At 43.4% G+C, this 286,826-nt stretch overlaps 7 protein-coding genes, 1 long non-coding RNA gene, 11 other non-coding genes and 4 pseudogenes across 59 annotated transcripts; 12 read left to right on the top strand and 11 right to left on the bottom strand.

Moving 5' to 3' along the window:
• The first annotated feature begins 20,743 nt into the window (after window positions 1-20,743).
• LOC128565181 (sorting nexin-5-like) lies at window positions 20,744-21,926 on the top strand (annotated as a pseudogene).
• Window positions 21,927-28,499: 6,573 nt separating this feature from the next.
• Window positions 28,500-38,871, bottom strand: LOC128565973 (uncharacterized). The gene is made up of 3 exons (XR_008374362.1): window positions 38,221-38,871; window positions 30,038-30,074; window positions 28,500-29,255 (listed from the first exon to the last, which is right to left on the bottom strand). It is a non-coding gene; the product is annotated as an uncharacterized LOC128565973 (long non-coding RNA).
• A 1,194-nt stretch (window positions 38,872-40,065) lies between these two features.
• VSTM5 (V-set and transmembrane domain containing 5) lies at window positions 40,066-73,321 on the top strand. Its single transcript, XM_053562842.1, has 4 exons — window positions 40,066-40,362; window positions 71,747-72,073; window positions 72,180-72,320; window positions 72,449-73,321. Exons 1-4 carry the CDS (start codon window positions 40,272-40,274, stop codon window positions 72,490-72,492), a joined length of 603 nt encoding a protein of 200 aa, XP_053418817.1. The 5' UTR covers window positions 40,066-40,271; the 3' UTR covers window positions 72,493-73,321.
• An 8,059-nt stretch (window positions 73,322-81,380) lies between these two features.
• Window positions 81,381-106,714, bottom strand: MED17 (mediator complex subunit 17). The gene is made up of 12 exons (XM_053561420.1): window positions 106,250-106,714; window positions 104,007-104,173; window positions 100,903-101,122; window positions 99,255-99,391; window positions 99,078-99,162; window positions 97,691-97,843; window positions 96,138-96,268; window positions 95,162-95,346; window positions 90,753-90,890; window positions 86,660-86,777; window positions 83,499-83,658; window positions 81,381-81,935 (listed from the first exon to the last, which is right to left on the bottom strand). The coding sequence occupies exons 1-12, from the start codon at window positions 106,497-106,499 to the stop codon at window positions 81,724-81,726; spliced, it is 1,956 nt and encodes a 651-aa protein (XP_053417395.1). The 5' UTR covers window positions 106,500-106,714; the 3' UTR covers window positions 81,381-81,723.
• A 2,524-nt stretch (window positions 106,715-109,238) lies between these two features.
• Window positions 109,239-147,478, bottom strand: C14H11orf54 (chromosome 14 C11orf54 homolog). Of its 6 annotated transcripts, XM_053560001.1 has the most exons (10): window positions 146,208-146,688; window positions 139,216-139,382; window positions 137,575-137,625; window positions 134,948-135,046; window positions 121,847-121,920; window positions 121,593-121,694; window positions 120,357-120,533; window positions 118,803-118,952; window positions 113,922-114,038; window positions 109,239-111,558 (listed from the first exon to the last, which is right to left on the bottom strand). In XM_053560001.1, exons 3-10 carry the CDS (start codon window positions 137,606-137,608, stop codon window positions 111,385-111,387), a joined length of 927 nt encoding a protein of 308 aa, XP_053415976.1. In that variant the 5' UTR covers window positions 137,609-137,625; window positions 139,216-139,382; window positions 146,208-146,688; the 3' UTR covers window positions 109,239-111,384. The 6 variants fall into 6 exon arrangements, with proteins under 6 accessions (XP_053415976.1, XP_053415973.1, XP_053415975.1 ...); XM_053559998.1 differs by lacking the exons at window positions 137,575-137,625; window positions 146,208-146,688 and adding an exon at window positions 147,401-147,478; XM_053560000.1 differs by lacking the exons at window positions 137,575-137,625; window positions 146,208-146,688 and adding an exon at window positions 147,334-147,403.
• Window positions 123,997-125,321, bottom strand: LOC128564562 (proline-rich nuclear receptor coactivator 1-like; annotated as a pseudogene). The gene has a single exon (XR_008374102.1). The product of XR_008374102.1 is annotated as a proline-rich nuclear receptor coactivator 1-like (transcript).
• Window positions 128,461-129,842, bottom strand: LOC128564569 (trafficking protein particle complex subunit 2-like). Its single transcript, XM_053560007.1, has one exon. The coding sequence runs from the start codon at window positions 129,834-129,836 to the stop codon at window positions 129,429-129,431; it is 408 nt and encodes a 135-aa protein (XP_053415982.1). The 5' UTR covers window positions 129,837-129,842; the 3' UTR covers window positions 128,461-129,428.
• LOC128564568 (pleckstrin homology domain-containing family B member 2-like) lies at window positions 144,471-146,081 on the bottom strand (annotated as a pseudogene).
• On the top strand, window positions 145,862-145,968 carry LOC128566088 (U6 spliceosomal RNA). The gene has a single exon (XR_008374384.1). It is a non-coding gene; the product is annotated as a U6 spliceosomal RNA (small nuclear RNA).
• A 78-nt stretch (window positions 147,479-147,556) lies between the features above and the next one.
• On the top strand, window positions 147,557-160,540 carry TAF1D (TATA-box binding protein associated factor, RNA polymerase I subunit D). Of its 27 annotated transcripts, none has more exons than XR_008374126.1 (11): window positions 147,557-147,659; window positions 150,624-150,719; window positions 151,824-152,196; window positions 153,030-153,205; window positions 153,725-153,782; window positions 154,140-154,316; window positions 155,332-155,365; window positions 157,334-158,413; window positions 159,682-159,746; window positions 160,120-160,163; window positions 160,392-160,540. XR_008374126.1 is itself a non-coding variant. In XM_053560003.1 (8 exons), the coding sequence occupies exons 2-6, from the start codon at window positions 150,649-150,651 to the stop codon at window positions 154,302-154,304; spliced, it is 843 nt and encodes a 280-aa protein (XP_053415978.1). In that variant the 5' UTR covers window positions 147,557-147,659; window positions 150,624-150,648; the 3' UTR covers window positions 154,305-154,316; window positions 155,332-155,365; window positions 157,334-160,540. The 27 variants fall into 27 exon arrangements, 3 of the variants coding, with proteins under 3 accessions (XP_053415978.1, XP_053415979.1, XP_053415980.1); XR_008374125.1 differs by having other exon boundaries at window positions 160,404-160,540; XR_008374121.1 differs by having other exon boundaries at window positions 157,334-157,659; window positions 158,371-158,413; window positions 160,120-160,540.
• LOC128564570 (NADH dehydrogenase [ubiquinone] 1 alpha subcomplex subunit 3-like) lies at window positions 147,669-150,617 on the bottom strand. Its single transcript, XM_053560008.1, has one exon. It carries the CDS (start codon window positions 150,050-150,052, stop codon window positions 149,672-149,674), a length of 381 nt encoding a protein of 126 aa, XP_053415983.1. The 5' UTR covers window positions 150,053-150,617; the 3' UTR covers window positions 147,669-149,671.
• LOC128566239 (small nucleolar RNA SNORA40) lies at window positions 154,824-154,950 on the top strand. Its single transcript, XR_008374523.1, has one exon. It is a non-coding gene; the product is annotated as a small nucleolar RNA SNORA40 (small nucleolar RNA).
• On the top strand, window positions 157,162-157,292 carry LOC128566228 (small nucleolar RNA SNORA18). Its single transcript, XR_008374513.1, has one exon. It is a non-coding gene; the product is annotated as a small nucleolar RNA SNORA18 (small nucleolar RNA).
• On the top strand, window positions 157,434-157,505 carry LOC128566252 (small nucleolar RNA SNORD5). Its single transcript, XR_008374532.1, has one exon. It is a non-coding gene; the product is annotated as a small nucleolar RNA SNORD5 (small nucleolar RNA).
• On the bottom strand, window positions 157,921-228,946 carry CEP295 (centrosomal protein 295). 9 transcript variants are annotated; one of them, XM_053559992.1, is made up of 30 exons: window positions 228,845-228,946; window positions 224,104-224,237; window positions 222,213-222,413; window positions 220,553-220,677; window positions 219,197-219,290; window positions 210,647-210,745; window positions 204,117-204,257; window positions 201,644-201,827; window positions 201,277-201,438; window positions 197,316-197,534; window positions 193,734-193,826; window positions 193,478-193,581; window positions 190,919-191,056; window positions 189,950-190,047; window positions 182,201-185,669; window positions 180,696-180,879; window positions 180,416-180,559; window positions 174,652-174,804; window positions 170,580-170,680; window positions 169,954-170,056; window positions 169,281-169,529; window positions 167,578-167,717; window positions 166,112-166,289; window positions 164,024-164,643; window positions 163,060-163,197; window positions 161,381-161,474; window positions 161,096-161,254; window positions 160,855-160,945; window positions 160,677-160,776; window positions 157,921-160,590 (listed from the first exon to the last, which is right to left on the bottom strand). In XM_053559992.1, the coding sequence occupies exons 1-30, from the start codon at window positions 228,903-228,905 to the stop codon at window positions 160,552-160,554; spliced, it is 7,815 nt and encodes a 2,604-aa protein (XP_053415967.1). In that variant the 5' UTR covers window positions 228,906-228,946; the 3' UTR covers window positions 157,921-160,551. The 9 variants fall into 9 exon arrangements, with proteins under 9 accessions (XP_053415967.1, XP_053415966.1, XP_053415965.1 ...); XM_053559991.1 differs by having other exon boundaries at window positions 166,112-166,313; XM_053559990.1 differs by having other exon boundaries at window positions 157,921-160,776; window positions 166,112-166,313; window positions 222,213-222,380.
• Window positions 158,162-158,300, top strand: LOC128566206 (small nucleolar RNA SNORA8). The gene has a single exon (XR_008374495.1). It is a non-coding gene; the product is annotated as a small nucleolar RNA SNORA8 (small nucleolar RNA).
• On the top strand, window positions 158,794-158,928 carry LOC128566215 (small nucleolar RNA SNORA1). The gene has a single exon (XR_008374502.1). It is a non-coding gene; the product is annotated as a small nucleolar RNA SNORA1 (small nucleolar RNA).
• LOC128566205 (small nucleolar RNA Z40) lies at window positions 159,398-159,471 on the top strand. The gene has a single exon (XR_008374493.1). It is a non-coding gene; the product is annotated as a small nucleolar RNA Z40 (small nucleolar RNA).
• LOC128566226 (small nucleolar RNA SNORA32) lies at window positions 159,779-159,898 on the top strand. Its single transcript, XR_008374511.1, has one exon. It is a non-coding gene; the product is annotated as a small nucleolar RNA SNORA32 (small nucleolar RNA).
• On the top strand, window positions 160,188-160,315 carry LOC128566211 (small nucleolar RNA SNORA25). Its single transcript, XR_008374499.1, has one exon. It is a non-coding gene; the product is annotated as a small nucleolar RNA SNORA25 (small nucleolar RNA).
• Window positions 170,144-170,214, bottom strand: LOC128566232 (small nucleolar RNA U2-30). The gene has a single exon (XR_008374517.1). It is a non-coding gene; the product is annotated as a small nucleolar RNA U2-30 (small nucleolar RNA).
• Window positions 170,388-170,467, bottom strand: LOC128566233 (small nucleolar RNA U2-19). Its single transcript, XR_008374518.1, has one exon. It is a non-coding gene; the product is annotated as a small nucleolar RNA U2-19 (small nucleolar RNA).
• A 41,193-nt stretch (window positions 228,947-270,139) lies between the features above and the next one.
• On the bottom strand, window positions 270,140-270,970 carry LOC128564567 (60S ribosomal protein L6-like; annotated as a pseudogene).
• Between the last annotated feature and the right edge of the window lie 15,856 nt (window positions 270,971-286,826).

The following is a 286,826-nucleotide window of genomic DNA, read 5'->3' on the forward strand; positions in this document are numbered from 1 at the left end:
CTCTGTCTCAAAAAAAAAAAAAAAAAAAAAAACCAGTATGGATTGGTTGCATATTATCAACAAATGGACCACTACTATAGAGTCCAGAAAGAGAACTTTGCATTTTTGTCAATACTTGATACAAGGGTGGCGCCTGTGGCTCAAGGAGTTGGGCGCCAGCCCCATATACCAGGAGTGGTGAGTTCAAGCCCGACCCCAGCCAAAACTGCAAATAAATAAATAAAAATTAAAAAAAAAATACTTGATACAATACAGACAGCACCGCAGGGCGATGGGGAATTTTGTTTTTGTTTTTGTTTTTTTTGCAGTTTTTGGCCAGGACTGGGTTTGAACCCGCCACCTCCGGCATATGGGGCCAGTGCCCTACTCCTTTGAGCCACAGGCGCCAACCGGAAAGAACAGTTTTTTAATAAATGCTAGTAGGACAATTAGCTATCTGTGTAGATTAAATAGAAATCAATTACAATTATATTCAAGTCTTTGATGAAAAAGGCAAAACTGAAAAGTTTTCAGAAGATAAAACATGAGAGTATCTCCATAAGCTTATAGTAGAAAAGATTCTTTTTTTTTTTAATTTTTTTTTTTTTAATTTCAGTGTGCTTGTTCATGTTTGTTTGAAGTACTCCTTTCTTGTTGATTTTCTTCTTCCTCCTGCGGTGCTGGCTGTTTTTGATGTCGTTGGTAGAGACGGGGTCTTACTCTGGCTCACTGCTGCTCATATGGGTCTTGAACCTCTGAGCTCAGGCAATCCACCCGCCTCGGCCTCCCACAGCGCTGGGACTACAGGCGTGAGCCACCACGCCCGGCCAGTAGAAAAGATTCTTAAACAGTTATAAAATGAACTGTATGAGAAAACATTGATAAATTAAGAAATTATATTCATCAGGGGCGGCACCTGTGGCTCAGTGGGTAGGGTGCTGGCCCCATACACCAAAGGTGCCAGGTTCAATCCCAGCCCCGGCCAAACTGCAACCAAAAAATAGCCGGGCGTTGTGGCGGGCGCCTGTAGTCGGGAGGCTGAGGCAAGAGAATCTCCTAAGCCCAGGAGTTGGAGGTTGCTGTGAGCTGTGTGAGGCCATGGCACTCTACAGAGGGCCATAAAGTGAGACTCTGTCTCTACAAAAAAAAAAAACTTATATTCATCAAAAAATACTATTGAAAGAGAGAAGGCCAGGCACAGTGGCACATACCTGTAGCCCCCGCAACTCAGGCTGAGGTGAGAGAATCGCTTGAGCCAGGAGTTTGAGGTGGCAGTGAGCTAAAATCACACCACTGCACTCCAGCCTGGTCCTGTCTCTACAACAGGATAACTATTAGAATTAAGCCAGCATTTTACAATTTAAAAAAGAAGGAACTATAAATGCCCAATAAACTTTATTATTTATAGGAAAATACTAAATTAGAACCATAATAATATAACAGTATATAATAAGCAAACTTTTTTTTTGAGACAGAGTCTCTCTATGTTGCCCTCGGTAGAGCACCATAGCGTCACAGCTCACAGCAACCTCCAATTCTTGGGCTTAAGCGATTCTCTTGCCTCAGCCTCCCAAGTAGCTGGGACTACAGGCACCTGCCACAACACTTAGCTATTTTTTGGTTGTAGTTGTCACTGTTGTTTAGCAGGCCCAGGCCAGGCTCGAACTTGCCAGCTCTGGTGTATGTGGCCCATGCCCTACTCACAGAGCTATGGGTGCTGAGCCAATAAGCAAATATTTTTAAAACTGGTATTATTAAGTGTCCGTGGGGATGTAGAGGAACTGAACTCTTCTACACTGCTATTGGGAGTAAGACTGGTACGATCACTTTGGAAAACTGAGCTTATCGACTAAATTTGAATATACATATATACCAAGTGATCTAGAATTTTCATTCCCAGGTACATACACTAGAGAAATACAGACGGATATGTAGCAGAAAACATATACAAGAACGTTCATAGCAATATTTCTCAGTAGCAAAAAAACCCAAAGACTACTCAAATGCCCATCATGAACATAATGGATAGTAAATCACGAGCTAGGGCTGGCAAACTTTTCCCTGTAAATGACTAGTTGTTAAATATTACAGGTTTTCAGGTCATGTGTCGTCTCTAATATCCTTGGGAGTTTTGTTTTGTTTTCACAACTTCATAAATGTAAAGTTCATGCTTCATTCACAGTCAGTACAAAAGCAGACCATTGATTGGATTCAGTCCACAGGCCATCGTTCACCAACCCTTGAAAAGACTATCTATACTGTGTTGAAAATGAGTGAAATATAGCTACTTAAAACCTGTGGAAGAGTTGGGTGTGGTGCCTCACACCTGTAATCCTAGCACTCTGGGAGGCTGAGGTGGTAGGTTGCCTGAGTGCACGGATTCAAGACCTGCCTGAGCAAAAGCCAGACCCGCTCTCTAAAAATAGCTGTGTGTTGTGGCAGGCGCCTGTAGTCCCAGCTACTCGGGAAGCTGAGGCAAGGGGATCACTTGAGCCCAAGAGTTTGAGGTTGCTGCAAGCTCTGACGCCAGGGCACTCTACTGAGGGCAACAAAGTGAGACTCTGTCTAAAATTTAAAAAACCTATGGAAGAATCAGACAAATATATTTTGCTAAAGAAGCAAGATACAAATATATCCAAAGAAATCATACACAAAATCACAAAAATATGATTTCATTGATATAAAACAGGCACAGTGAAACTATAGGGCTTGGAAATGCATGCATAGCACACCTGAATCCTAGCACTCTGGGAGGCTGAGGCAGGAGGATCCTTGAACTCGGGCGTTTGACACTAGCCTGAACAAGAACAAGACCCTATCTCTATTAAAAATAGAAACAAAAATAGCCAGGCGTTGTACAGGGCAGCTGTAGTCCCAGCTACACAGGAGGCTGAGGTAGGAGGATCACCTGAACCCAGGAGTTTGAGGTTGCTGGTGAGGTTGGCTGACGCCAGGGCACGCCAGCCTAGGCAACAAAGTGAGACTCTGTCTCACAAAAAAAGAAAGAAAAAGAAAAAAAAGGAAGGGAGGGAGGGAGGAAAGAGAGAGGGGGACAGAAAGAAAAGCAAGAAGATCATTACCACACAAGTCATCGTCATGAATACTCGTGGGTGGGGAGGTGAGCTGTGATCTGGAGAAGACCTCGAGGGCGCTGGCCATGTTCTATTTTTCTTTTTTTTTGGTTTTTGGCCGGGGCTAGGCTTGCACCCGCCACCTCCGGCATATGGGACCGGCGCCCTACTCCTTGAGCCACAGGCACCGCCCCATGTTCTATTTTTTTATTTGGACAGCGGTAATGTAGGTGTTTGCTTTATAATTATTAAATCTGCACCTTTGTGTTTATTATTTCTTAAATTTTATGTTTCTATTTCATGCATCCTATGGGTATTTTGTTTGGATGGGCCATCCCCTGAAGCTTACAAAGACATGGGACAGGAGTGAGTCAGAAAGAAAACTGGAGGCCTGAGACATAAGGCACCAACAGCATGGGAGAGGGCCTGACAACAAAGGATGATCCCCTAAGAATGGTGGGAGGCTGGTCATGTCCAAACGTGTGGACTTCAAAGGCAAAGGGGCTGATGACATTAGAATAGGAAGCCTGGTGGGCAGTGGCGAGGAGGTCGCCTGATTCTTCTGGTCCCAGAGCTGCTGCCACAGTTTCTATCAGGCACAGGCTCGGAAGTAGCTGGAAGGGCCATTGGCAGAGGACGGACAGGGCAGGACAGGCAGCAGCAATGCGGTGTGACAATCCGTCTGTACCCTCTCGAAGGCTCACCCCTCAGATGCTCCCTCACAGGCACAGGGAAGCAGGCTGGGGTGCTGTGTTCAACAACAAGAGATTTTTAAAAATCCTTCATTTTAAAATCCCAGCACCAGAGATGTTGGCATGGATGTGGAGATTCTACACTGCTGGTGGGAATGCAAACTAATATGTTCCTTTTGGAAAGATGTTTGGAGAACACTTAGGGATCTAAAAATAGACCTGCCATTCAATCCTACAATTCCTCTACTAGGTATATATCCAGAAGACCAAAAATCACATTATAACAAAGATATTTGTACCAGAATGTTTATTGCAGCCCTATTCATAATTGCTAAGACATGGAAGAAGCCCAAGTGCCCATCGATCCACAAATGGATTAATAAATTGTGGTATATGTACACCATGGAATATTATGCAGCCTTAAAGAAAGATGGAGACTTTACCTCTTTCTTGTTTACACGGATGGAGCTGGAACATATTCTTCTTAGTAAACTATCTCAAGAATGGAAGAAAAAGTATCCAATGTACTCAGCCCTACTATGAAACCAATTTATGGCTTTCATATGAAAGCTATAACCCAGTTATAATCTAAGAACATGGGAAGAGGGGAGGGTGGAGGGTGGGCGGAGGGAGGGTGATTGGTGGGATTACACCTACAGTGCATCTTACAAGGGTACATGTGAAATTTACTAAATGTAGAATATGAATGTCTTAACACAATAACTAAGAAAATGTTAACCAGTGTGATGAAAATATTTCAAATTGTATATAAAACCAGCACATTGTACCCCATTACTATACACAGCTATGATTTAATTAAAAAAATTTTTCATTTCACAGATCAAGAAATTAAGAATCCTGGAGGTTAAGAGACGTGTTCAAGTTCACAGACGAGTAACTCGTGAAGATGGATCAGACCTAGGCTGGTCAGTGTTCTCCAGAGAAACAGAACCAACAAAATATGCATGTATAGTATATATTTGTAGAGAGAGATTTTAAGGAATTAGCTCACATCACCATGGGGACTGGCAAGTCCGAAATCTGTAGGGCAGGCTGGCCTGCTGGACACCAGGTAAGAGTGGACGCCGCAGTCTTGAGTCTGATACCTGCAGGCAGCCAGCATGCTGGAAATTCAGAAAAGGCTTCTGTGTTGCAGTCTTAAGGCAGAACTGCTGCTTGGAGTGATTGGATGAGATTATCCACATTGTGGAGGATATTTGTTAATCACATCCACAAATACCTTCATAGCAACATGTAGACTAGAGTTTGACCAAACAACTGGGCGCTGTAGCCAAGTTGCCACGTGAAATTCACCATCCTGTGGGACATGAGCTCCCAGCATCCACTGAGTTGTTCTGGCCTGATACGCAGGGAGTAAGTCAGCTTGGGTAAGTGGCTTAGGTGGGAAGCAGGTATCAGTGCTCTCACGGTAGAATGAGGAATCTGACACAGGCTCCGTTTATATGACCCAAGTAGGCTCGGCACCCGGAGCACAGTGGTTACGGCGCCAGCCACACGCACCAAGGCTGGCGGGTTCAAACCCAGCCCAGGTCAGCTGAACAATGACAACTGTAACAACAACAACAACAAACAGCTGGGTGTAGTGGCAGGTGCCTATAGTCCCAGCTACTCAGGAGGCTGAGGCAAGAGAATTGCTTAAGCCTGCGTTTGAGGTTGCTGTGAGCTGTGACGCCACAGCACTCTACCAAGGGCAACAAAGTGAGACTCTGTCTCAAATAAATAAATACCCTGAGTAATCAGTGTCCAGGCTGAGTCTGGATGCCTTGACTCCTGACTCCAGACACCTAACGTTCTACTCGCCACTCTGCTCCCCCAACACCACACTCTGTGGCTGCCCCCGTCGTCTCTCCCTGGGGCACCCCAGAGTTAAAGCCAAGCCATAGAGTGCTGCCCTGTTTCATCCTCCTGATGAAAGCTTTGAACTATTCTTGGAAATTCATTTCTTCTTCTCTGAACGTTTTTCTAAAGCTATATCAAGGACATGTGATTCTAAATAATGCAAACTCTTGTGTGAGTAATGGCCTCCTTTCTGTCTGAGCACAGAAACCACCAACCGTCTGCAGCCTGAAGTTCTACAGAGGGTAACATTCTTTGTCACTGTCTTCTCTCACACCCCGTGGCCCAGGCCTCCTCTCAGAATATTCCATCAGGTCAGAACCGTCCTGGGACAGCCAACAAAGAACCCCCCAACAATATAGGCCTCCTCGGCATTTCAAAAATGAAATTTCAAATTCCTTGATGAGAAAAGCAAGCACAGCCCCTGAGGGTGGAGACATAGCAAAACACATGGGAACACCTTTAACCAGGGGTCAGTGTTACATCAGGAACCCAGTAGCATCTTCGGGAATCATTCATCCTAATAGAAAAATCCCTCAAATGCTTGGGAGTGGGGGACGGTCAATGGCCGTGAAGAGGAGGCAGAATCTGAATGCAAGGAGGTGTCTGCTCCTCAGATTGTACCCTGGGAGCTGTGAAGAAGAGGATGAGCCTAGAAGTCAGGGACCGGCTCACCCAATACCTCTGCAGGACATCTGTTCTGCAGCTCACGCCATAGCACAGTGGTGCAGCACCAGGCGGCTGAAATGTGCTTTGCTTTCTTGGAGCAAGGGCTGCAACTCTTAGGGACATGAAAGAGAAAGAGCAGGGAATTGTCTCTTCCCGAGAGAAGTGGTCAGGAAAGGTAGACCACGTAGGTCAGTTCAGATCAGTCCAATCCCCTTCCACATGCCAGGCCCAGAGATACCCAGAGGGCAGGACACAGATCTTGCCTTCTCCAAATGGATAGACTGGCGAGGGAAATAAGACGACACGGATACAGTGGGTGCCACAACAGAGGGCATCGTGCAAAGAAGCCAGGTACCTGAACGAAGTGCCGCTGGAGCTGAGTCTTTAACAAGGAGCAAGAATGTACTAGTTAAAGAAAATGAGACAGCGTGCAGGCGGGGAAAACGTGTAAGCAAAGGCTGAGAAGCATGGACAGCATGTGGGGGGAGGTGGAGAAACTAACCGAGAATTCAAGGATTAGAAAGGAGGTAGAGGGCAGCGGCGCCTGTGGCTCAAAGGGGTAGGGCGCTGGCCCCATATGCTGAAGGTGGTGGGTTCTAACCCAGCCCCAGCCAAAACCTGAAAAAAAAAAAAAAAAAAAAAGTAGGAAGATAGGACAGGCAGGGAGCTAAGGCCAGAAGTGAGGAAGGGGCCAGACTCAGTCTTCCAAACTAATATACCAGTTCGATTTTATACTACAGTACTACAGACTACAAAAAGCCCAGAAAGGCTTTCTTTCTTTTTTTTCTTTTTTGTTTGTAGAGACAGAGTCTCCCTTTGTCACCCTTGGTAGAGTGCTGTGCCATCACAGCTCACAGCAATCTCCAACTCCTGAGTTTGGAGATTCTCTTGCCTCAGCCTCCCAAGTAGCTGGGACTACAGGTGCCTGCCACAATGCCCGGCTATTTTTTTTTGTTGCAGTTTGGCTGGGGCCGGGTTTGAACCCATCACCCTCGGCATATGGGGCCAGCGCCCTACTCACTGAGCCACAGGCACCGCCCCAGAAAGGCTTTCAATGGCATTGTGATTCATTTATATTATTCCAAATCAGAGTAGGCATCACCGACTTCTGTCTGCCTACCTCCAAACTACCCGGTTCCAGAGTGATCTTGTAAATGTGCAAATCCATTGCTGTTGCATGAATGAATAAACAATCAGATAAAGAGTTATTCAGGGACAAGCAGAAACATTATCTGACTGCATTGAGAATCCAGTTGAGATAGCCGTGAATTTGCAGGGACACTAACCCGCACTGTTGGGCATTTTCTCTAATAATAGACCCGGTAGAGGAGCAAAAAAGATGCATCTGTGAGATGGATACAGAGTGGAATTTGCCATGTCAGACCTGAGAGTAAAAGGTGTCGTCCAAAGAATAGTCGTGATGATGCACCCCAGGGTAATGTTGGGCAGCAAGAGTTCAGAGCCCATACGGGTGCTCGGGGAGTGTTTGTGAAATGATGAGAAGGGAGAGGAATAGGCAGTTACTGACTTTTACTCTCCAACACATTTTCCCTTCTTCTTCTTTTTTTTTTTTTTTAAATGTTGTTGCAGTTTTGGCCGAGGCCGGGTTTGAACTCGCCACCCTTGGTATATGGGGCTGGCGCCCTACCCAACATTTTCCCCTTCTTTTGGTAAGACACTCCCACTCTCCTGGCCAAAGAGTAATCATGTGACCCTGGCCTGGCCAATCAGGGTACCCATCCCTTATCAAAATGATACGCCTAAAAGTGGCCATGTGTGGCCAAATCACCATTCTTCCTATAACGGCTCCTGGAATCCTGCCCTTTGCCTATGGAGTCCCAGACACTAGAAGGATGAAAGTACGGGGATCACCCCAATCATCTTCCCTATCACACAAAGGAGCGGCTCTGCAATAATGGAAACTGACATAAGCAGAGCTAAGAGATGATGGGCCATCCAGCCCATATAGATCTTTTGTGAATTAGGATAAGGCACTTGGTAAAGCTGGTAAAGTTAAAAAGAAAAAAAAATATATATATATATATATATGTCAATACATATATTGGTAAAGTTAAACTTGGTAAAGTTAAAAATATATATATATGTTTGTCAATAATCAATATATATATTGCTATCCTTGGAAGCAGGAACAGAGGGGGCCGTGTCCTTCCCCAAGGTAGGTGAGCTGGGCATGGCTACCCTAACCTCTTGGGAATGCAGGGGTGAGGGCAGGGGGCCTGGCATCGTGCCTCTGAGTGCTGTAGATGAGAGAAGCAGTCTCAGGGGCAGTCTAGGGAGTGATCAAGACAGAGCATGTGTACAAGGATGTGTGTGTGATCATATTCTCCTGAGCATGCCTGGGGCCTCCTGTGCCAGTGTGGGTTTATGGAAGAGGGATCCTCCATCACTGCTCCAGGACTCTGGCAGACATCTTCATCTGCCCACACTGTAGGTGGGTACGTGAATATATTTCACACACGATACCGTGGAAAGAGCCCTTCCTAGATGTGGTGCTCTTGTGCATCGCACAATTTGAATAATTGTTCCCCAGCACACGCTCCAACCCTGGATCCTGTACCCCTAATCTTCCCAGTTTTTAAAAACGTGACAAATTTTTTTCTTTAAGCAAGTTTAAAATGGGTTCCTATCAGTTGCCATTGGAAAAACATTTATCAATAATACAAACGGACAAACAGGATGAAGTACAAAGCTCTGGAGGCTTCCTTGAGTATTAAAATACCATGGAACACTATTCAGTTATTAAAAAAGGTAGAGACTTTCCATCTTTTGTATTAACCTGGATGGAGGTGGAACACATTCTTCTTAGTAAAGAATCACAAGAATGGAGAAGCAGAATCCGGTGTACTCAATTCTAATACAAATGCAGTAGATGAGCTAATACAAAGGGGTTAGGTGGGGGAATACGGGATGGGGAGAGGGGAGGAGGGGGGGTGTCAACTGTTTTGGCACACCTCTTGGGGGCAGGACACAATTATACGAGACACTTTAACCAATGCAATCAGTGTAAACTAACTCTTCGTACCCTCGATGAATCCCAAACAATAAAAAAAAATATGGCAGTGGGAAGGATACTATAAGAAAGCCATTGAAAACCTCAGGTGTCAAATTGGTCCTGATAACAGCAAGATCCCATGGCGTGACCCAAAGATGGAGTGAAGGGGAGAAGGTTGAGCTGAGTCCGGGCAGTCCCAGTGAGATCACACGGGGTGGGCCACAGATGGGGTGAAGGGGAGAAGGTTGAGCTGAGTCTGGGCTGTCCCAGTGAGATCACACGGGGTGGGCCACAGACGGGGTGAAGGGGAGAAGGTTGAGCTGAGTCTGGGCTGTCCCAGTGAGATCACACAGGGTGGGCCAATGACAGGGTGAAGGGGAGAAGGTTGAGCTGAGTCTGGGCAGTCCCAGTGAGATCACACGGGGTGGGCCACAGACGGGGTGAAGGGGAGAAGGTTGAGCTGAGTCCGGGCAGTCCCAGTGAGCTCACAAGGGGTGGGCCACAGACGGGGTGAAGGGGAGAAGGTTGAGCTGAGTCTGGGCTGTCCCAGTGAGATCACACGGGGTGGGCCACAGACGGGGTGAAGGGGAGAAGGTTGAGCTGAGTCTGGGCTGTCCCAGTGAGATCACACAGGGTGGGCCAATGACAGGGTGAAGGGGAGAAGGTTGAGCTGAGTCTGGGCTGTCCCAGTGAGCTCACACGGGGTGGGCCACAGATGGGGTGAAGGGGAGAAGGTTGAGCTGAGTCTGGGCAGTCCCAGTGAGATCACACGGGGTGGGCCAAAGACGGGGTGAAGGGGAGAAAGTTGAGCTGAGTCTGGGCTGTCCCAGTGAGATCACACAGGGTGGGCCAATGACAGGGTGAAGGGGAGAAGGTTGAGCTGAATGTGGGCTGTCCCAGTGAGCTCACACGGGGTGGGCCACAGACGGGGTGAAGGGGAGAAGGTTCAGCTGAGTCTGGGCTGTCCCAGTGAGATCACACAGGGTGGGCCAATGACAGGGTGAAGGGGAGAAGGTTGAGCTGAGTCTGGGCAGTCCCAGTGAGCTCACACGGGGTGGGCCACAGATGGGGTGAAGGGGAGAAGGTTGAGCTGAGTCTGGGCAGTCCCAGTGAGATCACACGGGGTGGGCCAAAGACGGGGTGAAGGGGAGAAAGTTGAGCTGAGTCTGGGCTGTCCCAGTGAGATCACACAGGGTGGGCCAATGACAGGGTGAAGGGGAGAAGGTTGAGCTGAATGTGGGCTGTCCCAGTGAGCTCACACGGGGTGGGCCACAGACGGGGTGAAGGGGAGAAGGTTCAGCTGAGTCTGGGCTGTCCCAGTGAGATCACACAGGGTGGGCCAATGACAGGGTGAAGGGGAGAAGGTTGAGCTGAGTCTGGGCTGTCCCAGTGAGATCACACAGGGTGGGCCACAGACGGGGTGATGGGGAGAAGGTTGAGCTGAGTCTGGGCAGTCCCAGTGAGCTCACACGGGGTGGGCCACAGACGGGGTGAAGGGGAGAAGGTTGAGCTGAGTCTGGGCAGTCCCAGTGAGATCACACGGGGTGGGCCAATGACAGGGTGAAGGGGAGAAGGTTGAGCTGAGTCTGGGCAGTCCCAGTGAGATCACACGGGGTGGGCCACAGACGGGGTGAAGGGGAGAAGGTTGAGCTGAGTCTGGGAAGTCCCAGTGAGCTCACACGGGGTGGGCCACAGATGGGGTGAAGGGGAGAAGGTTGAGCTGAGTCTGGGCAGTCCCAGTGAGATCACACGGGGTGGGCCAAAGATGGGGTGAAGGGGAGAAAGTTGAGCTGAGTCTGGGCTGTCCTAGTGAGATCACACAGGGTGGGCCAATGACAGGGTGAAGGGGAGAAGGTTGAGCTGAATGTGGGCTGTCCCAGTGAGCTCACACGGGGTGGGCCACAGACGGGGTGAAGGGGAGAAGGTTCAGCTGAGTCTGGGCTGTCCCAGTGAGATCACACGGGGTGGGCCAATGACAGGGTGAAGGGGAGAAGGTTGAGCTGAGTCTGGGCAGTCCCTGTGAGATCACACGGGGTGGGCCACAGATGGGGTGAAGGGGAGAAGGTTGAGCTGAGTCTGGGCAGTCCCAGTGAGCTCACACGGGGTGGGCCACAGACGGGGTGAAGGGGAGAAGGTTGAGCTGAGTCTGGGCAGTCCCAGTGAGCTCACACGGGGTGGGCCACAGACGGGGTGAAGGGGAGAAGGTTGAGCTGAGTCTGGGCAGTCCCAGTGAGATCACACGGGGTGGGCCAAAGATGGGGTGAAGGGGAGAAAGTTGAGCTGAGTCTGGGCTGTCCCAGTGAGATCACACAGGGTGGGCCAATGACAGGGTGAAGGGGAGAAGGTTGAGCTGAATGTGGGCTGTCCCAGTGAGCTCACACGGGGTGGGCCACAGACGGGGTGAAGGGGAGAAAGTTGAGCTGAGTCTGGGCTGTCCCAGTGAGATCACACGGGGTGGGCCAATGACAGGGTGAAGGGGAGAAGGTTGACCTGAGTCTGGGCTGTCCCAGTGAGATCACATGGGGTGGGCCACAGACGGGGTAAAGGGGAGAAGGTTCAGCTGAGTCTGGGCTGTCCCAGTGAGATCACATGGGGTGGGCCACAGACGGGGTAAAGGGGAGAAGGTTCAGCTGAGTCTGGGCTGTCCCAGTGAGATCACACGGGGTGGGCCACAGACGGGGTGAAGGGGAGAAGGTTCAGCTGAGTCTGGGCAGTCCCAGTGAGCTCACACGGGGTGGGCCACAGACGGGGTGAAGGGGAGAAGGTTCAGCTGAGTCTGGGCTGTCCCAGTGAGATCACGGGGGTGGGCCACAGACGGGGTAAAGGGGAGAAGGTTCAGCTGAGTCTGGGCTGTCCCAGTGAGATCACATGGGGTGGGCCACAGACCGGCTGAAGGAGAGAAGGTTGAGCTGAGTCTGGGCTGTCCCCAGTAGACAATGAGATCACACAAGCCAGCTGCAGCTAGAGGTAGAAACCCACCTCAGCGAATTATGAGCAAAGTTCTTTCTTTCCCCTCGGAAGCTCTCCCCTTCCTGCTCCACTTAAATTTGATTAGTTGGTTTGTGAATTTCCCTAGAAGCCCAGCTCATCTAATGAGGACATTTCACATCTCCTATCTCTGGGTAAAAGCCAGATAAAATCCAGTGTGTTCACCCCACAGAGGAGAAATGCCACAATGACCCCAAGGCTTGAAGATGGATCATCTCCACCCTTCCATGCCCATTCCACTCTACACAACCCAAGGAATAGCCCCAGAGCAGTTGTGACTTGCTGGCAGAGTCTCAGAAACTTTGATGCTATCACTTTGTTCTCTCTTCAAAGTTACCTCAAAGAACCATGCTGCAATGGAAGGAGTGTGAGCTGTGAGGTGTTAACACATCTAATTTGAATCCTAGCCCTAATCTTAGGCAAGCTGATACCAGAATTTCACTCTTCAGTAGGTTCTTGGTCTCAATGATTCGAAGAATGAATCCATGGACCACAGATCAGTGGTAAGACAGGATTTATTTACAGAAAAGAGTACAGAAGCACCAGAGCTCCTGGCAGAGAGAGAAAACCCAAGAAAATCTCTCTATCTGTCCGTCTCTCTGTCTGTAGACTCTTTGTCTAGGGGTGTATATAGTTGCATGGTGCCCTCGGTAGTTACATTTAGCGTGTCTGGGACATGTCTGGGTCATGTCTGGAACCACGTGTCTGGGTCACAAATGAATGGCTATAATCCCTTTCATTCCCAGGCCTAGGAAACTTGCATGAAATTGACCAGGCCTAGAAAACGGGGGTTCCCTGTTCAGCCTAAGGTGCTGGGATCTCCCAGAGGTCTGGCCCCTCTGGCTACTAGAGCCTTCTGCAGGGCCTCCTGCCTACCCTCCAGCCTGCTGGTTCCTCTGCTCCCAGCCACCACATCAGCACCGCCAAGGAGTAGGCAGCTAGTCCGCTCCCCCAGCTCCACAAGCTGGCTGGGACACCACTTGTCCTATATCAAAGCTACTCGATTTTTCTCAGCTAATATTTCCTTGACTCTAACAGGTGGACCAGGGGCACAGCCGGGCAGCTCCTGCCCGAGTCCCACATAGTTCTGGTCGTGGTTCTCAAGTTGCTGCAGCAGCAGGAGGATCACAACGTCCCCTAGGTGCCCTTTGCCATCTGTGAGCCTTTCAACCTTGTGGAGAGGGCATTAAGTATAAAGTGAGTCCTGAGTGAGATCTGCACAACAGTAAGGATGAGGAGATGGTCGTCTGCAACTCAAAGCTCTACAGGCTTGGCCTGCCACCGTGCCTGCGGTGCCCCGGTGGGAAGCTGATGGGCAGCTGAGATCTGTATCTGTGGACACGAACGTTGATCCCTCACTCCAGATTGCCGTACCTGATGCACTCAGTGAGAGAGATAAGGTCAAGTTTACAGTGCACACTGATAGGATCAGGTGGAGCCGCCCAAATAGACCTTCCCTGCCCAGGTGGGACTGACCCGCCCAGGCAGGGTCAGGTTCATGATCGGCTCAGGAAGGGTCAGACTCATGTCCCTCCCAGGAAATAGGAATGCTCCCCAACCCTTTAAACCCCCATCCTCCATAACCTACGAGTAGATTCCTTTCCTGATTTCACTCCACCAGTATCCAGATGGAAATAAAGACCGCAGTACTCCTACAGAACAGGGATTGCATTTTTCTTTCATTTTGTGCCATGGAATAATCTTTCATCCTTGGGTCCAGAACCTTTCGCACCCCAAGACCACACGACCCACATTTCAGAGGCCAGAGTTTTCTGTTACAAGGCAACATGAAGACTTTGTGTAGCTCCGTGACACTTCAATTGAAACAACACACTATGCTGGGCTTACTATTCCACCTGCTCCTACAAAGCCAGACTTGGATGGTCCTCAAGAGAAGACGCAGAAGCTGGGAGAAGGTGAAGGATCTGTGACCAAAGAAGAATTTGTCAAGATGAAACAAGAACTGAAAGACTTGGGGCAGAACCCCCCACTCTGCCCGGAGCTCTGACCACCCCCCAATCAACCGCAAGAGACGTCGCTTGATGCAAAAACGCAAGAGGATTTTTATTCCAGCATGCTGGGACTTGACCCACAACTCTTTTAGAAGCTGAGGAGTCAAGCCCCGCACAGCAGTTTTTTACAAGCTTATAAAGGCAAAAACTACAAAGTAGGCGGGAATAGCAGACATGCCGGGGACTCTAACAATAAAGTAAGAGGGTATAGACACAGCTGGGGCTGTAACTAGATAAGAAGAACTCTAGTTTATTATTCAACTGTCTTAAGACAAGACTAACAGTCAAATATTTGCTTAATAGTAAACATTTGCTGCAGCTCCTGGGGCTATCTCCTGGAACAGTTACAAAAGGTCACATTCCTATGGTAGGGAGCGAGAAGTGGTCACATTCCTATGGCAGGGAGTGAGAGGTGGTCACATTCCTATGGTAGGGAGCGAGAAGTGGTCACATTCTCATGGTAATATTTTCTTTCATTCCCCCATTTGTTTTTTTGGGAAGTTCTAATCATGGAACTTCTGGCTCTATGTATTCATTTTCATGGCTATCGTCCCGGCGGAGAGACTGGTAATGCTGTCTGAGCATTAATACTTGTACAGCACTCACTCGCTCCCGGACGAAGGTGACTATACGGTTGAAAATGTAGGGCCCAAAGGTAAGAATTAGAAGCAGTATAATAAGAGGGCCTATTAAACTGGAAACGAGAGTGGTGAACCAAGGTGATCGGCTGTACCAACTTTCAAACCATCCTTGATGGGCCTCCCGATCTCGTTGTCTTTTTTCTAGTCTCTCCCTGAGTTTAGACATGGAGTCTTTTACCATACCAGAGTGATCTACATAGAAACAGCATTCTTCTCTTAGTGCAGCGCATAACCCTCTATCTTTTAGGAACAGGAGATCAAGTCCCCGTCTATTCTGCAATACCACTTCTGATAAGGATGTTAGTGACTCTTCTAATTTTGTGATCGATTGTTCTATGGCTTTTAGGTCCTCATCTACAGCTGCTCTCAGTTCTTCGAGATACTGTGGGGTCTGGACAAGCGCAGCCGTTCCTGTTCCTACTCCGGCTGCCACCCCTATACCCATCAGGACAGCTAGAGTAATAGAGACTGGTTCCCTCTTCTGTTACGGGGTCTGAGATAGAATTCTGCCTCGAAGGAACTCGCCTCAAGATAGATAACTCTAGGTATTAATTGTACGAGGATACAGTAGTCTGCAGTGGAGTTGAACACTGATGAGGAAATGCACGGGGTTAGCTCTGTGCTGCAAGCCCACCATCCTCCTTTAGGGGGCACTAGATAATAATTGATAGTGGTTGATGGGCTTTTAATGGTCTGATTACACAGATGCTGGCGATTTTCGGGGATCGTGCCTAGGCAAATGCCTCGTCCAGAGACTGCTGTAAGGGTGATCTTGGATCCCCAGTCACAGGAATTATGGGAGGTGGTATTTTGGAAGATACCTGAGAAGGCGATCCCTTCATAATAGGGCGGGCCTGAGGCTAGACACAACCAGCAAGATTCGGTAAGATTAGGGTTGGAAGTATTGAGGACATTGAAAGCCCCCTGTATTAAGTTAAGAAGTCTCTGCCCGGTGCTTGGAGTCTCCGGGGATGTTACCTGGGGAGACAGTTTCGCAGGCGATGGGGCTGTGCTGGCCTCAGTAAATTGGGTGCTCCCTGGAGTCTGGGGCATACGGGGAGAAATAGGCGGCCTAGCTGGCGGCTGCTGTCCTGAGAGTACGATGTTGGGTCCTATCTGGACAGCGACAGGGGTCTCTATTTTTAATTTGATGAAGAAGGTAAATCCTTTATCCCACCCTGACATATAGAAACGGAATCCCCATGTTCTTCCTTTTATCCAATTTCGGGCTTGTTTCCCCCTCTCCGTGAAGGAAATATTTAGGGGGTTTGACCCTGCTCCGGTACTGCTCCTCTTTACGGTTATTAAGTCCCAAGAGGAGAAGGGGTGCCAGAAGGCCTGCCCAGTCGTCTCACATCCCCATCGTTTACAATAGAAATTTTCTACCCCCCCACATCTGTTGGCTTGGCTTCTCGGTCTCCAGTCCCGGGGACAGATATAGAACTCCGTTTGTCGCATCCGGCACTGGGCGGGCAAGTTGCCACAGCCAGGGGCGTCTGCAATGTACTGGCCTTGGGATGTGGAGCCTTGGGTAAGTGAGCGCTTTGTTAAATGGTGATCAAGGCTTGATGGAACCTCTTTAAAGGTCTCATCGGAGATATCCCAATTATCTAGCCCTGCTATTAAGGCGCAAATATCTGGGGTGAAGGACGGCCACCAGGTCCAAGGAGGGTCTTCTTTTGTAGTACTCCATACTACATCACCAGTCTGAGAGAGAACCTGCCAGGTTAACCTCTGGGGGGCATGGGGGTTGGGACTGGAGCTACTTATCACCGGGAGTTGTATCAGCAGGAGCAGGGCTACTGCGGCGAATGCGGAGCTTGAGGGGGTTGTCTGTCTTTTCCACTTTCCACCCGGAGTCTGGCGGCGGTGCTGGTTTGACATGAGATGCGTGGATCCAGGCTGCGATGCCATCGACTTTTATTGCCGTCGGGGTTGTGAGCAGCACTAGGTATGGTCCTTTCCACCGTGGTTCAAGGTTGGCTGTCCGGTGGCGCCGGATGTACACCGAATCTCCAACCTGGAACTGGTGAGGTATTTGCAGATCCCCGGGCTTGTAGGCCTCGATCAGGCAGCTCCACACCTCCTTTTGCACAGTTTCAAGGGCTTTTAATCTTCTATTATGGAGCTGCTCCCATCAGTGAACCAGGTCAGCTGGGCGTCCGGCAGGGGCTGATCACAGAGGTCCTTCCGAGTTCCAGTTTCCTCAGCCAGTACTTCTTGGCATGTGTGTAATACATCTGAGGGTGGCTGGCGCGAAAGTGAGCTAGGTCTTGGTGGAGGGCTTCATCAAAGATGGTTGGGGAGTTCTTAAACCCCTGTGGAAGTCGGGTCCATGTCAATTGCCCCGTTGTTCCAGAGTCCGGGTCTCTCCATTCAAATGCGAAGATGTTCTGGCTAGGGGAGTGTAGTCGGAGGCAGAAGAAGGCATCCTTTAAATCCAGGACAGTGTACCAGATATGGTTTGGAGGGAGAGAGCTCAACAGATTATAAGGGTTAGGCACGGTGGGGTGGATGTCTTGCGCCCGCTTGTTTACTTCTCTTAAGTCCTGCACAGGGCGATAGTCTCCTGTGCCGGGTTTCTTGACGGGTAATAAGGGCGTGTTCCATGGTGACTGGCATTTTACTAGTATGCCCAGCTGTAGGAGACGCTGAATGTGAGGCTTAATTCCTTCCCGAGCTTCCTTAGTCATAGGATATTGGCGCACTGCCACAGGAGTGGAAGTAGCTTTGAGTTCTATGACTATAGGCGGCCTTTCTGCGGCCAGTCCCATTCCAGCAGTTTCGGCCCATGCCCCGGGATATTTTTCTAGCCAGTCATTTACGAGACTAGTCCCTTTCTCCCGCTGCTTTTCAAAGAGTCTATGTTCATCCTCTAAACGCATGGTCAGGGCTGTTACCCTCTTATTTTGGGTTACCTCTGGGCCATCAGGAGTAAAAGTGATTTGGGCTTCCATTTTGGTGAGTAAATCTCTCCTGAGGAGGGGCGCAGGGCACTCAGGGATAATTAAAAACGAGTGGGTTACCCGTCCCACTCCCAGATCTACTGATCTTCGGGTAGTCCATGAGTACTGCTGATGCCCTGTGGCCCCTACAACCCAGAATTTTTTCTTGGAGACGGGTCCTGATGGTTCTAGTAGGACTGAGTGTTGAGCTCCGGTGTCTACAAGGAACTCAACTGGCTTCCCCTCCACCTTAAGTATTACCCTAGGCTCGGGGAGGGGTTCCGAGCCCCGTCCCCGCTAATCTTCTTCTTCCTCTAAGGCCAGTACTTTCTTGGAGAGTTCTTTCTTTTTTTTTTTAGGACATTCCCTGGCCCAGTGCCCCTTTTCCTTACAGTAGGCACATTGATCCTTATCTAACGGGATGCGGTTGTTCAGGCTACCTGACTTCTTAGTTCTACCTTGGGTCTGTTCCTGGCTCTTCTCCCCTACTACTGCGGCCAAAATCCGTGTTAAGTTTTTCTCCTGTCTTCGGTCTCTCTTATTTTCCCTTTCTTCTCTCTCTTTCTCCTTTCTCTGCTCTTTTTCTTCCTCAGTTTCTCTTTTATGGTATACTTTCTCAGCTTCCTTAACTAAATCCTGCAAGGTATAGTCCTGCAATCCTTCAATTCTCTGCAGCTTTCTTTTAATGTCTACAGCTGACTGCCCTATGAAAGTCATAGCCACGGAAGCCCTCTGTCCTTCAGAGGCAGGGTCAAATGGGGTGTAGCGCCTAAAAGCTTCCATTAGACGCTCAAGAAACATGGAGGGGGGTTCCGTGGCCCCCTGTATTACTTCTCTTACCTTAGCCAAATTAGTGGGGTGTCTTGCCGCCCCACGGAGGCCGGCCACTAGAGCCTGGCGATAGACTGACAGTCGCTCCCTACCTTCTGCCATGTTGAAATCCCAGTCTGGTCTGGAGAGGGGAAAGGCAGCCTCGATGATGTTGGAGAGCTGGGTAAGACGCCTGTCCGCCTCGAGTACATTCTTCCTAGCTTCTAATAAAATCCTCTCCCTCTCTTCAGTAGTGAAGAGAGTCTGTATGAGCTGCTGGCAGTCATCCCATGTGGGCTGATGAGAGAACATCAGGGACTCTACCAGCCCAGTCAGGCGTTGGGGGTCTTCTGAAAAAGGGGGGTGATTAGTTTTCCAGTTATACAGGTCTGCGGAAGAAAATGGCCAGTACTGGAGGGGCTGGAGAGGTGGTCCCTCATCTGTTGCCACCGGCGGGGGGCCGTATGCCCTCAGGGGTAGGGCAACAGTAGTATCGGGAGACACTCCTCCCCGGCGGTGACTCCTGGTACCTTGTGCGGGCCCCAGTGAAGGTTCCCCCGGGGGTGCAGAGGGGGCAATCGCCAGATCCGGCGATGCTGGTCCTCCCTGCCCCCTGACAGGAGCCAAGGTGGGAGGGTATGGGGGAGGAGGGGGTGGAGGGTCGAGGAGAAGATGATCAGTCTGGATTTCCAGGTAGATCTTCTTAGGGGGGTCCGAACTGTCGCCCCCTTTTCTGGGACCGGAAGATTGGACAGCGAGCACCTGAGGATTAGACGGGGGCCTGGATGTGGCAGTCGATGGCCGAACCCAGTGGGGCGGATTCTGCACCAGGTCCTGCCAAACTATGATGTAAGGTTGTTGATCCGGATGGGCTCCCGGTCCTCTCTGAAAAACAATCTCTTTAATAGCAAAAATAAGAGATAAGTCAAAGGTTCCTCCTGAGGGCCAGCCGACGTTAAAAGTAGGCCACTCCGAGGAGCAGAAAGTCTGCCATGGGCCTTTTTTAACCTCTACTGACAGATCACGACCTCTTCTCTTCACTTCAGTCCAATGATCTAGAGTTAAACTCAGAGGGGTTGTCACAGTCTGTCCCATCGTCAGTGGATATGTCAGAAACACAAATAACAGAAATAACAGAAATATTACAGGTACAAGGACCCACCTACCACACTTGGTCCTTCACAAGCCTATAACAGAATCAGACGGGCGCGTTTCCCGTAATTTTTTATCGAACAACCAGACTCGACCAGCGCCCTTACAGCAGGAGACAACCAGGCGTCCCTGGTTCTCCTCAGTTCCTGGGGCGTCCCCCAGGGTTTCAGCCTGTGGTCCTCCGGGCACGTCTACCGACCACTGTCCGGCCACTCTCACGAGGTGCCGAACGGCTGCAAAATCGAAAGCGCGCACACAAAGTCAAAGAAAAGGACTGAAGACACAGACTAGACAGTTTTCGGGGTACCCCTTTCTTACCTCCAAGGTCGACTCTGCAGGTGACGGGTGGTCGTTATCTCCCGGACGAGCCCCCAAATGAAAGACTTGGGGCAGAACCCCCCACTCTGCCCGGAGCTCTGACCACCCCCAATCAACCGCAAGAGACGTCGCTTGATGCAAAAACGCAAGAGGATTTTTATTCCAGCATGCTGGGACTTGACTCACAACTCTTTTAGAAGCCAAGGAGTCAAGCCCCGCACAGCAGTTTTTTACAAGCTTATAAAGGCAAAAACTACAAAGTAGGCGAGAATAGCAGACATGCCGGGGACTCTAACAATAAAGTAAGAGGGTATAGACACAGCTGGGGCTGTAACTAGATAAGAAGAACTCTAGTTTATTATTCAACTGTCTTAAGACAAGACTAACAGTCAAATATTTGCTTAATAGTAAACATTTGCTGCAGCTCCTGGGGCTATCTCCTGGAACAGTTACAAAAGGTCACATTCCTATGGTAGGGAGCGAGAAGTGGTCACATTCTCATGGTAATATTTTCTTTCAGAACCAGAAGCTGAGTATCTTGCTGTCTTTAAGAAGACTGTACCTTCCCATGAAGTCTTTCTTCCCTGTTCTCAGTAAAGACCACAACTTTCACGTTTTCCTAGAATATGATCAGGATCTAAGTGTTAGATGGGAAAGTACCAAGGAGATGTTTGGTGGCTTTTCAAAAGTGGGGTGAAAAGTGCTGATGAAGTCCTTTTTTCTGGCATTAAGGACTTCTTTGACCAAGAGAACTTTCTTATTAATTATTACAATGGGATTAAGGATTCCTGTGTGAAAGCTGACAAAATGACCAGCTCTCATCAAAATGTGCTGATGACTAGATCCACTCTGCAGCCTGCTTGCCTAGCCTGGCTTTATAAGAACCCACGGTCATCACATGGTGCCTATTGAAGGTTGCTGAGCTACCTAAAAAACTTAGGGAAGTAGAGGGTCGAGTCTCATCAGATGAAGATTTAAAGCTGACAGAGTTTCTCTGATACTACATGCTCAACAGAGGGGCTGCTAGGGAGCTCTTACATAGATGTACCAAAGCCCTCACTGACTATCACAACTCAAAACTCTGGATAAGGCATGGTTAAAAAGGTTAAAAAGCATAGCCGGGTGTTGTGGCAGGCGCCTGTAGTCCCAGCTACTCGGGAGGCTGAGGCAAGAGAATCGCTTAAGCCCAGGAGTTGGAGGTTGCTGTGAGCTGTGTGAGGCCACGGCACTCTACTGAGGGCCATAAAGTGAGACTCTGTCTCTACAAAAAAAAAAAAAAAAAGGTTAAAAAGCAGAGATGTCAAGGTAGTTGAGGCACAACAGCAAGAACACTACCAGAAATGTGAACAGCTTTCTGCATATGCAAAAGAAGAACTGATGAATTTCAAATGGAAGAGAGTGGCAGCATTTAGAAAGAACCTAATGGAAACATCTGAACTAGAAATAAAGCATGCCAGGAACAACGTCTCCCTCCTGCATGGACTTGTTCAAGAACAGATCTGCCTTTACTCTGAGGAAGAAAATGAATGTGAATGAAAAGCCACGCACCACTTGCACATAAATCATTAGACTTCATAGTTTTGACTTTAGTTTAAAATTATGTGAATAAATATTTTGATTTCTAAAAATCTTTTAAAAATAATAATAAACTAAAATGTGGATAATAATTCCCATCTGGCCAGGCACGCTGGCTCACACCTGTAATCTCAGCACTTGGGAGGCCGAGGCAGGTGGATTGCCCGAGCTTATAGGTTCAAGAGCAGCTGGAGCCAGAGCAAGAATTTGTCTCTAAAAATAGCCGGACGTTGTGGCAGGTGCTGTACTCCCAGCTACTTGGGAGGCAGAGACAAGAGAATCGCTTAAATGCGGGAATTTGAGGTTGCTGTGAGCTATGGCGCTACAGCATTCTACCAAGGTGACAAGTGAGACTCTGTCTCAAAAAATTATTATTCCCATCTGATGAGGTGGTTGTGCTAATTAGATCAGAACATAGCACAGATCATGAACAGACATAATTTACATAGCGCTGCTGCATTACTGCTGGTACAGTTCCCACCTCCACCCCATCAGTCCCTCCCCACAAGACCTTCACCGGCCTCAGAGCCCCTCCAATGGCCCTTACTGAGCTTGGGTGTGGCCACATGGCACAGGGGCTGGACTATCAGGAGCCCTGAATGGCTTTGGAATTTCCACTGGGTACAGCACCCAGCCTATCTGGCCTTGAAGTTCTTCATCCCTAATGTCTATTCCAACCCTCCCCACTTTGCAGAAGGAATAGAGGTTGAAGTGCATTTGTGTAATTTATAAATATCGGCAAACATGAACAACATGACTAAGTTCATGCTAGAGTACATGGCAGCAGTCTGAAGTGCTACTTCCCTGGGGAGTTCTTGCATTTTTCTCTGCAGTGAAATGTAAGCAACTATTTACTTACTAAAGCTGTTTTGGGCTTTTACCATGAGATCAAGTCTGTGCAAAGAATTCAGTTCATAAATAACCTGCCTTTCTCTGTGCTATTTTTAGATATATGAGTTGAACATTTATCATTCATCCATTCATTTATTCAATAAATCTTTAAGGAATCCCTGAAAAAAGCTACAGTCTCTATCTCTTTAAGAATATATTTTAATCTTATTAGTAATTATTTGACTGTCACCTCCCACTGACTAGATTGTGAGCTTTTTGAGGACAAGTGAGCCCTGTTACCAACTGAATGAACATAAAGGACTGACCACACTTTAAAAACAGAGATGCCATAAGCCACTTCTCTCTGACCATTAAGGATACCCACAGGGGCTGCTGGTCACCTGGGTCAGGCCAGGGAGGGGGAACTGGACTGATCATGTTTGAATCACCAAAGTACTCCATGCCCTCCAGGTCACTCAGCAGCCTCAGGCTCCCGGGCATCAGACCCCAGGAGGGCCTGGGAGGCGCCTTCTCTGTGAGCACAGCTTGGTGCCTGCCCCACCCACGTGCTAGCTCTCCAGCTCCTTTGCAGCCTACAAGGCTTGGGGGGCCATTAGCCCTGCCTGGAGCCTCTGATATTAAGGAGGGAGTCTTTCAGCACAACTTGGCTCTGTTTCCTGGCGGGGAGCTTAGACAGATCCTGCTGACAGGGGCTTTTGTCTCTGGTCCTGGGCCCTGCCCAGGCTGCCTAATGAATGGACGGCCTGGGGAGGATTTGGCTTCTCCTCTCTCTTTTGTCTCCTTTCTTTCTTCCTGTCCCAGCTCCAACCTCCTCCCCTCCCTGCCATCTTTTTTGTGTCCCCCACCTCCCACCCTGCCCCTCTCCTCCTTCCTCCTTCTCTCACCTCCCCACAATGTCTCGCTTTCCATTTCTCTCATCTTTGCTGAAATCCACCTGTTTCTCTTAACACCTTTTTGTGCATTTCTCATCTTTAAAATCCTTTGAAAAACATCCCTTTCAGGGCGGTGCCTATGGCTCAGTTGGTAAGGCACCGGCCCCATAGACCGAGGGTGGCGGGTTCAAACCCAGCCCCGGCTGAACTGCAACCAAAAAATAGCCGGGCGTTGTGGCGGGCGCCTGTAGTCCCAGCTGCTCGGGAGGCTGAGGCAAGAGAATCGCTTAAGCCCAGGAGTTGGAGGTTGCTGTGAGCTGTGTGAGGCCACGGCACTCTACCGAGGGCCATAAAGTGAGACTCTGTCTCTACAAAAAAAAAATAAAAATAAAAACATCCCTTTCAGTGAGTGTTACAGGCCATCAAAAAGCTGTGTCATAATTTACCTGACCATTTCCCTATGGTTAGACTCTTCTAATTTTTCACTATTGTAAATGGTACTGTCATAACAAACGTAAATGGAAATGTGTAGAAATTGAAGATTTTTTTCTTTTTTTTTTGCATTTTTTTTGGCTGGGGCTGGGTTTGAACCTGCCGCCTCTGGCATATGGGGCCAGCACCCTACTCCTCTGAGCCCCAGGCGCCGCCCTAAAGATTTTTTTTTTTTTTTTCTCATTAAGGTAGTGATTTAAGAGCTCGGGCTCTGGAGCCAGACCAGCTGAGTGTGAATCTCAGTTCTACCATTTACAAGTTGTGTGATCCAGAGAAGTTATGTAACTCATTAAGTGCTATGTAAGTTGTATCTAACGCATGCTAGTTTTAAGCCCCAGGGGCTTTGTGAAGCATCTGTAACTCACACATCTCTACCCTGGGAGCTGTGTAATAAAACACCGTGGCCCCAAGTAAAAAAATTATTTTTTCTAGTGTGGCAGTCAATGCGTTAACCTTTAAGGGCTTTGATTTCCTCACTGGAAATGGAGATATTTTTTGTTTTTATTATTATTTATAATTGTCACATAAGACTTATACATATTGATGAGATACGGTGTGATATTATGATACATGTATACAACACGCAATGATCAAACCAGTAATTGGCATAGCCATCACTTCAAACATTCATCATTTCTTTCTCGTGGGAATATTCAAAATCAACTCTTCTAGCTATTTGAAAAGATAAATGTGGTTGACCCTAGTCTCCTTCAATGCTGTAAAACACTAGAAGGTCTCCTTCTCTCCAGCCGTCCTTTTCTATCCATTAACCGACCTTGGGCTGCCTCTCCCCTGCCCAGCCTTCCCCACCTCACCACTATTTGACTCTCTGCCTCAATGAGATCAACTTTTCAGCATCCTCACAGGAGTGAGAACATGCAGTGTTTATCTTTCTGTGTCTGGTTTACGGTGAGTATTCGCTATTATTTGTAGTATTATTTAAAGGAGGACATAAAACTGGGCTTAGAACAACTGACGTTGCAAAGAAGTTAGAAAAAATTATTATTACTGGACGACAGAGGGAGATGGGAGAATGTAATTAGACGGCTCCAAAAGTCTATATTTGGGTTGGCAGAGTCCAGACACGGGATAGGGATAGCACAGTGCACTTTTGCTGCATCACTTGACCTTGGTAGAAGTAACTATTCAATCATCACCTGGTTCCCATGATGCTCAGATATGGCCTCACCATCCCATTCGTCTCTTCACAGAGCAAAGAACTGAAGGTGGTCTCTCATTACCGTCTAACCTGAGCTAAGGTAAGGAACGGGCTTCCTTACATCCTGCTCTGGAGCAATGGTTCTCAGCTCTGGTACACATTAGAATCACCCGGGTGGAGGGGGCAGCAGACCTCCAAGATGGCCCACGAGGAGGAATACCTGCCTCCTGGCAGTCAAGCCCTTGTTTAAGCACCTCCATTCACATGCGGGCTGGGCCTAGTGCTTGCTTCTAATGAATAGAATACGGCAAAAGTAATGATTATCATTTCCATGAGTAGGTTATAACAGATTGTGATGTCCATCCCTCTAGCAGACTCTTTGTGCTGACTTTGATAAGGCAAGTTTTTAGGTTAAAGAGGCTTATAGGACAAAAAGCTGAAGATGGCCTCTCAGCTAACAGCCACCTAGGAACAGAGGCCTCAGTCCAACAGCCTATGAGGACCTGCGTCCTGCCAACAACCACGGGGTGAGCTTGGAAGCAGAGCAGGCTCTGGTCCAACCTTGACTGCAGACCCTAAGCCAACACATTGATTCCAACTTCGAGAGAAATCCTGAGGCAAGGGACCTGCTACGCTGTGTCTGGTTCCTGAGCCACAGCAACTGTGAGATGATAAACATGTGTTAGTTTATAATACTGAGCATGGGGGTAACTTGTGACACAGCAATAGATAACTAAAACAAATGAAAAGGAGGGAGGTAAAAAGAACCGCTGACATTGGGTGGTGCCTGTGGCTCAAGGAGTAGGGCGCCGGTCCCATATGCTGGAGGTGGTGGGTTCAAACCCAGCCCCGGCCAAAAACCACAAAAAAAAAAAGAACCGCTGACACTAATTAAATCAGAATGTCTAAGGAGGGATCCCAAGCATTGGTGTTGTTTAAATCTCCCCTGGTGATTCTAACAAATCTGCCCAAGTCCAGAGCCACTAACTGCACTTAACTTTAAGTGAACAGGAATCACCTACGAATTTTGTCAAAATGCAGATGAGGGCTCAGCACCTGTGGCTCATGTAGCTAAGGTGCCAGCCACATACACCTGAGCTGGTGGGTTCTCATCCAGCCCGGGCCCGCCAAACAACAATGACGGCTGCAACCAAAAAATGGCCGGGCGTTGTGGCAGGTGCCTGTAGTTCCAGCTACTTGGGAGGTGGAGGCATGAGAATCACTTGAGTCCAAGAGTTGGAGGTTGCTGTGAGCTGTGATGCCACAGCACACGACCAAGGGTGACAGCTTGAGGCTCTGTCTCGAAAAAAAAAAAAAAATGCAGATGAGGACAGGGAGGGGGGGCGAAGGGTGTTTCCTCCGACAAGCTCCCAGGATGGGCAGATGCTGTTGTGCCCACAGCACGCTGAGGACCAAGGGTCTGTGGACAGACAAGAGATAAGGGGGTCCTGAAGGAGGTGTGTGGCCCTGGAAATGGGGAGAGGCAGGAGGAGGCAAGGAATTTAATAAGCCTCTTCTTCACTCAGTTAGGTGTGGAGGGCCAGGGTGAGGCATGAGGGACGGCTAGTGTAAGGCTTTAAGTCCGCAGAATGGGGAGAAGTCCACATTTTTAGCTGAGATGAAGAATAAAAGAGGACAAGCTTGTTTGGGAAGAAAAATAATAAATGCTGAGAGGAAAATAACAAATGCTGGAAGGAACCTGTTTGAGAGGTCAGGACATAAAGCCCAGTACCACATGAAAATGAGGGGCCCCTTGCTCAAAAATTAGTGAGATGGTCAAGATGGGACAGCATTCATATAAGCGTATGGGCCAGTCGCACAGCCATATAGCCTGTACCCAGGCTTGGGACAGATTGGTCAAAATCGAGACATACCTACCCCAAGAAAATGTCTTTGGTGCCCTTGCTGCAGAATGTCCCCTCCCTCTGCCTGGGACTCCCTCAACCAGGCTCCTTAAGCACTGTGCCTCCCCAGAGAGAATGGAAACGGCTGGACGGCCAAAGGAGTGACCCCTTTGTTATTTCCCCCACAATCTCAAGAAGACTGGATGTGGCTTACGTAAGTTCCCCCAAGATGAGGAGCCGGGTCTGCATCAGTCATCTGTCCTGCACCTGCTTCCATCACGCCAGTCCCCACTGAGAAAGAGCCATCGTCCTGGGAGCAAAGCCGGCCTGTCTCTCCCTCATTCCAGCCCCTCCCTGGATCTGAGGTCTTCTTCCCAACTGGCCTCCAGATAACAGGCTATAAAACAGAGTGCACAGCCTGTAGCTCTGAGAATATTCTTCAACAGTGATTTTTTTTTTTTTTTTTGCAGAGTGTTTTTGGTTCAAGTCAGAAAATAGCTGACCCATCTCTGGGCACGGGCACCTGCCACACACCTGTGCATTTGACATGTGTTGGTCCCTGTGGTTGTTTGTTAGTTGCTTACAATGTTAACTTACACACTCTCAGGCCAGAACCAAGAATGCCTATTAAAAGGCTCAGAGTCTCAGCTGGGCGCAGTAGCGCACGCCTATAATTCTAACACTCTGGAAGGCCGAGGCGGGAGGATCTCTTGAGCTCAGGAGTTTGCAATCAGTCTGAATAAGAGCAAAACTCTCCTCTCTACTAAAAACAGAAAAATTAGCCCGGGGCTGTAATGGGCGCCTGTAGTCCCAGCTTCTTGGGAGGCAGGAGGATCACTCAAACCCAAGAAGGAGTGTGAGGTTGCTGTGAGTTATGACACCACAGCACTCCAGCCTGGGGCAACAGAGTGAGACCCTATCTCAAAAAAACAACTTACTGAAAAAATACATAGTTATGTAGTTCACCCTTGCTCTAGCTCTCCCAGCCCTTCTAATAGTTTCATGAGTATAAAGTTCTCTCTGTTAAATCCTTTCCAGCTAAAAAACTGACAATGGTTTCTGTTTTCCTGATTAAACCCTTCAAAGCAGAATAATCAACTCTCTTGACTACTGTTACTAAGTCAGTAGATGAAGACCGGGGATATACTATCAAACTTAATAATCGTGATGCTGGGGTGGCACCTGTGGCTCAGTGGGTAGGGCGCCAGACCCATACACCCAGGGTGGTGGGTTCGAACCAAACCCTGGCCAGCTAAAACAGCAGCGGCAACTGCAACAAAAAATAGCCAGGCATTGTGGCGGGCACCTGTAGTCCCAGCTACTTGGGAGACTGAGGCAAGAGAATCGCTTAAGCCCAAGAGTTGGAGGTTGCTGTGAGCTGTGACATCACAGTACTCTACTGAGGGTGACACAGTGAGACTGTCTCAAAAAAAAAAAAAATCATGATGCCATTCATTATCTTGTTGTGACCATTTTCACTGTAGTAGTGTGGGAGAAAATATCCTTGGAAAGAATTCAAGAGAAACAAGAGAAATAAACCTATTTTGATGAACTTTGTTGTAAAAGGAAAAATATAATTGGTAATTAGAAGATAATGCAGAGTTAAGAGAGCAAAAAAAAGAAAGTAAAAAATACATAGACTGATTTATCTGACATACACTTCCCAGTACTTATAATCACGTCTCAAACCCAAGAAACTGAAATGTCCAGATGACAGAAAGAATACAGTAAATCACAGTCTACAAAATTCCATTGAGTTCTATCTACCAGCTGCCCCTTTGCACATAAGGTCCTAAAATTGTAGGTGAATGAGGGACGTGAGTCATCTTGCTCTGGGACTTTGTATCTAAGAAAGAAGGGAACTGGTATTTATTGTGAAGCTTGTATGTGTTGGATATTTGCTAGGTACTTCATATACCATCTCATTTAATAGCATAGAGAAGAAGAAATACAGCCTGCTGAAAAGAACTTTTTTATAAGCCAAACAGCCTGGGTTTAAGCAAAGCTCTACCGCTTACTAACCCAGTGTCTCAGTTTTCTAATCTGTAAAAAGGATAGAATGAAAATAATAGAACTTCCTTTATGGAGTTGATTGATTGATAAGGACTAAATGAGTTATTACAGGTAAGGCACTTAGGACGGCCCTGGCTTTCCAGTGTCTAGAACCCACATTCGCCTTCACAACAACCTTGGGAGACTGTAAAGAAAAAGCTGCTAGGCATGGTCTTATAGTCCAGGCTTCTGAGGAGGCTGAGGCAGGAGGATCAATCACCTGAGGCCAGGAGCTGGAGGCTGCAGGGAGCTGTGATTGTGCCTGGAAAAGAAAGGAAAAGGAAAAAGCAAACTTGATACACAGAACCAGGGGTCTTCAAACTTTTTACACAGGGGCCAGTTCACTGTCCCTCAGACCATTGGAGGGCCGGACTATAGTTTAAACAAAAAACTATGAACAAATTCCTATTCACACTGCACATATCTTATTTTGAAGTAAAAAAACAAAATGGGAACAAATACAGTCACACTGCCTCATGTGGCCCACAGGCCGCAGTTTGAGGACCCCTGCATGTGAATGAATCTCAAAATCATACTAGGAAAAGAAAATCAAACACAATATACTACATGGTGTTACAGGGTGTATGATACTATGCATATTAACATTATAGATATGCAAATGAATCATATTGACATGAAACAGTTCAGTGTCTGCCTAGGGCTGAGGACAGAGGAAAGGATGGCCTGCCCAGAGAAGACATTTTGGGGTGATGGAAATGTCTATGTCTTACTATTGGGGATATTGGTTTCGTGGGTGTATGTTGTGACAATAAGTAATTCAAAATCTAAGCGGTTGGAGCCCTACATTATTTTGAGCCTTAAAGGAATGTGAATCCCTGGGCCTGTGTCACATGGCAGGCAGCTGGAACCTAGGGAGCAGGGACCTTTTGTCTCTCTGATTACAGATTAAGCCTTTTCTCTGACCTGCATTGTTGTTCTGCAGTATTTTTGTTTTCAAAAAATGTTGTAAGTGGCGAAGGGCTCCAGGGAAGCCCCTTTCCCTCTCCACTGTTGATTTTCATTAAAGATTAATCTCCCTCTTACCTTTCTCACACGAAAACTTCATGGCTATCACGTTACCCTAAAGTGGAATGTTACATTGAAAAGAAAATGAAAATCAGCTATAAAGAAAATAATTAACTTGTAAATCAGCCTTACATAGAAAATATGGCAAACTTGTTAAATCTCTTTTGTTTTCTGCCTGTGCTAATAAAAATTTAACTAGATCACTAACCCCATTTCTTTGGAGCTTTTCACTTGAATAAACTCTTTTTTCTTTTTATTTGAAAAATAAAAATAATATTATTCACTCTTCTCTATGCTATTAAAGGAGATTGTAGATGACGTACCTAGCAAATATCCAACACATACTAGCTTCACAATAAATACCAGTTCCCTTCTATTATTCACTCATTTATAAATAAATATATGTAAAAAAATATATATATATATTTCACTCTGTCACCCTGGGTAGAGTGCCATGGCCTCATAGCTCACAGTAACCTCAAATGCCTGGGTTCAAATGATCCTCTTGCCTCAGCCTCCCAAGTAGCTGTGACTATAGGCGCCTGCCACAACACTGGCTAGTTTTTTACTTTTAGTAGACACGAGGTCTCCTGATCTCAAGCAATTCAGCTGCCTCAGCCTCCCAGTGTGCTAGGATTACAAACGTGAGCTACTATACCCAACCCTGAATAAACTCTGTAAAACCAGATCTGCACTGTGGCTCATGCCTGTTATCCTAGCACGCTGGAAGGCCAAGGCGGGTGGGTTGCCTGAGCTCGCAGGTTTGAGACCAGCCTAAGCAAGAGCAAGACCCCCCCCATCTCTAAAAATAGCCAGGCATTGGGGGTCAGCACTTTTAGTCCCAGCTACCCCAGAGGCTGAGATAAGAGAATTGCTTGAGCCCAAGTTTTTGAGGTTGCTGTGAGTTATGATGCCATAGCACTCTACCGAGGGTGACAAAATAAGATTGTCTCAAAAAATAAATAAATAGATCCTGATTCTTTTGATTATTTCAGTTTGACGATGTAAATACTAAAACTCATCAAATTGTACACTTTAAATGGGTGCAGTCCACTGCTCGTAAGTGAAATGTTGGTCAAGTTGATTTTAAAACATGGGGGGAAGTGGCTGTGAAGGTGGGTGGAAAAGGGCTGCTTTGTGCCAAGAACTAAATGAGGAGAAGGATGTTCAAGGTATAAGAAACAAAAAACAATCTAGCCCAAAGATAACCAAATATTTTTCATCCATGGAGAACCAAGGGCAGAGAGCATCTGGCCCCTGATGCAGGCAATGAAGAGGTACAATAATATCTAAGGAGGATTTAAAATCAAGAATAGACCCACCTAAAAGTTGTTATTTTCACCATGTTCTGGCAATTGCAGACAATGTTAAAATACTCCCTGCTGGAGCGGACTGCTCCTCCACTCATGTCTTCAGCTGTGGGCTACAGGATCAGAAATTTCTAAATGGTGGGCAGTGCCTGTGGCTCAGTGAGTAGGGCGCCGGCCCCATATGCCGAGGGTGGCGGGTTCAAACCCAGCCCCGGCCAAACTGCAACAAAAAAAAAAAAAAGAAATTTCTAAATGGCATACAGGCCATGTTAATTTTTATTGAATACAATAGAGAATTGTGAATTTTGAACACACTCATAAGCTTTCATCATCATCCCGTTTTTCTTGGGCAGTATTTCTTCATAACTTTTTTGTTGACTTTTTTGAAATTAGACTTTTTTTTTTTTGAGACAAGAGTCTTGTGCTGTTGCCCCAGCCAGAGTGCAGTGGTGTCATCATAGCTCACTGCGACCTCAAACACCTGGGGCTCAAGTGATCCTCTTGCTTCAGGCTCCTGAGTAGCTGGGACTATAGGCCTGTGTTACTATGCCCAGCCTTGAAATTAAACTCAAATAACTCAATTCCTATCTTATACTTGGGATTCCCCGCCCACACATGTTACCTTAATGGTAACACTAGGTCCTATTATCCAACTAGCTCACGGTACCAGCTAATTTAGAGAAACTGTTTGTGTTTCTAATTTTTTTTTTTTTTTTTGAGACAGAGTCTCACTATGTCACCCTCGGTAGAGTGCCGTGGCATCACAGCTCACAGCAACCTCAAATTCTTGGGCTTAAGCGATTCTCTTGCCTCAGCCTCCCAAGTAGCTGGGACTATAGGCACCCGCCACAACCCTGGCTATTTTTTGTTGTAGTTGTCATTGTTGTTTAGCAGGCCTGGGGCTGGTTTCGAACCCACCAACTTCGGTGTATATGGCTGGCACCATAACCACTGTGCTAGGGGCGCTGTGTTTCTAATTTTTAATGTTTCTTCTCAGGTCAAGTATCTTGGCTCCAGACTGTGTATCTAACTTCTTTTTTTGCAGTTTTTGGCCGGGGCTGGGCCTCAACCCGCCACCTCCAGCATATGGGGCTGGCACCCCATGCCTTTGAGTCACAGGTGCTGCCCTTTAACTCCTCATTTTTACCAAAGAAAAAACTAAGACCCAGAGACAGTAAATCATTTCCATAATGGAATAACCAGAATTCAGATTAGACTTTACCTTCATCATACCGCCCCCACTGAGTGTATGTACTGAGTCCCTTCCACATAACCAGCAGGAAGAGACAGCCCATAAAAGATTTGGAAGAAATCATCTCGGCCTTCAGCAATATGTAGTCTTTGAGACTTAGACTAAAAAGCATGAATAACTCTAGAGGAACTTGTCCAACAGTGCCTGACATGGGTCGGGGTTTACCAGGTATGTCTTATCCAACCCTCACAGCAGTCCTAGTCAGTGGTAATATCATAATCACACTTTAGATTTAAGGAATAGCTGCTCAAGAAATTGATTCTTATTTTTTTTAAAGTCACTTGTAAGTTTTTTTATTAACACCTGTGAATCTAATGTGTCTTTTCTCCCTAGCCTCTTTGAATTTTTCTTTTTGTTTTTTGTTTTTGTTTTTGTTTATTTTTTGTAGAGACTCTACCAGACCCTCGGTAGAGTGCCGTGGCCTCACACAGCTCACAGCAACCTCCAACTCCTGGGCTTAAACGATTCTCTTGCCTCAGCCTCCCGAGTAGCTGGGACTACAGGCGCCCGCCACAACACCCGGCTATTTTTGGTTGCAGTTTGGCCGGGGCCGGGTTTGAACCCGCCACCCTTGGTATATGGGGCCAGCGCCCCACGGACTGAGCCACAGGCGCCGCCCGAATTTTTCTTTTTTTTGAGACAGAGTCTCAAGCTGTCGCCTTGGGTAGAGTGCCATGGCATCATAGCTCAAAGCAACCTCCAACTCCCAGGCCTAAGCGATTCTCTTGCCTCAGCCTCCCAAGCAGCTGGGACTACAGGCGCCTGCCACAATGCCCGGCTATTTTTTGGTGGTAGTTGTCATTGTTGTTTGGCAGGCCTGAGCTGCATTCAAACCCGCCAGCTCTGGTGTATGTGGCTGGCACTTTAACCACTTGAGCTACCGGCGCCGAGTCCCTGCTAAAGAAATATTACCAGCTTGCCCACGGCCACACAGCTAGCAAGTAGAAGAGCTGGGTTTTCCCTGGGTCTAACTCCAAAGCCAGAATTCTTTATATATTTTTTTCAAAAAGCTACAGTTCTATCTCTATATATTAGAGAAATGCAAATCAAAACAACCCTGAGATATCATCTAACCCCAATGAGAATGGCCCACATCACACAATCTCAAAACTGCAGATGCTGGCGTGGATGTGGAGAGAAGGGAACACTTTCACACTGCTGGTGGGACTGCAAACTAGTACAACCTTTCTGGAAGGAAGTATGGAGAAACCTCAAAGCACTCAAGCTAGACCTCCCATTTGATCCTGCAATCCCATTACTGGGCATCTACCCAGAAGGAAAGAAATCCTTTTATCATAAGGACACTTGTACTAGACTGTTTATTGCAGCTCAATTTACAATCGCCAAAATGTGGAAACAGCCTAAATGCCCACCAACCCAGGAATGGATTAACAAGCTGTGGTATATGTATACCATGGAATACTATTCAGCTACTAAAAAAAATGGAGACTTTACATCCTTCGTATTAACCTGGATGGACGTGGAAGACATTATTCTTAGTAAAGCATCACAAGAATGGAGAAGCATGAATCCTATGTACTCAATTTTGATATGAGGACAATTAATGACAATTATGGTTATGGGGGGGAAGGAGGGAGGTGGGTGGGGCCTTGGTGTGTGTCACACTTTATGGGGGCAAGACATGATTGCAAGAGGGACTTTACCTAACAATTGCAATCAGTGTAACCTGGCTTATTGTACCCTCAATGAATCCCCAACAATAAAAAAATAATAATAATAAAAAAAAAAAGCTACAGTTCTGCTTGTAATCCTAGCACTCTGGGAGGCAGAGGCGGGTGGACTGCTTGAGCTCACAAGTTTGAGACCAGCCTGAGCAAAAGCGAGACCCCATCTCCAAAAGCTGGGTATTGTGGCAGCCTCCTATAGTCCCAGCCGCTGGGGAGGCTGAGGCAAGAGCATCACTTGAACCCAAGAGTTGGAGGTTGCTGGGAGCTACACCACCACAGCATTCTACCAAGGGTGACAAAGTGAGACTCTGTCTCAAAAAAAATAAATAAATAAAATAAAGCCAGATGTGCAACCTCTTCATCGCGTGGACAGGATACAAAGAGAATATGCCTAATAGGGGGACTGAGGCTCATGCTGATTACAGACGCTAAGCACAGGCTGCGTGGTGTGGGTAGTTTGGGCCATCAGAGTTCAAGAAAAGAAGAGACTCCCCGTAACAGTTCCCTGTAGTAAGGTTGGCCTCCGTGTGGTCCCAGGGTGACACGTGGAATGCAAACCACCCAGACAGGGCAGTATATGGCACCATAAAAGCCCCGCTCCAAGAAGCCACCTTTAACAAAGGCTCGATAAACTTCCATCTTTATGTCCATATGTAACGTTCAACACAGTCCCCTCCCAGTTCAGTCACCTGCCTGTCACCCTAATACTCACATGGGATAAGTAACAAGAAGTATATTTTCAAGGCAGACCAAAGAAGTAAGTACTTACAGGCTCTCTGAATGTGATAATCGATTTTGCAGAATGCCAGGATATATATGCTCATAAATTCAAATGTGCTTATAAGAACAGAACAACAGGGCGGCGCCTGTGGCTCAAAGGAGTAGGACACCGGCCCCAATGCCAGAGGTGGCGGGTTCAAACCCAGCCCCGGCCAAAAACTGCAAAAAAAAAAAAAAAAAAAAAAAAAGAACAGAACAGCATATTTCAAATCCGGAATATGTTTGAGACTAATAAATGCACAGGGATGTGTTGCTGTCATAAAGCCAGGTCACTACAAACACACACCATTTACTTTTCTTGGAAGGGAAGAACGGCTCCTAAGGTGTTGAGAAAATAAACATTGGTGTGTATTGTTTTTTCAAGAGCAGTTGACTGGTGAGGAGAGTTACCAAATACTGAGGGCTATCGTGTATGCCAAAGATTGCAAAGAAGGAGCCAACATTTCAGACTAAGTATGAATCTTGAGTTACATTCTTTTAGCAAAACAAGCATCCCCAGGAGTCAGCAGGAAGACCCCTCAAAACTTAGTCCCTTTTCTAGCTTCTCCTCCCCATCCTTCCCCCTCTGTCTCCACTAATGCCATGCCTGAGATTTTGCAAGCACTTAAATACTATTTGTTGACTGAGGGCCGAGCACAGTGGCTTAATCCTGTAAGGAGGCTCAGGTGGAAGGATCGCTTGAAGACAGGAGTTCGAGGCCATCATGGGCATCATAGTGAGACTCCTGTCTCTTAAAAAAAGTGAAAAAATTAGCCGAAAAAAATTAGCCAGGTGTTGTAGCAGATGCCTGGTAGTCCTAGCTATTCAGGAGCCTGAGGCAAGAGAATTGCTTGAGCCTGGGAGTTCAAGGTTATCGTGAGCTATAATAACATGACTATACTTTAGCCTGGGTGACAGAGTAAGACCCTATCTCTAAAGAAATAAAAACTTAAAAACACATTTGTTGAATAAATAAATGAATTAATGAAATGGTAAATACAATCATGTCTTAAATGGACTCATGCTGTGTCCCTCCTCTCCTATATGAAATCCTATACTATGTTGGGCATGGTGACTCACACTTGTAATCCTAACACTCTGGGAGGTCGGTTGCTTGAGCTCAGGAGTTCAAGATCAGCCTGAGTAAGAACGAGACCCTATCTCCACTAAAAATAGAAAAACTAGCCAGGGCATTGTGGTGAATATCTGTAGTTCCAGCTACTTGGGAGGCTGAGGCAAGAGGGTCACTTGAGCCCAAGAGTTTGAGGTTGCTGTGAGCTATGATGCCATGGACCCTATGAAGGGCAACAGAGTAAGACTCTGTCTCAAAAAAAAAAAAAAAGATCCTACACTAAAGAAAAGATCTGATCAGACCTAAAAGCTATCACATGTGAGCTCGAGCAGCCTCCAATCTAGAGCAATGGTTTCCACTCTGCCTGGTACATTAGAACCACTCCGGGAGCTTTCTAAAAACACTGATGCCTCAGCTCCACTCCCAGAAAATTTGATTCACTTGAATTGGAGTGGGGCCCAGGCCGTTTGTTTTTTTCCTAATGTGCAGCCCAGGCTGACAATTTCTGGTTTAATCTAACTCTCTCAAAGGTCCAGAGAGTTAATGTCACTTCTCTGATGCACTCCCAGCATCACGGAGTCACTCCAACCCTTACAGGCTCTATTTCATGAGATTCTTTCTTCTAACTTCTTTATCTTTATTTTTTTCTTTCTTTTTTTTTTTTTTTTTACAGAGTCTCACTGTACCGCCCGAGGGTAGAGTGCCGTGGCGTCACACGGCTCACAGCAACCTCTAACTCTTGGGCTTACGCGATTCTCTCGCCTCAGCCTCCCGAGCAGCTGGGACTACAGGCGCCCGCCACAACGCCCGGCTATTTTTTTGTTGCAGTTTGGCCGGGGCTGGGCTTGAACCCATCACCCTCGGTATATGGGGCCGGCACCCTACTCACTGAGCCACAGGTGCCACCCTATTTTTTTCTTTTTTAAAAAATTTTTTTTTCGGGCGGCGCCTGTGGCTCAGTTGGTAGGGCGCCGGCCCCATATACCGAGGGTGGCGGGTTCAAACCCGGCCCCGGCCAAACTGCAACCAAAAAATACCCGGGCGTTGTGGTGGGCGCCTGTGGTCCCAGCTACTCGGGAGGCTGAGGCAAGAGAATCGCTTAAGCCCAGGAGCTGGAGGTTGCTGTGAGCTGTGTGAGGCCACGGCACTCTACCCAGGGCCATAAAGTGAGACTGTCTCTACAAAAAAAAAAAAAAAAAAGAATTTTTTTTTTCATTTTTTTTTTTAATTTCAGTTTGCTTGTTCATTGTTCGTTTGACGTACTCCTTTTTTGTTCATTTTCTTCTTCCTCCGGCGGTGCTGGCTGTTTTTGATGTTAGTAGAGACGGGGTCTTACTCTGGCTCACTGCTGCTCATACTGGTCTCGAACCTCTGAGCTCAGACAATCCACTCGCCTCGGCCTCCCACAGCTCTGGGACTACAGGTGTGAGCCACCATGCCCGGCCTATTTTTTTTTTTCTTTAGTTTTTTTATCTTTATGCCTGGTCTGTGAGGAGCTGATAAAGGGAAACTGGGGACCTCATACTCCCGTGTCCCTGCAGGCCCACTGCCTACCCTGTGTTAGCTTCTAACCTTCTGTACTCTGATACTTTGACATCTGCGGCCTTGCAGACACTGGAGGGCCTGTCTCCTCAGGTTTAGCCAACTCCTAGAGCTAGTAGAGGACCGGCCCGGGGGCCACCTTTCATATGCAAACCCACCCACCCAGCACCTCCTCTAGCAGGAGTCGTACCCCAGGGCCACAGTCACCAGCCCTGATCACCCCAGGGCCAAGTACCAGACATCCAGGGACGCCCTCTCTACCTGGAGCCCATAGGAATTTCTCCTAACACCCACCCTGAGCCTCTCCAGCCTGCCTTCCCATCCTTTCCTGCAGGAAACATAATTAAGATGGTTTTGCCCTACCCTGTCCCACCTCCCCCACCTTTGCCCACCTCCCTCCTCACCTCCCCCACCTCCGCCCCACTTGCCTTCTGACCCACCTCAGTGCCCCCTGCAGGACCCCGCCTGGTGCCAGTGAGTCCAGAGTGGAGGGAAAGATGAGTGTGACCACGGGTCTTCCTGGGTCTAGGTGCCCTGCCCCACCTACCCTCACCCCAGGCCTGCCCTGACGTCCTCACCACCAGGTGCAGACACCTTGAGGGAGCGTCTGGGTGGTCCTCTTCTTTCTAACTTCTACTTTTCAGACGTCAGTTTTTAACACTGATATATCCACTTGAAGAGTTATTAGGCACCTACGACGTGCCAGAGGCCGGGTGCCAGGTATACAGCAGTGAGCAAACAGCCAGTCTCCTCTCCCCTTGGCCACAGCAGGAAGAGCCTGTGTCTGAAGGCCTTTCTCAATCTGGATCATGCTGTTTCCACTACCTGGTGAGCTTCTTGGAACTAGAGGTCATGAGTTATTCATCTTTGGAACTGTGCCTAGCACATTGCCTAGTATAGAGACAGATTTAGTAAATGTTTGGTGAATAAACAAATGAATGCAAATGATTCCTAAAGCCTTTAACATGGAATAAAGAAAACAGAAAAAAACATCAAGAACACCACTTGTTGTAGTTAGGACACTCTGGATTTTACATCAGAAATCCAGCTTAAATTTGCAGAGGCAAAAGAGGGTATTTATTGGCTGATAACCTGCAAACCCGAGGGCTGCAAAATTCCAGAGTGCAAATGTTATTACTAGGCCTCTATCTCTTTGCTCAGTTCCCAGCTCAGGTGTCTCCTGGCTTCACTCTTAATCCAGGGCCTGCCCCACCTGACAGGCGAAACGGCCAACCAGCACCAGGTTCATATCCCTTGTTTTTAGTAATCCCAGCAGTGGTCACTCATCATTTCCAGGTAAGACTCTGATGGCCCTGACGGCCCATCCTGCAACACCTCGGCTGGCCAGCCTGGGTGACAAGCCCGCTCTGGAGCAGTCAGCAGGACTGTTGTCACCAAGAACACATGAATTGGCAAGAGCCACTGTTAGGAACCAGAAGAAGACAGAAACGCGGGCTGGACTGCCCTGGTGTTCTAAGGCTTTCTGTCTTTCTGCTCTCCCATCCTGACTGGGCATGAGGGCTTTTGTCCTCAGCCACATAACTTCATGGATGTGAGCTAAGCACCACAGATCTAAACAGAATGAACGCTTTCAAGGCAGGAAAAAATGGCGGGGGAGAGAGGACGGTATCCCAGCCTTATCTGTCCCTTTTGTCACAAAAGCACAAACTTGTCTAGAAAATACCCCCAAGAAAACGTCCCCTTAAATATCACTGGCTCGCACCAGATCACTGTTACCCACTGGCCCCAAGGGAGGTCAGAAAATTGAGGTGGTTTTAACAGAGCGGAATAGAATTTCACAACTATCTTACACAAACCTGACCTCCCCCACCCTCACCCCTCCTGGGCTCAGTTAACCCTCGTCTGAGTCCCCTAGCACCTTGAGCCTCCCTCATCAGCAACATATGCCCTGAACAGCAGCTGCTCAGTTTTTGTTGTTGTCATCGTTTTCTTTTTTCCAGCCCCGCCTCTTGCTAGGATTTCTAGAGAGGCGCCTGTGTCTGGGTGGCATCCCCAGCTCTCAGCACCGAGGCCAGCTTCGTTCCACCCTCACGGATGCTCCCTGAGTGACCGCTATGTGCCGGGGCCTGGCAAGTAAGCAGGCAGGGGGAACCTTTCCTGGACGACGGATGGCGGTGGACAGCAGCCCCGTCCCCTCCTCCTCCCTCACGCCCAGGTGTCATTTCACTTTCCTAAAAGCCTTTCCTTTGCTTCTGAGGCCATTAGATGGTGGAATTCGGTCCCCAGGCCACAGGTCGTACTCGCCCTCCTCCCCGCCACCCAGCGTCCAGCTGAATCTTGAATCAACACCGGTCCGCTGGGTGTGAACGGAAGGAGACGCTCGCTCTGTGCCCTTATTTACCTCCGAGCGCGCGCCCTGCCTTCCTGCCCGTATTCAGCTCTCGCTGGCTCGCTGGCTCGCTGGCTCGCTCGCTCTCCGCTTCACTCCTCCGTCTCTCTCTCCTTAGGGGCTGGTTTCACCAGACCGCGACCAGCTCATCCGCATCAGCCCTAGAGAACCCGCAGGAGCCGGAGCAGGAGGCGAGAGCGGCGCGGTGCGGGGCGCACAGCCCGGCCCGCCGCGCCCCGGGGCAGCCCATGTCCAGCCCGGGCCGCCCGGGGCCCGCTCATGAGGCCTCCGCCGAGCCGGAGCAGGAGGACCCGCGGCGTGTCCCTGGGGCTGCTCGCCCTCTGCGTGGCCGCAGCCCGCTGTCTGCAGAGTAAGCTCGGGGCGCGGGGCGGGGGCGCGGGCGGAGGGCGCGGGGACCGGGCTGGCGCCGCCCGGGGCCCGGGGCGCAGCGGGGGCTCCCCCGGCCCAGCGCCCCGGGCCACCTCGGGGCTCCTGCCCCACCCGGCGAACACGGCAGGCAGTTATCGGAGCCGGAAGCCGTCTCGGAGATAACCGGCTCCCGGCCCCGTGGCCGCCTCCTCTGCAACATAATTTCTTTTTCCTGAAATAACCAGACCGCAACCGCCAAGGCGCACTGAGTCCGCCCCTTCTGTGGGCGCCCCTCCACCCTCGGGGATTCCCGGGTCATCCGTGCATTCTGCACGCCTCCCCGCGGTTCAGACAGGCAGCCAGCTCCCGAGGGAAGAGGGTTCTGGGGATGGGGGTTGGGTGTTGGGACCCGAATTCCTCAAGACGATGTGCCCCTTAGCAGATGGCTTTGGGTGGCCGTGTGAGTCTGAATATAAAGGCACAGTCCCACAGACTCCCATGCCACCAGCAGCAGGTCATAATACAGTTCTACTCTCCTTTAATCACGCCCATCATCGTTCCCATCTTACAGATCAGCCAAGTGAGGTTTAGAGAGTGAGCCGAGCAGGGCCACTGGAGGGACATCAAAGCCAGCACTCACTGAGCACTTACCTGTTCACCAGCCCGCAGACTTCACCAGACTTTCACCATTTCATCCTCAGGGCAACCTATGAAATAAGCGTCACTCTTAATTTCTCACTATTCCACTGTGAGAAAAATGGAGACACCAAAAAGTTATGTTCCTTGTATAGGGTGCCCAGCAACTCAATGGTGAAGCCAGGACTCAAACCAAAACATCTAACACTCAACCTTTACCCCTGTCTGCCTAGAACCTGGCATTGCAGGTTGCAAACTTTGGAAACCCAGTAAGACTAGGGCATGTCCTTCTGGCAGTTATAGATCAAGAAATAGCTGGGTGTTCGTCCCTGCAGGTGCGTGGGTGTGTTTGTCATTGCAGTGGCCCTTTCTATTATTTTTCAACCCCCTAGCACAAGGCTTCCAGTCACCATTCTTAGCCTGCATCTGCATGTGCCAGCTGTTTGCCACAGCCTATGATGCCATCATGTCCACCCATTGACTGGACCCTCTCCCTGCAGGAAGCAGGCCACAGTGCTTACTGGGTATACACTGGTTCACAGTTTTGTCCTCAGGAAGCTTAGGGTCTCACGGGAAGAGAGACAAGCAAACAAGATTGCCAGCATTGGAGTGGCTAACGTTAAGAGGCAAGAGGTGCCCCATTCTGAGAGCCCTGGAGGCTTAAAACCCCGACTTGGGAAACCACAGCAAACCTCCCTTAGGAGCCTCACCTACTCAGACCTAACACATGGATAGGAGCAGCCAGGAGAACAGGACAGAGGGAAGGAGGGCGTCCCAGACCGACCACAACATGTGCAAATCCTGGGACAGGTGAGAGTTTGCTGCTATCTGTAGACCGTATCTGTCTCCTGCACAGTTGCACACACTCATTTCAGCTCTGCATCCCTAGCCCTTGTCCAGCGCTAGCCAGGATCTGCACAGTAGAAGGTGTTGAGTGAACGGGTGCCTGCCCACATGAGGCCAGCCCTAATGATGTAGGGTGGGCCTCCTTCCTCTGACCAGCTCCCTCCATTCTCAGACTCTCCAGCCTCTGTCAAAAGTTTCTGTCTGGCCAGGTGTGGTGGCTCATTCCTATAATCCTAGCACTCAGTGAGGCTGAGGCAGGAGGATTGCTTGAGCTCAAGAATGCAAGACCATGGGCGGCGCCTGTGGCTCAGTCGGTAAGGCGCCGGCCCCATATACCAAGGGTGGCGGGTTCAAACCGGCCCTGGCCAAAATGCAAAACAACCAGAAAATAGCCGGGCGTTGTGGCGGGCGCCTGTAGTCCCAGCTACTTGGGAGGCTGAGGCAAGAGAATCGCTTAAGCCCAGGAGTTGGAGGTTACTGTGAGCTGTGTGAGGCCACGGCACTCTACCGAGGGCCATAAAGTGAAACTCTGTCTCTACAAAAAAAAAAAAAAAAAAAAAAAGAATGCAAGACCAGCCTGAGCAAGAGACTTCATCTCTACTAAAAATAGAAAAAAATTAGTCAGGTGGCATGCGCCTATAGTTCCTTGTTGCTTAGAAAGCTGAGGCAAGAAGATTGCTTAAGCCCGGGAGTCTGAGGTTGCTGTGAGCTAAGCTAAGGCCATGGCACTCTAGCCTGGGCAACAGAGCAAGGCTCTGTCTCCAATAAAAAGAAAGAAAGAAGAAGAAGAAGGCTCTGTGCAGACAGGGAGGTCTGTGTTAAAGCGTGCACACAAACACAGACATCCTGTGCTTGAAGTCTTTCCTCTATAAGTGGCACTGTTACAGGCTAAATGTTTGTGTCCCCCCAGGATTTATATATTGAATCTCTAACATCCAGTGTGATAATATTTGGAGGTGAGATCTTTGAGAAGTAATTTAGATGAAGTCATGAAGGTGAGGTCCCTATGATGAGATTAGTCTCCTTATAAGAAGAGAGAGAACAAAGCTCTCACGCCTTCTCTCTTCCTCTGCCATGGGAGGACAGAGCAAGAAAGGAGCTGTTAGCAAGCCAGGATGAGGACCCTCTCCCCAAACTGAATCTGCTGGCACCTTGATCTTGGACTTCCCAGCCTGTCTGTGGTTAAAGCCACACTGCCAAGTACATAGCAATCTACTATAGCGACCTGAGCTGACTAGGGCAAGAACTTACAGGCTTGTCACCTCAGACAGCTGGCAGCCCTCCCCAGCAGGCCAGGATGCAGCACCCTTCTAGAGTCATTATTGCCTTTCCCATTAAATTAGCTCTCCCTACACGTGCCTAGCGCTCTCCCCCTTATTTGGAAGCAGATGATTCAAGGCTATAGTGGTAGGACTGTTTAGTTAAGGGCCTGGGCCCCAGGCAGCTGGCCCCCCTTGTTCCCCTGTCTCTAAGCAACAGCCAGCTCCCCCAAAACACACTTGTGTCTGTGCATCCTTTAGCAGGGTGGGGCCAGGACCTGAGGAACTGGCCCCAATGAGTCACTCATGGCCCGGTCCCCAGGAAAATAGAGGAACAGGGTTGGGACTGAGTCTGAGTCTGAGGAGGGAGTAGACAGACCCGGAGCAGCCACACTCAGAAATGGAGTGTGGGTTCCAGGCTTAGCTGAGGGTGCGGTGCAGGACAAGGGGAAGGAGCCAGCGTAGGAGGAATCCCTTTGAGGCCCCTGGGGAAACTTCTGAATCTTTCACCCCAGATGCGGCCTCTGTGTTTATGGAGCGCCTCCTGTGCTCCCCAGGGCTCTGGGTGCTGGTGCTGGCCCCTGACAAACAGAGACAGACCAGGTGTGATCCCATTCTGCACCGGCCTTTCAGATTTATAGAGAATAGTTTTACATATACACAAATGTGTGCACTGGCAAAAAGTGGGTTTTCAGTGTAGTTTTTTAAAATGTGATCAAGAGCCTGGGCCAGCTAAGCAACAATGACAACTGCAACAGAAAACTAGCTGAGCATTGCGGCAGGCACCTGTAGTCCCAGCTTCTTGGGAGGCTGAGGCAAGAGAATGGCTTAAGCCCAAGAGTTTGAGATTGCTGTGAGCTGCGATGCCACGGCACTCTGCCCAGGGCAACATAGTGAGACTCTGTCTCAAAAAAAAAAAAAGGCTCAGCGCCTGTGGCTCAAGCGGCTAAGGCACCAGTCACATACACCTGAGCTGGCGGGTTCGAATCCAGCTTGGGCCTGCCAAACAACAATTACAGCTGCAACCAAAAAATAGCCAGGCATTGTGGTGGGTGCCTGGAATCCCAGCTGCTTGAGAGGCAGAGGCAGGAGAATCGCCTGAGCCCAGGAGTTGGAGGTTGCTGTGAGCTGTGATGCCACAGCACTCTACCCAGGGTGACAGCTTGAGGCTCCATCTCAAAAAATAAAAATAAAAATGCCATCATGCTGTACTTGATATTCAGCAACTTAGTTTGTACACCACGTTTCAAGCTCTATTCATCTGGATACGGCAGTGCATTCTTTTAGGCTGCTCTACGTATGTCATCATGTAAATATGCGACTTTTTACTTAGCCACACCCACTGATGGGCATTTACGCTTTCAACAGTCCTCTAACACAGGGTGATTTGTGGAGTGCTAGTGACAGACACTGCCTGCACAAGCAGGCTAGTACTCAGAAAATACCTGGAGAACTAAGTTGAAGCAGTGGAGGGTGGGGGGTAGTCAACCAGAAATTTCCTATTCCTGATGTCTGAGGCCTTCCTGAGTAGACATCCTGCTGATGGGGGAGGGGCAGGGGACCCACTTTTCTCCATCATCCTCAGATCCTAAGGACAGCTATATTCTTCATCTGCTGTAAGACTCCCTTTTTTTTTTTTAATTTTCCTTTTAAAACATTTTAATATATCTAAGGTCAGGATGCACGTTAGAAATCAGTGGCTTTGGCTCCACACCTGGTGCACAGTGGTACAGTGCCAGCCACATACACTGAAGTTGGCAGGTTTGAACCCAGCCTGGGCCAGCTAAAACAACAATGACAACTACAACAAAAAACAGCCGGGCATTGTGGCGGGTGCCTGTAGTCCCAGCTACTTGGGAGGCTGAGGCAAGAGAATCACTTAAAGCCCAAGAGTTGGAGGGTGCTGTGATGCTATAGTACTGTACCGAGGGCGACATAGTGATACTCGGAGGGAGGGAGGGAGGAAGGAAGGAAGGGGGAAAGAAAGAAAAGAGAGAGAGAGAGAAAGGAAGGAAGGAATGGGAGGAAAGAGAAAGAAAGAAAGAAAAGAAAAGAAAAGAAAGATGGGTGGCGCCTGTGGCTCAGTGAGTAGGGCGCAGGCCCCATATACCGAGGGTGGCGGGTTGAAACCCAGCCCTGGCTGAACTGCAACCAAAAAATAGCTGGGCGTTGTGGTGGGCGCCTGTAGTCCCAGCTGCTCGGGAGGCTGAGGCAGGAAAATCACGAAAGCCCAAGAGCTGGAGTCCTGTGATATTATGGCACTCTACCAAGGGTGGTAAAGTGAGACTCTGTCTCTACAAAAAAAAAAAAAAGGAAAGAAAAGAAAGAAAGAGAGAGAGAGAGAGAGAGAGAGAGAGAGAGAGAGAGAAGAAAGAAAGAAAGAAAGAAAGAAAGAAAGAAAGAAAGAAAGAAAGAAAGAAAGAAAGAAAGAAAGAAAGAAAGAAAGAAAAGAAAAGAAATCAGTGGCTTAGCTACACTCTCTGTTGGCTGGACTGAAATCGAGTCCTTCCAGAGAGGACGTGTGTTGCTTCTTCTAGTCCCTGGTGGCATCCTACATGGGGAAACAGAAGAAGTGCCCTAGAGAAGGTGAGGTTGAGTCCTGAAAGATGGGGGAAGTGTATACAGCAGGACAGGCCCGAGAAGAGAACTATAGGCACACAGCCGGTGCTCACAAAATAGTGGCACTATTCCTCCAGGAGCCTGACAACGGAAGAGGGAGTGGGTGTTGCCCTAGCATGCACCTGCTGGGACTTAGCCCCTGCTGCCCTCAGAGGCCCCTCTGAGCCTGGAGCCCACAGCCTGTGCACTCAGCATGCTGCTCTCCCTGCACCTGTGTTTCCCTGGGACACAGGCTTGGAGTAAGAAGGTCCTTACTACCCAGCAGGAATGGGAGTGGGGAGGTGGGTTGCCCAGTTTGAAAGCAGAAACTGACTCTTTCCTACGGCCGATTTGCTGGGCTGGGAAAGCACCACTCAGCTCTGTGGACAGAAAGGAAATGCCACACTGGGCAGTGAAGGGAGCACAGGACATTCCTTGTCTGCATGTCCAGCCGGTCAGGGAAGCACGCTGGCCTTTCCCCTCACTGAGATTCACCCTGGGGAGCAGTACGGCCTGTGCCAGGCTGGCCCCAGAGAGGAGCCCTGTGCAGAGAATCCCCAGCTGGCAGCTGGGAAGCCCCTGAGGCACCAGCCATGGTCCCATCCCTGCATGTGAGATCACCCTTCTGAGTGCCCGGGGCAGAGAGTGGATGAGCTTAGTGGCCCTCAACCAAGGCTGCACATTAGAAACAACTGGGAAGCTTGTAAGAATGACAGAGGCCCAAACCGCTTGAATCAGTATCTTTGAGGGCAGGACCCTGGCACTGTCTGTTTTGCTTTTAAGCTCCTCAGGGATTCCAGTGTGTGGTACAGCAGAAAGCTACTGGCCTAGACCGTTTCCAGGTCCTTGCCATTGGTTTGGTCCTGTGGAAACAGCTTCTTGGGTGTATCTCTGAGCTCCCATTCTCAGAGCACCCACAATTGTGTTGTAAAGTCTCACCTATGTTTTATTTGTGGATTTATTTATTTTTTTTAATTTTTATTTCAGATTGATATGAGGGTACAGATGTTTAGGCTACATTGCTTTTAATTCCAAGGTAAAGTTCACGTTGCCATTGAAACCCTCACCCGGGGTGTGCGCTGTACCCCAACATTGTGCACATTAGATGAGAACTTACCCATCACCCTCCCTTCCTGCCTATATACTTGTGTTTTTCCTTCCGTGTGGGCTTTTAGTTGTCTGTGTATTGGTTTCCTATTAGTATTGAGTACATTAGATACTTGTTTCCCATTCTTGTGATTTCTAAGAAGTCTTAGAAATTTACACTATCCAGGTAAATACAAAAGATGTAAAGTCTGCACCTTTTATTGTAGCTGAATAATATTCCATGGTATGCATATACCACAGTTGATCAATCCATTCATGAGTTGATAGGCACTTGGCTTGCTTCCATGTCTGGTGATTGTGAATTGAGCTGCAATAAACATTGTCTCAACAAACCTAAAAGTACTTTTTCCACCATGCTTAGGGTGGGAGAAAAGGCTGTCTTGCTATGAAGTTTGGTTCGGCTCAAGAAGCAGTTCCTGAACACCTATGGTGCTGGGGAGAGGATGCCAGGGTCTGGGATAGGCAGCAGGTCCTGGCATTAGGAGATGGAATAGTTGAGAGGCGAAGTCTGACCCTAAGCAGATTGGATGTCAGATGCCGTGCGGACAAACAGAAAGGCTGTTAGCTGGTTTGGAGTGGGGAGGAGTTAAAGAGGAAGCTCTTGACGGCCAAGTAGGAGGTGATCAGGTGAGCAGGGAGAGAGAAAGTTCTTTGCAGCAGGGCATGTGAGCACTAGCCCCTTTTCTTGTCATGGGCCATAGAAGAGATTTAACCAAAGAATGATTTTGTTTTTCATCTCCCATCAGTTTCCTTGTATTCAGTCTAATGAGTTGTCTGGCAGTTAAGGGAATGGACCTAAGGAAGGTCTTGGGGCAGGTGCTGGAATAATTCCTCCAATAGAACCTTCTAGTACCAGGGGAGGGACACATGGGTCCCTCAGCACCAGGCACTGGCAGAGGAACCTAATGTGAAGCTCCTCTGACTGTCCTTCTGTACTAATGTAAGATCCCTGCCCCAGGTTGTGGGGCCAGATCACATTCCTTTTGGAAGTCAATGCCTAGAAACGGAATACCAGGCCTCCTCTTTCCTCTTCTCATTAACAGGCCTCTTCTCATCAACAGGCCTTTAACTTAGGATGTCAGGGATGGTTGCACCAAAGTTTGCTCCTTTATGTCAGGTAGATGGTCAGCCCCTGCTTGAAAGAGTCATCCCTAATGTCACATACTGCTGTGTACCGGTGATTCAGGCCTAAGCATGCGAGGTGCCAACTGCCCCTTCTAACAGGGAAGATGGCAGTGACTCCTCTAACTCAAGTGCAAGGCAGGCTGGGAGCTGTACTGTGGGAGCCTGGTGGGACCTGGCAGAGGACACCCAAAGAGTAAGCAGAGAGTCGGGAGGAGTGATCTGAGCTGAGACTGAGTAGCTAGAAGCCCAGTGGGAAGGGGCCCCGAGTTTGATCTATCAGGAATTGGCAGTGGGGAGGAGTCCTGGGAGACGGGGATGGGAAAGAAAACTGAGATCAGATTATTGAGATCTCTCAGAGTCAGGGAAGACACAGCCACAAGTGTGGTTCCAGTCAAAGGAAGGAAAGAAAAGGTAGTATTTTCTGACTTTTTTCTAACTGTTCATAACAATTACAAGATAATAATAACTGTGACTGTTTGTTAAGCCCTTACTTCATGCCAGGTGTAATAACAGCTGCTTTCTTTCTTTTTTCTTTTTTCATGGAACTGTAGCAAACGTTTATTATCTTTTTACCAAATTTAAATAATAAACAGGTGCTTTTGATTCATCTTCACAGTAATCCTGCTAAGTCTTCATTTTACAGGTGACAGCTCAGGAAGGCTGAGGGGTTTGCCTATAGACATTCATTCATCAGCATGTGTTTAGGGAAGCCCACAGGGCCAGGCATGTGCTAGGCCCTGGGAGTTCAGTGGAGAACAAGCTCCTGTGTAAACATAGCTGTCAGTTGAGGTAGGAGGGCAAACCATTAATCAAGAGGAATTACAACAGAGATGAATAAATGTATTGCTAGAGAATAACAGGAAATAATGGGAACCCAGAACCAGGGCCCTTAACTTGGTCCTGATGGGCTGGGGAAGGCTTCTTGGAAGAAGTGATTTTTAAACAAAAACCTCAAGGATGGAGAGGAATTGGCCCATTAATTTTTGGTGGGGAATATTTACTCTAACCTGTGGGACTCTAACCCATATTTGTACCTGAATTACCTTTTGATTACTCTATAACCCCCTCCCAGGTGCTTTCAGGAATCCCGTAAAGTCCCCACAAAAGAATTGTTGGGCAGTCACACCACCTCACTTCTTCCTTTGTCTTCCTGTCCAACCACATTTACTGACCCCACCTTTCAATCCTCCAGGCTGGCCACTGGCCCAGGCCTGGCCCTAAGTCATGCATCTCAGCTTTGCAGAGGGCAAACCCCACCAGTTTCCTAACCCCCCGATGTTGTACTGAGGGAAAGCAGTTGACACCGTCATGCTTGGCTGCCTTGGCATCTGATTAGAATCACAGCAGAGACTTTTGCATAGCCCATGGCCTTGGAAAAAGGCCAGCTTTCCAGCAAGGGTGGCTCTTCTTCGTGCCTAGAAAAGGTGTAGGAGAAAGATTCTGGAAGGAATTCCACAGAGAGGAATGTCAGGTTACCCAGTCTGTCGCCACACTTCCACAAAAGACATCACGGGTTTACAAACGCTCATCCCACCAGTTCTCTGCCTGCCAGAGATCCGCATGGAAGAACCAGACTTCTCTACCTAACACTGCAGCTCCCAGTCTCAGATCTACCGCTTCAACCCCTGGTACAACTCCAGCTTCTGCTTGCACACTCCTGGGGATATGGAGCTCACCACCTCAGTAAGAAGCTCTGTACATCTTCAAAGAATTCTCATTATTTATAGCTAATACGTATTGAGCAATCACCAAGTGTTAGAAACTATGATAAGCTCTTTATGTGTAGTGTCTCATTTAAACTTTGTTGCGGGGGGTGGGCACAGCACTATGATACTGTCTTTATTTCAAGGGTAATGCAATAGAGGCTGAAAAAAATTAAGTGATTTACCCCAGGTCAGTCAGTTGTTTCTAGCAGAGCTAAATTTTGAACACAAGTCAGTCTGACTCTAGAGTTCATGAATGCGTCCATTCTGCAAACACTGCCTCAATTCTGTCCTCCAGAACCTGTTGTCTTTCGATCTTTACCCACTGGCCCTTGTTCTGGCTTATTGAGGGTCCAAAGATTTCCTTTCTCCAAGATAAGAAGTCCTGCACCACGGACTGGTCCCCTGCCTGACAGAAGTGGTGGTAGCAGTCTTGTGAAGGAGAGGAAGGGCCTGGCCTACGGGGATCCCGAGAGCAGCCTCAGTGCCTCCTTTGCCCTAAGATCTTACAGAAATATTTCTGCCAGAGTTCTAAGATTAGAATCCCGGGACCACCAACAGCTCACATAGGAACTTGTTAGAAATGCAAACTCTTGAGGCTGACCTTAAACCTACTGAATGAGAACTGGGGATGAGGCCAACAATCTGTATTTTAACAGTCACCCCCAGGTGCTTCTGATGCCACTAAATTCTGATTCTGAGAACCATCAAGTTATAGTATTAGAGAGGGTGGAGGCAGCAAATGGAATAACTCAGCCTGCCTGTTCCTCCTAAGCCCCCAAAGCATCACTAAAAATTAGGACCATCCAGATACAATAAAATTTGAGAGACACCAGAAATAGCCCATTTCTCCCAAATGTCTCCCTGAAAGGGCTGTCACTGGTGTCTCAACCATCCCTCTTTCATACATTCCTTTGGCGTTAGGCCTCACTCCCTGTGACAGTTATAATAAATGGCCTTCAGCGCTGATGACTTAGTGTGGACACATGGGCATCACATGGGAAGTTTTAAACATCGCAGGCCTTGGTCCCCCCCACCCCCTGCCAAATCAGAGATGCTGAATTCATTAGTCCAGGGTGGTGTTTTCGAAAGCTTCTCCAGTCGGTCAATGTTTAATTAAGGTCTGAAAACAACTGGATAGCTGATTCAGTGCTTTGCAATCGGAATACTAGATACTGGAGGGCTGGAGACAGGGGCCGCAGAGGGCAATGCATTTGTTTACTAGTGCTGCCTTGACAAAGTACGACCACTGCGTAGCCTCAGGAATGTATGGTGTCACACTTCGGAAGACCAGAAGGCTGAGATCAAGGTGTGTCAGCAGGGCTGATCCTTCCGAGGACTGAGAGAGACTATTCTAGACTGCGCCCCTGGCTTCGGGTGCTTTCCCGGCAGTCTTTGGCATTCCTTGGCTTACAGACTCATGCCCTGATCTCCCTGCCTTCATCTTCACATGGCATTCTGTGTGCCTGTCTGTCTCTGTGTCCAAATCTCTCCTCTTAGAAGGACACCAGTGCTATCGGATGAGGGCTCACCCCAATGACCTCATTTTAACTTACTATCTTTGTAGTGACCCTATCTCCCAAATAAGGTCGCATTCCAAGTACTAGTTAGTATGCCAACCTATCTTTTGGGGGAGATGCAATTCAAACCATAACAGGTAGGCAAAAAGGGGAAAGGGCAGGCCTCAGAGCGCTGCCTAAACTCCCTCCTCACCTGCACCTGCAGCCCGCACCTGCCTCCAGACATGCCCAGGTGCCTCATCACTCCGTTGCACCACACCCCCAAGCTAGCACAGGTGGACTATGATTTTTTGGGGGGGGGAGGTCCACCTGAAAGAATGCTTATTGTGCGTTACACAGTAAGTCTTCACAACCATGCAAAATAGGCATTGGTATTCTCACTTGACGGATGAAAACACCCACGCAGAGAGGCTGAGTAACGTGTAAGGAACAGGAGACGCCCAAGGGGATTTGTGTTTAGTGGGAAGCAGAGGTATCTGTCGAGGACACAGGAGCTGGGTTCTCCTCCAGGCCTGGAACCAGGATCCCTGCAGTCCGGGGCCCACGTGAGTCCTTCCTCTCCCACCGCCTCCCAGCCTCACCCCCACCCACTCTCTCCGCCACACTGGGTGCCAATCCGGCTCCACCGCTCTCTCAGGACTGGGACCAGGAGCACGCCTGGGCCAATCACAAGCCTGATCCTCTGGAGAGCTAATCTGATTGGCCCAGGTCAGATCAGGTGGTCATACCTGGGCCAATCGCCTGAAGTGGAGAGGTCGAACCCTCCCGGCAGGGCCTCCAATGGGCTGCCACGCACGCTGCTCCCCATGCGCCCTTCCCACAAAACTTGTTGACTGGATGGAGATTGAGTTGACTTCTCAAGGCCTGGAAGCAGGGATTCCTCTGGGTAAGGAATTGGAGGAGGAAGCCGTGCGCCCCCTGATTAGTTCCTGGCTGTCAAGCTTTCTTACCCGTATGGTTTCGCTTGTCTTGGTTTTTAAGAATTGAATCACTGACAGCCAAGCAGCCTAATGACAGATGAGGAGTCTTTGGGCTGCACACCTGCGCTCCCCAGGCAGGGAGGGGAGGGCTCCCCAGCAGGCGTCCTGTCCCCCTCTGTCCTCTGCTCTGGCCGGTGGCCCTGACTCAGTTGCCCTTCGTATGCTCAGTCTGCTGAGTTTCCACTTAGGGGTCAGAGAAGCAGTTTGCCCGTTTGTTTTAGAAATTATATTTTTCATGGGTGTGTTTGCAGCAGCCTGAGGCATACCATAAATTGTCTTCTGATTAATCCCGTGATTTGTCTAGGAGTGGCTGTTGTAGAGCCCCGCTGTGCTAGGTGTCAGGCACACAGCATTCACTATTACTGGTAACACATCCAGTCTGTGAGGGTTCTTGCAGCACACCCAGGCACTCCTCATAATGTCTGTGAGGTGGGTTAGTCATCCTTGTTTCACAGATGAGGAATAGAGGCTCGCTAACTTTGAGCTAACTTGGCCAAAGTCGTGATATTAACAAGGGCAGGTGAGTATTTGAACCCTGTCTCATCTCCTCTGAAGCCCGAGCTTCCCTGGTACAATTCCTTGGGAATCTTTCCACATATGGCCCCCATCTGCCAGAAGTTCCGAAACTGGGCTCTGTGTGCACACAGATGGCTGTGTATGATGCTGGGCAGTTCAGATGGGAGAATCATATATTTCGAATAGGGAAATGGAGGCACACAAGGATCCCAAGGATCACACAAGAGCTGGCTGTAGGGTCCTAATCCCTGATGCTGTGCTCAGCATGGCATAGCCCCAGGTTCTGCACCCCAATCCCCCAGATCCGATGTATTACTATAACCCTATAAAGGGAACTGGCTGCTCAGGAATTCCCATCCATGCTCCAGGCACTCTTCAGGGTTCTGGGATTGCGAGAGAGAATCAAATTGTCAGCTCCTGCCCTCATGGAAGTCACAGTCTAAGGGAGAACTGGTGTTAAATATTCACACAAATATACACTGACAAACTGTGATAGTTACTATAATGGAGAGGTGCTATGAAAACATAAGGGGAGACCTGACCTAGTCTAGGTTGGGATAGGCTTCCCAGAAGAGGTGATGGTTGTGATCTGAAGAATGAATAAAGTTTAATGGGCAAATAAAGGCAGAGGTAGCAGCATGTGTAAAGTCCCTGTGGAAGGGGAGAACATGATGAATCCAAGAGGCTGGAGAAAGGGCAGTGTACTGAGGGCACCAAGGCCTGAGTGCTAGGCAGGGCCAGATCAAACTCTTGGGTTCAAGCAATCCCCTTGCCTCAGCCTCCCAAGTAGCTGGGACTACAGGTGAGCAACCCCATGACCAGCTGTTTTTTTTCTATTTTTAGTAGAGCTGGAGTCTTGCTCTTGCTCAGTCTGTTGTTGAACTCCTGAGCTCAAGGGATCCACTTGCCTTGGCCTCCCAGCATGCTAGGATTACAGGTGTGATAGTTTCTTTCTTTTTTATTTATTTATTCATTTATTTTTTCTTTTTTTAGGTTGTAAGTGGAGGTGACAGTTTCAACACTTAATTGTATCTTGTCACCCTACTGCTTAAAACTCTTGTTTAGCTCCCTATTTTTCTAGAAATAAAGTCAAAACTCTTTCAGTTTACTATACCCTGGTAACAGAGTGAGACTTGAGTCTCAACAACAAAGAATGAAGAAGAAAGATGGGGGCAGAGAGCTCACGTTGAGATGGGGAGAGAATGGGACCTCAAGGGAACAAGATTTTTTTTTTCTTTTTCTTTTTCCTTTTTTTTGGCAAGAGTTTGGAAAAGTGATAGTTTAAATTTCCTACCATCCCCAACCCCAGGTAGACCAGTACTGGTCTGTGGCCTGGTAGGAACCGAGCCACAACATCACTGCCTGAGCTCTACCTCCTGTTCCCCCAACCTCCATTCACAGAAAAATTGTCATCTGTGTAATTGGTCCCTGGTGCCAAAAAATTGTGGACTGCTGGTCTAAACCAACATTATTCAATAGAAATACAATGCAATGCACACATGTGATCCACATATGTATGCTTAAATGTTCTAGTGGTCACATTAAAAATGTAAAAAGAAGCGGGTCGTACATAAGTTGGATGTTTGTAACTCAGGGACTGCCTATGGAATGAAATTTCTAGCTTCCTTCCACTCCAAATAATCTCCTCCCCAAAGACAACCGTAGCTCCTGGTTTTTAGGGTAACCTTCCAGAGATGTTCGATGCATTTATACAGAGAATTGTGTGTCCATCTGTGTATATGTGAATGTGTGTATACACATAGAACTACTTTATTCAAATGGAAGCATTCTCTGCACACTGTTCTTTCTGCATTGTGCTTTTTTCATTATTTTTGAGATCATCTAATATCAACGCATATAGAGCTACCTCATTCTTTTGAATGTTTTTGTAGTATTCCAAAGTATGAATATTGACTGCAAATTTATTTAGCCTGTCCCCTGCCAGTGAACGTGTATATCTCCAATCTTTTGCTGTTATGATTGATTCTAGTACGCTTCATGACAACTCTGATATTATATCTTTGTATCGATGTGGCCCCCTATTACCTGTAGGATAAATTCTTTAAAGTGGAATTTCTGGGTCTAAAGGTATATGCTATTTCAATATTTTTATGTATTTAGTCATATTGCCCTCTAAGCAGGTTACACCCATTTACAATCACACTGTTTTGTGTCAACTTCCACTTACTCCTCATAATGTTATCAAACTTCATCTTTGCCAGTCTGATAATGGCTAAATCATTGAGCTTTCCCAGCCTTGGTTTCTCTGAGCTGTGATAGTCATGTATAACATCTTGTACCTAACAGATGTTACTAATAGAAATGGTGACTATTGCTATTTCGGAGTGATTTTTCTGATTTGGGTACAAATTCTGAAACCTGAGGAAGAGGACCAGCCTGGCAGTCTCCACCTAAACACACATGTACCCCTGTCATTTAGATTTGGCTGACTTCCCAAGGCCAGTAAACAGCAAGTTCAAAGGGGAGCCTCCTCCAGGATGGGGTGAGTTGGTCAGGAGCTGAGAGGAAACTGCCACCTGAGCTAGCAAGAGAGCTAGGTGCCCTGTAAATGGGGCATGTTGTCAACCGTACTGATGTCAGCCATCAGCACCATTCTTCCCAACTAGGCAGGAAAGTTAGTTGGGGCTGCTGTGCTGTCCTGAATACAGCTGTGCTCTCCAGATTCCTGGCTGGCACAGGTTGGGCAAGAACATAGCTATTTTAGTCATGGCTTAAAACTGTGCCATTTCGTCTCCTAGTTGTTCACTCTCAGTACACTTTGGGCTGAGAAAGAAGTCCTGCCCGCACCTCCCACAGCCAGGGTCAGTGTCCCTCAGCTCAGTAGCCTTCCTGATCCCTCCAGTTGGCAACAGTTAGGCGAGCCGTGCGGGTCGTCATTCATTCATTCACACCAGGATATTTTGAGCACGTACAGAGTGGTAGGCCTGGTGCTGAGCCCTGGGGATTTGGAGGTGAACAGGATGGAACTCAGGGCGAAGAGCGCCGTCTAGGGAAGACCTACTGCCCACGCGCACTTCCTGCGGCTTCACTGTCAGGGCGGCCGCCCAGGCGCTCAGTCCTCAGCAGTTTGGCTCTAGTTTGGGGTGGGCCTGGGGCAGGCACGTGATGTGTGTAAATGGTAAGATCGTGAATTCAGCCTGACCCTCCTCAAAGCCCAGTTGGGATCACGTCTGGGCTCTATTTGAACACCTCCTGGGTCCTCACTGACTGATTCCTTGTACCACAGCCACCCTTCCCATCTTACAACCAGGTCCCAAACATGAGGATCCGGCAGATCCCTCCAGGCTCCCTGCGGCCTCCTGGCTCTCTCGGCTGGGGCTGGGCTTCCTTTCCCAGGCTTTTAAAATCTTGTTTTTTATGCCCAGTCTAAATGAGCGTCTTCTCTCATCCCCAACTCCTGCACACTTCCTGGCTTACTATTAGAACAATGAAAAGTACCCAGGAGTTGAATCTCTGCTCAGTCACCTATCGTGACAATGGGCAAATTATATAACCGCAGTGAACCTCTATTCATTCCTACGTAAAATGGAGATAATATCTTCACCAGGCCAGGACCCAGTGAGCTAGCGCCAGGATTGAGGAAGCTGTTGGAAGTGAGGTGCTGGGTGCTGGGTTCAGGGGGTAACGAGAGGTCCCAGCTAAAATGGGGTACATGGGATGCCAAACCCCGGGGATGTATTAGGAGCCAGGGGACTAAGGAAAGCAGGGCTTTGCTTTTGCCTCAGCTTACTGGAAGCTGACTGCCTCTGCACCTGCCCTACTGAGCCCCTTGGGGGCCTCAGAAATAAGCAATCATTTATCTTGGAGCTTTCACTCTGCCCTTCCACATTTCTTTGTTAAGTCTCAGGGTGACGACCCTGGTTTGTTTTCAGCACTGAAGTTCCTGCATCCTGGGAAATCCCTCAGTCTTGGGCAAAGTGGGAGAGATGGTCAGTCGCCGGGAAGCCAGTGACAGACCTGATCAGAAAGGAGAGAGTGGTGGGGCCTGCAGCTCCTGGACAAGCACCTAGTGCTGTGTCCTTTCTCAGTGCCTGGCCTGTGGCTGGGACTTAAATGTGTCATCTCTTCTCGTTCCTGGGAGAGCTCAGGCTCCCCTAAGTTGAGGACTTTCTCCAGTTCTCCCAGCAAGCAGGTCTCACACCATGCGTCTCTGCTACACTTCACTACATCATGAAATAATTTGTTTGTAATGCAGTTCATCACTCCATCAGCCCACTCCAATAGTTTCCTGAACTGAACTCCTGAACCTGGCTAGTTGTGGTGTCTCACCCTATAATTTCAGCACTTTGGGGAGTTGAGAGGGGAGGATTGCTTGAGGCCCGGAGTGCAAGGCTGCAGATCAAGTAAGCTATGATGGTGCATTCCAGCCTGGGCCAGAAAAATGAAACCGTGTCTCAAAACAAAAACAAAAACCCAAACTCCTAAATGCTGGGCTTTATGACTTATATGTAGCTGCTTAAAGGCTTGATAAGGATGACAATGACAGTTTATTTTCTAGCTCTCAGCTGCATCTGATGATTGTTTTTGCTAGATTAGTGGTTTTCTAGTTAAATTAGGTGAAAATGAGTTATCCTGATTATGGTGTAACTCTATGACTCCCTAAACTCAGAGACCATGTTGGTGATATATCTGTTTCATCATTAGTTGTTATTCTTATCCACTCTAACTGTTGTCTGAACAGTATTGATCTTTGTTGTGATTTCAGGAAATATATCCCTCCCTCTTTTTTTTTTTTTTTTTGAGACAGAGCCTCAAGCTGTCACCCTGGGTACAGTGCCGTGGCATCACAGCTCACAGCAACCTCCAACTCCTGGGCTTAAGCGATTCTCTTGCCTCAGCCTCCCAAGTAGCTGGGACTACAGGCACCTGCCACAGTGCCTGGCTATTTTTTGGTTGCAGCCAACATTTGTTTGGCAGGCCCAGGCTGGATTTGAACCTGCCAGCTCAGGTATATGTGGCTGGCACCTTAGCTGCTTGAGCTACAGGCACCACCTCCCCCATCCCCCGTATTTCTTTTTTTTGAGACGTCTCACTTTTTCACCCTGGGTAGAGTGCCATGGTATCATAGCTCACAGCAACCTCAACCCTTGAGCTCAAGAGCTCCTCTTTGAAAGGTTCTGGACCCAAGGATAAAATCATTCCAAAACTTGAGACGAAAGGAAAACGGAGATCCAATTCATGCGATTGAAGTGGCCTTTATTCCACCTGGAGTGCAGGTGGGGTGAGATTCCTGACCAGGGAGCAATCCACACGTGGGCGATGGTGGACAGGGATTTAAAGAGTTAGGGCCGCCAGGATTGGTGGCATTCCTATTTCCTGAGAGGGACATGCGTGTGACCCTGCCTGGGCAGGGCAAGTTTATCTGGGCAGGTACCTTGATTCCATCACTCTTGCCTCAGCCTCCCGAATACCTGAGAGTACAGGCATCACAGGTATCACAATGCCTGGATAGTTTTTCTATTTTTAGTAGAGATCTGGGTCTCACGCTTACTCAGGCTGGTTTCAAATACTTGAGCTCAAGCAATCCTCCTGCCTTGGCCTCCCAGAGTGCTAGGATTACAGGCATGAGCCACTGCACCTAGCCCCCTTTCTTAAATAATCAATTTTTTGAAAACTAAAAAGCACAATTTATGTGATTTATTTGTAAGAATAGGGATAGGTAACCATTCTGATTATTTTTTCCAGCCCATTGCTCAGGAATCAGCTTTACCTGCTAGTACTTTGAGGGTTTCTCTCAGTAGCCTTCCTATTAGCTCCTAGAGGGTCTTACCAGCTCCAAGAAATTACATTTCCAAGAAGCTCTTTGGTTCAGGTTCCAGTGACTTCTGTCCTGCTAAAATCTTCAGTTCTGTGACTTGTTCTATAAGGGAAGATCGCTTTATCTATCCCTATCTATCTGAGAGATGGTTAGAAATTTAGTTCCTCTTTGTTTTCACATAGAATTCAAATGAAGATGCAAAAGTAAACTTTAAACTTTGCTTTAAATTTTGCTGGCCAGATTGCTGGTTAGATCAGGAGTGTTTAAAAATATTTTTTAAATACATTTTTTATTATCTATTCAATAAATCACTGAAAAATTCAAAATTATATAAATGTATAACTTGGAAAATAACATTTTCTTGCCATCCAATCTCTGAGGGGTAATGCCTGCTAACATTTTGCCATATATAACATGTACATACCAGCACTTGGTTACACAAATATAAATGAGATCATATTATGCTGTTTTATAAACTCTATTTTTTTTTTTTTTTTTTAGAGACAGAATCTCACTTTGTCGCCCTTGGTAGAGTACCGTGGAGTCACAGCTCACAGCAACCTCCAGCTCTTGGGCTTAGGTGATTCTCTTGCCTCAGCCTCCTGAGTAGCTGGGACCACAGGTGCCCGCTACAATGCCCAGCTACTTTTTGTTGCTGTTTGGCCAGGACTGGGCTTGAACCCACCACCCTTGGTATGTGGGGCCAGTGCCCTATCCACAGGTGCTGCCTATAAACTTAATTTTTTTTGGCAGTTTTTGGCCGGGACTGGGTTTGAACCCACCACCTCCGGCATATATGGCCAGTGCCCTACTCCTTTGAGCCACAGGCGCCGCCCTAAACTTAATTTTTAACTGAGTAGCATCATAGACTTCTTTTCTTGCCCCTACAAAACTCATGCTTGCTAATGGCTTCCTGGTGTGTATTTTATAATTGAAATCTGATATACTGAGCCAACCTCCTTGAGTAGAACATTTGAACCAGTTTTGAATATTGTCCGAGCCACTAAGTTCTGGAATCATTTTAGTGTAAGGTACAGTGCTGGTTACTCATTCTTTCAACTTTTTAAACAGTTCTCAAGAAGTTTGCCTTAAACCCCCCTGAAACTGTTAATTATCCATTTTTACTATAAAACATTTATTTCTAATTACGTGTTGTAGATTAACAGGAAGAGAAACCTTTGTTCCTAAAACCTAGTTAAATGCTTGGTTAATCTGATTAAGAGGAGGTTTTTCTCAAGTCTTAACAAATTCAAGATGTAAAACAGGTGTGGTGGCTCAGACGTGTAATCCATGTAATCCTAGCACTCTGGGAGGCCAGCGTAGGTGAATTGCCTGAGCTCAGGAGTTGGAGACTGGCCTGAGCAAGAATGAGACCCCATCTCTACTAAAAATAGAAAAATTAGCCAGGCGTGGTGGAGGGCACCTATAGTCCCAGCTACTAAGGAAGCTGAGGCAAGAGAATCTCTTAAGCCCAAGAGTTTGAGGTTGCTGTGAGCTGTGACGCCACGGCACTCTATCTAGAGCAATAGAGTGAGACTTTGTCTTCCCCCCAAAATGTTTAAATCATATCAAGTATCTTTTCTGACCACAATGATATGAAACTAGAAGTCAGTAACAGAAGGAAAATGGGAAAATTCTCAAATATGTGGAAACTAACATACTCCCGAATAACTAATGGGACAAAGAAGCAATGAAAAGGAAAATTTTAAAAAATCTTGAACAAAAATGGAAACACAACATACCAAAATTTATGGGATTCAGGAAAAGCAGTTCTAAGAAGAAGGTCTATATGCCTACATAAGGAAAAGATGTCAAAGAAGCAACCTAAGTTTACTCTTCAGGGAACTAGAAAAAGAAGAACAAACTAAGCCCAAAGTTAGCAGAAGAAAGGAAATCATAAAGATTGCATCAGAAATAAATGAAATAGAGGCTACAAAAGGAATAGAAAAAGTCAGTGAAACTGAGTTGGCTTTTTGATTTTTTTTTTTTTTTTTGTAGAGACAGAGTCTCACTTTATGGCCCTTGGTAGAGTACCGTGGCCTCACACAGCTCACAGCAACCTCCACCACCCGGAGGTTGGTTCTCATCTGGCTTTGACATCAGGGTAATGCTGGTCTGGCACCACCTTAAGAGGTTCTCTTGCTTCAGCCTCCCAACCAGCTGGGACTACAGGCGCCCACCACAACGCCAGCCTATTTTTTGTTGGCCGGGGCTGGGTTTGAACCCACCACCCTTGGTATATGGGGCCGGCGCCCTACTCACTGAGCCACAGGCGCCGCCCATAGGCAAACTTTTAGTAGACTAAAAAAAGAGAGAAAAGATTCAAAATTAGAAATGATAGAGGAGATGACATTACAGTGGGTACGAAAGAATACAAAGAAGTATAATGAGCTGCTTGTGTTAGTCCATTTTGCATTGCTGTAAAGGAAATACCTGATGCTAGCTAATTTATAAAGAAAAGTGGTCTATTTGCCTCATAGTTCTGCAGACCATACAAGAAGCACGGTGCCAGCAGCTGCTTTTAGTAAGGGCTTGAGGGAGCTTTTAATCAAAGCATAAGGGGAAGGGGAAACAGGTGTGTCATATGAAGAGAGGAGCTGGTGTCAGGCTTCTTTAAACAACCAGCTCTCATGTAAACTAATACAGTGAGAACTCACTCATCATTGTGGAGAGGGCAGCCAGCCATTCATGAGGCCTCTGCCCTCATGACCCAAACACCTCCCACTCACCCCACCTCCTACACTGAAGACAGAATTTCAACATGGCTTGACGCTCGCAGCACAGTAGTTATGGTGCCAATCACATGCACCGAGGCTGGTGGGTTCAAGCCCAGCCCTGGCCAGCTAAACAATGACAACTGCAGCAAAAAAAAAAAAAAAAAAAAAATAGCCAGGCGTTGTGGTGGGCGCCTGTAGCCCCAGCTACTTGGGAGGCTGAGGCAAGAGAATCGCTTAAGCCCAAGACCTTGAGGTTGCTGTGAGCTGTGACGCCATGGCACTCTACCAAGGGTGACAGTGAATCTCTGTCTCAAAAAAAAAAAAAAAAGAATTTCAACATGAGATTTAGAGGGGCCAAACATCCAAATTACATCACTACTGTGAACAATTATATGCCAACAAGTTGGATAACATAGGAGAAATAGATTAATTCCTAGAATCATAACTGCCTGCCATGACTGAATCATGAAGAAATAGAAAACATAACAGACCAATAATGAGAAAGATTTAATCAGTATCAAAAACCTTACAAAAAAAAAAAGCCCATGACCAAATGACTTAACTAGTGAATTCCACCAAACATTTAAAGAATTAATGCCAATCCTACTCAAACTCTTCCAGGAAATCAAAGAGTTGGGAACACTTCCAAACACATTGTGCCAGACCAGCATTACCCTGATGTCAAAGCCAGATGAGAACACTACAAAAAAAGAACATTACAGGCCAATAGTCCTGATGAACACAGATGCAAAAATCCTCACCAAAATACTAGGCAATTGAATTCATCAGCTCATTAAAAGGATCATATGCCATAATCAAGTGGGATTTATCCCTAGGATGCAACAATAGTTCAACATATACAAATTAATAAGCATGGTACACCATATTAACAGAATGAGGAAAAACATGAAGTAATCATATTAACAGATGCAGAAAAAGCATTTGAGAAATTCAACGTCCTTTTGTGATAAACAATTAACAAATTAGGTATAGAAGCGATGCATTGAAACAAAGCCTATGTATGAAAAACCCACACTAATGTCATTAAACTCAATGGTGAAAACTTGAAAGCTTTTCCTCTACAAGAGGGACAAGAGAAGGGTGCCCGCTCTACCATGGTACTGGAAGTTTTACAGTAATTAGGCAAGAAAGGGAAATAAGAGACATCCAAATCAGAAAGGAAGAAGAACAAATTATCTCTATTTACAGATAACAGGATCTTATATATAGAAAACCTTAACAATTCTACTAAAAATTGTTAGAATTAATAAATCCAGTAAAGTTACAGGGCACAAAATGAACACACACCTTACCATTTGATCTAGCAATCCCAATACTGGGTATCTACTCAAAGGAAAAGAAACCATTATATCAAAAAGACACCAGCTCTCTGGGGCGGCGCCTGTGGCTCAGCGGGTAGGGCGCCAGTCCCATATGCCGGAGGTGGCGGGTTCAAACCCAGCCCCGGCCAAATTAAAAAAAAAAAAAAAAAAAAAAAAAGAAGAAAAAAAAGACACCAGCTCTCATATGTTTATCCCAGCACAATTCACAGTTGCAAAGATAGGAAATCAACTTAAGTGTCTACTTAAGCCCATGAGTAGATAAAATGTGGTCTATATGCATATATATACATACCATGTAATACTGAACTGTAAAAAAGAATGAAATAATGTCTTTCACAGCAAATTGGATGGAACCGGAGGTCATTATCCAAAGTGAAGTATCTCAGGAATGGAAAAACAAATACTGTGTGTATTCACTTCAAAGTTGGAGCTAAGCCATGGGTATACATGTTCATACCATACCTATGTTCCCAAGCCCTAGTTAAACCTACGTATAATGGATTTTGGTAATTCAAAAGGGGAGAGAATAAGCAGGGGGTGGGGGCATCAAAAATTACCAGTTGAGTACAACATATATTATTTGGGTGATAGGTACACTAAAAGCTCTAACTTCACTGCTATGTAATTCATCCATGCTTAAAAAAATGTTTGTATACCTAAAATTTATTGAAATTTTTAAAAGTTAAAAAAAGCAGTTATGTTTTGATATGTTAACAATGAAAAATCTGAAAAATAAATTAAGAAAACAATTCCATTTATAAAGTATCAAAAAAGTTGCATAACGGGTGGCATCTGTGGCTCAGTAGGTAGGGCACTGGCCCCATATACCGAGGGTGCCGGGTTCAAACCCGGCCCCAGCCAGCTAAAACAGCAGTGGTAACTGCAACAAAAAATAGATGGGCATTGTGGTGGGCACCTGTAGTCACAGCTTCTCAGGAGGCTGAGGCAAGAGAATTGCTTAAGCCCAAGAGTTGGAGGTTGCTGTGAGCTGTGATGCGCGGCACTCTACCGAGGATGACATTATGAGACTCTGTCCCCCCCCCCAAAAAAAGTTGCATTTCTTTTATGGCTGAATAATATTCCATGGTATACACATATACAACCCATTCCTGGGTTGAAGGACATTTAGGAGAAATGGAGATTTTGCAGCATCTGTACTAACCTGGATGGAGGTGGAGCACATTATTCTTTTTTTTTTTTTTTTTTGTAGAGACAGAGTCTCACTTTATGGCCCTCGGTAGAGTGCCGTGGCCTCACACAGCTCACAGCAACCTCCAACTCCTGGGCTTAAGCGATTCTCTTGCCTCAGCCTCCCGAGTAGCTGGGACTACAGGCGCCCGCCACAACGCCCGGCTATTTTTTGATTGCAGTTTGGCCAGGGCTGGGCCACCCTTGGCATACGGGGCCGGCGCCCTACCGACTGAGCCACAGGCGCCGCCGGAGCACATTATTCTTAGGGAAGCATCACAGGAATGGAGAAGTATGAATCCCATGTACTCAATTTTGATATGAGGACAATTAATGACAATTAATGACACGGTGGGGCACGGGGGAAGGGAAGACCAGACAGAGAAGGAGGGAGTGAGGAAGGGAAAGGAAAAGAAGAAAAAAAAAAAAACAAGAAAAGAAAATAGTGACTAGTTCTTACATAAATTGGATTTAATTTTGACCAAAGTGCATTACTTAAACATTAATTTCTAATTCAGCTTGTTAATATGTTGTTTAGGATATTGCATCCTCATTTATAAATGAAATATGTTTGTAATTTCCCCTTTATAATATATTTTCTCCAATTTTAATATCACGTGTACCCAGATCAAGTAGAATGATTTTGAAGTATTTCTTCTTTTTCTATTGTCCATAAGATTTGGCATGATCTGTTTTTTGAAATTATCTTTTCTTTTATTTATAAATATCAGTTGTCTATTTTTTTGAGACTTAAAAAAATAATAATAAGTTAACTGATGACTCCATACTGAATCTCAGAGTCAAAGCATTCTATAATAGATATACTCTTATTTGACAATGTGAATGTTACTTTCTTTGCATTATTATTATTATTGCTTAATATTTCAATGCAGCAATCGTCTGATTTCTTTTCTGAATGTATTTATGTTCGTTTGTTCTTTACGAGGTTTTTGTTTCTAGTCCTTATCTTAAACATTGTTATTGTTATTAAATTTTAAGCCTTTTTAATTTTGTGAAGGCAAAAAATAGAAAAAAAAAAAGTTGCATAATTAGGAATAAATTTAACCAGGGAGGTGAGAGATCTATACCCTGAAAACTGTAAGACATTGACAAAAGAAATTGAAGAAGGGGGCGGCACCTGTGGCTCAAGGAGTAGGGCGCCGGTCCCATATGCCAGAGGTGGAAACCCAGCTCCGGCCAAAAAAAAAGAAATTGAAGAAGATGCAAATGAGTGGAAAGTTATCTCATGTTCATGGATGGGAAGAATTCATATTGTTAAAATAGTCCTGTTATCCAAAGTAATCTATAAATTCAGTGCAATCACTATCAAAATTTCAATGGTGATAGAGCTAGAAACTGGCTGACTGGTGGTTTTATCACCTTTGTTTTCAATGGTGTCCTTCACAGAAATTGAAAAAACAATTCCAGGGTAGCTTATACCTGTAATCCTAGCATTCTTGGGAGGCCAAGGCAGGAGGATTGCTTGTGCTCAGGGGTTCAAGACCAGCTTGAGCAAAAGGAAGACCCCATCTCTACTAAAAATAGAAAAAAACTAGCCAGGCATTGTGGTGTGCACCTGCAGTGCCAGCTGCGTGGGAAGCTGAAGTAGGATTGCTTCAGCCCAAAAGTTCGAAGTTGCTGTGAGGTAGGCTGACACCATGGCACTCTAACCTGGGGCAACAGAGTGAGACTCTGTATAAGCTGAAGAGAAGAGAAGTGAAGACAGGGGAGGGGAACAAATCCAAAAAAAAAGGAAAAGAAAAGAAAACAATTCTAAAATTTGCTAGACCCACAAAAGACCTTGAATAGCCAGAGTAATCTTGTTTTTTTATTTTTAGAGACAGTCTTACTTTGTTGCCCTAGGTAGAGTGATATGACGTCACAGCTCACAGCAACCTCCAGCCCTTGGGCTTAGGTGATTCTCTTGCCTCAGCCTACCTAGTAGCTGGGACTACAGGCACCCACCACAACACTCAGCTATTTTTTGTTGCAGTTTGGCCAGGGCTGGGTTCGCACTCGCCACCCTCGGTCTATGGGGCCGGCGCCCTACTCACTGAGCCACAGGCGCCACCCTTGTTTTTCATTTTTGCTGTTTCTTGGGCCAAAGTAACTAAAAGGCTCAAAATGAAGCTCCCTAAGGCTATGAAAAGGGCTCATAGTCTCCAGGAGACTAATCTTGTCAGTAAGACCTTGACCAACACAGTTAACAAAATGTACTTGAGGGGCGGTGCCTGTGGCTCAGTGGGTAGGGCGCTGGCCCAAAATACTGAGGGTGGCAGGTTCGAACCCGGCCCCAGTCAGACTGCAAGAAAAACATAGCCGGACATTGTGGCGGCGCCTGTAGTCCCAGCTACTCCGGAGGCTGAGGCAAGAGAATCGCTTAAGCCCAGGAGTTGGAGGTTGCTGTGAGCTATATGACGCTACAGCACTCTACTAAGGGTGATAAAGTAAGACTCTGTCTCTAAAAAAAAAAAAAAAAAAAGTACTTGACATGCCCAGAGGCCATGATACAGATTTGTCACTAATTCTAAATGTAGTTCTCCAAATTTTACAGTAATTGCTATTCCAACCGTTCATACTTCAGGTCAGACAAATCGGGAAACACAGAAAGAGGATGGATAGATAGGTAGATAGTCACGAAGTAGGGCTACAGGGTTTGGAATCAGAGCTGCATTGAAACCCTACCTTTATTTACTAGCTGTGTGGGCATGTGACTGACTTTCATGTAAAAAGTAAGAGAGAGAGAACGCCTGTGAAGTGCATCGGACTGGCACATCAGCGTTAACTAACTATAGTTCTCTTCCCTATGTCGGCTTTTGGATGTACTTAATTTTTCAAGCCACTGAAGCAGCAACCCTCCTAGTATGAAATAAACCATGCTTCCTGTTGCTATAAATATTTGGTTATTTACTCAACAAACATTTATTGACCAACCACCATGTGCCAGACATTGTGCTGGGTTCAGGGGACATGTGATTTCTACCCTCCAAGGGCCGACCTAGAATTAGACCTTGGCTTTCTTTACTCCTGTAAACTTAAACTCTGTATTTTTTGTTCTATGTTGAAGGATAACTGTGTCACACATTGAGGGCTTGAATGAGAAGGAGGGATCCAGGGAGTCATGAGAATAGTCCTTGGGTGTCTGAAGGGCTCCCCATGCTGGGAGGGAACTTCTATAGTTCATATTGTTGGAATAGAAGGGAGCTTTCTAAACAGAACTCCTCCAAATGGGAAATGAGTGCCCTGTGAGTAGAGAGCCCTCTATCCCTGTCAGGAAGAGGCCAAGCAGAGCTGAATGGAGAACTCTCTGAATTCCCACACTGGGCGGAAAGTTGGCCAGGTAAGTGCTTTCCACCTTGGACAGAATGTGATTTTTGAAATGAAGCTCCCATGTGTGGATAATACGATACCAAGACTGTTTGTCTCGGGCTTCTATCCCCAAAGGTGGCCCATGAGCAGGACTAGTGGCCAGCCCATATAATGTGAACATGGAATGCGAAAAGACCACCTGTTCAGAATGGTCTCACCCATCTCCCCCAACTCCAAATTTCCCAATCTTTGGCTCTAAAACACGAGGGCCCTCGTTAAAATGCAGTCAATTCAAGGGAAGGCTCAAAAACAGCGAAGACCATTCAAAGAACTCATAAATGGCCCGACCAGGCTCCCACTGGCCAAATATGGATGACTCGGCAGCAAAAATCATGATGATTATAATGAGGCTTGACATCTTAAAAAAAGAATCCATGAGTCTATAGACACATTGGGAAGAAAAGAGTGGGAGGGGCACAGAGAAAGAGTTCTTCTTTACAGAAGAAGGCCAGCCCACAAATCTAGGAGGAATGATCAGATTGAAAAACTGTTATTCTCAATTTAGTGTAGGCGAGGCTCATCAGTGGGTGGGAAGGTCTGTGTGTGCACAGTTGCTGGGTGACAAGGTGGTCACATGGTCTCTAAGTGTCATCTCACAGATGAGTTACCACTGACATGGGAAAAGGTATTATTCCTAAAAAGAGCCTTGTCAGATATGTGTATTAATATCACCCAAGTGATTAAACTTAGCTTTCCCAACAATGGGACAAACCCACGTTATTTGCCTCCTAGGGTGATGCAACAAGAAAATGTTGGGCGGCACCTGTGGCTCAAGGAGTAGGGTGCCGGTCCCATATGCCGGAGGTGGCTGGGTTCAAACCCAGCCCCGGCCAAAAATCACAAAAAAAAAAAAAAAAAAAAAAAAAAAAGAAAATGTTAGCTCTGCAGTATTTGTATTTATTGTTTATTATTTAGTATTTATTATTGTTTATTCTAAACAATTCAGACTGGGGCATGCTGTAAGACGACAGACCAGGACTCCATAAAATGTTAATGTTCTCAAAGCCACACACACAAAAAAAGGTTGGAAAATGTTACCAAATTGAAGGAGGTGGCCAGGCACAGTGGCTCCTAGCTTTTTGGGAGGCAGGGGTGGGAGCATCTCTTGAGCTCAGGCGTTCATAGACCAGCCTGAGCAAGAATGAGACACCACCTCTACCAAAAAATAGAAAAGATTAGCCAGGTGTTGTGGCAGGCACCTGTAGTCCTGGCTACTCAGGAGCTGAGGCACGAGGATTGCTTGAACACAGGAGTTTGAGGTTGCTGTGTGCTATGACACCATGGTACTTTAGCCTGGGACAGCAGAGTGTGACTCTCCAAAAAAAATTGAAAGACGATAACCAAATTCAGTGAGCAATCCTTGATCGGATTCTGCATTAAAACAGAAAAGCAGTCAGAAAAGTCATTTTTGTGGACAATTAGGGGAATTTGAATATACTATATATCGGAACTATTATAACAATGTTCACTTTCTTGGGTATATTGTGGTCATGTACGAGAATGGCTTGTTCTTAGGTGAAGTGTCAAGATGTCTACAACTTAAGTTCAAACGGTTCAGCAAAATTTCTAAAAAATTTGTAGTTAAAAAAATATATATAGAGAAAGCAAATGTGGTAAAATGTTAACAACTGGTGAATCTGGGAGAGGTTATATAGATGTTAATCATACATGACTTTCAACTTTTCACTTTTTTTTTTTTTTGCAGTTTTTGGCCGGGGCTGGGTTTGAACTCACCACCTTTGGCATTGGGGCTGGCAGTGCCCTACTCCTTTGAGCCACAGGCGCCACCCAACTTTTCACATTTTTATTTATTTTTTTGTGCGTAAGACAGAGTCTCACTCTGTTGCCCTGGGTTGAGTGCCATGGCATCATCAAAGCTAACAGCAACCTCGATCTCTTGAGCCCAGATGCTCCTCTTCCCTCAGCCTCTCCAGTAGCTGGAACTGTAGGTTCCCACCACAACATCTGACTAGTTTTTCTATTTTTAGTAGACACAGAGTCTTGCTCTTGCTCAGGCTGGTCTTGAACTCCCTGAGCTCAAGCAACCCACCTGCCTCAGCTTCCCAGAGTGCTAGGATCACAGGCATGACCACCATGCCCAGCCCAACTTATAACATTTTAAAAAATACAGTTTTCCTTCTGGTGATCAGGACTAATTATGCCAAAAAGAAAAAAATAATAATTAAAAATACAAAGTTTGGACGGAAAAAAAGCATTTATTACTTTGCTATAACTCTTTTTATTTTTTAGAGACAGAGTCTCATTTTATCGCCCTTGTTAGAGTGCGGTGGCATCACAGCTCACAGCAACTTCCAACTCCTGGGCCTAGGAGATTCTCTTGCCTCAGCCTCCCAAGTAGCTGGGACTACAGTCGCCCACCACAGTGCTGGCTATTTTTTTTTACTGTGGTTGTCATTGTTGTTTAGCAATCCTAGGCTGGGTTCGAACCTGCCAGCCTCAGTGCATGTGGCTGGTGCCATAAGCACTGTGCTACAAGGCGCTGAGCCAGCAGCTATAACTCTTAAAAACTATTAATTCCCAATTTTTTTCAGTATGAAATTTACTGAATTATTTCCAGTCACCTTAGGAGAGAGAAATATGGGATGAGAGAGGACAGTGAGAAAGTCCTGAAAAAGTGACAGGTGTGGCTACCGAGAGCCCCCAGCAGGGGCTGGTGGAGAACTGGACAGCCAAAGAGTGAAGGGGCTAGACAGAGAATGGAGGTAGAAACCAAGGGACGGGCTCCAAGCTCAACCCCTGCCCTAGTCCATCTCCAGCCTCCAGCCAGCCCTGGCCACTTCACTCCATGTGGGAGGTATCTGTCTCATCTTGGGTCCTCCATTGCCCACCACCAACTTTGAGTACAGAGGTTAAATGTGTGAGTGTTAGAGTCAGCAGGCCTTGTAGGAGTCTTAGCCCTGCAGAATGAACTTGGACAAGCTATTTAGCCTTAAGGAGTCTGAGGCTTTCCTGAAATGACGAATGTAGAGCAGGTAGCACAGGGGTCACACGTGGGACCCACTCAGTACATGTGTGACAACCTATGTAAACAGTCTCAGCCAAGGGCACCACTATTCACCTGCTCAAACACATGCGCCTCAGAAATCCCTGGTACGCCTTTGCCTCACTTGCCCTGTCCAATTGATCAGCTTTTTCTGTCCTCCCTGCTTCCGAATGCATATCCCACATCAGACAGCTTTTCGCTGATCTCCAAGGTGGTCTCTTGTCTACCTCCTGCACTGACTTTTTTTTTTAATTTTGATACAGAGTCTTACTCTGTTGCCCCAGGCTAGAGTGCTCTGGTTCACAGCAACCTCAAACTCCTGGGCTCAAGTAACCTCCTTGGCTCCTTAGGGTTAGGGTTAGGGTTTAGAGTTAGGGTTAGGGATTACAGGTGCCCACCACAACACCCAGCTAATTTTTTCTATTTTTAGTAGAAATGGGGTCTCACTCTTAGATCAGGAGCTGATCTCAAACTCCTGAGCATAGGCAGTCCACCCACCTTGGCCTCCCATTGTTTTAGGGTTATAGGTGTGAGCCACCGTACCTGGCCATTTTTTTTTTTTTTTGAGACAGGGTCTTGCTCTGTTGCCTGAGAGCTTGAGAGCTAGAGAGTAGAGTGCAGTGATGTTGCAGCTCACAGCAACCTCAAACTCCTGAGCTCAAGCAGTCCTCTTGCCTCAGCCTTCCTGTAGCTGGGATTACAGGTGCACGTCATTCCTGCCTGGCTAATTTTTTTTTTTGTGGTGGAGAGGTTCTGGAGGCTGAGAAGTCCAAGCTGGAGGAGACTTATCTGGGGAGGTCCTTCTTGCTGCCTCCTGCATGAGCTCAGGAGAGGGAAGGGGCTGAACTCATCCTTTTACAAGAACCCACTCCTGTGACGATGGCATTATGCTAATCACCTCATAAAGGTGATTGTTGCATTGGGGATTAAGTTTCCACCACAAGAACTTCGGGTGACACATTCAAACCATGGCACCCCCCTGGCCCCCAGCATACTCCCCACAGCCGATGTTCTCAGCTTAATGGGGAATACCACGCTCTCGCCTGAGACCTCCCATGGCTTCCCATCCCTGGGACTACCTGACATCTTGACTTGGCTTCCAGGCAGCTCTCCAGCTTCCTCCGTTCACCCTCCGCGTGGCTCACTGCGTTCTAGCGCACTGGCTGCCTTCACACCTTTCCGTCCCTCTCCTCATTCCTACCAAATGGGTTTTGCATTTACTGTTCCCAGAACCTGAAATGCTGTGAGGTGCCTCCTCCTCCTCGCATTCCTTCCTGTCTCTTTCTTCCCTCCCCTCCTCCTCCTTGAGCTCCGGGTTTCATCTCAAACGTCCTTCCCTCTGTGAGGTCTCCCCTAGCCTTCTGATCTGATGTGATGTGCACCTCCACCCTAACCCCCAGCCACTATTATCCTGTTCTATTATCTTTTAAGCATTTTTCATTATCTAAACTTAGCTTGTTTGCTTAATTATCCTCTGTATGCCTCCTTTATAGAACATAAGCTCAAGGACCCCTGTTTCTTGTTCACTACTACGGCTTTGGCACTGGAACCTAGAACAGTGCCTGGCATATGTAATAGGCACTCAATAAACATTTGTGAAACATTCATAAATTGTTCCCATAAGTTCACTTCAATATAAATTCATGTGCGTGTGCCCACATTATCTAACACCTAACGTGCTATCTCATCCTGCAGGTCAGGGAGTGTCCCTGTACATTCCCCAGTCCACCATCAACGCCACTGTGGAACAAGACATCTTGCTTTCGGTTGAATATTCCTGTCATGGAGTGCCCACCATTGAATGGACTTATACGTCCAACTGGGATGCACAGAAGATCGTGGTGTGGCAGCCAGGGACTCAGGCCAACATCTCTCAAAGCCACAAGGGCAGAGTCTGCACCTTCGACAATGGCTCCCTCCAGCTCTTCAGCGTGGGCGTGAGGGATTCTGGGTACTACATCGTCACTGTGACTGAGCGCCTGGGGGGCAGCCAGTTTGGCACCATTGTGCTGCACGTCTCTGGTAAGACAGCCCTAGGCTGGACACCTCTCTGACCTTGGAGTGTGTAGGAGGCCAACTGCGCAATATTATAAGAGATGTTTTCTCATCTTCCCTCCCCCACCCACAGAGATCCTCTATGAAGACCTGCACTTCGTAGCTGTCTTCCTTGCTTTCCTCGCTGCTGTGGCCGCGGTATTAATCAGCCTCATGTGGATTTGTAATAAGTGTGCGTATAAATTCCAGAGGAAGAGAAGACACAAACTCAAAGGTAGCTCCCCAGGCCCTGGGATAATCCAGGCATGGTTTTGAGGCTGGGGTGGCATGAGTTACCTTGTTCTCATAAAGAAGCACCATGCGGCTGGTTCGCCACTCACTGACTTGTCCTTTGCTTTGCAGAAAGCACAACTGAGGAGATTGAACTGCAAGATGTTGAGTGTTAGCCAAGGCTGGGCCTAACTGCACCCTCACCTCCAGAGGAAACCATTCTCCAGTGGTCTGGCCGGGAGAGCCATGGCCTCCCAGGGTCTTGCCGCAGCTGCTGATGGGACAGCCGACCGCATGGAGTTGAAGACTGTGGATGGGACAGTCATTTCTAGAACACACACTAAGCGCAAGGAGAAGAGAGACTGAAGCTTTAAACAGGAGCTTTGCCCAGCTGCAGCTTCAGGGCTGTGCTGACCCATAGGCAGTGCACAGTGTAGGTGCTGGCTGCCTGCTCGTGACACTTGCTCTGGCTGGGGGATGGCCTGTGGGAGAAGTCCCCACATCAGAGACCAGGGCATCTCCAGCACTGGAACATGGTCTCCCTGCCTCTGCCCATCTGCTCTGCAAACTGCTGCGCCTGTCAACCCCTTCTCCTAGTCACCTACACTGCTGCAGAACCTATTGCTGGGGAACCAGAGGCTTTTAGACAATCTCCTGCCTTAGGAGAGGCAGAAGGAGACTCAGGGGTGGGGGGTGCCGCTCTGTGCTGTAGTGAGTTGCTCAGGCGTGAGGCCCCATGGCTTGGAGCTTTAGGGAAAGGGGCTCAATATACTCCCAAGGGAACAGCTTTGGCTACAAGGAATATCCAATATCAGTTGGAATTTCCTTCCCATGGCCCAAACTGAGGCCAGTGTGAGGAAAACAGCAGCTCATCTCTGCAGTCCCTAGCCTGACAAGCTGGAAAATCAGTGATCTTGAGCCTCAGATGTGCCCCTCTCAGTCAGCAATGCTTCATGTCCCAAGTCGGGTCTTTGCTGCCTCCCGCCTGGGCTGAGGACACTTGCAGTGTCAGTCAAGGGACCAAGACGGGCCCACGGTATGCATGGAGCTCTCTGAGCCACGTAAGCATCCTGAAGAGTTCTTCAAGGATCTGGAAAGCTGTACTGGAACGTACTAAAAATTAGAAATTGGGGCTCCAAGCTGTGCTTGGCCCTTAGTCTCCCAGGTTGTTGGTCACTATGTTCACCTGAACGTTTGTCCTTCACAGCTGCTATTTGGCAAGCTCTTCACACGGGCATGAGTTCATTTCCCGTTCTCTTCTCTCACTTCAGTAATCACTTCACTTACAGACCCAAGGTACCGTCCCCACTGTGATGTGCTCCCAGTCCTCAGCGGCAGATTCACCCAGACAAAGGTGAAAACGGTTAGAACATTCCTTTCTCTTCTCCCTCCTGTGCGGTCCCAACATTCATGTCCTTTCTATTCCCCATGTGACAGGGAAAGGAGTTGCTTGGAGAAGTTGGAGGCCTCTCCCTAACCAGTGAACCCAAAGTTACAGGAAGGGATCTTGTGAATATTTAGGCAGAAACTATCAGTGATCCAGAGAATAGCTCCGAAGGCAACACTTGATTTGGAGGCAAGAGAGACAGTGGGCTACATAACCGATGTGTCTTACAGAAGCCACTCACCGGCAGGCTACCTCCTGGACACACCTGTAAACACACACTCTATCCGTAGGCAGCAGTCAGAGGAGCTGGGCCCCTGCCAGGACAGTTTCCAGTGCCATGAAGAAACAGCGTGAGGAACTCCTGAGAAACAAAGGGAGTCAAGGATTATCTAATTAGTTTTTTCTCCCGTTTCACGCAGAAAACCCACAAGTCCGTCCTCTTTCACACTACCTGCTTTTTAGAACTCTGCTCTTCAGCTTGTCAGAAGTCAGGGCTGGTGATCTTCTTCTTTATTTTTTTTTTTGTAGAGACAGAGTCTCACTTTATGGCCCTCGGTAGAGTGCCGTGGCCTCACACAGCTCACAGCAACCTCCAACTCCTGGGCTGAAGCAATTCTCCTGCCTCAGCCTCCCGAGTAGCTGGGACTACAGGCGCCCACCACAGCGCCCGGCTATTTTTTTGTTGCAGTTCAGCCGGGGCCAGGTTTGAACCCACCACCCTCGGTATATGGGGCCAGCGCCTTACCAACTGAGCCACAGGTGCTGCCCAGCGCTGGTGATCTTCATAACAAAAGGAGATGGAAGAGAAAACTTAGTGAGCAGCCTCCAGAGCAAACTCAGATGTAAATTAAATTGCTCCTTCCAAGATCACAGGAAAGGTTATTCCCTCAGCTTTCCATTTCTTTGAAAAAAGGGTTCACTTTGCACTTTTAAACACCATCCCCCATCATCAACATTCCTATGGAAAGTTTTTGACACCACAGCCTAAGGTTTTTCGTCTATTTTTCAAAAAGAGAAAATAAATCATAGATTGGGCAGTATAAACGTTAAGCTGTTACATTTCCAACTGTGGAGGAAAAATGTTTTAAAGAATGAATGAAATAAAACCTGAAAAAAAGCCCTGGTCCTTTGTGTGTAAGCCCACTCCTGCCAAGAGCTGAGAGGCTCTAGATGTCTGTAGTCAGGGCCCAGCACAACATCCTCCACACTCTCCAACCTCGACCACAACCTTTGGGACAACCTTGGGCACGTGTTTCAAATGACAATGCAACTGACCACATGGGTTCTAACAGTAAACGTTCTTTAGCAACAGAAAGCCATCACCTCATTAGCACCATCTGTCCCTCCCTATTGTTGCTAAATGACTAACTTGAAATTTGTGCTTCCAGAATATTAATTGTAATGTAGTAATCCTTTCTGTTTCTAGGAAGGGCTGAAACAAGGTGTTAATTTTTAAAAGCCACAAGGTTTATACATTTTTTTTTTTTAAAAGGAGAGCTTATTTCTGGGACACGGGCCTCAACTTGCAGTGGCTATTCTGACAAGGTGGGAAACACTACTCTGGCCATAAGTCAGGAACACGTTTCAAGAGAGGGACAAAAGGAAACAGGATTTTATACTGAATAGGGAGGCTAAATATACTTATTTAACAAGGTATAGGAGTCATGAGGAGAAAATGCACCGGTGTAATAGTGCTTTACAGCTCCCATCCAGGCATGGCTGGCAACTCAGTTTTTAAGGCTTTTTTTCCGGGGGTTCCTTGGCCAAGAAGGGTCTAGGTTAGCAAGAGGCTTAGGATTTTTAGTTCACAGATGTGACACTTGTGCCACCTGGCTCAGCAGTGCATTAAGATGCCATAGTGAACACATATGCTTTGTCAACAGAATGTCCTTTCAGAGATTATGATCTAAGAACCCAAAAAGGTACATATTGTACGTTCTGCGCGCTGGAATCCACCCATTCTAGCTAGCAGCTTTCTCAATCCTGGAGAGGAATACAGATGCTGAGCACACTGCTTCCACTGTTTTTTAAAAATTAAGTGGTTGTTTGGGGTTTGGTTTAATTACAAAGGTGATAAATCCTTTAAAATTCATGTTACTGAAGTCTATACATAAAAGAAAGTTCTCTCCTTCCACTCTACTTTCCAGAGGGACTTATAGTTAAATTGGTGTGAATGCTTCCAGACTTGCTTATGCATATATGAACACAACCGTCACTACACACGCCATAATACACACATTTTATTTTCTTTTTAGTCAAATGGGATCAATTATACATTTTACCTGTTTTTTTTGCCTGTTTTTCCTTAATGTTTCTTAGGCATAATTTCCCAAACTTCATTGTCCTTCTCCGCACAAGCAGTCCATAGCATGGATAGTTTGTTCACCAAAAAAAAAAACAAAACCCAACACTACCTTTGTTTCAAATGTTTGTTTGCTTGGGCAAACTTTCTAGTACATCAGACCAGTCCTTCAACCGAGATGACCTCCTCTTGTTAACTAATACATTCAACTCTATCTGCATCTCTAACTCTTTCAGGGGACTCAGAGTCAATGTTTTATAATATTGGAGGACTTCGTGTAAAGCTTATTGAAGATTTAGTATTGAAGGTGGGAAAGAGGATACTGCCAATGTAAAATAAATCTAAAATGTTGGCTTTAGATTTGGTCGTATGCAATGCAAGTAGCTAAATTCCTTTGATGTAACAAACCAGTGATTGTTGAGGCAGTTATGTCCCTAAAAATAGTTTTTCCTTGAGAACCTCATATTTTGAAAGGATTTTTTCCTACCAACTGAAGTGTTTTTATTCGTGAACGGTCCATCAGTACCAATTAGAATTCCTGATCAACATGAGACAACCGGAGATATCTTTCACCACATAGTATTCTGGCAAGGAAACACGATGACGTGTCAGAGGGTAAACGTGGGACTCCTGGTAGGCATCTTCCAACACTGAACACAGATCAGAGACCTCTGTTTACTGTCTTTGGGTACCAGGGGCTCAGCACTTGTAAAGAAAGGTAAAAGAGAAGCCATGAATAGAGTCGGGGGAGAGTCATTCTGCCACTGGCTTCTCCACGGCCTACTCGCTAAATCATCAGCAAGCTTTTCATATTGTATTTACCTTTGTATCTCAAATTTCTGCCTCATCTGTCAAGTTTTCAAGTCAAATATAGTCTGTTCTATGACAACCGTGTTTCTATATAGCCACAAACTCATTTATGTTCAGTAAGTAGGAAAATGAAGACAGGGTAACAGGCAAGTTTTTCTGGTACCTAAGCGGGAGCAACCAGACAATCAGGTCCCCTGAGCTCTGCTTTCAGAGACGTGAACACCAGCGCCTGCCCCCAGGGCTCCTCTTGTACTGTAGCCTCTGTTTCGACATCATCTTTCAGAAAGACATGGAGATTGGTCTCAATTTTTTGCTTTTATAGACCTCCTCGATAATCCTGACCCCATGATCTTTTGTTAACCTGTGCTCTGTGAAGGATTTCTACAGGATAAATTTCTAGAGGTGAACTTGCAATTATGAAACAGTAAACTTTAAAGGAAAGTCAAAGTTATGGTGACCAAGTTCGGAGCAGTACTTGTACTGTGGTGCTGTGTCAGTGAGATAGGGCTTCCCAGCTGTGAGCTGCCTTTACATCATTAAGCTTTAGGAAACAGTTACCATCCTGAAGTGAGATCCCAGGACAGCTATTTTAACTCCAAGTCCTTAAGCCTTCACCAAAAACAGAAGAGGGAAGTGAAACCGAACAGATTAAAGGCAGAGGCAGGGAGCACACTCGCAAAAAACCAAAACCTTCATACCCACAAAAGCAGTCGTTGTCTTCACTATATACAAAATATCTGTAAATATGGATTTGATGTTCTGCAATGCTTTCTCCTAATGACAAAGAAAGCTGGTGCTGACCATTTTTTTTTTTTTTTTTTTTTTTGTAGAGATAGTCTCACTTTATCACCCTCAGTAGAGTGCCGTGGCATCACACAGCTCACAGCAACCTCCAAGTCCTGGGCTTAGGTGATTCTCTTGCATCAGCCTCCCGAGTAGCTGGGACTACAGGTGCCCACCACAACACCTGGCTATTGTTTTCTTGCAGTTTGGCCGGGGCCAGGTTTGAATCCTCCACCCTCGGTATATGGGGCCGGCCCCTTCCCCACTGAGCCACAGATGCCACCTGAGTGCTAACCATTTTTAACATGGCTGGTTAACCATTTTCTCAACTTCTAATCGGCTTGATTCAGAATCGTACTTGCTATATGATTTATGTTCGCACACAGAGCACTTCAGAATTTAACATCCATTACAAACGTTATTGAATCTTTGAACCACCTTGAGGTTAGCAGAGGCGGCACTCTGACCCTCACTTAAGTATAAGGCAGGGTTCTCAACCTGTGGGTTTTAACCCCTTTTTAACAACGAAAACACACTGCGCATTAGAAAGGTTGAGAACCACTGGTATAAGGCAACAGGTTCATACAGCAAGCTCATAGAGTCAACATTCAAACAGAGCTCTTTTGCCAACTTTTTTTTGAGACAATCTCAATCTGTTGCTCTGGGTTGAGTGCCATAGCTCACAGCAACCTCAAACTCTTGGGCTCAAGCGATCCTCTCACCTCAGCCTCCTGAGTACCTGGGACTAAAGGCATCTACAATTCCCAGTTAATTTTTCTATTTTTAGTAGAGACAAGGACTCGCTTTTGCTCAAGGTTGGTCTAGAACCCCTAAGCTCAAGCAATCCACCCACCTCAGCCTCCCAGAGTGAGGGTCACAGGCAGGAGCCACTGCAACCGGCCCCAACTTCTTAAAACTTGTTGAGGGACTACTTGGGTTTCAGGGACTTGCCGCCCAGGTTCCATAGCACATCCTTCCAACTCCAGGTAATTTAGATTGAAACATTAAACTGAAAAATGTACATAAACAGACCCAGGAGTTGCTGAAACAGCAACAAACCCTAGGTTTGTTTTAGCTCTACTGTTCTTTAAGTGGGCAAAGTCTATTCATGGAACAGTGACTTAACTGAATGGGGAAAAGAAGACCTACGAACCTCGTGAGTCTTCAGTTATTCCACTCAGATGGGGTTCAAAAGAATAGGTGGTAGTTTCCATGCCTGTATGCTCATCCATTCTACTCAAAGTGTGGTCTTTGCCCATAAACTGTTACTGGTTCATGACAAGATAAGTATGGAAACATGGCTTGGTGCCCATAGCTCACTGGTTAGGGCACTGGACACATACACCAAACCCAGCCTGGGCCTGCCAAACAACGATGACAACTGCAACCAAAAAACAGCCAGGCATGGTGGGTGCCAGTAGTCCCGGCTACTTGGGAGGCTGAGGCAAGAGAATTGCTTAAGCCCAAGAGTTGGAGATTGCTGTGAGCTGTGACGTCTCGGCATTCTACCGAGGGCAACATAGTGAGACTGTGTCTCAAAAAAAAAAAAAAAGATAAGCATGGAAACAGAAAATAAAACATTTAGAAATCTTTGACAGCAATTTTATGTCTATTATAATCAAATAAAAAGAAGTTATCTTGTCAAATCTCATTTTTCTAGGAGTATGTTTTCATCAGTTTACCGAAGTACAATTTACAATGGACAGAAATTTAAAAAAACAAAACCTATCACCGAGTGAAAGCTTGAGATTCACTCTACTAGTCTGAGCTTTCAAAACAGCATACGAGATCTCTCATGTGACGATAACTGTACAGATTAGCCTATTAGCCAAAGCGAATTTTGTGGGTGACCATAATTTTTGAAGCACTAAAAGCTTTTAAATTAACTGCAGGTTCATACCAATTCTTTCCATTTTCATAGATAGAAAGATGCAGTATCTTGATCAGAAGGGGGTAAAAGGCTCAGTGACCCTAGCTCAGTGGTTAGGGTACCAGCCACATACACGGGGGCTGGCAGGTTCAAACCTGGCCTGGGACTGCTAAACACTGACAACTACAACAAAAATATAGCCGGGCGTTGCGGCGGGCACCTGTAGTCCCAGCTACTTGGGAGGTTGAGGCAAGAGAATTGCTTAAGCCCAAGAATTTGAGGCTGCTGTGAGCTGTGATGCCACTGCACTCTACTGAGGGTGAAAAAGGGAGACTCTGTCTCAAAAAAAAAGGGGGGGGTAAAAGCTAATACATGGCACACAGTCATCTTGTAAGTTATTTAATGCAGAATATCTGTTTTAAACATTTAAAGGTTTACTAATAAGGAGATCTACCTATATATTATTTTCTGTGGTAATAAAAGGCTCATAATCTGGGCGGCGCCTGTGGCTCAGTCGGTAGGGCGCCGGCCCCATATAGAGGGTGACGGGTTCAAACCCGGCCCCGGCCAAACTGCAACCAAAAAATAGCCAGGCGTTGTGGCGGGCGCCTGTAGTCCCACCTACTCGGGAGGCTGAGGCAGGAGAATCGCTTGGGCCCAGGAGTTGGAGGTTGCTGTGAGCTGTGTGAGGTCACGGCACTCTACCGAGGGCCATAAAGTGAGACTCTGTCTCTACAAAAAAATAAATAAATAAATAAAAGGCTCATAATCCTAAATCTATCTCTTACTTATGGAAATTCTTCAGGCACACTTTAGGACTGGGGTGTTATTTCCAACAAAAGAAACACGTCCCTTGGCAAAGGTAATCCATTAAGCCATTAGTTTTTTTTCTCTTTGAAAATTCAGATAGCTGGGCGGCGCCTGTGGCTCAAGGAGTAGGGCGCCGGTCCCATATGCCGGAGGTGGCAGGTTCATACCCAGCCCCAGCCAAAAAAAAAAAGAAAAGAAAATAAAAAAAAAAAAAAAGAAAAGAAAATTCAGATAGCTAATGGAAAAGACTTTAGTTGGAGACAGCAAACCAGGGTCACTGGATGGAGGATGGAGAACCTCAGGAAAAGGCCAGGGGTCTCAAGTGAAGCAAGGAGCTCAAGTAGGAGAACAGACAAAAACACTGGAGGAAGCCCTAAAGATACCATCTGTCTTTTTTTTTTTGAGACAGTTTCTCTCTGTCGTCCTGAGTAGAATGCCATGGTCATCATTAGCTTACAACAACCTCAAACTCTTGGGTACAAGTGATTCTCTTGTCTCAGCCTCCCAAGTAGCTGGGACTACAGACACCTGCCACAACACCCGGCTATTTTTAGAGACGGGGTTTTCACTCTTGCTCAGGCTGGTCTGGAACTCTGGAGCTCAAGAAATCCACCTGTCTCGGCCTCCCAGAGAGCTAGGATTACAGGCAGGAGCCACCATCACGTCCACAATCTGCCTTCTTTCATGCCTCCAGCTGTCCTTTGGGGAAGTTCTTAAATTATCTATTTAGGTTAGATCGAAGTTCAAAGAGAGTAACTGCAGAAATACTTCACTTGGAGTGGTGCCTGTGGCTCAAGGAGTAGGGCGCCGGTCCCATGTGCCGGAGGTGGTGGGTTCAAACCCAGCCCTGGCCAAAACCACAAAAAATAAATAAATAAATAAATAAATAAATAAATAAAAGAAAGGACATGTTTAAAAAAAAAAAAAAAAAAAAAAATTGGGAGGCTGAGGCAAGAGAATCGCTTAAGCCCAGGAGTTGGAGGTTGCTGTGAGCTGTGTGAGGCCACGGCACTCTACCGAGGGCCATAAAGTGAGACCCTGTCTCTACAAAAAAAAAAAAAAAAAAAAAAAAGAAATACTTCACTTGCTAACACAGGACGACACCTTATGTGAAGTCAACAGCAAAGAAAGAATATTTTAAAAAGCAAATTCAAACCCTTAAATTAGTAACATTTATTCAACCAAATAAAAAATGTATTATTTTACATCTCCCCATACTGTGTATCCTAAAACTGTACATACTTCTGCATTTCAAAGCACTTGTCACTTACAAAGTGAAAGGTTTCAAAATGCTGAGTAAACATTTGCCAATTATTATTTTTTAAAAACAATACACCTTTGGAGGTTATTGCTTCCTTGTGCTTGTAGTTGATCAGCATACATTTCAAGTCCAAGTTTCTGCAAACTTCTCTAGAAAAAAATGTGGAAACTGTTCTGGAAAAAAATCATAGCAGACAAGGGCTAAGTGCAGACATAAGCAGCTCCATTTTATAAACAAAGTTTCGACCTTCCATTTTATTCCACTGAACTTCTTTGAATGGTCCACGAAGATGACTCCATTTACTATCTTGTAAAACATCACTTTTTGGAAGGTCTTTACACTGGTTACGGGGAAACTGAACCATAACCTTGCTGCCACTTTCAGGTCCATTACGAACTGTGGAGAAAACAGCAATACACTCATTTTCCAAAGTAGAAAATAACAAGGATAAATCCTACAACACTGAAATAGCCCAAAGCCACATTTCTCAGGGTAACCCCGTCCTTAAATGACTCATACTGTATTTTTAAAAAGTATTTAGAGCAGACAGTAGAAAAGAATTCTGTAAACATTCCAAATGTAAGTTTAAGCTAGATAATGTATGTGCCAGTACCTGTTAAAGTGCCCACTTATAGTAGGTGCTTAATAAAACATCACTCTCTCCTCTCTGTTCTATCCTTTTACTACTTGAACCGGACCTTATTCTTTCCATATTTGTAGCAGTACATTTAAAATTAAAGGTTTGGAATGGTAGGAATAACAATCCTGATGACACTTTTTCAGACTATCTCCTGGGAAAGCAGGCTATCAAGCTAAACATTTTTTATAACTACTGGGAAAAGAAGTAATAATCTGTTGCTCTGATTAATGGTGATGATTAGATAAATGCTCGGTATAAAAACATCAGGCTGGTGCAGTGGCTCACGCCTGTACTCCTAACACTCTGGGAGTCTGAGGTGGTGGAACTCCTACCTGAGCTCAGGAATTCAGGAGTTCAAGAGCAGCTTGAGCAAAATGAGGCTGTCTCTACAAATAGAAAACCTAGCCAGGTGTGTGGGCACCTGCAGTCCCAGCTATCTGGGACTACCTGGGAATACTTGGGACTACGTGAGGCAAGAAGAGAACCATCTGAGCCTAAGAGTTCAAAGTTGCTTTGAGTTATGAGGACACCACAGCACTCAATCCCAGGGCAACTGACTGAGACTGTCTCAAAAAAAATTAAATAGGTCGGGCACAGTGACTCACGCCTGTAATCCTAGCACTCTGGCAGGCTGAGGTGGGTGGAAAGCTTGAGCTCACTAGTTTGAGACCAGCCTAAGCAAAAAGCAAGACCCTGTCTCTAGTAAAAACAGAAAAACCAAGGTAAGAGGATTGCTTGAGCCGAAGAGTTAGGGGTTGTTGTGAGCTATGATGCCATGGCACCCACACCTTGTCAAGGGCAACAGCTTAAGACTTTGTCTCAAAAAAAAAACAAAAAAACAAAAAAAGGTCCAAAACAAGAACAGTAAAATAAAAACATTAACTCACTTATTGCACAGATAAATTCTTCTTATCTATATTTATTTATTTATTTTGGAGATAGAGTCTCACTTTGTCACCCTCAGTAAAGTGCTGTGATGTCATAGCTCACCACAACCTCCAACTCTTGGGCTCAAGTGATTCTCTTGCCTCAGCCTCCCAAGTAGCTACAGTACCCACCACAAGTAGCTATAGGTAGCTACTCCAAGTAGCTACAGGTGCCCACCACAACGCCCAGCTATTTTTAGAGATGGGGGTCTCGCTCTGGCTCAGGCTGGTCTGAAACTCCTGAGCTCAGGTGATCTGCCCACCTCAGCCTCCCAGAGTGATGGGATTACAGGTGTGAGCCACTGCGCCAAGCCATCTATATTTATTTATTAAAGCTAAATGTTAAAGGCAAAGTCCCAAAGTTCCCTCCCCACTGAAAGCAGCAGAAAGTACCTGAAATAGCATAGTCACCACTCGGGGAGGCCACAGTGATGGCGGAAGCATTGCCAATGCTCTCTATGGGTCCAAGTCCCATGTGATTGCTGAAGCTCAGCACCTGCCAGCCCATGACCTTGGCTAACTGCTGGACTGCATGTACCTGATGCTGTGACATCTGTGAATGAAAAGGGAAATTTCACTGACAAGCAGCATATATCTGCAGTGACTTGACATCATGATCACCAAGTCAGGATTTTCACTGACTAACACAGCAGCCCTACCTCACATCTGAGAAATCCCCCTGTGTGTGACTACTCGGGGGCAGGGCTCCATCTCCCACTGCAGAAACTTAATTGCCTGACCCTGGTTCCTCTGCCTACTGGCAACTTGAGCACTGGCACACTAACTAACCTTGGGTCAGCTGGAGACTCCTGCCCGGATCACTGAATGTGAGCAATGCTAACAGTGGCAAACGTGCTGCTGTCTTTCATTTGCCTCTGCAAGTCCACTCTCTACCCTGCTCGCTGCTCTGGGATGCTGAACCCTATGGTCTCATTAACGTCCTCTGTATCCTTTGGCTTTAGGCTGGGTTCAGGCAGAAGGAGGTGTCCACTAGGACAGCCAGAGGGAAGGCAAGAGAGTGAGGTCAGGCATTCGTTCTCCTGGCACCCTCCCTGTGAGGTTGCCTATGCTGATAAAAGGCTGCTGTCTTCTCAAGGTGGCCAGTTCCACATTACTTTCCCCTTTAGGGTTCCTATAACCTGTCCCTCCCCTGAACCTTGGCTAAGGACTGGTGGCTACTAAGCAAGCCCCTGTGGCCTGGTTAGCTGGCCACTAGTAGCGGTGGGTCACCATACTCCCCCTGGTGGCTGTCCTCTACTCTTAAACTTAGGTAAACAGATCTTTAATGTTTATTAAACAGGCTCTCTTGCAATTATCCTTCTGAGTGTGCCACCTGCTGCTTGTTAAGACCCTGACTGATCCACAGGGACATCAGAATGCATTCTGCCACCAGTGGTGAAGGCACGGTGCCAGGATAACAAGAGTGCCGTTCCCCTGGCTGAGGTTCTCATCGTTGAGCTTCCTTTGAAGATCCCTACTCGCGTGCAAACCTTGTTCTCTAGACTTCCCATTGATTCTGGAGCTAACCAATAGAGTTCTAATGTATTTTTGTGTGGTGCTTAAGGTGACAAAAACCATTTTGGATATAATCAGCCAAGAGCTGCTGTACCTTACAAATACATTTTATTTACTTGACACCAAAGGATCAGATTAATATATTTAATTATTTCTTCTGGGATGGAGAGTGTTAGTATTTTTTTAATTTTATGTGAAAAATATCTCACATTATTTTTTTAAAAAGTATCTTACATTAGCATTTTATAGCAATGACTGCATAATTTAGTATTTTAGTGCATCATTACGATTCAATGAAGATGGTAGAAAAAATACTGTTAGATAAGAAAGGTCTAGAAATTTGGTATCACAAGGCAAATCTGCAGAAGAGCCCATTACTTTCTATCTGGCCCTTAATATTTTATTTTAATCTGACAGCTTAAGATTAAAATATTCTACTTGTTTCGGATAATGTTCATTATAGTTTTAGATCTGAGCACTCTTTCTCTAGTTTTCTTTTTCTGAGACAGTCTCACTATGTCACGCTTGGTAGAGTGCCATAGCGTCACAGCTCACAGAAACCTCAAACTCTTGGGCTTAAGCCATTCTCTTGCCTCAGCCTCCCAAGCAGCTGGGACTATAGGTGCCTGCCATAACGCCCGGCTGTTTCTGTTGTTGTTGTTGTTTGTCGTTGTTTTAGCTGGCCCAGGCCGGGTTCAAACCCACCAGCCTTGGTGTATGTGGCAGCGCTCCACCCACTGGGCACCACTGCTCTGGTTTCCTGAGTGAATACAATTCCACTCTCTGGCCAGTGCAACAGCTCACGCCTATAATCCCAGCACTCTGGGAGGCTAAGGAGGGGGCACTGCTTGAGCTCAGGAGTTCAAGACCAGCCTGAGAAAAAGTAAGACCCCATCTCTACTAAAAATACAAAAATCAGCCAGGTATTGGGTGGCGCCTGTGGCTCAAAGGAGTAGAGCACCGGCCCCATATACCAGAGGTGGCGAGTTCAAACCCGGCCCCGGCCAAAAACTGGAAAAAAAATAAAGAAATAAAAATCAGCCAGGTATTATGGCAGCCACCCGTAGTCCCAGCTGCTTGGGAGACTGAGACAAGAGGATCACTTGAACCCAAGAGTTTCACCACAGCACTGTAGCTTGGGCAACAGAGTGAGACTCTGTCTCAAAACAAAACAAACAAACAAACAAACAAAAAAACACAACAGAAAAACCTCTTCCATCCTCCTGTGGTCCTAGAGATGTTGTAAACCTTGGCAAATATAAACAAACAAAAAACTTGGTAGGGTCAGTATTGGTCTTTATTCTCAAACACAAACTAAGTGAAAACAAATCTAAGATCTCTTATCTACATTTTCAATTAACTAAGTGGTTGCAAAATGGGCATTAGAAACTAAATAAGATGGCAGAAAAACATGGTTTTCCTCTTATATAATTTACTGCATTTTAACTACTTTGTAAGAATTTGGTTTGTTTGTTTTTGAGATAGTCTCACTTTGCTGTCCTTGATAGAATGCTGCGGCGTCATAGCTCACAGCAACCTCAAACTCCTGGGCTCAAGTGATCCTCTTTCCTCAGTTTTTCCATTTTTAGAGATGAAGTCTCACCTTGTTCAGGCTGGTCTTGAACTCCTGAGTTCAGCCAATCTGCCTTCCAGAGTGCTAGGATTACAGGCATGAGCCACCATGCCCAGCAACAAATTTTTTTTTTTTGAGACAAAGTCTCACTTTGTCATCCTCAGTAGAGTGCCGTGGCGTCCTAGTTCACAGCAATCTCAAACTCTTGGGCTTAACGCGATTCTCTTGCCTCAGCCTCCCTGGTAGCTGGGACTACAGGTGCCTGCCACAATGCCCTGCTATTTTTTAGAACAGGATCTCACTCTAGCTCAAGGCTGGTCTCAAACTCCTGAGATCAGGCAATCCGCCTGCCTCGGCCTCCCAGAGTGCTAGGATTACAGGCCATGAGCTACCACTCCCAGCCAACCAATTTGTTTTTTAAGCAGATAGAGAACGGGGCTTTAGATTTACAGCCCAGAACTATTACCTGAGACAGAAGAAAATCCTGCAGCTCCTGTTCCTGATGAGAGAGTGTAATTACTCTTCCATCTCTGTGTACAACCCGGATCTGCTCGACTCCAATGTTCAATTGCAGCTGAATGGACCTTTATAGACACATAGACGAAAAATTAGAAATGCTCAAAATTATCTTATACAATGCCACAAACATTCAACCTTAACATCAAAGAAAAAGAAAACAACACTTAAATATCTATGTGGAAGAAAAGGGGTCTTCTAGGTCCAACTGCATAATCAAACTCACCGCACAGTAGCACAGAGACCCAGATGGACCACAGCCTGCCGGGAGGGCCAGCAGCAAGATGAGGTCTCTGCTTGGCATGTGTGGGACCTGCTCTCACTCAGCAGAGAAACCTCCTTCCCCATAGGAGCCATAGCTCTTCTAGCAACCCCAAAGACATGGTTTCCAGGGTATCCACAAGATATGCCCAGTTTTAAAAGTTGCTCCATCCAGGGAAGTTCAAAGGCATCCCCACCAATTACTTAAAATTGCTCCCAGTCCAGATGCAATTTGCCAATCAGAGATAAGCAATGCTGCTTAGTAATGTACATAACATCTTTCCTTATCAGGTTTCCAAGGGATAGAGCCAGAGTTAATCAAAGGTCAAATTCTCATACAGAAAAGGAAAACCTTTTGTTAACGTTTTACCTTCTCTTCATAATGCACGCTCTATTAATACACAATATAGAATATGTACACTCTTGGCTTAGGTCAAATACAGAAACTCATAAAATAGCCAATAAATAACACACATATCACTGCACCCTTCCAAGACAACTTGTAAAATTTTAGTGTATGTGTTTAAGAAACTCAAAATTCTCCCAAGTCAAATAATCTGCATAAACAAATGCAGAAAAAAATAGCATTTTATCTTTCCTCTTTCCACATTTGATATTTCTTATAACTTTGTTTTATAGTAAATATCTGGAACTAAGTTGTTTTGCTAATTGTCTATTATAAAATTATAATTATTTTAAAAAATATAGAGAGAATCTCGCTATCTTGCTCAGGCTGGACTACAGGAGCTACGAGATTGTAACTCACAGCAGCCTCAAGCTCCTGGGCACAAGCAATCCTCAGCCTCCTGAGCAGCTGTGCACCACTGTGCCCAACTAAAATTATAATTTTGATGAATTAAAGTTTGTTATTTTTTCAAAAAACCCCATAAAAACTCAGAAGGTTTGAAGCAAAAGACACAGAACTGCTGAAAATTTTTAAATCTTTTTTTAAAAAATGAAGTTTGAAGGAAGAGGAATTCTTTTTTTTTTTATATATATATATATATTTTTTTTTGGCCAGGGCTGGGTTTGAACCTGCCACCTCCGGCATATGGGACCGGTGCCCTACTCCTTGAGCCACAGGTGCCGCCCAGGAAGAGGAATTCTTATCATTCACTACTGGTGGAAACAGCTGTGGCAACCACTTTGAAGAAAAATTTAGTAGTATTTAAAATTTTAAATGTCCTTATTTTTTGACCCAGCAATTACACTTATAGTACTTTATCCTATAAATAGAAATACTTGCACATGGACAAATTATTTTGCTGACACCCAACAAAAATGCTAGTTTTTGTAGATTAAGATTGATTAAAACTCCTGGTACATAAAATGGAACACGATACAGCTGTAAAAAAGAATGAGGTAGATCTGTGTCTGTGTCAACAAGAAACAATCACCACAGATGGCCATCGAGCAATGACTTATTTACACGTCATGTGTCTGGATTTCTGGACCTATCACCACAGGAATAATTTTAACTTGGAAGACTGCAGAATAATCACATATTATTTTAAGCCCTGTTAAAACGGCTGACACAAGAAGGACCTACTCTGTAAAGCATTTCCTGCATACAGTTTTTCCTGACTGATCCATTTTGTTCTGATCATGAAACCTGTTGAGCTACTAAGAAAAATATTGAGGGGAAAAAAACCACAGAAATTACATCTGACTAATAATACGTAGTGAGTTTCTTTTTGAGATAAAAAAATGTTCTGGAATTAGGTAGTGAAGATGGGAATACACTAAAAACCAATTAATCTGGTACACTTTAAAATGATGAATTTGGTTTTTGTTTTGAGTCTCACACTTTGTCACCCCAGACAGAGTGCCAACAAAAATGATCGGTTGGGTACCAGCCTCAAACTCTTGGGCTCAAAGCGATTCTTTTGCCTCAGTCTCCCTGGTACCTGGAACTACAGGCGCCTGAGATGATGCCTGGCTATCTTTTAGACACAGGGTCTTGCTCTTCTCAGGCTGGTCTTGAATTACTGAGCTCAGACAATCCACCTGCCTCGGCCTCACAGAGTGCTAGGATTATAGGCGTGAGCCACTGCGCCTGGCCCCAAAATGATGAATTCTATTATGTGAGTTATATGTCAGTGTTTCAGAACAGCACACAAAGCTGTGCACAAGAATTAGAGTTCGGGTATGACACACATGCTGCAAACACTTTCCTAGAAAGTTGTGCAAGAATCTGAACTGATTTAAGCGACTTCTCTTATGGACTTCTATCTTCCTCCCTTTCTGATTCTGTCAAGGTTACATCATCACTAACCTTTAACCATAATCCCACTTGTTTTGGTCTTAGTTCTATATATAAATAATTCAGTGTTGATAAGTTTTTCTTTCTTTCCATTGTACTCTCTTTTTGTTATGTAAAATTATAAACACAAACAGAAGCAGACCACAGTATAATGAAAGCCTAAAATCCCATCACTCAGACTTAACATTAAAAACTCATGCCAATGACCTCATCTCTATTCAACACCTACTTCCCTCCCAATCACCCAAATTATTTTCTTTAGGTATAGGGGAAGAAAACTCTCTAATTCAGCTTCATTCCATCATCATTCCCTGGAAGTTTTAAGATAGATTTCCCGCCCATAATGTACTCTTTTATATTTAATTGCATACTTATCTACTATTTTTCATTTAAAAAAAGGAATTAAAACACCCACATTGAAAAAACAGCATTATAAATGTATTTTCTGCCCCTGCTCCTAAGCATGGTGATTTTGTGTTTCACAGTCTGTTTTGCTTATTGTGGCTAATTAGGTCTGTTTGAAATAAAGCAATACTTTTTTTTTCTTTGAGACAGAGTCTCACTTTGTCACCCTCAGCAGAGTGCTGTCACATCACAGCTCACAACAACCTCAAACTCTTGGGCTCAAGTGATTCTCTTGCCTCAGTCTCCCCAATAGCTAGGACTACAGGCGCTGCCACAATGCCCGGCTAGTTTTAGAGGTGGGGTCTCGCTGTTGCCTAGGCTGGTCTTGAACTCGAGCTCAGGCAATCCACCTGCCTTGGTCTCTCAAGAGTGCTAAGATTACAGGCATGAGCACGGTGCCTGGCCTTGAAATAAAGCAATACTTACAAAATAAAAAGTACTCCCAGACCCTGACAAATGTTTACTAGCAGCACTCTCAGACTGAGGAAGGGTCCTTAGCTGTATGCCATCAGGTGGTAAATGTGAAAGGGGCTCAAACAGTGGCCCCAAACACCCTAATGGCTACCAGCCAATTTGCAAATCAAATAGGCTGCATCTCTATAAATGCTGGGGACAAAAATAACCTAGCATCCGTCACAGAACACAGCCATAACTCGGTTGTAAGGGCATAAATATGAACTGAGTTAGACCCAGGATCAATACTAGGTGAGAGGAGAGCTAAAACGCAGCTGTTTTAGGCACGACACAGACAGTATAGACAGGCCCTCATATAAATAGCCCTTCTTATTTCAAGCACACTAAACTTGCCATGGCTACTAGGTCAGAAATGAAGTGGACCTGGACACTGAGGTGAGGTAGCTTTCTGCTCGTTGCTGGGGTTCATTTATTTTTTAACGTTTTTTTTGCTGGGGTTCATTTTTCACCATAGCTCAAATAAACATTTACCTACTAGAGACTATTTTAGACATTCTTACAAACACTCTACAGTTGATATAATTTACAGGAATGTAATGCCATCCTATCAAATAAAAACCAAAAGCTTAATATAACTTAGCAAACAGCAATACATAATAAGCAACATATTAAGTGTATAACTTTTATTTCTGACACTTACTTGCATATCTGTTCATAGCCTTGTGATGTGATTAAAACTTTCACACTAGATTCGTAAACATCATTGATATTGGACCAATGAGCCTGTATCTGAGGGTCCTCAATTCGACTTGCTAAGCTGTCAATGGTCGCAGCAGTTCTTTTAAAGAAAAGAAGTTAAACTTTTAAAAAACTCATCATATAAAATCATAGGATTATAAAATTACTCATCAACTTCATGAAAATTGGATAACTTTTTAAAAATACCACTCTCTCTCTCTATATATATATTTTTTGAGATAATCTCGTGTTTTCCCCCTCAATAGAGCACCATAGTGTCACAGCTCACAGCAAACTCAAATTCTTGGGCTTAAATGATTCTCTTGCCTCAGCCTCCCAAGTGGCTGGGATTATAGTCACCCGCCACAATGCCCGGCTATTCTTAGAAATGAGGTCTCACTCTGGCTCAGGCTGATCTTGAACTTGTTAGCTCACGCAATCCACCCACCTCGGCCTCCCAAGTGCTGGGGACTATAGGCATGAGCCACCGTGTCCGGCAAAAAAATGTATTTTAGAAAAAAGGAAGAGGTGCTTCTGAGAACCTCTTTCCCACTGTGCTGCTGTGGTTCTCAGCCTCACATTCCAACATACTCTCATCACACTCCCCTGGCTCATCTCAACTCATGGTGGGCTTATCCTCCTTTAAGGGTGCCGGCCTTCTTCCACCTCAGGAAAGCTGGTCAGGACACAAGTGAGAAGGACATTTCTAGGGTACTAACTGATATAAGTCAATCATAAGTGTCAACATCTCTTGTAACAAATCCCTTGTAATGAAAAATCTTGGGACATATCCACACCTAGACCCATTACCATAATGGAATTACAATCATATTCAAGAGAAGCTAGAGGCTTTTGGCAATAATCAAAACCTTATACTTCAAGAAAGAAAAATATGATAAATACAAATGAGAAATAAGAATCACTTAGTGTTTATTACGTTCATTAGGTACCAAGTACTGTAATAAATGCTTTCCTGAACTATTTAATCTTACTAACAACCTTCAGCATTAGGTAGGCACTACTGTTATCTCTACTTTTAGAAGAGGAAAATGAAGCTTAATAGTGTTAAATAACTTACGCAAGATCACATATCTGTAAGCTGGGGTATAAGACCTGGCAGTTTAACTCCAGAACCAAAACCCTGGGAATTTAATTCCAAAGCCAGTAATCTATCCTTTATATGTTACATACACTAGTCAACAGCCACTGCTTAGAACCAAAGCATGAATCATGTCAATTAGCCATATCATCATAGGCCCTCACGTTCTAATTAAGTGATTCTAGCACCTTACCCAAAAAGAAAAGAAAAGTTTGGAGAAAATGGGAAACAATGAGAATAGCCAATAGGGACAAGGAACTTTGACATGAACAGACTTGGGAATTGCTCTTTCATGCTTCTCCTCCAGTACTGGTTTCTTACAATCCATTCTTAACTTCTCTTTTTTTTTTTTTTTAAATTTTTATTTTTAAGAGATAGGGTCTCACTCTGTCACCCAGGCTCGAGTGCAGAGGTGAGATCATAGCTCGCTGCAGCCTTCAACTCAAGTGATCCTCAGGTAAAGCTCAAGTGATCTTCCTGCCTCAGCCTCCTGAGTAGTAAGGACTACAGGCTACTGTGACTAGCTAATTTGCTTTTTGTAGAGGCTGGAGTCTTCTTATTCATCAATTCTTCAATTGCCTAGGCTAGTCTTGAATTCCTAGACTCAAGTGACCCCCTATGCCTCAGACTCCCAAAGTATTGGGATTATAGGCACAATCCATCGTGCCCAGCAAGTTTCTCTTCTTTTTCCATGACTTGTTTCCCTGACAGTGCTTCCTAATTCCCACAACAAATAGATTTGTGAGTGACTATGTTCTGCTCAGCATTACATGTATCAACAAATTAGAAATAAAAATATCTAAAAAGAAAAAAATCTAGCAACAGAGCACTGAGAAATAATTCATTAAATATTTATGTAATAAAATATTACACAGCTATTTAATTTCTTTGAATAGCACTTAATGAAAGATTAAAATACAATATAATACAAAGTGAAAACAGGATATAAAATTTTGTTTCATTTTCATTTTTTTGTGGTGTCCTCCTGAGTGAGGTACAAACTCAGGAGGACATAATTTGTTAAAAAAAAAAAAAAACCCACTCCACCCCACATATACAGAAAAATGTTAGCTCCTTTTTTTTTTTTTTTGAAGACAGAGTCTCAAGCTGTTGCCCGGGGGTAGAGTGCTGTCGCATCATAGCTCACAGCAACCTCCAAGTCTTGGACTCAAGCCATCCTCTTGTCTCAATTTTTCCATTTTTTAGAAGAGATGGAGTCTTGCTTTTTGCTTGCGCTGGTCTTGAACTGAACAATATAAGACCTCAAACTATCCACCTGCCTCGGCCTCCCACAGTGTTAGGGTTACAGGCGTGGCCACCACGCCCGGTCTAGCATTTTTTGTTTAATTGAGACAGAGTCTCAATCTGTTGCCCAGGCTAGAGTGCTATGGTGTCAACCTAGCTCATAGTAACTTCAAACACCTGGGCTCAAGTGATCCTCCCACCCCCTAAATATGGGACTAATAGGTGCAAGCTACCACGCCTGGCTAATTTTTCTGTTCATTAGCATGTTAATAGTTGATTTCACTGCGTATGGTACTATACAGATGGGTCTTTTTTTTTTTTAAATTAAACTTCTTGTATATTGGAACATTATTTCAATAACCAGGGGGTAAAGTAACATTTTTTAAAGCTTTGCTGCTTCCAAGGCTATACTTACTACTCTGAAATTTATAATGGTTCTAAAGATAGCTATTTCTATAACCCTCATTATTTCAGGGACTATTTACTATGGTCAATCAGAAATTTCCAAGATAAGCAATACACTCAAATGTACACATAGAAAAAATGTACACACAGAAAGTAGTAACCCACCATATTAATATACTTTATTATTTGTAAAAAACTTCTGCATACATTTTTTTTTTTTTTATTGTTGGGGATTCATTGCATACATTGTTTAATAAGATCCTAGGACCAGACTCCTATACCCACAACTGATGGATAACTAAACGGAGGCCACAGACACTAAGTGCCTTGTCCAGAGTTACTAGCAAGTGATGTGGCAGGTTACACACATCCTTCATCCTAAGTTCCCTGCCCTTTCACTGTACCATCCTGTCTTCTCTGTCTTCTCAATTCCTTTTACTAAAAATTGAAGGATCTAAATTTCCCTTCTAAAATAATAAAGTAACATGCTAATAAAACCATGACTATATTAACAAGAGAAAATTGAAAATTTATTTTTTTTTTTTTTGGCCAGGGCTGGGTTTGAACCCGCCACCTCCGGCATATGGGGCCGGTGCCCTACCCCTTTGAGCCACAGGCGCCACCGAAAATTTAAAACAAAATATCATTTATTGAATGACAACATTGAAATTCTGATGTACTATCAAGGTACAATTACGAATGAAGTAAAAATAGACCTTTTCATCAAACTCCAATAATAAACACAACACCCTTTAGCACTGAAAAAGATATATTTTTGCCCAATCACGCCAAGCTCTTTTGTAAACAATATAAAAGAAAGAAAATAAGCGCTGTAGTTATACAGACCTGGAAGTAAATCCTGGTTTTACTACTTTTTTTAGCTAGGTAACTTTGAGCAAGTTGTATAATATAAACTTCTCTAAACCTCAATCTTCTCATCAGTAAAAATTCGGTTAATAAAGGCCAGGCGCGGTACCTCACACCTATAATCCTAGCATTCTCGGAGGCTGAGGCAGGTGGATTACTTGAACTCAGGAGTTCAAGACCAGCCTGAGCAAGAGTGAGACCTCATCTCTAAAAATACCCTGGCATTGTGGTGGGTGCCTGTAGTTCCAGTTACTCAGGAGGATAAGGCAAGAGAATCACTTGAGCTCAAGAGTTTGACGCTTCTGTGAGCTATGACCCCACGGTACTCTACTTCGGGTGACAAAGTGAGACCCTGTCTCAAAAAAAAAAAAAAAGAAGTTAATATTACCTACTCCAAAGAACAAGGATTAAATAAGTTAACATATGGGAGAGTGCCTTCCAAACCCTAAGGTGTACAAAAACAAAAAATATAGAAAGCTTCAAAAGAAACGTAAATCAATTCAGAAATAAGTATCTCAGGGCTGGGTTTCTTCACATGAAGAATTTAGTGCCAACGTTAGAAATCCATGGTTAGATCAGCATCAGAGCTAAGACTTCCCCGTACTTGCCAGGACCCAATCTACGACTATAAACTCCTACACTGTGGCCACCTTCCTCTCCCTGGAGAAAAAAGTTAATCAATAGAAATACATGGAATAATAAAGGAAAATTAATTGCAATCTCAAAGTAAAAACAGTAACTTTGTTCATCCTTACCTACTTCTCAGAAAAATATGCTTTGCTTGTTTAATTATTTTTTCCAGAAGTCCTTCACTGGACTGTAATGAATTGATTTCATTTTTATCAAAGGCTTGAGGACCTGAAAGTCTCATTCTCTTGTGGCCAAAAGGTGCACTTGCTGGATGAGGCATCATGACAGAACTCAAGGTCTGTTTATGAAACTAACAAAAACAGCCATTTAAATAACCAATACCCACACAATAAACACTACACAATATTTATTCCAAACACAGCTCACGTCTTGGAAACACTGAAGGCAACAGATTTTAAAGATCTTGGCAGAGATGAATGCTAACATTTACTAGGTCACGCATAACAGGTCTGTAAAGAAAAGGGTTCTCTTTATTAGCTGTGATGTGTTCTTTTTTCACATCAGATGAGTAATGTGCACAAGTAACAAGGTTCTTGTTCGAGGGAGGCTTGAGTATAAAAACCCCCAATCGTTCGGCTTTTGAACCACAAGGATCTCAAGCTATAATTGTTATTTTTTAAAGTTTTAAAATATAAATAACATTCTTCATTGAATCTCATCAACAGAACACATGCAATCAGTAAATAGTCATTCTATTATACCCTGGATTACAGGTTCCTGAACTTGGCGGCCTATCAATTCGCCCTCAGGAGCTTTTTAAAAACACTGACTCTAGCACCATCACAACTGAACCAGATTTTGGAGTGTGTGGGAAGCTGTAACATGTACCTATTAAGTTTCTCAGGAGATTCTTTTGAAATTAGCCTAAACGGTGAAGAAGCAATGTGGAAACACATTTGTAAATAACCTATTATGTAAGTAGAGTAGGTAACTATTCAGTTCACAGACTGTGGCAAGACATTTTCACATTTTTCCTTATACACTCCCTCATCCCCAAGGATTACCAGGGGGGTAAGTTTGTGTATATCCATTGCCCTGAATATGCTCACAACAATACAAAGAAAACACTTATTCCATTACCTCCCTAATCAGTAGATGCAAATTATGCTCGAGGACATAAAGGTGGTCTTCAGGACTTTGCTTCTCAGTAGCAGATTTTTGTGATTTCTTATCATTTGAAGAATGGCACAAAGAAATAGATAACTGCAAACCTATTTATAAAAAGAGGAGAAACCTATTTATAAAAAGAGGACAGATGCAAATAACCTAAAACATGGAAAGGTTACAAACTGTCTTCATAAAGCACAATCATAGTCCATTCTCAAAAGATACTTCTGAACATGAATATCAGACCTCATGATTAATATTTTATACCAAAATGACTCTATTCATGAATATAATAAACTACCATGTATTTTAACTATTCAAATTCTGCTGACCTATAATAATGGCTGTTGACCTTGAGCTATGGCTAAAAACAGGTGGACAAAATCTATATATTGTTTCTGCCTGGCTTTAAAATAACAGAGTTGGTATCTGGTCTTACAGAGCAAAAGACACACACTCTTCCATGCTCCCAGGTGAACCAGGATAGAATCTTGCCCTACTGAAGCCTGTTTCTGGGCAGCGCCTGTGGCTCAGTGGTTAGGGCACCGGCCCCATATACCGAGGGTGGCAGGTTCAAACACCGCCCCGGCTGAATTGCAACAAAAAAATAGCCAGGCGTTGTGGTGGGCGCCTGTAGTCCCAGCTGCTCGGGAGGCTGAGGTGAGAGAATTGCCTAAGCCCAGGAGTTTGAGGTTGCTGTGATCTGTGACACCATGGCACTCTACCCAGGGCGATAGAGTAAGACTCTGTCTCAAAAAAATAAACAAATAAAATAAAGCCTGTTTCCTTGGTAAGATCTCAGAAGATCTAGGGCAAGATTCTATCCTGGTTCACATGGGAGCATGGAAGAGTGTGTGTCTTTTGCTCTGTAAGACCAGATACCAAACAAGTGTACAACTAACTATAGCTGTACAAACAAGTATACAGCTAACTATAAACTGACCTTCAGGAGAGTAACTCTTCTGAATAATGATTAAAATCCATTTCTACAAATTTAGAAATGTTTTGAGTAAACATTTTTAAACTCATTTAAATAAGGCAGAGAATCCCTGAAAGATCTCACCTCACTTCAAAGCAACTATTGCTAAATAGCCACAGTAGTGCAAATTTTTAATAAACAGTAGAATCTCCATCAGTTGACCACTCTGGGGACTGTAACAAACTGGTCAATACATGGAAGTGGTTAACAGAGGAACGAGGCCTACTGTACTGATACGTACATATGGTATATGCCTGGTCTATGCAAATTAGGACAACTTAAGGAGGTGGTCAATGTAGGAAAGTGGTTAACTACGGAAGTTCTACTGTATACTGTTTTAAAAATCTAGGAATCACGCTAATTAGAACACAGAATAGAATCAATAGGGTAGGCTGCATTACACGCTTTCCTGGCTGCCATTATGGATAGCACATTACCTCTTTGCTCTTAGCATTCTTTCAACACACCCAAATAATGACCCTCTTTCTTCTGTTCCCCAAACTACACAGTCCTGTTGATAAGTCTCAAAAGGGCTAGCTGCTCTTACTTGGAAAGGGCTGAGAGATAATCTGGTTTTTCACCACAATGTGAGGGATCTGTGATTTAATTTGAACGGCTTCCCGAGAAAGCTGTGCAAAAATTTCTTTACACAAGAGAACATTCTGTGCTGCTTCTAATTTTGTCTGCCAATGTGGGGAACCTGAAAGACAAGGGATATATGTATTAATTATCTAATATATTACACATTAACTAGCTCAAACAGTGATTTGGATACATTCAACAAAAGTTCTGACCATATTCTTTAAAAAAATATATAAATCACATTTCTTTTATACATAGAAAAGTAGTAAATAAGTTCAATCTTAAAAAAAAAAAGAAAAATTGGGCTCAGCGCCTGCAGCTCAGTGGCTAGGGCCCCAGCCATATACACCAGGGCTGGTGGGTTTGAGCCTGGCCCAGGCCTGCCAAACAACAATGACAACTACAACAACAACAACAACAAAAAATAGCCAGGCGCTGTGGCAGGTGCCTGTAGTCCCAGCTACTTGGGAGGCTGAGGCAAGAGAATCACTTAAGGCCAAGAGTTTGAGGTTGCTGTGAGCTGTGACACCAGGGCACTCTACCAAGGGCGACATAGTGACACTCTATCTCAAAAAAAAAAAATTGGGCCAAGCAAGTTATTATCTCAAATCTGTAATCCCAGCACTTTGGAAGACCAAACTGGAGCCAGAAATTCAAGATCAGCTGGGGCAATATATAGGAAGACCTTATCTCTACAAAAATACAGCATAATCAGCCAGGTGTGGTGATACACGCCTGTAGTCCTACCTACTTAGGAAGCTGAGGCAGGATTGCCCGAGCCCAGGGTTTGCGGTTAAAGTGAGCTATGATAACACCATTGCACCCTACTCCTGGAGAGAGCAAGACTTTGTCTTGAAAAAAATAAATAAATAAATAAAAAATAAAAAGCACAGCTATTTACTAATCCTTTATTAACAAATTTTAGCAGTATATTTCTAATGGTTCTTACTCCAAAATACCTATTTTTCCCTGGATGAAGCTGGAACATATTCTTCTCAGTAAAGTATCTTAAGAATGGGAAAAAAAGTATCCAATGTACTCAATACTACTATCAAATCAATATATAATCACCTACATACTCATACGAATGGCAAAACATAACTATAGTCCAGAAAGTAGAAGAGAAGAGACGAGGGAGGAGGGGGGGCATCTGGGGGACCTCACCTAACGTACATGATGCAATGGTACATTTCAAAACTATTAAGAAATGAGTATACTTGCGAAGAAAAAACCAAAAAAAAAACAAAATACCTCTTTTTCTGTTTTTTTTCCCTACCTATATTTATCTTCATTTATTTATAAATGTTAAGCTTGGAAAAGACCAGAAGTTAGAGGATGCAACATAACTACACCTGGTTTAGTTTTGGGCAAAGGTCGTTTGAAGAGGTTAACTGTACCAAGATCACCTATGTCTGGAGCCTGTTTTTGAATTGAAACCTATATGAAAATAAAAACATTAAAAAAATAGTTAGCAAATTAGCTTCAGGGCTTGTAATAAGAAATAACTGGAAAAACACTTCAACTAATACCTTAATATATGCAGACCCCTCCAAATCACTAGGAATTTGGACGTCAAGGGGACAGTAATCTTCAGGTATCTTTTTATCCAGATCAATATCTGTATTCTTTATTACTTCAAATGTACCATGATGGAGAAAGAGAGATCCTAATGGATTATTAAAAACAGGAAAGTAAGAAACAGTTAACACGTTAATTTAACATGTATTATTATGTACATAATAATTCACATCCACGTTCCTACTAAAAACATATGTGTTTAGGGAGAAACAGTGAGAAATGGTGAGCAAAGAAAGGAAAGAAAGTAAAAAAAGAAGTTATTTATAATCCCTTAAAAAATGTCTTTAGTCTACTGATACAAAATGAACTCCACAGGCCATCCAAATTGTTTTATTCGAATGGAGTTTTAATATAAATGAGTATACATTTAGAAAAAAATTCCTCAGATTTAAACCTTAGGGATAAAATACCTCTGGAGTTCAGTCTCTGTAATGGGTTGCAAGTGAAGTGTTCTGAATCCAGCAATAAAAGACAAAAGAAAAATAGTGCACATGACACCCTTTCCTCAATCAGTTCCTAAATTTTTATACAGTCCAAAGTTTGTGTAAGTGGCTTTGGCCTATTGAATTATCTGAGAGGTAATTAAACGAAACTGTTGCATTATAAAGGAAGATATTCAAGATCCTCTTGCAATTAAAAACAGTGAGTACGGCGCCGGCCCCATATGCCGAGGGTGGCGGGTTCGGACCCAGCCCCAGCCAAACTGCAACAGAAAAATAGCCGGGCGTTGTGGCGCGCGCCTGTAGTCTCAGCTGCTCGGGAGGCTGAGGCAAGAGAATCGCGTAAGCCCAAGAGTTAGAGGTTGCTGTGAGCCGTGTGACGCCACGGCACTCTACCCGAGGGCCATACAGTGAGACTCTGTCTCTACAAAAAAAAAAAAAAAAAAAACAATGTAACTGACTGGACATAGTAGCTCATGCCTGTAATTCTAGCACTGAGGGAGGCTGAGATGGGAGGATCTCATGAGCTCAGGGGTTTGAGACCAGCCTGAGCAAGAGCAAGACCCTGTCTCTATTAAAAACAGAAAAAATCAGCTTGGTGTGGTGGCATATGCCTGACACACCTGTGTCCCAACTACTCAGGAGGCTGAGGCAGGAGGTTTGCTTGAACCGAGGAGTTTGAGGTTTCTATGAGTTGGGCTGACACCATAGCATTCTAGCCGGGGCAACAGTTTGAGGTTGCTAAGAGCTAGGCTGACACCATGGCACTCTAGACTGGGCAAAAAAAAAACCAAAACAATAAGAATAGAAATCCTTCTTGTCTCCTTTCACGCCCCCTTTTTAAGGGTTACACGTAGGGCTTTGATTGAAGAGTCCAGTCCTGTCTAATTTTTAACTAAAATGCCAATTATCATGCAGGATGTTAGCACAAAAACCCCATCTTTGAACTTTTTATTAAATGTACCTAAAAAGTTCTGAAATTGAAACTAGGCCGTTTATTAAAAGGCTATGATAAGAGTGGTCTGTCTTATTTGTACAGAAAATTATAATTTCAAGATGTGACAGTTAAGAAATAATGTATTATAGAAGGCTGTGTTACATCGCAATCAACCCTACATACTTAAACACAAAAACCATTGTTTTTAACAATTATCTTTACCTGCACTCCTGTAGCTCAGATCTCCAAGAATTTTATCTCCAACTTTTCTAAGTTTCCAGTGTTGCCTTAATCGCAAAAGCTCAGAATTGAAGTCTCTTTGTAGCTTGTTTTCTTGGTTTTCAGTAACTGATTTAGTCAGTCTTTCCGCCCCCTTCAATAGGATCTGTGCTGCTCCAGCAAGTGACTTCTTTTTAGATATCAACTGCAACGTCTGAGGATTCTATCCAAAATAATCCAAACTGCAGTTCTGTATTATTTTTAAGTGACGTTAAATTACATATTTTTTATGTCTATTTAAGAGAATACTACATACATAGAAATTGAAAAAAAAAAAACAAAAAGGAGGGAAAGTACACAGATTAATGCTTTTTTAAAAATAATAACCTTAACCTCTTTCTTTGGTCAACTCACATAAAGACTCACATTAAACTAGAAACAGCACCACGGGCTCTAGTCACTATTACTCATCACTGCATCAACTTTCCCCAGCGTAGGAAGGGGTCCCTTACGCACTGCCAGTTCTCTCCTGATGTATTCCTGCCCCCACCCACATATACAGATACCCCCCCTTTGTTTTAGACAGAGTCTCACTATATTGCCCTCGGAAGAGTGCCATGGCGTCACAGCTCACAGCAACCTCCAACTCTTGGGCTTAAGAGATTCTCTTACCTTAGCCTCCCAGTAGCTGGGACTACAGGTGCCCGCCACAACACCTGGCTGTTTTTGTTGTTGTTGCAGTTGTCATTGCTGTTTAGCAGCCCCTGGCCGGGTTCCTACCTGCCTGCCTTGGGGTATGTGACCGGCACCCTACTCACTGAGCTACAAACGCCGCCCTTTGGTAGCCTTTGCTATACTTATCTTAAAGTCTGTAATCCCTGCTTGAATATAACCTATGTGACAACAGAAACCACTCTATCAAAAGACCCAGGAACAATGCCTGACACATAATATTTGACTTGATTAATAAATTACACTCCAATGAGTGTAACTGTAAAATCACCTTGTATTACCACCATGAGCTATTAAAGTGCTTTTGGAATTAAGATTGAAATCATGCATTAGTATTAAATGTGTTTCACATGATCATTTTTTGAAACCTGACCAGAAATCAAAATCTATGTGTCATATATTCATATAAATATCCAGTCGCCACCAATTTATGTATGAATTTCTTAAGCAGATACACTTCCAGAAAGCCAAGTTTAATAAAAGAAAGTTTTCTGGCAATACGAGAGTCAAAAATCACATAAGAAGTTTCATAAAAACATCACAATAATCTTTTGATCATATTAGGGAACCTAATTCAAAGAAGTTCCTGAAGATATTAACAAAATTCCTGGAGGCTCGGCACCCATTGCTCAGTGGTTAGGGTGACAGCCATATAACACCAGTACTGGTGGGTTTGAACCGGCCAGGCCTGCTAAACAGTGACAACAACCGCAACAAAAAAATAGCTGGGCATTGTGGTGGGCGCCTGTAGTCCTGGCTACTTGGGAGGCTGAGGCAAAAGAATTGCTAAGCCTAAGAGTTTGAGGTTGCTGTGAGCTGTGACACCATAGCACTCTACTATGTGCTAGGGTGATATAGAGAGACCCTGTCTTAAAAAAAGGAAAAGAAAATTCCTGGAGACTCTTTTGTGGGAAAAGCACAGAATAAGGGGAAAGGCAGTGGGGCTAGAGTAAGGTGCTGGTGTTCTAGTCTTGGCTCTCTAACTCTGTCTTGACTGCACTCTAACATACTAAGACCCAAATCTCTCTGGGTCTTAGTTTTCTCTTTGTTAAAGGAAGGAAACAGATTTAATAAACTCTATTAAGTCTTCTAGCACAATGTTTCTAGATTTTAAAACTATTACTATGTAATTCTATTTTATTTACAAATGGGTTCTAACAATAGAGACTTCTTCTCCATAACTAACTCGGTGCTGGTTCTCCTTAAAAACCTCTTAAGAATGGCTCGGTGCCTGTAGCTTAGTGGCTAGAGCACCAGCCACATATATTGGAGCTGGACCTGGTGGGTTCAAACCCAGCCTGGGCCTGCCAAACAACAATGACAACTACAACCAAAAAAGAGTTGGGCATTGTGGTGGGCTCCTGTGGTCCCAACTACTTGGGAGGCTGAGGCAAAAGAATTGCTTAAGCCCAAGAGTTGGAGGTTGCTGTGAGCTGTGACGCCACAGCACTCTACCCAGGGTGACATAATTAGACTCTGTCTCAAAAAAAAAAATCTCTTAAGCAGCCACCAATTTATCTTCTGCTGCCTTTCAATCACCTTCAAATGTTCAAACTTTGAATATATTCTTTATCAAATAGCAACAATTCTGCCCAGCTTTCAATATCCTCCATAATTTGGCCTAATTTTTCCAACCAGTCCCTAAAAAAAAGAAGGGGGGATTAGAGGAGGAAACTGAGACTTATGAGAAAATAACTGGGCTCGGTGCCTATAGCTCAGTGGTTAGGGTGCCGGCCACAAACACCAGGGCTGGCGGGTTCGAACCTGTCCCATGGCCTGACAACCAATAAAGACAGCTACAATAACAACAACAAAAAAACAGCCAGGTGTTGTGGTGGATGTCTATAGTCCCAGCTACTTGGGAGGCTGAGGCAAGAGAATTGCTTCAGCCAAAGAGTTTGAGGTTGCTGTGAGCTGTGATGCCACAGTACTCTATGGAGGGCGACAGTGAGACTCTGTCTCAAAAAAAAAAAAAAAAAAAAAAGAGAGAGAGAGAGAAAATAACTAGCTTAAGGTCACATGGCTAGTGAGGGCAGAGGCAGGATTTGAATCCAGGTCTACCTAACTCCTAAGCCATTTTATCGCTACATTTTTGTGTAGAATATTATAGATTAGGAATCTGGGCTATGAGAATTTAAGATCTAGTAACCTTTAAAATACTACATTATTAATGAAACTTAACTCTTCCAAGGGTCACAGGCAGATAATAAACTAATGAAGGAGATGCAGTTTTATGGCTTTGTTTTAGACCAGTTAGTCTTGAAATCTTCATCTAGATTTAATTTTTCAAGAAAGAAAAAGAGAATACCCACATAGCCAAAAAATGGTCCTGAGACTAAATGAAACAGTCCTATTCAGTTAAAGCTCACACATACCTGTTTTGGAGGAAGTGCATCCTGAGAGACGGGATCAAGAGTCATAAATTTTTTATCCCTAACAATACTAAGCACATCGTAGAGAACACACATCTCTGTCAGGGCACTTCTCAAATTGTTCCTCACTGAGTCCCAAGGCCAAAGGGAAGGCTGAAATTTTACCAGCCCTAAAAAGATAAATAAAGAAATACAGAGTAAGTATAAGTTACATTGGCTAGATGACAGAAAGTTCATTTAGAGGTTTAACAATACTAAAAGGAGAAATAATAGATTTTACTTCAACTTGCTACCTTTTAGCCCATTCCCTCCACCCCTTCTTCAATCTCTAATATTAAATTGGCATTTCTACATTTGCAAAACAAATATGACATACAAGATACATAATTCCCACAGGTTAAATCATTACGACATTATAGACAGGTCCTCATAGATCTTTTAAAATTTATGCTAACTTTATTTTTTTTTTTTGAGACAGAGTCTCACTATGTCACCCTCAGTAGAGTGCGGTGGCGTCATAGCTCACAGCAACCTCAAACTCTTGGGCTTAAGCGATTCTCTTGCCTCAGCCTCCCAAGTGGCTGGGACTACAGGTGCCCGCCACAACATCCGGCTATTTTCTTGCTGTAGTTGTCATTGTTGTTTGGCAGGCCCAGGCTGGGTTTGAACCTGCCAGTCCCGGTGTATGTGGCTGGCGCCCTAGCTGCTGAGGTACAGGCACTGAGCCAAGTCTTTAATAACACCTGCATTTACTATCTTAGGAAAGTCTCTCCTACTCCTGCAGTTATGCAATTTTTTTTTTTAGAAAATAAAAGTATAAGTTTATTTTATTTAGAGATAGGGAAGGGGGGGCGGAGCGGAGAAAGAGAAAAGATAGCAGAGAGCAGGGAGTGAGAGAAGGGAAGATGGAATGGGAAGAAAAGCAGGGAGAGAATGGTGCTGAAGTTATACAATTATTCTTTATTTCTTCCAACATTTTGTTTTATTTTCTTCCCTTGGTAATTTGATCCTCATGGAAATAATTTTTTGTGAGGTTTGAAGTACTATTTACCATCCAGCCCTGGCATGGGCTCCTAATTGTCCTAACACCATTGGCTTGAAATGACATCCTTACCTTCCCGTTTAGAATGGGTCTGTTGCATAACTAAATCAAGAATTGTAACTTTTTCCCCTCTTAAATCGCTGACAATAATGAAAATCCAAAACCCACTGGTATTGTTTCTTTAACTATCTCCTAATTAGCCTCCTCCCTCGCAGTTTTGCTTCCCCTAGAAATCATTTACTACATGGCATACAGAGTAACCTTTAGCAGGGTCACCTGTCTCTATCCACCCTCCAAAAGCTTTCGGCTGTCTTCATAAAAGCCAAATGCTTCTCCCCTAGCCAACCAGGCTCGGCATGACCTGGCCTCTGCCTATCTGTTAGACTTCACCTCGTACTCCAGTCAACACAGACCTCCATTTCCCGTAGTGCTGCTGTCATCGTCCACACTGCCCAAGGAAGCAAAGTAACTCTCCCAAAGTCTCTCTGCTAGTAAGATGGCAGAGCCCCAATACAGGGCTCTTTACTACTGAGTGGACTACAGTCAATACACTTTATTAAAAACGCGTGTATTTGGCCGGGCGCGATGGCTCATGCCTTAATCCTAGTACTGTGGGAGGCCAAGACAGGTGAGCTCAGGAGTTTGAGACCAACCTGAACAACAGGGAGACCCATCTCTATTAAAAACAGAAAAAATTAAAAATAAATAAAAACTAAATTAAAAAAATAGAAAAAATTAGACCGGAGTTGTGGCGGGCGCCTGTAGCCCCAGCTACTGGGAAGGCTGAGGCAGGAGGATCACTGGAACTCAGGAGTTTGAGGTTGCTGTGAGTTGGGCTGATGCCATGGCACTCTAGCCGTGGGACTGTCTTAAAAAAAAAAAAAGAAGAGGCATTTATTTAAAGACTTCAGTCTCAAATGCTCGAGAAGACCCACGGAAGGATAAGGAGTAATAGGAGTTATACCCTAACCTGCTCGGATGTAATAAACGGACGACGCTGGGCATAATACACCTGCTCGGATGTAATAAACGGACGACGCTGGGCATAATACACATGCTCGGATGTAATACACAGACGACGCTGGGCATACTACTATTCCGCGAAGCTGACATTTTCAAAGGGCTCCCAGCACTGTGTCCACCCAGCGCGGGAGAGACACAGGGACACGACTCGGCGGACTCGGGGAGCAGACGCCGGCCTCACCTTCCTCGTCGTCCTGGTCCGCGCTGGACCCAGCGCCCGCCCAGTCCTGCGAGTCGCCCTCGGGCCCGGACGCCTCCTCCTCCTCGGAGCCGGAACCCTGGCTGAAGTCGATCCGCTGCGCCAGACGCGCCAAGTTCTGGGACATGGACAGCGGCTGCAGGTAGGTCTCGGTGCCGTCCAGGCCCACCTCCTGGACCTGCTTCTCGCAGGCCGATTCGATGCTGATGCGCACGGCGCGCACCCCGGACATGCTGGCGGCGTGGACGGGCCGCTGGAGGATCCCCGTCGGCAGCCGGGACCCAGAACCCCGGAACCGTGACGCCCCTCAAGACCGTCGGTAAATCTCACGCAACGCCACAGCGGGAAACAAAGCCCGCGGCCCAGCCGCCCTCCCAGGATGCACTGCAGGGCACACACCCCCGCCCCTCCCCCAAGTCGCGTGGGTCAAAACTGCGCAGGCGCGGAGTCCCGGGTTTCAGAGAGCACTTCCGGTAAAGCTGGGCGGTCCGGTTGGGAAGTACTTCCGGGCCTCTAGGAGGCGTGGCCGGCGGCTGCGGGGAATCCGTGACCTTGGGGGGGGTCTGTTCTCTGTATTTCAAACATTTACTGGGTTAAACCGGCGCGGTGGTTACGCCTGAAACAGCAGCACTTGGGAGCCGAGGCGGGAGGATCGCTGGAGGTCAGGAGTTCCAGAGGGGAAAACAGGGAGAGGAGGAGCAGCGGCTTCAGCGGTTTGAATTCAGAAATGGTTTCAGAGAGCCTTTTGTTTTCTTTCTTCCAATAGGGAAAGAACTGTGTCCGAGCCTCTCAGTACCCGTGAACGCAACTCTCCCAATTATATTGTGTAACCTTAGAGCTGGCTTTTTCTACTTGTGCACATAAATAAATGAATTTAGGTATTTCAAGGGTACCCCATTTTTGCCATTGTAGTTTGAGGATCTTTATTGGTTAGGACCGTTTTTCTAGGTACTTACGGGGGGTGGGTAGCACCATCATTATTCTACATCAGTGCAGCTGGAGTTGCACTTGTTAAGAACAGCAACTTGGCTTTAAATGAATGATTGCTTATAGTTTGGGTCTCTTTTGTAAATGACCAAAGACAGAAAGAGAAAGGTGTTTTGGATCTGGCATGCTGCTTGATGAAAATTACTCTTCCAGATGTCCTTTCTGCCCTCTCACTTACTTAAGTAAGTACTTAGGCACTGAGAAATAGCAACCCTTTCTACGTTCCACGTTACAAGCAATGAGCTCAAACGCTCGGAAAGACAGCTGGCTAAGGTGATTTTTGGCCAGGAGAGTGGTGTAACTTATTGGGGGAGTTATCTTCATCCTCATAGAAAGCTTTTCTCTGGTTTTTGTCACTCAAAAAGGGACTTTAGATATGCCAAATGAACCAAACTTCAGAGTTTAGCCAGGTTTTTAATAAAAATTACAAATTTTGCTTAAGCTATGGTTCACTTTTCTTCAAAGAGAGAAACTATTTCCTTCAGTGACCAGAATTCAAAGGAGAGAAAAGGCTGTACAAACTCTGATGAGTAGTTCAATAACCAACCCTTAACGTCAGAGAAAAGTGAAAATCACAAATTCTGAGATAGCAGAATCTAGAGAACAAAAACAAAACTTTTTTTTTTTTTTTAGAGAAAAGTCTCAATTTTGTCACCCTCTGTAGAGTGCTGTAGCATCACAACTCACAGCAACCTCCAGCTCTTGAGCTTAGCCAATTCTCTTGCCTCAGCCTCCCGGAGTAGCTGGGACTACAGGTGCCTGCTACAAGGCCCGGCTATTTTTTTGTTGTTGCAGTTTGGCTGGGGCTGGGTTTGAACCCAACACCCTCGGTATATGGTGCTGGTGCCCTACTCACTGAGCCACAGGCACTGCCCAAAACAAAACCACCTTAAAACCAGAGCTTCAATTCCAGCTCCATCAAATGTGGAATCTGATCACTTGAATAAAGTCTGAATCTCACAACAAAACTAGGAAGATTTGAACCTAATGAGCAATCTCAAAAGAGGCCCCTATCAGCTCCAGTGAGGTTGAGTGAATGAAAAGCCTTTTCTACCCAGGCCTTGATTGTGTATGATACCTGGAGGCTTACTTTGGGTACCTTTGTGGTTTCCAGAATGTCAACCTGAGATAATCAAGAATGTAGTTTAAAGAGAGTTTAAGGACTGTCCTACTCTCCTCAGAAAGCTTCCTGGTCTGTAAAACCCTTTCCTACCTTCTTGGCATGTAACTTCATCAGTCTTGCCCAGGTGTCCTCAAACTGCGGCCCACGGGCCACATGAAGTGGTGTGAATTGTATTTGTTCCTGTTTTGTTTTTTACTTCAAAATAAGATACATGCAGTGTGCATAGGAATTTGTTCAGTTTTTTTTTTTTTTAAACTATAGTCCGGCCCTCCAACGGTCTGAGGGAGTGAATTGGCCCCCTGTTTAAAAAGTTTGAGGACCCCTAGTCTTGACATTGAACCAACCTGGGGGAGTGCAATGGCATTCTCCTTCACAGTCTGTCCTTGCTTTATTTCTCTTCATAATACTTAATACCACCTGACATATTATGTCTTTCTCGTCAGTCTCCAGGTTACAAACAAGATAGGTACTGCAGGTTGAATTTGTAGCTAAGTTGGAACAGGTACATTTACCTATTACCTGTAATAGTCTCCATTCATAAGGGCAAGCTGTACATAACGTTGGATGTTTGTAACTTGGGAACTGTCTGTACTTGATAGATCCCCAGTATCTAGTGAAATGCCTAGCATGATCATCTGATGCCTACTCTGACCAGGTACTGTCAAAGGCACTATTGCTACATTTCTGGACTTTACATTCCAGAGGGCAAGATAGGTATTCAGTACATATTTGTTAATGAAAGATTATTTTTGTCTGGAAGTAAGATATTAAAAAGAGACATAGTATATCATGAAATTTTTATATGTATTTTTTATTATTGTTTGGGATTCATTGAGAGTACAAAGAATTAGGTCACACTGATTGCATTTTTTGGCCAGGGCTGGGTTAGAACCCACCACCTCTGGCATATGGGGCCGGCGCCCTACCCCTTTGAGCGACAGGCGCTGCCCACTGATTGCATTGGTTAAAGTCCCTTTTATACTTGTGTCCTGCTCCCAAGAGGTGTGCCATACACCATGACCCTCCATCTCCCACCCTCCTCCCCTCTCCCCAATCCCTCATTCCCCCACCCCACCCCCTTGTATTAGTTTATCTCCTGAGTTCATATTATAATTGAGTATACTGGATTTTTGTTTCTCCATTCTTATGATGCTTTACTGAGAAGAATATGTTCCCGCTCCACCCAGGTTACTACAAAAGATGTAAAGTCTCCATAATTTTTAGTGGCTGAATAGTATTCCATTGTAAACATATACCACGGCTTGTTAATCCATTCCTGAGTTGGTAAGCAATTATGAAAAAAATTTTTTTTTTTTTTGTGGAGACAGTCTCACTTTGTTGCCCTCAGTAGAGTGCTATGGCATCACAGCTCACAGCAACCTCCAACTCTTGGCCTTAAGCAATTCTCTTGCCTCAGCCTCCCAAGTAGCTGGGACTACAGGAGCCCACCACAACGGCTGGCTATTTCTTCGTTGCAGTTGTCGTTGTTTAGCTGGCCTGGGCTGGGTTCGAACTTGTCACCCTCAGTGTACATGGCTGGCGCCGTAACCACTGTGCTACGGGCACCGAGCCAATCATGAAAATTTTTATCCATTTTTTTGTTTCAAAATAGTGCTTATTTCAGAATAATATTTAGGAAATTTATACTTGCAAGACATAGCTAACATTCAAAGTAGAACAACAAAAAATATTAGAGATGAAATGCTTAGGACTAAAGTAGTCTTGAATCTTGCACAATAGCAAGATTGGCTATTAATCTTATTAATCATTAATAAGACTAGAGTTGATCTCTGGCTGATAATTATAGAAGAACACTGAGGAAAATTTCAACCTTTACGGTAATTTTATATTTCACAAAGGACAGTGGTCATGTTTAGAGAAAACTTCAGATATAAGTTAAAGTATGCTCACTTCGATTTTGTAATTTGGTAGTGCTGCTTTTCCCATTTCTTCTTGTAAATAACCAACAAGGTACAAACTGCTTCCGAATGGCAATCCAAACAACGGAAGAGTCATGGCTAACCACTAGTTGGTAATCTGTGAAAGGCAAACTGCCAACTTCTGAGTATGGGTTGACTTCACAAAGGCTGAAGTGCACCCCTTGGCACTTTGTTCCATGAAAAAAGTATATTTTTTGTAATGGATATTTAAAATCCAATACAAAGATTCACAACAACTATCCACGTTTCTTTCTTTCATTCTTTTTTTTTTTTCTTTTTTTGTAGAGACAGAGTCTCACTGTACTGCCCTTGGTAGAGTGCCATGTTATCACGCGGCTCACAGCAACCTCTAACCCTTGGGCTTACGTGATTCTCTTGCCTCAGCCTCCCGGGTAGCTGGGACTACAGGCGCCCGCCACAACGCCCAGCTATTTTTTTGTTGCAGTTTGGCCGGGGCTGGGTTTGAACCTGCCACCCTCAGCATATGGGGCCGGTGCCCTGCTCACTGAGCCACAGGCGCTGCCCGTTTTTTTTTTTCCTTAAAAAGAATGAGATGGAGTCTTGTTCACAGTTGCCTTGATCACAGCTCACCAAACGAGTCTAAACACTTGATTTAAAAAAAAAAAAAAAAAAAAAACACTTCATTTTTCTAATACTCAAAAATATCCAATTCAAAGTTGTGAGATTCATTTGAAAAAATTTAATGTCATACAAATATAAGTTTTTAGATAGTAAGAATAATCGCATGATTCCTGATCATGTTTATATTTAATATATATAAACATAACACCGATTTTCCTGATATAGAATAAAAAAACAATGATATTGGTATGTATGTAAAAAAATTAAAGAACATTTCAGTTAGGTTTCTTTGTTCCCAATATTCTCTTTCAGACAGATCTACAAAATAATACAGAATATTAATACAGTCCCTTCATTTTGAAAGCCAAAAAAAGTGAGGTTTAAGTAAGTCAGATCATTTCTATTAGATTTTACATTTGAATTGATTAATCAGCCATATGGTTAATCAACCATAATTATTTTTTTCTAAATGTGTATCGGCTGATTTAATCTCGTCCAATTGTGTGGGTCTCTTTTGGTTGATCAATACGATACAGAAGTTCTGCAGGTAAGAAGTATCCCAGATACTCCACTGTATCTGGCGTAGTGTCATAATGGTAGTGTCCACCTTCTCCATGATGACTGAAAAAGTGAGTGTGCTCCAGTCGCAAATCAAAACCCTAGGGTAACAAACACGCAATCTGTTAGTACTAATACTATTTTGATTATAATTTGTTTTAGGCGGAGGAAGAACTTTTTATTTATGTTATAATAGTTTTACTTACATTTATTTTTTTTTTTGAGACAGGGTCTTGCTCTGTTGCCCAGTGTGGTTTCCAGTGGCAACACTGTATGTAGTTCATGGCAACTTCAAACTCCCAGACTCAAGTAGTCCTCTTGCCTCAGCCTCCCAAGTACCTGAGACTATATTCATGCCACACTATGCTCAGCTAATTTTTCTGTTTTTAGTAGAGACAGGGTCTGGCTTTGCTCAGACTGGTGTGGAACTCCTTGAGCTCAAGCAGCCCTCCCACCTCAGACTCCTAGAGTGCTAGGATTATAGGCGTGAACCACCATGCCCAGCCAATAGTTTTTATTTTCAAAATAGCTAGCACAGGAGGCCAGTCACGGTGGCTCATTCCTGTAGCACTCTGGGAGATCAAGGCAGGTGGATTGCCTGAGCTCAGGTGTTCCAGACCAGCCTGAGCAAGAGACTCTGTCTCTATTAAAAATAGAAAAAAATTAGCTGGGGCGGTGCCTGTGGCTCAGTCGGTAAGGCACCGGCCCCATATACCAAGGGTGGTGGGTTCAAACCCGGCCCCGGCTGAACTGCAACCAAAAAAAAAAATAGCCGGGCGTTGTGGCGGCCGCCTGTAGTCCCAGCTACTCGGGAGGCTGAGGCAAGAGAATCGCTTAGGCCCAGGAGTTGGAGGTTGCTATGAGCTGTGTGAGGCCACGGCACTCTACCGAGGGCCATAAAGTGAGACTCTGTCTCTACAAAAAAAGAAAAAAATTAGCTGGACATGGTGGTGCATGCCTGTTGTCCTAGCAAATCAGGAGGCTCAAACTTTCTTGAGCCCAGGAGTTTGAGGTTGCTGTGAGCTGTGATGCCATGACACTCTACCCAGGAAGACAAAGTGAGACTCTGGCTCAAAAATAAAAAATGAAATAGCTAGCACATACACATTTTCCAAATTCAAAGGGTGCAAAAGGCAATAATGAAATGTATCGTTCCTCCTATCTCCTGCTCTCACCAGTCAGTTCCTCTCCTGCAGGCAACCAGAGTAAGCAGTACATTCTTGCATATGCTTCCAGAAATACGTACTTAAACTGAAGCACTTTGTACATACTTTTCTGTATAGAGTTTTTTGGGTGGGATTTTGTTTTTGTTTTTTAAATACAGGGTCTTGCTCTGTTGCAAAGGCTGGAGTGCAGTGGTCTGACCGTACTTCATTGTAACCTTAAACTGTGGCCTCGAGTAATCCTTCTGTACCTAGACCTACAGGCACACACCACCACAACCCACTAATTTTTTACAAAGTGTCTGTGGAGACAGGGTCTCCCTATGTTGCTCAGGCTGGTCTTCAATTCCTAGTGATTCTCCTGCCTCAGCCTTCCCAAGTACTGGGATTGCAGGCATGAGCCACCCACAGTGCCTGGACAAAGGTTGTTTTGGGTTTTTAACTTAACAACGTATTTGGAGATGTTTACATATCAGATCATAAAAATGCTTCCTCGTTCTTTTACGCCTACATGGCATTTTACATTGTATGTACGTAACTCTTCCCAACTGACATATTATTTCCAATTCTTTGGCTACTATAATAACTCTGTCATGAATAACTCCTTAACTAATCATTTTAATGTAATTATGCATATATATTTAAGGATGAAGTCCTAGATATATAATCACTGGATCCAAAGATACGATCAGGATTTTAGTAGACACTATGTATTTTCTTTGAATTGGTCTATATTTCTAGTGTCCTGCAATATTAGAATATAATGAACACCAAATAAGATTAAAGAGGTCCAGAATTTAATTGTGGTTTTACTTTTTTTTTTTGAGACTGGGTTGCTTGCCCAGGATGGTCTCAAATTCCTGGGGGGTCAAGTGATCCTTTTGCCTCAGGCTATCAAATAGCTAAGGCAACAAGGGTGTACCACCATGCCCTGCCACATCTACTGTTCAGTAAAATGATTTGGAGACTTATTTAAAGTCTCTGTGCCTTCACTTTCCCAGTGGTAAAAATCTGCTCTTCCCAACTCACAGGATGGTAAGCCATCCACTCCCTTACCTTTCTTTTTTTTTTTTTTTATTGTTGGGGATTCATTGAGGGTACAATAAGCCAGGTTACACTGATTGCAATTGTTAGGTAAAGTCCCTCTTGCACGCTCCCTTACCTTTCAAGATAATTCTAGAGATTATCCTAGTGTTTCAATAACCACAACACAAAAAGTACTTAATTTTAAAAGAATATCCTAAAAATCAAGCATTACCATGTACTATATAGTGCAATATGAAATATAGACACAGACTTACTGGGTCTCTGGAGACAAAAACTGGCAGACAAACTAAAGGAGCCTTCATCTCATAAAAATGAAGCCATTTATTCACATCTTCCTCTGAGTTCAAGGGGCAGGAAGAAAACCCTGCTGGCTGCAATACAAGATCGTTAAACAGGTAAACATACTGAATATTATTGAGAAATAAAATTTAAAACACATCTAATTTCATTAAGTTAAAAGTTGTTTTTTGTTTTTGTTTTTGTTTTGAGACAGAGCCTCAAGCTGTTGCCCTGGGTAGAGTGCCATAACATCACAGCAACCTCCAACTCCTGGGCTCAAGCGATTCTCCTGCCTCCGCCTCCCAAGAAGCTGGGATTACAGGCGCCCGCCACAACGCCCGGCTATTTTTTGGTTGCAGCCATCATTGTTATTTGGCAGGCCTGGGCTGGATTCGAACCTGCCAGCTCAGGTGTATGTGGCTGGCGCTTTAGCCACTTGAGCCACAGGCACCAAGCCAAGTTAAAAGTTTTAAGCCTTTTTCTGTATTCTACTATTTTTGAACTTTGGCCACAACGATTTTGAAAAAAGAACATTATATGGTTTACACTTTTTTTTTTTTTGAGACAGAGTCTCACTATGTTGCCCTTGGTAGAGTGCCGTAGCATAACAGCTCACAGCAACCTCCAACTCTTGGGCTTAAGCGATTCTCTTGCCTCAACTTCCCAAGTAGCTGGGACTACGGTGCCCACCACAATGCCTGGCTATTTTTTTGTTGCAGTTGATTAGCTGGCCCAGGCTGGGTTCAAACCTGCAACCCTCTGTATGTGGCTGGGGCCGTAACCTGTGCTGCGGGCACCGAGGTGGTTTACCTTCTTGACTTCAAAACTTAATACAAAGCTACAGTCATCAAAAGAGTGCAATACTAGCGTAAAGATAGACATCAGACCATTGGTAAAGAAAAAAAGCCCAGAAAGAAATCCTTGCATATATAGTCAAATGATTTTTTCTTTCTTTCTTTCTTTTTGAGACAGTTTCAAGCTGTTGCCCTGGGTAGAGTGCCGTGGTGTCATAGCTCCCAGCAACCTCCAACTCAGGCTCAAGCAATCCTTTTGCCTCCGTTTTTCTATTCTTTTGCTCAGGCTAATCTCAAACTCCTGAGCTCAAGCAATCCACCCACCTTAGCCTCCTAGAGTGCTAGGAATATAGGCATAAGCCACAGTGCCTGTCTAGTCAAATGATTTTCAACAAGACTGTCAATACCACTCAATGGGCAAAGGGCAGTCTTCTGCAAATGGTGGTACATTTGCATGAAAAAGGTGAACTGGGACCCTCCATCTTACACCATACACAAAAATTAACTCAGTGTGGATCCATCAAAGACTTAAGTATTGGTAGAGCTAATACCTCTAGAGAAGAATACCTAGGGTAATAGTTTAAGGATATTGGATTTGGCCATGATTTCTTGAAAAGTGCAGTCAACAAAAAAAAGATAAACTGGACATCAAAGTTAAAACTTGTGTGCACCGAATGACAAATAGAAAATACTTGCAAGTCATCTGTCTGATAAGGGGTTGATACTCAGAATATAAAGACCTCCTAAAACTTAAACACCTTAATTAAAATAGTAAACAAAGAGGTGGCGCCTGTCGCTCAATGCGTAGGGCACCAGCCCCATATACGGACGGTGGCGGGTTCGGACCCAGCCCCGGCCAAATTGCAACAAAAAAAATAGCCGGGCCTTGTGGCGGGCGCCTGTAGTCTTGTACTCAGGAGGCTGAGGGAAGAGAATCACCTCAGCCCAAGAACTGGAGGTTGCTGTGAGCTGTGACGTCATGGCACTCTACCCAGGGCAACATAGTGAGACTGTGTCAAAAAAAAAGTGTTGGCTAGGATGTAGAAAAATGCATTGCTTGAGGACAGTGTAAAATGGTGTAGCACTATAGAAAAATGGTATGGTAGTTTCTAAAAGAATTAAACATAAAATTATCATATGACCCAGAAATTCTATGTCTGGGTATATACCCAAAAGAACTGAAGTGTCTTGAAGAGATACTTGTACATCCATGTTCACAGCAGCATTCCAATAACCAAACTATGGAAGACCTCTTTTTCTTCCCTCTTCTTCTCTCCCGCTTTCCCCTCCCTTCTCTACCCACAACCCTAAAAAAAGAAAAAAAAAGTGGAAGCAACCCAGTTTTCATTGATGGATGAATGGAAAAACAAAATGTGTATACATACGATGGAATATGATTAGCTCGGTGCCCGTAGCTCAGAGGTTAGGGCGCCGGCCACATACACCAAGGCTGGCAGGTTCGAACCTGGCCCTGCCCTGCTAAACAACAATGGCAACTACAATAACAACCACAACAACAAAAACAAATAGCCGGGTGTTGTGGCAGGCGCCTGTAGTCCCAGGTACTTGGGAAGCTGAGGCAAGAGAATGGCTTAAGCCTAAGAGTTTGAGGTTGCTGTGAGCTGTGATGCTATGGCACTCTACCGAGGGTGACATAGTGAGACTCTGTCTCAAAAAAAAAAGCAAAGGAAAATTATTCTGTCTTAAACAGGAAATTCTGATATTCTACAACATAGACAGACCTTGACAACATTATGCTATGTGGAATAAACCAGTCACAAAACAGCAAATGCCCTGTGATTCCACTTGTATGAGTTATCTAGAGTGGTCAAATTTATAGAGATAGAAAGCAGAACGTGGTTGTCAGAGCAGAGGAAATGAGGGTTAGGCAGTGCATGTGGCTCAAAGGGGTAGGGCGCTGGCCCCATATGCCGAAGGTGGTGGGTTCAAACCCAGCCCTGGACAAAAACTAAACCCGGCCCCGGCCAAACTGCAACCAAAAAAAAATAGCCGGGCGTTGTGGCGGGCACCTGTAGTCCCAGCTACTCGGGAGGCTGAGGCAGGAGAATCGCTTAAGCCCAGGAGTTGGAGGTTGCTGTGAGCTGTGTGAGGCCACGGCACTCTACCGAGTGCCATAAAGTGAGACTCTGTCTCTACAAAAAAAAAAAAAAAAAAAGAAAGAAAAAAAGAGGAAATGAGGGTTACTATTGAATGGGTACAAAGTTTCAGTTTTATAGGAGGAAGAGAAAAGTTCTGGAGATGTACCTGGTGATGGTTGAATAGTAACAAGAGTATAAATAATGCCTGAGTTGTATACTGAAAAACCATTAAAAAGGTAAATTTTAGGTTATGTGTATTTTACCACAACTTTTTCTTTTTTGAGACAGAGTCTCACTCTGTTAACAGCCCTGGGTAGAGTGCCATGGTGTCATCACAGCTCATAGCAACCTCCAACTCTTGGGCTCAAGAGATCCTCTTGCCTCAGCTTCCCGAGTAACTGGGACAACAGGCATGCGCCACCACACTCAGCTAGTTTTCTATTTTTAGTAGAGATGGGGTCTCCCTCTTGCTCAGGCTGGTCTTAGCTCAAGCAATCCACCTGCCTCAGCCTCCCAGAGTGCCTAAACAGGTTGCTTGAGCTCAGGAGTTTGAGACCATCCTGAGCAAGAAGGAAGCCTGGTCTCTAAAAATAGCCAGGTATTGTGGCAGGGGCCTATAGTCTGACCCACTCGGGAGGCTGAAGCAAGAGGATCACTTGAGCCAAAGAGTTTGAGATTGATGTGAGCCATGACACCACAGAACTCTATTTACCAAGGGTGACAAAGTGAGACTGTCTCAAAAACAAAAAAATAGGCGGTGTCCGTGGCTCAGTGGGTAGGGCACTGGCCACATATACCCAGGCTGGTGGGTTCAAACCCAGCTTGGGCCAGCTAAAACAACAATGACAACTGCAATAACAACAACAACAAAAATAGCATGGTGTTGTGGCAGGCGCCTGTAGTCCCAGCTACTTGGGAGGCTGAGGCAAGAGAATTGCTTAAGCCCAAGAGCTGGAGGTTGCTGTGAGCAGTGACTCCACAGCCCTCTACCCAGGGCAACAGCTTGAGACTCTGTCTCAACAACAACAATTACAAAAAGAAGAAAACCATTAAAACAAGTTTTTGTTTGTTTGTTTTTGGAGCTAGGGTCTCACTCTCTTGCCTAGGCTAGAATGCCATGGCATTAGCCGAGCTCACCGCAACGTCAAACTCTTGGGTTCAAGTGATCTTCCTGCTATAGCCTCCTGAGTGGCTGGGACTACAGGCGGCTGCCATAATACCCGGCTAAGCAATATAATTTCCAGTGGCTTTAGTGATAAAACAATAAGGAAGTTAGAATCATTTTTATTCCTTATTCTTTTTTTCTTTATTCATCTACCAAAAATTATAAAGACTGAATGGCCTGGGTCTAGCTTAATAAAATATTCTATCCTTAATGTCCTAAAAACATATACTTAGCCCATAATACTAAAATGTTTTTTGTTTGTTTATTTTGAGACAGGGTCTCCCTCTATCACCTAGGCTACAGTGAGGTGGCTCATTAGCACACACTGCAACCTCAAATTCTGGGCCTCAAGCAATCCTCCAGCCTTGGCCTCCCAAAGTGTTAGGATTGCAGGCATAAGCCACCATGCTCAGTCCAAGATTATAATCTTTACAGTGACCTTTTCTTTCCTCAAAAGCACAACCACCTTAATGGCAAAGTCTACTATATAGAGTTTGGGATTTTGGCAATGAAAATGATAAGCAGTTTTTAAGAATCACACTTTAATTTACCTTGAACTTAAACACACTGACAAGAAAGTTCTAATACATTTACATGAAAAAAGAATTCTAGCTAGACATTATCTTCAATATGATGTATTGTATTGTCTGTCAGTTAAAGTAATACAATTAAAGTGAAAGGATTTGTTATGGTATCTTTAAAGGTCAGATCCCCAACACATATGTAAACATCCTAAGATCTTCAGCACTTGCACACAAACCCCCACATACAGGCACACAGGCGCACATAGGCGCTTACCATAATGTGAGACTTCACTTTTCCTTTCTCAACTACAAAAGTACCTCCCATCCCTACAGGTTTATCTCCATAATGTTTCTCCAGAGTCTGTCTCATACAAGTCACAAAATTAAGTTGTCCAGTTCTTCTTTTTGCTTTAACCTCAATGACCTGCAGGGAATATAAATATGTATATCATCAGCTCAGCTGCAAAATTTTCTGTGAATAACTACCAAAGTCAAACAGCATATCATTTAATGACATCAAGCAAATATTCTCTTCTTTGCTTAGAGCTCCCAGATCTGAGCTGAGGTATCTCAATCCTCTGTGAGTCTTGATTATATATATGTATGCACACACGTAATCAGTTACATAGAATTCACCCTAATAATGAGTGTTAGTCCTGCATTCTATTTTATTTTCTTCTTACCATTATACTGACAAGGATTTAGAGGCTTTTTAACATGTGTGAAGGTGGTAAAAGGTTAAGAATTCCCTGGCTTAAAGGGACCAATCTTTGATCAATGAGAATTAGGAGGAAATGATAACATTTTTTCATTTCCCTTAAAATGAAGTGAGCCACCACTCCTGGTCTTGCTTTGCGTTTTTGCTACCATCATTTCTATCTAGAACAATATACGATCAGTCAGAAATGAGCAAATTACTTGTTTACTATCTATAAGTAAGCATTTATTTTAGCTGCATGATTCATTTAAGTGGCAAATTCATCCCCCAAATTAATATTGTTGCCTTTTAGTTACTCAGAAAAAGATACTGCTTACTAAGTTTTAACCTTAGGTTTTTTTTTGTTTGTTTTTGAGACAGGGTTTCACTTTGTTGCCGTGGGTAGCGTCATAGCTCACAGCAACCTCAAACTATTGGGTTCAAGCACTCCCCTCGCCTCAGCCTTCTGAATAGCTGGGACGATAGGAGCCCGCCACAATGCCAGGCTCTTGCTGGCTCTTTTTAGAGACAAGGTCCTGCTCTTGCTCAGGCTGGTTTCGAACACTTGAGCTCAAGCAATGCACCCACCTCTGCCTCTCAGAGTGTTAGGATTATAGGCGTGAGCCTCAGCGCCCAGCCCCAACCTCAGTTTAAAGAAGATTTTTGCTCTGCCTGTAGTATTCCCTGAATCGTTTATAATTGTTTTTCTTTTTATTAGTGATAATGTCTTGTTCTGTTGCCCAAGCTGGAGGGCAGTGGCATGATCATAACTCACTGCAGTACGGAACTCAAGAACTTGAATGATCATCTTGCCTTAGCCTCCTGAGTAGTTGGGGCTCGGTAGCATATGCCACCATGCCTGGCTAATTTATTTCATTTTTTTAGATATGATGTCTTGCTATGTTGCCCAGGTTGGTCTCAACTCCTGGCCTTGAGTGATCCCCCTGTCTCAGCCTCCCAAATCACTGGGATTATAGGAGTCAGTCACTGTGCCAGGCCATAAGTGAGTCATTTAAAGAGATTTTTACCTAGGTAGTTCTGAAGGAAAACCATAATTGGGGCAACAGAAGTTCCAAATTGTAGCTATCTGAGAACATTTGGAGAATATTGTATTTTTATGGACAAAATCACCTTGCCAGGTTGGCCTTCACTGGCAAAAAGATTAGCCAGTAATGCACACCCAAAATCACGGTATTTCTCACTGTATTTCTCTAGTAGGCACCCTCCATCGGCAGGGTTAACACGAGCAAAGTAACTTCCATTCATAGGACGTTTGTGTTCACTTTCTGTTTGCATAATTGGCATAAACTGAAAAGAAAATGAAGTAATCAATCTTAGCATCTCTGTGCAAAGAGAATATTTTGAATAACGTTACAAAATATTTCATCCCTTTAAGACATTTCACGCATTTCAAGTGCTAATATGAAAACATGAAACATGCTTAATTTTAGGTACAAAAGCCTAAAAAAATGTTTAAACATTTTTTCTATCTTGAACACTAGGCAAATTATATCAATGTTTCTGCAAAGAACTTTTTTTCCCTAATGTTCTGAGGAAAGACCTATCTGCAAAGAACTTGTGTTACTACAGACTAACGCTCACATCTGAAGAGGCTGCGCGAGCATGGGCAGACTGAACAGATCGTTCACTTTTATTCGTGAGATATGAAGAAACGGTGATATTTTAATATAGTAATTGTATATATGAATAGCATATGCTACTTATAGCTATTAACTTTAAAAATAACCATCATAATACTCTGATAGTATTTGGTCTGATAGAGGGCCAGATCATTAAATTTAGATCACTAAATATTCCATTCATCTTCTGATTCAAAGCCACCTTCATACTAAAAGCAAAGATATATAGAGAAAGTAGGTCTCCTATGATGTATAAAGACAAAAATCTTTTATGATCCAGGGCCTTCAGCAGAATATCTGAGACCCTGGATTTATCTAAGGCAGAACCTATACCATAAGAAAATGTGAAACTAGGGGTCAGTACTCCCTTACAGTTGGACCAACTAAGGCATGCCCTATAAACCAAATTGGTACCAAATAGGATCTAATCTGTAGACTGGTGTGCTGTCAGCCACTTAACATACACTCAGAAAGTAGGTTTTTTGGCAGTAAAAGGAAGAAGACAAACCAAATATCAAACCCGTAAAATAAAATTACCATAGGGCGGCACCTGTGGCTCAAAGGGGTAGGGTGCCAGTCCCATATGCCAGAGGTGGTGGGTTCAAACCCAGCCCTGGCTAATAAAACACAAATAAATAAATATTAAAAAAAATAAAATTACCATATATGCTTTTGGAGGGTAGAAAAGAAAAACAAAGGAAAAAAACATATATATATGTATGCTGACCTCAGAATTAAACCCAAGAGTCTGAAATGGACCTGCCCCCGCTCCAAGAATAAAAGCTCCAGGAAGCTTGATTTCTTTCGCAATTTTATTCACATCATAAACCTATAGAAGAGGAAAAGATATTATTTAAATTATAATTTATATAAATCCCCTGCTTTACTTTTTATTACTGAGTTTATGGGCACTTCCTTACCACACTGATGAACCCAACTTCCAGATCTTCGTATGAATATGAAGAGTAAAAGCACACTTACTTTTTTTCGGTTTACAAGAGGCAATAAGTATGGCACACCTCCTACTTCTGCAATTCTAGTTTTCCCACAGATGCCTAAAAAAAAGAAAAACACAAGCCATCTTAAAAATAGGCAGACATCTAATTTAAGAATAAAATGCCAGAAGACACTAACTCAATTTATTGAGTTAATTTACTCATTTTTCTATTCTCAGCAAGTGTTTTACCAATAGCAGGGCTTAGAGGACATGAGCAGCTAGTACCTCTGTCCTGTTTGAACTGCCTGTGTTTCTAGTATCAGAACCAGGCATGAGTTGATATGTTGGAAGCACAAAGGCAATATTAAGTTGATGATGGAGCAAGGGCTAGAATTAGGGCCAAAGTTTGCATTGAGTAAGGTTTCTACAGTCTGTAATACCATATTCCTTTAAAAATCTGTTTCAGGATGGCTTTTTCTGGCTAAAATTGTTTTTTTTCTTTTTGTAGAGACGGAGTCTCACTGTACCGCCCTCGGGTAGAGTGCCGTGGTGTCACACGGCTCACAGCAACCTCCAGCTCTTGGGCTACACGATTCTCTTGCCTCAGCCTCCCGAGTAGCTGGGACTACAGGCGCCCGCCACAACGCCCGGCTATTTTTCTGTTGCAGTTTGGCCAGAGCTGGGTCCGAACCTGCCACCCTCGGCATATGGGGCCGGCGCCCTACTCACTGAGCCACAGGCGCCACCCGCTAAAATTGTTTTTTAATTTAAAATATTTTCTCTGGGCGGTGCCTGTGGCTCCGTGAGTAGGGTGCCAGCTCCATATACCGAGGGTGGGTGGTTCAAACCCGCCCCAGCTAAACTGCAACAAAAAATAGTTGGGTGTTGTGGTGGGCGCCTGTAGTCCCAGCTACTTGGGAGGCTGAGGCAAGAGAATCGCCTAAGCCCAAGAGCTGGAGGTTGCTGTGAGCTGCGACGTTACAGCATTCTACCTAGGGCAACAAAGTGAGACTCTGTCTCTAAAAAACAATAAATAATAAATATTTTCTCTGGGCCTGGCGCCGTGGTTCACACATGTAATCCTAGCACTCTAGGAGGCTGAGGTGGGTGGATTGCCTGAGATTGGAGACTAGCCTGAGCCACAGTGAGACCTCGCCCAAATAGCCAGGCATTGTGGTAGGTGGCTGTAGTCTCAGCACTGTGGAGGCTGAGGCAAAAGAATCGTTTGAGGCCAAGAGTTTGAGGTTGCTGTGAGCTATGACAGGACAGCACTCTACAGAGGGTGACAGAGTGAGACTCTGTCTCAAAAGAAACAAATACATAATAAAGTATTTTCTCTGTTAGAATATAAGATCTTAGATCCATACTGGGAAATCTTCTTTTCAAAATTCTTTTTTTTTTGAGACGGAGTTTCACTATGTCCCCCTCAGTAGAGTGATGTATCGTCACAGCTCACAGCAACCTCCAACTCTTGGGTTTAAGCAATTCTCTTGCTTCAGCCTCCCAAATAGCCGGGACTACAGGTACCCTCCATAACACTCAGCTATTTTCTTGTTGCAGTTGTCATTGTTGTTTAGCTGGCTCCGGGCTGGGCTCAAACCGGCCAGCCTCAGTGCACTGTGCTATGGGTGCCAAGCCTAAGTTTTCTATTTTTTCTTAGAGGTAGTATCTTGCTCTTGTTCAGGCTGGTTTTGAACTCCTGATCTTAAGCAATCCTCCTGCCTTAGCTTCCTGAGGTGCTAGGATTGCAGCCAGGAGCCACTGTACCCAGCCTCTACTTATATTTTTAATTAACATCACAGATAAAGCTAGATACAATTTGAGAAAAGGCACTTTACCTTTTGAGAAAAAGCAGCCTTGTCAATTTTATGCTGACTTATTACATAGTCTTGCTCTTTTTTTTTTTTTTAAAAGGGGAGGGCCAAATTATTATTATTTTAAAATTTGATTACAACCAATTTTGTTGGCATTAAAATTAAAGGCATTTAAATTTGAATGGATATATACCAAAAACCAGAAATTAAGTTTGGTAAAATGGGAACAGGAATTTTCCAGTAATTACAGTTTAGAAGGCAGAAATCAATTTAGAGAAATAAACCCCATGTTTACAATGATTGTGCCACAGATATAAACTTCAGTAGTGCATCAGTAAACTGTTCACATTTAAATCTTAACCCTTGAGATTTGACAGCTGTTTCTTGAAAAAAAAAAATTCCATACTTTGTGCAAATATATCAGTCTTCCATGTGCTTTAGCACACACTTAAAATTTCTCCATTGTATATATACAAAACTCCTGCCATGTGGGCAGGGCAAAATACATACTTTCATAACAAAACTATAATGTACCTCTCAAAGTATGAACAATATACACATAATACATGGTATACAGTATTTACAAAATATAAAATATAATACAAGCTGTTTGCATTTAATTTTTAAAACTCAGTATCTTTTTTTGCACTTGTATGTTGCAACAAGGCAAAATTCCATCTCTGTCACCAACTTTCTTTTAAGGAGTCCAGGGATTTGGGAAAACCTGTTTTACATACATAGTGAAACCTCCTATCTAAGTTTGAACTTTTAGGAGCGTTTTTAAGTGTACTGCCATCAGCTCCTTGTTTTGGTTGGAATTTTCAACAGTGCTTCCCATCCAGTGACTAGGTGGCTTTGGAAGAACACTAGAAGGTGGATCACTAAACTTAGCCCCAGCATAATTTTCCTTTTGACTTAACTTCAGTTAGAAATGCTGATTTCTTCAAATGCATATTTTTAATGTCCTCAGTATTTTTAAAAGGCTTTTTTTCCTGCTTCTGAATTCTATCAGGTGAAACAGAATCCTGCCAAAAGTTATTTTCACTTCTATTTGCAGAGGTGATCTTGGTTAGTGGCAAGTTGTATTTGCTTTTCTGTCTGTTTATCTTTGGTTGTTCATACAAGTGTATACCATGAACAAGCTGGCCGTGGGGAAGGACAATTTTCTCCGATTTTCCCACCTTTGTTTTTAAAACCTCTTTGCGGAGCGGGGGTTGGCCGGGCGCCGCGGCCCGCAGAGGCGCAGGCACGGTGCTCGCAGCCTCAGTCTCGGTTGCGGCTGCAGATCGGGGCCCGAGGCAGCAGCCTGGCCCGGGACCGCCTGCGTTCCGGTGTGGCCCGTCGCCGGGCTCCGGCTACTCTCCGGACTCGGCCGGTGCTGCCGATACTGGTGGAAGCGGCTGGGCAGCTGCCCCGCTCTACTGGTCCGCACCTTCTTCTTCCGCCGCTTCTTCGGCGCGGCCCGGGGGGCGCCTCCCGCCGCGGCGAGGCTGCAGTTGGGCAGAGCTGCTGGAGCGCGAGGCTGTGGGGTCACACAGGGCGCGTCGCCCCCTAGGAAGTGGGGATCCGGGATCCGGGGGATAGGCGGCGGAACCGTGGTCACCATCGGGAGGGCCCCGACGTAACCGCGGGCGGAAAAGCCAAGCGGCGCAAGGCGGCCAGCCAGGACGAGCGGCTCCCGCTGCGGGGCAGAGACGACGGTCATAGTGCTGGGAAGCAAGTGGCTCAGCAGGAAGAGAAGAAGGAAGCAAAGCCAGGATCGCAGGGTGGCGGCGGCGGATGCTGCTACAGGAGCGTAGAAGATTGCAGATCAGGACTCGGGCGGTGGCGGCGCAGCAACGGTCTTGCTCTTTTTTTTAACTATGCAAAGGGTAGATGTACAAAATTCTAATAACTTCCATCAGTAATTGGGGATTTTGAAAATATTTTTCCTGGGATCAACAGTCATGGATAAGACTTTCTCATAAGTTTTTTTTGATTGTTTGTTTTTTGAGACAGAGTCTTACTTTGTTACCTGGGTAGAGAAGCGTAGCATCACAGCTTACAGCAACCTCAAACTCTTGGGCTTAAATGATTCTTTTGCCTCAGCCTTCCACGTAGCTGGGACTACAGGCGCCCGCCACGACGCCCAGCCTGGTCTTGAATTCCTAAGCTCGGGCAATTCACCTGTGTCAGCCTCCCAGAGTGCTACCTTTATAGGCATGAGCCACTCTGCCCGGCCCTCAGACTTTCTCATAAGTGATAATGATGCTTAAGTCCAGAGAAACTATTAGGGGCCTCTTTCAATAGTCTAGGGAAAAGATAAGTAGTGGTGACAATAAAGATGGAGAATAGGAAATTTAAAAAAGAGAGACAAGAGAATAGGCAATTATAGTAAAGTAATGAGTTAAATTTTAGACATGTTGACCTCAAGTTGTTTTTAGCACCTACATATATATGTGTAGGTGGTGATGTCCTACAGGCAGCTAGAAATACTGATTTTTAGTTACGAAAGAGCTTGGTGACATATACAGATTTCAAAGTTGTTGTATCCAGGTAGTAACTGAGATGATAAGAATAGATGCAAAAGCCCAGAGATTTTATATAAAAGGTTGAGGAAAGAATTCTGGAAAACATCAATATTTAAAAGCCTACCAGAAAAAAAAAGGGAAACCAGGAAAAATGAGCAAGAGGTAGGGGAAGTCACCAGGGAAGAAGAGGTGAACCAGGGAGAGACAGAACCAAGAAGGGAATGTCAGGCAGCAGTGGTCAAATAGCATGAAAGAGAGAGACAGATGAAATACTAGTAAACACACCAAGGTCATGGGCGACCTTAGCAAGACTAGTCCATGTAGAAAGTGCCTCACTATGTTTATGAAAGATTGTCCATACACATCTGGCTTCCAGTACTGTAATTGGAAGACTCACAAATTAATGACCAGCAAACTCTTCTTCAAAGTCTGACCCTTTGATAACAGAATTAAGGTTAACCATTTTTTTCTTCTTCCTTGTAGTCTTATATATTTTCTGACTTTCATTTAATTTTAATTAGAAGTGAGAATGTATTACAGTATTGCCACCAGAATCCATGTGCCCCACAACTCAAAACAAAAAATTTCAGCAAATTTTGCCCAAAATCTGAATGCTGCTTTGGAACCTGAACACCCAGAACGTTCTATGTTTGCACATGTTTCTCCAGTGCTCGGGCCACCCATGAGCTTTGTCGTTCAGTTCATTGTTGGAAGCTGTAGTGAAAGCATCTCATATGATTTTCACTGTTTCTGCTTTTGTGCTTGGTTTTGTGTTTTTTAATATAATAACCAACTAAGTGTATTCACCATGGCCCTAAAAAGTGAGGTGAGGAAAATAAAAGAGGAAAGCTCTTAGAGCTACAGTTGAAGAAAGATCTTATCGCTAAGCATGAAAGTGGTACACGTGTGGCTGATGTCACTACTATGTTCAGAATGCCTAAATCGACTGTACAATTTTGAAAAATAAAGAAGCTATCGAAGCAGTTGGTGTGGCAAAAGGGCTTATGCTGACCTGTAGGAGATTGAAAAGCATGGAAGAGATGGAAAAACTCTTAGTTTGGATTAATGAAAAACAGCTGGCTGGTGATTTCTGAGAAGATAATTTATGACAAATTATCCTGTGAAAGGCATGCCTTACACTAGTGCTCAAAAGGAGGAGTTTAAAGCCAGTACAGAGTGGTTCAAGAACTTTAAGAAAAGGACTGGGATCCACCGTGTTCTGTTATGCACAGGCACCAGTTCTAATTCCAAAGCAGCAGCAAAGTTTGTAAAAGAGTTTAAGGAGTTGTGAACAATAAGGGGTCTGTTTTGAACCAAGGGTTCAATTGCAATGAAACAGGCCTTTATATTTTTAAGTTTTTCTATTTTAAATTTTATTAATTTACATTTTAACTCAAATATTATCTAATATTTTACCTTAAAATCCAGTGTATTCACTGTTAAAATCATTTTGAAAATTTGAGTTTATAGGACCCAGTTATAGATTAATCCATTTCTATTATTTTAAAGGAGAAAAACTGTCTTGGAAATGAAACGGGGTTCTAGAACAGATTAAGTTTGGATTCCAAGGTATCACTGTACTCTCATATTCGAAGGAAGCATGGCTATTTAAAAAGTATTCGGGGCTCAGCACCTACCAGCCACATACACCGAGGGTGGTGCGTTCAAACCGGCCTGGGCCAGCTAAACAACTGCAACAAAGAAATACCCGGCAGCTGCTCTGGAGGCTGAGGCAGGAGAATCGCAGAAGCCCAAGAGCTGGAGGTTGCTGTGAGTCCTGTGATGTCATGGCACTCTACCCAGGGCAGTAAAGTGAGACTCTGTCTCTACAAAAAAAAAAATTAAAGAAATACCCAGGCATTCTGGCAGGCACCTATAGTCCCAGCTACTTGGGAGGCTGAGGCAAAAGAATTGCTTGAGCCCAAGCGTTTGAGGTTGCTGTGAGCTGTGACACCACAGCACTCTACCGAGGGCGACATAGCAACACTCTATCTCAAAAGTAAATAAATAAATATCAATAAAAATAAATAAATAAAATAAAAAGTATTCTGGGCTTGGCGCCTATAGCTCAGTGACTAGTGCACTGGCCACATACACCAGGGCTGGAGGGTTTGAACCCAGCTGATGCCTGCCAAACAATGACAACTGCAACAAAAAAATAGCCGGGTATTGTGGTGGGTGCCAGCTGCTTGAGAGGCTAAGGCAGGAGAATTGCTTAAGCTCAGGAGTTTGAGGTTGCTGTGACCTGTGATGCTACAGCGCTCTACCCCGGGCGACATAGTGAGACTCTGTCGTAAAAAAAAAAAAAAAAAAAAAATACTCTATAGCCAAGTGCCTATAATCCTAACGTTTGGGGAGGCCAAGGTAGAAAGATCACTTCAGACCAGAGTCTGAGAGCATGGGCATGTAGTCAAACCCTGTTGCTACAAAAAAAAAAAAAATTAGCCAGGCATAGTGGCATGCACCTGCAATCTCAGCTACATGGAAAGCTAAGGCAGGATTGCTTGAGAAGCTGCATTCCTGCTTGAGTTATAGAGTCAGACCTCTTCTCAAAATAAAACTAAAATAAAGAAATGAAAAAGTATTACGCTAAATGCTTTCAACATGCTAAGAGAAATTGTCATACAGTTCATAAACCTTCTATAATTTACATGTCTATTTAAAATTAAAGACTGTTTAAGTTAGAAAGGGCAAAAAAGAATATTCAATTCCAATCCCTCTATTTTGATGTACCAGAGGCCCAGAGACATTCAGTGGCTTATTCTGGATAATGAAATCTGGAGGTGTCAAGGACAGAATTAGAGTCAGGACTCCTATGCAGATTACTTTTTTCCTTTTGTAACTGAGGTCTTATTGGTGGTGCTGAGGATCAGTACAGCCACTTCAATTTGTACACAATTTTTTTTTTTTATAGAGATAGTCTCACTTTATCGCCGTTGGTAGAGTGCTGTGGTGTTACGGCTCACAGCAACCTCCAACTCCTGGGCTTAGGCGATTCTCTTGCCTCAGCCTACAGAGTAGCTAGGACTACAGGCACCTGCCACAACGCCTGCCTATTTTTTTTTGTTGCAGTTTGGCCAGGCTGGGTTCGAACCCCTCACCCTCGGTATATGGGGCCAGCACCCTACCCACTGAGCCACAGGAGCTGCCCATGTACACAATTCTTAACATACACATATTGAATGCCATTTATTGTGATTTTTGAAAAAAGTTTTCCAGGCTTTTTAATGAAGTTACTTAACAATGTACACATTCCTGAGTTTACCCCAGTTTTGTAACATTATTTAGATGTTTTTCTGCATTCAGTTTAAAAGGTGTTTCTTTCCAAAGAACTTAACTTTTCTGTCAAATGCGCTTGATTGAATAGAATTGGGTTCATAAAATGGATTCATTGCAAACTTTACATATAAATCATAGACATCAGTAAAGTTCTTTATTCCATCTTCTTGCCTTATGTCATGAAGCATAATAAATCTCACATGCCCTGCAGGGACAAATGTCGACACAAACCACTCCAACTTGTGCACAGTCTTTAAATACATGTTGTTAGACAGCCACATGTTCTCATCTACTAGGTTGAGAGCAGCGTGAGCTATGAGCTGGTTTAGATGACGGTGGTTGTCTTTGGATTCTGCTTTCCCAGCTGGCAAAAACACCACTTCAAAAACTGTATTATGGTGGCCAAGGACAAAGTAGAAGCTTCCAGACATTGTCTTCAATATGTGGCTCCTGTAGCGAGATGCAGACAATGGAAAAGCCCAGTCCGTTCCTGCTGCACGGACCCGCGCTCCGCAGCTTCAGTTACGTTTACTGTGATTTCTTTTAAGCACACCCCTAATTTTATTCCCTTTATTCAACAGTCTGAGGAGGAAGGCGCACAAAAGTCAGGGTTCCCCTCAGAACCATCAAGGAGGGGTCTTTAATGAGCCTGGGTGAGAGACCCCTGGCCCCTCCCTTAAGGGCCTGGCTTGTCATCATTAATGACAACTTCTCCCTGTTTATCAGGGCAACGTCCCCCACCCTTTTCTGCAGAAAGTCTGCTCTTCTCAGAGTTTAATAGATGAGAGGGAAGTCTCCATGAGAGGCCAGGGGTGGGAATGTTCACAGGGGGTCAAGAGAAGGGTGTCTCCGACTCTAGGTCCAGCCTCCTGTCCGGGCCTTCTCGGCTGGACAGCATCCGGCCTGCTGGCGTGCCAGCGTGTACTGAGCCCCGGAGGGGGAGGACGACGACCTGCACTAGCAACGGGGAGGGCTGGGCGTCACTCGTCGTCCCACAGGGCTGTCCAGGCCACTCAGAGGGCTCTTTCGTGCCCCCAAGCCACCAAGCTAGTCTTTTAAGACCTCGCACCTCCACCAGGCAGCTTCTCCAGTCTCCCCGGCAGTCGGGCGGGCTCGCTGGGGCCATCGAGTGAGCTCTTCCTTCCCATCTGTCACCGTCTCTCGGGCGCATCTCTGGTGCCCTCTTCAGTCGGGAGGGCTCCTAGGACCGGTCCAGTCTTCAGACGGGATCCCCGGGGCTCCAACGCCCCCAACCCCCTCGGTCGGACCCCGCGGACATACGACGGTGCCCGTGGCCCTGGTGTGGCCGGAGCACAGAGGCTGGAGGTGGCGTCAACACATTGCGTGTCGCTGGGAGGCGGGCGGCTCGCGGTGCCGGCTCAGCGCCCGTCTCCGTCCCCCGCCGGGCCGGCTCCGGGTCGCGGCGCCGGCTCAGCGCCCGTCTCTGTCCCCCACTGGGCCGGCTCCGGGTCGCGGCACCGGCTCAGCACCCGTCTCCGTCCCCCGCCGGGCCGGCTCCGGGTCGCGGCGCCGGCTCAGCGCCCGTCTCCGTCCCCCACCGGGCCGGCTCCGGGTCGCGGCACCGGCTCAGCGCCCGTCTCCGTCCCCCGCCGGGCCGGCTCCGGGTCGCGGCGCCGGCTCAGCGCCCGTCTCCGTCCCCCGCCGGGCCAGCTCAGCGCCCGTCTCCGTCCCTCGCCGGGCCGGCTCAGCGCCCGTCTCCGTCCCCCGCCGGGCCGGCTCCGGGTCGCGGCGCCGGCTCAGCGCCCGTCTCCGTCCCCCGCCGGGCCGGCTCCGGGTCGCGGCGCCGGCTCAGCGCCCGTCTCCGTCCCCCGCCGGGCCGGCTCCGGGTCGCGGCGCCGGCTCAGCGCCCGTCTCCGTCCCCCGCCGGGCCAGCTCAGCGCCCGTCTCCGTCCCCCGCCGGGCCGGCTCAGCGCCCGTCTCCGTCCCCCGCCGGGCCGGCTCAGCGCCCGTCTCCGTCCCCCGCCGGGCCGGCTCAGCGCCCGTCTCCGTCCCCCGCCGGGCCGGCTCAGCGCCCGTCTCCGTCCCCCGCCGGGCCGGCTCAGCGCCCGTCTCCGTCCCCCGCCGGGCCGGCTCAGCGCCCGTCTCCGTCCCTCGCCGGGCCGGCTCAGCGCCCGTCTCCGTCCCCCGCCGGGCCGGCTCAGCGCCCGTCTCCGTCCCTCGCCGGGCCGGCTCAGCGCCCGTCTCCGTCCCTCGCCGGGCCGGCTCAGCGCCCGTCTCCGTCCCCCGCCGGGCCGGCTCCGGGTCGCGGCGCCGGCTCAGCGCCCGTCTCCGTCCCCCGCCGGGCCGGCTCCGGGTCGCGGCGCCGGCTCAGCGCCCGTCTCCGTCCCCCGCCGGGCCGGCTCCGGGTCGCGGCGCCGGCTCAGCGCCCGTCTCTGTCCCCCACTGGGCCGGCTCCGGGTCGCGGCACCGGCTCAGCGCCCGTCTCCGTCCCCCGCCGGGCCGGCTCCGGGTCGCGGCCAGGGCACGGGCGCACCCAGCGAGCTCCCGGCAACAGCGACGCGCCTCTTCGTCCGGACGCCAAAGTGCAAATGCGACGGTCACTTCTGTCCTACGCTTTTCAAACCCTCGGCCTCCCCTATTGTAATTTTTTTTTTAATTTTTTTTTTTTTTTTTTTTTGTAGAGACAGAGTCTCACTGTACCGCCCTCGGGTAGAGTGCTGTGGCGTCACACGGCTCACAGCAACCTCTAACTCTTGGGTTTAAGCGATTCTCCTGCCTCAGCCTCCCGAGCAGCTGGGACTACAGGCGCCCGCCACAACGCCCGGCTATTTTTTTGTTGCAGTTTGGCCGGGGCTGGGCTTGAACCCGCGACCCTCGGTATATGGGGCCGGCGCCCTACTCACTGAGCCACAAGCGCCACCCCCCTATTATAATTTTTAAAAAATAGTTATTCGAGTGACTTTCCACCTTAAATTTTTCCTAAAGAGCTTATCAAGTACCAGTATCTTCAAATGCTGATGAGCTGTTACATGGGCCCCTTCCAAGTCACAATTCATTACCGTATATACTGCATCCTCCAATACTCCTTTTTGAGACAGTCATATTTTATGGCGCTGGCTCACAGCTCACAGCAACCTCAAACCCTTGGGCTCAAGAGATCCTCTTGCCTCAGCCTCCTCAGTAGTGGGGACTACAGGCGCCAGCCACAGCACCTAGCTGTTTGTTTTTTTTCTATTTTAATAGAGACAGGGTTTCACTTTTGTTTGACTTGGGTCTGGAACTCCTGAGCTCAGCCAATACACGGCCTTGGCTTCAGGAGCAGGGGACTTACAGGCTTGAGCGAGAGCCACTGTGGGCAGGGCCTAAATAAAGGACTAAAGATGTTACAGAGTGGACACAATTCTGACAGGGAGAATTCAGGAAACAATTCTACTAAAGACCAACATGGAAGTAGATATGATTTAAATGTTCAAGAGATTAATACAACATTGGGGTGCCATATTGCCATTTAGCAGCCTTCTCATCATAGGATATAAAAACTACCCCCTCCCCATGGAATGTGAAGCTGACACCCAAGATGGTCAAAGCCTCCCATAATTCAACATCCCACACAATTTTCTGGTTGTACCAAAAAATAAACAAGCAGCGAATGCGTTCACCTGCTAAAATAAAGATTTGTACCAAAAAAAAGAAAAAAGGGATGAGGTGGGATTCTCTCAAAAGTGTTTCTACTACTAAAAAACCTGCATTTGCAAAATAGTTGATACAAATACTCATCTGGAGTGGCGCTCTCTAGTGCCTATGATTCTAGCACTCCAGGAGGCTGAGGGATGTGGATTGTGTGAGCTCAGGAGTTGAGCAAGAGGAAGATCTCTAAAAATAGCCTGGCACTGTGGCAGGTGCCTATAGCCTCAGCTACTCAGGAGGCTGAGGCAAGAGAATCGCTTGAAGACAAGAGTTTGAGGTTGCTGTGAGCTATGACGCCATGGCACTCTACCCAGGCTGACAAAGTGAGACTCTGATTGAAAAAAAAAAAAAAAAGAAAGTAGCCGGGCGTTGTGGCGGGCGCCTGTAGTCCCAGCTACTCGGGAGGCTGAGGCAAGAGAATCGCTTAAGCCCAGGAGTTGGAGGTTGCTGTGAGCTGTGTGAGGCCATGGCACTCTACGGAGAGCCATAAAGTGAGACCCTGTCTCTACAAAAAAAAAAAAAAGAAAGAAAGAATATTCCTCTGGATTGTATAAGGGAGAAAGGGACCACTGAAAAGACTGGGTGTATGATGTTAATCAGACTTGGCTTCTTTCTCTCTTGCTTCATCAGTGGCTGGACACTCCTCAGTTTTAGTTTTTCCATTTTTTGCAGGTAAATCTTTAGTTTCTTGGTTAGCCACTTCCGCCTGTTTTCCCTGTGGGTTTCACTTTTTTGTCTGACAATTTATCACTCACTGCTGCCTCTTTTGGCTTCGTTCCCACTTTTGCAGGAGCAGACTGAGCTGACAACCACACCATCTCCTCTTGCCTGACCCATGTTAATTTCCCTTCCTTCTCACTTCAGTGACTGATCACTTGGCAAATTTGTTAAGGGTTATAAGTATTTCATAGATGATTCAAATAAATACAAGGCTTCTAAGATTCCTTTTGGTCTTAAATAAAACATACTAATTAAAGTAGGTTTCTGTAAGTCACTTGAATACTTAACAAAACTTTTCTGTGATAAAAAATGATAAGCTAGGATCTCATTTTATTTTATTTATTTATTTTTTTTTTTGTAGAGACAGAGTCTCACTTTATGGCCCTTGGTAGAGTGCCATGGCCTCACTTAGCTCACAGCAACCTCCAACTCCTGGGTTTAAGCGATTCTCTTGCCTCAGCCTCCTGAGTAGCTGGGACTACAGGCGCCCGCCACAACGCTCAGCTATTTTTTGGTTGCAGTTTGGCCGGGGCCGGGTTTGAACCCGCCACCCTCAGTATATGGGGCCGGCGCCCTACCGACTGAGCCACAGGCGCCGCCCGATCTCATTTTATTTTTTGAGACAGGGTGTCGCTCTGTTGCCTGGGCTAGAATGCCGTGGCAACATCATATGTGGTTCACTGCAACCTCCAATGCCTGAGCTCAAAGGATCCTCCTGCCTCAGCTTCCCAAGTAGCTGGGACCACCAGGCATCATGTACCACCACACCTGGCTATTTTTTTTCCTTTTTTGTTGAGACAGGGTCTCCCTATGTTGCCCAGGTTCGTCTCAAACTCCTGGCCTCAAACACTCCCCCTGTTTCAGCCTCCCAAAGTACTAGGATTACAAACATGAGTCACTGTGTACAGACTAATTCTAGCCCATTCAATGTCTATTAACCTATGCAGTTTACAAAAGTACATAAAACACTATCTTTTCCCACAGGGTATAAAATGAAATTTGACCAATATCAGAAAATGGTAAGCACAGACATTAAGTATAATTTAGCCTAAAAGTTGTGACAGTATCCTTTATTTGTAGATAATTTAAAATGACCCTTAAAAATAATTCTGGTTTCAGAAAAAGATTACAAATGAAAAAAAAAAACAAACGCTAATTGCAAAAACTGACTTACCTTTTACAGGAAAGGTAAATGGTTCCTTAGTCAAGTCAGGGCAATCAACCACAGAGACCTGGACATCTGCAAAGTTATCTTTTAGTCCTTTCTGCATAACTAATAAAGACAAAGAAAAAAGTTATTTAACATGAAGTAAAAATTTGGCTGCCACATGTCAAATCTTTCCTCAACTTCTCTGTGTATCATGCTCCCAATTTAAACTTGAGTGATAAAAAGGGGCTGAGGTCTTACATAGGAATATAATTAGATATTAGGCATAATAAATCATAAGTAGGCCAAAACATAACTCATCTACAGTGATTACAGACCAATAAAGATAAGCAGACTGTACTCAAGGAAAGACCATCTTCTTTTTAATTTTTTTTTTTTTTTTTTGTGGTTTTTGGCCGGGGCCGGGTTTGAACCCGCCACCTCCGGCATATGGGACTGGCACCCTACTCCTTGTAGGCGCCACCCTTCTTTTTAATTTTTTTAAACACATTGTCCAGTTGTGTAGGGACCATCTTCCTTTGGGGGGAGAGATTACAAAAACATACTGATATGGGAGGCCAAGGCAGGTATATTGCCTGAGCTCAGGAGTTCAAGGCCAGCCTGAGCCAGAGTGAGACCCCATCTCTAAAAACATCCAGGCATTGTGGTGGGTGCCTACAGTCCCAGCTACTCTAGAGGTTGAGGCAAAAGAATCACTTTACCCAAGAGTTTGAGGGTGCTGTGAGCTGTGATACCATGGCACTCTACCAAGGGCACCAAAGTGAAGCTGTCTCAAAAAAAAAAAAAAATTCTGAAATGTAAACAATTAAACTGTTTAAAAAGCAATCACACACAAGAACTTCAATGAAAAAAAATTTTTTTTTTTTTTTTTTGAGACAGTTTTACTTTGCGGCCCTTGGTAGAGTGCCATGGCGTCATAGCTCACAGCAACCTCAAACTCTTGGGCTCAAGCAATTCTCTTGCCTCAGCCTCCCAAGTAGCGTAGCTGGGACAATAGGAGCCTCCACAATCCCCAGATGGTTTTAGAGACAGGGTCTTGCTCTTGCTCGGGCTGGTCTCGAACTGTGATCTCAGCCAATCCACATGCCTCAGCCTCCCAGAATGCTAGGATTACAGACATGAGCCACCTGCCCAGCCAAAATAAAGAAATTGTTGAGCAAAAGAAGCCAGATACAAAAGAGTACATCCGATATGCTTCATTTTATGTATTTCAAAACAGGCAAGTGATCTAAGTGACAGAAGTCAGAATGGTAGTCACCTCTTTAGGTACAGATATTGACAGGGAAGGTGCACCAAGGAACCTTCTGGGATGTTGGAGATATTTTATATTTTGATCTGGATGGTAACTAGATGCTAACATTTATCAAGCTGTACACTTCAGATTAGTGTACTTTAGCCGGGCATTGCGGTGGGCACCTGTAGTCCCAGCTACTTGTGTGGCTGAGGCAAAAGAATTGCTTAAGCCCAAGAGTGTGAGGTTGCTGTGAGCTGTGATGCCACAGTACCCTACCAAAGATGACACAGTGAGACTGTCTCAAATAAACAAATAAAAAATATTGGTATACTTTACTATAGTTATGTTATACCTCAAAAAAATGTAAAAAGAATAGGTACCTCGCAGTTAATAAATCAGACAAGGTATGATTTGTATTCAAGGTGCTACAGACTCAGTTATAAACATAAGAATAAGTTTTTTTTTTTTTTTTGTGGTTTTTGGCCGGGGCTGGGTTTGAACCCGGCATATGGGACCAGCGCCCTACCCCTTTGAGCCACAGGCGCTGCCCAGACATAAGAATAACTTTTAAGCATCAAAAGTTCTTACAAAATTTCTGATAGTAGGCTCGGCACCTGTAGCTCAATTGGCTAAGGCGCCAGCCACATACACCAGAGGTGGCAGTTTTGAATCCAGCCTGGGCCTGCCAAACAACAATGACAACTACAAAAAAAAAAAAAAAAATAGCCAGGGAGGCTGAGGCAAGAGAATTGCTTAAACCTAGGAGTTGGAGGTTGCTGTGAGCTGTGATGGTTCAGCACTCTACCCAGGGCGACTGCTTGAGGCTCTCTCTCAAAAAAAAAAAAAAAAAAAAATTTTTTTTTCTGATAGTAGTGTCAGCCATTAGTTTAGTCTTTAGAATCAGACTCTCTAAGAACATAAATTCATCCTAAATCTGGCCATATAGATATAACATTCCATACCAGATATTTTGAATAAAAAGCATATTGATTAGAAAATCCCCCTACCTAGACAAATGACTATAAGCTTATGAATATATAAGATTCATAGTGGAAATACAGCAAAAGCTATTTTTTACCAAATACAAATGGACTAAGTTCTTGCTATAAGCTTTTCAGTAAAAGTAAAAAATAAATTCTAAGCCAAAAAACTTGTATTTTGTACTGAATAGATACTGTACCATAGAAGAGAAACAGAAACACAGAAGTGAAAAGAGGTTCTAAAAAGGTCCCCTCCCTCCAAATATTCCTACCTGTCCTATCTTATCAGGAAAGACAGACTGATAGAATAGAAATATAGGCCAAAGAATACTAGCAACACAGATTGCTTAATAGCCAGCATTTATGTAGGGCAAACCAAGAAGGGTGTAAGAAGAAAGCCAAAAGCAAAAAATGCGTACATTTCTTAACCTTGATCTTAGCAGGACAGGTCATCTACCAGGATAACACACCTGAAAAATAAGGGAAGGTTCTAGAGATACCAGAAGAGACCCCAAAGGCTGCCAAAAGTCAACAGTCTGACAGCTTTGCCTTAGTACTATTCCTGGCATCATTTTTTATTATAATTCTTTTTTAGAGATAGGATTTTGCTCTGTTGCCCAAGCTGAAGTAGAGTGTTACAATTACAATTGAGGCTCACTACAGCCTCGATCTCCTGGGCTCAAGTGATCCTGCTTCCTTAGCTTCCTGAGTAACTAGAACTGTAGGCATGTGCCATGATGCCCAGCTAGGTTTTATTTTTTTGAAACAGAGTCTCACTTTGTCACCTTCAGTAGAGTGCTGGGATGTCACAGCTCACAGCAACCTCAAACTCTTGGGCTTAAGCAATTCTCTTGCCTCAGCCTCCCAAGTAGCTAGGACTATAGGCGCCTGCCACAACGTCTGGCTATTTTTTTGTTGTTTTTGTAGTTGTTTAGCTGGCCCGGGCTGGACTACAGGTGCCCACCACAATGCCCAGCTATTTTTTTGGTTGTAGTTGTCACTGCTGTTTGGCAGACTCGGATTGGATTTGAAACCGCCAGCTCTGGTGTATGTGGCTGGCACCCTAACTACTGAGCTACAGGTGCCAAGCCGCCCAGCTAGTTTTTTATGAATTTTTTTATAGAGGAAGGGTCTCACCTGTTGCCCAGACTGGGCTCAAACTCCTGGCCTGAAGTGGTCCTCCCATCTGTTGCTTCCCAAAGTGCTGGGATTACAGACATGAGCCACTGCCCCTGGCCTCCTGGCTTCATTTCATGTCTCTAGTTTTTTGTTGTTGTTGAGACAGAGTCTCACTATGTTACCCTCAGTAGAGTGCCATAGTATCACAGCTCACAGCAATCTCAAACTCTTGGGCTTAAGCGATTCTCTTGCCTCAGCCTCCCAAGTAGCTAAGACTATAGGCACCTGCCACAACGTCTGGCTATTTTTTTTGTTGTTTCTGTAGTTGTTTAGCTGGCCCAAGCTTGGTCACCCTGGGTGTTGGTGGCTGGCGCCATAACCACTGTGCTTGCGCTGAGCCTCATGTCTCTTTTTGTTTTCCTTTTAAAAATTCATCTTCCTTCCCTTTAATTTACCTTGGGAAGCTGCCTTAAATTCTCATTTGAACAAGATAAAATACATAAAAATATACACAGAAAAATCTAGGGAAGTTCACCAGCACAGGGAGAGAGGAGAAAAGGGGTGTATAGGGAACATGTTAAATACACAACAGTCGGTGGTATGTTTTAAAAATATTGTAACTGATAAAAAGTTAAAGCAAAATTATGCAACTCTTTGGGAATCACACATACTTAAACATCAGATTACTATAGTGGTCTTTTTTATCATGTAAAATTGGTATCATGAAGAATCTACAAATGGTGAGTTTAGTTTTTTTAGAGGGAAAGAATTTTAGACTTTCTCAGTAAAAATAATATAGAACAGATACTGAAGTGGAAAATGAATTCTGTATCAAAAGTATTTTTATACGATATAAGTAAGTAGCAAGACATTGACATATCTTGGAATCTTTAAAAAGATTTTTCTTGGAATTTTTAAAAATTAAAAGCTATTATTTTTACCTCCAGCAAGCTCCTCCAGACTTGGCACATGAAAAGAAAACTCAGCAAAAGCCATTTTCTTCTTCAGGAGTGAGGTTGTACAAATAAAGTTACTCTTGGTTAATTACCACAGGAGTTCTCAGTTGCTGTTATCTCAGTATGAACAGGTGCTCCTCTGGAAGCGAACGCTAAGAGTCACATAAGGAAGGCAAAAGGGCATTTAGTTGTTTTCTGGGTTTTGGGTTTTTGTTTGTTTTAATGAGCTTTCTCTATTCTGCTGAGGTGGTCTGGAACCGCTGCCCTCTAAGGGCTGACATTGAGGACCTACCACTAAACCTGGTTTAGCATTTAGGTTTCTTGTTTCTAACACTTAAGTCTCAAGTTAAGAAATGGACAAATGACCTCTTTTAATACTGATACTTTAAACGGTTAACATTTAAAACAGATTGACAAGAGGAAACATCAAACCAAGGAGGCACATAGGATTTATTTTCTGTACTCATGTCTGCGTTCAACATGGAATTTTTTAAGGGTTGGTATAAGGAATACAGATCTTAAAGCAGAATGTTTAAATGGTTGTTAAATAACAGTATGCAGAGGACTCTCAAGTATTTCTAATAATTTGTGTTTTCTATTCCATATTTGACATTTAGGTTAAACATTAAACAAGTTATACTTTTTTTTTTTGGAGACTGAGTCTCACTTTTTCACCCTCTGTGGAGTGCCATGACGTTATAGCTCGTAACAACCTCACACTCTTGGGCTTAAGGGATTCTCTTGTCTCAGCCTCCCAAGTAGCTGGGACTACAGGCGCCCTCCACAACACCTGGCTAATTTTAGACAGGCTCTTGCTCTTGCTCAGGCTAGTCTCGAACCCATGAGCTCAAGGCAATCCACCCCCACCCCTTCAGTCTCCCAGAGTGCTAGGATTACAGGTGTGAGTCACTGCGCCTGGCCCGACTATTACTTTAATGATAAAAATTTAAATTATTAATAGGAGTGGAAACTTCTATGGAATGATTAGCTTCTGAAATTCAAACTTTTATTTTCATTTAAAAAATAAAGATACTTTTTTGGTAAACAGCTTTAACGTTCCATTATTCTGATAATCTAACCCATTATAATTTGATATTATAAAGTGTACTTAGCATGTTTTTAATAAGTAGGTATACACAGAGTTTAGTATCTTACCCGCAAGCATGCAGTTGATGAAGTGTGCGAGCAGAGGGAGGTGAATAAAAGGAAGGCAGAGGGAAAAAAGAAAAGTAATTTGAGGAGGGTGGGTGAATCCCACTCTACACCAATCACAACAAGGAATACAGACAAAACTCTTCCAGGCATTTCAAAGAGCACTGTTGGAGTTCTCATTACAATTTTTCTTTCATTAAAATTAATAGTGTGGGCGGCGCCTGTGGCTCAGTGAGTAGGGCGCCGGCCCCATATGCCGAGGGTGGCGGGTTCAAGCCCAGCCCCGGCCAAACTGCAACAAAAAAATAGCCGGGCGTTGTGGCGGGCGCCTGTAGTCCCAGCTGCTCGGGAGGCTGAGGCAAGAGAATCGCGTAAGCCCAGGAGTTAGAGGTTGCTGTGAGCCCTGTGACTGCCACGGCACTCTACCCGAGGGCGGTACAGTGAGACTCTGTCTCTACAAAAAAAAAAAAAAAAAAAAAATTAATAGAGTGTCTCATTAATCTGAATAGTCTCTGGCTGTAACATGTTTCATTAGCAAGTGAAAGGTGCTCTTTCAGCATCATTTGATAAAATATTCTTCCAAAATAATTTATTTAATTTTCCAAATTTATTTATGTATTTATTTATTTATTTTTGAGACAGACTCTCAAGCTGTCGCCCTGGGTACAGTTCCGTGGCGTCACAGCTCACAGCAACCTCCAACTCCTTGGCTTAAGCGATTCTCTTGCCTCAGCCTCCCAAGTAGCTGGGACCACAGGTGCTCATCACAACAGCTGGCTATTTTTTGGTTGGAGTTATTGTTGTTTGGCAGGCCCAGGCTGGATTTGAACCCGCCAGCTCTGGTGTATGTGGCTGGTGCCTTAGCCGCTTGAGCTATAGGCGCTGAGCCATTTTTCCAATTTTTTATTTTTTTTTTTTGAGACAGAGCCTCAAGCTGTCGCCCTGAGTAGAGTGCCGTGGCATCACAGCTCATAGCAACCTCCAACTCCTGGGCTCAAGCGATTCTCCTGTCTCTGCCTTCCAAGTAGCTGGGACTACAGGTGCTCTCCACAACACCCGGCTTTTTTTTGGTTGCAGCCGTCATTGTTGTTTGGTGGGCCTGGGCTGGATTCAAACCCGCCAGCTTAGGTGTATGTGGCTGGCGCCTTAGCTGCTTCAGCCACAGCCGCCGAGCCTCCAATTTTTTAAATTTAAAATTTTCACAGGTTTCTTAGAAACTGGGTTTCTAGTTTTAGTGATACTGTCCAACAACACAATCCTCTGCAAACATGCTACTGCATACATTTAGGTTCTGACATTTACTTTAGCACTTTATCAAATACCACCTTTTATTATTCTTTTTTTTGCAGTTTTTGGCCGGGGCTGGTTTTGAACCCACCACCTCCAGCATATGGGGCCGGTGCTACCCCTTTGAGCCTCTTTGAGCCTCAGGTGCTGCCCCTATTCTTTTTTTTTTAAGGTTAACAATCATTTAATGTATTGACATTTTCAGTTATAAATGTGTAGTTCGCATATACAGGGGAGAACAGATTCTGTAGACAATACTAGAGACCAGGAAGCAATCACAAAAAAGACCAACTCTGGAAAGAGAAGTGGAACATATGACTTATGTCTATATAAACTAAAGGAAAAAAAAAAAGAAAGATTACACAGGACCAACACTCGACGTGAAAAATAAACTTGGGTCATTTGTCCGAACTGCAGGGCCTTCTTCTCATGATCCAGATGGCAACCCTGTGTCCTAGGAACTCAAATAGATCTCGTCTGGCCCTGTTCATGAATGACGATCTGAGACATCAACAATAGGTCTTACTCTTCTCTTTAATATCCAAGAACCTGAAGTTAACTCGAGAAATTAGAAGGACAATCAGATCGGCATGTGTACAATGTCAATGGCTGACTTCTCCCAGGTACGGATCATCCTTTAAAAGTACATGTGGAAGGAAAATGCTTACTCGAACTTCAACACAATTCTTCCATCTCACACACTTAACAAAGGACATGGCTAAGAAACGGAGGTGATGAGAAGGTGGGCATCGATGGAAGTTCTGGCAGGGAATCCATCTGAGCTCACCATCACCCCCAGTATGCATCTCATACCCAGCTCAAGTCTACTCAGTGAATTCCCAGGCCCCTCCGTGGCTGCCTCATGAGGCTGGCCCCATGGGGGACGGGGACTGGGACACACACAGGTGCCCAGGCTTCCATCCACACCTCTCCCTCTTCAGCCAGAAGGAGCCACAGAAGCATACCGGTGCTCTTTCCTTCAAGAGCATCCAGGAATAACTGAATTCTGTGTGGTTCCTATAATTCCTGCCCAGTAACTCCAAGTTCAAATTGCACTTGATACATCAGAAAAAAACTATGAACGGTTTGAAAGTAAAGCACACAGCTTTGACAACGATTATAATCTGAACAAAAGCCACTCACATCACACAGGACGTAAAACCCTCATTAACAGCATTTTGAACCACTGACACCAGTGTTGTAACACACTACTTCTATCCGGAGAGCACACATTTCCCTCCTGGTGGAAACAGACACCCCCTTGGCAACAAGACCCATACAGACCAGCAGTCACTATTCAGTTTGTTTGGCATCTGGTATAACATGGAGACGTATGTAAGTGTGTCTCAGAGACAGAGCTGACTAGGCAGTGTGTGTACGAGACAGTATCACACAACCAGCCAGGGAAAACAAAACAGTCTGTGCAACCTGGAGTGTATTTGAGGGGGAAAAGGACCACAGGAAATGTGGGGCAGGGACACTCACTGTGCTAACCTGCCCTTGCAAGAAGGGACTGCTCACAGAATGCAAGACAGAAAACGGAGTCACTAGGAGCTGTGAGACGTGGAATGTGTGAATATGTGAAATACATACTTCATTACACTGGACATAAGAGTACTGGACGGAAAGGCAAGACTATGGGTTTTCAAGAGACTCACATGTTTGGGGCTCAAAACTCAGTGTTCTAAGGTTCTCTATCACACGTGGGTCGGGAATGAGAACAAAGCTGGGGGCCTGGCCGAGCCCAGTGGTCCTCTGAGCAGGTCTCTCACATCCCCGGGCCCCACTTCCGTACAGCCTGAGTCTTCCAGCTCTGGTCTGTCCCAGCACTCAGTGGACAGTCACCAGGCCCTCTCTGGCACAGGACAGGTCCTCAGAGGAACAGAAGAGCATCCTCCACCCAGCACAATCCCCAGAGGGCCAGAAACAGGCAATGTTCTAACCACGGCGCTCTTTCTATTTCCCTCACATTCTTTTACTATCACTCTCACAACCAGTAGAAAAATAGGCTCCACGTAGGCTTAGGCAGCAATAAAAACACCCAGAGCAGACACAAAACCATGTCTCTGAATAAAGCAAATCTACCTCCATACACTTGTTATTTTTCTGCCTTCGTCAAGTGTTAAAGGATAAAGCCCTAAAACTTTGAGGTGCAAATCAATTCCTATTTGAGATGTTTTCTAAATCCTACTACCAAGACCTACCAAAATAATGTGAGAATAAGCAGCTAGGGTTAGGCAGGTTTCTGAAGCATCCTTTCCCAAAGCGGGGCTGTCCCCTGTCATCCTGAATGGATGGGGCTTGTGGAATCCAGAGGGCGGGTCTGGGGCTCTCACATCACTGCCTCAGGGAAGCTGCCCAGGACCCAACCAGCCCAGCTCCGGCCTGAGCCTTGAAGGTTTGAAGTTAAACAGAAGCTGCAGGTTTTCTTGCCATGATCACTCATTTACTTACACATCACTATATTACTGGCACAACACAAAAATAAATTATTCCTAAAGTTGCTACACTCAACTCTAAAAAGAAAATGCCTTTCAAAATAGGTATATTCAAATAAGGCATTCCAAGAGTTGCATTAGGAATGAGCTCGTGCCCCTAAGGAGTTGTGTTCATCTAAATAGCATAGTGCAAACCCTCCTCTGAGATATTTATATGGATCAGATACAATTAAGACATCACTACTTTCAAAGTAACTATTACAATTATGATTAAAAACGTGTGTCACAAACGGAAATGCCCTGCAGATCCTATCACTGCACATGGGGTTATCAGAAGCTGTGCACATCCAGATCTCAAGGCCCCTAGAAGACTCAGAAGAGGGAGCCTAAGGCCATGCCCGTGGCCGCCCCAGCCAGCATGCCCAGTGCCAAAATCACTGTCATCGTCTTGATACCGCTCATGGATGATGATTTGGTTCGTAGGCTGCTGTACCTAAAGTCCTGCATATGGGTACTGGTAGGGCACAGCATACACTTGCCCATTTGCAGCATAGACAACTTGAGTTTCTGGTGGGTACGTACCACCGTATGGACCATAGCCGTACGCCTGCTCAGGTGTTGGTGTGGCATACACCGTGTATGGAGGAGGGAAAGAAACCACAGCTGTCTCATCAGTCATGACCGTAGAGCCCACATACGCTGTGTTTGTCCTGGAATCCTGGAGTGCAAATTTCCACGCCAAACAATCATCTGTACTTTCTGCACAAAGACTGACAGTTTTCCCATCTTGGCAAACAATCTGCAGCATACAGTCTTTAGACTTCCCTTCTGGAGGCTGAGTACCCCGACATTCGTGCCCCATGAGGACGTGGATGCAGTCCACTGGCATGTGGACCTTGTCCTGATACTCTGACAGGTCTGGTCATCATAATAGATCAGGTGACCATCCAACCACAGATCAAACCAATTCTTCTTCCAGCATTTCAAAATAGTACTCTGTGGCAGCAACCATCACTCTTCACAAACGCCAGCTCTTCACCTGAGAACGCTCTGACAGCAGCCCACGAACCAGGGTGGGGAAAGGAAGGATGCAGCTCAGCCTCCTCATCTCAGATTCTATTCTTTAATTATTTAATATGCATAATCTGATCTCCCACATATAAATAACTACTGAAGATGAGGCCCAAATCCTATATAAGCATACTTCAATTACGTTATAGTTTTGACTTGAATAGTCTATAATTGTTCAGGAATGAGGCATTTTAACTTCCTTTGAAATAATTTCAGATTGACAGATATTACATACAAATAATTCTTATATATTCTTCACCCACATTTGCTGATTGCTAACATTTTATCACATACTTTACCAGGCAACCAGCAGGTAGTAACTTATTTATGAACATTCAAAATCTGCATAATGAACAGCACATTCAATTATAATGAGGATAAAAAAGCACTTTAGATATTTTTGCTTACAGTAGGAATAAGGACTCAAGTTAAAGTTCAAATATAATCTTAATTTTAACCCATTACAATCCGTAAAAAATGTGGGTTATTTTTGCTTGTTTTATGTCCCCACCAAAACAGAAACAAAGTCCAAAATCTTAGAAGCTGCAGCTTGCATAACTGGTTTAAAATGTGAAGTATGCGTGGCAGTATGCCAGTAGAGTATGCCTGTATTTAATGTGTGTGTCGCAGGTGCAGAGTTTGGAGTTAAAGTTATAGGAGAAAGGAGTTAAAAAGGTTCTCCCATGCTCGCTTCGGCAGCACATATACTAAAATTGGAACGATACAGAGAAGATTAGCATGGCCCCTGCGCAAGGATGACACGCAAATTCGTGAAGCGTTCCATATTTTTCCTGAGTGGGAATAAAGGCCACGTTGCCCCCACACACACACACAAAAAAAGGTTCTCCCATAAACTCAGAGGGGCTCCAGATGTAAAGTCTTGGGTCAGATGGGAGGCAAACAATACTCACCCTTCCGATTTCATTAATTGGTCAGGCGCAATGTAAAGAAAAAGGTAAAATTCATGCCAATAAAAAACACCATGACTAGTTGAAAGCGCTACCACAGTCGAAAGATCTATTTTAGTACCTGTCATGGCTCTTTTCCCACCTTTTTGAACAAAGGACCTTGCATTTTCATTTTGCACTGAGCTTCACAAATTACACAGGTGGGCCTGTTCCTGAATATTGCAGTGAATATTATGAAGTGGTTATGATCTGGAGCTTACAGTCATTGCACAGATCCTGTGGATGAAGTGAGCGGCCTACAGGACCAGATTTTTTTCTTTTTTTGAGACAGTCTCAGTCCCCTTAAGTAGAGTGCTATGGCATCATAGCTCACAGCAACCTCAAACTCTTGAGCTCTAGCGATTCTCTTGCCTCATCCTCCCAAGTAGGTGGGACTAGGTGCCCGCCACAACTCCGGGCTGTTTTTAGAGACGGGACCTTGCTCTTGCTCACGCTGGTCTTGAACTTCTGAGTTGAAGCAATCCACCCGCCTTGGCCTCCCAGAGAGCTAGGATTAGTGGCGTGAGCCACAGCGCCCAGCAGGTCTGGAATTTTTCATCCTCGGAATTGTTCTATATTGGAGCAAAACTGGGTAAAGAGACCAGATTACTGCAAGGCCTGTCCAATCCTAAAATGTTGCTATCTATAAGTTCGAACCAGAAAGCTTTGCTGGTTTATCATATGATAACAGGTCTTAAAGTGGAAAAATACCAAATGAGTTTATTCCTTTCTCAGATTACTTTTGGGGAAAACCCCGTTAAAAATAAACTAGTTAACATTGTTTTAACTCAGTAATGGGTCAGGGAACTTACGGGAGGGCGGGGGCGGGGAAACTGGAAGAAGAAACTTCCAGCCGGCTTCTCGGGTGACTGCGAAACCCACCCCTAGGGGCGGACCCCGAGCTCAAGGCTGAGCAACCAAAACACCAAAACAAGTCCAAAGGTCGGAGGACAGCGGGCGTGCGGTGCAGTGACACCGGCATCCAGGACAAAGGCTACACATCTGGAGTTCACGGTCAAAGTATGAGCATTCCTCAATATTTCAAAACAGATTTTTGAAGGCAAAACTAGAGTATGGCAAAACACAACCCCCCCCCCCCACACCCACACCCCAGGCCAGGCTTTAGAAAGCCAGGCGACAGCTCAGCAAGTGCGAGAACACCAGAAACAAACCAGCTTTGAGGCTGTTTCCTTACAGTTCATACCCACTCGGCTCAATTAACCGCACACTTTCAGTTCATTCAGTTGCCGAAAGGCTCGAGGCTGTTCCACTCACCGAGGCGGCCCGGGAAGCGGACAGCTGGACCTCAACCTCGGCCTCCCCGGCCCCGCCCCCTTTTAAGCAAGGCCCGAGGCCACGCCCCCTTCGCCACGCCGCCCGGCTGTGCTCAAAATGGCGCCCCCCCACTTCCGCGTCCTTTCCCCGCCCACCGCCGGCCTTCTTCCCGGGAGCTGAATTGTAACGCGAGATTTCACCTCCACTAGTAGCGGGTTGTGGCGGCGGCTCGTCCTTTTCTCCGTCGCGGTTGGAGGAGGTAGGCGAGTCTCGGGGCATGGTGGATTGGAGGTTGGCGGTACGCTCCTCCAGGAACTCCTGCACCGAGGCAGTCGGGGATCCTGGGCCGAGGCTTTGGTTGCGAGCAGCGGGCGCGCGGCTGGGCCCGGGCTGCGGCGGCCTCTGGGGCGAGCCGTCTGCGCAGGGAGCGGGGAGAACATGGCGGGCCGCGCCGGCTGCGGGCGGGAACGCTGGGCCTCCTGCGAGACTGAGGCCCGCAGAGACGCGTAGTTCGTGTGTCTGAGATGCAGGTGCTAAAATGTATTCTAGACAAGTGAAGGCTGTCTGAGTCAGTCTTCATAAGTGCGGTCACCATCGTTGGTTCCTTTTTGCCTGCGTGGTTCTGTGCTGCCCGGAGAGCCTGGGCCAAGGTCACGCAGTGCGCGTTAGCTGCGCTGTCTGCACCTGTTAGTGCCGCTGTCCGCCACGTGGCCCCTGGACACCACGGAATCCCAGACGAGGAAGCAGCCCCTCAGGAGGAATGCTTTCCAAACTGGTTCCTAAAAAGCGATTTTTGAGCCAGCTTTATTTTAATCTATTTATAAAAAAAAACAACGTGGCTCGACGCCCGTAGCACGGTGGTTACGGCGCCAGTCACATACACCGAGGGTGGCGAGTTCGGACCCAGCTCCGGCCTGCTAAACAACAATAACTGCGACCAAAAATAGTCGGACATTGTGGCGGGCGCCTGTAGTCCCAGCTACTCTGGAGGCTGATGCAAGAGAATCGCTTAAGTCCAAGAGTTGGAGGTTGCCGTGAGCTGTGACACTACGGTACTCTACCGAGGGCGACGCAGTGAGATTGTCTTAAAAAAAGAAAAAAGAAGTGTGCGTGTGTGTGTGTATATAAATAAAACGTTAAACCATTAGTGCCATTGGACCAAATTGTTCAATTCAGTTTTTTAGCAATTGATACTTACTTCTTAGACATTTAAGAAAGCTAATTAAGACATTATCCCTGGAAATTACAATGTGGGTCCATTGGGCATTTCGCAAATTTGAGATATCAGTCACCTGTTTTCTTTTCGCTAATTTGTCTTAGGATTTGTCAGGATTCTATGTCGATTTCGCAAGTGTGGCTATAGAAAAAAAAAAAAAAAAAACAGTACAAAAAGAATGACCAAAGTAGATAAAATACTGAGATAGTTTTTTCTTTTTATTGACTGCTCTATATTCTTCCATGGAGATCAAAGAATCTTTGTAGTTTTAGTTTTTAATCGAAAAGGTAGAGAATTCAGAACTGTGCTTTTGCAACTGTAATGGCAAAGATGTGACAAGGAAGGGAGTTAAAGTTACTTAAATGAATCTGGGAGTTAATATGGAGGTGGTAGCTCTAACATTGTGTTTTTGTGGGTTGTGAAGATAGACTCTCACTCTGTTGCCCCCGCCTAAAGTGCCCTGGTGTCAGCCTAGCTGACGGCAACCTGAAACTCCTGAGCTCAAACTATCCTCCTGCCTCAGCCTCCCAAGTAGCTGGGACTATAGGCACCCAGCAGGACGCATGTCTAATTTTTCTGTTTAGTGGAGACAGAATGCTTCTTTTTTGTGTGTGTGTGGTTTTTTGGCCGGGGCCAGGTTTGAACCCACCACCTCCGGTGTATGGGGCCAGCACCCTACTCCTTGATCCACAGGCACTGCCTGACAGGCTTGCTTCTTGCTCAGGCTGGTCTCAAACTCCTGTCAAGGGATCCTCCTGCCTTGGGCTCCCAGAGTGCCAAGATTACAGTGATGAGCCACCGCTGAGCCTGGCTGGACCATGAGTTTTTAAATTGTCTATTAAATGGAGATAGATTTTCCTGGTATGCAAAGGGCATATTTCTTTCGTGATTTTCTGTATAAAAGCTTTTCTGAGAAGTTCCCTTTGTTTTTTGGAAAATGGCATTTTAGCCATCATACGGGGTGGACATAAAGTTCATGTGCAATTTATAATAGTTTAACAGTAAATTTTCACACAAACGTTCTGTCCACCCTCTTACATTATTATAATTATACATCAATGTGTGGTTATTGCTAAAACCATTTTTTTTTGTTCTGTTTTCACATTTTTATTGGGGGCCGTGAGGGAAGGGGATCCTCTTCCCTGTGGATGGAGATGCTCACAGTTCAAGCTTGAGCCCTGGGAGTCCTGGGGATGGCTGGGCACATGGGGCATGTTCCCATCATCTCGGGCGGGCACTGGGTACTTGTAGGGTGTGGCCTTGTTGATCATGCTAGAGTACTTGGTGTGGGGGCTGAGCATCTGCATAATTATAACGAGGCCCCCAACGGTGAAGGAGTTGACCAGCACTGGCTCATTGGCCCAAGCATCCTTGAGGAAGGTGGCGAGTCTAGCGGCCATGTTGGTCTTGGCGGCGGTGGCTGTCGATAAAACCATTTTTTTATGTGCTCTCAAAAGATTGCTTTTGGGGCTGGGCGTGGTGGCTCAGGCCTGTAATCCTACTACTCTGGGAGGTCCAGGTGGGTAGATTGCCTAAGTGAGACCCCATTTCTAAAAATACTCAGTGTTGTGGTGGACACCTATGGTCCCAGGCACTTGGGAGGCTGAGGCAAGAGGATCCCTTAAGCCCAGTAGTTTGAGGTTGCTGTGAGCTATGATGCCACAAAGTGAGACTCTGTCTCAAAAAAAAAAAAAAAAAAAAAAAATGCTTGCTTTTGTTGGAAACCAGAGTACTTGTCTGGAATGTCATTGCATTGAATAGGTTTAGAATGTAAAAACTGAAGGAGAAGCTGTGAATGCAGTTTGTAGGGTTTCTTTTTTGTTAGAGATTGCTCTTAAGTGGACTGTTCTACGAAAGCTTAAAATCCTTATAAATGGGTTTTGCCTAACTCCACATGGGGTGGCATAGTCTGACTGAATTGAATTTTCTAGTAAATAATAGCTGTGTGTATCAACATGTGCTTACATAGGGAGGCTATATCACATTTACCAAATTACATAATTTCAGAAAATAAAAAATTAAAGAGCAAGTGATGGGTGAGTCAGGAATGGATTCTCTTGGCAATGTGACCTTGGATTCATCTGTGGAAATTGAAAATCAAAGGTAAGTGGATTTTTACTGGTGAAATTAGTATATTCAATAATATATACTATATTCGAATTTACAGAAAAGTGTAAATTACATCTACTGGGTGACAGTACAGGTTGATTTGCTGGATTCAGTAAAGAAGGAAGACCAGATTACACTGTTCATGTAGTTACACAGATTGATAATGTGCTTTTTTTTTTTTTTTTTGTAGAGACAGAGTCTCACTGTACCGCCCTCTGGTAGAATGCCGTGGCGTCACACGGCTCACAGCAACCTCTAACTCTTGGGCTTACGCGATTCTCTTGCCTCAGCCTCCCGAGCAGCTGGGACTACAGGTGCCCCCCACAACGCCCGGCTATTTTTTTGTTGCAGTTTGGCCAGGGCTGGGTTTGAACCCGCCACCCTCAGCATATGGGGCTGGCACCCTACTCACTGAGCCACAGGCACCGCCGATATGCTTTTAATTCAAAATCTGAGTATATTATAGTGGAAAACATTCTTAGCTTAGGGAAATAGTATATTATCTGGGTCAGTTTGATAACTTATCCAGACTAAATTGTACTATTTATGTCTAGTGGATTTTATTTAGTAGAGCCTTTTATCAGGGAAGCAAACGGCGTTTGTGGAGATTATAATCTTGAAAGTAAAATGTCAGTTTTTAAGTAAGTGTTATGAGAGGCCAGGTGCACGCCTGCAATCCTAGCACTCTGGGGGGCCAAGGTGGGCGGATCGCTTGAGCTCATGAGTTGGAGACCACCCTGGGCAGAAAGCAAGATCTCTACTAAAAATAGAAAAACTTGAGGCAAGAACATCACTTGAGCCCAAGGTTTGAGGTTGCTGTGAGCTATGATGCCATCAGTACTCCACCCAGGGTGAACAGCTTGAGACTGCGTCTCAAAAAAATAAGTGTTATGAGATTATAGGCCATTTTAGATTGGGTGGTCAGGCCTCAATGACTGGCTTGGTACTGAGCCTTTTTTTTTTTTTTCTTTAAACAATTTTTAAATCCAGGCATGTTTTCCTATGTTAGTCCTGGAAGAAATGGATATTTGGGATTATTATTAGTAATGAGTATTCATTAAGACAAAAAGATGACATTAATTTTTCCCATTTTTCTAGTGATAACTCTTCTGGTAGCAGCTTATTTACAACACAGTGTGTTCCTTACTCACCTAAACAGAGGCAAAGAAGCTCCATTAGAAAATTTGTTCCTTTGTCTGAAAGTGTTCAAGCAAGAGATTCATCAAGTGACTCATCTATAGAACCAGTGACTTTAAAAGCTATTTTTGATAGATATAAGAATAGGAAGCGTAAACATAAAAAGAGGAAATATAAACCAACAGGAAGAAAAAGGGGAAGACCAAAAGGAAGGAAAAATACAAGAAGTTCACGAACAGATAAGAAACTATTTAACAAAGGACCTGGGTTCCCATTTGTGGAATCGGAGAATGAAGGAAAACCATTACCTTGGAGAAAAATTTTAACGTATGAGGTGAGTCCGTATAATATATATGGAGGCTCATAGCTAAAATGTCGTAAATGATATTTTGCCATTTATAGAACTGGTCTATCAATTTTTTCCAGGTTGTGATTAAAAAACAAACATAGTTTGCAATTTTGATAAGACTTGTCTACACTGACTTCTGCCTAAAGGCTACCCAATGCTTTAGGTCAAATTTCATTTGAGTTTCTGGGTAGAATGCGGTTTTTTTTTTTTTTTTTGAGACAGCCTCAAGCTGTGGCCCTGGGTAGAGTGCTGTGGCATCACAGCTCACAGCAACCTCCAACTCCTGGGCTCAGGCGATTCTCCTGCCTCCGCCTCCCAAGTAGCTGGGACTATAGGTGCCCGCCACAACACCCAGCTATTTTTTGGTTACAGCCATTGTTGTTTGGCGAGCCCAGGCTGGATTCGAACCCTCCAGCTCAGGTGTATTTGGCTGGCGCCTTAGCTGCTTGAGCCACAGGCGTCGAGCCGAGTGAATGTATTGCTAATTTATGATCCCTTACCAGAACCTGTAGTTTAAGAGGATTAATACTTATTAATGTCTTAAGTTTAAGGTGATTATAATAAACATAAGAAATTTTGCTTCTAATAATTCTAGTACACAAGATTTGTGCTTCTTGGTAACATCCTTGGTAAGATGGTAGCTGCCATGTGAACTTTTTCTGTGTCAGGAGTTGTCCGCAGATACAGAATAGTGATATCAGGATAGGTAATTCATTCTTTAGGAGGGGGCTTATTTGTATTCTTGAAGACAGACATTTGCTGAATTATGGAAAATTAATTTTGCGAGGCTATGACAAAATATGGTGTTTTTAACATAGCAAGCTGTTGCAAGAGGATTTTTCAACTACATTGAAAAACTGAAGTATGAGCACTATCTTAAAGAATCTTTGAACCAAATGGATGCTGGTGAAGATTTAGAAAAGGAAGATTTTGATAGTCGTAGGTACAAGTATTTGGATGATGATGGATCCATTTCTCCTATTGAAGAGTCAGCGTAAGTTGAATCATGAGTCATGTTAAATTACTTTGGTCATAGATTTTTTTTTTTTTTTTTGGTAGAGACAGTCTCACTTTGTCACCTGAGTGTGGTGGCATCACACAACTCACAGCAACCTCCAGCTCCTGGGCTTAGGCGATTCTCTTGCCTCAGCCTCCTGAGTAGCTGGGACTACAGGCGCCCGCCACAACACCCGGCTATGTTTCTGTTGCAGTTTGGCTGGTGCTGGGTTTGAACTCACCACCCTCGGTACATGGGGCCAGTGCCCTACTCCCTGAGCCATAGGCACCACCCCTGGTCATAGATTTTCACTAAGTTTTAATGTTAACTGCTCACTGCTCTGTATAACACAGAATAGAGGGCAGTTGGGATCATTAACAAACAAAGACGTGAGGCTTCTGTATCATCTTCTGTTTACCTTGACTAGTGCCAGCTGGGTTGATGTCACAGCAGAGTGTGCAGTTAATTAGATTGTAGAAGGTTCTGTCATCTAAGTGACACGTTTTAATGTTGCAGAGCAGAGGATGAGGATGCAGCGCATGGTGAACATGGTGAATGTGATATCAAGTTGGGAGTAAGTGACTCGTTTTTTTCCCTGTTTCATTGTGGGAATACAGGAGTTAGTACAGAGGAATTGTATAGTTCCTTTTGACTTATACTCCATTTAATTTTTGAAGTCTCAATAACTAAAGCAGAAAATGTAAGAATAAAAATACTAACTTTTTGGACACTTTAATGAGAACATGGGCTTTTCAATACTAAATAAAATTTTAATATGTGGTATGAGTAGGATTTCAAATGAGAAAATACACGTTAATTTAGATTTTTAACGTTTCAATGACGTTAGTCTCTAGGTTATTTGAGCTAACTGTAATTACTAAACCACTCTAATTGTTTAATAGTTTTTTTTTTTTGTTTTTTTTTAATGCAGGCAGATGATAGTTTCATAATAAGTTCTGATTTCCCAAGGAAGATCAATGTCTATTTAGAACAAAATAATGGTACTAAAGAAGCTGCTTTGTCTAAAAAGAGAGCTACCAGGGCCAGAAGCAGTGGACAGAGGACACCAGGGCCTGAAAAGGAGACGGGAACATGAGTGTCCCAGAAGGTAAACAATACGGTGAAGTGGCTTTCCATAGAAACTGGCCCTGTGGTGAAGAAATTATTTATGAAGAACATTACAAAACCCAAAAAATTTAAAAACAACCTGTGATGTTTGTGAGACTTGCAAGGAATAAGAATTATTAATAAAAAATTACAAAACACCAGGAAAATATGTAGGCGGTGCTGAGAATGATCACTTAAGAATAATAAACAGAACATCCAAATGTTTTTGCCAGTGCTTGTTTTCTGAGTAACTTTTCAGGTGTCATTTGAGCACTGAAACAAGTGCAGAGATGCTAGTTTTGAAGAGAAAAATCTTAGATAAAATCAACAATCAAACACTTGAAGGTACCTGAAATGTTAGGACTTGTTGGATGTTTAGTATTGGAATGAGAACTTAATTTTCTCTTATCCAAATATCTAGAATAGTTGCAAATGCTATTTTTAACTACCACGTTATTTTGATAATAACCACTGTAGACTACTGTGCTATACACACTGCATTTATGACAGCACTTGTGTTTGTTTTTGTCTAACTGTGGACAAAGACTTAAAGACAGGTGCAAAAATAAAATCCTCTTTTGCAACCCAGAACTCATTGCTAAGTATGAGTTTTGATACATGTAAGAAGGAATATTATGTTCCCTGAGATAGTTTAAAGTGATGGGGTTTGGCAAGGCACCATGGCTTATGCCTTTAATCCCAGCACTCAGGAGAGGTCTAGGTGGAAAGATACTAACCTGGGTGATGTAGCCATATACTTGTCTCCATAAAAAATTAGAAATCTTGAGTGTGGTGGCATGTGCTTGTGCTTGCTACACAGAGGCAGAGAATTGCCTGAGCCCAGGAATTTCAGGGTTGTTACAGTGATCTGTGATTGTACACTAGGGTGGGTGACAGCAAGACCCTGACTCTGAATGAGAAAAAAAATACGGTAGGACATAAGAGAAATATCAGCTATAGTAATTTATATTCTGATTTCAAGTAGGCATACCAAAATTGTTTGTTTTTCCTTAAAGGCCTTTATCTTGAACATGCTGTCTGGAGTTGAAGGTATGTCTTAAAGTTTTTAGATTACATTTGATATGTGGCTTCCTTCTGTCTGGTCCCTATGGTGGATCACGTCACACTGAGAATTTGAGACTAGCCTGGGTAACTTAGCCAGATCCAATCTCTACAGAATTCCAATTGTGACATTTATGTCTGAAAGTTAATCCTCATAGGTTTTTGTAGTGCTGTGGTGGCACCTTCAGTTTGCTTGGAAGCATTAGAATCCCAAATTCATACATTAGTCTATAGCAATAATCTGAACCCTGGTTTTCCCATTTGAGGTATGTAATGTGTTGAATTGATGATAACCTGAGGCAAAAGATTTAGTAGTACAGTCAAAGAAATATTTGACTACAGAAGTCACAGATCTCATAAATTTGAATGGCAGAGTTTATAATAAATCTGCTTTATCCTTAGTGATGTCCATGTAATATAATTACAACTTATAACAGATGATTCTGTTTTACACTTGATGTTAAATAATTAAGGATATAATACTTATATATAGTTTAATTTTGAGGAAAGAATTCAATTAACACAGTATTTGCAAAAATCTGAATTTAATAGGGAAAAGCAGTATTTAAGAAACACTACAATTTGTATTTATTTTTCCTTTTGTTCTTCTAAAGTACTTACAGTACTTTACACGTTTTTACTTATAGCACACTGGCTAAGCAGCTTGGTGAAAATCCTTACCATGTGATCATGAAATTTTTTTGTATTGATTAATATGGTAGGAATTTTTCTTTCTTTTTTTTTTTTTTTAATTTGTCCGGGGCTGGGTTTGAACCCGCCACCTCCGGCATATGGGACCGGTGCCCTACCCGCTGAGCCACAGGCACCGCCCTATGGTAGGAATTTTTCATTCATTACTATTTTTGCGGTTTCTTAACATTCTGGAGCACCTGGCAATTTTTGCTAATGTCATAGTTTGCAGTTTAGAACATGCCTGTTTTGAGGCATGTTTGAGGCAAATACACACGGATGTGCATACCCATGTGTAGTACTAATTCTCTTTTTATATAAACTTAAAAAATATTTTATGTGTTACACATTAAAAGTTACTTCAGGCTTGGTACCTGTAGCTCAAGCGGCTAGGGTGCCAGTCACATAGACCAGAGCTGGCAGGTTTGAATCCAGCCCAGGCCCGCCAAACGATGACAACGACAACCAAAAAATAGCTATGTGTTGTGGTGGGCGCCTGTAGTCCCAGCTACTTCGGGAGGCTGGGGCAAGAGACTCTCTTAAGCCCAAGAGTTGGAGGTTGCTGTGAGCAGTGACGACACGGCACGCTAGCCAGGTGCAACAGCTTGAGACTCTTGTCTCACACAAAAAAAGTTATTCCAGAAAGCAGTAACGATACAGTATGCAAAATAATAGCCTGACACTGGAATATGGTAATCTATTTGTTGAACTTAGGACAAGAGCATATTTTGCCAACAAAGAGCTAGCAGTGTGTTTCTCCTTGTTCACTTTAGGCAGGAGTCAGCAATCTAGCTGACATAATTATTACATAAAATTCCTTCTACCATAATATGTTAAGTAAATGCTAAAATTCCCTTATATTAAAAACAAGTACCTGACCTCTATAAATTGACCACTCAATGGGCTGTAACTGGCCTGCTGTACTGATGCATACCTGTGTTACTTGTCTTGTCTATGAAGATTAGGTCATCTTAAGGATGTGGTCAGTGCAGAGAAGCGGTCAACTACGGAGGTTATACTGTATAATGAATGAATTTAAATGAAAAAAATTTAAGTGAAAGATTTTTCCCGAAAGTTTGGGCATATAATAAGTGGTTGAGGTCTATCCCGATGGGGCTTTTTCTGTAGCCACACATCGTTGGAAACGCCTCATAGAGTAACACTGTGGTTTTGCTTTACTCACAGGACTATTTGTTAGGTCTGTGGAAAGAACTACAAGACAATTAGTAAAAGTGTGAAAGACTAATTAATTTGTTTTTACCTTAGGTGTTGTCATAACCCACTAATCTGTATTGTTCTTGAGTGTGATGGCTTTAGGTAAGTTTTAATCGGTGACAGCGTGATCTTTGAGGAATAGAGAGTTACAGTTCAAATGATGAATTTAACTGTTCAACTGCTGAATGATACAGACATGAACTAAAGCTTAATTCTGACAAGAGCTGGATGTGTCTATAATACATAGAAATCTGGATGTTAAACTTAGTTTTGGGCTTGAGTTTCTATAACAATTGGAAATACTTAAGGCAGCCTTCTAAATACTGGTACCTTCTTTGTAGGAACCAATGGTTTGAATTCATTCGTTTTTCCAAGAGGTAAGTGAAATAATTTGTATTAATTTGCCAAGGACTCAAAAGTTAGAAGAAACATGAGCTGAGTATAGCATCAAAATATGGGTATAACTAGGAGTCTTCGATTTTTTTTTTTTTTTTTGTAGAGACAGTCTCACTTTATGGCCCTCGATAGAGTGCCGTGGCCTCACACAGCTCACAGCAACCTCCAACTCCTGGGCTTAAGCGATTCTCTTGCCTCAGCCTCCCGAGTAGCTGGGACTACAGGTGCCCGCCACAATGCCCGGCTATTTTTTTGGTTGCAGTTTGGCCGGGGCCGGGTTTGAACCCGCCTCCCTCAGTATGTGGGGCCGGCGCCTTACCGACTGAGCCACAGGCGCCGCCCAGGAATCTTCAGTTTTAGATAGAAAAGATCTTGGCAAAATATTTGTCACATGTATGTTTTTGTATAACGAGAAATGATAGAAGGCTGCACAGTTGACCCCACTGTGCACGCCCACCGTGTTGGTTCAGCAGGTCTCACAGTTGCACTGCGTGGTATCTGCACCCAGCAGCGAACTCCTGCTGGCGTGTTCAAAGGTCAGTGCCATAGTAATTCAGTATTTGGCATCGTTGGTTTTCTTGGCTTTGTGCTTGTTAAACCTGGTATTTCTATTGATACAGTGTTTCTAGTTCATTCACATTGCTTAGTTTGATATAGTCTCTAGTAGTAACAAATTCTTTTTTTCCCCCTAGGGTGTCAAACTGAAAACCAGGCAGATCGATCTACTCTTAAAAAGTACAGTTTTGTATTTTTCCTTTCTAGCTGCTTGCTTCCCCTTATTGGTAGCACTGTCAACTAACAGCTGCTAACAGCTAACACACATTCACGGTGCGTTTTGTTTTGTCTTTTTTTTGCTTCCTGAGTCACACTATGTCACCCTGGGTAGAGCGCTGTGGTGTCACAGCAACCTCAGACTCCTGGGTAATTCTCTTGCCTCAGCTTGCCAAGTAGCTGAGAATACAGACGCCCACCACAACACCCAGCTATTTTTTGGTTGCAGTTGCTACTGTTGCTGAACCTGCCACCTTTGATATGTGAGTAGGCTGGCGCCCTACTCACTTAGCTACAGGCGCCGAGCCCCCAGTGTATTATAAACTTGACAGGAACTTCCCTAAAGCCTCATTCTAGATGAGAGTGGGCACTGTTGACAATAGTGTTCAAACATTGTTAATGTGGCTACATTGAGACACAGGTTATGCTTCCGTCACAGTACATGTATTACTGTGGTGACAATGAGACCTGTGACATTCTGCACAGCTGATGAGTGGAAATTATGTGTCAGACAAATGTTAAGAACAAAGTACAGTACAATCATGTTGCTTAATGACAGGGATGCTTCATGGGTCAGGATCAGCTCTGTCACTGTCCTACACCTCCACAGGAACACACAGTTACCTTTCAGGATAACTTTTGTCCTGATCTTTTAGGACAGCCTTGAAATATCATGAAATACCTGCCTGAGACTTTTCTACAGTTTAATGTTTTCATACTTAAAAGGGGGGAGCATACTCTAAAAAGTATAATATAGACAGGCGTTAAATACTAAGTTGTATAGACTGTTTTTATGGCAGTATAGGAGATTTGCTTACACTGGCATCGCAGTGTCACTCAGGGACTGCCTACATCTAATAATACAGTTGCAGTCAAATCTGGTAGTTAGTTTACTACGACTAGATTTTACTATGTCAGTGCACATTCACATTGGTCATCAAGGTTATGTGATGTTATGATGATGGGCAAAATGTTCAACTGCTCTGAATGGGCTGAATGAAAAAGAGCCTTTCTGAACATCGTCCATATTGAGAACAATTAGCACGTTTCAAAATAGCTGCCACGTGTTTGTGATCAGAGCAAATTTCTATACAAATGGAAGCAGCATCATTCAGCCTTAATAAAATGTTTAAATTGCCTTGAAAAAGTTGTAGATAGTTGAAACCTAAGCAAATTTAAAATGGATATCTGTTTTTAATAATAGTAAATGAGACTTTAAACTTTTTTCACAGGTGGGGAATTTTAAGTTTTCATCAAAGAATTTGAAAATGAAAATAATAATGGCAAGCAACTTTTGGTAAAGTAAAAATTATTTGCTCAAGGGTCTAATGGTCATTACCAAGGCTTTTAGAATGCAGTTTCTCAATTGCTGTGGACATGACCATAAAAAAACTTCCACTAGGTTTTCTATCTGCTACTTTGGTAGCACTCAACCTACTGGGGACATTGTATTAACCCTTTATTAGACTGGTTTTCCCTCCGTTGCCTGCATGTGACACTGTCCAAGTGGAAATACAAAGCAAGCAACTGTGATTGTTCCTGACAAACAGTGCATGCCTGGATCTCTTGCTAACTGTTCAGGACAGCTAATAAATAGGTGGTTTGTGGAGCTAAGGGAGTCTTGTTTTATATGATCATCTTTGGAGATATAAACTTTTGTTATTATGTAGGGCTAACAGGACAAATGTGGATTGAGGATCTGTTCATTAAAAAGGTAGGTACACGTTAGAAAAAACATTGGTCATTTCAAAGAGGGCTCATGGAGCTGTGAAACCAAGAGCTCTTAACGCTGTGACCATATATTGAAGTTCTCTGCAGGATGCTGTAACACTAAATAGTGCTGTGTTTTCCTGAGGAGAGGTACAAGACTTAACCACTCAAAATCATGATGTAGTAATTAATGATTGGTGATGAGGGAATGTAAATGTCTCAGTCTAAGCAGTTTCTTTTTCAGGGCTGTCTTGAAGGTAAATCTTCGGTGACTCCAGCCATTGAGATGGACAGCAGAAGGAGAATCACATGTGAAATTCCTCGAATAAAAATTTATTAATTTCTCCTACTGCCATAATAAAAAAAACAACTTTTACACCATTTGTAGAAAGTCAGCATGTATTTTTTGCTCGAAGTTTCTCTAGTGTTTTCTGTGGAAGGAATAAAAATGTAGCAGTTTCAATTGTATACCTTCAGCTTGAGAAACTGGGGCCCCCTCCCTGCCCATCCTGCTCACCTTATGAAATTCTCTTGCCCTTACTCTATTTTGGGCATAAGCTGCTGCTTGCTTTGATTTCTCTTCCTTTTGTCTCACTTCAGTAAATTGATTGTATAGTCTAGGAAATTTATATGGAATTAAAGACATACTGCAGGAAAATGGCTTACGAAAAAATACATCAACCCTTCAGCCCTACCTTAGTGCCCTCTGTTGCATGATGGTCTTTCTGTCTTCAGAAACTGAGGCTCCATCTTTATTCTCACCCTTCAGGCGAGTCACAGATGAGCCTGAGAAACAAGTGATTAGATAAATGAAAGGGGAAAAAAAAACAAACCCATGTATGTATAATGAACTGAAATTACTCAGAGGAGTTCTCAAAGCCTTAGTTAGCTACTCAGGAGGTAAGTTGAAGGTCAATTTGTTAAGATTGCACACACCTATAGTTGGTTTGTCCTGAACTAGTTTGATTTGAGAATCAGAGATATAAATTTTATTCCGTATTTCTTTCTGCCTCTGGTAGGATCTTTCCATAAATGATTTTTTTCTCTTTACAAATGCTTCTTGTAAACTCCCTGATGTAAACTCTGGGAGAGTCTCTGTGGGAGAAAAAAATACTTCAGTAAAATTTCTACTTCATCGTTTTACAGTTGTGGGGGCTTAAAGTTAGCAAGCAGCTCCCACTGGATCCTGCACTCCAGTCATGTCAGCATACTCAGGCATACCTGTAGACACCCTGGGCTTCTCCACTGAAAGCTCTGACACAGCTGAATAATCTGAGGCATTTGTGTTTGATGCAAGAGGCAGAAATTCACTCACCTAATGGCAAGAAAGTCACACATGAGTTTTCTAGTTTTTGCTAAGTCTTTAGGGAAGGAAGGAGCTAACTTAAAGGAATCCTAAAGAATTTGTTTAGTTTCTGTTAACTATATTGTTGCAACCACGAGGTATTTGGCCCATTAAACAATGCCCATTTGCAGGTAACATTGTAACACGTTTCTTGTGGGTATGGTTGTGATGCTGGGTGCTCTCAATTCATGTTCCTCCTAAGAGTCACGTGAGCTTGCCTCTTAGATGTACATCTGACCAGCAGCGCCACAAAATAATTCCTAACCATTGACCCATGCTACCTTATCCTTTCCCTTAAAATTCATGTTATCACTTCATTATCTTTGCAAAAAAAATTACCAGTTCCATATCTTGGGGTCTCCTTAGGTATAAATTACCTTCTAACTTGGCAAAAAAAAAAAGTCCTGCCACAGTGTTAGGAGGTAGGCATGAGTTCTACAAAAAAGGTTGTATGAGATTGTGTAGTAGCTGGCACCCACCACAATGCAACAACTTGAGCGATCTTTCCACTACAGCCTCCCAGAGTGTGGGATTCCAGGCATGAGCTACCAGGCCCAGCCTGCCTTCAGGTTTTCTCTGCAACACAGTGTGGTGGAAAGACTGTCAAGTTTTAGGATATCTTGCAGAGTCCTAATTTCAGAGTTAAATCCATAGCCTAATCCCCTCTAGTGACTCTCAAGAATTGAAATTAACCAGGTAGGTGTGAATCAACGTGTGTCATTTTTTTTCTTTTTTTTTTTGAGACAGTCTCAAGCTCACAGCAACCACTGACTCCTGGGCTCAAGCAATCCTGCCTCAGTTTTTGTTCTACTACTAGAAATGTGATCTTGCTTTTTGCTCAGGCTGGTCTCCAACTCCTGAGCTCAGGCAATCCACTCACCTCGGCCTCCCAGAGTGCTAGGATTACAGGTGTGAGCCACCATGCCAGGCTCTGTGTTATTTTTCTTGACTGAAAGTTTCAAAATCCGGTTTGGATTTCCTTACCCAACTTTTAGGATACTTCTTTTGTCTCATAATTGCAAGGCATGAACTTTAACTCAAGACTTAATGATAGGGTGATGCCTGTGGCTCAGTGAGTAGGGCGCCGGCCCCATATACGGAGGGTGGTGGGTTCAAACCCAGCCCCGAATGAACTGCAACCAAAAAATAGATGGGCGTTGTGGCGGGCGCCTGTAGTCCCAGCTGCTTGGGAGGCTGAGGCAGGAGAATTGCTGAAGCCCAAGAGCTGGAGGTTGCTGTGAGTCCTGTGACATCATGGCACTCTACTGAAGGCGGTAAAGTGAGACTCTGTCTCTACAAAAAAATAAAATACAACAAATATTCCTATTTAGAACTATAATATGGCAGAACTGCTGTGAGGTGGTTTTGAAGGGCTTTTCCTGTCAGTTTCTCTGCTGAGCACATGTAGCTTACTGCATTTGCATTCAATTGGGAAAGTTTGCAAACAGTTCTAATAAAAGAAAAGATGCCCTGTAGAAGCAAAAGTAGAGAAAACAGTCTTCAGTTATAGATTGGTGCTGTCAATAAATGTATGAGTAAGAGGTATGAAATGTACCTGAAAACTTTCTGCCTCCCTCTCTCTCTTCTCTTCTAGTGTTAAGTTTGCAAAATCCGTCTCAGCAATACTGATGTCACTGGTGCTCACTAAAGTAAGTTCTGGTTCTTCCATTATACCACGGCCAGATTCTGTTTCCTTTTCAGTGCAATTAAAAGAGAAATCATGTCAAAAAAATAAGCCTTACAACTTTGAAATGTGCACAAAATGTTCACTTTATATACATTTTTAATACACATTTTGTATAAATGTGAAAATTATGGAAAGAAAAACTAAATAAGTTAGATTCCCCTTGAGACCCACCCCCCAACCCCCCGCCAACATTTACTTATAGAATTAGCGGAGAGGACTTTGAGGATGTAGGATTGGGGAAAAGTGTAACTGAATGTACTACAAGAATTACAAACTTGGCAGGGGTAGGCAGCTAACAGGAGGTGAGGATGAAGGGCTGTGCAGACCTGGAGAGCACATCCTACCTAACAGGAGAAGTGGGCAGCTACTGGGTTGTGAGCAAATGTTGACCACTGCTACCTCCGACATTTTTCATAAGGGAAGTATTTTAAACACTAAGAATTTAAAGCCATAAAAACACAAGCAGCCCAGTCACAGTGATTTTTAAATAACTCTACAGCTAACACTATGTATGTTCTCCTTTTCTAACATCTAATAAGAGATAGTATGGCTGTAAAACAAGGATGTTTTTCCCCATAACAGAACCACATATAAAAACCAGAAAAGATTCTGGATGAGACATACGTATATATGCATAAAACACATCTGTAGTGCAGGTGTAGCCCACACTTTCAAATCTTACGTATTTATGGAAGGGTAAGACTGTACATAATATTAGGGGGTAAAAATGATGTTCAACCACAAGCTTGATTATCTTAGGCATACTATAAGTAGTTGTGTTTCTTGTGACAAGGAACATAAATTCTATGTATACAACACAGATTTTACTTACCCAGACTGGAATAGAGTTCTGTAATGAAAATGATCCAGAATTTCCAGAAAGCTCTGATTGTCCTAGTTGAGAAAGATTTTGTATGAATTTTGGAGTTTCAGTTTGAGCTGAATTTGAAATTCCCATCTCCACTGTTGTTATACATACTTGACAGTCAATTTTGTCTACGTGTGGATTTATGTCTAAAACTCCACAGGCTTTGTTTTTATCACTCTCAATGAGTCCTTGACTTTGTAACACGGTAACAACCCCTCTTTCTGGTAGTCCTTCAAGGCGCAGTGTTTCTTGTCTGCTTTCTAGTTGTTTTGATGCGCACTCACTAGAGGTAGAACCCCCTGGAGCGCTACGTTGAGTGTTTACCTGACCAAATACATTGATGTTCGCCTCATCAGATGAATTGCAGACTGAACTTCTCACGTGTCCTACAGAGAGCTGGAAGTGAATGCTTTTATTCTTATTTAGTAATATCTCAGTATGTTCCTCAGAGGAATAGTTCTGATTTTCTGTGCTTTGGAATGAATCTCTTGCTTCAATGCTAAATATACTTGGTAGATCAGCATGTTCGCTCCCCTCCTGTGAAGAAAATTCTGGCAGAAGCTGTTGATAAGATTGTTCAGATCCTGCATTAAGAAGTTTAAGAAATCAGTTAATCATTACTGTATGTTGTAAAACTAGAATACTGACATGGCCTTTAATAGTTGCTAAAATAGATTACTACTTATAATTTTATGAGTGAAAGGTGATATAAACAATATGAAGGTAAGGGTGGTCATGATTTTTTTTTTTTTTTTTGAGACCAGTCTCACTGTCACCCTGGATAGAGTGCTGTGATGTCACAGCTCACAGCAACCTCAAACCTTGGGCTTAAGTGATTCTCCTGCAGGACCCTCCCAAGTAGCTGGGACTACAGGCGGCTGCCACAGAGCCTGGTTATTTTTTATTTATTTATTTTTTTTGTAGAGACAGAGTCACTTTATGGCCCTAGGTAGAGTGCCATGGCATCACATAGCTCACAGCCACCTCCAACTCCTGGGCTTAAGCTATTCTCCTGCCTCAGCCTCCCAAGTAGCTGGGACTACAGGTGCCCGCCACAACACCCGGCTATTTTTTTGTTGTTGTTGTTGCAGTTCGGCAGGAGCCGGGTTTGAACCTGCTACCCTCGGTATATGGGGCCGGCACCCTACCGACTGAGCCACAGGTGCCGCCCTATTTTTTTTTTTTTTTGAGACAGAGCCTCAAGCTGTCGCCCTGGGTAGAGTGCCATGCATTACAGCTCACAGCAACCTCCAACTCCTGGGCTAAAGCGAGTCTTATGCTCCACCTCCCAAGTAGCTTGGACTCCAGGTGCCCGCCACAACGCCCAGCTATTTCTTGGTTGTAGCCATCATTGTTGTTTGGCGGGCCCGGGCTAGATTCAAACCCGCCAGCTCGGGTGTATGTGGCTGGTACCTTAGCCGCTTGAGCCACAGGTGCCGAGCCGAGCCTGGTTATTTTTTGTTACAGTTGTCATTGTTTAGGTGGCCCCGGTTGGGATCAAACCGGCCAGCCTGTGTGTGTGTGGTGGGTGCCGTGACCACTGTGCTATGAGCATCAGGCCGGGTCACAGTGATTTTTAAATAACTCTACAGCTAACACTATGTATGTTCTCCTTTTCTAATATTTAATAGAGATAGTATGGCTGTAAGACAACAAGGATGTTTTTCCCCATAACAGAACCACATATAGATTTAAAAACCAGAAAAGATTCTGGATGAGACATGCATATATATCTCATATATTTATGTATATGTGAATATACATAATTTGTACAAAAAGTTCTAGAAGGATACTTAAACTATTAACTGCAAGGTTTCAGGTAGGGAAGCTTTGGAATAAGAGGCAACGCTTTTGCTTTTTATTAAGTTCAGTACTGTAAAAAATACACATAGTACTTCTGTTATTTAAATAAATACATAATTAAAGAAAGAAAACTTGTAACACCAGGGACAGGGGTGAGGACAAACCAAGAAATGCCAGACATAATTTCTAAGGAAACCATAAACAAAGTACCAGGTTTTCTTTAACTTTTTCTAACTTAGTCACACATACCCTCAATAATATTTTCTGGAGCAAAACTCTGAGCTGCAGTATGAGCCAAGTTAGTGTCCAGTTGCTGATTCAGCCTTGTGTTGAAGGAAGAATGCAGGCTGGTCCTCCTCAATGCTGTGAAAGAAACTGTGTTGTTGGATGATACAGGAGCCTGGTGGCTTTCCAAGGAATCTGAGCTCTGACAGACGACAACAGGGAAAGGCTGAAACATTCATTACATATTACCGATTGAATCAATAATCAGAATATTCCTTTGAAATTTTCCTTCCTTAATCTATCACCTTACTATCACAGTTAATAGTTTGCTTATTCAAATCCAATACTTCTTTTACAGTCAATATGTAAGAGACTTTTCAAAAAGGTTAGAAAACAAACGGTGGTCCAGACACAGTGGCCTCACTTATAATCCTAGCACTTTGGGAGGTGGAGGCTGGAGACAAGCCTTAGCAACATAGCAAAACACCTGTCTACCCGTCTCCAAAAAAATTTAAAAATTAGCAGGCTGTGGTGGTGCGTACCTATAGTCCCCACTACTTGGGAGACTTGAGATCTGGAGTTTGAGGCTTCTGTGAGCTATGCTGATGGCACTGCACCCTAACCTCGGCAACAAACTTAGATCCTTACTCAAAAGAAAAAAAAAAAAAAAACAAAAAACAGCCAGGCACAGAGGCTCACACCTATAATCCTAGCACTCTGAGAGTCTGAGGCAGGTGGATTGCTTGAGCTCAGGAGTTTAAGACCAGCGTGACCAAGAGCCAAGACCCCATCTCTAAAAGCAAACAAACAAAAATAGGCATTAGGGCAGGTGCCTATAGTCCCAGGGACTTGGGAGGCTAAGGCAAGAGGGTTGCTTGAGCCCAAGAGTTTGAAGTTGCTGTGAGCTATGATGCCAGGGCATTCTAGACAGGGCACAGAGTGAGACTGTCTCAGGAAAAAAAAAATCATAAATTAATCAGGTAGAGCATAGAATATGATGAGACAATTTTTTTAGCTGAAGGTTTGCCCTTCAGCTCCTTTACTGAATAGGAAGAGAATAATTTTTGCAGAATCATATTTACCAATTTAAATTATGTTACACAGTTAAACATTCTCAAGTCTTTATGGCAGCGGTTCTCAACCTGTGGGTGGAGAGCCACAGGAACTGTATTAAAGGGCTGCGGCACTAGGAAGTTTGAGAACCGCTGCTCTAAACAGAATCATACCTACTAGCTGGAGACTAAGATCGACAGGACAAAAAAAATCAAAATGCAGCTGTTTTCAATTTTGGTTCTACCTTAGAATTCTTTAAAAGAATTTCAAAGTATCTGAGCACTATCACAGATTCTGTTTTAATTGGGCTGGAGTGTAGTCTGGCCAATTCTTTAAAAGCTTTCCGCATGATTTTAATAAGGTTAAGAACCATAGTTTTAACTGAAGATTTGAAACTCTTCGTGGATATTCACTGTAATGAATCTACGTTAGTATACCTGGTACAAGTCTCTGTTGTCTTGAGAAATCCCAGAGGAGGATGATGATAAGTCAAAATCTGGATGTGGCTCTAAGGGTTTAAATAGCTGACGATGCAAATTTGGAAAAATGTGTTCCAATTCTGGAAAGTCAAGGTCAACTATTGGAATTTTGAGAGAGAAAAAGATACATTTTAAAAATTTAACTCCTGAAAAGTATTAAAAACAGCCGTAAAAGCTTATCTTTACTTAATGCCAATGCAACAAAACTGCTACCATTTCCCCCCCTCCGTGACTGGCTGATACTTTCAAATTAAGTCCTATCATAATTATTTTCGAAAGCCAAAAAAATTATGGATCCTCTTAGTGACCAAAAGAACAAATAGAAATTTCCATTTCTGCCAGCTCCAAAGCTTTATGGGCCTGTTAAGAGCCACAGGCCACATCATCATTGCTTTGTTGAAAGATTAAAGAAGAAAAAAGAAAAGCCCACTGTATCTAGTGTTACTGTGAACTAGACTGTCAGAGCCTGTGACTGGCCAGGTCTCTGGCCCTGGCCTATCCAATTGTCCGGACGAGGACCGCTGTGCTACCTTGCTCGGAGTCAACTTCCCTTAGGTGCATCGTCTTAGCAGGAGTGAGAGAGAGAGAGAGAGAGAGACACAGTCCTCGAAGGAGAGAAACAGTTTTAGTAGGAAAGTGAATCTTAGCAGTCTTCATAGAAGGGTGCCGAGCAGGTGCCCTCTGAGCAGGAGCAGCAAAAGAGTCAGAGTGAGCGAGTCCGTGAGAGAATGAACGGATCCGGACTAACCACACCTGTGGCTGTTTAGTGGAGACTGTCAAGTCCTGATACTTGTGCTCTCGTGTTAAGGAGAGCCGGGTCCCTTCCCAATGCCCTTATCACCGTGGTGTTAGCGAGATGCTATATCACAGGTGTTTCTTATAGAGCATTCAAAGCTTCACTCTGGCTTCTCCCTCCCTTGAATCATCTGGTCTCCTACACTAGATATTTACTTTATGTATACCATCTCACTTAATTTCCAACATCCCTCCTTTATGGAAGATGAAAGAATAACTTGCCTACGATTTTACAGCTAAGAAATGGTCAAACTATGACTTGAATCCAGATCTGATTTCTGAGCTCTTACTTTCAATACTGGCAAGGCTGTGTCAGCTGTAATAGCAAATTTTGCAATAGTAAAGAATGTTTGGAAGATAATCTCCACGTTCTTGAGTCAAGTGTAATTGGTTCCAGATGCCCTCTCTCACTAACTGCCCTGAATATTTTGTATGGTATAACTGTGCTGCAGAAGACCATAAAAACATGAAGCTCAAAGAATCACTACTTCAAATTAAAAAGAATGAAAAGTGAAAAGTTAAACACTATTTATATAAAAGTATTCCTTTAAAATAAGTTTACTGGGCAGCACCTGTGGCTCAGTGGGTAGGGCGCCGGCCCCATATACAGAGGGTGGTGGGTTCAAACCCGGCCCCAGCCAAACTGCAACAACAACAACAAAAAAAATAGCCAGACATTGTGGTGGGCACCTGTAGTCCCAGTTACTCGGGAGGCTGAGGCAAGAGAATCGCCTAAGCCCAGGAGTTGGAGGTTGCTGTGAGCTGTGTGACGCCATAGCACTCTACCGAGGGTAAAAAAGTGAGACTGTCTCAAAAAAAAAAAATAAATAAATAAAAATAATAATAAATAAATAAAATAAGTTTACCCCGCAGGTCTGTTTTTGCAGGTATCAAATCTGCTTCATTTCTGTACTTGTCAGTGATCTGCTGAGAGTGTTCGTGACCAGATGTGAACTCTTCCACTGAAGGCAAAAGAGATTTATGATTGTCTGAAGAGTTTTGCCATTGATAAATAACTTGTATGGAAGGAACTACAGAATTTAAAATACATGTTTCCTCTTCTTTTTTGGTGGTAGATTCTTGTTCCCTGTCATCCATGTGCTCTGCAAATGAACCTGAAAATTGAGTTTAATGAGAATATTTAATTGTCATCAACACTGTATTCCTTTTAATAGCTAGGTACTTCCTTGGAGACATAATTTGGTAGAGAGGCATGGCAATATATATGTTGCTAAGACAAAAAAAATGCAACTAAGAAATTTGCTCAGATAGCTTTCCACTGAATGGGAAAATGTGACATTAGCAAATTCTTTTCCAAAGTATTGTTGGAGATAGAGCATCCTTGTTACTTCCAGTCATGTTTAGAAAACTATACTGTCCAATATTTTACCAAGTATGAATATTTTACTTTTGAGATTTAGAGAAACAGTCTCTCCCCTCACAATGTAGTGAGAAATAGCAATGCCTCTACTCTCCACTGTATCGCAACACAATTGGTGCCGGTCTTCCAATTTATTTACAAACATTTTACATCATTACCTGCATCTGTAAGGCTCAAATCTAAGTTTTCATTACTTAAAAAGCTCCCAGTAGAAACAGTTACTGAAGATAATGGTTCATGAGAAATCTCTTGTGTTTTAGCCTAAAAATTAAGGAGAATATTAGACCATGTTGTAGGAAGGAATATCTAGAAAAATCCCAAACTTTCAACCAAAGCAGCTGCCAATTCTGAGCTCAGTTCAAGTGTAGAAACCTTCATAGTTATAAAGATCAGCAGCAGAAACCTTTTCATCATTGCTCAGATATGACTAGCATTTCCCACACACACACACATAAATACACAAATATACACACGTCCAGTCTCATTCATCAATCAGCGAAACACTCGGTTACCGACTGTCATTTTTACGAACACACACACCCCTGACCCCCCCCAAGACAAAAGCCCTTATTGTTCAGTGTATAGTTTTGCTTCTCAGAACTGTGGAGATCATGCATCAGGGAGACTGGAATGTCTTCTGATGCTCAGATTTGGCTATTTTCATCACTGATCCACTTCACTAAGAGCAGATCTCAGAGAACACAGCCTTTAGTACTTCATAACTTCTAACAAAGAGAATATGAAGCGAAGTAGCTCTAAATGTTTAGTAAACATCATTACCGACCTCGTTATCTGGCTTTACAGTGGGACCCGGATGCGTGCACCCTTCCTTCTCAACGGCATGACTTAATACTGCATGATTCTCAACGGACTGCTGCACCTGGACTGAAAACAGATTTGGGGATTCAAAGTGGAGGGAAAAAAGGTTTGGATCAGACGAATCAAATTCTTAGCACCAGAAGGCACCATCCCTTGCTTTCTTACAATTTGTTTTCCTCTCTTGCTTCTTAGAGTTGCTTTATTTTAGACCAAAAAAAAACTTCACTTTGTTTTTTTTTTTTGGCCGGGGCTGGGTTTGAACCCACCACCTCTGGCATATGGGACCAGCCCCCTACTCCTTGAGCCACAGGTGCTGCCCAAAACTTCACTTTGTTATTTCTAAAAAACATTTACCAGTCAGCACAATATACTTTTTAATGGTAATTTGTGACTATTGTTATTTTAAGAATAAAATGCCTTAAAAATATTTGAATATTAGGTCTAAAAGCTAGAGTAGTGCCAATGTGATGGGAAATGCTCTTGTCATTATTTTAAGTGGAGAAGCAAGACTATTCAATCATAAATACAGTATCATCCCAAAGATGAGGAAAATAGATATAAAAGAGACAATAAGGAAGACACCAAAGTGTAATCAGTGGAGGTTCATGAATAGTAGCACAAGGAGTAATTTTATTTTTTAAATATGCAACACATCACGCAGGGGCCACACTCATCTCTGCCCTGTTCCAGTCTCAGCACATGGGCTGCTGAAGCGAGCACACAGCAGTAATCTTTACTTAGTCTATGTCAGCGCTTTCTAGGTTCACAATTAACACAGACTGCTTTGATTATGAATTATTCCAAATTATATTTGACACATTATAACATAAATATTATACTTCTGACTCACATTAATAACTCAGGCATTTTTTTGAGAGTCTCACTCTGTCACCCTTGGGTACAGTGCCGTGGCATCACAGCCCACGGCAATCTCAAACTCTTGAGCTCAAGTGATCCTCTTGCCTCAGTTTTTTATTTTCACTAGAGACCGGGTCTCACTCTTGCTCAGGCTGGTCTTGAACTCGTTAGTTCTAGTGATCCACCTGCCTTGAACTCCCAGTGTGCTAAGATTACAGGTTTGAGCCACAGCTCCTGGCCAACTCAGGCATTTTGAGTTGATTTTTTTTTTCTTATTTCAAATAGCCAACATTTGTGAGAAAACTGGCCAAAGCATATGGTAGTCTGTGGCTCTGAACCAAATAAAATTTAAATTGCTCCACTAAATATAAATATTCTGCTTCATTATAGCCATATTGTTAAAAGATATCAGGCACATAATAAGTGGGTTTCTTAAATGTTTGTGAAAGAAATGTTTTTAAAATGGCAACCCAGTACACAAATATAAACACACAAGTACACATCTATCTATATATCCGTGTTAGATATTTATTCATAAAATAATATCTATAAAATGGTTAGCAATAAAAACAAAGCTAATAGCAAATCGTTTTTATTAAAAAAATTAAAAAATATTTTATATATATCATGGAATACTATTTAAACTTTTTTTTTACTATGTTCTAGTTTATTTAAAAGTATATCTTTGTGAAATAATTTCAAAAATTAGAATTCATTAGGAATTATATCTTTTACAGTTATTTCAATCTATTATTTTACATTTTATTCTATTTTTAATTTTTTTTTTTGAGACTTGAGTCTCATGCTGTTGCCCCAGACTAGATTACTGTGGCATCATAGCTCAAAGCAACCTCAAACTCCTGGGTTCAGGTGATTCTCTTGCTTTCGCCTCTCAAGTGGTTGCAATTACGGGCATCTGCCACAGTGCCCAGCTGTTTTTTTTTTTTCTTCTATTTTTAATAGAGACAAGGTCAGTCTCACTCTTGCTCAGGCTGATCTCAAACTCCTGAGCTCAAGCAATCCACCCGCCTCAGCCTCAATATACAATTTTAGAAGGAGACATTGGACATTTTTGTTTTTTGGAGACAGAGTCTCACCCTATTAGCCGGGCTAGAGTGCAGTGCTATCAAAGTAGCTCACTACAACCTCAAACTCCTGGGCTCAAGTGATCCTCCTGTCTCAGGCTCCAAAGGATCTGGGGAATACAGGAACACATGTCACCATACCTGGCTAATGTTTTTTTTTTTTTTTTTAAGATCTGAGGTCTTGCTATGTTGCTGAGGCTGGTCTTGAACTCCTGGCCTTAAGCAATCCTCCTGGTTCAGTCTCCCAGACAAGTCAATTTTTAAAATAAAACTCCCCAAGAGAATAGGTCTCTCTCATCTCTCATTCTATCAAACTACAAATACAACCAGTATATCAACTATCTAAGTGTCTGCAACAGCTAAAATGAAATCTGGTTAGAAAGGTAGCATCTTAAAAGAAGCCTTACAACTTAGCTGGGCATTGTGGCGGGTGCCTGTAGTCCCAGCTACTCGGGAGGCTGAGGCAAGAGAATCGCTTAAGCCCAGGAGTTGGAGGTTGCTGTGAGCTGTGTGAGGCCACGGCTCTACCAAGGGCCAGAAAGTGAGACTCTGTCTCTACAAAAAAAAAAAAAAAAAAAAAGAAGCCTTACAACTAATAAAATAGTATGGTCACTATGTTATATTAAACACAAAAAAGTAGAACCTCTGTCCACCCAAGAGTCTGTAACAAACTGGTCAACATGTGGAGGCAGTCAACATCAGGAACTAGGCCTACTGTACGGAAACGTACATGTGGTGTGTGTCTGGTCTATGAAAATTAGGTCAACTTAAGGAGGTGGCAAACAATGGAGTTCTAGTATAGATGCATAAATTCTAATCTAAAGCAAAAAAAAAAAAAATCAATATTGGCTATCTTTGGTGGGAGAATTAAGTGATTTTTAAAGATTGCTCTTTATAATTCTCTTTACCTTCCAAATATTTAAAAAATAAACACGAAGCAGGTAATTGAGAATGCCCATAGACAGCATTAAGAGGTTTGGCATGGAGGGGGAAGAGTGGAGGGGGTTTGGTAAGTTCCCACCTAATACTTTACCCCACAAACACAAACAATGTAACCTAATCATACGTACACTCATACTAATCAAAAATACCTATTGTATATAACAGTGCCCTATAAACAAAGACACGTTAATAAAAATAAAGGCATGGCTAACGAGAAGAAAAAAAAAAAAAAGAAGCTGGGCATGGTGGCTCATGCCTATAATCCTAATGCTTTAGGAGGCTTAAGCTGGAAGATAACTTGAGGCCAGGAGTTCCAGACTAGCCTGAGCAACATACCAAGACTTTGTCTTTATTCTTATTTTTTATTTTTGGAGACAGAGTCTCAAGTTGTCGCCCTGGATAAAGTGCCATGGCATTGTCATAGCTCACAGCAGCCTCCAACTCTTAGGCTCAAGCAATCCTTGTGCCTCAGTTTTTCTATTTTTAGTAGAAATGGGGTCTCGCTTTTGCTCAGGCTGGTCTCAAACTCGTGAGCTCAAGCAATCCACCCACCTCTGGCTCCCAGAGTACTAGGATTACAGGCGTGAGCCACTACACTCAGTGTAAGACCTAGTCTTTAAAAGAAAGAAAAAAGAAATTTAAAGATAATATTTAGCAGCATTTAATTAAATGTGGACTGTTACAAATAGGCTTACACAAAATTTGTAGAGGCTGCCAACTATATAAAATTCATGAGCTCATATACTTCCTAACAGTGTTTATTTAATGAACAACTTAAAAGTAAATTATTTATTTTCTAAATAAACTTCACTTCCGCATTCAACTATTTGTGTCTAAAAAAACTATAATATGTGAACATGTAACACAGAAAATTAAATGTAGTCTTCAACAAAGGTAGATCTACACCAATACTCTTGTGATTACCATTCCAGATACCAGATACTTTTCTCTGCATGAACACAAAATTTGCCCCCTTATTTCTTTTAACAATTGCATAGAGAACAACGTAGTATGGGTATCCCATAATGATTACATTACTAATAGTCACTGAGATTATTTACCATTGTTCACTATTACAAATAACATTACAATAAGTATCTTCTGTCTACATACTCTTGTGTACAAGAATTCCACTTTCAATTTATCTCTTACCTGGTTCGTTATAGTCACCACCATTGACATTCTCCTGGGCATGTGATTGAAGGCAACCAAATGGATTATAGGCTAGTGGGCTCCCAAGAAAAGTTTGTTCTCGGCTTATTGAGACTCTTGTAGGGTCTCTGTCTTGATAAAAATCTAGTTTACCTGGGTAGAAGAAAAAGACTTGCTAAATTTCCACTTAGGTTTCTAGAGCTAGCTAGAACTAAAATAGTAATTTAGGTTGTAGGTAGAAATTAAAACTTTTTGTTTACTTTTGTAGAGACAGAGTCTCACTTTACCGCCCTCGGTAGAGTGCCATGATGTCACAGGGCTCACAGCAACCTCTAGCTCTTGGGCTTCCGCGATTCTCCTGCCTCAGCCTCCTGAGCAGCTGGGACTACAGGCACCTGCCACAACGCCCAGCTATTTTTTGGTTGCAGTTCAGCCGGGGCTGGGTTTGAACCCGCCACCCTCGATATATGGGGCCAGCACCCTACTCACTGAGCCACAGGCGCCACCCGAAATTAAAACTCTTAATTCAATTTTATTAACGTTTTAATGATACCCTATTTCCCCATACCAGATTATGCTTCAGTATTGATTACTAATAAGAAAAATGCCTAGAAAATTTATAACCACTATTAGTACTAATACTATTAGTATTATAGGGTATAACATGTATTCACAATATATATACAAGAAGTTTAAAAATAGCTACAACTACTGCGGTGCCCGTAGCTCAGTGAGTAGGGTGCTGGCCACATATACTCAGGTTGGCAGGTTCAAACGCAGCCTGGGTCTGCTAAACAACAACGACAACTGCAATAAAAAATAGCCGGTCTGGGTGAAAGGAACATTTATAACTTTGACCTGAAATATACAAAACAAACAATGTAACCAAAACATGTGTACCCCTGAAATATTCTGCAATTTTTATAAAATCCTGAAAGTATAGAATAAGGGTAGAGAAATAAAAAATACATTACTTGTGTTTCATTAGATCATTAAATATGATTTTAAATTAAAAGAAAAAAATAGCCGGGCACTGTGGTGGGCACCGGGAGTCCCAGATACTTGGGAGGCTGAGGCGAAAGAATCGCTTAAGCCCAGGAGTTTGAGGTTGCTGTGAGCTGTGACACCACAGCACTCTACCAAGGGCAACAGAATGAGACTCTGTCTCAAAAACAAACAAACAAAAACAAAAAATAGGTACAACTGATATGTAAAAAATGAAGATGGGGCTTAGAAGAGAGGGAACAGTAATTAGGAGGGTGCAGAGGAAGGGTTTATGGGGTTCTCTAATGCTCCAGTTCTTGACTTGGGAGGTGGCAGTTACCATGATAAACCACGGAAACAAACACAATTTGTGTACCTCTCTGAATGTTATACTTCGATATAAAAATAAAAACAAGTAATCAAAGGAGCACAAGACACTAAGAGGCAGCAAGCTAACTTACTGTGTAGAATCCCAGAAACATCTGAGAATTAAAAGCACCAGGAATTCCTTGGCACCTTGGAATGTCCCAAGGAACTGAAAACGGAGAATTTTAAAAACTATGTACTTCGAACAGCTGGATCCCTCCAGTCTCCTGAGATCCTTGTCCTTCTACTTTATACTCAGAAGAGACTACAGGTTTACTCTCTAGAGAGACTGAACGCGATATACTCTGAATTCATGGGGATTAGGCACAGAAAGAAGGCAAGAGTGGAGGGGGGTGACAGAATGCCGTAGAAAATCACGGGATACTGAAAGAAAGTCTGATCCCCAACTTAGATCCCCTGGGTCTACTCCCTAATAACAACAGCCAGGCTTAGATCAAGTTTAAGTGGGTCTTTCTTTGAACAAACTGAACTATAAACTGCCTCAAGAGGAACCTCAAAAAGAACCACAGACGCTTAGGGAAAGGTCCCCAATGGAAGGCCACACCCTTTCCAATGAACTCCAATGGTACATATGGCTCCCACCCACAGAATCCACAATTGATTTTATAGATACCATTCAAATATGCAAGACATTAGAGGAAAGCTTTTACAATAGAAGAAAGAACAAAAAATAAACAAAAAATATTACCCCAAACAAAAATCTATAAGTATTTAAAGTAGATAATATTCTATATCCATGAAACAACAGTGGGATGCTATGAAAAAGGAAAAAAATAGAGGAAAAGAGCAACCTTTTAGAGACTACAATCTGATAATCCAGATAAAAGTTTAAAAGAAGGGCAGTGCCTGTGGTTCAGTGGGTAGGGAGCCAGCCCCATATACCAAGGGTTGCGGGTTTGAACTCGGCCCCAGCCAAACTGCAACAAAAAAATAGCCAGGCATTGTGGCAGGTGCCTGTAGTCCCAGCTACTCAGGAGGCTAAGGCAGGAGAATGGAGGTAGGCCCAGGAGTTGGAGGTTGCTGTGAGCTGTGACCCCACAGCACTCTACCAAGGGCGATAAAGTGAGACTCTGTCTCTAAAAAAAAAAAAAAAAAAATTGGGCCGTGCCTGTGGCTCAGTCGGTAAGTCACTGGCCCCATATACCGAGGGTGGCAGGTTCAAACCCGACCCCGGCTGAACTGCAACGAAAAAATAGCCAGGCGTTGGAGGGCGCCTGTAGTCCCAGCTATTAGGGAGGCTGAGGCAAGAGAATCGCTTAAGCCCAGGAGTTGGAGGTTGCTGTGAGCTGTGTGATGCCACGGCACTCTACCCAGGGCCATAAAGTGAGACTCTGTCTCTACAAAAAAAAAAATTGGAAAATAACTTAAAAATTTCCCAGAAAGCAAAATCAAAAGAAATGAACTACAGGGAAGAAGAAAAAAGAAACACCCTGGAAGATCAACATAGATCAGCATTTCTCAACCTTTTTTTTCTTTTTTAAAGACAGTCTCACTCTTGCTCATGCTGGTCTCAATCTCCTGAGCTCAAGCAATCCACCTCTTTTGCCCTTCCAGAGTGCTAGGATTATAGGTATGAGCAACAGGGGGGCCTGGCCATCTCAACCTTATTTTTATCATTTTTATTATTTTTCATCATTAGGGGACTTTTCCTTTCTTTTTTTTTTTTTTTGAGACAGAGTCCCTCGGTAGAGTGCTGTGACATCACAGCTCACAGCAACCTCAAACTCTTGGGCTTAAGTGATCCTCTTGCCTCAGCCTCCCAAGTAGCTGGGACTACAGACGCCCACAACACCCGGCTATTTTTTTTGTTATAGTTGTCATTTAGCAGGCCCGGGCCGGGTTCAAACCTGCCAGACCCAGTGTATGTGTCCAGCACCCTAACCACTGAGCTACAAGTGCTGAGCCGATTTTTCCTTGTCAAATTGCCTTTTCTCCCATGAAATTTTAATAACTACAAATAACGTTGTATGTTTAAGTATACCTGTGCTTTGTACATAAAAAAAGTAAGGTTTTTTTCACTTTGCCAAGAACCAACTTTTGCCCTCCTAGGGAAAATTAACACCTTTGTTAAGAGAGCAGAGTATGGGCCATGCAACTTCGAACTAAAACATGATCAAAAAAAAAAAAAAAAAAAAAAAGTGTGAACTACATGGAACATTATATTGAGGTATGTATATATTTATATTTTAAGACAGAGTTTCACTCTGTTGTCCAGGCTAAAGTGCTATGGCCTCAGCCTAGCTCACAAGCTCACGCTATCCTTCTGCCTGGCTTATTTTTTTCTATTTTTAGTTGAGACAGAGTCTACCCGGTTTCCCCGAAAATAAGACATCCTCCAAAAATAAGACCCACTTATAGGAAAGATAAGACATGCCCTGAAAATAAGACCTAGCGCATCTTTGGGAGCACATCTTAAAATAAGACACTGTCTTATTTTCGCATAGGGGAAACAGGGTAGCTCTTGCTCAGGCTGGTCTTAAACTCCCGAGGTCAAGCAATCCTCCTCCTCAGCCTCCCAGAGTGCTAGGATTGTAGGTGTTAGCCACCACATCTGGTCTTTAAACTATGTGCATGTAATATTTGATGAAAAATATTACCCAATGAAGTATGATAAAGGCTCTGACGAGAGCTCCCAAGATCGCATGAGAGGGACATCTGAATAAACGGGGCACTTAAGCCAAGTCCTGAGGGAGAAGCAGCAAGATCACTAAGGCTCTGGTAGGTGATGCCAGAGACACCTACTTACTTAGACTTATTCGTACAATCAGAAGAAAGCACTGAAGAGTTTTTAACCAGGGAGAACTGGAGGGAGATTACTCCAAATATACCATGGGAAAATGGACTACAGTTAAAGCAAGACTGGAAATAAGGAGACACTGGGAGTTGTGGCCACACAAAAAAGATAATATCCTGAAATAAATGAGTGCTAGTAGGAATGGAGTAAGTGGACAGGTTCACAAACTCACAAAGGAGAACTAAGAAGATCTGGTGATTTGTTGGGTATTAGGGAGAAATCATGAGGGAAGGGTCAAGACTTCACGTCTGGATGCCTCTCAGTAAAAAAAAGATGGTTGATGGCTAAGAAGGTGGGTAAGAGAATATATAGATTCTTTTAGACAAGATAACACTTTTATAATCTCAAACATGATTCATTAAATAATAAGACTCAGTGACAATATCTCAATGCTCATTTTAAATTAGAGAAAAACACTAATCAATTCTGGAAGTGTCATATTTTGTCAAATAGTGCAAAATGGGAGAAAAGCTTCCAAAGCTGAGTAACAAATAAAATTATTATTCTATAAGTTCCACAAACTTAGTAAGAAGGCAGAAAGGGGACTGATTCTTTATTATACTCTGAAATCTCTACCTTCCTTAATTCTTATGTCAGAAATACAGGCATAGGCTCAGAACCTGTAGCTCAGTGGCTAGAGTACCGGCCACATATACTGGATCTGATAGGTTCGAATCTAGCCTGGGCCTGCCAAACAACAATGACAACTACAACCCAAAAATAGCTGGGCATTGTGGCAGGCGCCTATAGTCCCAACAACTTGGGAGGCGGAGTCAAGAGAATCACTTAAGCCCAAGAGTTTGAGGTTGCTGTGAGCTGTGACGCCTCGGCACTCTACCTAGGGTCACAGCTTGAGCTGTCAAAAAAAAAAAAAAGAAAAAGAAATACAGGCATAAAATTTTACAGCTGAAAACCAAAATTGCTAATATTAACATAACTTTTATGTACCTTTTTATTGGCAAAGCCAGATTTTCCCCTTAAAAGAAGAATTTGCTTTGATAAATTTGATCAAGAAATTATTTGGTAAGGTTGAAATCTATTAATAATGAAATTCCAACAGGATAATTTACTAAGGACTATAAGGACGAATTTTCTTTTTTAATATAACTGGATATATAGAGAAGTACAGTGAAGAAATATACCTGTTCTAATTGTTCTTAAAGCCAGGATTTAAGCATAAGAACTCCATAAAGATATAAGAAAAGAGCAGTAAAGGTACTAAAGTGGAAAAGTAGCAAAGGAAAAGAGAGGAGGGGGAAAAAAAGTCAAGCCAGTTAACTCCTAAGCAGACAGATTGAGAAGGCAGACACGAAAGCAAGTGGAGGAGCAACGGTGTCAGGAAGTCGGGTCTCAGAAGAACTTCTGTCCACAGTCAACCGGTTTCCCAGTTTGTACTACATACAAGATAAAGAAAACTACAGTCACCTAATGCTGCATTTCCTTAAGTTTACATTTCACATACAGTTGATGTAAACTATTTTTCCCTTTCACAAGTAGTCACAGCCTGTTTCTTTAACAACAAAAAATTAGCACACTGAAAAAAATGAATAAAACTTGCAAACTAATAAAAAATTTTCTTTTGTTAAACTATTTATTTACCTAGAGTAGAGGTTCTGCCACTTGCTGGTGAGTCTACTTCTTGTATGGCACTAAGCTCATGTTGATTTAAGTCCAAACCACATTTAACTTTTGCCACAGGTGGCTTTGAGGATCGAGTACTCAGTTCTTTGTCCAAATGCTCACCTATCAAGTCAATGACAAAGTTAGGCATAATAAAAAATCTATTAACATACTATAAACTTGTATCAGCCAGTGAGCTGCAGGAGATAAAAACAAAGAATAATCAGCAGAATAGTTACAATAAAACACTTTGTCCTACCACTTTGCTTGGCACTAATACCTTCTGAAACCAGCTGATTACCACCAGAGTTGCTCCTATCATTATCTGCATGACTGATGTTTTTCTGATCATCTCTGGATCGGTCTTGGAGAGGAGGAAGCCATTCTCTGAGCTGTTCCATCTTCTGGGTTTTTAAATCACTTTCAGCTGTGGGCTTCATTGTCTGAAAAAGTAGAGAGAGATGAGGGTGGGGAAGACTAAAGTTGAGGAGGGATCATGTAAAGAATTCATCAAATTCTTATCTCCCTTCTTAAGTTAGCACCTCAACCAAATAACAAGTTTTCATCAATCATACTTTACAATTTATACACAGTTAAGAAATAAGACATGCTTTCAATATGGAAAGGATGATATGGCCATTGAAAAGTACAACCATCTACAGCACTGGCGCTAAAACTCAACTTCCACCACACCTTCCCTAAGAGATTATACTCGAGTACGCCTCATTGCTTTTCTTTTGCCATTACTTTTCCTTCAAACAACCAATAAATTGCTAGAACTAAACTCTTCCTAAACCCATCTCAAGCTTCTAAACATCAAAGGATTTGTAGAATTCTGTTTAGGCTAAATGATAAATTTAGGAAGTGGCCTTTTAAAATAAAATGGATACATTCAAATGTAGGAGACACTCTTGTCTCCCACTTAGAGGAACGATGAATGTGTGAGTGACCATGCCAGTCTTCTTAATAATTCAGAAACAAGCAGGTCCAGCTCGCCATTGGGCTAAAATTACGCCAATTTTGCAACAGATAATAATGTCACTTTAAAAAAAAAGTGGGCACTGATTTTGATTCATATATAAATGTCAATAAAGTGCTATCCATAGAGAACAAGTTCTGCTATTGCTACTGGAGAAGAAAAACTATGAGGCTGGGTGTGGTGGTTCATTCCTGTAATCCTAGCACTCTGGGAGGCCAAGGTGGGTGGATCCTTCAGCTCAAAAGCTCAAGACCAGCCAGAACAAGAGCAAGACTCGTCTCTACTAATAGAAAAATTAAGCTTGGAATGGTGGTACACGCTTATAGTCCCAAGTCCTAGCTACTCAGGAGCCTAAGACAGAAGGAACGCTTGAGTCCAGGAGTTAGTTTTCTGTGAGCTATGATGCCACAGCACAGTAGCCTGGGACAACAGAGTGAGAATCTGTCTCAGAAAAAAAAAAGAAGAGAAACTATGCTTATCAGTTATTTTAATAATTTTAATCTTAGCTTAAAACCCATTATAATGAAACTCCAAATGAGAATCTACATTCTTCTGTGGTGTTTGCATTTGAAATTAGTTTGGCTTCAAATAACTAGTAACATCATAAACACCATGGGAGGTAGATCACTTTTTAATTTCCACACTGTCTAGGGTAGAAAAATTAAAGCACACTTAAAATCAAATTACTTAATCTCAATAACTAAATATGTGTTAGCCTAGAGACAAAACTAGCTGAGTTTAAATGTCCATTGTTCAATTCTTACATGTACAAGTTTAAAACGTACCTGACTGTCTTTAAAGAGATCTTGCAAATTCTCTTGATGTTTCTGTATCTGCTGCTGCAATGCTGTTTGTCTCTGAACAAGCAATTCTTCTTGGGCTCTCTGGCTACAAGGCAGAACCACTTTTTGTAGATCCAGCTGCTTCTGAAGTCCCACGTTATCTTGTTGAGCTAAATTAGGCTGTGAAAAACTCAAAAGTCTATCTTGAAATCTTGGGATGATAGAATCACCTAAGAGAGCTGCATGTTCATTCTGGGATGCATACAGGTCACAAATGCTTTTAGATTTAGTTTCAGCAAATGGTAGTGGAATAAATGAATGCTCTGTTTCCTGGGGTAGAAACAAAGAAGGGACAGCAGATTCACTTGTGTTCAACTTACTTTGTTCATTTAAAAGCAGTTCTTCCTGGGGTTTGTTGTAAGAATATACCACTTCCCTTTGTAAGTCCAATTGCCCTGTCAAATTATCTTGCTGAGGTAGAAAAGACTGTGAGAAACTCAAAAGCGTATCCCGTGATCTTGCGATTTCGGGATGACTTGAGGAAGTAGTATTGTTATTTTTGGTTGGGAAAGACTTTTGGAATCTTTCAGAGTCAGCAACAGGCACCGCGACCTGAGTTAAGAATGGTGAGGGGCTAATCTGCTCAGATGATACCCTTTCCTCCAAAGTACTTAACCTTCCCCAAAGCAATTCTTCTGGGACTTCTTGTCTAGATTGAATTGCTTTCCTTTGTGTAGCTAACTGTTGTGGAAGTGTCTGCAATTCACCATGGCAAGGTTGTTGGATAAGATGCTCAGAAGAGACCTTTTCCTCAAATTTACATGGTTTTGGCAAAAAAGATTCTTTTTGGGTTTTCTCAAGAGGAGGAGGGGACTCTGTCTGTGCATGTAAGTGTTCTCCAGGGTCAATCAAATTTTCTTGAAGTATAACAGGATGTGATAAACCCAACAGCCGATCAGGCAATCTTGGTATTTCAGAATGACCCGAGGAGACAGTATCATCACTGTTAGTTGAACAAGGTTCTTGCGTATTTTCAGATTCAGTACAAGGTGAGGTGGTGACTGAATGCTGCACTACCAGGGGTAAAGAAAAGGTGCTAACCTGCTCGGGAGACACTGCTCCACACCACTCACTCTGTTTCTGTACAAATAACTCTTCCTGAGCTTCTCGTCTAGACTGAAGGATGGCTTCCCTCTGTGTAGCTAACTTTTCTTGAAGTGCCTTCAAGTTATCTTGCTGAGGCTGGATAAGTTGAGATATTCTCAAAAGCCTCCCCTGCAAATGTCTTGAAGAAATTCTGCTATCACTCTCTGTTGCTGAAAGGGGTTCCAGGGTTGTACCAGACTCAGCTGAAGGTAATGAAGTAAAGGAAAGCTGTGCTAACTGAGGTATGAATGAAGGTGAGACAGTTTGTTCAGAAGTATCTTCTAGAGTTCTCTGAAAGGCTTCTTTCTCAGTGTCTAGACACTCTTGGTGTTCCTCCAAATTACCTTGTACAGGTAGGCTATGTTGTGAAAATCTCAAAAGTCTTTCCTGAAATCTTGGGCTCTTGGAATGGCTTAATGCACCGGTACTATCATTCTTGATTGACATATATTCCTGGAAGCTCTCAAATTCAGCTACATGGGATAGGGATGAAGAGGTTCCAGTCTGTTCAGAAGAAATTCTTTTTTCCAATTCACTTTGTTTGTGTACAGATTCCTGAGTTTCTTCTTTAAGAAGAATCACCCTCTCTGTGTGTAACTGTTCCGGGAATGTTACCAAATTTTCTTGCTTTGGCAGGCCATGATGTGGGGAAGTAAAAGATTTACCCTGAAATGTTGGGGTCATCAAATGACTTGAAGGAATTATATTCTCTTCCGAAAAGAAATGCTTCTGCATTTTCCTGGGCTCAGCTTTAGCAGCAGTTTGTGAAGCAACTGAATGTTGAACAACCATTGGTGAGAAAGAACTCATCTGCCCAGACTTAATGTCCCCCAAATCCCTTTGTCTATATAAAAGTAATTCTGCCTGAGCTCCATGCCCAGCCTGAAAAGTATCCCTCTGTGTGGTCAGCCGTTCTTGGAGCAGCTTCCAACTACCACATGGAGGTAGGAACTGCTGTAGGAAACCTGACGACCCATCCTGAGACTTAGAGATTCCAGCCTGGCTTGAGAGAAGTCCTTGCTCGCCCTTAGGTGGATACGGCTCCCAGACGTTACCAAATCTTCTATCAGCAGAAGATAACGAAGTAAATGTATGCTGAGCACCCAGAAATGGGAGGGAAGAGGGCTCAGCTTGTGCAGACCATTCGCTTCTGTCTAATTCACTCTGTTTCTGCATACATAATACTTCCTGGGCTTCCCGCCTTGCCTGAAGGTTATCCCTCTCAATATTCACCTGGTCTTGGAGAAACTTTAAATTACTTTGCTGTGGTAAGATAGGCTCCAAAAGATTTAAAAGCCTATTCTGAACCTGTGGGACTACAGGATGTTCTGAACAAACTGCAGTATCATTCTTGGTCGGAGCAGATTCCTGGATTCTCCCTAGTTCAGCTTTGGCAGAAGGCAGTAAAGCAGATGAATCTGGAGCTACTAACGGAAGGAACACAGAGAGGCCCATTTGCTGTTCTAATTCTTTCCGTTTGCACAAAAGTAATTGTTCTTGAGCTTCCTGTCTTGCCTGAAGAACTTCCTTCTGTTGGTCTAACTGTTCTTGGAGAGCCTTCAAATTACCTTGCTGGGCTGTGATATTCTCTGATGATGGCAAAGGCCTATCATGCATTTGGGTGATTACAGAATGGCCTGTGGAAACTGCACTTTTGCTTGTGGTTGATAAGGGTTCTTGCGATTTTTCACATTCAACCTTAATAGGCAGAAGTCCAAAAGAATGCTGAGGCCTCAGTGGGAGGAATGAAGATGGTTCAGTTACCTTAGATATATTTTCACTATTCTCTGAGAATATTTGCTGGGAATCTAAAGTTTGAAAAGTTGGTGCCCTAAATGTTTCAAGTATTTTTGTAGCATCCTGTAATATTAGTGGCCTGTCACCTGACAAAGCCCTCGAAAGTGTATGAGAATCTTTACGGACCAATTTACAGTCTTGTTGTGTTTCAGTCTGTGAGAATTGCCCAGGATATGCTTGTGATTCTGAAGACTGCTTAGCTAAATCCTCTGCAGTCCTTAATGTTTCTGCTGTTTCTACCTGTTTTTGTAGAAAGTGATTTTGTCTTGGTACTTGAAGACGATCTTGTTTTGCTCTGGAGATCTGTGCTGGCCGTATGGGTTGGTATTTGCTAGGACTCAGCTTGGATCTCTGAGCGTGGTCCAGATGTTCTGATGTGGCAGTGGGTCTCTCTGACTTCAGGGGTGGTGCTGACGCAGCGGGATCAGAGACCAATGATGGGGCTGACATGCACGGGTACCTTTCTCTCAACATAGTTTGATATTCAAGTAAGCGTTTTCTGGCTGTTTCAATAGACTGTTTGTGTAACCTACCAAAAACAAGCACAGAGTATTCCCTTTTAACAACAACAACAAAAAGCCTCAGGTACTCAAGTGTCTATACATTAAATTAAGAAACTACTGTCTAGGGAGAGCAAGAACTGCCCCAACAAGGTCCGCCCTAGGGGCTGCACAGCAAGGATCGGGCGGGACCTAGTGACCTAGTGACTGAGCAGCCTAAAGGCAGGCTCTGAGCTGCCTCACAGCCATAACCCTCAGGGGCAGAGAGACACAGTTTTGGCACACTGGGTAAGTGGATAGCCACTTCACCAGTGATTCCAGCGACACTTTCCTGGGAAAGCTTCTGCTTAGCAAGTTTAGAAGCTTAAAGTGCCTTTTAAGAGGGTTGAAGAGAGACTTAGGGAGTCTACCCTGAGGGGTTTGAGAAATCAGCGGAGGCCTCCAGTTGTATCAGCATTGTAATTAACATCTCATACCCCAAAAGACCACCTGTTGCCCAGACAATATTCAACAAGACATATATACTGTTTTGTTTTTTGTTCATTTTGATGTTGGTTGTTGTTGTTTTGTTTTTTAATTTCAAGCTTTTCCGTACAGATTTTTTCTTTTCTTTCTCCAGTTTTCTAGTATAAATACAATTTCCCATTGCTGCCTTTTCCAATAACTAGAACTTCATTTTTGCTAGTGTTTCTACCCCTATTATTTGGTTTTTCACCCAATTTTATCCCAGAAAGTTTTCTGTTTGCTTGCTTTGGTTTGATTTATAGCATGTTTGTCTTTCCTCTCTACTTGGTGGAGGTGGGGTACTGTGTCTGATCAGGTTAGCAAAGAGTTGCTGAACTCAAGGGAATCACCCAACCAGGCACCCCCCAGAGGTTGGGATTTTTTAAGGTTGTGTCAAAGTACCCTACCGTACATCCATATTGCTCTGTCTCCCTCTTTCTGTATCTCTCTTCTTTTTGTCAATATTTCTTTTACCCACCCCCCTCCTTTCTCTATTTTCTTTTCGTTCTTTCCTTCTTTCCTTCATCCCTTCTTGCTTTTCAACCTTCTCGTCCTTCTAGTCCGATACCAAAAGGACTCATCGAAACCTTAGTCCACAGGCACGGGAACTTTAAAGAGCAAGAGGAAGTGAAAGGAAAATTAGGGCAAGGAAACAGATAACAGAAATCACTCATGAGGAAGAATCAGCAGAAAACTCCAGGCAATATGAAGAACCAGTCCAGAACAACCCCGCCAAGGGACCATGAGGTAGCTACTGCAGAGGATTCCACCTAAACAGAAATGTTAGGAATGACACAAAGGGAATTTAGAATACACATGATGAAAACAATGAAGGAAACAGCTAATAAAGTGGAAAATAACCAAAAGGAAATCCAAAAACAGAATGAAATAAGAGATGAACGATATGAAGAATATAGAAAGGATATAGCAGAGCTGAAGGAACTGAAACAGTCAATTAGGGAACTTAAAGATGCAATGGAAAGTATCAGCAACAGGTTAGACCATGCAGAAGAAAGAATTTCAGAGGTAGAAGACAAAGTTCTTGAGATAACTCAGATAGTAAAAGAGGCAGAAAAGAAGAGAGAGAAAGCAGAACGTTCACTGTCAGAATTATGGGACTTTATGAAGTGCTCCAACATACGAGTTATAGGAATCCCAGAAGGGGAAGAAGAATGCCCCAGATGAATGGAAGCCATACTAGAGAATATTATAAAAGAAAAATTCCCAAATATCGCCAAAGATTCTGACACACTGCTTTCAGAGGGATATCGGACCCCAGGTCGCCTCAACTTTAACCGAGCTTCTCCAAGACACATTGTGACGAACCTGTCCAAAGTCAAGACAAAAGAAAAGATTCTGCAAGCTGCCAGGAATAAGCGCCAGTTGACCTATAGGGGTAAATCCATCAGAGTGACCGCAGACTTCTCTAATGAAACTTTCCAAGCAAGAAGACAATGGTCATCTACTTTTAATCTACTTAAACAGAACAATTTCCAGCCCAGAATTCTGTACCCTGCTAAGCTAAGCTTCAAAATTGACGGAGAAATCAAATCATTTACGGATATACAAACATTAAGGAAATTCACCACCACAAGACCAGCTCTACAGGAAATACTTCAACCTGTTCTACACACTGACCATCACAATGCATCAGCAGCAAAATAAAAACTCAGAAATTAAAGGACAGAACCTAACCTCCACACTGATGCAAAAGATAAAACTAAGCAATGGACTCTCACCAAATAAGACGAATAGAATACTACCACACTTATCAATTATCTCAATAAATGTTAATGGCTTGAATTCCCCACTGAAGAGACATAGATTGGTTGACTGGATTAAAAAACACAAGCCATCCATTTGCTGTCTGCAAGAAACACACCTGGCTTCAAAAGACAAATTAAAGCTCTGAGTCAAGGGTTGGAAGACAATTTTTCAGGCAAATGGAATTCAGAAGAAAAGAGGAGTTGCAATCTTATTTTCAGATACATGTGGATTTAAAGCAACTAAAGTCAAAAAAGATGGTCACTTTATATTGGTCAAGGGAAAAATACAACAAAAGGACGTTTCAATTCTAAATATTTATGCACCCAATTTAAATGCTCCCAGATTCTTGAAGCAGACCTTACTCAGTCTGAGCAATATGCTATCTGATAATACCATCATAACAGGGGACTTTAACACTCCTCTTACAGAGCTGGACAGATCCTCTAAACAGAAATTAAACAAAGATATAAGAGATTTAAATGACACCCTAGAACAACTGTGCTTGTTAGACGCATATAGAACACTCCATCCCAAAGATAAAGAATATACATTATTCTCATCACCCCATGGAACATTCTCCAAAATTGATCATATCCTGGGACACAAAACAAATATCAACAGAATCAAAAGAATTGAAATTTTACCTTGTATCTTCTCAGACCATAAGGTACTAAAGGTGGAACTCAACTCTAACAAAAATGCTCGACCCCACCCAAAGGCATGGAAATTAAACAATCTTCTGTTGAATAACAGATGGGTGCAGGAAGAAATAAAACAGGAAATCATTAACTTCCTTGAGCATAACAACAATGAAGACACAAACTACCAAAACCTGTGGGATACTGCAAAAGCAGTTTTGAGAGGAAAATTTATCGCTTTAGATGCCTACATTCGAAAAACAGAAAGAGAGTGCATCAACAATCTCACAAGCCATCTTACGGAGTTGGAAAAAGAAGAACAATCTAAGCCTAACTAGGATCTATAGAGAACTCAAATTAATCCACATGAAAAAAGCCAACAATCCCATATATCAATGGGCAAGAGACATGAATAGAACCTTCTCTAAAGAAGACAGACGAATGGCTAACAAACACGAAAAAATGTTCATCATCCCAATCTATTAGAGAAATGCAAATCAAAACCACCCTGAGATACCATCTAACCCCAGTGAGAATGGCCCACATCACAAAATCTCAAAACTGCAGATGCTGGCGTGGATGTGGAGAGAAGGGAACACTTTTACACTGCTGGTGGGACTGCAAACTAGTACAACCTTTCTGGAAGGAAGTATGGAGAATCCTCAAAGCACTCAAGCTAGACCTCCCATTTGATGCCATTACTGGGCATCTACCCAGAAGGAAAAAAATCCTTTTATCATAAGGACACTTGTACTAGACTGTTTATTGCAGCTCAATTTACCATTGCCAAAATGTGGAAACAGCCTAAATGCCCACCAACCCAGGAATGGATTAACAAGCTGTGGTATATGTATACCATGGAATACTATTCAGCCATTAAAAAAAATGGAGACTTTACATCCTTCGTATTAACCTGGATGGAAGTGGAAGACATTATTGTTAGTAAAGCATCACAAGAATGGAGAAGCATGACTCCTATCTACTCAATTTTGATATGAGGACAATTAATGACAATTAAGGTTATGGGGGGGGAAGCAGAAAGAGGGAAGGAGGGAGGGGGGTGGGGCCTTGGTGTGTGTCACACTTTATGGGGGCAAGACATGATTGCAAGAGGGACTTTACCTAACAACTGCAATCAGTGTAACTGGCTTATTGTACCCTCAATGAGTCCCCAACGATAAAAAAAACACAAAAAAACGGGGTAGCGGGGGAAGAAACTACTGTCTAGGGTTGGCTGTAATCATGGAGGAAAAGAAACAACATACTTCCCTTTGAGAAAGGCATAGTTGTATATGCCATAGTTCAAAGGGGATCCCAATACGATCTTAATATAAACCAAATAAAAAATCTTAAAAATATAGCCACACACCATCACATACAAATTACATCCTAGCTGATACCTGTTTTGCTGTAAAAGCTGATGTTGATAGTTATGAATCATCTGCCTATGATTATCTTCATCACCAACTGTAGTGGACGATGCTGGAGTAACAGCAATCTAATAAAAGACAAAGCTATGAACTAAAAGGCAAATTCAGAAACAAGCACTAAAGTATTTTATATAAAGTTCTATAATTATAAACTTCCAAATAGCTTTATTTTTATAAAAAGATTGGTACTTCTGTTTGTAAGAAATTTAGTAATTTAGAGCCCTTGTGCTTGTGTGAATGTATTTATATACATACATATTATTAAAAGAAATGACCAAATAAGAATTAGAAAGGCATTTTACAGGCAGCACCCGTGGCTCAGTGAGTAGGACGCCGGCCCCATATACAGAGGGTGGTGGGTTTGAACCCAGCCCTGGCCAGCTAAAAAACAGCAGTGACAACTGCAACAAAAAAAGCTGGGCAGGACAGTGCCTGTGGCTCAGTGGGCAGGGTGCCGGCCCCATATACTGAGGGTTCAAACCCAGACACAGCCAAACTGCAACAAAAAAATAGCCGGGCATTGTGGCAGGTGCCTATAGTCCCAGCTACTTGGGAGGCTGAGGCAAGGGAATCACCTAAGCCCAGGAGTTGGAGGTTGCTCTGACCTGTGTGAGGCCACAGCACTCTACTGAGGGCGATAAAGTGAGACTCTGTCTCTACAAAAAAAAAAAAAAACAAAACGCTGGGCATTGTGGCGGGAGCCTATTGTCTCAGCTACTCAGGAGGCTGAGGCAAGAAAATTGCCTAAACTCAAGAGCTGGAGGTTGCTGTGAGCTGTGATGTCAGAACACTCTACCAAGGGTGACAAAGTGAGACTCTGTCTCAAAAGAAAATAAAAAAAAAAAGAAAGGTATTTTACTTTTCTAAAAGCTGTGATTGCTCATCTTTTCTTGCCCCTCCCCCATGATTTACGTAAGGACAAGACTCCCTGCATCCTACCCTCGTCTGTTCAATTGTTTTCCTTTTTTCTTCTTCCAGCTGAGCCCTGAAGCAGCCAGTTTCTAATCTTAATTTCTGTTGTTCAATTTGTTGAAGTAATTCCAACTGCTTTTGCTTCTGCTCTTCTATTTCCATTATCTAGGTAACAAAAATACTTTTGATCTGTTAACAACAAATTCATCCAAAAGAAAGATTGATACGCATTATATTGAAAAGAAACATGTCTCATCATCACGCTTAACAATCATCCAAGAGGTAAATTGTGATGCTTTAATCTTTATTATTGAGGATGAGAGGGAAAGATAGAAAAAAAGGGGGGGGAGGGGGAAGAAATGAGAAAAAAGGACAGAAATAAAAAGAGGCAGAAGAAAACAGCAGCCCATTAGCTATTTCTCTGTTCTGGGAGCACAGTGACACCCTGACCGACTAACTAGAGAAGCAGCAAATCATGTGCAGCCCAGTTCTATGTTCATACCTTTAATAATGATTAAAGAAATTAAATAGAAAAGGCTTCCCAAAAAACTTCCAATTCTTAGGCACACATCAAGAGGTGTAGTTATCTAGAAGCCAAACAGTACAATGAACAACATTCTGAGGAAGAGAACGGTGCAGGATGACGCAGACACTCTAATGCTGTTCAAGTACACTCACACTCCAAGTAAAATGGACAAGCGCGTGTGAGGAACTGCACGGGTTACGGGGATGAAGACCAGCCTGCCCAATTCTGCGCCTCAGTTTCCCCCTGATCCACAGTTTAGCTTTTAGCAGTTTCAGTTACTTGCGGTCAACAGCAGATTGAAAATAGTAAATGGAAAATTCTAGAAATAAACAATATTTAAGTTTTAAACTGCACATTGTTCTAAGTAGCACGAAATCCTGTGCCGTCCTGCTCTGTCCTGCTCTGCCCTGCCTAGGACAGGAACTGTCCCTCTGTCAAGCATATCCACAATGCAGACGCTACTTACTCACTAGTCACTCAGGAGCCATCCAGGTTAGGAGACTAACGGTCACAGTATCACAGTGCCTATGTTCAAGCAGACCTTATTTTACTTCATAATAGCCCCAAAGTGCAAAGAGAAGTGATACTAGTAATTCAGATATATCAAAGAGAAGTTGTAAAGTGATTCCTTTAAGTTAAAAGGTAAAAGTTCCTGACTTAATAAGGAAAGAAAAAGGGTGTGCTGAGCTTGCTAAGATCTATGGTTAACAGTGAATCTCCTGTTTATGAAATTGGAAAGAAGGAAAAAAGCAATTCATGCACAGGATATATACAGTTGGGTACTATCTGCAGTTTTAGGCATCCAGAGGGGATGATGGAACGTATCCCGTCAGGTTAGGGGTCAGGACTACAGTACCGTCCCTGACACACAGATACATATTCACTGACTAAGTAGGAATACTTCCACTAGAGATAATGAAGATTGATCTTTTTTCCAAAATAAAAAATGTCTCAATCCGATTCTTTACTTATTTCTTCCTCCTGAGGCAATGGCGGCTTCAGCAGAGTCCCTGTCTTCATCTTCCTTCCTTATCTCATTACACGAGCCACTGAATTTAGATTGTTTATAGTTCTGTAGCACCTCTAGAACTGCACTATCAATACAGTATCACTAGCTACATATGACTATTTAAACTTAAATTAACTCAACTTAAATAAAATTTAAATTCGGTTCTTCAGTTATACTAGTCACATTTCAAGTATTCCAGGCTACCACACTGGGCATAGACATGGGACAGTCCTGTCACCACAGGAGGTCCTACTGACTAATAATACTGTTTCAGACTACCGATTAGAAAACATTTATCTGAGAAGAAATACTGGCTCACATAATTTTCTTTTCCCAGCTGTGTATTTGAAAAACTAACTGTGACTATAAACTGACTGGCTTAGCAATAATTAGCCTCCTTCCAGGTAATGTGGGTTAAAAGTAATAATATTATGATAAAGACCCATTAATTCAGTAAATATTTATTGTGCATTTACTAATCAAGGCACTGTATCATAAACTATGTCGGGTAAATTGAATTTTTAAGGAAATAGACTCTTCTTTTAAAAAACTTATTCATTGGGCGGCGCCTGTGGCTCAGTCGGTAAGGCGCCGGCCCCATATACCGAGGGTGACGGGTTCAAGCCCAGCCCCGGCCAAACTGCAACCAAAAAATAGCCAGGCGTTGTGGCGGGCGCCTGTAGTCCCAGCTACTCGGGAGGCTGAGGCAAGAGAATCGCTTAAGCCCAGGAGTTGGAGGTTGCTGTGAGCTGTGTGAGGCCATGGCACTCTACCGAGGGCCATAAAGTGAGACTCTGTCTCTACAAAAAAAAAAAAAAAAAACTTATTCATTTTCTAGGTAAGATATATATGTAAGTCTAAAATACAAAGCAGATGTAGCAAGGGTCAAGTAAGTCGCATGAATAAAGACCAAATAGATCTTACAGCTGAACGATGTGTAAGATAAAGCAGAAAACATGATGTCGGAAGTAGCCAGACATTTAAACCAACTTCATTTGTCAAACAAAATTACAGTATCTGGGGTTAAAAAGAAAATTTTATCTCAAATTACCTGCTTCTGTCTTGCTGGCATCCTAATTCTGGCTGCTGCTTCTTGAGGATGAGGTAGAACTGAACTCTGAGCTGCAGCTGTGATTGGCGGAGTCTCGTTTACGTCTAAGAGAATCCCCAAAACAAAAGATAAGTTGCAATAATTGAGAATTATGATACCACTATAATGTTCTCTCTTCATTGCTTACACGAAATTTTGTTAGCAATAAAAATGGAGTCAAGCACATTTAACTTAAGGATGTGATAAAAAGAAATACCTTGTTCCTTTCCGGAGTCTGTACTACATGAAAGTGGTTTATCTTCACTAAAAAGTGGTCCAGACTCAATCGTCAGTGTATCACTCTCAACAACTGTTAATAGATAATACTACTGTTATTACGAAGATATTATCATTGTCAACATGAAATTGGAGAAAAATAACAAAACTCTGGCATTGACATTAACAATTCAATCTTGGTCTATCTGAAGGTTTCAATTAAGATCCAGTCCTTCCAGCTCGGTGCCTGTAGCACAGTGGTTACAGGGCCAGCCACATACACCAAGGGTGGCGGGTTTGAACCCAGCCCAGGCCAGATAAACAACAATGACAACTGCAACAAAAAATAGCCAGGCATGGTGGAAGATGCCTGTAGTCCTAGCTACACAGGAGGCTGAGGCAAGAGAATTGCTTAAGCCCAACAGTTTGAGGTTGCTGTGAGCTGTGACGCCACGGTACTCTACCAAGGGCGACATAGTGAGACTCTGTCTCAAAAAAAAAAAAAAAAAAAAATCCAGTCCTTCGGCTAAGCAGATATGTTAATATTATATATTAACATAAGAAGACCGAAATTATGGAAAAGGAAACAGTGAAGAACAGATTTAAAAGATATGTAGAATTTCAAACATAATCAAGAAGCTTAAACAGAATAAACAAGGTATCTAAAAAAAAAAAAAAAGGAAAAGCAAAAGAAACGTCGCTGTATCCCTCATATACTTAGACAGTAGGATTTTTACTTGTGAAACCACAGCATCATACCAGGGTGGCCACTCTGCATGGAACATCCGTTCACTCACTCAATTACTTACTCAGCACCTACTTGCAAATATGTGCTAGATAAGTATACCTTACCTAGGGGCACATGGTGGACAAGAAAAGGTGTCAAGGAAGTTTTACAGAATGAATGGTGGATAGAACCAGCTTTCTCTTGGGACAGAGTCTCACTCTGTCACCACAGAGTGCTGTATCATCGTCACTCACGGCAACCTTAAACTCTTGTGCTCAAGCAATCCTCTTGCTTCAGCCTTCTGAGTTGCTAGAACTATAGGTGCACACCACCACGTTTGGCCAGTTTTTCTATTTTTAGTAGAGACAGGGTCGCATTCTTGCTCAGGCTAGTCTTGAACTCAGCTCAAGCATTCCAATAGGCCTTGGCCTCCCAAAGCACTAGGATTATAGGCATGAGTCACCACACCCAGCCCCAAGACAGAACCATCATATAATTATTCTAGAAAATATTATAAAATTAGGCCAGGTACAGTGGCTCCTGCCTGTAATCCTAGCACTCTGAAAGGTTAAGGCGGGAGGATCACTTGAGTTCAGAACTTCAAAATCAACCTGAGCAAGAGTAAGGCCCCGTCTCTACTAAAAATAGACAAATTAGCCAGGTATGGTGGCGTGCACCTGTAGGCCCAGCTACTCAAGAGACTGAGACAGCAGGATTGCCTGACCCCAAGAGTTTGAGGTTGCTGTGAGCTAGGATAAGGTGACAGGCACTAGCCCAGGTGACAGAGCGAGACTCTGTCTCAAAAAAAAAAGGTCTAGAAATCATGATAAATACTATATAAGAAAAATGAAGTGCTATATAATTCAGCAGTGATTTTCAACTGACATGCCAAGAGAGGGTCTTAGGTGTGGCATGAAAAGTTTCAAAGATCATTAATTAAATCATTTTTGAAAGAAGTTCAAAGCACACTAATAGTATATTCTTTTTTTTACTTTTTTTAAAATCAACATAATTTAAGTGTGCCATGGATATTTAACTATAATGACAAGTGTGCTGTGAGAGAAAAAAAGGTTGAAAAACACTGCCCGAGAGTATGACGGTGGTAAGGAATTAATGGGTCAGGTGAGATTGTTCTGGGAAATGACATTTAAACACACACTGAAGAGCTAAGGAGAGTCAGCCAGGGAAAGAAATGTGAGGAGGTTTAGAAGACCTTTTCAGACAGATCAGCAGGGATGAGGATTAGAAAACAGAACACAAAAAACAAAACCAAATGCTGGTTCTTCCAAGGAACTAAGGATGATCAGTGTGCCTGGGGCATGGACGGGAAAGGGAGAAGGGAGCAGGGCAAGAGTGGAGACAGCTACTCACACAGGGCCTTTCTCCAAGAACCTGGTTATGCACGTTACCAAGAGTCTTCCTTTTTTGGATTCCAACCATCTGCTAGAATCCCTCACACTCACATGGTCTCATAAAAGCCCTCTTTTTACTGAATTTTTTCCCTTGAAAGAGTTTTTCCTTCCATGCCCATGGCTTTAAATATCACATATATGTCTGACTTCCAGACTTACTGCTCTTGCTTTAAGCTACTCAGTTAATTTGACAAATGTGAACTGAGCACCTTCTTTCTACAAGGCACTAGTCTAGGCTCTGGGTACAAATTAAAGCTCCTACCCTCATGGGTAGGGGTGGAGAGGAGCAGGCATTAAAACAATAAGCAAAATAAGCAAGAAAGGAAGTTTACTGCCCAGCAGATGTCGATAGGCTATGGAGAAAAAGCAGGGTAAAGGGAATAGAAAACGAAGGGGGTGGAGGTGGAGGTGCGGTTTGGGGGTAGCAGCTTGACATTTTATACAGAGTAGTAGAAAAGGGCCTTCCTGAGAAAGTGGTAATTGACCAAATATATGAAGTAAAGGAGGCAGGCAATGGAAATATCCAAAAGAAAATTTTAGCCAAAAAGATAAGCAACTGTAAACACCACAAGTCATCTGTTTGCTCAGTCTGAGGAAGAGTGAGGAAGCTGGTATCTACAGTGCAATGGTTGGAGAGGAAATGTAGGAGAAAATGAAGTCAAAGAGACAGTGCGGGTAGGAGTCGTGGTGGGGAGTGTGCACAGATCATGTAGGACTCTGAAGTCACTATATGCACTTTGTTTTTTACTGAGTAAAATTCATAGCTATTGGAGGGTTTCACCCAGAGAAACTACATGAGCCGATTTGACTTTTTAAGAGGACCACTCTGTGAACAGACTCTAACAGGAAGACGCAAAAGCTCACGACAGCAGTCTACTACCAGAATCCACCCTAGAAAACAAACGGCTTACGGGAAGACGTAGCTGGTAAGAAATGATCGGGGGTGGGATACTTTGAGGGCAGGACCAACTGGATTTGCTGAGGGTTTGGATGTAGGATATGAAAGAAGGGAACAGACTGAGGCCTTTCCTCACTCCCCATGGTCTCCTTAGATAAGGCCACTTACCTAGCACAGTAGTAGGTGCCTCAAGGTTTTGCAGGGTGAGTGGGAGACAGAACTGTCACACAATTACCAAAAGACTTTACCAAAAGGATGCCCACTGCAGCACAAGAAGTACCAAGAAAAATAAGAAACTATTAATTTTGATCCCTTGACTATACTGGAATTAACACACATACAGGTATATGAATAACAGGACTATATGAAAGTGGTCTGAAATGTGATTCACTAAGATGTTTCATATCTGTGTGTATCCTGTAAGTAGCAGAATGACGTTTTCTTCCTTTTGACCTCTATATAATACTTTGACTTTTTTCCGGAATGAGCGTATTTTGGACAACTTAAAAAAGATTTATATAAAATGAGACTCTTAGAAAGAACCACCTTGCTCCCGTCCAGAGGATGGTGCACTCTCTTTGCAAGCAGTTGTCCCCGACTCGACTGTTGACGCTTTACTACCAGTTTCACTACTTGTAATCATTTCAGTTTCATCCTCAGACATGGATTTAATTGTCCAGAGAGATTTTTGGCTTCGGATCTTATTTAATAATTTTTTGAAAAGAACTTTTGAAGGGATCTGTTGAGTCTTCATTGCCAAGGGAACTAAAAGAAAAAAAGAAAAAACATACTCAGCACTAATTTTACATCAGGCAAATTGTTGTAACTTCATGCTCAGTTACCACCTTAACCACTAGTTGAAAGCACAATTTTATTTTCCTCAATATTTACAATTTAATAGTACATACAACGATGTTATTTGACTCCAATCACTATTTTATAATTAGCAATAATTTTTCAACTTAAATTTAAATAGCAAAGGTGCCAAAATTCAACTATTTTCCAAAAATATGCATATAACATGAATTTTAAGCTTAAAACTTTACTGGTGGCTAATGCCTGTAATCCTAGCACTCTGGGAGACAGAGGCAGGTGGATTGCGTGAGCTCAGGAGTTCGAGACCAGCCTGAGCATGAGTGAGATCCTGTCTCTGCTAAAAATAGAAAAACTGGCCAGATGGAGTGGTAGGTGCTTGTAGTCCCAGCTACTTGGGAGGCCAAGAGGCTGAGGCAGCATGATTGCTTGAGCCCGGGAGTTTGAGGTTGCTGGGAACTCTGACATCCTGGCAGTCTACCCAAGGCAACCAAGTAAGACTGTCTCCAAAAAATAAAAACAAAAACAAAAAACACCATTAACAAACAAATAAAACCTTACCAGAAGATATTTATTCTGCTTATTAAGTGATGGCAAAATATGGTATATAATGTGTACTTTCCCCCAAAATTTTTGAGGGAAAAATAGGGATGTACCTTATACATGGGCAGTATGTCTCAGGAGCAGGGGAGCCCAGCAGGCCTCCTCAACAGCTACCCTCCCACTTGGGCCTGCCAGCTGCATGGGATTCCTGCCCAGGAGGAGCTAGCTGGAGTGGCCTCCAGTGAGTGCTACAATCAGGGGAGGGGGTGGGGGCCAAAGCCAAGGGGAGGAGACTGGGAGCCCCATGCAGGCCCGAAGGACCCGCCTGGCTGCCTATGGGCCAAGCAGTCTCAGAAGCTCCTGCTCCACCAGCCATGTCTGTAGCCATCTCTGCTGTGGCTTCTGACACGGCTTGGCGGGAAGGGCTCCCAGGAGAGAGGGAAGGGGCAGCCTTCAGAGTGGGCAGCTGCAGGTAGGCAGTGCAATGTACATGTTTACCAGGGGTGTGTTAGCCCTCCCAAGATATGTCTCTCCCAGCTGAACGTCAGCTACTTTCTAGAGAAGCATTTTCCTAAAAGTCTGCACCAAAAATATGGGTGTACATTACACACAGGAGCATGTTTACACAGCAAAATACAGTACCTTCTAATTAATTGGTAAGATTAATATTATAAATATGCGCTGTGAGATTCTATATTCTGTGCTAGAGAATGGTCCCACATATAGCTCTGTTGTTCTTACTAAACTACAGAGGAAAACATGACTAGTTATAACCAAAAAGCAAATCAATTGTTCCCAAATTATTCCTGGTACTATCTGGGAAAAATTTCTCCTACCTATCTTCATAAACAGATCCCTTCAGTTAAAAAAAACCCCAAAACAAAAAACCATAGTTATTTCTTTAAACATTTTCTCATGTGGGCTGATGGCACAATGCCAAAACTTAGTATAATACTGACAGTTCTCTAAAAGGACAAAAATGATGTAAATACATAGTTCTCTGGCTTAATTAAGGAATAAAATTTAAAAATATCTTTAACAAGTTGAAAACTGGCAGACTGTGGTTTTATCTAACCTAACCTAAAAAAAAAAAAAGTCCAAAACAATCTGAGTTATAAGTTACAAACAATGAGGTACAAAAACCTAAATGTACAGCTTAATGAATTCTACACACGTCTATGTAACAACATCCAGAAAAGGATACAGAATATTTCCAGCACCTAGAAGGTTTCTTCATGCCTCCTTCCACTCAATCAATATTCCCTAAAGACAGCCACTATTCTAACTTCAAAACAACACATCAGTTCTGCCTGTATTTTTTAAAAACTTCATAGAAACATTTAATCATAAACTTAGGCATTCTTTTTTGACTGGCGTCTTTCATTCCACTCACCATTAATCCACCCACTTTTATTTATTTACTTATTTTTTTGGAGACAGGGTCTTACTCTGTTGCCCTGGTTAGAGTACAGCGGCATCATCATCATCATAGCTCACTGCAACCTCACTCTCCTGGGCTCAAAGGATTCTCCTACTTCAGCCTCCCAAGTAGCTAATCTCTTATTTTTTGTAGAGACAGGGGTATTGCTCTTGCTCAGGCTGGTTTCAAACTCCAGACCCCAACTTGGCCTCCCAAAGTGCTGGGATCACACAGTGGTATAAGCCATTGTGCCAGCCCTCTCTTTTTCAAGAAATAAATTAGTTACCAATATTTACTAAGTTTAATCTTAGCCAAAAGGCTGAGAAGCAAGTTGCCAAAACTTAAAAATATTTAAAAAATAGGATTCCTAGCTTTTTTTGAAAAATCATAGCTAGTAATTCCAAATAGGATCAGCAGGCTTTAAAGAGTAATTGTCCCAGGTCAGCATAGTGGCTCACGCCTAATCCTAGCATTCTGGGAGGCTGAGGTGGGTGGATTGCCAGAGCTCACAAATTCAAGACTAGCCTGAGGCAAAGTAAGACCCCATTTCTAAAAATAGCAGGGTGTTGTGGCAGGCATCTGTAGTCCCAGCTACTCAGGAGGCTGAGGCAAGAAAATCACTTAAGCCCAAGAGTTTGAGGTTGCTGTAAGCTGTGACGCCACAGCACTCTACTGAGGTGACAAAGTAAGACTATGTCTCAAAATAAATAAATGAACAGTAATTTTCCCATTAGTTTCCAATTTTGACAAACTAGTAATATGAATGATACTCCTAATGAAAATAATGGAAAAAGCTGAATGAAATAGTGAAAATAACTTTCTAAAGACTTTGCTGATCTGGTATGAAAACAAAAGATTCTGGAGAGTTCAGAAATGGAATTTAAATCCAACCCTGCACGGAAAGCAAGTGAGTCCTGAAATCACCTTCTGCCAAGTTTACAGCCAAGTCAAACACAGTAACCTCACACTTCTGTCCGGAGAGCAGTGTGGGCAGAGGAGATAAAGATCAGCCCAGAGCCCCAACCTGGGGAGGCCTACAGAAAGCTGGAACCCCCAAGGGCAGTGGGTGAAGATAATAAGGAAAGTCTGAGTGGTTTTAAACAAAGCCAGTAGCAGTAGATGTGGGGGAGAGAAAGAGGTCATTCTATGCAGAGAAGATGTGGCGGTGAAAGGGAGGGAAATATTCAAGGCAACTCACACTGGCCTGGCAGGGGTCACTGCAGATGGTGACACCATCCACTGGGATAAGGGAGAGAGGAAGAGGTTTCAGCAGGCAAGTGAGGATGGATTCATTGTTGGACACTGAGATTTAAGTACTGTGTGACAGCCAAGGAAAAAAGTTCAGAATGCTAGGGACAGAGATGAAAGTTAGGCAATCCCAGTTTGTGCTATTCCTCACTATACATGAAGCACCAGCAATCACTGAACACAACATGCTCTCTGGTGCTTTGAGGAATGTCTATGGTGACCTTCTAAAAAATTCAAAATTGATCATCAAACTTAAATAGCAATCATCAAATTATATGTACATATGTATAAAATAACTTTCCTCCTATGTAAAGGATCTTTAACGGTGGAACTACGAGCAGAATGTTTTCTCTTGCCACCACTCCAATTACTATTAGTCATTGTTTGCACTTAGAATAGACCAGATATTCCTATTTATTGGCTAATGATTAGCATTTTCTTTCCTGTAAAATATTGATATTCAGCTCAGAAGGGGTTTTTTACCGTCACTAGAACATATTCTTTCAGCTTCTGTCACTGGAAGGTTTTCAGCGTCATCTAAATTTTCTTGTTCCATTGAAAGGTTCAGTTCTTCATCTTGGATCTGATCCGCCACAGTGGGCAAAGGCTCTGGTTCAAGGTGCAAAATCAGGTTTCCTTTCACCTCTTAATAAAGAAATACAGAGACAAGTTTCCATTCCAAAATGATTAAAAAGAATGTGAACACAAAATGTTAAAAGCCATCGCAAACTAAAATGTGAGGGCCTTTTTCAAAACAGAACTCTTACCAAAAACTGCTTTATCATTACAAATACACTCTCCCACCAAAACACTGGAACACACTATTGAAAGTCTACTGAAGGTATCTTACTCCTGTCCGCATTGTACATATCTTCAAAGGCAAATTCCAACTCTCTCTGCCAGTCCTCCTTCATTTCACTGCGTCTGTGCGGGAGTTCGACTAGCTGTGGTGGCATCTGTGCTACGGTCTGTCTCCTCCGGGCCAGGTCCTCTTGTTGGAGTTGTTTGAGATCTTTCATTAGTTTCTCTTGATTCTTCAAGAATAAAGAGAATGAATGACAGCTGAATCACAAATTTGTATAGTAACATTAATAATGGGGGAAAGTGGTAGAAATAGTGAGGAAAAGGGCCTAACCTTGCCCCTCATCCTCTGTTATTTGTTCTACCACAAAAAGACAGTAATTAATTTATTTATTCAACAAATATCTGCTAAATGCCAGATACTATGTTAAGTGCTAGGGATACAACCTCAACTCTAGCCTACTAGTGAGATCAACAAACAGGCAGTATTATGTTAGTAAGTGCTATGAAAGGGCGGTTCAAGAATTATCTGCAGTCATAGTTTTCCTTTCTGAGCAAAGTCATGAAGTTATTTTGTATGTTGCCACGGCTCCTATAACATACTTTGTTCCAATTCTCCACATACCTGTCTCAGATAACCACCAAGACTCAAGAAGCTTAAGAGCAAGACACCAAGACTTCAGAGAAAATATTTCTTGCTACTTCACACTCTCAAGAATCCCCATGATTGAAAGGGGATCTGAATGTATCCCTTTAAGCTTAAAGAGTATGGCTTATATGAAAGTGTCAGCACAGTGTTCTAGTGAAATCATCTAACCGAGTTTTGGTGGTAGGCCCTAAGAGAGGAATAAAGGAAGACTTCACATTCCTTGGAATAGGGATTTATCAGATAAAAGTGAGTAAAAGCAAATGAGTATGTGGAAGAAAAAACAACTGCCCCACAAAGGTTTGCAGATGAAGGCATGGGGTGTTCAGAGAACATGCCCTGCTCCTCATAAACTAGGGTATGGAAGGCAAGGGAGGTCGAAGAACAGTGAAAACTGGAGAAGCAGGTAGAGGCCAAACACTAGTCACCACAGACTAGCAGAAAATAAAGTCTCAAGGCACAAAAACGGTATGCAGCAGAAAGGTTCAGACAAGAAAAAGGAAATCCTCTATTAGCAGTGAGATTACTCTTTTTCACAACCATTCTTATGTAAGGAACATCAAGTCTACAATAAGTGGAGAAAGCCTGCATAAGAAAGTGGCTGTCACTTGGGAAAATTTTTTTTCTATGCCCTGAAAAAGAATTATAAGTGAATTTATTTCATTTATATTAAGGTTTTTTTTTTTTTAATTTTTTTTATTAAATCATAACTGTATACAATGATATGATTATGGGGCATCATACACTCACTTTATATTAAGGTTTTAACATCTCATTAAATTAACTTCAGAGTTATTTGAATAAGTGTACTATTCTGGCTAACTGAAAGGTTGGCATATTATTCTACTTAGATTATAACGACCACTAACCACGACCACTTACTGTGAACTTAGGAAATTCAAGGCACATTTCTTTTCTAACCTCACTTAATCCTTAAAAAACAGATGATGAAACAGAGCTCAGAGAAGTTAAATAATTTGCCTGAGATCAAACAGCTGATTACTGAAGAAGAGAGGGAAACCCTAGCAGGAAGACTGTGGAGCCCATTACTGCTTTTATGAAGAATCTGTACAATTTATGGCTGCTTTTCACATGTGTTTTTCTACAGGTTTAAGCTTTAATTGTGAGAATTACTGACAGTAATTCAGACATTCAGCTATTCTAGTAATAATTCACTCCCAGGATACAGAAGCTAAAAATTTAAGGGAGAAGCTCATGATTTAGTTCAAAGTATATAAACTTTTCTAAGTATTTAATTCCCAATGAGTTTTTAAGTACTTGTTAAAAACTCATTTCTAAATGGGTGTTTAAAACATCCGAATCGCTAGTCAAAAAGATGCATTATTTTTATGCTACGTTTCAAGAGTTAAGCACCAAATGAACAACAAACGTCACAGAAGTAAAGGTGCAGCAGTAGGCCTGTTTCCTTACACACATTGTGCACGTCTGTGACAGGCACTTTTTAAAAGCTCCTTGATAGCAGGGTCATGACTTTACTTTTGAATCAATGTTCTGCAAAGCCAAAAGCTGCTTTGGTCAATAAATATTTAACAAACTAAAATCCTCAAATTTATATAGCACAAATGCAGTTAAAAATGATATTTGAAAAGTGATTAATTTCTTCTCAGGTTCTTTCTGCACTGATTAAACTTTTAATAAATTCATCAGTAAAAGTTTTACAACACCACTAACACTATGAGAATAGCTTAACAAAACTTGAAACAAGAGGGCAAAGAAAGTTGGGAACTTAAAACCGTATGAATTAGAGACTCTACTTACAACCCTCCCCACCCTTCTTTGCGCTCATGCACTATCAGCTCTGCAATGCTGTCGCTAAGTCCATCTTTAGTGGTCACGGGGAGAACTCAGTTCTTACTTGGGCCAAATGGATCTTTTTCATTGCTTGGAAACCCCGCAGGTGCGCCTTTTCACACTGTTCCACTCTCTCTTGTGCTGCTTGTTTTTGTAGTTCTTCCAATCGTTTTGCTTCTTCTGCAGCAGCCAAATGAGCATCTGGCTAGCAATCAATCAATAACATTATAGAGAATTCTTTTCAGAAGTGTGAAATAAGCAATAACTAAAAAATAAAACTTTAAAACTATGTTTTCTACTTATATAAAATTAAATGGTAAGTAGAGTTCATTATCACCAGCACTCATCTATGAAAAGGATCAAATTCTTTGTTTGGAGTTTTATAAGTTGTTCATTTCAAACCAGGTTATGCTATACTCATCCAAACACATTCCTCCGCCTTTCTTTTTTTTTTTTTTTGACACAGAGTCTCTCACTTTGTTACTCCCAGTAGTGCTGTGGCATCACAGCTCTCAGGAACCTCAAACTCCTGGGCAATCCTCTTGCCTCAGCCTCCTGAGTAGCTGGGATTACAGACACCAGCTACAACACTCTGCTGTTTTTAGAGACGAGGTCTTGCTCTGGCTCAGGCTGGTCTTGAACTTGTGAGCTCAAGCAGTCCACTTGCCCCAGCCTCCCAGAGTGCTGGGATTACAGGCCACTGCGCCTGGCAACCTTTATCGTTTTTAAGAAAAGAAATTCCATTAAATCAACACTGCTTAAAGATAAATACCCACAAATTAGTAGTTAAGAATCTATAAACATCTGAGATCAAGTAAATACTTCAGGGAAACTAAGATCTGTCTTTGGTTTTTAGCCAATATCTGTTGCTTGGCTTTAGCCTCATGAAGGCCTAAATCCTTACTTTAACATAGATTCTGGCTCCACTGATCTCATGTGTAACCAATGATCCTACTGTGTATAACCATCACACATCTCACTAATATAACAACAGTAATACACTTAAAAGGGGGAAAGGGTACACAATCTGGTTTATTCTTACTAATTCATTTTCAAATATAGATAAATATTCTAAATTCTATTTTTCATCAGGAGTTAAAAATCTTTTTGTTTAGGGAAAAACAAAAACCGGAGAAGCAGGCAGAAGCCAAATACTAGTTATCCTAGCAGAAAATAATTTCCTTGATATGTTGAAATTCTGTTAGATGAAACAATAATTATGACCATGCAAAATTACTGAAGATTTTCAAAGACTTAGGTAGAGACTGATAGTTAATATACGGAGAAAGAATATACCAGCCAAACAAGTGTATTAAAAATAGTGAGTAGGGCGCCGGCCCCATATGCCGAGGGTGGCGGGTTCAAACCCAGCCCCGGCCAAACTGCAACAAAAAATAGCCGGGCGTTGTGGCGGGCGCCTGTAGTCCCAGCTGCTCGGGAGGCTGAGGCAAGAGAATCACGTAAGCCCAAGAGCTGGAGGTTGCTGTGAGCCGTGTGATGCCACGGCACTCTATCGAGGGCGGTACAGTGAGACTCTGTCTCTACAAAAAAAACAAAAAAACAAAAAAAAAATACTGTATCCTCTTTAAGACAATAAATATTTACATAAATCTAAATAACACCAGAACAAAAAAGTTTTGATCAAATCAAAATTATAATCTCAATATTACTCACTCAATAGAACTCTTTAGTATATCAACAGGTATAACATGAAACAAAATAACCTCTAAGAACAGTATCAATCCATTTAGGACGTAAGGTTTTTAAGAAAAAGGTTGCTTAGGAATTCCTCCATCTCATGAGGACAAATTAAAAGCAGAATTTAATTATGGCAAACCAAAATTTTAAGGGAAGGAAAAACTTCAAAATAGCAAATAACATGCATGATAAATTATCAGTCCAGACATAATAAATTAAGGATATGAAGAAAATAAAGGGTTAGCAAAAAATTAGGGACCAAAAAATAAATTTTATTCTTACTGACCAAACTTCAAAACAAGATTTTACAAGAATGTTTTAGGAAGACAACCTTTTATAGATTTGTGTCAAGCCAATTAAAAATTTAAACAAAAACATGGTGAAATAATAGTTAGACAACATTTTCAGTACTTGAAGATAAAAGATACGTAAAATTTGCAAAAACTATGAATCCCAGTCAAGAAATTTTATTTGGAAAACATGTTTCTGAAAAAATTTTCATGAAATACAATTATGTACACAAAACAGTAAATGATACTAATAAATACCCCCTTGCACCATGTACATCTCATGTTTGGACAGAAGTCTTTTTAAGTATGATATAACATGGTAAATTGATGAACTTAACTATTTCAGCTTCACCTTTTACAGCCATTTCTAGGTCTCACAGGAAACAATAAATTGGATCTGATTGAAGAAATACTTTTAGAATGAAAAACACATTTTTAAAAATTGCTCAGCTCGATGCCGGTAGCTCAGTGAGTAGAGTGCCAGCCATATACCTGGAAGTTGGCAGGTTTGAGCCCAGCCCAGGCCTGCTACACAACGATAACTGCAACCAAAAATAGGCGGGCACTGTGGCAGGTTCCTGAAGTCCCAGCTATTCGGGAGGCTGAGGCAAGAGAATCACTTAAGCAACTTTGAGGTTGCTATGAGCTGTGATGCCACGGCACTGTACTGAAGGCGACATAGTTCCCACCTCACCCCCCAAAAATTGCTGTGTAACTCACTGACAAATGAATAGACATGAAGAAAGCCACAGCAATGTAGGACTTTCAAACATACGCACTTCTGTTTAGTTGTATGTATTTGTGGTTTTTTTTTTTTTTTTTTTTGGCCGGGTCTGGGTTTGAACCCACCACCTCCGGCATATAGGACCAGCGCCCTACTCCTTGAGCCACAGGCGCCGCCCTGTTTAGCTGTATGTAAAGAAAGTGACTGTAGCAGAACACGCAGAGAATTACTGACTCCAAGTGGGACTACAGCAGCCACTTGCATCACTGTACGTTAGCCGAAGACATATTTTATAACATACAAGAGATTTTGGAATTACTTTATCAGGATATTAAAAAAAAATACAATAGCAGCTCTTAAAAAGGTTAACTGGACAAACGAAAAGAGTTTATTTATTTTTCCTTCTTCTTTTTTTTTGTTTTGAGACAGCATCTCACTCTGTTGCCCAGGATAGAGTGTGGTGGCATCAACCTAACTCACTGCAACCTCAAACTCCTAGAGGGCAAGAGATCCTCCTGCCTCGGCCTATGGAGTAGCTGGGACTATGGGTACACAACACAACACCCGACTAACTTTTTCTATATTTAGTATAGATGGGGTTTCCCTCTAGCTCAGGACAGTCTCCAAGTCCTGAGGCTCAAGGGATCCTTCTGCTCAGCCTCACAGAATGCTGGGATTACAGGCCTGAACCACCACACCAGGGCTGAAAATAGTTTATTTACAGAAAACTGCTGAAGAGAAAAACATTCAAACACTTATACAAGCTGAGCCCAGTGGCTTACCATACCATGGCATTCTATCCAGGGCCACTGAGTGAGACTGTCCAAACCCCCCTACCCCCCAAAACCAAACAACACATATACCAACAGAGCAAGCATTTTTTTTTTTTTTCCCCTGAGACAGAATCTCAAGCTGTCACCCTAGGTGGAGTGCCGTGGATTCACAGCTCACAGCAACCTCCAACTCTCGGGCTTAAGCGATTCTCTTTCCTCGGGCTCCTGCCACAACGCCTGGCTATTGTTATTATTATTATTTTTTGGTTGTAGTTGTCTTTGTTGTTTGGCAGGCCCAGGCTGGATTCGAACCTGCCAGCTCTGGCGCATGTGGCTGGTGCCTTAGCCGCTTGAGCTACAGGCACCAAGCCAAGAGCAAGTATTTTTTTTTTTTTTTTTGTGATTTTTGGCTGGGGCTGGGTTTGAACCCGCCACCTCCGGCATATGGGACCAGCACCCTACTCCTTGAGCCACAGGCGCCGCCCAAAAGCAAGTATTTTTTACATGATATCTGCTGTAAATATCCCATCATTATAGTTCAGGAAAAATCCTAAATTATTGTGCATGTCATGTATGTAATATAAGCTGAGTACAAATGAGCACTACGAGAATTTTATCCTGAAAGCCAAACACGTTGCTCATCACATTTTAAATCCATGGTTTTCAGGACAGTTTTCTCCTAAATGATGGTATAAAGCAACAAATAAAGGAAAATTTTAGAATGTGTACAATCATAAATCTGTTCCTGAAAATATTCAGAAAGCATCTTCTTTAGTCAGTACACAAAGCTTTAGTTTCTGGGACTGCTTTCATAAAACTGCTTTGTAGGCTTGGTGCCCGTAGCTCAGTGGTAGGGTGCTAGCCATATACGCCCGGGGCTGGCAGGTTGGAACCCAGCCTAGGCCTGCTAAACAATGACAACTGCAACAAAAAAATAGCCAGGCTTTGTGGCGGGCACCCACATAGTTCCAGCTACTTGGAAGGCTGAGGCAGAGAATCACTTAAGCCCAAGAGTTTGAGGTTGCTGTGAGCTGTGACGCCACCGCACTCTACCGAGGGCAGCATAGTGTCTCAAAAAACAAACAAAAAAAACTGTTTTGTAACTACTGATCCAATCTTCGAGTCCAGAAATTGAAACTTTCAAAAAAGAAAGCTTAATCACTTAATTTTATCATATTATCAGTACTCTACGCTACTAGAGCTGGAAAAAAATTTCTTCACCAATCTTAGTTGAAAGGCAACATTTATTTAATATTGCAAAAATGCAGTAATCACAAAAGCAAGTCAGCAACAGACCGAAGTTATTCCTATAATGTTGAAATCATAATTAACGATTTTAAATAAATCTCAGATTTATTCTTGTATCTCAGAAATTCATTCTACGATAATGATATTTCATTTTGGGTCTTTAACTAAATATTGATTTTAAAAGTTACTATTAATCAGTTAATTAAAATGTATATTTGCTGCATTCTAAAGTCCCTATGAATGTTATATTGAGAAAGTTTAATTTCCTAGTATACGAACATGTCCAACATAAGAAAATTAAAAACCAGTATCACAAAGAAATAATGATCATACACATTTTCTTTTTCCTTTTTTTTTTTTTCTGAGACAGAATCTCACTCTGTTGCCTGGGTAGAATGCTATGGCGTCCATAGCTCACAGCAACCTCAAACAACCAATCCTCTTGCCTCAGCCTCCTGTGTAGCTGGGACTATAGGCAACAGCCATGACGCCCCGCTAATTTTTCTGTTTTTAGTAGAGATGGGGGTCTCACCCTTGTTCAGTCTGGTCTCGAACTCCTGAGCTCAAGCAATCCACCCACCTCGGCCTTTGAAAGTGTTAGGATTTACAGGTGTGGCTACCACACCGGGCAGAAATAGCAATTACAATAAGGGTATATTCTTTGTTACTCTTAAGACCAGCAATAATTTTTAAATCATAACATTCTATGCAAACAAGGGTATAGTAAAATGGCCATGGTCCTATGTTGCTGATGCTTTCTTTTTAAAAGGCAATTTAATGATCTGTATTAAATGTTATAGAATTTAAAACCAGTCATTTCTATTGTCGATAAAAAGGTACAAGATTATTTTTATTTATTTGTTTATTTATTTATTTTTTGAGACAGAGTCTCACTATGTCGCCAAAATGCTGTGGCATCACAGCTCACAGCAACCTTAAACTCCTGGGCTTAAGCAATTCTCTTGCCTCGGCCTCCCAAGTAGCTAGGACTACAGGTGCCCGCCACAACGCCTGGTTATTTTTTGTTGCAGTTATCATTGTTGTTTAGCTGGTCCGGGCAGGTTTGGTGTATATGGCCGGCGCCATAACCACTGTGCTATAGGCATTGAGCCAAAATGTACAAGATTATTATGTCTGCATTATTTACAGAAGCACAAAATGAACCAATGGTTATATAAATTCTACAATGAAATATCAAGTGAGCATTAAAAATCATATTTTGAAAAATGAGTGTACATGTTTGAATATAAAGGCTATAATATAGTCATTAAAACATTAACTATTTAGCAATGCAATCATTGGCATTTTTCCTATAGTTTACACATGTGTATATGCAAATTTTTCCCAAATAGTATGCATTATTTTATGATAAAAAAGGCTAAAAATCTGCTTTTAACACGTCGACTGCCAAAATAGAAATTTTTTCCCCCGTGTCCATGGTGTTTTATTAGGTTGAGACAGGAGAAGAGACACGTGAGGTGTGCAGGGTGGACTCGAGGTTGTGCAATTTACTGTTAAACTACTTTAAATTGCACACGAGCTTTATGTCCACCATGTGTATGCTTCACAAGGCCCTGTGCTCAAAACTACCATAAGTTAAACGCAGTTCACCTGGCAGTTCATGTATTAAAATAGAACCATTTAACAGCCAACTATTTTCTTTTATTCATATTAAAATTTCACATACCTGACATGAAAATTCAAAGCCTATTTAAAAGATTTTTAATCATTATTACTACCATAGGATGGTTAGAGTTGCTCAGATTTTGAAATCGGTGAACATCATACATAGAACCAAGATATCGTTCAATTCAGGGAACACAGAAATCAAAGTAAGGACGTGAACAAACACATCAATCACCTGCTTTGTGTCCATCTCCCGATTCACAAAAGTGCAAAGATGATGGTAGGTAGAACTATTAGTGGTTTTCACCGCAGAAATTCTCTTTATTTCAATGTTCTGGAAAATGAAACATTGAAAAATACAAGAAAATAGGATAACAACATTAATTTTCATTTGAGGTTAAATCCAATGCAAAGAAGTAACTTGTATTTCAATATTTCTCATCTGAGATAAGCTAAAATCTTCTCACAATGAAATGTCTTTTTCCCAGAGTTAAATTATTTTAAATTTTAATAGAAGTACCAAATTCACTAGTACTTGAAAACATCTTCTGGGCAGCTTTAACATAATCCATGTCTTTTAATCATCTCAATGTCTAAATTATATAAAGAGACATTTCATTTTTAAATCTCCTTAATACGAAAGTGCTTAGACGGCATGTCAAATCAAATTAAAAGCACTTTGTTATACTTATAGGAAAGCAACATTCACTATTATGTCCCATTTCATATCTAATCAACAAAAATTTTACTTGTAGTTCAAACTACCCTTACTCTTTTTTTTTTTTTTTATTGTTGGGGATTCATTGAGGGTACAATAAGCCAGGTTACACTGATTGCAATTGTTAGGTAAAGTCCCTCTTGCAATCATGTAACTCTTTTTTTTTTTTTTGAGACAGAGTCTCAAGCTGTCTCCCTGGGTAGAGTGCTGTGGCATCACAGCTTGCAGCAACCTCCAACTCCAGGGCTCAAGCAATTCTCCTGCCTCCGCCTCTCAAGTAGCTGGGACTACAGGCGCCCACCACAACGCCCGGCTATTTTTTGGTTGCAGCCATCGTTGTTTGGCGGGCCTGGGCTGGATTCGAACCCGCCAGCTCAGGTGTATGTGGCTGGCGCCTTAGCCACTTGAGCCACAGGCACCAAGCCCCTTACTTCTTTCCTCAATGTTTAATGATGTATTTTGACTTCTGGTCCTAACACACTTGCCGATATTTAAATTACACTTACTCCAGAATAAAACAAGTCTCAGAAAAACAATACAAACACTACTTTCCCTCCATCCCTTTCCTGTATTTCATCAAAAATGCAGTCAGTCCATCCTAACCTGCTACACTCTGATGTTTAATTAAATCAACCGAATAAAGAACTTTAGTGTATGCTATGTCTTAAAACACTCTAGGCATTGTGAATGTTACTAAAAAGTAAAATAACAGCCCCTGCCTTCAAGAAGCTCAGAGTAACAGTTGTAACAACTACAGGTTCTAACAATTAGAGACAAATTAAAATAATAAACCAAGATGATGCATAAATAAATGCTAACACTTCCACTGAGTCCCTCTGTCCTGTATCCTAGCTGTCCCTGATCTTCTCTGTTCCTCATCTTTCTCAAGACAAGTAGGTATACAGCTATCTTTATATCATATATCATCGTGACAATTATTGTGGGAATTAATTGATGAATGAGAAAACATTTGCAGTGTTATAAAATGGCAACACTGACATGATAAATTCAATACAAGCTTGAAGGGAGAAAATCCTTTCTTTTTTTTTCTTCCCCTCCCTGGGAGAAAATCTTAATAAGCTGAGAATTAACCAAAGATTTACTTGTAACATATATGAGTATGGAATGAAGTCACAAAACAAAATCAGAGATGATAATACACAATTGATAAGAATGTTTCACTCTCCAAAGGAATCTTAATAGTTTTTAAATCAATGACTTTAAAAAATTAACTATAGGCTTCTTGACAAAGTTAAGAACAGAAGAAAACAAATCTGTAAAATTATGCAATTTAACATAAAAATGTAATTCAATTTACATTCAACTTTAAAATACCAGAAGAGGCAATTACATAGATTGAATTTGGAACCTGAGCAAAATTAGGATCAGTCTGAGATTTACCACCAATCCTTATCAACTATAACATTATCTCTAGTGAAATTCATTTAAGTACTTAATCCAATACATCTGCATGCTGGAAGAGTTAGGATGATCTGTTAATGATTTAAAAATCACTTTGTTTACCTCCTGTGTTCTATCTTCCAGCGTTAGTTTTGCTAAGTGGTAACTATTTCTAGTCTTATCCACCTGGGTACAGGGCAAAACCAGCCCTCTGAGGTACCTGCAATTGGCTCACAGCAAAGGAAAAGAAGAAAAAAAAGGCTAGGCCTGGTGGCACAGGCCTGATAGGCCCAGCTACTATCCAGGAGGCTGAGGTGGGAGGATGTTTGAGCCCATGAGTTCAAGGCAGCAGTGCACTATGATGGCGATGGTAAACAACCACTGCATTCCAACCGGGGCAACAGAGCAAGGCCCCATCTCTTCTTAAACAACAACAACAAAGGGTGCAGTCAAGAGAAGTTCTATGACTAAATAAAACAAAGTTGATTTTCTCCTGCATCTGGCAAACTATCTCTGAAGGCAGTGAAGATGAAGTAGCATGTCTTTAATACGTACAACATACTACAAAAGATGCCTGCTATATGATTAAGTCTTTATAGCACCTCAGGGTTGTCAATGCAAACTATTCTTTAGAAGTCTTACGAAAAGATTATAGTTGTTTACATTTGTAGACTTTAGTGTCTAAATAGTTCACTTGAACAGAGTGAACTCTGAAAGGTAATATTCATGGGAAGCTATGTATCACAGTAAAAAGATCATTTTGAGTTTTACAGAATTAGTCTGACCTTGACATAAACTTTGGTTTTCTCATTTATCTCTTCAGTGACTTTGGTCAGGTTAATTAGCCCTTGACTTTCAATTTTCCTCATTTGTGAAACAGAAATTACATCACCATGCAGCAATAATTTAATTCATATCTCATTTAATCACCAATTAAATGAGATATGAATTAAAAAGCCAGTACAACTAAAATCTTCTTTTTAAGACAGTCTTACTCTGTCACCTGGGCTAGAATGCTATTGGATCAGCCTCATTAACAGCAACCTCAAACTCTTGGGCTCAAGTGATCCTCCCACCTCAGCCTACAATGTAGGAATGTGGGAATACACGTGTGTGCCACCATGTCCAGCTAATTTTTCTATTTTTAGTAGACATGGGTTTCACTTTGCTCAGGCTAATCTCGAACTCTTGACCTCAAGTGATTCTCCTGCCTCAGTTTCCCAGAGATAACAGGAGGGCGTACACAGTAACTACCCTCTTTACCAGGTAAATAGTTTTCTCAGAAGAAGATTTTAGTTAACAAAAAAACCCCACTATTTTCTCGAATTAATTAAGAAAAGATCTTCTTGGCTAGGCACGGTGGCTTGCACCTGTAGTCTTAGCACTCTGGGAGGCCAAGCGGGTGGATTGCTTGAGCTGAGGAGTTTGAGACCAGCCTGAGCAAGAGCAAGACCTCATCTCTACTGAAAACAGAAAAACTGAGGCAAGAGGATCGCCTGAGCCCAAGAGCATGAGTTTACTGTGAGCTACGATGCCATGGCACTCTACTCAAGGAGCCAAAGTGAGACTCTTACTCAAAAAAAAAAAAAGAAGACCTCTTGGTTTGAGAAGACTAAAAGTAGTCTAGATTCATTTCCCCAGGCTTTTCATCGTTCATATTTTTATCTCCTTGGAGAAGGAGAGTTACAGATGCACATCTATCTTGTGTACATGAGACAATGTCCGTATCAGGGAGGCTTCCCCGTCTCCCCCAATACTCCATGTCTTTCCCAAACCAAAACCCTTTCCCGCCCTTCTATGCCATACATTCACAACCACGTGAAAACATACGGAGACACTGCTTTATTCCAGACATGCGTACTGGCTTCGGTAATGGCTCTTTCGGAAACAAGGGTTTTTAGTCAAATAAGACTTCATTTCTAAGTATCATTTTTTTCTCCACCAGAAAGAACCAGGACTCTCAGGGGATTCCAGAAGTAGGACAGGGTAAATACGTAGTGTGCCTCGGTCATCTGCTGGGCCAGCCTGCAAGGAAATACTCACGTCGCAATGAGGACACAGAGCAAACTCTCCTACTGACCTGATTTCAGACATTACAAACATCAGCAAGAATAGAAAGAATGACTATAATTATGTAATAGTGAATAAATAAAAATCCACAAATCCACAGCGATATTCACAGACGAGCAAAGAATAGCACATTTATCACCATTGGTATTGATTACCACCCCAACCCTGTACTCTCAACATTGGTGGGGGAAATGAAGAATTATGTCTGTCTTAAGATTACTTGGGAATTAAAAAGGGAACTTTTTGATGGTGATCCCTTGTAGTCACCACCATAACCAGATGATCAGACTTAGCATTATTAATAGGGAGTAACCTCCCATTATGGGCCTCCTAACTCATGCAATAAACTACATGGCATCATCTATACAGGATCCTGCCCAAACATAATCAGGCCCTTAAACCTCCAGTTTAAAAACGCAGGACACCATGTGCAAACAGTGAGACAAATGCAGAACGGGAGAAACTAACCTAGTCTCTTCAAAAGTCGGAACGAAGCTTGAGGCGGAGGAAATAATTCAGGGCTGTCAAACCCACAGGCCATGGAGGCTTTTTTTGCTTATCTTTGGTGTTGGATATCACAAAAAGTATGCACAGATTGTTCTTCTGCTAATCAGCTTTCATTAGTGTTTGTGTATTTAATGTGTGGCCTACGACAACTCTTATTCTTTCATTGGGCAACAGAAGGAAAAAAAATAAGGTTGGACACCCTGTTTTAGGTGTGTAAACCACACTACTGTGTACAACTGACTAGATACCCTGTATTTGTGGGGGAACATCCAGCAATCAGGCTGACCACACATGCGTAAAATATACTACTATGTACAACTGACTAGACACCCTGTATTTGTGGGGGGACATCTAGCACTCAGGCTGACCACACATGCGTAAAACATACTACTATGTACAACTGACTAGACACCCTGTATTTGTGGGGGGACATCTAGCACTCAGGCTGACCACACATGCGTAAAACATACTACTATGTACAACTGACTAGACACCCTGTATTTGTGGGGGAACATCCAGCACTCAGGCTGACCACACGTGCGTAAAACATACTACTATGTACAACTGACTAGACACCCTGTATTTGTGGGGGTACATCTAGCACTCAGGCTGACCACACGTGCGTAAAACATACGACTATGTACAACTGACTAGACACCCTGTATTTCTCGGGGGACATCTAGCACTCAGGCTGACCACATGTGTGTAAACCATACGACTATGTACAACTGACTAGACAGCCTGTATTTCTCGGGGGACATCTAGCACTCAGGCTGACCACATGTTTGTAAACCATACGACTATGTACAACCGACTAGACACCCTGTATTTGTGGGGGGACATCTAACACTCAGGCTGACCACACGTGCGTAAACCTGTACAACTGACTAGACACCCTGTATTTGTGGGGGAACATCTAGCACTCAGGCTGACCACACGTGCGTAAACCACACTACTATGTACAACTGACTAGACACCCTGTATTTGTGGGGGAACATCTAGCACTCAGGCTGACCACACGTGTGTAAAACATACAACTATGTACAACTGACTAGACACCCTGTATTTCTGGGGGAACATCTAGCACTCAGGTTGACCACACGTGCGTAAACCTGTACAACTGACTAGACACCCTGTATTTGTGGGGGAACATCTAGCACTCAGGCTGACCACACGTGCGCAAAACATACTATGTACAACTGACTAGACACCCTGTATTTGTGGGGGAACATCCAGCACTCAGGCTGACAACACGTGTGTAAACCATACTACTATGTACAACTGACTAGACACCCTGTATTTGTGGGAGAACACCTACCACTCAGGCTGACCACACATGCGTAAAACATACTACTATGTACAACTGACTAGACACCCTGTATTTCTGGGGGGACATCTAGCACTCAGGCTGATCACATGTGTGTAAACCATACTACTATGTACAACTGACTAGACACCCTGTATTTGTGGGGGGACATCTAGCACTCAGGCTGACCACGTGTGCATAAACCACACTACTATGTACAACTGACTAGACACCCTGTATTTGTGGGGGAACATCCAGCACTCAGGCTGACAACACGTGTGTAAACCATACTACTATGTGCAACTGACTAGACACCCTGTATTTCTGGGGGGACATCCAGCACTCAGGCTGATCACATGTGTGTAAACCATACTACTATGTAGAACTGACTAGACACCCTGTATTTGTGGGGGAACATCCAGCACTCAGGCTGACCACACGTGCGTAAAACATACTACTATGTACAACTGACTAGACACTCTGTATTTGTGGGGGGACATCTAGCACTCAGGCTGACCACACGTACGTAAAACATACTACTATGTACAACTGACTAGACACCCTGTATTTGTGGGGGAACATCCAGCACTCAGGCTGACCACGTGTGTAAACCATACGACTATGTACAACTGACTAGACACCCTGTATTTGTGGGGGGACATCTAGCACTCAGGCTGACCACACGTGTGTAAACCTGTACAACTGACTAGACACCCTGTATTTGTGGGGGAACATCTAGCACTCAGGCTGACCACATGTGCGTAAACCACACTACTATGTACAACTGACTAGACATCCCGTATTTGTGGGGGAACATCCAGCACTCAGGCTGACAACACGTGTGTAAACCATACTACTATGTACAACTGAGTAGACACCCTGTATTTGTGGGAGAACATCTAGCACTCAGGCTGACCACACGTGCATAAAACATACGACTATGTACAACTGACTAGACACCCCGTATTTGTGGGGGAACATCTAGCACTCAGGCTGACCACACGTGCGTAAAACATACGACTATGTACAACTGACTAGACACCCTGTATTTGTGGGGGAACATCTAGCACTCAGGCTGACCACACGTGCGTAAAACATACGACTATGTACAACTGACTAGACACCCTGTATTTCTGGGGGGACATCTAGCACTCAGGCTGACCACATGTGTGTAAACCATACTACTATGTACAACTGACTAGACACCCTGTATTTCTGGGGGAACATCTAGCCCTCAGGCTGACCACACGTGCGTAAAACATACGACTATGTACAACTGACTAGACACCCTGTATTTGTGGGGGAACATCTAGCACTCAGGCTGACCACACGTGTGTAAAACATACGACTATGTACAACTGACTAGACACCCTGTATTTCTGGGGGGACATCTAGCACTCAGGCTGACCACATGTGTGTAAACCATACTACTATGTACAACTGACTAGACACCCTGTATTTCTGGGGGAACATCTAGCCCTCAGGCTGACCACACGTGCGTAAAAACTACTATGTACAACTGACTAGACACCCTGTATTTGTGGGGGAACATCTAGCACTCAGGCTGACCACACGTGCGTAAATCATACGACTATGTACAACTGACTAGACACCCTGTATTTGTGGGGTTTGTTTTTTTTTTACTTCTACTCAACTTTTCAGATAAAAATAACTATGTAATTTTGATGATCATCCAAATAGCCATTTCAGTAACCACAATAAGCTAATGTGAGCAAGAAAACCAACACTTTTATTTTTTATTTTACTTATTTATTTATTTATTGTTAGTTTTTTTTTGGTGAGTTCTGGGTATTTATTACTTTTGTTTGATGTATAATTCTTTTTTTTTTTTTTGAAAACCAACATATTTAAACACTAATTTGTACTTTAATTTTTTTTTTAAATGAGCTCTAAATCACAAAAGCATACATTTTACTCCCATAAAGAAATAGATTCCTTATTCTTAGTAGAGCATCACAAGAATGGAGAAGCATGACTCCTATGTACTCAATTTTGATATGAGGACAATTAATGACAATTATGGTTATGGGGGGGGGGAACAGAAAGAGGGAAGGAGGGAGGTGGGTGGGGCCTTGGTGTGTGTCACACTTTATGGGGGCAAGACATGATTGCAAGAGGGACTTTACCTAACAATTGCAATCAGTGTAACCTGGCTTATTGTACCCTCAATGAATCCCCAACAATAAAAAAAAAATAAAAAAGATATTTGCACCAGAAAAAAAAAAAAAAAGAAATAGATTCCTCTCATTACTTTATAATTTATACAAATGAATTAACTTATTCGAACCTTAATTGCTTTATCTTTGAAATGGTGACTATTAAAAATGAGCCACATCCAGCATGTGGAAAAGTCTATAGGACAAATAAACCTAGTTATTTCTTTTTTTACCCAATAAATAAAGGGCATTTTTAAAAGGCAGAACTATCAATAGTTTCATAAGAAAGCAAAACTATTCGTTTTTCAAACAACGCAATTTTTTTTGACACAACTGGGAAAGGCTGAACACATACTGGGGAAGGCTGGGTGTCAGATGATATTGGTAACAATATTAGTTTTATGCTAAGAAAAAAGTCCTTATCCATCAGAGATACATACTAAAGAATTTACAGGTAAATAAGGATTATTTTAAAATACTCTAGTGGTTTTTATATAATTTAAAATTAAGTTTAAACAAATGACAGTTATTTTTACCTCCAATGAATTCTAACAGTAAAGAAGAATTACCATAACCTAGTTCCTCTTAGCACTCAAAGTAATTTACCTCAAAAAGAGTTGGAGGAGGAGAGGGCAGACTTGTAATTTTGGCAGACCTCTCTTTTTCCGCCATCAGTGCTTCCTTTCGAGCTTTTATATGCCTTAAAAACAAGAGATGGCAGCAATTACTCTCTGTCTATAGTCATATCACACAATACAACTCTCATGGTTAAACATATAGAAGTCACAGAATCTCAAGAAATCTTCCAGTTTGCCCCCACAGGCTTGGAATGCTGTTTAATAAAGGGAAAGGGTCTGCAGACAGTGAGCATGTAAGACAACGTTTACCAACTGAGAGAGGAGCAGCCACAGGCACAGAGCTCTACAGTGGGCACAATCCAACATGCATACAACAGTGAAGAGGGAAAATACTAGAAAGTTGATAAAAATGGGCCACTGTATAAAATCACCACCAGTAACAGGGCCCTTAATTTTTACAACAGGCAAAAGATACTAATGACTTCCACAGTCTACACAACTTTTTTTTTTTTTTTCAGACAGAGCCTCAAGCTGTCACCCTGGGTAGAGTGCTGTGGCATCACAGCTCACAGCAACCTCCAACTCTTGGGCTCAAGCGATTCTCCTGCTTCCACCTCCCAAGTAGCTGGGACTACAGGCGCCTGCCACAACACCCGACTATTTCTGGTTGCAGCTGTCATTGTTGTTTGGCAGGCCCAGGCTGGATTCAAATCTGCCAGCTGTGGTGTATGTGGCTGGCACCTCAGCCACTTGAGCCACAGGCACTGAGCCACTTTTTTTTTTTTTTTGAGACAGTCTCACTTTGTCACTCCAAGTAGAGTGCAGTAGCATCACAGCTCACAGCAACCTCAAATTCTTGGGCTAAAGTGATTCTCTTACTTCAGCCTCCCAAGTAGCTGGGACTACAGGTGCCCACCACAACGCCTGGCCAGTTTTAGAGATGGGATCTCACTCTTGCTCAGGCTGGTCTCCAACTCCTGAACTCAGGCAGAGCTTGGCCTCCCACAGTGCTAGGATTACAGGCATGAGCCACCACGCCCTGCCCTACACAAAACCTTCTGATGTTCTTAATTACTCCTTTATTTCTTTCTTATATCTGAAGACAGATTATGGTTGAAGTGCATTATGAACTAGTCATATATTTCTCCAGAAACTTCTATAATTGCTGCTAAACTAGCAATGTTGAAACCACAACTGGAGAGAAAGCTCCTTAATTACTATGTTCACCTAAGCAAAATCACTTTCCCCACTGCATTATTTTTAAACCAAGTTTAACAAATGGAATGGATATACTACGTGACTTTTCTTCAACGTTTGCTTACATACTATCCTACGTGGCCTCTCCTTCCCGCTGCGCCCATGGTAACCATTATCATTACTTTACCAGGTTTTTTGGCTCACTGACACTTCTTTTTGGTGTCTCTGTACTTGCAGTGCCTCTTTATGCCTCAGATCTGCTTTTCTTTTCCTCTCTGCCGTCCTCCATGCCAGTGCATCCAAATCAGGTTCCTAAAAACATACATTACTTAAAATGTCATCTTAAACTGTTAATAGAAATGCATCTGTTTGATACAAGAAATGACCTTTCACTTCAGTGGTTAGGGTGCCGGCCACATACACCAAGGCTGGCAGGTTAGAACCTGGCCAGGGCCTGCTCAACAATGACAGCTACAACAATAAAATAGCCGGGCGTGTGGCGGGTGCCTGTAGTCCCTGTTACTTGGGAGGCTAAGGCAAGAGAAGCCTTGGAGCCCAAGAATTTGAGGTGGCTATGAGCTGTGATGCCACAGCACTCTACTGAGTGTGATAGAGTGAGACTGTCCCCTCACCACCACCCCCAAAAAGAGAAAAAAATGACCTTTCGATTTTGCCTCCTCTTCTTACATACTATAGCAAGGTTTTCCCAAGCATTGTAATGACACTATTGATGGGGACAAACACAAATATTTTAATTTAAAGTAGGCCAGGCATAGTGGCTCATGCCTGTAGCAGGAAGATCGCTCAAGGCCAGGAGTTTGAGAACAGTTTAAGCCAAATAACAAGACCGTGCTTCTACAAAAAAAAATTTAAAAAATCATCCATGCAGGGTGGCACATGCCTACAGTCCCAGCTGCTTGAGAGGCTGAGGATCACTTGAGCCTAGAAATTTGCGGTTATAGGATACTAACATTATATCACTCCACTGGAGCCTAGGTGACACAGTGAGACGCTGACCCTTAAAAAAAAAGGTCAATGTAATCATTTACCATTTTACAATAATAAATATAATATCAAACTACTTCGGACAAGGTCAAATTGTCAAAGAGTCCATTTAAGTTGAAATGTCGAATACATGGTAATAGGGTAGTTCCCTAGGAAAGGCAAAAATTGTGAAGGTGGTATTCAATGACAGAGGTTTGACACGTCTGTGACAGAGTTTGACACTGCACTAAAGCACAAAGTTAATGGTGGCACACATAAAGCTATAAAATTCTGGTCAGAACTTAAGGCTATTACTAAAAATATAGACTAAAACTAGAGACCAAGAGCCAGATTGCCATATTCTTTAAAGATACTTCAGTAAATCACAATTAACAAAATAAAGTCAGAGAGCAGTCTTAAATATTGAGTAATTTCTAGTTTGTCTTTCTAAAAGTCATGGAAGAATTTTTGCTACTTGTGAATGAAATCCAAGTGTATATGCATTCAATAGCAGGATATTGCAATGGAAAATCTGAATTCGTATTACTGGATCTGTCTAAAATGGTTGAGATGAACAGCTGATTCAGAAGGCTATTTTATTTACACAGTTAAGTACCATAAGAGACTAGGCTAATATAATTATGGGATGATAGAAGACAGATTTTGACATGGATTTTACCTGGCAGGACTCTCACTAGGAAATGCACCTACTATTATTCTCAACTTGTGTTAAACGGATCATAAAAACACACCCCCACACTGCCCCCAATTCTACACATGGAAACATTTTATCTTGCAACTACAACTGACTTTTTAACTAATGTCACCGCCACAGTCAGGTAGTTGAGTAAGTTCTCACTCACATTTTCCTTGGCCTGTTGATGTCCTCCTCCCATACTTCTTAAACTTGCCAAATATAGTTTTTCCAAGCTCTGTATTTTCTGAGTTTGTGATTCTTCCCATTTTGCTCTTAGCTCCTCTGCCAGACGAGTGAGTTGCTGATCCCGCCTCTGTTTTACATCTTCTCTTATCTGTAAGGCGATATCTCTTTCTTGTTCTCGAACCTAAAGAATATCCATTCAACCATATGAAAGGTTTTTTGTTTTTGTTTTTTTTTTTGTAGAGACAGAGTCTCACTGTACTGCCTTCGGGTAGAGTGTGTGGCATCACACGGCTCACAGCAACCTCTAACTCTTGGGCTTACGCGATTCTCTTGCCTCAGCCTTCCGAGCAGCTGGGACTACAGGTGCCTGCCACAACACCTGGCTGTTTTTTTGTTGCAGTTTGGCCAGGGCTGGGTTTGAACACGCCACCCTCGGCATATGGGGCCGGCACCCTACTCACTGAGCCACAGGCACCGCCTGTTTTGTTTTGTTTTTAAAAGCCCAGAAAGCTAAGAATGGCTTAAACTATTTTGAAAAGCTATTTGGAAACAGTAACTCAAATGCATTCTCTTTAGGCCTATCACTTCTCTTGAATATTCATCTTATAGTATAAGGGCTATGGAATGTAGAAAAAATTAAAATCTCTACTTCTAAAGTCCAATAACTGATGACCTTTTTTTTAACATCCAAAGCATTAATGGGACTGTCATTATCATTCTAATAACCTAGAAAAGGCTAAAAAGATAAAACAAAATTCAACAAAATCTACAGAGTAGAGGAATAAAGATAGAACCAGACTGGAACCTCATTTCTGTGGTACATCACCACTGATTCTAGACGAAACAGTACCTGAAACATGCTTACAAAGACTTAACTGTCTTGCTTGTAGAAAAGGATCATCTACAACTTCCTAATACATTTGTTTCAGCAGGTAATACTTTTTTTTTTTTTTTTAAGAGGTAAGAGTCTCACCATGTCACCCTAAGTAGAGTGCCGTGACAGGCAGTAATACTCGTCAGCAGGTAATACTCTTTTTTTTTTTTTAAGAGATAGTCTCACCATGTCACCCTCAGTAGTGCCGTGACATCACAGCTCACAGCAACCTCCAACTCTTGGGATCAAGCAATTCTCTTGCCTCAGCCTCCCCAGTAGCTGGGACTACAGGTGCCCACCACAATGCCTGGCTATTTTTTGTTGCAGTTGTCATTGTTGTTTAGCTGGCCTGGCCTGGGTTTGAACCCACCAGCCTTGGTGTATGTGGCTGGCACCATAACCACTGTGCTTTTCAGTTAAGTTTTCTTCAAAGTCATTATAAGCTTCCTGTTCTAATCACCAATTACAGATCATTTTAAAGAGTGATATTTTAAGAACAATTTTTCTATATTTGAGTCAAATAATACCTATACACTAACTCTTCTCTAATCTATTTACCATCGCAGCCCATTTTTCTTTTTCTTTTTTTTTTTTTTTGAGACAGAGTCTTAAGCTGTCACCCTGGTACAGTGCCGTGGCATCACAGCTCACAGCAACCTCCAACTCTTGGGCTTAAGCGATTCTCTTGCCTCAGCCTCCCAATTAGCTGGGACTACAGGTGCCTGCCACAACATCCTGCTATTTTTTTGTTTAGCTGTCCCAGGCCGGTTTTGAACCTGCCACCCTCTGTGTATGTGGCTGGCACCCTACTCATTGAGCTATAGGCACCTTCTCAGGCCATTTTTCAAATGTTCCAAAACTGGTCAATATGCAAGAACCAGGGCTCTTGTCCAGCCAGAAAAAGTTTTAAAATACAACATTTAGAAAATTCTAGTGCAACAATATACAAATTTGGGGAAGGCAAAGAATTCAAAACTTTATTTCCAATAAATCATACCTGTAGCAATCTTAGTTTTCGTCTTCTTTCATAATCTTCCTTCAAAACGAATGCTTCCTCATTAGGACTCAATCTTAGCTTGCCAGCATTCACTACTTTTCTTTTCATTTCTGTGTACTTTATATATGAAGATTCTGAATTTTTTAAAAAGAGAAATGCTTATAAGGATATATACGATGAAAACAGGGCAGTAAAGATTAGTTTTTAAAACTCATATTAATACTCTGACACTTAAAGGGCTGTATACATACAAAGGAAATAATTTGGGTAAATAATTTACAATTAGCAATTACGAATTCAGCACTGCTTTAAATCTTTACTTACTTATTGTACAGGAGGGTCTCACTATGTTGCCCAGGCTGGTCTCCAAGTCAAATTTAGCACTCATATTAGTGGTACTTTGACGGGAAGGAGGAATTCTCAGAATTACTCTGAAAAGATTTTCCCCAGATCATTTGCCAAAAACCTGGTAGTAATGACTCTGTATAACTTTATACTGATATGACTGTATTCTGTGTAACACTTAACAGGAATTAACTCGCTGACTGACTCATCCGTGCAACACACTGAAGTACCTTCTTGTGTGCAAGGCACTATTTTTAGGCAATGGACATGAAGCAGGGAGACTGTACTGGGTCTCCCTGAGCTTATGTTATGATGGAGAAGTCACTGAAAAAGTATCAGTCCCTATGGTTAGTCCCTCAGTCTCTGAGACCCTGTGCTTTTTACACCTGATTGAAAACAGTATTCATCCATAGTAGGTGAGATACTACCTGCAAGTAATTTGTTACATTTATGTGAATATTAAAGTTTTTTAAAAACTGTAGCCACCATTTTTCAATTTTTAGGAATCTAGCTGGAAGAGACAAACTGTAATTGAAAAACTTCAAGTAATACCAAGACAGTGTGAAATTAGTCCCCACAAAAACACAAGTGACCGGGTCAGGAGTGGACGAGTGAGTAGAACGAGAATTACTGTGCCCGGCACGGTGGCTCAAGCCTACAATCCCAGTACTTGGGAGGCTGAGGCAGGCAGATTACCTGAGCTCACAAGTTCAAGACCAGCCTGAGCAAGAGACCCCCATCTCTAAAAAAAAAAAAAAAAAATAGCCAGGCATTGTGGCACCTGTAGTCCCAGCTACTTGGGAGGCTGAGGCAAGAAAATCACTCAAGCCCAGGAGTTTGAGGTTGCTGTGAGCTGTGATGTCACTGCACTCTACTGAGGGTGATAGAGTGAGACTCTGTCTCTTAAAAAAAGAATATTACCTGCTGAAACAAATTTATTAGGAAGTTGTAGATGATCCTTTTCTACTCATTTGATACGAGACTCTAGTAAGGGCAGGGAAAGTGCTGATTATTCTTATTATATACATTTAGATACAAAGGCCTCTCGGTAACATGTGAAGTACCTGCCCTCAGGGACAATACCTAGTGGCAGAGCCAAGGGAACAATGTGGTTTCCTTATTCCAAATGGTTCCTAACTCTCTGACATACTAACACACGTGGAGGAAGAAACATTTATTTAAACTGTTTTCATCATTTGTCAAGTGAGGACCGAAAAACAGGAAAGAACCAAATAAAGAAGAAAAATCAGCAAGAGTATAGTCTTCACAATGTACCTTTATTAATTTGCCTGAAGGTCTGAAAATTCACTCATATTCAAACTATTAAAACTAATTCCTTGGGGTGGCGTGGTGGTTCATGCCTTAATCCTAGCACTCTGGGAGGCCTAGGCAGGTGGATTGCTTGAGCTCATGAGTTCAAGACCAGCCTGGCCAAAAGCGAGCTCTCATCTCTAAAAAATAGCCGGGTGTTGTGGCAGGAGTCTGTAGTCCCAGCTACTCTGGAGGCTGAGGCAAATGAATTGTTTGAGCCCAGGAGTTTGAGGTTGCTGTGAGCTATGACACCACAGCACTCTACCCAAGGCGACAAAGTGAAACTGTTTCAAAAAAAAAACAAAAAAAAACTAATTCCTGATGAATGTCATAAACATAATATCACTGACCGGAAAAAAAAAAGAAAAAGCCAGACACAAAAGACTATTCCATTTATATGAAGTTCATAAAAAAGCAAGACTAATCCATGATGAGAGAGATGAAAATAGAAGTTACCTTTCTAGAGGTCATTAACTAGGAAAGGGCACATGGAGACTGTCGGAGTGCCGGGGATAGTCTATATTTCGATCTGCATGATGGTTGCACAGGTGTATATATATGTAAGAATCCCTCCGATGATACACTTAGATTTTTGTATTTCATTCTAAGTTACATCTCCATATAACAGGAAAATCCAATTTTTTTTTTTTCAGATTCTTTTGGATGTCTATCATCTCATGCCAGTAGACTACAGAAAAACATACACATTTATTATTTTTAGCTCCTAAGATACAACAGAATAACTATTTTGTGTATAATTTAAAAGAATTTTAAACTTATTTGTAAACAATTTCAGACTTTGAATTCTCATATACCCTTTCCCCAACTTCTCCAATGTCGACATCTTATGTAACCATTAATACAGCGATTAAAACTAAAAAATTAACCTTAGCACAATACTTCTTATTTTTACATTTGGAGATTGTGTCTCACGCTGTCACCTGGGCTACAATCCAGTGGTATCATCATAGTTCACTGCAACCCAAAACTCCTGGGCTCAAGTGATCTTCCTGCCTCCACCTCTTGCGTAGCTGGGACTATACAGGCGCATGCCACTATACCTGACTAATTTGTTTTACAAAGATGGGGTCTCCTTCTTTCTCACGCCAGTCTTAAATTCCCTGTCTCAAGCAATCCCCCCATTCTGGCCTCCCTAAGTGCTAGGATGACAGGTACCAGCCACCAAATCTGGCCCTAATACTTTTTAGACCTTATTCAAATTATGTCAATTATACCACTAATGTCTACTTTCTGCACTAGGACTCGATCCAAGAACAACATACTGCATTTGCTTTTGCGTAACTCTGGATCCTCCAAGAGGCAGAAGCTAAACGGGATTAAACTGGCAAGGATTTTTATCAGGAGAAATGCCTATGTAAAGGAGTAAGAGAAGGGAGCTGGTAAAAGCTGGGAGTACCTCAGGCTTCAAAGTGAGCCTGACAGAGAAGAGGAGATGCCTCTTAGAGAGGCATGTAGTCTAAAGGGTTGAGAAAGACCTGTGGGGAGTGTCTCCGAAGTAGGCCTGTCCTAGTATCCTTACTATTCAGTCACTGGCTATGAGAGGAAGGTATGTGAGTCACTTTCTCATGACTGACAAGGTTGTCGTTTCCTCTAATCCTGGACACTTCCTCACTCTCTTTCTTTTCAAGACCCTGTTATTTTTTTCTTGTGATTAGACTGAGGTTATGCACTTTGGTCAAGAACCCCATGATATATCCTTCCTGGTGCATAATTTCAAGAGGTAAATGATGACACTAGGTCTTACTACTAGTGATACAAATTTTAATCACTTGATTAAAGTGATGTCTACCTAGGTTTCTCCAGTGTAGTTGCTGTTTTCCCCTTTCATCTATCTGATGAAGAGGCTACATAAATGTCTTTCATAATACTTTTGCCCACTACATTTAGTATCCAACAATGACTGTTTGAAAAACTTCCATGGTGTCATCAAATAGTATTTTCTATTTCTGTTATTCCTTCTATTCTTTTATCAACTGGAGCCCTACTCTAAGGCGGTTTACCCTGCTGCTCCATTTATTTCTTAGTCCTATAAATATGAATTTAAAAATTCTGTGTTTTATTATTATCCGATGATGAGAATGATACTATTCATCTTGCAAGATTTTGTGTTGAGGATTCTGTCACAGCGCTCGGTACATGATAATCACAAAATACTAAATTTAGAAGATTTGGGCTCAAGACAACACTGCGCTTACTAAGTGCAGGAAGACACTGGCCGAATCAGTTTAGTCTCGTTTTCTTTTCTTTTCTTTTTTTTTTTTTTTTGTCTCTTTTGGCCGGGGCTGGGTTTGAACCCGCCACCTCCGGCATATGGGACCGGCGCCCTACTCCTGGAGCCACAGGTGCCGCCCTAGTCTTGTTTTCTTAAATTGTATAAAGGAAGTAGTATCTCCCCCAACAGTCTTGCTTGCTTATGCGCCTCAGTCAGTGAGAAACTGCCAAATGCATGCTAAATATTGAAGACTCAAAGGCATGCAATTGTTTTAAAAACTCAGCTGTTAACAGCTCTTTTTTTTTTTTTTGCAGTTTCTGGGTTTGAACCCGCCACCTCCGGCATATGGGGCCGGCGCCCTACTCCTTTGAGCCACAGGCGCCGCCCTGTTGACAGCTTTTAATATCTTCGAATATCACTGACTTGGAAAAAAAAAAAAGCCAGACACAAAAGACTATTCCATTTACATGAAGTTCCTAAGGAAGCAAGACTAATCCATGAGACAGATGAAAATAGGAGTTAAGGGAGGCAGACGGTTCTAGGCAATACTCTTCAACAGCTAGCAGGTGTTAGGCCATGTCCAGCGGTGACCCGGGGGAGGAGTCTGCAGCAGCAGCAGCGGCCCTCGCGGCCGCCCGCCGGCTTACAAGCTCAGGAGGCCGCGCGACCCGACCCCACGCAAAGCCCCTGCGCGGCAGGCCCCAGGCAGCGCTTCGCACCGCGCTGGCGGTCGGGGGCGGACGCCCTCATGGCTGCAGGAGCCCCACAGCCGCGGCCGGACCGCAGGCAAGGCCCGTGGACGCCGGACACCCGCGGGGTCTCCCTACTCCCAGCCCCGGCGCCGTCACTCACCTGGGGACCCCGAACCCGGAGTCCACAGTCGCAGCTCTGAGAAATCGGGCCTCCACGGCATTCGCTGATCAGCTCGCCAAAAGCCGTTTGTGCGCCTGCGGCTCGGCCATTTGCTAGCTACCGTCACTTCCGTCATTCAAACCGCCCGCCAATGGCGGGGCCAAACCGCGGGAGTCGGCTTGGTCCCGCCTCCCCCGGGGGCCGCCGGGAAGGCGGCTCGGGTTAAAGCCCGGCTCCCGGCCGCCCCCCGCCCGGGCTCCGGCGCCCCGCGCACGCGCACCAGGACGCGCTGGCGCTACGTAGGAGCCCATTATTTCTCAACCCACCCAGGCTTGGAGGGAGCGGAGGTCCAGAGAGGGGACGGTGTTTGCCCACCGCCATAAGATGACTTTAGCCTTTAAGGCCCCATCATGCAGATGTCTTGGGATATGCATCCTCTTCTGTACTGGCGCCCGCCACAACGCCTGGCTATTTTTTTCCATTTTGGTAGAGATGGGCGTCTCGCTCTAGCTCAGGCTGGTCTTGAACTCCTGAGTTCAAGCTATCTGCCGCCCGCCTGGGCCTCCCAGAGTGCTAGGATTACAGGCGTGAGCCACTGCGCAGGTCCTGATAGCTTTAATTTAAGGACACTGGCTCATGGTCATGTTTACCCTGGGCCTCCAGAGGTCTGCTGCACCTAGAACGGGTCAGGGGTTTATCTGATGTAAATAACCGGTGAATAGAGGGGGCGAGCGTAGGTTGAGCACACTGACTGAGCATCTGTTATGGCCAAGTACATTGTGCTAGGTGCAGGGCGACGAAGGTAACGATTATGATTTATTTAGTAGATTTTGCAGTCTAGGGGGTTTAAAAAAAAGTGAGAATGAAAGGATTAGAAAATGTTGGGTGGAGATGGGAAGTTGCTGACTTGATCAGATCTGGCTACACTGTGGAAGACGTCAGAGAGAGTGAGACTGAAGACAGGGAAACTGATTAGGATACTACTGCAAAAAAAGAAAAAGAAAAGAAAAACAATAGCATTGCAAACGGAGAGAAGTGGGTTGATGGAATAGGATGCCAAACACCGGGAATTGGAGGTGACCTGGTTATGGGAGGCAAAAGAGGGAGAAATCAAAGATAATGCCCGAGTTACAGATTTGGCAACGCAACAGTGATAATATCCTCATAGAGCATATAGAAGAGCTGCAGGTTTGGGAAGGGGAAATAATGAGTTAAGCTTTTAATATTTTGAATTTGAGCTGTTTATGAGCTATCTAGACAAAGGGATGAATTCAGGAAATATTTAGGACACAAAATTAGCAGTATTTGACAAACAGTGGTGTGTGAGGTTGAGGGAAGTAGGAGAGTGAAATTAATCTCACAGTCCATCGGCTAGGAGCAAGTTGATTCTTGATTCACAAGAGAGAAATCAGAAATGGGAATTAAGGGGCAGTGCCTGTGGCTCAAGGTGTAGGGCACCAGCCCCATATACTGGAAGTGATGGGTTCAAACCAGGCCCTGGCCAAAAGAAAAAAAGAAAGAAATGGGAATTAAGTGGAGAAAGTAAGAGCTCAGCTCTGCATATAAGGAACTTTACCTACCTGTGGAACATCCAGCGATGTCCTATAAACAGAATAATACGTTGGTAGATTGCCCACAGAGAGAACTGGGTGAAGCATAAAGGCATATCATTGTTGTATGAATAATAACAAAAGCTAGAGGAATAGATGAACTCGCTTAGGGAGAATGTGCAGCTAGAAGAACAACAAGCTAAGGACCAAACTCTGAGAAACATCCAAAGCTGGAGAAGCTGCGAAGCACATGATTACACCTCACATTTACAGAGTAGGAAGTTGAATTACATAGAAGTTAAGCAACTTGGCCAAGAGCTTATGTGAGTGAAGATGGAAGCAGTTTCAGAATTTATGTCTCCATCCGAAATTCCCTGCCTTCATCCCTTTTTCTTGTCACACTTGAAGAATAATTGTATTCATTTTAAACATATTCTTCAGGACCTTCAATACAGTCTCAGAGATACCCTTCCACCCAAGGAAAGATGTGCCTATTATTTCATGCCTTGGGTTAGGTTTAGTGCCCATTCATGGGTTCCAGAATCACCCTGCACATTACCCATCATGGCATTTAAGAGCTGTTATTGAAATGAACTGTTTATGGGGTTCCTTACTGATTAGACTCTGAGTTTGTCTAGAACCAGAAGTGTACTTTGATCCATCGCTTGGCATAGAGAGTTTCTTAAGTGTTTGCTGACCAGCTAAACAAACAAATTATATCCTCTACTTCCCCAATCTGCATCCTGGGCAGAAAGGATTTTCTACAGTTGGAAATTTTGAAATGAGGCTTGTTGTGGTTTTGTTGTTGTTGTTTTGTTTTGTCTTTAAGACAAACTTTATTGCCCTTGGGAGATTACTGGGGCATCACAGCTCCCAGCAACCTCACACTCTTGAGCTCAAGCAATCGTCTTGCCTCAGTTTTTCATTTGTAGTGGAATGAAATGGGTCTCACTCTTGCTCAGCCTGGTCTGGAACTTGTGAGCTGGAGCAATCTATCCACCTCAGCCTCCCAGAGTGCTAAGATTATAGGTGTGAGCTAGTGTGCCCCACATGTTTGTTGTGTTTTTAATGAGAGGCAGTGAGGAATCAAAGAAACTTCAGTAGGCATAGCGTTAAAGTGCCTAGCTTAGTGTCACAACTCAGAGACTTCCTAGCTATGGAACCTTGACCAGTGAGTCTTGGCTTCTGCCAACCAACCACTCTGGAATGTCCAAAATGGCTTGCTCATTGTGCATGGCAGTTGACGTTGGCTGTCATCTGAGAGCTCAGCTGGAGCTGTTGACTGGAGCGCCTACATGTGGCCTCTCCCCATGAATTGGACATCTCACTGCATGGTGGCTAGGAGCATTCAAGAGGGAGCATCTTAAGGAGTGAAGTGAGCACTCCCAAAGAAAGAAAATGGAACCCTCAAATCCACTTAAATATGTGGCGGAGAAAGAGATGTAATAGGTCTGCCACATTTTGGGGGGTTTGTTACCATAGGGCCAGCCAGATTCAAGTGAAGGAAAAATGAATTCCATCTCCCAATAGAGAGAGTAACAAAGAATTTGCGGCCCTCTTAATCCACCACTTAGTCATACTTGACCTTCCCTCTTCACAGGGTGGTTGTGAGACTCAAATGCATGAATCATGAGAGAGCACTTTGCACACTCTAAAGGGTGTACACACGTGAGGTAGTTTAGCTGTGTACCCTTCTTTTTTGGCTTTTATTTTAATAAATTCATTTTTAGGCTACAGAAGGAAAAAAAACCCTCAAGCTTTTAAAGGTATGTATTGGTGTTTTGGTTTGATTTTTAATTAGGTCCTTTTGCACATTTTTAGGCCTAGGGAGAGCTCTGTATGTTTAGCTTCATTGGGAATGAACATCAATAACCAGTGATTCAAGAGTTGCCCTAGGCAGCAATGACATTAGTGACATTTCCATGTAATGCTGCCTCTACCCAAAATGCAACCGAAGCCATTTGGGATTGGAGCAGTTTAAGCTATTTCTCTGATGGTAAAGGTTTCACTGTTCTGAGTTCACTTTAATCTTTATCTACATCCCGTATGAGAAACTGACATTTAAGTGGGAAGGAACCCTCAATTCTTACAAATAAAATTCAGAAGAAAGAGCATCTTTGCCAGAACAAAAATAATCGAAGACCTTCCATCTGGCCCTCTGCCAATTACCCTCTCTTTCCCTGGCAAAAACACCACAAGAGCTTAACGAGTGACGGTGACTCAATGGGATCATTTACAGCTGCTGCCAGGAGTGAGATTAAGAGTGCCCAGCAGGAAAGATGGGCTGAGAAAGACTTTTAAATGCTGTGAATATGTTTTAAAGAATTGAGGTAGGAGTTGAACCATAGAATTGAGCCATTTATTTAAACAGAATAAGAAAGGAAAGGAGAGAACAGGGAGATTCATTGGTCTTGTTCCATCTTTTAATTCTTTCTTAGCATATTGTTTTTTGTTGTTGTTGTTTGTTTTTTGAGACAGAGTCTCACTATGTGGCCTTTGGTAGAGTGCTGTGGCATCTACTCACAGCAACCTCCAACTCTTGGGCTTAAGCAATTCTCTTGCCTCAGCCTCCTAAATAGCTAGGACTACAGGTGCCTGCCACAACTCCAGGCTATTTTGTTGTTGTTGTTGTTGTTGTAGTTGTCATTGTCATTTAGCAGGCCTGGGCTGGGTTTGAACCCGCCAGCCCCGGTGTATGTGGCTGGCACCCTAACCACTGAGTGATGGGCACTGAGCCATTTCTTAGCACATTGTTAACGTATTTATCAAAATTGTTAATATTTATGAAGCCGCAAGTGTATATGGTTTGAGTTACATGCTTAAAAAGACAGTGAAGTCTAGCTAAAAGAAAGAAAAGAAGGGAGATCATTTATGACCCAGAAAAGTCCATTCTTCCCCACCCTACCCAACCCCCCGCATAGCCATTAAGGGGGTTCAGTAGGGTGGGGAAGAATTCTGCAGTTGGAATTCAAGGATGTGGATTGAACATCTACTGGACCAACAGTTGACCTTTAAAGTTCAGTTTGTATCAATCAAATGGGCATAAAAATACCCAACATTTATTGGGCACTCCATGTGCCAGAAATGTTAATACCTATCTTATCATATAGAGCAGTTGTTAAGATTACATTGGTAAGTTGTAAAGAACAAACAGAAAAATTGTAAGGCCAGGTACAGTAGCTCATGCTTGTAATCTTAGCACTCTGGGAGGCCAAGGTGGGTGGACTGCCTGAGTTCAGGAGTTCCAGGTCAGCAAGAGTGAGACCCCATCGCTACTATAAATAGAAAAAGTACCTCGGCATTCTGTCAGGTGCCTGTAGTCTCAGCTACTCAGGAAACTGAGGCATGAGGATCGCTTAAGCTCAGGAGTCTGAGGTTGGTGTGAGCTATGATGCCACGGTACTCAGAGTAAGGGAGACAGAGTCTTACTCTGTCTCTAAAAAATGATAATAAAATAAAACAAAAAAGAAAAATTGTCAATATCTCACGGAGAAGCATGCAAATAACAATAGGAGATCCTGGTATGATTTGGCCACCAGTCCTGGGGCATGCGACGCCCATGTGCCTGTGTCTCTGTACTGCCATTTGAGCTACTTGGACTGATCCAGCTTTTATAGAACAAGAATCAGTACTGTTTGCATAGCATTCTCTTCATCTAAAATTATGTGAACATAACGGTAATCAACAGCTTCGCTACCCAAAGTGTGGCTCAAAGATGAGCAGCCTCAGCATCCTCTGGAAGCTTGTTGAAAATGCAAACCCCACCCCAGACCTGCTGAGTCAGAGCCTGTGTTTTTATCAGATCTGCAGCAGTTTGGACCCATGTTAAAGTCTGAGAAGCACTGCTCTACACAAAGCCCCATGTGAAGTAAATGCTTTTAAATACGCTCCGTGCTCTACTATGCATTTCGGAATCGCTGGCTCAGTGGACGGTACTCCCCAGGCACAATCTTAGTTTCCTAAACTGAATCACGGCAGATGCCTCAGTACCAGCCCCCTCCAGATCTTTTAAAATCAGCAGTCACTCTTTTCAGGAAATCTCTTCCAGGAAGTCTCTTTGCCTCCCTCTCAGTATCATCCACACTTCAGCCCCGGCCTTCTCTCTGTGTGGCTCTCTTCGGTTGACTCCCTGCGTTTTTCCTGTGAACCTTTTGGCCTTTCCCCTCACCATGCGGAGTATCTGACTCTTCTTTCTACCCCCCACACTCTCTCCCATTTCTCAAAAGCCTTAAAGACTTCCTGCCTCAGTTTGCTCTCACAAACCGAGGAGCTTAAACCGCAGAAACTTAGCATTTCACACTTCTGGAGGATAGAAGTCTGAGTTCAAGGTCGTGTCCCCCTCTTAGGTGCAAACAGGGAGGCGGGTCATTGTTTTAGGCCAGCAGCTTCTGATCGTTCCTGGACTGGTAGAGGACTCCAAACTGTTCCTTCAGCTTCATATGACATTCTCCCTGTGTGTGTCCAAGTTTCCCCTTTTTATGACACCAGTGATATTGAATTTGGAGTCTGCCATATTTGTCTTAACTAATTACGTCTGCAATGAGCCTATTTCCAAAAGGAATTCACACTATAAGGTGATGTCAACATAGGAATTCTCAGGGGACATAATCCAATCCGTAACCCTTCCTCTTGAAGCCAGGGCAAGGACTGTGAAGTGCATGAAACAACTCCATTTGTTCACATATTCCCAACTCAGACCTCGCAGTACAAAAGCATAGTGGTTTTAGATGGGCAGAGTATGTGGGGCTTCTTGCTTCTTTTGAGGGTGGCCTAACCTGTGAACTGAGCATTGCTTGTAGCCTCCTAGCAGGCATGCTGTGCTTTTTGTGTGAGCCTCTAGGTGGGAAGGATGGTTCCTGAGAGCATCAAGCCCAGTAAATGCTGATAAGCAGTGGGGTAAAAATGCCCTTCCCTTCACTTCCACAAATCCAAAACCTTTCAAGGCTAATGTAGTCTTAGGGATTCTAATACCTACCATTTTATTTATTTTTATTTTTTTATTAATTTTAAATCATAGCTGTGTACATTAATGCGATCATGGGGCACCATACATTGGTTTTATAAACAGTTTGACACATTTTCATCACACTTTAATCATCAGAGAAATGCAAATCAAAACTACCTTGAGATACCATCTAACTCCAGTAAGATTAGCCCATATCACAAAATCCCAAGACCAGAGATGTTGGCGTGGATGTGGAGAAAAGGGAACACTTCTACACTGCTGGTGGGAGTGCAAACTGATGCATTCCTTTTGGAAAGATGTTTGGAGAACACTTAGAGATCTAAAAATAGACCTGCCATTCAATCCTATAATTCCTCTTCTAGGTATATACCCAGAAGACCAAAAATCACATTACAACAAAGATATTTGCACCAGAATGTTTATTGCAGCCCAATTCATAATTGCTAAGTCATGGAAAAAGCCCAAGTGCCCATCGATCCACGAATGGATTAATAAACTGTGGTATATGTGCACCATGGAATATTATGCAGCCTTAAATACCTACCATTTTATTGAACCCTTTAGTTACCTGGTATTATGCGGTTTGAGTGACCAAGCCGGGTTTTTACCCAGACTTTGTGGACACTAAAGTCCATATTCGTCCCTTGTCCTTCTTCTCACTCTCCTGTGTTCCACTCCATCCCAAGCACCCAATAAATATTTACTGAGTTCTTACGTGAACAATGCTCTGTGCTGTTTCTCCTCCAACCACCTGTGATCTATCTGTATCTTGAATTTTCTCCACTCAACATTAATGTTACTTTCTACCTTAAAGAAAACCACCATGTCTAATCTATATTGCACCTCTACAGAGCTAGGTAGAGCAGTGTTTGAACACAGGAAATCCTCATTAAATACAGAGGTGCCAAAAAGTGTAAACACATTTTAAGAAAGAAAAAACTACATTAAAATTGTAACACGTAAGACTTGATTGACTTCCGCAATCACAAGAGGTACAAGATACAATATTCAAGATAATAAATGTTATAGGTATATATTGAATGTTATAATTTTAATACAGTTTTTTCCTTTCTTAAAATAAGTATACATTTTTTGGCACTCTGTATATGATAAACCAATGAAAGAATGTAGGTATCCACAAATAATGGACTGTTTTCAAGACCTTTGTTCTGATTATTATAATATGATCCAACTTAAAAAATAAATCTGGGCTTCAATTCGCTGGCTAGTAGGGAGTTTTTGTCCCTTATATGTCTGATGTGATAAAACTTTGGCAACAAGAATGCGCTTCATGTACCACCTTTTACTTGCCTCGTTCCTGAGTGGTACTTGATGACCCAGTTTTCAAGTCAAAGCAGCTAAGACTGGTCTCGTCACCATCTCAGTCATGCACGGCTCATGGCAGACCCACGTCTCCTGGAGCTCCCAGAACCCTCTGCCACGTGTCCCATCTCTGAGACCATCACTGTGGGTTCCATGTTCAAGCTCATGTTGAGCCTTCTCCTTTAGCTAAAGTCCTTATTCTATTTCTGTGAGTTCGATCTCTCATGTCCAATAACACTTCCCGGGTCTCAAGCTTCTGTGCTCTTCTCCCCACCTTTTTTTCCCCTCCCTTCCCATCTGTGTTCCAAAGGCTTCCCTTTCACTTTTGGACCCTGCCCACCCTCCTTCCTAGTCCTCCAGGAGGGATCTATTCCTCCTGCACATTCCCTCCTCTGCTTTACGGAAGGGCAAAGACTTTATGACCTACTTTGATGTCATAAAGCCACCAGGCCCACATGAGAAGAGGGGTAGTAGAGGTCTCTCTTTGACCTTCAGCACCAGTCACTACACACCATTCTCAGGGAGACTAAAAATAACAAACCATTACACGGTCTACGGTTTCCCAGACATTTTACTGAGAGCACAACTATCACCAACACGCCCATTCTACAGATGAGAAAAGTCAAGCTCAAGAAGGCTAAAATGTCTTGCTCTATATCACATACCTGGCCAACAGCAAGAGTGGCCAGAATCCATCTCTTCTTTTGACTCAAAATCTAAGGCTCCTGACTTCAGCATGAATGCATACAACATGTTAAACTTCTTTGGGCTAAAAAGTTTTCCATTCCTTTCCCTGAAGAGCTACGTTCAGTTTTATGACAGCTACCTCTGTTGTGAAGTATCACTCCTAGAGAAGACGATTACAATGTTTGAAGGAAGCAGACAGAGCATTTTTTTAATTAATTATTTTTTATTAAATTATAACTTTGTACATTGATGCATTTATGGGGTTCAGGGTACTGCTTCGATATAGCTTTTTTTTTTTTAAACAGTCTCACTTTATCGCCCTCAGTAGGGTGCCATGGCGTCACAGCTCATAGCAACCTCCCGCTTTTGGGCTTAGGTGATTGTCTTGCCTCAGCCTTCCACGTAGCTGAGACTACAGGCGCCTGCGACAATGCCTGGCTATTTTTTTGTTAAAATTTGGCTGGGGCCGGGTTCGAACCCACCACCCTTGGTATATGGGGCCTGAGCCCTATTCACTGAGGCACAGGTGCAGGCCCAGACAGAGCATTTTTGACACTTGGGCCTCCCGCTCTGCCCTTGGCTATGGGATTGAAGTGGCCTCCCTTTATGGCTAACCTTCCATGGTCCTTCCTAATCCTCCTCCACTGCGTCTCACTCCTCAGCACATCTCGTTCCATAGCTAATGCAAACTAAACAGCTCTCAGAACTCTCTTCCTACGTACATGTTTCCATTTTAAGAAGGACCTTCAAAGCGTTGACACAAAGAAGTGAGCAGTGGACCAGTTTTAGGCACTGTCCTAACTTTAGACAGTGATGACAGGACCAGCAGGAGACATGAGGTGAGCCCATCCTTTATGGACGTTTTCTGACAATTCCAGCTGGGGGGAAAAAACGGGTGGAAATTATAATGTCTGCCACTAGAGGGCAGATTAGTCAAACTTTAGAATGTTTGCGGGCACCTGCGAGGCCTTGGGAATTTCCTCTGTTCTGCCTTAGGCAAGAGAGGAGAGACCAGAGTCACCAGAAATGACAAAAAGGAAAGGCAGAACCATTGCGGTTGCCTTGATAAGAGCAGCGGCCCCTTCCCCCATTATCTCTTCTCTACGTGTGAATAGCACCCTAGGCCTGCCCTAGGGAAGCAAACAGCATCCCCACATATTCAGAGCATTGCTGTGCCGGGCACTTTACTTCTGGTGTCTCTTTGATCCTCACAACAGCTTTCTGAGGCAAACTTTTTAAATCATTATCTTACAGAGGAAGGAACAGACGCAGAAGCAAGCATTTAGTAAGTGTCAGAGTTAAAATTTATATAGGTGTTTGTGGGGGAGGATAGACGGTTAGGGTTCAACACCTTGTCATCCAAGTCATTCAGTGTCAGGATGGTGTTAGGCAAACAGTCCCAAAACTTCTATCCAGTGACTAGCAAGTCATCTACATGCTGGAGAATTTTCTCATTTTCTAATTTAAGGTCTAACAAGTCCAGTGCCAGAGCTTCCCTGAAAAGAGTGGGTGCATTCTTGACGCCTTGGGGAGGCACTGTCCAGCAGAATTCTTTCTTCTTAAGGTCATCTGAATCTTGCCATTCAAAATCAAACACTTCCTGGGATTGGGGGACCAGAGGGATGCAAAAGAAAGGATCCTTTAAGTCCAAAACTGAAAACCAAGTGGCTTCCAGGGGTAAGTTATTCAAGAGTGTGTAAGGATTAGGCACCACCTGAATCTCCAGCACCACCTCGTTAACTGCCTGCAGGTCCTGTACAAACCCGTGTTCCTCTGTTCCCACTTTTTCAATGACAGTATAGGAGCATTATAAGGAGATTGACAGGACCTTGTAAGTCTACAGACTTTGAGCTTGTTAATCAAAGGAGCTACTCCTCCAATGCCTCCCTTTTCGTGGAGGTGGCATGTTGAATTTCCCCCTCTACTGGGGGACCTGGACGGCTTTCCAGGAGTCCCATCAACCCAGACCGAGGGGCTTACCTGCTCACCAACTTCTTTTGGCCGCTTCTTTTGGTCTCAGTTTCAGGTTGCTGGAGAAGTAGCTGCCAAGCGTGCTCATGTGGGACCTCCATCTGGAGGCTGTGGTCCTCTAGAACAGCGGTTCTCAACCTTCCTAATGCCGCAGCCCTTTAATACAGTTCCTCATGGTGTGGTGACCCCCAACCATAAAATCATTACATTGCTACTTCATAACTGTAATTTTGCTACTGTTATGAATTGTCATGTAAATATCTGATATGCAGGATGTATTTTCATTGTTACAAAGGGGTCACGTTTGAGAACCGCTGTATCTAAGCCTTACAAAGCTTCATTTGTTTAAGCAATTACAAATTAAAGTTTTTAACCTGTAATGCCCCACTTAGAGATGCCTTGCCTTTTCAAGCTAAACCAATATACCCCTTCCAGGTATCAGTTTATGACTTAACTTATAATTTCTATCTTCCTGAAATCTGCAAAACCAGACCAATCGTGGTGAGACTAGAAGTGTGCTGGAACGTTATAAACTATGGGTTCTTGGATAGCCAAATAATTGAAAGACACACCACCAACAAATACAAAAATGGACAAAGTTGGGCCAGAATAAGCTCCTAGCTACGGCCACTCCTTGTTATAAATAGACAGCCTTTCATAGGAAAAAGTACAGAGAAAAGCCTTGGTTACCACCCTAGCAGACTAAAGACCACCATTTCCCCGATCTTTGACAAAAGTGCTCTAACTGTAGGATGGTGTAATGATTTAAGGATTCATTCATTCAAAGGCCACTTTTCTCCAGAGTCAAGACAATACATTGGCCAAGCTGCGTTACAGTAAAATTTCATTGCCTTTTTAGTCACAGGTAGGTTCCCATGCTGAGACCAATCAGACAGACTATGCCCCAGTGGGCTGTAATTTGGGGTTATGGCCTGAGCTCCCACGTTCTGAATGACCACAGACAGAAATCAGAAAACTAGGAGAGGGCGAAATCTCTCAGGATACAACCAGAATAAAGCAAGGGGACCTTAGTCAGCGGTAACAACAGCAGGTGCATGAGAGCAGAGTCCTAAGACTCCCAGGAGAAATCTCCCAGCAGCACCACTAGGACCATCTGAGCCCTGTACCCCTGGCCCGTCCAGGTGACCACTAGGCTTCCCCGGCACGGTACTTACTGGAGAAGATGTCTAGGGGTCCCTTCATGGTCACCAAAAATGACAAAGAAGGTCCAGCACCCATCACTGTCAGCGAAATGTCAAGATGGGGATTAGGTCCAACGAGCTTTGCTGTCAGACCAGCAGTTCTGGAGAACAGGGAGAGTCCTCTCTCAGTTCTGTTCTGCCTCAGTTGCAATTCTAATAATTTTTATACTGAAATACAAGGAAACAAACGTAGATTTTAACTTTGGCAGAGAACAGCATCAAAGTAACTTTGGCTTTAACAATATAGCAATATTTACCATCTATGTGTGGCTACTTCCACCAAAGTGCTTTGAGAGAAACATCCTCACACTTGTAGTGAGACCTTCACTAGGAAATCACGGACGTTTTGTGGGAAAGGCTGTGCAGACTAGATCAGCTGTTCTGCTCCAGCTGAGTGTCTCCGATTCCATCTTGTAGCCCACTTTTCTGGCTTCACTGGTGACTCTATCTTCAAAAAGCATTTAGGATTCAACCGCCTTCAACCACGTCCCCTGCCCTATGCCCTCTGGATTATGGTCATCACTTCCCAAGCGTCTTCCTGCTTATGCTTTGGCCCATTTCCAGACTGTTCTCCACTGGCAGCCGGAGAGTCTTCACACATTCAAGCTGTAGCCCAGCACTGATCTGTTCAAGGCTCTCCAATGCTGCCTGCCTCACCGACGGCGACCTGGGACCCCCACCCCCACCCTCCACCCCAGGCTCACGGCCTCCTCCCTGGCCCTGACCCGCCCCACCTTGGCGGGCTCCCTTCCAGCACCCTGGACTTGCAGGCACCCCATGCCTTATTTCCCCACTACCTTCAAGTCTCTGCCCAGATGTGTCCTTACCAGAGAGGCCTTTCCTGAGCACCCCGAGGGACCCGCCCATTGCGTCTTCTGCTGTCCTCACACTCCTTGATTTTTCTTATCTTTTTCACTACCACCTTCTAAACCTCCCTCCCCACTTAGTCATCTGTCTCTCCTGACTATAATTAATGCTTTTCTTTGAAAATATAGATTTAGGGGGTACAAAGGCAGTTTTGTTACATAGATAGGTAGGCACCAAGGTCCTTGATTCCCAGAGGTTCACTGAAAAATCACTGATGTGAGGCAGATGGATTAATAGAGGAAAAGGCAGACAAACTGAACACGAATATGCGGGAGACTTCAGCATGAGAACCCAGAGATACAGGGGGAAATTGTCCATTTTTATGTTTCGGTTGAACAAAGTATGAACAGCCATGTAGAAATATGATTAGACTCAAAGGGCCTGATCTAATGATACTAGATCGGGGCAGCCAGCAAGGCCTGTCTCCTAGATTCTTCTGGGCCTCTCTGAGCAGCATTCCTTCGGGTGGTGGGACACGGCCTCTCTGGAGTAGGGGGGTTTACGACCTATAGTCAAACAAGATAGGGCAGATGATTACTGTATGGCCAGATGATTACTTTTTTACACAGAACAGTTTCATGGCTGGCTTTTGGGGAAAGGGTTCTCGCTTTTACAGCCTGCCTTGGGGAAGAGGGATTCTAGTTTCTATTCTAGCTTCAGAATGGGAAGGAGAGACAGGCTAGGAGAAGATCAGAGAAAAACCTGTGTTCCTGTGCCCGCGTCTGAGGCCTTCCTTGTGGGGTACTATTTTCTGAGCCCTAGCAGATGTATTGCATAATGGTAAAATCTGAGTTTTTGGTATAACCATCATATGAATAATATACATTGTATCCAGTAGGTAATTTCTCATCCCCCACCCTGCTCCCATCCTCCCACATTTTGGACCCCCCAATATCCCTTATTCCACTCTTTCTGTCCACGTGTACACATTTAGCTCCCACTTATAAATGAGAACATGTGATATTTGACTTTCTGTTTCTGAGTTATTTCACTTAAAATAATGCTCTCCACTTCCATCCATGTTTCCACAAAAGACATAATTTCATTCCTTTTTATTTTCTTTTTTTTTAAGACAGAGTCTCACTATGTCACCCTCAGTAGAGTGCTGTCGCGTCACAGCTCACAGCAACCTCCAACTCTTGGGCTTAAGCAATTCTTTTGCCTTAGCCTCCTAAGTAACTGGGACCACAGGCGCCGGCCACAATGCCCGGCTATTTTTTTCTGTTGTTCTTGCTGCAGTTGTCATTGTTGTTTAGCTGGCCCAGTCTGTGTTTGAACCCGCCAGCCTTTGTGTATGTGGGTGGTGCCGTAACCACTGTGCTATAGGCACCAAGCCATAATTTCATGTTTTTGTTTGTTTTTTTAATTACCTGCTTTTTATTTTTTTTGCATTAATGCATTTATGGAGAATTTCATTCTTTTGTATGGCTAAATAGTATTCCGTGATATACACATTTTCTTTATCCAGTTATCCATTGATGAACACAGGTTAATCCTATGGCTTTGCTCTTGTGAATAATGCTGTGATGAACATGTGAGTACTTGTGTCTTTTTTTTTTTTTTTTTTTAATTTTTTTGTAGAGACAGAGTCTCACTTTATCACCCTCAGTAGAGTGCCGTGGCGTCACACAGCTCACAGCAACCTCCAACTCCTGGGCTTAGGCGATTCTCTTGCCTCAGCCTCCTGAGTAGCTGGGACTACAGGTGCCCGCCAAAATGCCCTGCTATTTTTTTGTTGCAGTTCAGCTGGGGTCAGATTTGAACCCGCTACCCTTGGTATATAGGGGCCGGCATCCTACCCACTGAGCCACAGGCACTGCCCACCTGTGTCTTTTTTATATAATAATTTCTTTTCCTTTGGGTAGATAACCAGTAGTTGGATTGCAAGATTGAATGGTAATTCTATTTTCAGTTCTTTGAGAAAATCTCCATACAGTTTTCCATAGAGGTTATACTAATTTACTTTCTCATAGATTCATTCTTGAAAGCAGAGATTCTTGCTTATTTTGTTCTTGGCTATATCCCTAACTCCTAATCTAATGCCTTCCATAAATAAGAGCTCAATAAGTATGTGTTGAATGAATGAATGAATATTCATCTTTCAATGCAATTATCTCCTAGGATAGATTCTAGCAGTGGGATTACCGACACCAAGGGTGTGAATATTAAACATATATTTGACACATTTGATTAATTTATATTCCCATCAACAGAATATAACAGTGCCCTTGGCTCAACTCTGAACAAGTGTTTTGTCAATACTTTTTTTAATTAAATCATAGCTGTGTACATTAATGTCAATACTTATTTATCTCTAGTAATCTGATGGGAAAATTTTTTTAAAATTACATTTTGAGATTATTTGCATGTTTTCATGTGTATATTTATTGACATTTGTATATACATTTTTGTGTGAATCTAATTCCTAGATTATGTTCTTTGTCCACGTATCATAATTATTTCTCTTATTAACTTGTTCTTTGTTTACTCTTTATTTAAATTGCCATTTTTCTTCAGTTTACCATTTGTCTTTTTTTTTTTTTTGGAGACACAGTCTTGCTCTGTTGCCATGGGTAGAGTACAGTGGCATTATCATAGCCCACAGCAACCCTCCAACTTTTGGGCTCAAGCAATCTTCTTGCCTCAGTTTTTCTATTTTTAGTAGAGATGGGGGTCTCGCTTTTGTTCTGGCTGGACTCAAACACACAAGCTCAAGCAATCCACCTGCCTTGGCCTCCCAGAGTGCTAGGATTATAGGCATGAGCCACTGCACCTGGCCAAATTTTTTTTTACTTTTGGTGGAGATGGGGGGGAGGTCTCACTTTTGCTAAGGCTGGTCTCGAACTTCTGAGCTCAAGCAATCCACCTACCTTGGCCTCCCAGAGTGCTAGGATTACAGGCATGAACCACTGTACCCAACCATCATTTATCTTTTAATCTTATTTTTGGTGTTTTTGCCAAAAAGAAATTTTAATTTGTGTCTAGCTTATTCATTTTTCCCCTGCGGTTTTTGATTTCTCCAGTATGAATATAGTTATATACGTGAATATTTGAATGTAGATCCTGCTCAAGCCTTTTTGGTAATGTTAAGTAAGCATGTTCTTTTCTTGTCAATAAAAGTCTTGATAAAGTCTTCTGCCACGTGTCCAGGTAGAAAGAGGCACTCTAGCAATACCTGGCCATCATACGGGCTTAGGCAGCAGGAAAGGTATACCAAGGCAAAATGCTGTGAAACCGATTACCAGTGGAGTTCACGGGCGAGGGAGCTGACACGGTTGTTAAACATCGATGCATAAAGCCGGTGCCAGAGAAAGAACATTGTATGGCTCCTGAAAGTTGTACCCTCACATTGTCCCGCTCCAAGGCGAGACATGTAAATGAGCACAAATGCACGGTTCTGGAAAAACAGGAAGGTTTACGTGGACAGGTTTCTCAGCTGTCAGAACCATATATCCATGTCCCTTCCAGCTCAGCAGTGTTGGCAGACACAGACTCCCCAGAGGGGCCCTATACCTGCAGCAGGTAAGGAAGTGCATCCCCTGGAGCACGGAGCGCTAAAGATGTCCTCAGGTGCAGAAACAACACGTTCCGGTCCCTCCAGCTTCACCCAGCTGATAAGTGGGAAAGCTAACAATTATTAAGCACTTATTCTGTGCTTGCTGACTACTCAGAGTGTGGGCCGGGGACCAGCAGCCCTGGCTTTACTAGGGAGCTTGCTGCAAAGACTCAGAATCTTAGGGCTCGACTCACATCCACTGAATCAGGATTTGCATTTTAACAAGACTCGAGGGTGATTTCTCTGCACATAGAGTTTGAGAGGTGCTGCTTTATATGCATAATCTTGTTTCATTTTATTTTCCCAACAATGGGGTAGTTTTTCAGACGTGTGAGTGTTGATGTCTCGGGAAGTTAAGTAACTTGCCTAAGGTCACATAGCTAGTAAGAATTCAAACTTGGTTCCATCTGACTCTAGAACCCCCGTTTTGGGGGGAGACAGAGGCTTACACTGTTGTCCCAGGATAGAGTGCTGTAGCATCAACTTGGCTCACAGCAACCTCAGACTCCCAGGTTCAAGAGATCCTCCTGCCTTAGCCTCCCCAGTAGTGTGGGACTACAGGCACATGCCACAATGTCTGGCTAATGTTTTCTATTTTTAGTAGAGACAGTATCTTGCTCTTGCTCAGGCTGGTCTTAAACTCCTGGGCTCAAGCAATCCACCCAGAATGCTAGGACAACAGGTGTGAGCCATCATGCCTGGCCGTAGAACTCAGGTTCTTAAAAAATATACTAGTGATTCTTACAATTTAGTGTGCAGAAGAGTTACCTGGAGAGCTTATTAAAAATATTGATTCCTGAGCTTCTTCCCTGAAATGCTGATCCAGCCCATCTAGGGCAGAGTTCAGAAATCAGCATTCTAACTCATCCATCCCTCGGACTTTGAGGGAGGTGCTCACAGAACACAATTTACAAAGCTCTGCCCTTTATTATATTTATCAAAAGTGTTTTTGGGGACAGAACTACCTTGTATTCCCAAAATACTTCAAGAGGAGGGCTTGGCTGATGGTAGGAAAGATTTCCCTCCCAGTTCTGGATTGTGATCCCCTAGAAAACTCTGGATCCCATCCCATACTTTGGGAAGAAGGGTAGAGGAGACCTCATGGGGAAAGATCCAGGAGCGATTCCAGAACAAACCCACGCTTGTTATATTTCATACTCTACAAAATTGAACACAGGCAGGGATTCTGGTTGACTTTTCAAATTTTTGTTATGATTTCATGCATAATTTAAATCACTAGGTGGCTATAACTCCTGCTGATAAACTGTGCACAATCTGAACGCAATAAAAACCAGCCAGCGCAGCAGAGTTGGTCTGCTCACTCCTGCACCCCTCAGGGCACGACAGAGTTAAAGAACGGCCGGCTGCCTATGACTGGCATCAGAGGGGCAGGATCTGTCCTTGTGGATTTTATTTTAGCAAAATACATTTTTAAAAACCCATTTTGTTGGACATAACACTCCTCTTCTAAAGACCTCAGGATGCTGAACACACACAAAGACCCAAAACTGAGCATGGGATTGATACAAAACAGGAAGTGAACTGGGGAGCACATAGCGGGAGAGTTATTTTCTAAGGCCCATCATTTTGAGTCCATTTATTCACCATTTTCTTTTCTTTTTTTTTTGTGTGCATTTTTTGGCCGGGGCTGGGTTTGAACCCACCACCTCTGGCATATGGGGCCAGTGCCCTACTCCTTTGAGCCACAGGAACCTCCCTCACCATTTTCTTTGACAACATATACCGAACGTTTAGTACACTCCAGGCCACTTGGAGACTACCCATATGGCAAACAAGAGCACGTCCCAGTCTTCTCCCTCAGGTCCCACGGTCTCTGGGAGTGGTGGGGGGAGGAGGGACACACACACACACACACACACACACACACATTCTGACACATTAGCTCGCGTCCCACCAACGACTCCTCCCTGGAATTTATCTGTTATCAGTAAGGAGGAACTCCGGGGTTTGGAAGATGCAACACTGAGTGACGGCGAGCTTTGCCATGTACACTTACTCCGTGGTGGACACATCTCACAGCAACCAGCAATCTCTGAATTCACCCCAGACTTGCCTGTGAGAAGGGGAAGCCCCCAGAAGGGTAAAAAACGTTCCCAGCGTTCCACTGCGGGGAGGTGGTATAATCAGATTCTAGAGTAGTGATCTTTCAACCTTGCCATCTTATCTCCACAATGGAGAAGGGGCTAAAGAGAAGAAATGGAAGAAGTGAAGAAAATTTGACACGGAAAATAACACCTCTAATGATTACCACTGGGTTTCCAGAAATTTAGTTTTGTAGTATTGGATAGAGTTTGATGATTGACTAAACTAGATGGCCTAGGGAAGGCTAGGTGGGGGGTTTCTTCTTGTAAAGTTTAAAAGAGATCCACGTAATGAGAGTCTACCATCGCCTGCTCAGACAATCGTGCTTGGTTTATCCAAAGGAGCCCCTGCTGCATTCTAAGGGATGAGATTTTCTTAAAGGCCTTAACCAGAAAGAAGATGAGGTCAAGGGGCTCAGCGTCACATGCCACCACCTGGATGCTGACATTATCACAGAACACATTGCCTTTCCCTGGCTGCTGAGTCTGTCCTCACTCCTTAGAGATCATGGTGTGTGGGGCTGGAGTCAGATGTGGCAGGCTGTCTGTCTGTTTAAAGTAGGAATTCAAGGATGTGTGAAAATCAATCATGCTGGGGCGGTGCCTGTGGCTCAAAGGGGTAGGGCGCTGGCCCCATATGCCGGAGGTGGTGGGTTCAAACCCAGCCCCAGCTAAAAACCACAAAAAAAAAAATGGCAACTTAGGAGAAGCAATAGTCAAGAAGGTTAAGTCAGCTTTGTCTTTCCATTACCTAGAGCAGCGGTTCTCAACCTGTGGGTTTTGACCCATAGGAACTGTATTAAAGAGTTGTGGCCTTAGGAAGGTGGGGAACCACTGACCTAGAGCAATATCAGGCTAAACTCTGCCACAAATAGGAAAAGATGAAGAAATCAGTGCAAACAAGAACTTGAATCAAACAAAGGAACACCAGAGTCCATTCTTCCCCTTTTAGACCTAGAGAAAAAGTATAAATGAATTTGGTTTTGTAGTCTCTACAACTCCGCTGTTCGGTGTTCATCTCACAAGTTTGGGACTTTATCTCTTGTGCCTTCTTGCATTCTGTTGCAACAGGGATGCAAGATTTGCCTCTCAAGGCAGGGTTTCCCTTTCCAGAATCCTCTTGTTTTTCTCCACTATCGAAATTATCATTTAATTCCTTTGCTTAAGAGCAGTACCTAAGGAATCTGTGGACAGACTAATTCAGACTAAAGTATAAATGACTGATAATCAGTCACTATGTTACCTTTCTCAGGAAAATTTGCATTTCAAAGCTTCCCAAGGACAACGCTCCCACTAAGAAAATGCTACCCTAATAGTGGAATATAAGGCAAGGTAGCTTGCCAGTGGGGAGTTATTTTGCTAGTCTCTTCTGAACAATTTGTATTTGTGAGCACCCAGTTTGACACATAGTTTAAGCAGAATAGTAGCTGGTGGCTTCTTCATAATGTTGGGTTACACTTCCAGCAAGACAGCATGAATCTGGGTCTCAGGTGTCAATGCCTGCACGGCCAGGGAAAAACTAGTAATTATAACACTAGTTACAATTTATCATCAGCCTTCATGATTTCTCAAGTAGTTGCCTCATGAAATAATCTCATTAATGCTTTAAAAGTCGAGGCTGGAGATAGGACAGGTTTATTATCTGCCACCTTGTGCGATGGAAACTGAGGTCTAGAGAGATTGGATTATCTGAGGCCACACAGCTAATGAGTCCACCCACAGCCATTTCAGTGCTTTTCTGGTGTGTGGTGCTGCACCGTCAGCTGCCAGCACAGCCTGGAGGGCCAGTGCTTGGAGTTTGGGTCAGGGAGGGCAAAAGTGCAAGATGGCAGAGCAGTGTTATCAGTCAGTGTCCCCAACGCTTGGCCCCACCAGGACAGGGCCTAGGAATTTTGTTGCAGGGCATCACCTGATGGGGGAGGGCTCTGTTTTGGTATTCTGCATCTGTGTGGGTATTGATTTATTTCTCAAAGGATTCCATCTGCCTTCTAATTATGTTACTAATCTTCATCCCAGTCCTTTGAGGGTTTTTTTATTCTTGTGCTACTGAGGTGCAGGTTTCCAGGGTGACCAGAAATCCATAAAATGAAGCTTTTTCTCTGCCTTTCTTGTAGAGGTCCTTATCGATGGATGCCTTACATTTTGTCATCTTCATTTACTGGACAGTGTGTCTCTCAAAACTTCTGTTACTTCTCTTTGCAGTTCATCTGTTAAGAGTAATCCCTGAGAAGCTGCTTTGTGCAGAAGATGCAAAATAAATTATAGACACTATGTCCTCAATGACAGTTTAATAAAAACCCAAACAACGCTACCTCAAGGCCACTGTTGAGGGGGAAAGTGCTCTGCTCTTGGAACCAGCAGGGACCATTTTTGGTTTGACAGAAACTGGCCATATGGTCCTGAGCTAATCACAAAATTGAACCCTTCTGAGTCTCAGTTGCCTCCTCGTGAGATGGGGGATATTTACTGCCAAATTGGGTTGCGAGGCTTTGATGAGATGATTTTATCAGACAAGGTATCTTCACCTTTAATGTGTGGGGGAAATTGCAGATTCTGAATCAGCAAGTCTGTCATGGGCCTGAGATTCTGATTTTTTTATTTTTTTTTTTTGAGATAGAGTCTCACTTTGTCGCCCTCAGGAGAGTGCTGTAGCATCACAGCTCACAGCAACTTCAAACTCTTGAGCTTGCGTGATTATCTTGCCTCAGCCTCCCAAATAGCTGGGAGTACAGGTGCCCACGACAATGCCTGGCTATTTTTCAGGCTGCTCTTGAATTCCTGAGCTCAAGCAATCCACCCCCCTTGGCCTCCCAGAGTGCTAGGCTTACAGGCATGAGCCACCATGTCCAGACTTGAGATTCTGATTTCTCCCAAACTCCCAAATGGTGCAACCAAGGTTTAGAACCACCGTCTAAAGGAATCTGGAACAGCATGCGGCTGCAACCTGCAATGAGTGTCTGAACACCAAGGGGAGAGGGGAACTGCAGCAGCATTTAGAAAACTTTCCCAATTCATTTCTCTTGATATTTAAGACCTGTCACAAAGTGGGGTTTAAATGCAGCATTTTTTTTTCCTTATTACAGAAGTAAAATGAGTGGTATCTGTAGACACAAGGCTAACTCACATCTCAATACTTTTCCTGGCTGACATTCATACTGATTTACAGTGCCAAGGGCTAAGGCTTTGAAAATATCCCAGGGTGGCTCCTGTGGCTCAGTGAGCAGGGCGCCGGCCCCATATACCGAGGGTGGTGGGTTCGAAGCCAGCCCCGGTCAAACTGCAACAACAACAAAAAAAAATAAAAAGAAAAAAAAAAAAAAGAAAATATCCCAGCATCCTACTGCATGGGCAGCTAAATTAAACCTGATACCCAGAACCTATGTGATTAGAATAATGCACTATGTTAATATACCTCAAAGGCCTGTCAATAGGGGTATTGTAGGAGCAGAAGGCAGCCAAATTTGGGAAGTAGAAACTGTATTGTGAAAACGAGAAGTTCCAATAAACTATCTGCTTACCTGATAAATTATTGTTTGGGATAGGGAGAAATTTGCTATTTCAATTTGCTTTGAACTTTGATGGAATTTCTCTCTCTCTTTTTTTTTTTTTTTTTTTTGAGAAAAGGTCTCATTCCTTTTCTACATGCCCAGAGTAGAGTGCAGGGGCATCATCATAGCTTACGACAACCTCAGACTCTTAGGCTCAAGTGATCCTCCTGCCTCAGCCTCCCAAGTAGCTGGGATTACAGGTGTGCACTACCATGACCAGCTGATTTTTCTATTTTTTATAGAGATGGGGTCTCCCCTTGTGGTTCAGGCTGGTCTCAAACTCCTAGCCTTGAGCTATCCACCCATCCTGGCTTCCGGGAATGCTGGCATTACAGGTGTGAGCCACTGCACCTGGCTCAATCTGATGAGTTCCTGACCCAGAGAAAAGCCTTCTCTTTTTTCATTTGGAGAAAGTGAGCAAAGTCTCATTGCAATGAACATTATGTCCTTATGTATTCCCATGCCCAAACCTTCCCTTCCACCTCCTAGGTCTCAGACAATTTCAGGATTGTATACTAATTGAGTAGCTAACTCAAGACATTGTCATTTCCAAAATGATAAGAACTAAAATTGTGCAGAACTTTATGGTTTAAAAAGTACTTTCACTTACAATATTTTATTTGATCCTTATGACTATCCTCTATGCCAAATAATATAATATCCATGTTCAGTTTTAGAGAATTTATGTGATGTGTCTAAGGTCACACTGATGTGTCTAAGGCAGAGCTGGAAGGTAAATCAATCTTTTGATCACTTATTTTTTATTTATTTTTTTTAATCCACTCCTAAGAGTTGTACACTTGACCACTTAGTTATTGTTGTTTTCACAATGACATCTGTGTCTTTGTTCTAGAAAAGTATCTTTTCAATTGTGAACTCATATTTTATAAGCCTTTAAAAAATACTGATGCCCAGGTCCTATTCTAGGTCAATTTAATCAGAATCTTTGGGGGTGGAGCCAATGTCTGTCTACATTTTTCCTTTTTCCTGTTATATATATATATATATTTTTTAGTATTTTATTTATTTATTTTTTTGTGTGTGTGGGTTTTTTTTGGCCGGGGCTGGGTTTGAACCCACCACCTCCGGCATATGGGACTGGCGCCCTACTCCTTGAGCCACAGGCGCCACCCCTGTTATATTTTTAAAATTATGATAGTGATTGTGACATATATTCAGAGGTAAGAAATCACTATTTTGGATGAAATTTTGGAGACGGGCCAAGGAAATGTTTTTATTTTTGTTTTGTTTTTTTCCTTCATAAGGAACGTATCTGTTTACATAAGGTCAGACATTGTGGTACTTGGTTCTTTGCATCTGTGATTTCTGGAGTCTAGTTCAGATGTCTGGCAACTGGGGGAAAAGAAGCAAAATTATTGAACCTCTGTTATGGCTCAGGCACCCCACGGGTCATTGAACTACCCTGTGGTGAGATTGGTACCACTACCTCAGACCCAGACACTAGATCATATGAAAGCTGAGTATCTTGTTCAAATTGTGCCATTTGTAAGTATTAGAGTCAGGATTTGAACCTCCATCTACCAATGTCAAAGCCCAAGCGTGTTTCACCGTGTCAGTGGTTCTAAGCCACGGAGGCCTCCTTCTGAATTCCAAAAGTCTGGTTATTTGGGCCGCAGTAAGGCCCAGACATTGGTATGTTTCAGAAGCCTTCCAGGCTGATCCTAACATGTACTCAAAGTCGAGAGTCATGCCCCGCACTGTCTTATCTTTGCAAACTGCTGGGAATACATTTATGAACTTGAAAAGTACAAAACAGGGCAGTGCCTGTGGCTCAGTGAGCAGGGCGCCGGCCCCATATGCCAAGGGTGGCGGGTTCAAACCCAGCCCCGGCCAAACTGCAACAACAAAAAAAATAGCCAGGCGTTGTGGTGGGCGCCTGTGGTCCCAGCTACTCGGGAGGCTGAGGCAGGAGAATCACCTAAACCCAGGAGTTGGAGGTTGCTGTGAGCTGTACCGAGGGCAATAAAGTGAAACTCTGTCTCTACAAAAAAAAAAAAAAAAAAAAGTATTAAAAAAAAAAAAAAAAGAAAAGTACAAAACAAGGCATATAAGCTCACACACACACATATATACATGCATATCAACCTACCCACATCTCTCCTTACACCTCCACTCTAACTTAAAGGCTCTCATTCTACAAAAACACTTTATTTTTATTTATTTATTTAATTATTTATTTTAGAGACAGAGTCTCACTTTGTCGCCCTTGGTAGAGTGTTGTGGCATCACAGCTTACAGCATCCTCCAGCTCATGGGCTTAAGTGATTCTCTTGCCTCAGCCTCCCGAGTAGCTGGGACTACAGGTGCCTGCCACAATGCCCGGCTATTTTTGTTGTTGTTGTTGTTGTTGTTGCTGTTTGGCAGGGGCTGGGTTCAAACCCGCCACCTTTGGTATATGGGGCCGACGCCCTACTCACTGAGCCACAGGCACTGCCCCCAAAACACTTTAAGAATAGGAAATCCAGCCACTTGAATTTACACGTCAAGCCTTTCTTTTTTTTTTTTTTTAATGTTTGTAGTAGCTTTATTATTGTGGTTACCATACTTGGAGATAACCAAGATATCTTTTAATAGGGGAACAGATAAACCATGGTGCATTCATACAATTTAATATTTTTCAGGGCTAAAAGAAAAGATCAACGAGCCATGAGAAGGCATGCAGAAATACAAGACACTTATTGCTAAGTTTAAGAAGCCAATCTGAAAAGGCTACATACTGTGATTCTAACTGTATGACATTCTAGAAAAGGCAAAACTATGGAAATAGTAAAAAGATCAGTAGATGCTTAGGGCTTAAGGAGATAAGGGTGTAGATGAAAATAGGACTTTTAGGGCAAGGAAACTTCTGTATAATAGAAGTTAATCTATGGTATGGTACATTTGTCAAAACCTATAGAATACATAATACAAAGAATGAGTCCTAATGTAAACTGTGCATCTTGGCTAATAATGATGCATCACTGTTAGTTTTGCAATTGTAGAAAGACAAGAGTGAAAGGGAGATGGAGGGAGTAGAGTCATTTAAGGAAGTGAAATTAAAGTTATGTAGTTAATCAGAAGATTAAAAACTAGAATGGTGAGAAGTAATATATATATTTTTTTTTTTTTAGCATTTAAAAATGTTTATTTTCATAACTAACAGAATATACCTCTAGAAAATTTTAAGTAATGAACATTAAATTTATTTGATATCTTGTAAACAAAGGTGTTCATTTATATAGTCCTCAACTGAACAATGTTTTAAATGTCTGAGTACAAAATAGTGAAATAGAAGTTGATATGTGTGGTTGTTATTACCCAGTTGCCATTATTTTTTTTTTTTTTAATTTTTTTATTAAATCATAAGTGTATACAATGATATGATTATGGGGCATCATACACTCACTTCATAAACCATTTGACACATTTTTATCCCAGTGGTTAACATAGCCTTTCCGGCGTTATCTCAGTTACTGTGCCAAAACATTTATATTCTACATTTACCAAGTTTCGCAAATACCCCTGTAATATGCACCACAGGTGTGATCTCACCGATTCCCCTCCCTCTACCCACCCCCCCCTTTCCCACTTCCCCCTGTTGTTAAGTTGTAGCTGGGTTATAGCTTTCATGTGAGAGTCCCAAATTAGTTTCATAGTAGGGCTGTGTACATTGGGTATTTTTTCTTCCATTCTTGGGATACTTTACTAAGAAGAATATGTTCCAGCTCCATCCATGTAAACATGAAAGAGGTAAAGTCTCCATCTTTCTTTAAGGCTGCATAGTATTCCATGGTATACATATACCACAATTTATTAATCCATTCGTGGATCGATGGGCACTTCGGCTTTTTCCATGACTTAGCAATTATGAATTGGGCTGCAATAAACATTCTGGTACAAATATCTTTGTTATGTTGTGATTTTTGGTCTTCTGGGTATACGCCCAGCAGAGGAATTACAGGATTGAATGGCAGATCTATTTTTAGATCTCTGAGTGTTCTCCATATATCCCTCCAAAAGGAATGTATTAATTTGCATTCCCACCAGCAGTGCAGAAGTGTTCCCTTTTCTCCGCATCCACGCCAACATCTCTGGTCTTGAGATTTTGTGATATAGGCTAGTCTCATTGGAGTTAGATGATATCTCAAAGTAGTTTTGATTTGCATTTCTCTGATGATTAAAGATGATGAGCATTTTTTCATATGTCTGAAGGCCGTGCGCCTGTCTTCTTCAGAGAAGTTTCTCTTCAAATCCCTTGCCCAGCCTGCGATGGGATCCCTTGTTTTTTTCTTGCTGATGCGTTTGAGTTCTCTGTGGATTCTGGTTATTAAACCTTTGTCAGAGTTATACCCTGCAAATATCTTCTCCCATTCTGAGGGCTGTCTGCTTGCTCTGCTTACTGTGTTCTTAGCTGTGCAGAAGCTTTTTAGTTTGATCAAGTCCCAGTAGTGTATTTTTGAAGCTGCTTCAATTGCCCGGGGGGTTCTCCTCATGAAATACTCACCCAGACCAATTTCTTCAAGGGTTTTCCCTGCATTCTCCTCTAGTATTTTTATAGTTTCATGTCTTAAGTTTAAATCTTTAATCCAATGAGAGTCTATCTTAGTTAATGGTGAAAGGTGTGGGTCCAATTTCAGTCTTCTGCAGGTTGCCAGCCAGTTCACCCAGCACCATTTGTTAAATAGGGAATCTTTTCCCCACTGAATGTTTTTAATTGGCTTGTCAAAAATCAAATAGCGGTAAGTAGCTGGATTCATCTCTTGGTTCTCTATTCTATTCCAGATATCTACTTCTCAAGCCTTTCTTATGAACAGAGAAAGGGCGAGAACTTTGGCCTTGGGCCTGGGGTAGTTAAGAGGTGGCTGGGCCAAGGAAGGTGGCAGAGAGAAGGGAGGGGAAGATGCGGAGAACTGAGTTGGGACCCAAGGACAATTGTGGACACCTTTACAGTTGACCCAGAGTCCGTCTGCACTAGGAAGCAGCCAAGTCTCGGTAAGCAAATGTGATAATTATTAAAGAAGATAGGAAAATGGCTTTGTGATTGAGATGTCACTGAGAGGCTTAGAAAATTCCTCATGGAGTCCTGGAGCCTGGCCTGGTCTCTGGGAGAACACATGGGTATTTTGAAGGAAATGTAACAGATTTCACTCATCTTCAGTGGGTTTCATGTGCACATATACAACACCTTCTGAGGCAGCCGACATGCAGAAATCGGTGCGTTTCTTAGCATGCTTAGGCTCTGCCACTGCTTCTAAAACCCATGTCCACGTCATCATTGTACTTGGAGAATTACTCCTGAGAAAGGAAGCAAAAGTGAGGAAGAGAGGGAGAGGCACTTGTGTCTTCTTTTCCTTTGTTATTCCTTCTGGGTCTGAAGAAAACACAATATAAGTTTTACGTCAATATTTTTAATTTGTCCACATGAAATATTCTTAGTCTATGCCCCTAAGTGGGTTGCTCAACCTTTGCTGACCCCAAGACCCCAACTTCTACATGCCAGACTATTATCTGAGGGTCGTAGCTCAATGACACCTGCCAACTTTAAGAAAGGAATCAAAACCATCCAGGTTAGTTTGGACCCACATTAATTGTTTTTTTTTGGTCCAAAGAGTCTGCTACCTAAACAGAAGGGGAATAATTGCTTTAGTTGAAAATCTGGGGTCTTCTCCTAAGCCAACATTTCAGAAAGGGCCCCCTAACCTCTGTTAATGAGAACTAGAATCAATTCGGGAGGTATTAACTGAAGGGATAGTTAATTAGAAGATTCAAAATATAGTAAAACACAGTCTTATTCATTTGTTCACTAGACATTAATAAAACCAGTACTATATACCAGGGACTGAGCTGAGTTCAGGTGTCTAAAGATAAGTAAGCTGTTGCCTCTGTCCTCGAGGCTTCTAATGCCATGCGAAGATCCATAGTATTTCCTCCACACCACCTTCCTCCAACATAGGAGTTGTATTTTCGTATCTGGTGCAGATAGGGGAAAGAGAGATAAGGCAGCTAGCATGGCTGTCCCCTTAATAGCTCTCCAGTGCTCCTACCTCATGCAAGCTCAAGCCACACAGGAGCCAGACCTCGATAAATCTGTTTTGTCAGTACCTCCCAAATATTTATAAGGATAAGCTGCTGTTCTCTTTGGAGTTCTTCAGGGAAGACATAATACTTGCTGACCTCCTCTGTGGAATTAATTCATTTTACAACTAGAGGCGAAAAGCCTATAAGTAAACCTTTAAAAGGTTCCATTTTGTGAAGGCAAGTTTAAAGTCTTTAGTGAGTTAGAAAGGAAAAAATCCTGGATAGAGCTCCATATGTGGCTTAGGCCCTAATGATGTAAAAGTGATTTAGGGCGGAGCTTCGTGGAGGCAGGGCTGCAGGCAGTCACCTGTGTATCTCAGGATTTTCCAGACTACTCCCTAAAGATGATTAACAGCCTCCAGATGGTCAAGCATTCAAACAGCATATTTCCCCAGAATCTTGTTTTGTGGTTTTGTTTTTGATTACTTAGCGTAAGAATAACTTTAGTGAAGTAGTTATCAGTTAGACTGGTTAAACCTTAGCCCATCAGGATAGCTTTAGATAATGTTAGTAAAATGATTATCAGTTAATCTGGTTTATCTGTAGGCCCATAAGTACTAGTCAGTGAGAGGCCTGGGGCCAAGGTTTAAGTCATGTGTTTATTGATTAAGTATGTGCCTATATAAGCTTTGGTGGAAGAAATAAAGATTGTCACACGCCATGAGAGAGTGACGGTCCCCTTTATTTTCCATACAATTTCAATATTGCGGGTCTTATTCTCCACGACACTGCTTCTCCGTGAGACCCTAATGGCAACAGGCAGGAAGAGGAAGAGGCTCATTCTGATCCGGTGACCTCATGGTTGGTCTCTTAAAGCCCTGGGACCCCTTTCTGAATTCCAAACATTACAGGGACTGGTTGAGTAACTTCACCTAGACAAGGATGATGCGTCATAGCAGGAAGAAATTCCACCATGATTCCATTCTTGCATTACATGGTATTATAAGATAACTCACCTAACTGGGGTGAGAATGCTGGACCTTGACCCTCTGCCCAAGAAGACATAGATGAGGGCTTCATCAGGTCAAGGGGGGCGGGGTCAAATAGAGAGCATTTGGGGTCTCTAGGCAGATCAGTAGGCAGATCCTACTATACCAGTCAGCAGGGACAGAGAGAAATCAGGCAGCCCAGAAGTTGGTGAAGGAGTGAATGAGAATTTCCGACCAGAAATAGGTAAGAGTGAGAAGCCTGGGGAACCACAAAAGGCCCAGGGGCTAATAGCTGCCAGGCCAGGGGAAGACCAGGGGGTTTCAAAGCCAAAGCATCTTTGCGGCAGTGATGCCCGCATTTTGGTGGGTTGATGGCCACAGACGGCAAGAAGAGAACGAAGCTGGTCACAGGGGTCCTCAAACTACGGCCCACGGGCCACATGCGGCGGTGTGATTGTATTTGTTCCCGTTTTGTTTTTTACTTCAAAATAAGATATGTGCAGTCTGCATAGGAATTTGTTCATAGTTCTTTTTTTTTTAACTATAGTCCAGCCCTCCAATGGTCTGAGGGACAGTGAACTGGCCCCCTGGTTAAAAAGTTTGAGGACCTCTGAAGAGGATACAGGCAGTTAGAAAATGGTTTCTGTTCTCCAGAGCAGGGTAAATTCTTCCATACATCTTCTTAATCTTATTGTTGCATTTTTCCTGGTATGCTGTTTTTTCTTTACATGTTATCTGACCTGCAGACTTTTTAATTTTATTTTTGAGACAGAGTCTCAAGCTGTGACCCTGTGTACAGGGCTGTGGCATCATAGCTCACAGCAACTTCCAACTCAGGCTCAAGAGATCCTGTTGCTTCAGTTTTTCTATTTTTTTTTTTTTTTTTTGTAGAGACAGAGTCTCACTTTATGGTCCTTGGTAGAGTGCTGAGGCGTCACACAGCTCACAGCAACCTCCAACTCCTGGGCTTAGGCGATTCTCTTGCTTCAGCCTCCTGAGTAGCTGGGACTACAGGCACCCGCCACAACGCCCGGCTATTTTTTTGTTGCAGTTTGGCCGGGGCTGGGTTTGAACCTGCCACCCTCAGTATATGGGGCCGGCGCCCTGCTCACTGAGCCACAGGCGCCGCCCCCCAGTTTTTCTATTTTTAATAGAGATGGGGGTCTTGCTTTTGCTCAGGCTGGTCTCAAACTGGTGAGCTTAAGCAGTCCACCCGCCTCAGCTTCCCAGAGTGCCAGGATTACAAGCGTGAGCCACTGCGCCGGCCTCACCTGCAGACTTTCACACTTCCAGGGCAGACTGCAAGCTTGCTGGCACAGGTGGGCACGAAGTAGGTGTCGTTTGCTTTGCCTGATTTCTGATCCAGGGTTGTTCTTTACCATGCCTGCCAAGGTTTCCACACAGATATTCAAACCAAGAGAAAGAACATTCCTAAAAATTATTCAGGTCTTTCCACTGTGTGTCTGGCAAAGGGGATTCACAGTGGCTTACAAACATAATGGTAAAGACCTGGCTTATATGTTCAGAAAAACATCTCAATGATGTCATTTTTTTTTTTTTTTTTTTTGTAGAGACAGAGTCTCACTTTATCACCCTCGGGTAGGGTGCCGTGGTGTCACAAGGCTCACAGCAACCTCCAGCTCTTGGGCTTAGGCGATTCTCTTGCCTCAGCCTCCTGAGCAGCTGGGACTACAGGCGCCCGCCACAACGCCCGGCTATTTTTTTGTTGCAGTTTGGCTGGGGCTGGGTTTGAACCCGCCACCCTCGGTATTTGGGGCCGGCGCCCCACTCACTGAGCCACAGGCGCCGCCCAATGATGTCATATTTATTGAAAACTGCTGCAGGCTTGGCCAGGTGCTTATGGCACTAAGCGTAGTGAACGTGCTTGAATACCTACCGTGTTTCCCCCCAAATAAAACATCCTCCGAAAATAAGACCTACTTACAGGTTTCCTTCTGGGTGAAATATAAGGCATCCCCCGAAAATAAGGTCCCCCCAGGCTTTGTCTTGGAATGAAAATGAATTTACCGTAAACTGGTTGCTAGGGCCACCCCGACTGGTGTCTAGCAACCAGTGACGTTATGCGGAGTCCTGACGTCACTGCTGTGTGGAGGTGGAGCCAGGTTGGAGTGAGTGGTGAGCACAGGGCAGGAGAAAGGAGGAGACTTTCACAGATGCGTGCAGAAGAACAGCAGGATCAGAGCGGACGTCTCTGGTGACACTGCCTGATGCTCGCGGCTGACCTCATGATGACTGAAGGTAGGATTCAGTTTGTCTGGTTTGTGTTGACAACTACCATACCCTATACAGGTAATAAACTTCCTTTATTTTCATTTAACAATAAATGTGTACCGTATTCTTCTTCATGGAAAAATAAGACATCCCCTGAAAATAAGACCTAGCGCATCTTTGCGAGCAAAAATTAATATAAGACACTGTCTTATTTTCGGGGAAACAGGGTAGTTACCATCAACGCAGCGGATTAAGTGAAACCAGCCCCTGAAGGTGTATGTCGCTGATGGTAAGCCACTCTGAGAGCTCCAGATGGTCTGCTCCCATATCTCATAGATTTTTTTCCCCAAGCCGACCCTCTTCTAATGAGGTACAACATTTATTTTCTCAAATTCTGCAAACACTGTGATATAAATGATGTTACTGGATGCTCAACGTAACAGTTTTTGTAAAGAAGGAAAGAAGGAAGAGTGGGAAAAGGAGGCCATGGGGCACCACCAGGAGGAACGCAGAAATAAACAGAGGGGGAGGGAAATGAGAAAAACCATGTGAATCTCCTTGACAGTCTGGAGTTTTGCCTTATTCAGGAAGCCGTTTAAATCCTTCAAAGTTTCTCTTTCAAGCCAGTCCCTGTCAGAACTTATCTTTTCTGCCTCAGGCACAGGCTGTAGAAAACTTAAAAGATACACCGATACCTATCTGGATAGTTTCCTTACGTAGGCGTGTGTGTGCGCGTGTGTGTGTGTGTGTGTGTGTGTGCGCGCGCGCGCGCGCGCGCATGTGCACAGCCCTTAGTGAGGCTATGGCAACCACTTTCAAGTTTGAAAAACAAAAGTGTTTTTTTCCAGTACACAAGCTGTGCTTGCAGTCTGTTTTTTTCCCGAAAGATGGCTTATTGGGATGGCTGAGAGGAGGACCGTAATTTAGTTATTTACGTTCAGGCCATTAATGAGCCAGGAGGCCAGGGGAAGCTGATGGTTAGCTTTCTTATTTCTAGGATTGCTTTGTAAATTTTAAGGAAAAAAAAAAAGACCCTGAATGTTTTTCAGGGTCTGAAAAGACTGAATGTTTTTACCCTCCTCCTCCCAAATTTATATTTTGGAATCCTAACTCCTAATGCCATAGAGGAGGGGGATGGGACCTTTGGGAGGTAATTGAGGTTGGATTAGACCATGAGGGTGGATCCCCCACGAATGACACTGATGCCCTGTAAGAAGAAATGCTAGAGCAGCGGTTCTCAACCTGTGGGTCGCGACCCAAGGAACTGTACTAAAGGGTTGTGGCATTAGGAAGGTTGAGGAGCACTGCCCTAGAGAGAGGTTGCTTTCTCTCTCTCCCTCTGCTCTCTTCCACGTGAGCAGAGAGGAGGCAGCTATCTGGAAACCAGGAAGCAGGACCTCAGCAGACACCAGATCTGCTGCTGCCTTGACCTTGGACTCCCCGGCCTCCAGAACTGTGAGGAAGGGACTTCTGTGGTTTGAGCCACCCTGCCCAGGCAGACTCAGTAGGGCCTGGGTCTTTCCTCTCTGTGTCCTCTGGAACTTCCCGGCTCCTGGTTCCTGCAGACTTTTTTTTTCTTTCAAATATTTATTTTCTTATATTTATTTAGGTACTTGTTTTCTATGCTATAAAGGCATGTTAGCATTTATTTTTTAACATAGTATGGTACAAGAAATGTTATGTAACAAAAGATTATAAAGCACAAGAACAGATATAGGTACAAGAAATTTTATGTACTAGTAACAAATAATGTTACCCATTATGCATTATATATAATGCAGATCCTTATTTTTTCCCTCAAAAATTTCGGGGGAAAGTATGCACTATATATAACAAAATACAGGATGCATTGAAAATTACGTAAATATTTCACTAAAGATAATGAGCCCATATCTGCTTTGAGACTTACTTCATTCTGAGAGAAAAAGAAACTAATGTATTTGAATTAAATGTCCTGCTTCTTTTTTTAGCTGTTGCTGCTGGCCCTTGTCTCCCAATTCCCTGCTCTGCTCCCTCTGGATTACACCCATCCCAACCCCAGACCACCTCCCCGTGTGAGAGAGTATTATTTTCTGCCTACTTCACAGGCACTCACCAGGTATTTCTTGCTGTTCTTTTTTCCAATGAGTCTTTAATGATGTTGCCAATAATAAATGAAATTAAAAGCCAAAGCACAGGGTCCTAGAAATAAAAGAAGCAACATTCTGAGCCACGTAATCTATGGTCTTCAGAGCTTTAGCGTAAGTGTTGATGTTTATGGCTCTGAGGGTGCACGCTGGGTGCAGGAGGCTGGGATGGGCATGAGAAGGGGGTAGTATGAGATTATTGTTTCCCTGATGAAAAATAACAACAACAATAACCTTTGTTATTAGAACAATTCTGCTTTCTCCTTCCTTCTTACTGCACTTTCTGGGTTCCTTTGAGCCTAGAATGACAGTAAGTAAGGAAATGGGCGGGAGGGACAGAAATACCACATCGCATGGAAAACTCATCCATGAATGGGGGGTGACAGGAGGTAACAGAAGTGAGAAACAGAGCACGGAAGAAAAAGGAGCGTTGTGTTGGAATAAAGAGTGTAGGCTTTAGACACACCCAGACTGGAATCTCAGTGTTAGGACACAGCAGCTATGTACTCACTTACCTCTGTGAACGGGAATAAGTAGAGTATGGATTTAGAACATTTACCAATGCAATACGTTTAGTAAAAACTCAGTGAAAGTAGGGCAGTGCCTGTGGCTCAAAGGAGTAGGGCACTGGCCCCATATGCTGGAGGTGGTGGGTTCAAACCCGGCCCCAGCCAAAAACTGCAAAAAAAAAAACCTCAATGAAAGCAAATATTATCAAGCATGGAATACTTGGAGGGCAGGAGCAGTGATTATACGCCAGTGAATGACCAACGAGTTGGAAGCACCCTGAGGAGCACTGCCCCTCCTGCTGCGGCTGTGTGGGCAAACCTGGGGACTGGGCCTATGTACTACCTCCATCTGAGAGGACTTCTGGGAGGTCTAGGGATGAGGCCGATGAACAGGTGTCAAGGATTCTATTTTTAAAAAATCATGCCTCCCATCTCAGCTTCAACCAGATGACCCCCAAAGTCCATAAAACCTAATTTTATAAAAATTTACACATAATACAAAATCTGAAACATGGAAAAGGATGAGCGTAGAGTGAACAGGCAGTCATCCTCCCCCCACCTCCTCCCCGTGCCAGTCTTTCAGTTTCTTTCCCCAGAGGAAATCACAATTTCTATTTATTTATTTTATTTATTTATTTATTTTTTTTGTAGAGACAGAGTCTCACTGTACCGCCCTCAGTAGAGTGCTGTGGCATCACAGCTCACAGCAACCTCTAACTCTTCGGCTTACGCGATTCTCTTGCCTCAGCCCCCTGAGCAGCTGGGACTACAGGCTTGCGCCACAACGCCCGGCTATTTTGGAAATCACAATTTCTAATATACTTACTCGTATTCTAAATGCCCCAGTCTGCAAAACTGCCTTTTCAGGCTTCCCATTCTCCTTCAAGTCTGCATTAAAGAATAACTTCACATGTTCCCTTTTACACTCTTTGAGGACTGCCATGCTGTGGTAGCTGGTCGGATCATGACCCTGCCAGCTGCTCACGAAAGTGGTACGCTGGGCTCTGGGAGGGTCCAGCCCTGGGACACAGAACCACGCGGGAGCCCAGAGTGGCCTCCCCACCTGCCATGTCCCGGCGGGCCGGGCTGGGGGGAAGTGCACATGCCGGGAAAGGATGTTTTATTTTGTTCAAAGAACATAGAGAAAAGTTCTATAGGGCCAAAAGGAGGGAAACTCAACTAGAAAGAATAAGAGGAGGCAGAGGACAGAGTGTCGCCCACATTGGTGATGGAGAAACAAAACGTGAGAGTGTTTTCTTTGCCGATTGCTGCCAAACTACCTAATTTTATATTCTTGCCAAAGGCAACTTCGTTCCTTCTCCCATTCCAAATGATACTGTCCCCTTACCAATAAAACAGTATGTGTTGACTGTTGTTTTTGCTGAGAAGCCCTCCTGGGGCTGTTCAGTGCCAGATTTTATAGCATGACTTGATTGCAGTAATTTTATAAGCCCAACTCATTAGATTCAAGTTGGGGGGGTCCACAAAACAGATAAATAATTTGTTTAAAATGACAATAATAAAAATGTTAATGAGCATCAACATTAGCACCACAGTTTGTGGTTATTTTAAACAAGCAATTCTGCTGTGACCTTTGAATGATTTTTCTTAAGAGATGACTTCCCTGTTGTCAGATTTGATCTTAACTCAACACAATTATGCTACACCACCATGTCTGTGGTGGAGTTCAAAAGCCTCTTAGCTGAGTTCCACAAATGAACTCAAAAGTTAGACGCCCTTAAGGATTTTTTTTTTTTTTGAGACAGAGTTTCACTCTGTCATCCTGGGTAGAGTGCTGTTGTGTCATAGCCTACAGCAACCTCAAATTCTTGGGCTCTAGCGATTCTCTTGCCTCAGCCTTCAAAGTAGCTGGGACTACAGGTGCCCACCACAATGCCCAGCTAATTTTTAGAGACGGATCTTGCTCTTGCTTAGGCAGGTCTTGAACCCCTGAGCTCAGGCAGTCCACCCACCTCTGCCTCCCAGAGTACTAGGAGTACAGGCATGAGCCACTGTGCCCAGCCCCCTTAAGGATTTTTGTAAGTGGTTTTCACTGTTATGCATGATTCAGGGTAGAGGTTGTTGCTGATTTAAATTGCAAAACTTAAACCTACTTACATGAATGACTAATTAGGCCCTTTCAAATCCCTTTCAGAGCCAGAACTATCTGCCTTGGGTGTCTGGACAACGACTGAGTAGTTAATTTATTTTCAACTTTTAATTAATTAATTACTTTAATTTATTGAGACAAGGTCTTGCTCTGTTACCTAGGCTGGAGTACAGTGGCAAGATCGTAATTAACTATAGCCTTAAGCTCCTGGGCTCCAGAGACTCTCCTGCCGCAGCCTCCCCAGTAGCTGGGACTATAAGTACATGCCACCGCACCTGACTATTTCTTTATTTTTTGTAAAATGGGTGGGGGGCCCCCTCATTATGTTGCCCAGGCTGGGCTCGAACTCCTGACCTCTAGTGATCCTCCCACCTTGGCTTCCTAAAGTGCTGGGATTATAGGCACAAGCCACTACATCTACCTCTTATTAGTATAGAGTCTATTAGTTACATTTTCAAATAATATGCTCAACCTCCAACATCTTTACAAATGCAATACTTTTAGAGTTTAAGCAGCGGGTCCAATTGTCATCCTGAAAAAAGTACAATAAATACACGACGAAGTGGCAAAAGAAAAGCTTCACAATTTAGGATAGCACAGTTATATTTTTCTCAGATTGACAATCTGACATTTTATAGTGCATTTATTTTGGGCATAGATCTATGTTATAAAAGTTAACATATTGTCTGAACAAGTAACTAATATACTGTTTAAAAATAAGTTTATTCTTTGTTTCCAGACTTTCAGACATACTCTGGCAGCCAATGTGAACATGAAAACATTATGTTTGTAGAGCTGAGATAAAAACAGAATATAACTACAAATTAAGACAGAAAATTACTCCAAATATCCTCATAAAATTAAGCTGTTTAACATAGTGAGAAACATCTTCAACTGCATCCAAGTTTATAATGGTGCTGTTTCCCAAAACACTTCCAGTATAGTCAGACGGTGTTACCCTCAAGGGAAATTCAGAAAAATGCCTTTGGGGAGATGAGGAGGATAGGGGTGGATCAATCATCTTTTGCTGGCTTTGCTTTAGCCTATCTTGCATTCCTTTATTTAATTCCTTTCAAGACGTATTTCTGGTGTGCTTATTATGTATGTATACTGTGCTAATTGCTAAGGATCCATGTGTGAGTTAGACAGAGTTCCTTTCCTCAAGAAGTTTACAGTCCTGCAGGGATTAGAGGCATTAACCAAGGGATTACAGCAGTGACAAATAAAAAGTACCTATTAGGTGCCAGGTCTTCTCCTGGACACTTTTTATAACTTTGTCTCTGTGAAGTAGATTTTATTATGTCCATTTTAGGGTACAGGGCCTCAGAGAAGTGAGGTCACACACATGAGCTGAAAGTCCCAGCCCTCTAATCCTGCCATGGTTGTTCCAGTGATCAACCCTCAACCTGAAGCTACTTGGGGGCTGCCAGCCATGGGTCAATTCATTAGCATACAAAAATACATCACTTTGGATATTCTAAGGATTTTAGGAGTGGTATGTCAGTAAAAGGGGTGGAAGATCAAATATATATTTCACAAGGTCCCACAACTCTGTTGGACAGTGCAAATATAGGGCTATTTCCATCATCACAGGAAGTTTAGACTCAAGGGATCAACTCAAGCTCAACTTGAATATTCTGTGCTGAGGAGTCCCCAAACCAGGACTGATTCCAGTCCCTGTGGAAGAGTTTGAAGGGTCCAAGGCATCCATGAAGAAAGTCACTGCAGATGTGGTACAAATAGCAAAAGAATTACACTTAGAAGTGAAGCCTGGACCTGTGACTAGATTGCTGTAATTTCATAATAAACCTCGAATGGATGAGTTGATGCTTATGGATGAGCAAAGAAGGTGGTTTCTTGAGATGGAAACTACTCCTGGTGAAGTTGCTGTGAATGTTGTTGGAATGGTAATAAAGGATTTAGCATATTATATAAACGTAGGTGATAAAGCAGTGGCCAGGTTTGAGAGGGCTGGCTCCAATTTTGAAAGAAGTTTTACTGTGGGCAAAATGCTAGTGAACAACATTGCATGCTACGGAGAAATACTTTGTGAAAGGAAGAGTCAGCTGACTCAGCAAACTTCATTGTTGTCTTATTTGCAGACATTTCCACAGCCACCCAACCTTCAGAAACTACCACTCTGATCCGCCAGTCAGCAGATGTGACACTGAGGCAAGACCCTTCACCTGCAAAAAGATAAGACTCACTGAAGGCTGCTTAGAACTTTCTAGCAATGAAGTATTTTTTAATTAAGTTATATACATTGTTTTTACAGACATAATGGTATTGCACACTTCACAGACTTCAGTATAGTATAAACACAACTTTTATGTACACTGGGAAACCAAAACAATTAAGTGACTTTATTGTGATATTCTCTGTATTGTAGTGGTCTGGAACCAAACCTGTGATACGTCTGAGATCTGCTTGTGCACACTCTGTTCTGGCATTGACAGATGGTCTAGGATGGACTTCAGTTGCCCCCTTCAGCATCTCTTAGCTGGGACAAGGTGCACATCGGCCTCTTCATCCTTGTGAGGGATCCAGAGTATAACTATTGGGTCATCGGACACTCGCATACCATATACACACTAGTCTAAACGCATACTGATGAAATGAAATGTATTTCTAATAGCAACATGATCCCCTAAAGGGCTCTCACAGTGCGGCGGTTAGATGTAGAATGTTATCTCTATCTAATAAATCCATTTACTTCTGTAAATGACTTTTCCTGTTTCTTCTTGGTGAAAACAAACACACACAAAAAAACCATATCCTTTATGTTCATCTACTACTAAAGGTCACCATTTGAATACTCAGAATATCTTGCCAAAGCTTGAACATTAAAGTTTTTTATTTACTTTTTACTTTGGGGAACAGGATTAAATTCTTGGGCTGGTTGTTCTTCTAGGAGTTCTGAAATCTTTGTACTCTGAAAAGAGGCAGCAGTGTTCGCTATCCCAGCACACATCACTGGGAAGCGGGCAGGATTACAGCTCTGGTGTCTACAAACAAGTGATTCATCCCCATTGTCTGCAGCACTAACCCTTGTGTTCACCAGCAACACATCGTGAAATTCTCTTTCTCCAAAAGGCTACAAGATTCCCCATAACCCCTAACATCAATTTAAACTTAGATAATAAGTTTTCCTCCCTCTCCCTCTTATGCCTGTGCAATATTCTGCACACTATGTCTACTTAATAAAAAGTCTGGAATAGAAGGTATCACACTAAGGCTTTAGACCCTAGCAGACCTAAATTGATACAGAAGCTTCCCCCTCACTAACCATAAGGGGCAGGTTACTTAGTTCATCCCACAATATTAACTCATCACAAAACACATGCCAGGCACTGCACTAAGTCTGGAGAGGCATAAAAATGAATAACATGAAATCCTCCCTCCAAGAGTCTATCAGAGCCTGACAGAAAAGTAAACAAATAACTACCACGCAGCACATACTATCAGCTGTAATAGCCTTAAACACAGGCTGCTGTGGTAGTTCAGAGGCCCAGGAGAGAGGAGGTGGATAATGGCTGAATGAGTCCTAAAGATAAGTAGGAGGCAACCAGAAGCTGATTACTGAAGAGAGTAACGTAGTGAAGTAGCCACCCATAACATGGGGACAGGGGTACAACACATTATGCATAAAATGTCTGTTACACTCCATAAATAGAAGCTGAGCCAGGCTGGGCACGGTGGCTCACTCCAGTAATCCTAGCACTCTGGGAGGCTGAGGCAGGAGGATCCCTGAGCCAGGAATTTCAAGGCCGGCCTGAGCAAGAGTGAGACCTTGAAACAAGGTTTCTCCCTTTCAGGGCTGGACAAGCATCCTGTTTTCCAGGCCTAAGCAAACAGACCTTTTCTATCTAAACTATGCTCTCTCAACACAAACAAGATAGGAGAAAAGCAGAGAAAAAGCAAGAGAAAAACTTAGATTTCATGTAAGTTAGGCCCCTTCTGGACCCTCCTGCTGCTCCACCTCTCCTCCAAGCTGGAAGAACTGCATTCATTTGTTAATATCCTCATTCAGCAGATAATCAGCATCAATGTCTGTCCTGGTCAAGTGTAATTCTCAAAGCAGTACAAAGCCTTTAGATGAAAGACCCATGCTTGGGGATTTCCCACTTGGGTTCCCCCACCCCACCCCCAGAGGCTCTGGTGCTTTTCCTTCCATCACTTTCTATCTAATAAATCCAATCTTATTTTTTTCAGGAGAATTTATAAATTTATTTTTTGTTCATGAATTTTTTTATTGTTAAATCATAGCTGTGTACATTAGTGCAATTAAGGGGTACAATGTGCTGGTTTCATATACAATCTGAAATAATCTCATCAAACTGTTCAATGTAGCCTTCATGGCATTTTCTTAGTTATTGTATGTAGACATTTGCATTCTGCATTTAGTAAGTTTTGCCTGTACCCATTTTAAGATGCACCGTAGGTGTGGCCCCACCTATTACCCTCCCTCCACCCTAACCTCCACCCTCCCTTCCCCTCCCTTGGCCCTTTCCCCATATTCTTGTGCTATAGTTGGGTTATAGCCTTCATGTGAAAGCTATAATTTAGCTTCATAGTAGAGCTGAGTACATTGGATACTTTTTCTTCCATTCCTGAGATACTCTGCTAAGAAGAATATGTTCCAGCTCCATCCATGTAAACATGAAAGAGGTAAAGTCTCCATCTTTCTTTAAGGCTGCATAATATTCCATGCTATACATGTAACACACTTTGCTAATCCATTCGTGGGTTGATGGGCATTTAGGCTTTTTCCATGACTTAGTGATTATGATTTGGGCTGCAACAAACATTCTGGTACAGATGTCTCTGTTATATTGTGATTTTTGGTCTTCTAGGTGTATACCTAGTAGAGGAATTATAGGATCAAATGACAGGTCTATTTTTAGATCTCTAAGTATTTTCCAAACATCCTTCCAAAAGAAACGTGTTAGTGTACATTCCCACCAGCAGTGTAAGAGTGTGCCCTTTTCTCCATATCCACACCAACATCTCTGGTTTGGGGATTTTGTTATGTGGGCTACTCTTACTGGGGTTAGGTGATATCTCAAAATAGTTTTGATTTGCATTTCTCTGATGATTAAGGATGATGAGCTTTTCTTCATGTGTTTGTAGATAGTGCATCTGTCTTCTTTAGAGAAGTTTCTCTTCATGTCCTTTGCCCACCCTGAGATGGGATCACTTGTTCTTTTCTTTTCTTTTTTTTTAATCTATTAGATATTTAATTAGGTTCTCTTTAAGAAATTTAAAACACACCGGGCGGCGCCTGTGGCTCAGTGAGTAGGGTGCCGGCCCCATATACTGAGGGTGGCGGGTTCAAACCCAGCCCCAGCCAAACTGCAACAAAGAAATAGCTGGGCGTTGTGGCGGGCGCCTGTAGTCCCAGCTGCTTGGGAGGCTGAGGCAAGAGAATCGTGTAAGCCCAAGAGTTAGAGGTTCCTGTGAGCTGTGACGCCACGGCACTCTACCCGAGGGTGGTACAGTGAGACTCTGTCTCTACAAAAAAAAAAAAAAAGAAAGAAATTTAAAACACCATTTTATGAGGGTAAGCTCCGTTTGTCAGGGCAAACACGCATCACAGGTAGCCCTGGAGCTGAGGAATAGCCTTGATCTTCGGTAAAATTTGCGAGTCCACAGCTTTTTGATCCACCTTGTGCTGTTGTGTTATCTCATATTTCTCTTTTTCTGTGGTGAAGATCTCATCTTCCTGGTGTCTGGGCTTCCAGAGCTGCTGCTTCTTGAAATAAGCATCAGTAAGATGCTTTGGGATTTTAACATTACTGATGTCAATTTTTGTGGTGGTGGCGATGACAAATTTCTGCTGTGTCCTTCGTAGAGGAACTCTATTAAGGGACAGAGGTCCAGTTACAAGTAGCAAGCCACTGCCCAGTTGCTTTAGGAAAACCACTGTCTTGCCTCTGTGGCGTCCAGTGAGGATAATTAGAATGGTCCCGGGTGTGATGCTAGATCGCAGTTTTCTCACATGCTGACTGAATGGTTTTTTGCCATGGCTCAATAGCTTTCGAGGCACATCTTCAGTGGGATAGTATCTAGGCATTTTGAGAAGTTTAACGACCCGAGTACCACCATTCTTGTCCCTACCAACTGGTTTTGTAACAGTGGCAAGGATGTTCGCCTTCTTTTTCTTTTCAATCTTGGATTTAGCTGCTGAGTATTTCCTCTTCTACATAGCCTTTCTCGAATACATGGCAGATTGGGAATATCTGCCTATTCCTCTAACAAGAACAGGATTTCTGCTGCAGTGGGGCTTCCCCTTCTTGGCCTTAGGCCTCTTCTCTTTATTAACAGGTTTCTTCTCTTTAGAAACCAGCTTCTCAACTTTTTCACCCGCCATCTTGCAAGACGGGAAAGAGAACTAAAGTCCCACTTGTTCTTTTCTTGCTAATATGTTTGAGTTCTCTGTGGATTCTGGTTATTAACTCTTTATCAGAGATATAACCTGCAAATATTTTCTCTCATTCTGAGGGTTGTCTGATTGCTTTACTTACTATGTTCTTGGCTGTGCAAAAGTTTTTTAGTTTGATCAGGTCCCAGTAGTGTATTTTTGATACTGCTTCAGTTGCTTGGGGAGTCCTCCTCATAAAGTATTCACCCAGGCTGATTCCTTCAAGAGTTTTCCCTGCACTTTCTTCAAGTATTTTTATAGTTTCGTGTCTTAAGTTTAAATCTTTTATCCAGTGAGAGTCTATCTTAGTTAATGGTGAAAGGTATGGGTGCAGTTTCAGTCTTTTACAGATCACCAGCCAGTTCACCCAGCATCATTTGTTAAATAGGGAATCTTTTCCCCACTGAATGTTTTTAATTGGCTTGTCAAAGATCAAATAACAGTAAGTGGCTGGATTCATGTCTTGGTTCTCTATTCTGTTCCAGACATCTACTTCTCTGCTTTTGTGCCAGTACCATGCTGTTTTGATCACTATGGATTTATAGTATAGTCTCAGGTCTGGTAGCATGATTCCTCCTGCTTTGTTTTTATTGGTGAATAATGTTTTGGCTATTCGAGGTTTTTTCTGATTCCATATAAAACGAAGTATTATTTTTTCAAGATCTTTAAAGTATGACAATGGAGCTTTAATAGGAATTGCATTAAAATTATATATTGCTTTGGGTAGTATAGACATTTTGACAATGTTGATCCTTCCCAGCCATGAGCATGGTATATTGTTCCATTTGTTTTTTTTTTTTTTTGGCCGGGGCTGGGCTTGAACCCGCCACCTCCGGCATATGGGACCGGCGCCCTACCCGTTGAGCCACAGGCGCCGCCCTGTTCCATTTGTTAACATCTTCAGCTATTTCTTTTCTTACAGTTTCATAGTTCTCTTTATAGAGATCTTTCACATCCTTTGTTAGGTATACTCCCAAATATTTCATCTTCTTTGGCACTACTATGAAAGAAATAGAGTCCTTGACTGTTTTTTTGGCTTGGTTATTGTTGGTATATATAAAGGCTACAGATTTATGGGTGTTGATTTTGTAGCCTGAGACATTGCTGTATTCCTTGATCACTTCTAAAAGTTTTGTAGTAGAATCCCTAGTGTTTTCCAGATATAAGATCATATCATCTGCAAAGAGTGAAAGTTGTTTTTTTTTTTTTAAAGAGTGAAAGTTTGATGTCTTCTGACCCTATGTGGATACCCTTGATCGCCTTTTCTTCCCTAATTGCAATGGCTAAAACTTCCATTACAATGTTAAAGAGCAATGGAGACAATGGGCAACCTTGCCTGGTTCCTGATCTAAGTGGAAATGATTTCAATTTAACTCCATTCAATACGATATTGCTGTGGGTTTTCTGTAGATGGCCTCTATTAGTTTTAGAAATGTGTCCCTTCTGTACCGATTTTCTTAAGTGTTCTGATCATGAAGGGATGCTGGATATTATCAAAAGCTTTTTCTGCATCACTTGAGAGAATCATATGGTCCTTATTTTTTAGTTTGTTTATGTGCTGAATTACATTTATAGATTTACGTATGTTGAACCAGCCTTGAGACCCTGGGATAAATCCCACTTGGTCATGTTGTATAATTTTTTGATGTGTTGTTGGATTCTGTTTGTTAGGATCCTATTGAATATTTTTGCATCAATATTCATTAGTGATATTCATTAGTCTATAATTTTCTTTTCTTGTTGGGTCTTTCCCTGGTTTAGGGATCAAGGTGATGTTTGCTTCGTAGAATGTGTTGGGTAGTATTCCTTCTTTCTCTATATTTTGGAAGAGGTTTAGTAATATAGGTACTAGTTCTTCTTCAAAGGTTTGGTAGAATTCTGACGTAAAGCCATCTGGTCCTGGACTTTTCTTTTTAGGGAGATTTTGTATAGTTGATGCTATTTCAGAACTTGATATAGGCCTCTTCAACATTTCCACTTCGTTCTGGCTAAGTCTTGGTAGGTGGTGTACTTCCAAGTATTGGTCAATTTCTTTCAGATTTTCATATTTCTGAGTGTAGAGTTTTTTGTAATATTTGTTACAGATTTTTTAAATTTCTGAGAGGTCTGTTGTTATTTTGTCTTTGTCATTTCTGATTGATGAGATTAGAAATTTTACTCTTTTTTTTCCTGGTTAGGTTGGCCAAAGGTTTATCTATTTTATTGATCTTTTTATTTTTTTTTTGTAGAGACAGAGTCTCACTTTACTGCCTTCAGTAGAGTGCCATGATGTCACAGGACTCACAGCAACCTCTAGCTCTTCGGCTTCAGCGATTCTCCTGCCTCAGCCTCCCGAGCAGCTGGGACTATAGGTGCCCGCCACAACGCCCGGCTATTTTTTGGTTGCAGTTCAGCTGGGGCTAGGGTTTGAACCCGCCACCCTCAGTATATGGGGCCAGCACCCTACTCACTGAGCCACAGGCGTTATTGATCTTTTTTAAAAACCAACTTTTAGATTTATCGATCTGTTGTATAATTCTTTTGTTTTCAATTTCATTTAATTCTGCTCTGATTTTAGTTATTTCTTTTCTTCTGCTGGGTTTGGGGTTGGAGTGTTCTTCCTTCTCTAGTTGCTTGAGATGTCCCATTAAGTTATTAATTTCCTCTCTTTCCATTTTCTTTAGGAAGGCTTGCAGTGCTATAAATTTCCATCTCAGGACTGCCTTTGCAGTATCCCAGATGTTCTGATAATTTGTGCCTTCATTGTTGTTTTGTTCCAAAAATTTGGTTATTTCCTTCTTAATCTCATCTATAACCCATCTATCCTTCAACATAAGGTTATTTATCTTCCATGTTTTTGTATGGGTATGCAGATTCCTGTTGTTATTGAGTTCAACTTTTATTCCATGATGGTCTGAGAAGATGCAAGGAATAATTTCTGTTTTTTTAAATTTTCTGAGGTTGGATTTGTGGCCTAGGATGTGGTAGATTTTGGAGTATGTTCCATGGGCTGATGAGAAGAATATGTATTCAGTTTTGTTGGGATAAAATGTTCTGTAGATGTCTGTTAAGTCCAGATGTTGAATGGTTAAGTTTAAATCTAAAATTTCTTTGCTTAGCTTCTTTTTGGAGGATCTATCAGCACTGCTAGAGGGGTGTTAAAATCTCCAACTACTATGGAACTGGAGGAAATCAAGTTGCTCATGTCTGTTAGAGTTTCTCTTATAAATTGAGGTGCATTGTGGTTGGGTGCATAAATATTAATAATTGAAATCTCATTGTATTGAGTATTGCCTTTAACAAATATGAAGTGTCCATCCTTATCCTTCCTTATTTCGGTTGGTTTAAAGCCTATTGCATCTGCGAACAGGATTGCAACACCTGCTTTTTTCTGCTTTCCATTTGCCTGGAGTATAGATGACCATCCCTTCACCTTGAGTCTATATTTGTCTTTTAATGTAAGATGAGATTCTTATATGCAGCAGCTATCAGGCTTGAGTTTTTGTATCCAGTCAGCCAACCTGTGCCTCTTTAGAGGACAATTTAAATAATGCACATTAATTGAGAATATTGACAAGGCTTTTGAGATTCCGGTGGACATTTTTAATCCTTTTGCGACTGTGGAAGTTGGAATTTGATCAAAATTTTCTGTGTGGGTTTACTTTTGTGGCGGAGGATTATGCTGGTCTTTATGGAGGATGGGTCTGAGAATATCCTGGAGAGCTTGTTTAGTTAAGGCAAATTTCTTCAACATGTGAATGTCATTGAAGTATTTAATTTCGCCATCATAAATGAAACTCAGTTTAGCTGGATACAGGATCCTGGGTTGAAAGTTATTTTGTTTTAGGAGATTAAAAGTTGATGATCATCCTCTTCTAGCTTGAAAGGTTTCAGCAGAGAGAGCTGCAGTTATTCTAATATTCTTCCCCTTGTAGGTGATGGTTTTCTTTTGTCTGGCTGCTTTCAGAATTTTCTCCTTCATATTAACTTCAGTGAAATTGATTATGATGTGTCTGGGGGAATGTCTTATTTGGGTTGAGTCGTGTTGGAGTTCTGAAACTGTCTGCTATCTGAATGTCAGAATCTTTTGGCATGTCTGGAAAGTTCTGTTTCATAATCTCACAGAGAAGAGACTCTGTGCCTTGTGAAGCCACTTTGTCACTTTCGGGGATCCCTATAAGACGAATATTGGTTTTCTTCAAATTATCTTAGCGCTCTCTGAGAGAGTGATGTGTTTTTGCCCTCCATTTGTCTTCCTCTTTGAGAGTTTGGGAGCATTCGAAAGCTTTGTCTTCAGTGTCAGAAATCCTTTCTTCTGCTTGCTCCATTCTGTTATTGAGGGATTCAACTGTGTTTCTCAGATCTTTGAGGGCTGCAACTTTTTGTTTCAATGTGTCGAAAACTTTGGTCATTTGGGTTTTGAATTTGTTGAATTCTTGAGATATCTTTTGGGTTACTGCTTGGAATTCTAGTTTGATCTTATTTGCTATCCAGATTCTGAATTTGATTTCTGACATCTCAGCTATTTGTTTGTGCATGGGATCTTGTGCTGTGTCTGCCCCCTTGATCCTTGGGGGAGTTGATCTACTCTGATTATTCATATTGCCAGAGTTTATCCATTGATTTTACCTCATGATTGTTTTTTCACCATTGCCTCTAGCTGTCCTCAGAGTTAGCGCGGTGCCTCTCCAAGATTAGACCCCAGCGGGATCACTCTATTGTTGCTAGATCTTTGTAGGGAGTGACCCTATGTAGGTCCTCTGGGGCTCCCTCAGCCAGGGATTTCTGGTTGTGGGAGCAGCTCCGGAGTGTGACACATTTGGATCCAGCAACGGGTGTGGGGGATGATGGTGCACACGGTTCTGGGAGTGCCTGGTGCCCAGTGACTTTGGCACAGAGGGCCCAAGGCTCTAGCAGTCTCTGGCCAGGAGACGTGCTTTGCACAGAGGCAGGAGGGCTCCAGAGAGCACGGGGCTACCAGAGTTCCTGACCAGGCGAGCAGGCCGGTGTGGAGGCAGGGACGGTACAGGAGGGAGGACACGGAGTTGCCGGGCTCCCGGAATTTCTGTTCAGGGCGTGTGGAGGCTCAGCAGGCGCAGCTCTTACCAGGGTCTGGGCATGGGCAGATCGCTGATAGTGGCGCAGCTCTTACAGAGGTCCGGGCACGGATGGCTGATTGTGCGCAGCCCTTTCGGAGGTCCGGGCACCGATGGCTTGCACAAAAGAAATGTTAGACACTCTTTGGATTTGATTCAGATGATGAAAGTAAGTCTTCTGTCTTCTTGATAGCTATATCTCTGCACCTCCTGCAGCCCTTCCAGGTGCTCTTTTGGAGGAGGAACTTCTGAGCCCTTCAGGAATTCTCTATACTGTAACCAGCTCCCCTGTGGAAGGCCGATGTTCTCCGTGTAAACAGCAAATCTTACAGGGGACAGCCTGGAACCACCCCAATCTTATCATTGATCTCTGTGGTCCATGGGTTTATTCTTTGAATCTCTTAAAGACCAAGGACCTACTGTAGAAAGAAATTTCAGCAACAACTGCATCTCTACTGAAAATAGAAAAATGATCTGGGCATTGTGGTGGTGCTTATAGTTCCATTTACTTGGGAGCTGAGGCAGGAGGATCACTTGAGCCCAGAAATTTGAGGTTGCTGTGAGCTAGGCTGAAGCTATGGCTCTCTAGCCTGGGACAACAGAGTGAGACTCAGTCTCAAAAGAATGAAAATGAAAAATAGATGCTGAGGGGTGGCGCCTGTGGCTCAGTGAGTAGGGCGCTGGCCCCATATACCGAGGGTGGCGGGTTCAAACCCAGCCCCGGCCAAACTGCAACAACAACAACAACAAAATAGCCAGGCGTTGTGGCAGGCGCAAGAGAATCGTGTAAGCCCAAGAGTTAGAGGTTGCTGTGAGCCGTGTGATGCCACCGCACTCTACCAAGGGCAGTACAGTGAGACTGTCTCTACAAAAAAAAAAAAAATAGATGCTGAACCATTGCAGTTCAGGAGGCCCCTCCCCACTCACTCCACCATGGTATTCTCTCCCCTAGCTTCCTCTGCAAGACTGAGCTCTGGACTTAGCAGTCCTCCCAATGGTCAGTGTAAGCGTAGGTTCTGGCAAAGATCATACGTTCTCCACTCTCTCAAAGCCACCCATATTTTGTGCATCTTAATTGCAGAGGTTGCAAGAAGACTCCGGCACTTTCTCAACTTTCTCCCACAGTACACAGCCTGTATAGGTGAGTCCAGGAAGGCAAATAAAAGCACAATGAGAATGTTGGAGTGTGCTGGTGCATGCATCGAATTATTCTCTGCATAATAGTTTCTATCACTGTAATTAGATTCTGTAATTAAAAATCACTAATGTTTCATGACAGTTCAGCAATTAGATTTGGAGCACAAAGGAAAAGATTGAGGAGTGCTGGTTAGGGTAGAGACCCCAGGCACAAAGATGTCTGTGCTGGGAAAAGGCATCATCCTTCAGGTCTAGTCACTAATACAAAGTCTTCTCATTTATATACAGAAATAATGAGGCTAATGAACAGCTTAGAAAAAAAAAGAGAGAGAAGATAAGCAAGAAAACTACAGATCACTTAGAAAGCTACAGTAATTTACCTGTCTGGTTTCCTTTTCTGGGAAGATTTTTATCTGTCTACATTGTCATAAATTACTTAGTTAAAATTAGTTTTCATTTTGTTCCACCTCCATTTGACCCTTGTGAAGCAGGAAGCTACCCTGGATTTCCTCATTCTCTCAGCTTTGTTGTTGCAGGAAGAAGAGGCCTAACGGAGAGAAAGAGCACCCAAACATCATGTCTATAAGAGGAAGGGCTTTATTCCCCGGCTAAGAGGAAGGGCTTTATTCCCCGGCTGGGAGCTTACAGCATAGAAGAATTCCAAATGGCCACACTCCCTGACTGGCTTGGTCTTTCCCTTTTTTTGGACCAGGGCTGCGTTTGAACCTACCACCTCTGGCATATGAGGCCTGTGCCCTACTCCTTTGAGCCACAGGTGCTGCCTGGTCTTTCCCTTTTTATTGACAGTCAAAAAGTTCCAACCCATAGGTACCCTTCTCATTGGCCAGTTTGAATCAAGCAGGAGATGCTATTCCAGCCCCCACTGAACTATAGGATTTTATAGAAGTGGAAATTTCCAAGTTCCAGGAAGTTAAGTTTACCAATTCCTAAGAGCTGAGTCACCATGGAGAGGACCCTGCAGGTGTATCCTTGTGGTCTCCTGGAGAAGACCTGTTCTCCTAGACCGCACCCTTCTCGGGTATCCTCTGTCTTGTAACAGCTCCTGTCAACAGAAGAGACACCATTTCTGTAAAATAATTTAAAGAGGTTTATTCTGAGCCAAATTTGGGGACCATGTTCTGGAGCCACATGCAAGAAGACTTGCTGTCATGAGGGTCACAGTTTGGTTTTAAACATTTCAAGGAAACAGGAATACAGGTGAAATCATAAATCAATACATGGAAGGCATATATTGGTTTGGCCTGAAAAGGTGGGACATCTCGAAATGGAAGCCCACAGGTTATAGGTGGGTTTAAAGATTTTTTTTTAGTTGACAATTGGGGATCCGCTTGGCCAGGGGGATCCAGTCAGTCAGCCACTGGAGGAGGGAGCCTTAAGATTTTATTTTGGGGGCAGCGCCTGTGGCTCAGTCGGTAAGGCGCCAGCCCCATATACCGAGGGTGGCGGGTTCAAACCCGGCCCCGGCTGAACTGCAACCAAAAAATAGCTGGGCGTTGTGGCGGGCGCCTGTAGTCCCAGCTACTCGGGAGGCTGAGGCAAGAGAATCGCTTAAGCCCAGGAGTTGGAGGTTGCTGTGAGCTGTGTGATGCCACAGCACTCTACCGAGGGCCATAAAGTGAGACTCTGTCTCTACAAAAAAAAAAAAAAAAGATTTTATTTTGGTTCACACCCCCAAGAACTAGAATTTCTCTTTCCAATTGACCATGATTCTGAGGCTAACAGAGTAGCCACTACAGGGAATTGCACAGGAGTTCCTGGTCCCACCACAGAGGGATTCTCCAGGCTCTCTGCACTTGGGCCACCTTCTGGGTTAAGCAGAGCCTGTCCTTGGTGTCCCTGACAGGTGCAAAGTAGCCACAAGGAGGGAAACCTTGGAGGAAATCTAAGTTGCCTTCTCACCCTAGTCAGAAAGAAATTTTTCCTCCAGCCTCTGAGAAGGTCTGTGTCCTGTGAAAGTAAATTAGGTAGAAAATTACTTTTTGACAAACTTGACTGAAGCTGTGAAAGTCATTCTGCCTAAGTTTGAAAAGTGATTGGAACTGATGGTTTAAAAAAAATAAAAGTGATTCTTTTTCTCTCCTTTTCTTTTCAAAAAACAGATTGCCCCAGGGCAAAGACTTGGAATTCAGGTAAACTGTGAGTGCTCTTCTAGTTTCTGATTCTGCTGAAGAATTCTTGTCTTCGTTTGCATGTCAATACTCAAACTCCCAGCCATTTTTTTTTTTTTTTTGGTTGCAGCTGTCATTGTTGTTTTGGCAGGCCTGGGCTGGATTCGAACCCGCCAGCTCAGGTGTATGTGCCTGGCACCTTAGCCGCTTGAGCTACAGGTGCTGAGCCTATACCTGCTGTTATTATCCATCTATCTATCTATTTATGTATTTATAAACAGACTTTGCCCTAGCCATGTGGTCACACAAGCCACCCACAGCCCTTTCCTAGCATGTTTCAATTCCATCTGGATCATTCAACTCGGAGGATATAAGCCCAGAGCAGGCTGTATCATGTTCTTTGCTACGTGGAGAAATTCTACTTTTAAAAAAGCAAATTTGAAACTGTAATGCAGAAAGGAGCAGGGACAAGTTGAAGAGTCCCCAGAACATTTAAGTCCCCGGATATAGGTATTTCTAAGACCAGCTCCATTCTTAAAACCATGACTCTATAAACCATGATATCCCCTATCTTAGACTAGGTATCTATCACTGGCAATCAAAGAATCTAGATAATTACCCAGTAGATGAAATATACAGAAACTCTTTTTTTGTTTTTTTTATTGTTGGGGATTCATTGAGGGTACAATAAGCCAGGTTATACAGAAACTCTTTCAGCAAACTTTCTATCTAACCAATGGAAGAACTAAAACAGAACAAAAACACTGACTTCTAGGTTTCTTTCTTGAGGACATTTTTCAATCTATGACTCCCCAATTTTTAGAGAGGTAGTTCAGAATAGTAGCTAGCCTAGAGCTACGAGCTGGTGATTCTGAAAGGAAGATAATCAGACTTCTCCCTGAGGAGATCTTTTAGGGAACAGAAAATGGGACAGTATCAGCTTTAATTCATATAGAAAAGACTATTTTGTTAGTAGGATTTAAATATATCTTTAAAGCAGCCTTACAGATTTCAACCTTTTTTTTTTTTTCTATTACAGATATGGAGCTCTTTGCTAGGCTTCTAATAGTGTCAAATCGTGACTTCTCTCTCTGCTTTCAACGCTACATTTAAGACACTGAAAAGGCATTTGCATTTGAGTTCTGGTAATTAGATATGATGGCCAAATGATATTGTAGATGGAGCATCCCCTTTATATTATTATACTTACCTCTCTGCTCCCAACCATATTTATAAGAAAACTTCATGTTGTGACAATATATGAAAATTCCGTTCTGTCAAGGAGGTGACATTGCTAATGGCAGAGACCAGTGACCTGACAAGTCTACTTCCTCACAGGAAATAAAAAGAAACACTTGCCGCTGAGGTTTTGTTGGTTTTGTTTGCCCTTTTACTTAATACATTGCATGATCTAATAAAAACTAATTGTACCTTCCTTCTGTCATAAAGCTCTTAAAGCATTTCACAATCAATTAGCAGCTCAGGAACATCATTATTAGTGGACATTTCCCACTATGAATATATTCAGAATTAATGCAGAGTAGATTTTACTGCTAAGCAGCTCAGGGCAGGGCTAGGTCACAAGCTGAGCAAGAAGGCTTTGAAGCTTGTAAGGAAAGCTTTCAACATCTCACCAGCTTACTGGCAAGGTTTCTCAGTCCCTCGCTTTTATTTTTCACATATTGCTTTTCTTATTACTTATGCCTTGTCCATTAAATTCAGCGCTGGAGCTGAGGTCTGTTTCTTTTGCATTTCCAAGTTGCATTGCTGTATTGCTGCTCTGGATAAGATAAAGCTAAATATGTGTGCCTAAATGAAGCGAAGTCCAATGTTGCATAATTGTCCAGTATATTTGGCTGGCAGAGGCCAGCAAGCCAGATGACTTAGATCAGAATAGATTTTAGGGTAAGTCATAGTAGTAATACTTAGAGGCCAAATGTAAACATTCAAATGCCACCAAATTTTTCTTTTTTCAAATGCTACCAACTTCCGATCTATAGATTGTTGAAGACCTACACAATTAACAACATCTCCCAGCAATGGGTGATCAAAAGATGGTAAATTAACATGATGCAGTTTCCCCAGGCACCTATAGATGTTGACATTGCCTGTAAATAGTTTAGTTTTCCTGGTATGTTTGAGTCAAACACAGGTCAAATTTAAATATCTCTTTGTAGATTCTCCAAAAGGGTGTTTTAAGGCAGTTCAAAAAACCTCCTATAAATTACTTGATTATCTAGAGGTTGTCAGTGTGATTGGAAATGGAGTATTCTTTTTATTTATTTATTTATTTGTTTATTTATTTATTTTTGTGGGTTTTGGCCAGGGCTGGGCATGAACCTGCCACCTCTGGCATATGGGACCAGCGCTCTACCCCTTTGAGCCACAGGTGCCGCCCGGAAATGGAGTATTCTATCGTATTTGGTAGTTTAAATAAAGGGAGGCCCAGGACCCTGGGAAACCCTATGAGGCCAAAGTAGGATGTACGAACTCGGGTCTCTTCTCTTAGCCTCTACCTTTAGGCCACAGAAAGGTCAGGCTTTAGCAATCAGTCACGTCTTCCTCCCTAAAGATATCCATGTCCTAATTCTTTTTATTTTTTTGAGACGGTCTCACTTGGTCACCCTTGGTAGAGTGCCATGGCATCGTAGCTCACAGCAACTTCAAACTCTTGGGTTCAAGTGATCCTCTTGCCTCAGCCTCCCAAGTAGTTGGGACTATAGGCGCCCACCACAACACCCCAGCTACTTTTTTTAGAAACAGGATCTCACTGTGGCTCAGGCTGGTCTCAAACCCGGGAGCTCAGGCAGTCCACCTGCCTCAGCCACCCAAGTGCTGGGATTATAGGTGTGAGCCACTGTGCCTGGCCATGTCCTTATTTTTGAGCCTCTGCACGTTACCTTATTAAGGATTCTGAGATGGGGAGATTATCCTGGATTGCTATGCAGGTAAGTACTAAAGGCAGGTACCTGTATCCTTATAAGAAGGATGTAAAGGCAGCAGAAGCAGAGATTAGAGAGATGCAGCCACGGTCAAGGAATGCCAGTGGCCACAAGAGCTGAAGGAGTAGATTCTCCCCTAGAGCCTCTGGGTGAATACGGCCTGCCAAAACCTTGATTTTGAACGTCTAGCCTCCAGAACTAGGAGAGAGTAAGTTCTGTGATTTTTAGCCACCAATCGATGGTGATTTGGTATAGCAGGTTGGGGAGACTCCCATAAATAGTGAAGTGAAATGTTACAAGGGGACAGAGCGGAAGAGCCTTTGTCATGCCGGGATCTGCCTCAAGTTAGGACGTCTAAAGAATACACCTGTAGGCCAGGCGCCATGACTCATGCCTGTAATCCCAGCCTTCGGCACGCTGAGGTGGGAGGATCACTTTAGGACAGGAGTTCAAGATCAGCCTGGGCAACATTGTGAGACCACATCTCTATGATGAAATGAAATGAAATTAAAAAACGAATAGACAAAAAAGCCCATAACTACTTCAGGACTGGGATCCAAAAGACAGCCTGAGACGATCACACAAACAAAAATTTGTTAGTGGCTAAAGGTCTGAAGATGAGCCTGAGATGGCCGGTAGGAGTTTGGGGACCTCCCAACACTTGGATCACACCCCAATGACAGACTGTACTTTCCCTCAGATCTGGAGGTGCCCATGATCTGTGAAGGCCTGTGTTTATCGTATTTGGATTTCCTTTATCTCGTGGAACTTCACTGTGAGAGTTATTTTCTCTCTTTCACTTACTATGTTTTGGGTTAGAGACTTTTTATAGTGTGGTTCCTCAAACTGTACAATTGCATTGTGAATGTCTTCACAAAACCCAGCGTCCTATTAGTCCTTTAAGGCAAAAAGGAAAGTGTGGTGTCCTGGCTGCTTGCCTGGGTAGAGTGGGCCTCCTCCCGGAGTTGGGCTGGAAAGGGACAGCAGGCAGACAAGTGAGCCCGGAGCAGGGTTGAGAACTCCCCGGCTCTCCCCAGGCCACGCGAGTTTGGATGTTGAATAACGTATCTCTTGCACAGGGGCTCCAACTTCTGACAAGAAGCCACTGGGGAAGCATCAGTGTGCTACTCACAATTAGGGGCTGGAGGAAATTGAGCCGAACAGAACAAAGTGATTCTGAGGACAAAATGGCTCAATCAGTGAAAAGTGATTTCAGGCCTGACATCAGCCTGACATTAGCAACTGGGTTCTTATTATTATCGGCTTTTGAACCTCAGTAGGAGAACTTGCCTACCTTTGATACTATAAGCACGATGCTTCACGTTTAAAGATTAAAGCAGCTTTCTGGCTTATTAGAGAGAAATCGCATAGGCCTGGGTTTCAGAGCCAGAAGCTGGGCTCTCTCAAAAGGATGGCACTCTGCTTCAAGATTATCTCCCCCTGCCATGAATATCAGAAGAGCCCTTGATTAATCTGTTAGGAGCCCCCTTTCCTGCTAACATTAGGTTTAGGATTGAAACAATATAGCCTGATTACCATTGTGTCCTGTGAAAATTGTATGTGCAAAATGTGAACTGTATGAGTTTTCTTTTTTACATTTTTGCCTCTCCAGATGAGAAGACACCATTTTGGAAGTGAAACTAATCACTGTTGCATTGTTTCTAAAGACTGGTGTCTTCCCTGGTGCCCTCCTTGCCGAGAGTTTGATCAGAGGTATGTAATGAAAAGGCGCTTTAGGGATTACACCTGCGGTGCATCTTATAAGGGTACATGTGAAACTTAGTGAATGCAGAATATGATTGTCGTAACACAATAACTAAGAAAATGCCAGGAAGGCTATGTTAACCGGTGTGATGAAAATGTGTCGAACTGTTTATAAAACCAGGGTATGGGGCCCCATGATCGTATTACTGTACACAGCTATGATCTAATACTAATAAAAAGAAAATAAATTAAAAAAAAAAGAAAAGGTGCTTTAAAGGATTCCTAAACATAACCAGATACAGAAAGGTGACAGAGAAGAATTTTAAGATAGGAATTTTTGAAAAGTTATACTCATTCAGAATATATGTCAAACACCTGATTAAACATTTAAAATTAAATCCCTAGAGTACACCAAAAGGGTTACACTCCAGTTTCTGCTTTTTTTATTTATGTAAATCTATAATTTAATGCCCACTGTATCTGCAAGAAGCTACTAGTTAATGTGTATAAATTGTTAGGGAAAAGGGAAAGTTTTGAGACAATATGATAGTTGGGGGGATAAATTCCAATACTTCTGTATTTTTTCCTCTGCTATTGTTTTTACTTAATATAATTAAAATAACTTAAAATTTTTAATTTGCTTGTTGTACTGTCTGTGGGTTATACCTCTATCAACATTTTTAATTGTTGGGCTGGTGGGTGGTGCCTGTGGCTCAAAGGAGTAGGGCACTGACCCCATATGCTGGAGGTGGTAGGTTCAAGCCCAGCCCTGGCCAAAAACTGCAAAAAAACCCCACAAAAACAAAAACAAAATTTACTTGTTGGATAATTTGAACATTCTCTTTGGTGAAGGAAGTCGTGGGGCCTGAGAGAGGGTACTGCTAGGTGACAGCCCCAGTGCTCCCTATTGCTCTCCAGAGACACGTATGTGCCCATTTGCAAAGCACCTGATTTGCAGTGTCACTAGGGAGTTACATAAATGCAGAGAAAAGCTTGTTTTAAAGACGGAAAAAAATTAAGCTGATTTCATACGTACTTGCATTTATTTGTGAGTTTAAAATAGTTCACACACACAATTTGTTAGTGTGAGTTTTATTTGTTTTTGTTGGAAACAAAGTGGGTAAGCCTGGGGCCACTTTGTTGTCTCAGGTAGGCCCATGAATGGAGAAAAAGCTGCCAGAATTAGAGGACATGCAGGCAAACCCAGCATCTTCTCCCAAACCGAGAAAAAGCTGCCAGAATTAGAGGACGTGCAGACAAGCCCAGTGTCTCCTCCCAAACCCTCTTGGATGGTGGGCCGTTCTCTTACAAATGTACTTACAGTGCAGCAGACCCTGTTAATTATTCATGTAACTAGCTCAGGACTTTCTTTTTAGCTTCTTTTAGAATTTAAGGAAGAGATGGTACTTACTTGACGGCAAGTAAACAGGCACAGAAACTCTCGATTGGCATTATTAATCTTCCCTAATGAGAAACATAGCAGGGCCCTCTTAAATGTCAGATGGAGAGCATTCAACAAATCTGAACAGCCCAAGAGAAAAATGTTGCTAAATGAATTCACAGCCAGCTCTTCCCAGTCCTACCTTCTATCATAAATGGCTTTGTGACAATGGGAAAGGTGGAGAAGAACTCTCCATCGGATCACTGTGGGCTCTTTGTCAGGACTTGGTTTCATCCTGACCCTCAGATCAACTACACAAAAATTGAGATTCCTGTCCCCAAGGGTCTCACTCTTTCAGCATTAACAGTGAACTCTTTTTTCCCATTCAGCAACTCAATCACCCACATAAAAGGCTAATACTACAGGTAGGTATTGTGGGGGACAAAAGACGTGTAAGCCTCAAGGAGCACTGAATGTGCTTGAGCAGATGAAACATACACATAGTGCTTATTTACCACCAGAAAGAGGGAGAGAAGGAAGGAACGTAGGAAGGAAGGAGGGAGGGAAGGGAGGAAAAGAAAGAGGGGGGAAAGGAAGGAAGGGAGGGAGGGAAGAAGGAAGGGAGGAAAAGAAAGACAGAGGGGAAGAAAGGAAAGAAAAGAAAGAGAGGGGAAAGGAAGGAAGGGAGGGAGGGAGGAAGGGAGGAAAAGAAAGACAGAGAGGAAGGAAGGAAGGAAGAAAGGAAGGAAGGGAGGAGGGGAGGGAGGCAAGGAAGGAAGGAAAGAGTAATTTTGACGCCAACTTCTTTTCTTTTGATCTTTGTTCATTATTTTTAAACTGAATTGTTTAAAGCATAGTCAAACAGACACGTAGAACAATGCAATGGAGTAGAGAAATGAAAAATAAATCCACCTTTATAGTGAACTTAACTTCAACAAAGGTGCCAAGAACAGACGTGGGGAAAGGACAGTCTCTTCAATAAATGGTGCTGGGAAAACTGAACATCATATGCAGAAGAATGAAGCTAGATACTATCTCTAGTCATATACAAAAATCAAATCAAAGTGGACTAAAGACTTAAACCTAAGACCTGAAACTATGAAACTCCTAAAAGAAAACACTGGGAAACGCTTCAGGACATTGGTCTGGGCGAGGGCTTCTTGAGTAAGCCCAGATAACCAAAGTAACCTTGGGCAGATGGGGGTCACATAAAGCCAAAATGCTTCTGCACAGCAAAGGAAACAATCAACATAGGGAAGAGACAACCCGCAGAATATAAATATTTGCAACCTACCCATCTGACGAGGGACTAATAATTACTATAAAATGTATAAGAAGCTCCAGCAACTCCGTAGGAAAAAAAATCAACTGATCAAAATATGGGCAAAGAATCTGAATCAACATTTCTCAAAACATACAAATGGCCAACAGATATAT

This window comes from Nycticebus coucang, chromosome 14 (assembly GCF_027406575.1).
Source record: "Nycticebus coucang isolate mNycCou1 chromosome 14, mNycCou1.pri, whole genome shotgun sequence".
NCBI classification, from domain to species: Eukaryota; Metazoa; Chordata; class Mammalia; order Primates; family Lorisidae; genus Nycticebus; species Nycticebus coucang.

Coding starts and splice junctions, on each gene's coding strand:
- VSTM5 (XM_053562842.1), top strand. CDS start 40,272: ATGAGGCCTCCGCCGAGCCGGAGCAGGAGGACCCGCGGCGTGTCCCTG. Junction 40,363..71,746: donor CGCAGCCCGCTGTCTGCAGA/GTAAGCTCGGGG, acceptor CTCATCCTGCAG/GTCAGGGAGTGTCCCTGTAC. Junction 72,074..72,179: donor CATTGTGCTGCACGTCTCTG/GTAAGACAGCCC, acceptor CCCCACCCACAG/AGATCCTCTATGAAGACCTG.
- LOC128564570 (XM_053560008.1), bottom strand. CDS start 150,052: ATGGTTTTATCGACAGCCACCGCCGCCAAGACCAACATGGCCGCTAGA.
- LOC128564569 (XM_053560007.1), bottom strand. CDS start 129,836: ATGTCTGGAAGCTTCTACTTTGTCCTTGGCCACCATAATACAGTTTTT.
- CEP295 (XM_053559988.1), bottom strand. CDS start 228,905: ATGCCGTGGAGGCCCGATTTCTCAGAGCTGCGACTGTGGACTCCGGGT. Junction 170,057..170,579: donor CTGTAAAGCCAGATAACGAG/GTCGGTAATGAT, acceptor CTTAATTTTTAG/GCTAAAACACAAGAGATTTC. Junction 164,644..166,111: donor TCCAGAAAATATTATTGAGG/GTATGTGTGACT, acceptor TTCTTAATGCAG/GATCTGAACAATCTTATCAA.
- TAF1D (XM_053560003.1), top strand. CDS start 150,649: ATGGGTGAGTCAGGAATGGATTCTCTTGGCAATGTGACCTTGGATTCA. Junction 150,720..151,823: donor GTGGAAATTGAAAATCAAAG/GTAAGTGGATTT, acceptor CCATTTTTCTAG/TGATAACTCTTCTGGTAGCA. Junction 153,206..153,724: donor TCTCCTATTGAAGAGTCAGC/GTAAGTTGAATC, acceptor TTAATGTTGCAG/AGCAGAGGATGAGGATGCAG.
- MED17 (XM_053561420.1), bottom strand. CDS start 106,499: ATGTCCGGGGTGCGCGCCGTGCGCATCAGCATCGAATCGGCCTGCGAG. Junction 99,163..99,254: donor AGGGGTCTGCATATATTAAG/GTATTAGTTGAA, acceptor ATTTTCATATAG/GTTTCAATTCAAAAACAGGC. Junction 90,891..95,161: donor CATATTTTTCTGAGAAGTAG/GTAAGGATGAAC, acceptor TTTCTTTAAAAG/AACTGCTGCGACCATTGACA.
- C14H11orf54 (XM_053559998.1), bottom strand. CDS start 139,270: ATGGCTTTTGCTGAGTTTTCTTTTCATGTGCCAAGTCTGGAGGAGCTT. Junction 135,047..139,215: donor TCTGGAGGAGCTTGCTGGAG/GTAAAAATAATA, acceptor TGTCTTTATTAG/TTATGCAGAAAGGACTAAAA. Junction 120,534..121,592: donor CTCTTGGGTTTAATTCTGAG/GTCAGCATACAT, acceptor TTTTCTTTTCAG/TTTATGCCAATTATGCAAAC.